The 216,316-nt window shown below is 38.8% G+C and overlaps 2 protein-coding genes, 1 long non-coding RNA gene and 1 pseudogene across 9 annotated transcripts; 1 reads left to right on the top strand and 3 right to left on the bottom strand.

Annotated features, from left to right (window-relative positions):
* Window positions 1-13,584: 13,584 nt before the first annotated feature.
* On the bottom strand, window positions 13,585-133,945 carry VPS50 (VPS50 subunit of EARP/GARPII complex). Its single transcript, XM_043871663.1, has 28 exons — window positions 133,791-133,945; window positions 123,936-124,004; window positions 112,214-112,336; window positions 110,793-110,864; window positions 108,530-108,583; window positions 107,673-107,743; window positions 106,590-106,707; window positions 106,470-106,505; window positions 104,570-104,652; window positions 91,244-91,286; window positions 89,656-89,754; window positions 88,136-88,276; window positions 74,278-74,410; window positions 71,955-72,046; window positions 70,121-70,215; window positions 69,686-69,784; window positions 54,773-54,863; window positions 52,713-52,889; window positions 49,153-49,271; window positions 45,911-46,017; window positions 35,398-35,519; window positions 32,366-32,446; window positions 26,121-26,269; window positions 24,770-24,866; window positions 23,188-23,346; window positions 19,911-20,032; window positions 17,957-18,146; window positions 13,585-14,297 (listed from the first exon to the last, which is right to left on the bottom strand). The coding sequence occupies exons 1-28, from the start codon at window positions 133,821-133,823 to the stop codon at window positions 14,178-14,180; spliced, it is 2,895 nt and encodes a 964-aa protein (XP_043727598.1). The 5' UTR covers window positions 133,824-133,945; the 3' UTR covers window positions 13,585-14,177.
* Window positions 133,946-139,967: 6,022 nt separating this feature from the next.
* HEPACAM2 (HEPACAM family member 2) lies at window positions 139,968-200,428 on the top strand. Of its 7 annotated transcripts, none has more exons than XM_043871665.1 (10): window positions 139,968-140,177; window positions 147,126-147,479; window positions 151,154-151,438; window positions 169,124-169,420; window positions 190,071-190,196; window positions 190,284-190,308; window positions 190,401-190,438; window positions 192,203-192,276; window positions 195,931-196,040; window positions 199,927-200,428. In XM_043871665.1, the coding sequence occupies exons 1-10, from the start codon at window positions 140,099-140,101 to the stop codon at window positions 200,009-200,011; spliced, it is 1,473 nt and encodes a 490-aa protein (XP_043727600.1). In that variant the 5' UTR covers window positions 139,968-140,098; the 3' UTR covers window positions 200,012-200,428. The 7 variants fall into 7 exon arrangements, 5 of the variants coding, with proteins under 5 accessions (XP_043727600.1, XP_043727601.1, XP_043727602.1 ...); XR_006334832.1 differs by having other exon boundaries at window positions 140,000-140,177; window positions 192,203-192,331; XR_006334831.1 differs by having other exon boundaries at window positions 140,000-140,177; window positions 192,203-192,331; window positions 199,756-200,428.
* On the bottom strand, window positions 163,086-165,039 carry LOC122674073 (annotated as a pseudogene).
* Window positions 192,613-215,267, bottom strand: LOC122673802. The gene is made up of 3 exons (XR_006334833.1): window positions 215,184-215,267; window positions 193,896-193,958; window positions 192,613-193,311 (listed from the first exon to the last, which is right to left on the bottom strand). It is a non-coding gene; the product is annotated as an uncharacterized LOC122673802 (long non-coding RNA).
* Window positions 215,268-216,316: the final 1,049 nt, after the last annotated feature.

Here is a 216,316-nt window from a genome sequence, read left to right as displayed (position 1 = left end):
CTTCTTCAAATTACTTTTGGAAGTTCAATGGGGCATATTTTAGAACAAAATAAATAAGATATTTTAGATATTTATAATTGCCAATCCAGAAAATCTTCTTCCTCTGGATCCCACATGCTACAATCATTCCCATTACAGCACAAGATAGAAGACCCTTCAGGAGTTGTTCTGTATCAAGTAAAGTTAGAAATAAGTCCATGGTTCATTCTGTTTTACCACTAGAACATGTATGTCACATTTTGATAGAGAAAACTCTAAACACTTGGAAACTAAGTAACATACTTCTAAGTAATATAAAGATCAAAGAGGAAGCCTAAAGGAAAATCAAAAGATAAAGTGAACTGAATGAAAACACATTATATCAAAACTTGTGGAAAGGAGCTAAGTCAGTGTTGAGAGTAAAACCTAAAACATTAACTGCTTCCATTAGAAAAGAAAAGTTTCAAAGAAGCCAACTAGCACACACCAAAAAAAGAAGACAAAAGGAACTGAAAGCAAACAGAAAGAAGAAATAATAAAATAAGAGCAGAAATTGAAGACATAAATGGAGAAAGTCAATGAAATAAAGAACTGGTTCTTTGCAAAGATCAGTAGAATGGACAAACCTCTAGCAAAACTTAAAAGCAAAAAAAAGATAAAAGATACAAATTATTGATATCAGGAATGAATTTGTAGATATCATCACAGATATTATAAACACCAAAGGGATAATATTAAAATACTACAAAGAAATAAGAAAGAAAATATTACAAGGAATTCTATACAAATGAATTTGACAGCTTACATGATAGGAAGCACAGAGTCAAAAAACACAACTACAATTCACTCTATGAAACATCATCTAAATAGCCCTTTATCTGTTAAGAAATTGTACTCATAATTTAAAATATCCCAACAAAAAAGAAATCCCTAGACCCAGATTATTTCCCTGAAGAATTAACACCAATTCAAAACAATCTTTTCCAGAAAAATAGAAGAGGAGGAAATACTTCCCAATTCATCTTATAAAGTTATTATTACCCTGATATCAAAACTTCCCAAAGACAGTTCAAAAAAGAAAATTACAGACCAGTATTCCTTATGAATAGAGACACAAAAATCCTTAAAATATGTTAACAAATAGAATTCAATGAAATATAAAGAGAATTATATACCATTGAACAAGCAGGGCTTAAGCCAGGGATGCAAGATTGGTTTGATATTTCAAATATCAAGCAATGTAATCAACACATCAACAGTCTAAAGAAGAAAAGATATGTGGATTATATTCCACTCACTGGCCAGAGGTACAGCTACCTACAGACAGGCTCTCAGAACATGTCAACATGAGCACTTTAGGGCCAAGAGTCTTTGTAAAACTGGGTTCTTAATTTGTCAAACTCCTAAAATATTATAAGTGGTCAATGTATTGAAGCATGTGCTATCTTTTTAGTCTATTCTAGGTTAAAGTTCACAACTCATACAATGACTAAGTCCATTTTCCAATTTACAGACACAGGAGCAGGGTAAATGGAAAACAGAAAAACCAACACTCAGTTAAGAGTTAATAAAAATACTACTAACTCATTAGCTGGTTAAGACTTGCTTTCAAAAAAAAATCCTAAAGCACCATTTTAATCAAATGGTCCAGTGACATTTGTAAAACAAACATGGTGCGTCCTTCTCTCATCTCTCTGAACTGGGGCACCGCAGAGTGTCAAGAACCCCTTGCCCTCAGTACCTTCCACAGTCCTGTGCCAGTGGAAAATACGGAGACTGCCAAAAACAGAAAGCCTCCACAGGCTTAAAGTTAAAAGTGCTTATTATGTGACTCAGAAAAGTATAACACATCTTAGAGACATCATGGTGATTTACTTACGTCCTACAAAGATACATTGCTTTTAGAGGATTCTAAGAAATGGAAAATATCAATAACCTCAGAGATGCAGATGACACCACCCTTATGGCAAAAAGTGAAGAAGAACTAAAGGGCCTCTTGATGAAAGTGAAAGAGGAGAGTGAAAAAGTTGGCTTAAAACTCAACAATCAGAAAACTAAGATCATGGCATCTGGTCCCATCACTTCATGGCAAACGGATGGGGAAAGAGTGGAAACAGTGGCTGACTTTATTTTTCTGGGCTCCAAAATCACTGCAGATGGTGACTGCAGCCATGAAATTAAAAGACGCTTACTCCTTGGAAGGAAATTTATGACCAACATAGACAGCATATTAAAAAGTAGAGACATTACTTTGCCAACAAAGGTCTGTCTAGTCAAGGCTATGGTTTTTCCAGCGGTCATGTATGGATGTGAGAGTTGGACTATAAAGAAAGCTGAGCATCGAAGAATTGATGCTTTTGAACTGTGGTGTTGGAGAAAACTCTTGAGAGTCCCTTGGACTGCAAGGAGATCTAACCAGTCCATCCTAAAGGAGATCAGTCCTGGGTGTTCATTGGACGGACTGATATTGAAGCTGAAACTCCAATACTTTGGCCACCTGATGCAAAGAGCTGATTCATTGGAAAAGACCTTGATGCTGGGAAAGATTGAGGGCACGAGGAGAAGCGGACGACGGAGGATGAGATGGTTGGATGGCATCATCAATTTGATGGTGTTGGAGTTGGTGATGGACAGGGAGGCCTGGCGTGCTGCGGTTCATGGGGTCGCAAAGAGTCGGACACGACTGAGTGACTGAACTGAACGGAACTGAAGAAACGGAAGCAGAGGCAGCTAAAATCACAGCTATCCATCTGCAGGACTATGGAACACACAACGTCTAATTAGTCTGTGGTTTCACAGTCTGAGGGTGAGAGGTTGGGGTGACCAAGTGGTAACTAAGTACACTTGGGAACCAGGAAATTGAAGTACCTAAAGCCAACTCTAGGTGCTACTTACATTACATGCATTGTTCACCACATCCCAGTCTGTGATTCATCGACTCCCTCCCTCCTCCAGGGCCTCTTTCTCACTTGGCTTCCCTTTCTTTCAAGGAAACTATGCTATACAGGTGAAGTGGAAGTCAGTCGTGCCTGACTCTTTTGCAACCCCATGGACTGTAGCCTGCCAGGCTCCTCTGTCCATGGAATTCTCCAGGCCAGAATACCGGAATGGGTAGCCTTTCCCTTCTCCAAGGGATCTTCCCAACCCAGGGGTTGAACCCGGGTCTCCTGCATGGCAAGTGGATTCTTTACTGTCTGAGCCACTGGACCTCAAATCTGAAGACATCTTTAATTAACTAATTAATTAATTTCTGTTTCTTGGCCATGCTGCATAGCATGCGGGATCTTAGTTCCCTAACCAGGGATAGAACTCATGCCCCCTTCATTGGAAGATCAGAGTCTTAATCACTGGACCACCAGGGAATTCCTTGAAGACATCTTCTATAAGGCTAATTCTGCTCAAGGCAGGGTCATCTGAGGCATTCTGGCTTTGCCTTCCTGATGGTTTCCTCATTCAGGAAGTAGTGGGAGGCACAGGGCCAGAGTGTGTCCCACACGCCGGTAGGAGGCACTATTCCCCCTGAAGTCTGTGTGAACGTTGCCCCTGCAGTTATATAGGGCACAACACACAGCGCTGGAGACAGATTCTTAAACTTCATTCTTCAAATAAGGGAGAACTCATTAATCAAGTCAGGAAGATGCGACTATTGGACAAATGGAACCAAATTCCTAGGACTCACAGTAGCCTGGTCAAAAAATGGTCCCTACACCACAAAAAATAATTAATACATATTGTATTGCATTGGGCACTTTGCTAAGAATTTTACATATTTTCATCTTCAATCTTCCACTATGACATATTATTCTCTTATTCCAATTTTATAGATGAGGAAACTGAGAAGGAGATTAAGTAACTTGCCCACATTCAGCGAGCATGAGCATGTTGGACCCTAGAGGTGAGTCAGTTAACTGCCATATAGTCTTCCCCGAAAGAAAGCAGAGTTCAGAAAATAGTCAGGAAAAGATATCACATCCTATGTCCAGACTGAAAGGAAATTTAACTCTAGAATAACATTAAAAAGAGAGAGAGAGAGAGAGAGAGAGAGAAATTCTGACTAACGAGTTCCAAGCAATCATTCTGAGGAGGACAAAGAGTCCTCTGAAGATGATGGTGTACTTGCTCAAGGAGTAGCGTGTTCATTTCACTGTAAACAATACAAGGGAAGAAGACAGAGGTATGACCAGAGTCAAAGACAAAAGGGGGACAAGCGGCCTCTCAGGAGGTTAGAGGACTGTGTGACCTGAGACGCGAGGAGCCTCTCCGGGTGTTTGCATACGTGCTCCAAGCCCAAAGGAGGAGGAAAACACACCGCTGCTCGAGCTGTATGAAGTAATATTAGTTAGGCCTAAAAGTAAACAGGAAGAATGTTCATTACAGTTAGAAAGGGATGAGAACACTCTACTAAGATAAGTGGAAGTCAGTACATAGTACTCCAATAAACGGACACCTAGAAACTGTACTTGGGCTCAAGTCTTCCTCCTGTGGCTTCAGAGAAACTAGAAGTGAGATTTAGCAGAAATTTCTGCACCATTACACAAACGGAGGCAGGGTGTCTGAAGTCTGGAATTCAGCAAATAACATTCTAACACTGAGAGGGATTAAGCTTTCCACACAACCACCTAGCGAGCTTACTGTGGAATACTTGGCAGATTTCACAAGTAAGGTATTAAAAATTAGTTTGTGAGCCCTTGTAAAAGGTCACCAAAAGCCAGCATAGAATCAAGCGAGGACAAGAATACTAAAAAATTTCCACTTTCCATTTTGATGGTTTATTTTATTCCTAGCAAAGAATTTCACAAAATTTCCTATTACCTTTGTGGTCAAACTGGAAAAACATGGGGAAAATGATCAAAGGTACTATGCTCATAGTTCTAACATACCTGTTCAAAGAATTCTCATGACTGGAGCTGGCTTGTGCTAGGTCTGAGAATTCTGTCCTTGGTTCTGTCCTCATATTTTTATCCACTTGACCAAGGAACTACAAGAAATACCACCTTATCGCTTGGACAGCAAAGTATGGCATGCTTCATATTCTGAATGACAGATTCTGGAACCAAAAAATTCTAGACAGGCTACAATAAGGCCAAACATAATAAAATAACATACAGATGAAAATTGCACAAGATCTTGTACCAATATTGGGAAAAACTCATCGTACCAATGTTAAAGAGGGTAGATTTTAACAGCACTGAATAAACTTAAGAACTTTAGTTGTCTACAGCTCAAAATGAGTTAATATCCTGCCTATGATCAGGTTGTCATTAGTTAATGCAGCTGCAGGTAGCCTTGGTAGTGGTGGTTTAGTCGCTCAGTCGTGTCCGACTCTTTGCGACCCCACGGACTGTAGCCTTCCAGGCTCCTCCGTCCATGGCATCTCCCAGGCAAGAATACTGAGGTGGGGTGTCATTTCCTTCCATTAATAGAAAGGAAACAGAAACATTCCTCTATTCTCCCTGATCAGAAGGCGGAACACAGGACAATGAATGTAGGCCCCAAGGAGGAGTTTCAGATCCAGGGAGATCACTGATGATGAGAACTTGAGAGGAAGCCAGTTTCCTGATGCTGGAAATTCTCAGAAAGCATGTAGGATTAGGCTGGTAAGTATAGGATGTCCTGCCTTGTGGATGCTCAGAGGTTTTGGAACACTTATCTTTCCTGGTAGAAAGTTGTACCAGGTGAACGTGAAGCTTCCTCAGTTCAGTTCAGATCAGCCCCTCAGTCGTGTCCAACTCTGCGACCCCATGGACTGCAGCACACCCGGCCTCCCTGTCCATCACCAACTCCCGGAGTTTACTCAAACTCAAGTCCGTTGAATCGGTGATGCCATCCAACCATCTCATCCCCTTCTCCTCCCACCTTCAATCTTTCCCAGCATTTCCCAGAGGAGACTGAAGCTTCCTACCAGCTTCAGAACTGTTAGATGTTACTCTGGAAGCTTCTCAGCACCTTATCTGTTTGTCCCCTGGGGCTATTACATTGATATGTATCCCTGCTGCCAGACGCCTGTGCTGCCTTCCATACAAAGTCACGGGGTCCAGGGCTTCCCTGGTGGCTCAGTGGTAAACAAACCACATACCAAAGCAGGATACGTGGGTTCTCTCCCTGGGTCATGAAGATCTCACGTGCTGTGGAGCAACCAAGCTCGTGCCCCACAACTATTGAGCCTGTGGTCTAGAGCCTGGAAACCATAACTTTCGAGCCCACGCACCACAAATGCTGAAACCTGTGCGCCCTAGATCCATGCTCCAGAGCAAGAGAAGTGAGAAGCCTGTGCATTAGTGAAGGGTAGCCCCCTGCTCACCACAACTAGAGAAAGGTCTGGGCCCCAACGAAGGCTCAGCACAGCCTCAAATAAATAAAATCAAACAAATCCATGGACCCTCTGTAAACAGGATGCTCCTGGTCTTCGGGTTCGCAGAAGATTCCTGACATTTCCTGCCTACTAGTCACTGCCCCACCTCCATAGAGACTCACGGTAGACTCCTCAAATTACAGCAAAGAGATAATTGCCCATCTTTTTTTCTTCATGCTCAATTTTTTTTTGTTGTCACTAATGCATTTTTTTACTCCCCGACTCTACATCACCAGATGGATAATTTTAGTGTGATACTGTCACTGCTAAAACTTTCCTATTTCAAACGCTACAATTATGTATTTACACAGTGTCCCTGAAGCTTAAGGAACAATAATTCATAGCATGAACGGGTTAATACCTGCTCATCCCAACCTCTGCACAAAGCCTTCTATGCCACCATCATTTTTATTAAATCGTGAACTCTTTCCAAAGTTCCTCTTCATATTCACCTGAAGATGAAATCTAAGACGTGAAAGAGCAAGAGTCAAAGAAAAGAGGAGTTTGACTCATAACAAGAACAGAAATCTGTTTTAGCCAAAAAAAAAAAAAAAAAAAAAAGGCAAGATGCCTTAAACCGTAACAACCAAGTGCCTTGTACTATGCTTAAATTCCAGCCAAACAACACGGCAAATTGCCAGTATGTTAAAAACTCCTTCATTTCGTTCATAGTGGTCAATGGGATTTCACTTATGAAGATCACCTTGGCTTTTCTCTATAAGATGCCTAGGAAAGTGTTTAAACCTGCTTCCAACAAGTGAGATTTGAAAGATGAAGACAAAGTACTTACTGAGTGTATCAGGTACTGGCACCTCTCAGCCCCCTAGTGGGTGCTAATTATGACCCCATTAGAATTTTATTATTGACACACACTGCAATCTCAGGGACAAAACTGCAATTCGTTGCTTGCAACAAGCCTGTCTCAAAGATTAATGACTCAGAAGAAGTAACCAATGGACCTCAGACCGAATAAATTTTAAAGTAACTATTCCGTTATCTGAAGAAACAGATAGCAGGTAGGCCGTTTGTTTGTTTCGTCAATGAAACTGGGAGTTCCAGGAGACGTGGATGGACATATCAACCTGGAGAGGAAAATAGCAAGTCCTTGCATTTCTAAATTTTGAAAATTATTTATTTACAGACCACAAAGAATCTACTAAACAGGTTGAGAATTCTCTCCTGACACTCTTAAGATGTTAATAAATGGCAGGATTAGCTTCCCTGATTGCTCAGCGGTAAAGAATTTGCCTGCAATGCAGGACACTCGGGTTTGATCCCTGGGTCAGGAAGATCCCCTGAAGGAGAAAATGGCAACCCACTCCAGTGTTCTTGCCTAGGAAATCCTAGGGACAGAGGAGCCTGGAAGGCTACAGTCCTTGGGGTCAAAAAAGAATTGGGCACAACTGAGTGACTTAATAAGAAAAACAAATATCCCTGTTAATGCCTCTGTTGGTTTTCTGGGCTAGTTCCCTTTTCTTTGCTTCTCACTAACATCCAAGTGCCATTTTTCCTCCTTCATCCCTCAAAGAGGCTGACTTACCAAAGCTGACACGGTGCGAAACAAGAACATGCTCACTCGCAGAACCACTTGTTCCCCCAAACGTGGTAAGACTGAGGCTACAGAAAGGTACTGGGTTTCTCAGTGGGGTGTCTGGGATAAAAAAGAAAGAAATGGAGAAAGTAAAACAGAGGAAAAGGAAGGCAATTCTGACACATGGACAAGAGGTCAGAGAAGGGACACAGGGCTGAGCTGCCCGGAGTGTGGACATTTCTTTTACCTGTGGGCCAGCTGCCACTCCACGGCCCCAGATTTAAACCCCTGAATAGAGACTGGGAGGACTGGGTGATGTTACGGAGGCAAAAGAGAAAGGCTTCCGCACACCTGAGATGGAACTGACGCTAACACTGGGGGTTTCCTGAGGCCGGTATGGCCGGGGAAACTCTATCACTGCCAAGAATCTCTTTTCACATTTTCTTTTATTCTTACAACAGCTCGATGAAGTGGGTACTATGATTATACCACCTTAGATAAACAAATTTAAAATTATTGACACAGAAGGGTAACTAGAGACTGGGCAAGAATGAAACAATATGAACCCATCAGAAGCCCAGTTACCAACACATACCCAGTTCATGCCAAGCTCCTTTTACCAAAGCAATTGGCCCCTCTCTCCATCTGATTCAGTTAATTGCCGAGAGAATCAAAGACAAAAGTCTCTGTAAAACATAATACATTATATTTTATTCCTGCAGCTCCACTTGTCTCGCTGCTGGTGACTTGGGCGCTTAAAACTGTCTTGGGAGAATCTTTCTGATTCCACTCAAATTACAGTGGAGGACACACACACGCTTGGTGGCCTGTTCAAACACTAGTTATAGAGGCTCATATGGGGAAGGCAATGAGCTAACATTTATTTCACAGGAAAGTATCCATTCTTATCCTAAAGTGGAAGGGAAAAAAGAAAAAACTGTCCAAAAATGAAAAAAAAAAAAAAAAAAAGGCCCCCTCAGCAGTCTGTTTTGGAATAGCTATTTTGCCATCCTTCCTGTGAGGAAAAAGTTGCAAGTGAACAACTTCTCTGGGTCACTTCGTGTCTGTGTGTGTGTGTGTGTGTGTGTGTGTGTGTGTGTGTGTGAAGGCAGTGGTTCACTTCCTTGCTGGCTCAGTGGTAACAAAGCCACCTGCCAATACAGGAGACTCGGGTTCGATCCCTGAATCAGGAAGATCCCTGGGTCAGAAAGATCCCCTGGAAAAGGGCATGGCAACCCATTCCATTACTCTTGCCTGGAGAATCCCACGGATAGAGGAGCCTGGCGGGCTACAGTTCATGGGGTCACAGAGTTGAACACAGCCGAGCGACTGAACAACAGAGTTTTGTTAAAACACTGACTATGATGTCGCACCCTGAGTTTCTGATTCCAAAAGTCCCCGCTACACAAGCAGGTTCTCAGGTGATACTGAGGCTGCTGACTGGGAACCACATTTTGAGAACCACTGGTCTAGGGCAGTCTATTAAAACAAGTCAATCTTCGTCTCAGGCAGCCTGCAGGTGTGGAAAAAAAAAAAATTAAGGAATAGAAGTTCAGTATTAGCTTCTTTTTAAACTGTTATTATTTCAGCTTCCAGTGCCAGTGGGCACTTCTCTTCAACAATCACTGAGTAATTAATGCTTTTCTCAGTACCAAGAAGTCAATAAACAAGCATCAATTATGTCTGATCCAGGATGAGGAGCTCTGGAGTGTAAAGAAGTGAATTCGTGACAATCCTGCCCAAACAAACTGCCCAGCCATTCAGGACAGGCTAGGGAGGAACTCTTGTTGGAGGAGTCCAAGTACTCGCATCTCATCTATTCGACCACACCATCCATTGTGCCATTTTGAGCAAAGTAAGATTCTCTGCTATCAAGATGCACAAGGAAACACACAGATGGATGCTCTGAGTTGTTTTCTTCTGTACAAAGAGTCTCTTCTGCCTTTAGCTGATGGGGCCAGTGAAGGCGATTCGTTCCTTTAAATGCAGAGATTCAAAGTATAATTCGAATGCCTGTAGATATAGCCTAGCCTGCCCTGCCCACATCTGACTCGTTATTGAATAACATCTGCTCTTTTTCATTTGCGTCTCCTGCTTGGATGCTCAGGACCCCTGAGTCTGCCTCATTTCCTCAGTTTCCCCTTCTCCCTCCCTTCTGTGCACTGACCGCCCTGGCCTTTCTCATCTTCAAGCACACTCTTCCCTGTCTCCTCAACAAACTCCTCCTCACCCTCAGTCTCCAGGTGCACATCTCTTCCTCGGTGGAGTCTTTCCTGACGCCTACTCCAGAAGTTTCCTTCAGAGCACTCCCCAGAATGAAGTGTGTTTGGCTTGCATCCATTTATCCGCTAGACTTAACGCTCCCTGAGGGCAGCTGTTATCTGTCCAATCCACCAGAGCCTTGCCGGTACCAGGCAGACACTGGGCTCACCCGGGGGCTCACTCAGGTTGCCTGGGTGATGAGCTGACCATAGAGGAGGGATTGTACTGAAATTCATCTTCCCAAAGAAAACGGCCTTCTCCTCCCAGACAAAGAAACGACGACATCCACAGACCCCAGGTCACTAGGTGGTGAGCTGCTCTGAAAGTGTTAGTCACTCACTAACATGTCTCTTTGTGACCCCATGGACTATAGCCTGCCAGACTCCTCTGTCCATGGAGTTCTCCAGGAAAGAATGCTGGAGTGGGTAGCCATTCCCTCCTCCAGGGGATCTTCTCAACCCAGGGGTTGAACCAGGGTCTCCCTGCATTGCAGGCAGATGCTTTGCCATCAGAGCCACCAGGGAAGCCTGCTAAGTTGCTGTACTTGCTGTTAAAAAACCCTCCCCTAATGCTGTCTCACCTCTCTGATGACAACGGCAAGGGAGTAAGGGGCAAAGCCTTCTCTCTTTTTCTCTGTCTCAGGCTTGTGAAGGTCCCCAAGAAAGTCTATTCCTTAACCCAGTGGATGTGATATGGAAATTGTCCTGAGCCCAGCTGTAAGGTAACACTGAAAAAAAATGATGCAGGTGTTAACACTTAGCAACATTCACAAAAGGATATGCCAATCGAGAAAAGTATCAGAACTAGTGAACTACTTTCCACCATCATTTGGGATGAGTTACGAATTCTCATGTATAGTCTGACACAGCTTTTTCCTTGGGAAAGTGGCACAGATTAAATTTTTTGACGGCCTCTTATCGAGCAAATATTTTCCATAATAATAATAAAAAATCTGTAAAAAGCTGCACCAGTCTTAACATTTACAAAGAATACACCAGAGTATTAATAATTTTCTTGTCATTAACCATTGTGTCCAGCATTAAATATCACTTTGTTAACCACTAAGTCTGCATTAAAATTATCCCAAAAAGTAAATATAAAATAGAAATATTTTTCCCCTGGACCACTTCTTTTTGCTCTGAGCACAACTTATATTTCACCTTCAGGCACAATTTTTCATTTGAAAAGATAACTATGTATTCAAAGTGAACTGAATTACAAGACTTTTTATTTCAGTGAGTGGGTAAAGAAAAAGCTATTTAATCTAAACTTAAAGTTTCACTTTAGCACTCAGCTGAACAGAAAATTTCAAAGGAAATTCTGCTTAAAGATATGATAAAATACCATATGGTCCTGACTTCAAGAAAATTCTATTTCATTTTGTAAGTTGAGCAAATGAGCTTATTATTAGTCAAAGAGATCTTGTAAGATCTCTATAGGTTTTATAAACTGAAGCAAACTAGTTCACTTGAGTTGCTATGTATCTCCCTGGTATTTTTTAATGGGAGACAATGCATTTGTAGAAATCATCATTCTTTCTCAGGGGTAATTTACCAGACTCTCATATCAATTTAAAATCTTGAATTCTACAGCACACATTCATACAAAATGCCAGTTAAGGAATACTTAGACACTAAATGTTTTATAAAGTTTCTAGAACACATATAATTCCATTTACATCCTCAAGCTTTTCAATTCTATTTACCTTAAAATCAGTTTCATAAGACTGGATGGGAGGGGAGTTTGGGGGAGAATGGATACATGTATGTGTATGGCTGAGCCCCTTCGCTGTTCCCCTGAAACTGTCTCAACATCGTTAACCAGCTACTCCCCAATGCAAAATAAAAAGTTTTAAAAATATCAAGAAAAAAAATTAGTTTCATAAAATGTTCTATGGTTATAATTCAGTATCATTACAATAGCATATTTGAGGAATGTCTGGTAACTTTCTTTTAAAGTAATTTAAAGATTCAAAAATCTTGTTATTATTTTAAAATCATTTACACTTATGAAGCTACCTTTTAATGAAAAAACAAATAAAATACTTTTCTTAAAAAGTATCAAAAAGATGTAGCACTTTTACTTTCAAGATGGGGAAAGCAAAGTACAGGTGAGCTAAAAGGACTCTCCAACTGATATGGCTATCTCCAACAAGATAAATAATTCTCCTGTATCTATTGTTATCACCCAGGAAAACACCCTACCAGGCAGATAACTGCTGATCATACAATCTGGAGTGAACTAAAGTAGAAATGAAAGAAAACCAACTACAAACTCTATGTGAAAACGAAGAAGTAAGCAGGGCCTAACAACTGAGAAATAAATGAGACTGGTTAGCTCTTCCCCTGCCCAGCTGAACGTGCATTTAAACGCAAGGACTAAGCTTATCTCCTGTTCGCTTTCCACAAGTGGCTGCACACAGATAACGGTTACCTGCAGGATCCACCTTACAAGCACACAGTCTAGTTCCACAAGATCACTGTGGAGTGTATGAGTGGAGCCACGTTCATGCCTTTTCACAAGAGGGAAGATTTACGGTCAATGTTTAATCGACAGCAAATGAACAGGGAAGTGAGAGGTGGAAAACGAAAAATGCATGACACAGGTCCACACTCGCTCCCCTCACGCAGACATATTCTCAAAGTGCTTCGTGTCATCTCCCGCCAGTTACAGGTATCTGCGGGGACCAGTCAACGCTGAGTGGCCATCACCTCTTTGTCACCTCTGTGCTTGATCAGGGGCCACGCTGCGCCCCTGACTTCAGCTCTCAAAGACTCACAGGACCCAAGGCCCTTTTCTCAGGAGATGCTTCAGGATTCTGTGAGCTAGCAATGTTACAGGTCATGTCAAGTAATCCAGGACCGACACCAAAAGCTTCTACTCCCCCGTCAGAAAGAATATGCAAAAAATTTCTTAGCAGACAGCTGGCAGGAGTGCACAGGCAATTGATTTTCATGTCATATGTGACGGTAGAAGATCCTTAGCTTCAAAGAAGATTTCAGAGTAACAGGACACAGTTACTCAAAACTAACTTAGTTCCAAAGTTTATCACCGGCTAACTGACACTGTATCTGTGATACAAAGCAGATACTTAAGAATGGCGAACATATGATCCTGTACCTCTGCCTGACTAACTGCCAGTTCTTTCCCTGAATCACCTAAGCCAGGTTTTGCTGTTCTAAGACAAAAGTTAAATTCAAAAAGAACAAAGCTTACAGGAAAAAAAAAAATTTCATTATTTAAAAAGAAAAAAAGGGAGTGAGGGAAGAAGGAAGTCCCACAATCACCATTCTGCTTGCCACTCAGGTGCTGAAGAGGTTTACCCAATGAAATTACTTCTCACACTGATTTCAGGATACAAGACCATTAAAATTAGAACACGGTTTAAAAAAAAAAAAGGAATTCCATTATACTTTCATGCAATCTGTCTGCTGTGAAAAAATACCAAAACACAGTCTCATTTGATCATGTTAGAGTGTAGTATTTATTAAATTTCATCATTTATGATCACTGTGTCATTAACTCTAACAGAAATATTGACATTTAAAAACACAGAGAGCATACTGATTTTTCAACTATTTAGCTTACATGTACTTTTCAACTGTCATGCAGTGTTCATAATTAAGAGACATTACACATTAACCCTCTCGTATTACACTTATTAAGAAGTAAATTTGAGGGTAGAAAAATGCCAACATAAATTCATTCTCCGAAACCGCCCGTGAGTGTACGGTCACTGTTCCTTCTGATCATACACTTAGAGTACATTCTTCAGTAAAATGGGTAACTGTAGTCATGTAACAATAGTTACGATGAGGCAATATCATTTCAAGAAAGGAATACAACAAATGAGACCAAAAATTGAAGAGCTGAGATCACGGCATATAAAAATCATTTGCAAAGACCACATAAACTTCAGTGTTTTCCACTTTCAGCTGCAAAGAGCATGCACAGTTTTCTTAGGACGGCTGTCGGCAGCGCATGAAAAACTGGCTTTCATGTCACGCGTGCTGAGAGACCATCAGTGCCACCGAGGAAAAAGAACTGCGTTCATTATCTTTTGGGTCTGTCTATATCATCTATAGCTGAGAGAAGTTTTTGTCTTGCTTTCTTATTGATGTGGGATCCCAGGCAAACATTTACCAGGTTGGTCAGCTGCTTTGTTGAATACTCCTGCTCAAAAAAAGAAGATTCGAATTTAGTACACTGATACACATGTGTGTGATCAATGCAGAAAAAGAACAGGCAGATAGATAATCAGGACTCAGTGGGTAATTACTGAACACTACAAATAGTGGAAAGCAGTGGAAATTATAACTGAGACATGGAAAACAAACTGGTTACAGAGTTGTAATAAGGGAATAAGAGCATCTACAGCATGAATTTGAAACAGGAACCACCAGAATCTTTTTAATATGGCACGTGCATGTAGTCATGCTCAGTCACTAGTTGTTTCTGACTCTGTGACTCCACGGACTGTATAGCCCACCAGGCTCCTCTGTCCATGGAATTCTCCAGGCAAGAATACCGGAGTGGGTTGCCATTTCCTTCCCAAACCACGGAATGAACCTGCATCTCCTGCACTGTCAGGCCCCGCTGAGCCAGGGAAGCCCTTCACGTGGCACATAAGACACCAATGTTTATTATTTTTAAGATCACACACTGTGCCTCTTTCTGTGACGGTCTTTGTCATCAAGTTATCAAAATACACCGACATTTCAAGAACTTATATACATATAATAAAATGCTACTAAGTAAGTAGCTTCTAGCACTGCACATTTTGCACATTTTAGATAAAAGAAAAAAAAGTCTCCAAACACAGAACAACTCTTCTGAGACATAACAAATGAATAAGGTAATAACAAAGATGAGAAAATTATTGGTTCTTAAACCCTTGTATCTTAACAGTAGCTAGAAAGTAAAATTGAAGTCACAGCTAACCCATGAACAACTCAGGGATTAGGGGTGCTTTCCACACAGTGGAAAACTTGCACACAATTTATAGCTGGCCCCCCTCATCCGATGTCCCTCCATATTAAAGAATTTAACCAACTGAGGATAATGTAGATATTCACTGTTGAAGAAAACTGTATATAAGTGGACCTGTACAGTTCAAATCCATGTTTTCTGACGGTCAACTGTCTAAGTATTTTTTTTGCTGTACAAATTGATTTAGTTCCTGGATTTCAGATAAGTTGTCAGGATGAGCATGATGAACAGGACTCATCAGAAAGTTCTACATCTTGATTTGGTTCTGGAGAATTAAGACCAAGAGTTCAGCAAGGGAAAGAGCTGTGTTCTATCATCTAATGAGAAAAGAACATGTCTTCACTGGAGACAACATTAAAGATAGTACATCTTCAAAATACAGGAAAGAGTTCTTTTTAATAATTCAGCAAACTGCTCAGTTTGTGTGTCTGATCTCTGAGAGCACCTGTCAACACCTGGTGAATTCTCTCAAGTGATGACTCAACATTTAGGAAGTGCCACCTAGGCACCACACCAGGCACTGTGGAAAGAGCTCTAGAAAACAGGGCCATCTTGCTGAAAGGAAAATTTCACTGTATTACAATTATCAGTGAGTAAAGCTCTTCTGAAACACTAAGCTATGAAAAACTTAGACAGCATATTAAGAAGCAAAGACATCACTTTGCTGACAAAAGTCCGTATGATCAAAGCTATGGTTTTGCCAGTAGTCACGTACAGATATGAGAGTTGGACCATAATGAACGCTGAGTGCTAAAAAATTGATGCTTTCGAATTGTGGTGCTAGAGAGGGCTCTTGAGAGTCCCTAGGACTGCAAGGAGATCAAAGCAGTCCATCCTAAAGGAAATCAGTCCTGAATACCCATTGGAAGGACTGATGCTGAAGTTGAAGCTCCAATACTTTGGCCACCTGATGTGAAGAACTGATTCACTGGAAAAGACTCTGATGCTGGGAAAGATTTAAGGTAGGAGGAGAAGAGGATGACAGAGGATGAGATGGTTGGAAGGCATTACTGACTCAATGGACATGACTTTGAGCAAACTCTGGGAAATAGTGAAGGACGGGGAAACCTAGCGTGCTGCAGTTCATGGGGTCACAAAGAGTTGAACACGACTCAGAGATTGAACAACAACAATAAAAAAACGTTAGCCTACTGTATCAAAAGAAGAAACCTTAAAATGGGCATCTTTCTTACATCAAATAAATCCCTTCCTCAATACCAACTCCAAAGTGTTAACAGCTTAAGTTATGAAATGGATTCTAGCCACATTCAGCAGTTTATCTGCATGTGATCTAGCATCTTGTTCCTCAAATGACAGAGGTCAATGAGACAAAAAGTGCTGACATCTCTCAGTTTGGTGTACTGATCAAAATCACTGGAAAGATGTACGTTTCTATTTTGCTGTCAAAGATCTGAAACTGCCCTATGGTGGGCACATCAACACAAAATTCAGGTTAATGGTGCAGACTAAACCTCACTTCCTTTTTCTAAAGTGCTGAAACTAGAAAGGATGTGCCTGATAAATATAAATAATTCCTTACTTCCTTACCCAGTCAGATGAAATAAAAACTTACATAACTTTCACCTATGATGTTTATAGCATGTGAATGCTAGAGTTATTGATGGAATAAGATTCAGTGAAGATTTCAACACTTTCCATATTTTCATTAAACCCATCTTCATATACTGCCTAACTAGACAAATGATATAACAATCATATCAAAAAGCTCCTCGTATTGAGTATTCTCTGGTGATACATGTTGACTTGAACTGTGTCAAAAATTCAGAATCTTAAATAACACTTAGTACATGTAGTATTTTTCTCTACATATCTATATACTCACACAAAAGAAAAACAATTTTATCTATACTTCAGGTAAAATCTAATGTAGGATGAAGTTAAATTGAGCTATTTAAATAATAAATATTAGTATATTCAATCAGTAGGCTTCACTGGTGGCTCAATGGTAAAGAATCTGCTTGTCAATGCAAGAGACGTGGGTTCGATCCCTGCATTGGGAAGATCCCCTGGAGAAGGAAATGGCAACCCACTCCAGTATTCTTGCCTGGGAAATCCCACAGATGGAGGCACCTGGTGGGCTATAGTCCATGGGGTCACAGAGTTGGACATGACTTAGCAACTAAACAACAAATCCAATCAACATTACTACAGGTCAGTGTGTTCAGAACATCATTGTTGATGGCTAGAAGGTTTAAGTTATACATCAATTCAGTTCAGTTCAGCTGCTCAGTCATGCCTGACTCTTTGAGAGCCCATGGGCTGCAGCACGCCAGGCTTCCCTGTCCATCACCAACTCCTGCAGCTTGCTCAAATTCATGTCCATCGAGTTGGTGATGCCATCCCGGGTGGTGGTAGCAGTAAAGAACCTGCCTGCCAACACAGGAGATGCAGAAGACATGGTTCAATCCCTCGGTCAGAAGATCCTCTGGAGAAGGAAATGGCAATCCACTCCAGCTTTCTAAAAATTATATACAGACTTGAGCTTGAGAATCATTTCAATGTTCCTGTATTTGTCCTGAAGTTTACCAACTTCAGATCTTTTCCTACAACACAGTTGCAGGACAAACACAGCTAAAGTTCAGACTCTGTTTTTCCAGATAATTACTGTTACAGTTCACAAAGTCTCAAAAGGATCTGATGAGGCAAAGGGTGTTGCACAGACACAATGTGAATATGGTAAAGAACTGGCCTAAGTAGTCCATGCTACCAAAAAAAGAAAGTTTCTGTTTCATCCATATGATTTTGAATTATCTAACATACCACACAAGAACAACACAAAAGACAAAGAATAAAAATTTAATTAACTGCTTCTCAGCTCTCACCCTGTGCTCTTTGATCCAGCGTTCCATGTCATTCTCAGTTAGGTAGTATGCTTTAATATAGGTTTCCACAAATTCTTTATCCGGAATGGGTCTAATATCAGTTAGCTTTTCAAGTTTCATTAAAAACTGTTGAAAATCCAATTGCATCAAGGCACGACCCTCATTACTACACTTCTTGACATTGGCGTATCTAAGATACACGATAATAAAAAAACACAAGTGATGGGATGGTTAGGAAAAGAAACCTTTAGGCACTTATTAAACTTTTCTCTAACCCACATTTGCTGAGATGCCATAAGAAAAAAGAGGACGCAAGTGCTGAGTCAGAAGGACTGTGTTGTATTTGGGCCCTGTCACTCAGCAATCATTTTACTTATCTGGGCCTCAGTTTTCTCATTTGCAAAGCAAAGAGATCAAGCAACTTCTAAGGTTCTTTGCTGTTCTACAGGCCAGAGTTCTATAAAATCAATTAACATACTCATCTATAAGAAAGTTAAACTGACATTTAAGTTAATCTGGCTGCCAAGAATTATTTATAAAATTAAGCTATGAATATTCTCAAGTTAGCTTCATAGAACTGTTCAATATAACTACTCAATGCAAAGAAAACAAATGAAATAACTCTTCCATAAACACTCAGCAAACCTAAGAAACAGAAGCATAGAAAGTATATACATATTTCTCATAATAAAACACCTTTATAGACTTATTTCTGAGACCCCACACTACTAAAAAATTGCATGTTCTAAGGTGGACTAGTAATAAGAATACATTTGTTAACCCTAACAGTACAATTTTATTATTCATTAAGTCAGTGTCTCATTCCTTCCATCACATAAAATGTGGAGAATTCAATCTGAGGAGATGAGGTACTTTCCCTAAGAAAATCTGCAAGAAGACTAGCTTATATTATTTAAAGTGATAAAGCTTTTTTATTTTTTAATAAAGTGTTTATATTGAAATATACAATATTTGTTTGTCACTATTCTTACTATTAAACAAATTTATTAACAGTGAAATCCAGCCATGACTGCTGATACAGAAACATCTTGGGATTTACAGCATTGCTGACTTCAATACAGAATGCCACGGCTGTTGTCAGCTTGTCACCATCACCTTCCACTTTCTGACACACTCTTTTCTGTAACAAATAAGAACTGAGGGAAATCAGATGAACGACAGTGTGAAAATTCAACTGATGTGCCATTCTAGATCACTGTGAGTGGTCTTTGAAATAGAAGCTTGCTTTCCAGGTATATTTTAAATGTATTACTAATTCTTATTTGTGTTCCCGATGTTATGGACAGAGTAAGCATGACCTCTGAGTAAGTGGGAAAATTACTTTTGATCTGTAAACTCAACATATGAAAGATTTATATGGTTTACAAGGATATAATAATGATACTCTGAGCAGTGATATAGTGGTTTTGAGGACTGATTTTGCCATGAGAAAATTAGGAGATATTAAGCCTTCTCTGCATTTCAAAGACTGGGTGAACTTGGACAAGTTACTTAACCTCTGTAGCCTTGATTTTCTTGGGCAAGGCTATCTTTCTGTTGACAAAACAGAGAACAGTACTACCAAAAAGAGTTTATGTTAGGATTTGGTGATAGAATCCTGTGAAGGGCTTGAAGGGCTTGGTCCAATAAATGACAAACAGTAATCAATGAACAGGATGTATAATAATCATCAGCATAATTATATTTGGTAATAATAGTTTAACTTTCAGATAACCATTAGCTGGTACATTCCTCACTCCTCAACTAGTTGATTCTAAGTCATCAGAAAGAAAAAAAGGGACACAGTGGGATTTACGGTCTCTGAATTATTATAATGAGACTGTCTGACATTTATCACTATCTCTTATCTATTCTCTGCATCTGTTGTGATAACACATAATGTTATTCATATATTATGACTGAAGAATCAGATATGCTTTCATGGAAAACTTACCCTTCCACAATAGTTCTATTAGCCAGGCGTATACAATGTTCCCAAAGTATATTAGACACAGGCAAGGGTATCCGAACTCTCTTAGAAACTTCATTTAACCGCATGTTAAACTGCTCAAATTCCTAAGAAAAATCATAGCCATATGTGAATACAATCATAATGCTTTCCCATCTTAGAGGCAAAAAAAACCTAAAAGACTCAGAATGAAATCAAGTAAAACAAAAAGAGATAAAGACCAAGCTAATTTGGACTTACTGTGAAGTATATGAAATTGACTAATCATGTTGTAATATAGAGCACACTACATTTCCTCTCAAAAGAAGTAAGTGCCATTAACTGATTAAACAATATTCAAATGTTTCTACATCTCAAATTTTCTATGACTGTCAGTATGAATTAAAAGGCTTAATAACTAGTATGTCTTTAAAAATATCTTCAAGAGACCCAGATTTTAAAAAAAAATGTTTTAATGAGGTTTCAACTCAGAGTAAACTATTTGTAATTTGTAGCTATACTTGTTAGAGAGCAGTCTGATAAATTATTCTCTTTCCTAAACATTCTTTTAAAGTAAGTGTCAATAAATGATTACATACTGAAAGAGTCAAGTCATATAATAGCTGTAAATTTTCAGCACCAAAAAAGCTCCATATTATCTCATTACCTATAGAAAAACTGAACATTTTTATTACTCATCAGTACCTTTTATAATACTACTCTCCTAAAAATAAAAACATATATAATTTAGACAATACTAACAACATGAAAACAGCAGATGGCTCACCCTTCAATAAATTTATATTTCTGATTTCTTTGGACTATTATCATCTAAATATGTTCATTAACAAAAGTAAATGCTGTTGATTCTTTCTTGACAATACAGTTCAAATAAATTTAACAGCCCTTAAAACAGTATTTTTTTCCTTAGTTTCCTCAATAAAGAAGCTATGCAATATGGAACAAGTCAAGACTGACAATGTGTTCAAATAACACACAGGTTAGAAAAAAAATCTAATCTGATCATCACCAGTGAAGCTACTATTACATGATGGTTGTGTTATCCTTAGCTACTTCCTAGATCACAATTTTTTTGATGATTAATTCTTTGACAAGTTTTAATTATTTATGAGAAAGAAGTGGGTCTTCAATCCATTAAGCTTACTTTTGAAAATCAAAGTAAATAAGTAATTGCTCTTCCCCTTTTTTCATTTCATGAATCTAGCAGAACCAATAGTATTTGCTACCAGATTTATGCTTCACTACAGTGAAAGCTGCTTTAGATTTTAAAAGTCACAATACTTTTTATTAATATTTTAAAGATAAATTTATATGCTTATTATATAAAATGCCATTCTACTCATTGCTAAATCCAATCTTCAAGAATGCTTATTGTTACATGAATAATAAAATTATTTCATTTTACTTATGATCCATTTGGGGCAACAAATGCAGACTGCTTTTACCTAAAGGTTTGGACTTGGGAAAGTAACAAAAAAAACAAAATTCATCATAAAAGTTCCCTTATGAGAGAAAGTCGTAAACTGCTGAAACTTGAGTTCAGGTTAATAATCTCAGTAACACTGGCTCTTTCTTATAATATTTCTTGAAATTAAGACTAATTGAAGCAAATGGTCTCTTTCTAATATATATATATATATATGTGTATATATATATATATTTGCTGAGGGCAGAAGTCTCTTTTTTCTTGCATCTCCATAAGTAATGTAATTGTTGTTGTTTAGTGCTAAGTTGTGTCCAACTCTTTGCAACCCAATGGACTATAGCCCACCAGGCTCCTCCGTCTATAGAATTCTCCAGGTAAGAATACTGGAGTGGGTTGCCATTTTCATCCTCCGGGGGATCTTCCCGACTCAGGGAACCCAAGTCTCCTGCATTGACAGGTGGATTCTTTACCGCTGAGCCACCTTAAGGAAGCCCAAGTACTATAATTAGCAGGTTTTAAAAAACAGAATCAACTTTTCAAAAATAGAACCGTTCAAAAAAGTGTGATTATAAATTACATGTATCTTTTATATTCCAAATTAAAATTCCCAGCTGAAGTCTCCTGGGTGCTCGAGAAATCAAAGTCCTTCCAGGGTTGCAATTATCGAGCACGTGCAGATCTTGTGCTAACACCTGGACACTTTTAACTGATCTCGGCACCCCTAGTTCCCTGACTCTGAGGACCGTCTTCAAGTCCTCAACCCAGCCCTCCAGAACAATCCTACACACGCTGGGAGTTGGCACCCCAGATGAATTCGGCTGCTATCTCTGCTTTGATCTCTGGGTTTGTTGACTGGTTCTCAAGTATTCCAGGCTATTATTTACTGCCTTGGATGAAGTAGGTAAGAATGTTTGAGTAAATGAGATAAATAGGGAGCCAGGAAGGGCCAACTTTCTTTTCGCTGACAAATACGAAGAGTAACACTTTTCTGAAAGCTGTTTTCCTTTTCTCAGTTGCGCTTTCCTCACCTCAGACATGCTCATGGTTCATTGCCTCCCTTCCTTCAGGCCTCTCATTATCACTTTTGAGTCCTTCTTTGACCACAAGGAAATATATGGTATTCCTCCCCCACAACACTCTGCCACTCTCTATCCCTCTTCTGCTGGAGATTTTTTCACAAGACTATTCACCACCTGATAATTATATATTACGTATCTCTTTACTGTTGTCCCTGCTCTAGCATATAAATACCCTGGTGGCACATTAAGCTTCTTAATTCACAACTAACTATATTGCTAGCAGCTAGATCAGTTTTCGACACATGTCAGATGATTTATAAATATCTCTTGATACATAAATGAAAAAAAACAACAACTATACTTCTTTTCAGAAAACTTACAAATGTAAGTCATTAAACACAATGATGTTTGCATAACACATAGCAAAAGTTAATGTGATTTCTGGGAAAAACCAACTAGAATAGCCAGGAGTATGATCTCTTGCCAATGAATATAAATACACCTATAGAAATGTCTTCTTGTCTCTACAGCCATGGCTATCGAGATTATGTAATATGAAAGGCAGCCAAGACACATTAAACAAACTCTAACTCAAAATGGGAAACTTGTGAGCAAAGACAAAATCTGCAAAGTATTCTTGGGTCTAAAAGAACACAGAATTTGGAAGGAAATCCAAACCCAACTCAGGAGCTTTAATATCACAAGAATGCTCAAATATGATAAAAACCATAATCTCACGACTTTAGAGTGACTGCAATTACAGGAATAGTTCCATACTATAAACATCTTTAACAAAGGTGTTTCCCAGAATACTTGCCTTTAGCAGTGTATCTACATATATGTTGTGCTGTGACATAATTTCTTTTACATCCCATTTCACATTAGCCATTAGGAGCAGCATCTGTTCATAATCAATGGCTTTACCAGCTACAATCCAGTAAATTGGTTTGCGTAGTTCACTGGCCGTTGAGACTGTCTGAAATAAATTTCACAGAAAAACAAAATTTTTCTAAAAGTATCAAATTTATAAAAACTATTTTGCCCCCATTTCTAGTATACATCGTATCTGAAAATAAAACACTATACATTTGGAGATAAAAATTATGAAAATACTTTAACTTGTGGGCAAAGATCTTACTCAAAACATAATTTTGAGACATTCAATATGCTTTAGTCCACTGACAATACAACAGTAAAACTACAGATTTTCATGGAGATGAGCAAACATTTCTTAAATTCTTTTGCTTTTCTCCATTTCCATTCCCATTCCCACACTGCAACTCAAGATCCGACCATCTCTTACCTGAAGTAGTCCAAAAGTCTTCAAGCTGGTCTCCTGTCTTTAGGTTTGCCATCTAAAGTCCGTTCTCCACACCACCCCCGAAGCTCTCTTTCCAAAACACACACCTCACTGTGCTATTCATCACCTCTCTGAAATCCTCCAACAGCTTCTCAGCACCCTTGGAGCAATGTCCAGCTCCCAGCTGGGAGCGCTGGATGTCACGAAACTTCAGCTTACTCACTCCAGCCGTCTTTCTCATCACCGCCCCTTTTCCCTCGTCTAAGAATCTGGATCTTCCTCAGCTCCACCATGCCTCTCTCCCACCTGTGGGTCTTCATATAGGCCACTGCCTCAGTCGAAATATACCCCTTAAGGGCAATTTGTGTTGTTGTATGGCAGAAACCAATGCAACATTATACAGCAATTATCCTCCAATAGAAAACAAATTGTAGAACTTTTAAAAATAAAAATTATATAAACCTACAATGAAAGTATATCAAAAGCACAGATTAAAAAATATATATATACTCCTGACTCAATCTCTTTCTGTTTGGTCCAGTTAAAACATCACTTCCTCAAGACAGCATTTCTCTGCCAATTATACCCGCCCCATCTCTAGTCAAGGTTAAATACCCTGCCCTGTTTCTTTCCCAGAACTATAGTTTACCGTAATAGGGTTTTTTTCTTTATTTTTAATTGAAGGATAATTACAATATTGTGTTCGTTTCTGCCATACATCTGCAAATATCAGCCACAGCTATAAATATGCCCCCTCCCTACTGAGCCTCCCTCCCACCTCCCACCCCACCCATCCAGGGGGTCACAGAGCCCTGGTCTAAGTTCCCTGAGTGGTACAGCAAATTCCCACTGGCTGTCTATTTTCCATATGTACTAACACACTAGTGTAATACAGTTTTAACTGGCTCTCACGAGACTAAACATTATATGAGGAGTTCAATAAGTATCTAGTTAATACAGGAATTCATGAATAAATAAACACTCTAATCCAGCTCTCCTGAAGTTGAGACACTGATCATTAGCAAAAAATAAAAAAATAAACAACATGTGACAGTCTTATCTTGCTCACAGTCGAAAGGATACACCAGACACGTCTGACCTGAGAATAAAACTGCTGAAGAAAGGGCTTTTTGACTGCAGGCATCACAGCATCCAGATGAGGCTGAAGGAACTCAAACTGTTCAGCCAAGAATACCCTAAAGGGAGTGAAGAACCCACATGTAAATGAAACACAGGATTTAGAGCCTGTCAATACTTTTGTGTAACTAATCTTTAAGATCTCTGACCAAAAGTTTAACAAAGTTATTTTCCATTTTAAAGAATGACCGTGCATGGCCACTTGACACACTCATTTACAATTCACACAAGAATTAATGCTGAGTTACCACTGAACGTGAGTTGATGTGAAAGAAGCGTGACTTCAAGGGAGCTAAGCTGGTTACTACAAGGTATACAGTTACGCTGCTTTGCATATAAGATATGAGCAGTGACAACGCAAAAGATAGAAAAAAGAATACAATAGTATTTTTTGAAAAGATTTCTTTCAAAGATCCCAGGTAAATTATACACAGCAGACCCATGAATTCACAGATTTGATGCCTGGTGCTTTTCAAAAATAACCCAAACATTCATAACATGAAATAAACTAGAACTTGGCTGAGGCATACACATGAACTTCAGGGCAGGAGGCTGGTGTGCATGAATGGGAGTCACTCAGCTGGAAGACTGCTGGCAGTCATTCTATCTTTCCCTACCTTTTGTTATATACACAAAAACTCAGAGTATTCTGTCTGACTGTATGCTCAGTTGCTCAGTCATGCCCACATGTTATGGAAGAAGTTATACGGTTTAATTTTATTAAAGAACTTGGTGATTTACAAAGGTCAAGGATCAACTACATTTAATACTAAATTGACAGTGTAACTACAGTTTCTCTAGAATCATAATTCAATGGGAAAATATAAAGAACTATACTATAACATGGGCTTCCCTGGGGGCTCAGAGTAAAGAATCCGCCTGCCAAAGCATGAGACACAGGTTCGACTGCTGGGTCAGGAAGATCCCCTGGAGAAGGAAATGGCAATCCACTCCAGTATTCTTGCCTGGAGAATTCCCTGGATAGAGGAGCCTGGTGGGCTACAGTCCATGTGGTCACAAAGAATCCGGACACAACTGAGTGACTAAACAGTACCAGCATGCTGTAACATGTTTTTCTGAAGTCTCACTTAAAGCAAGGATGATGCTGCCAAAGAACAAACCTTAAAAGATTTCCCTTCTTCCATTTATACACCTAAAACTCAACCATGCAATTTTAAAAATCGACTGGGACTCTATCTTAGGACATATTTCTCAGAACTACTGAGTAATTTAAGTAATACAGACTACACTGCTTACTTTTATCATCTTTCTTAAATATTTAATGACAAAGCAACTGATTTTTAATAACTTACAAGGATTCTGTGGCGACCACTCTTTCTGCCAACCCATACAACGTGTCCCCAGATGTCAGAACCACTAGGTGACTGAGGTGAGGACTTGGTACCTTCTCCTTTCTCTCTTCTGCTGCTGTGAGCGTGGCAGTGGGGTCAGCTGAAACGTCCTGAAAACACAACACACATACACACACACAGCCTGAAATAGCAAATCTCAGAGCAATAAACCACACAGTGTTACAAAACTGGGACCATAATTAAAATGCTCTCAGGCATATGTTAATTACACTTAACTTCAGTTCTTTTTCCCTCCTTTTATAGTTCGTAATTACTAGAACTTTCCTTGTTATACTAAAGGAAAGTGACCCAACTCCATATAATATTTTTCTAAACGTGGTCAAACAAGAAATCCTTACGAAGTGACAAATATTTCATAGAGACAACAGTGAGAAGTCTTTCAAGAACTTGTAAATGTTGAAAAAGAGACTGCCCCACCAGGATTAAGCTGTTAAAATCCAAAAAACTGTAGTGTGATCAACCCTTTCACATTGAAGTTTTAACCAAGGTAACCTTGGTATATTCCCAAGAAGGTAGGACTAAAATGTAGTTCTAAACTGAAATAGAATCAACTCTATTGTATATGTCTATGGATAGATTGGGATTTCCCTGGTGACTCAGATGGTAAAGCATCTGCCTACAATGCGGGAGACCCGGGTTCAGTCCCTGGGTTGGGAAGATCTCCTGGAGAAGGAAATGGCAACCCACTCCAGTACTCTTGCCCGGAAAATTCCATAGACAGAGGAGCCTGGTAGGCTATATGCTATGGGGTCGCAAAGAGTCGGACATGACTGAGCGACTTCACTTTCACTTTCACGGATAGATTACTGATCTGCAGAAAGATGGCAGATGGAAATAAAAGAAAGGGATGTCCAAAGAGACGAGTGGGCTGAGCCTTAAAAGATCCCTGAAGAAAATTATAGCACAAAAATTGAATATAAACAAAGCTAGAAGTGTACAAAATGTAAATCTAGATTAATTTTTAAATCAATTTTGTAATCACAAATCTCTTAACATTTGCCTTATAGAAAAAAAGAGACATCAAATGCATAGAACTCTGGGAGCATAATAGGTTTATAAATTTAGGAAAATGGAGATAATACATTATAAAACCTTTCAAGTTAGAAAATGGTTTTATTCTTTAGTTTTTTTTAATAGCCTGTCTTCTACTAAAGGTACTGTCTCTCTTCAATCTCTAATTACTCAATTAGCATTTAAAAGCCATCATTTTGTGAACAACTGTGTTTTCTCTCAGGACGATCAAGATAAGGAAACTATGCAAGTTAATCACTGTCATGGCTCCATTATTTATTTCTTTCTACTAAAAAGTAAAAAAAATTACCCCACTATTGTCAAACAAACAAACAGTCATAAAATTTCATACTGTTTTGTACCAATTGGTTGCCTGGGCTATTATATTTAATAATTTAATTCCGGTGGCTATTTAATCACCACCTACTGGACTGTCCAAGTAAAAAACCTTAGAATCACTCTTGAATCCCCTTTCTTCTCACCTCCATCATGCCTTAACAGACAACTCTCTTGTCTGTTTCTGCCTCATGTCATTACTTCATCAGGACCAAGGCCCCACAACATTCCTGACCGGACCCATTCTAAAAGTCCCCTAATAGTCCCTTTAGCTTCTCCTGTGTCTACCCCACTTTCCACACTGGTTTATTTTTCAATAATACCTAGGTGATTTTTCTAAAATGGACATGTGATCACACCAGTCCATCATTTAAAAATCACAACTGACCATCCCTTCCTTGTGGAGAAAAAGCCTAAACTTGCTGCCACGACATCACTCCTTTACCACCTTGCCAGTCTTGTTTCCAGATGATCTCTGCACCCTGAGATCTGGTCACACCGGAATACTTGTTACACCGGTCGCACTGACGCTCCAGAGCTCTTTTCTCCTTGTCTTCCTACTCTTACTTCACTTTTTAAGTGTGAGCTCATATTCACCTCTTTCCTATAAATTTCTCACTCTCCCAAGAAATTTGCGTGTGTTACCATTATCTATCTGTGTACCTGTATGCGGCATACAGCACAGTCTATCAGTGGTTGCTCCTCCTTACAGTGTTGTGAGTTCCCGAGGGAGGGACCAATTTCACCCTCTTTGTACCTAAGTTCCTGGCATGCCTCTTGGCATGAGCAGACCCTCCTCAGTTTCACTGATGGAGAGGATAGTAAGAATCTTCTCTTACTCTATTATTCTCTTTCAAGCCCATTCATTCCCATCAGGTGTTTGTCTGCTTCACTCCAAAGAAAAGAGTTAGCCAAGTATCCACTGGCCTCCTTAGGGCCAAGTCCAACAGTCAACTCTGAATATCCATCTCTGAATATTCCTCCCGACCTCTGAACCCAGCAGTGCTCCTGCCTTAATTCCTGACACTTCTCTTACTGATATTCTACTCCCTACACAATTTCATCCAGTCTAACAGAGTTAAATGCCATCCACATGCCAGCAGCTCAAAATTTAAGCCCTGACCAGTCTCTCATCTTCAGCTGATTTAACATATCTGAAACTGAACCCCTGATGTCCTCCTAAAACATGTGGCTCCTTTAGCCTTATCCACCCCACTGATGGCACAGGCTCCAGAAGTCGGCTGCCATCCTTGACGCTTCTCAGTGTCAAGTCCTCTTGTAACCCATCAACAAGTCTTGATGGGTCTACCTTCAAAACAGACCCATTTGGGGAAACATGCTCAAGAAGAGCAAGAAAGTCACCAAGATGTCAACATGACATAAGCAAATGGTATGTGCTTACTGCGCCCTTAAATGGAAAAGCTTCTAAAGAGGACCCATGTTTCAGCTCACACCAGGAGAGTAAGGAAAGGATATACAGCCCTCTGAAGACTTTAAGAAACGAAACTGTCATCTTTATTCTCACAATGCAAGTTACATTTATAGCTTTTTCTGCCACTAATGTACTAACACAAAGAAAGTTCATATTTATGGACTTCTCTGGATCAATTTAGAATACAATTTTTCTTATCAAAGATTCAAAGTTGGCCAAAGGTCTTAAAGCAAACAATTTATAGCATCACCAGGTAGATAACTAAAAATTCACATTTCTGGTACCACCACCACCTATGCCAGCCCTCTTTCCTACTTGTTCACTATTAGACCATTTTTTTTAGACTTTTATTTCATGTGTCAAACAAATTTTCTTAGTTTACAGTGAATTTACATGATAAACAGTTTCAGGTGGCGTTTTAAAGAACACGATGATTTGATTCTGCCTTTTACAGCTTAAAGACAAGCAAAACTTAAAAAATATATATGGAGAAAATTACCCCAAAAGTGTTTATTAAAGTTTTAAGGAACACACAGCAGAAATATGAAGAAAAAATACTACTTCCATCCAGTGGTTTCAGATTGATTAGGCTATAATTTGTTTTGACAGACAAGAAATATATTGAATAGCAAGAAACCAATTAATGTTCTCTGCCAGTGTAGATGCAAATTAATGAAGATGATTTATATACCAGCTTATGGAAACCTGAGATCAAGGTCGAGTAAACAACAAATATATTTTTTAAAATAATAAAGCAATGCTTATCAGTATGAGTGACAATTTAACATGCAAACCACTGGAAACTAATGGGAATTCTCAGAAAAACTTCCGGTGTGCTGCTGTAGAGCCCTATCCATCAGAGGAGTCAGGACTCCGGAGAGGCTCTGTCCAAGGTCGGTGCTCCTTACAGACTGAGGGGCTTACAGCCTGCACAGGCTTCTGGTCCAAGGTGCGGAAGAATAAGGTCTTAAAAAAAGATATCTTTAGGAACTCTCCCAGTGGTTGAGAGTCCAACTGCCAATGCAGGGGGACACGGGTTTGACCCCTGGTCTGGGAAGATTCCACATTCCACAAGTACTGAGCCCACGTGCCCCAACTACGGAAGCCCGTGAGCCTAGAGCCTATGCCCTGCGACAAGAGAAGGCATCGCAGCGAGAAGCCCGCACACCACAGCGAAGAGCAGCCCCGCTGGGCCGCAACTAGAGAAGCCCGTGCACAGCAATAAAGACCCAGAGTGCAGCCAAAAATAAACAAATAAATATCTTTAAAAGACAAGGTACCAAAGGAAAAATCTATTTATTAGGGAGGGGTTTGTCTCCAGTTTAAAAAAAAAATGCATTTATAAAATTGACAATTATACCAATTTAGGGGCTTCCCTCATCACTCGATTGGTAAATCATCTGCCTGCAATGCAGGAGACCCGGGTTCGATTCCTGGGTCGGGAAGATCCCCTGGAGTAGGAAATGGCAACCCACTCCAGTATTCTTGCCTGGAGAATCCCATGGACAGAGGAGCCTGACAGGCTACACTCCATGGGATCGTAAGAGTTGGACATGACTTAGCGACTAAACCACAAACCACCAGGACAAAAGGTCTCCAATGCATCAAGAGCTGGTCTGACAGATGCTACAGATGCATTGTTAATAGTAGATGGGTGACAGCTTGTCTTAAGGAACAGCTAGTTTGGTCACTATTTACCGGATCATGCTCTTTCATTACACACTGTATTAAATCCACACCTCAAGGGTCAGATCTGGAACTGTGGCTTGACAATCATAAGCTAGTAGCTAGCAGAGCTACCAGAGAAACACCAGCGTGAATGACTCTAGTGGTATATTTTGGCCCATCTATCATCAGGCATTCAGCCAGAGACAAGAAAAAATTCAGCTGTGGGCTAAGATCTGGAAAACAAGATCTTCAGGTCAAGGTCATACTCAGTGTCAAACAAGGAGAAGCAAAATTGAAACAGATAAATGCCAACAGGGCTGAAAGTCAATGATGGATTTTACACAAAACCAAAAAAAAAGATACAGAAAAAAAAATTGATGACTGTGTCAAACAAGCTTTGACTCTGCAAATGAAGATCAGGATTAAGTGGGCAACAAGACCAAGAAAACCAAAAACAAGACCAAGAAAAGTCAGGTTAATCCAGGTGACACCAAACTCAAGGATTCAAGTTTATTCATTTACTTTATATACATATATTGAAGAGATGCTGTGTACTAAAGTAAGTGCTATGAATATGAATGTATATTTTAAAAATAAGTACTGGGCAAAAAGATCTCCAAATTTAAAGGGGACTAGCTGAGACAGATACAGGTTATTTCCTCTGCATAAACAGTGCTCACACGAAATATCTACACAGGGCTCTCTCACTTTATTCATATCTGTCTGAAGAGCACTGTCCCATCACCCTGCTTCATTTTCTACTTGGCACTTACCAGGACCCGCCACTCTTACATATTTATCTGTCTCGCTGCCCCAATAAAATGCAAGTTTCAAGAAGATGAGAATTACCTCTGTGTACTGATGACTTTTCCACTATTACAGTAATGCATGACATATAATAATTATTCCAAATAAGTACTGTTTAAAAGAATGAATGATTACAAAAACTTCAATAAGAAGTATGCTCATAATATAGAGCTTATGCAAAAGTGATCACTTATTTGGGTAAGTGAAGGAATAAAGGAAAATTCATGGATGCAGAGAAAAGCACTGAAGAACACATGTCTCTGGCTACAGTGACCAAGCATAAGAAAAAATTTTTTCCTTATATTAAATGCTTATGTTGGCTTAAATACTATAGTGGATCAGTCCCAGCTTTGCTAACACAGCATTTTAAAACATGCATTTCATCACATGACAGTTAAGAATCAAGACTCCTTACTATACAGCCAATTAAACTCAAACATCTCAAATGTTAAAGACATTTACAAAGTGGTCCTTAAACAATCTGTGCAGCACAACTCTCTGGCATAAACAGATGCCCCATCACAAAAACCTGTCAGTTTGGGCTGGGCTTGCTCCCACCTCCAAGCCCTTGCTCAGCCTCAGAACCTTAATTTGAATACCACTCTTTCTCCTTTTCCTCACTAATCCCATGCCTGCTCTTCAAAGTCTAGCATCCTCCTCTAGTCATTCTCAGACATTAATTGTGAAGATAAACCTTTCTTCTCTTTGAACTTGCACTGCATGCAGAACCAGTATCATATTCTTTTGGGTATACTAGCTGTCTCTCTCCATCTGGCTATAAGAAACCTCCATCTCACTTCCTACAGGCAATTAGTGGACTAGGAACACAGGAGATTAATGTATGTACAGAAATACATTTACATGTAGTTGATTAGATGGCCAATTTCTATTTTAAATAACCCCAAAGAATGGATTCCAACTGATTACTTACCAGATCAATGAGGCTTTCTTGTATCCTGTTTAGAGTTGTTCTTAGTCTACTACTGCTAAGACCTAGTCCTGTTGATTCCAACTGAAAAAGACAACGGCAAGCATGTTAAATCACTTTGGAGAGAACCCTGCAAATGTTTTAACTTCAAAGTAGTGAAAAGCTATCTGATGAGTTTTTACTCAAATTCTTAGCATTCAGAGGGTTTCCAAACACCAAATTACCAAAATATCAAGGAAAGAAGTCAAATCTTCACCCTCAAGGGAACAAGAGAGCTACTGACACATGTCACACTAACATCAATCAATCTAATGAATCTTTCGGAAGAGAATTCACCAGAATTTCCTTCCCACAGATTACTACTTTCAACTGTAAAGCCTAAAGATTTTCATATACTTAAAGAACCCAAGGATGGGAAAGGCCACACTGACACAGAAAAACAAAACAGAGATGATACATACTTTCAGTATCAAGAATGAGAGTATGGTAACACTACAGATTCTTCAACATTAAAAGGATAATAAGAGAATTTTATGAATAATTTTATGCCAATAAATTTACCAAACCAGATAAGATGGACAAATTCCTTGACAAACTCATAAAAATTGACCTTAGAAGAAATAGAATATTTAGCAGTTATTGTTAAATTTAATAAAAACTTTCAAAAAGTACTAACCCTACATAGACTCTCAGAAAATATAAAAAAGAATGTTTCCCAATTGTTTTATGAGACTAATATTACACTGATTTCTAAGCCAAAGATATCACAGAAAACCTAACTACAGACTCATAAACTTTATGGACACAATTTTTTTTTTTAATTCTTAAGAAAATATTGAGGAAAGAGCAGGGGACGACAGAGGATGAGATGGATGGATGGCATCAGCAACTCAATGGACATGAGTGTGAGCAAATTCCAGAAGACAGTAAAGGACAGGGAAGCCTGGCATGCTACCGTCCATGAAGTTGCAAAGAGCTAGACATGACTTAGTGACAAACAAGAAGATATTACCAAATTCCTTCATGACCAAGTGGTGTTTGTCTTGGGAATACAAGATTGGTTTAATAGCCCAAAATACTACTTTGAAATTAACCAACACAATTCATCATATTAATATATTTCTTTAGGAAAGAAAGTTATGATTGCTTAAATAGATTCAGAAACTTTATCCTTTCATGATAACATGAATTTATTCTTTCATGACTGAATTCATCTTTTCATAATAACAATTCAGAAAACCAGTAACAGAAGAGAATTTTGTCAACATGATCATAGGACTCTATAAAATAGCTAGCATCATACTCAATGGTATAAGGCTCAACACTTTCCATCCTGGAGAGATGGAGGAGCGGGGAACAGGACAAGGATGTCAACTCTCACCACTTTCATTTTACGTTGTGCTGGAGGTCAAGTTTTTGTAATTTTTCTCCAGCATACAGATATATATGCTACATGAGGCCTACAGACTAAAACATACAAGGCAAACAGACTGGAAAAGAAGAGGTAAAGCTGAATACCAGATGCTTCTCTTTAAGTGCTGATTTAACTCCACTCCACAAATTTTGGTACGCTGTGTTTTCATTATCATTCACTTTGAAATATTTTCTGATTTCTCTAGTGGTTTCTTATTTAACCCAATCTTTATTTAGATGTGTGTTAATTTTGAAATAGTTCAGTTTTCCCATTTTATTGTTATTTCTTTCTAATTTAATTATGTTGACATCAGAAAATATATCCTATATGATTTCTATGGTTTTTAAACTCATTGGAACATGTTTCATGGCCCAGAAGTATGGTCTATCCTGACAAATGTTCAAGCCCGAACAGAACTGTTTTAACCAATATGATAGTCGCAAGTCACGTGTGGCTAATTTAAATATAAACCAGCTAAAATCAAGTACAATGAAAAATCCAGTCCCCAATCACACCAGTCACGTTTAAGTGCTCAAGAGACACTGTGGCTTGTGGTTACCATATTGGGCAGTACAAATATAGAACATTTCCATTATTGCAAAACTTCTCTTGGACAGCACTGCTCTAGAGGCACAGTCTAAAAAAAGATAGAGTCAGGCTCATTTAAAAGGCTAAAAGATGCTAACAATTAGCTAAAACTCCAGAATGGCTTTCTTCTTTAATACTTATTGAGCATTGTATAATGAATTAGTACCTATTTTATAGTGACATGAACTCTACAACAACTTAAGTCTCTGATTATGTCAGTATTCTAATTTTGCAGAGTAAAGAACACAGCAAATTCAGATCCTATATTAAAAGATCACGTCTTTGATACACTTGTGATCACAGTGAGGATGTGAGCATTCTGTGTGACAAATATAGTCGTCCATTAAAACCCACAAGTTTTTGAAAAGGTACAAAATACTGTATGTGAAAAATTAATATGAGGATATGTTCATAAAACCCAATGCTATGCTTTTATTAAAAAAAAAAAAAAGTCTGTCAAAAATCTAGGAATTCCCAAATATCAGATCAGTTACCTGCTTAATACTGTGCTGTTCTCCTTAGGAGTAGAAAAAGATAAAACTCAACAAGATCTTTGTAAGCACATAAAGGAGGTACAGGAAATATTAAATCTATCGCAGGCAGATGGTTCAGTTCAAAGGTTTTCATATTATTTTAAAAAATAATTGCCATTATCTTCTGAAGGTATAGTGCCTGCTATGGTTGTTAGCCAATATTTAAAATGTTTCATTTATTGTAATAAATATACACCAAGACAGATTTAAACAAAGCAACATGCACATTTTCACTGCCAAAATACATAAAAGTTAGAAAGAGATGCTGCACTTTTTCTGCCAAAAATGTGAATAATATATGTCTATTATATCAAAGCTTAAAATTAATATTTTAATCAAGGCAACTGGGCATACAAAAAGCTGGTATCAATAATTCTGTTGCATTTTGGATGGGTAATTTTCAAAATAATGTTATTTGTGTATTTTATACAGAATGAACTTTACATTTACAAAAACAAATTTTAAAAGAAACAGACTCCTCCCCCAAAAGACTAACTTACCGAATCATTCCGACCAAAAAAGGTATATATTGCATACAAGTAATAATCAAAGAGCTGAGACATGAAATGGATAACATCAAAAGCAATTGGCTTAAGAATGTTCATCATCTGCATATATTTACCTGAAAAGAAAAAAAAATTAAATAGCACAAAATTAAAATCTGTTAGCCTCTAATTAAGAAACCATAGAAATACTTTACCAAAATATTTTAAATGAAATATTACATTCCTTAGTCATGTCGGCCATGCCTCAAGTACTCAACAGTTATTTGTAGCTAGTGACTAGTATACTGGACAGCGCTGATATAGAACAGTTATACCATCTTGGAAAGTACTACAGGATGGCACTGATTAAAAAAGGAAAAACAATCCCTATAAAGACTTCTCAGGTCATTCTATTTTACGGTTTGCCTTATATTCATGGAACTCCTGACCTCTTCTATGTGTATAGTGACACTGTACACATACCCAACACAGTTCCTCATCTCTTGGAGATTCTATTTAGAACAATTTCTTCAAAAATGCTTAGGTGTAATAAGACAAAAGACAATATATTTTGAGAAAAAGTGGGGTTCTTTTCATAAGCATATTATACACATGTAGCAAAAGTAAAACACAAACAAACAAGAATAAAATGTGGAAGACATTCCCCGTTACCCTGGATCCTAGCCCTGTGAAATCTGCTGCTGGAGGCCAAGAACATTTCTTTATCACCACATCAGAGCTCAACAGTCTCAAAGTGCCAAGAACACATCCTCCTCATTCCTTCCTTTGGGAGATGCCAGTGTTCCTTTCTTTTTCCTCTACACATATGATACAGTTACATAAAAACATTCAAAACCCAAAATTTCTGCATTTATAAACTTGTTCATGTGTTTGAAAGGTGCATGGGAGATGGGCTGAATCAAATAACACCCAATAATGAGTACTGAATTGTGTTTCTTTTTAAAAGGAAATAACAGGGAAAGAAGCATATCTATAAAAAATGCTCTTCTGCAGAAGTTGTCAAAACAGGCTATTTGCTTTTTCCAAATGAGCATTCAGGAGCCATCTCCACTTTATGGAACTGCTATGCATTTTAAAGTGGTACCAGTGAGGACACCAGAATTCAAGAGAAAACACATTAACTGCAGTAGGAAAAAAATGACAAATTTACTCTAATGGAACTATCTACATCATTTCTTTATTATCTAAGAACTCAGTGTATCTGTCTTAATTTACAAGAGAAATTAGTTTAAATAATGGACAGTCAGAAAAACAAGCACACACATATATCAAAGAGAAAAAAAAACATCAATTTAGATTCTAACTCCTCGATTTAGAGTTTTTTAAATTTTAGTTTTTTAGATCTTTGTAAACAAAAGATTTACAAGTCTTTCAGAATTATTTTTTGTAATCATTTCACATAATCAAGATTTTTTTTTAATGAAAATACACTCATAGAACATTCTGGATCATTATGAAGATATTTCATTGACTGTAAACACATTGCTATTTAAACTGCAACTATTTACCCATTAAATAATGTGCTACTGTAAAGAAAAAAAATGAAGAAGTAGATTAGTCTGTAAAAGAACTTTTCTAAAAGGTGAATAGTAGAAAACATCTGTATTGACACATATCCAGAATACAAAGCTCCTCTCCATTCTTAATAAGATTAACCATTCTTCATATAAGTCATCTTAAGAAAGGATATAAAAATGAATTAATAGGTAAAAGCTATTTTAAATGTGCATTCAGAAGAAAAAAAAATAACAGATGATCCCAATTGGTCTGAAAAAAAAGGAAACATAATCATTCACTCATTCAATACATTGAACAAACACTTTTTGAAAGCTTACTATGCTCCCGGTCTTGTGTTAAGACACAAGGAACCATACAGAGTCCCTGTTCTCTCACAGAGCCCACTCCATGACTTCACAGGGTCCGACATGGAAGGCAGTCACTGATAAGCAGGCTGCCAGTATATTAACGAGAAGAGTAAGAAATCTGTCTTTCCAGTTCTAGAGGGTTGAGTAGGCCTTTGGAGACCTGAGGGAACTTACACACTCCCTCAGTATTACTGAACTAAAAAAGAATTTTACAATCACTTAAAATACGTATGAAGAGAAGTGGCTGAGAAAGTAAAGGCAGGCAGGTGTGCTCACCAGAAAACGATAAATCCCCAAACATTCCTAGACCAGGGGTTGGCAAACCTTTCCTGTAGAGGACCAAAGGCTAGATAGCTTAGGCTCTGTATGTCATTCAGTCTCTGGGGCAGATACTCAGCTCTGCTGGTCTTGGTTTCAACTATTCAACTCTCCCATCACAGCACAGAAGCAGCCATGGACGATACGTGAACAAATGAGCATAGGTGTATTCCAATAAAACTTTATTTACAAAAACAGGTAGTCAGACTGATTTGGCCTGCAGGCTACAGTTTCCCAATCCCTGTCTGTACTAGATGACAGAGAGCAGCTGGGAGCAGGACGATGGAAAGATACAAAGAGAACCACAAAGGATGTGGAAGCTGTCTGGTAAGACGTGACTGCTGAGAAGCAACAGGTACTGCAGAAGAACAGGAACGAGACACGGGGCTGAGAAAGGACGGATGAACTGAAGGTCTGCACACGGAACGAGCTACCTGTCCTAGCTACTGTTCCTCATCAGCAGTTACAGTACTGTAGCCTCCCCCACCTCACCTGCAGTTTCAGTTACCCACAGTCAACCTCACTCCGAGAATAGCAGATAGAAAACTCTGGAAATAAACAAGTCGTAAGTTTTAAGTCGAGTGTTGCTCTCAGTAGCGTGCTGAAATCTCAGCTGTCTGGCACCATCCCTGTGACCAGCAAATCCTGCCTGCTAGTCACTTAGTACCACTTCAGTTATCAGATCAACTGTTGTGGTATCTCTGTGCCTGTTTAAGGAATCCTGATTTTACTTGATAACGGCCCCCAAATGCAAGAGAAGTGATGCTGGCAATTTGGATCTGCCAAAGGGAAGCTGTACGGTACTTCCTTTGAGTGAAAAGGTGGACGTTCACAACTTAATAATGAAAGAAAAGAAATCATATGCTGAGGATGCTAAGATCTACGGTAAGATTGAATCTTCTGTGAAACCATGAAGAAGGAAAATGAAATTTGTGCTAGTTTCGTTGTCACACCCTGGACTGCAAAAGTTTCAGCCAAAGCAATAAGTGTTTAGCCAAGATGGTAAAGGCGCTGAATCTGCACAGTAAGATACTGTGAGAGAGACTACATTTATATAACGTTTATTATCGTCTATGTTATAAGTTTTCTATTTTATTATTAGTTTGGCTTGTTAATCTTTTCCTGTGCCTAGCCTAATTTATAAATTAAACTTTTTACCACAGGTATGTATACCTAAGAAAAAATATCATCTATATACAGTATGCCATTATCTATGGTTTTAGGCATCTACTGGGGATCTTTGAACATATCTCAACACATAAGGGGGGACTACTGTATAGGCTGCCAGAATTTCCCAGACAAAAGCAAAATAAAACCCCCTAGGAGTTCTTTCTAAAAGAAGTATACAGTAAACAACATCTCCCCCCACCCCCAACCCCAGCAAATACACTTAACTGAACAAACTTATAAATTAGAAAAGCTAAGGTTTCTAGTGTGGCTATTGGCACCACAGATTAAAACCTTTCTCATTCTGGGAAATTGGAGATCTGTCCCCATAACGTAAAGGCCACCAGCAAGTCCACCCAGACATGCCCTACTCTATACCAAGTTCCCAGTTAGAACATCTACTAAGGAGAAAGAGCCTGCTCCAACACAGTTCTAATTACTCAGCAGAGGACACCCACATGGCTATCCAGGCCTTCTAGGGATAAATAATCAAAAGTCATCAGGCCCATGAGGAAAATTCAGAGTGACAGTAAAAAGAAAAGTTGATGCTAGAGAAAATAAAACAACTGAAGCTAAAGAAGAGGAAACACAGTAATTATGTAAAGCCCTATAACAGGCAAACATGGCAGGAAGAAAAAGAGTACAGAAGGGTTGTTATGTATTTAAAGTTATTAAAAATGTGATCTTCAAACTACCCAAAACACTTAATGAAAAAGAACTCACACACAGAGACATCACAGAGGATTCTGAGATATCAAGGGGAAAAAACACTAAAAGCTTTCAGACAGACAGAAGAGATTCACCTACAACAAAATGAATAATAGAACATCAGACACTTCAACTTTCTAAGGAAAAGTAATTCTCAGCCGACAATTCTATACACAACTAAACTGTCATTCCAAGAGCAGAATAAAGACATATTTAGACTGACAAGTATTCAAAACATTTACTTCTTAACACCCTTTTCTGAGAAATTACAATTAGAAGAAAGACAATCGGAAACAAACCAAGAAATTGCCTCCATACTACTGAGAGGGAGCAGTAGGTGGGTGGCAGACACTTGCTTTTTACCACAGGCTCTTCTTTACTAATTAATGTGTTACTGCGAGGGCTTCCCCAGTGGCTCAGTGGTAAAGAACCTGCCTGAAGTGCAGGAGATGCAGGTTTGATCCCTGGGTCGGGAAGATCCCCTGGAGGAGGGCATGGCAACCCACTCCAGTACTCTTGCCTGGAGCATCCCATGGACAGAGAAGCTCACATCCCATGGACAGAGAAGCTCGGCAGGCTACAGTCCATGGGGTCGCGAAGAGTCGGACACAACTGAGCATGCATGTACACATGCACGTGTTACTGTGAGAGGAGCCACCTTGATAAAAATACAGAAGCATGGTTCCGAAGTTAGCCAGCGGAGCTGAGAAAATGTGGTCTGTAGTTCAGATACACAAGCACCCTCTCTTCCTCTCCAGAGTTCCCGACAGAAGGCACAGAGGTAGCATGCTTTAGGGACACAGAGGAAAGTTACCTAACAGGTAGCCTAAATAACCAAGAAAGGTGTCTCCCAAACTACAAACTTCATGAAGTTCCTATTTCTGCCTCCAACCTCTATTATCACCGTGCTGACCTCTGTCCAGGAACTGACACTCCTGACATCCTCCACTAGGGCTATGAAGCATGCAAGTCAAGAGCTCACTGGCTCTAGGATCAGACAACCTGTGTGACATATAAGGCATGTTATTTATCACTGGGCTTCAATTAACTGTATGTTAAAAAGGTACTCTGAAGAACTCATGAGAAAATGCTTGTCAAGTATTTACATAGCATATAATAAGAGAGCAAAATGTCTTAGCTACCTCTGCTACTTTTTAAAAATAAATATACTCATGATGAAGGCAAAATGGGAGACATATATATATATATAGGATATTACATGAAGAGAATCTAACCTAATCTGGAGATGAGGAAACGCTTCAGAGGAAGCACTGTTTAAACTTTCTCACCCTTTGCAGCAACATGGATGGGTCTAGAGATGATCATAGTAAGTTAAGTCAAGTCAGACAGAGAAAGACAAAAATCACATGACATCACTTACATGTGGAATCTAAAAAATGATACAAATGAACTTATTTACAAAACAGAAACAGACTCAGAGACATAGAAAACAGACTTATTGTTACCAAATGGTAAGAGGGAGAATAAACTGGGGATTTGGGTTTAGCGGATACACACTATTACATACAAAATAAACAAGGGCCTACTGTACAGCGCTGGGGACTATATTTGATATCTTGTAACAGTCTATAATGGAAACAATCTGAAAAAGGAATACATACATATATATGTATGCACATATGTGCGTATATGAAACTGAACCATTTCCTATACATCGGAAACAGTGTAAATCAACTATACTTAACTTTTTTTAAAAAAGCAAAAAACAAAAACCCTCTCACCCTAAATCTAGAGCATAAGTCCTGTCTACTCAAGGGAAAGAGACACACAGAGGGGCTGCAGAAGAAACCACGGAGCCGCATGGACAAGGACTACACCAAGAGGGACAAGAGTGGGCCTGCCTTCCCAGCTCATCGTAGGAAACACAGAGAGGAGTGTGATGACCACAGGGAAGGTGGCCTGGGGGGATTCAGTCAGTGAGACACAGCCCCTATGCAGAGGAGGGAATGCGGGGAAAAAGAAAAAGAAATGCTGCAAGTGTGTGTGTGTGTGTCTGTGTGTGTGTTAAAAATTAAGTGTTCTCAGTGTAAAATTTACTGAGTAGCTACAGAAGCGAAAAGCATTTGGCTGGGTGCTCTATATGCTGCGAAGATGGCAAACTTTCTCCTTCTTGTATAGGAGCTGACAATCTGACGGGGCAAAGGCAAGAACAGGATCTGAGCTGGGAGGATGCTCGTTATCCTTAGAACAGTGCACTGAGCTGAGAGATCCTCAATGGGTATAAATAGCACATTAAGGCCAACTGGAAATGCTATAAGTGAGAAAGGAGATTTGGAGGTCAGGGCTTTGTTTATACCTTGGGGTATTTTAATTTTTAACCATTTTCACACATTACTTTTTCAATTTAAAACACTCTGTCATGTCAATGTATGGCAAAACCAATACAATATTGTAAAGAAAATAAATAAATAAAACTGAAAAAAAAAAAGGAATCATACACACACAAAAATTAAACACTCTGTGATAAAAGAAAAATATCAATGCCCCACCTATAAGAATGTACCAATGAAAGAGATTTCTTCCCTCCTATTTCTGGGTTTCCTCCATCACATACACTGCCACTCAGCCACAGTCTGACTAAATGTCCCTTATGTACGTTTCCCAGTAATGTTAAATCCTGTGCATGGGCTGGTGTGTATTCTTTCCAGCTGCTAAGGTAATAATTTTGATTTAAGGACTGCAGGTTTTATGAACATAGGTTCTGGCACCCTATCTTCTGCCCCTCAGCTTAACCACAGCTGCTCACATGAGAGTTGCCTCCAGTAGAGAAAACTGGGTAACAAGGCTACTTCACTGATGAGACATATACCTTTAAATTTCTCTGCCTCTAGCTGCAAGAAATTCTCAGCCTGACAGGATTTTCTCTTTTCACAAGCAAGCATTCTGGTTGGTCCCCTGTACTTGTGAAAGACTCCAAGCCTTTCTAATAGATTTGGGTACCACCTAGGACTGGGGAGCCCCATTAGCACTCTTTTGTCTAATCTCTCCTAAATATCTGCCAAATAAACACCACTTTGTATACGCCTTTAATGTTCTCAAATGTGCTTCCCAACCACTGAGAATGAGTTCCTTCATCTTCCCAGGCACCAAAAATTAATCTAGCTTATTTACACAACTGGCTTTGTGGAGAAGACTCTTGAGAGTCCCTTGGACTGCAAGGAGATCCAACCAGTCCATCCCTAAAGGAGATCAATCCTGGGTGTTCACTGGAAGGACTGATGCTGAAGCTCAAACTCCAATACTTTGGCCACCTCATGCGAGGAGTTGACTCATTAGAAAAGACCCTGATGCTGGGAGGGATTGGGGGCAAGAGGAGAAGGGACGACAGAGGATGAGATGGCTGGATGGCATCACTGGCTCGATGGACATGGGTTTGAGTAAACTCCGGGAGTTGGTGATGGACAGGGAGGCCTGGTGTGCTGCGATTCATGGGGTCACAAAGAGGTGGAGATGACTGAGCGACTGAACTGAACTGAACTGAACCGGCTTTGTAAGAAGAGATGTTTCCTTTGCCAGTATTACCTTCAAGTATTTCTATGCAATAATAACAGGGGATGGAGTACTGTTATTTACTAGTCAGAGACCCCTCAGTGAGTGGCTCCCTTAAAGTTCTATTTTATGAATATGTCCGAAATGAAGATAAAGACACCCAGGCAGAGAGACAGTGGCAGGCATGGAAGTCTACTGAGGAAGAGTGGCAGCACCTAGTCCCAGCCCGAAATGAAAGACACGAGTTAGATGATCACACTAGGCACTGTGCCCCAGTGACAACTCTAGTAAAAGATCCAGGGGGAAGACAACTTAAATTACGGTGGTCAGGTTCCCTGAGTAAGGTTCTATTCGGGACTGCTCAGGTTTTACACACTTGCTATTCTAAAGAGCCACAGAATGAAGTTTTTCTGTTTTTATAAAGCCACTGTTAGAAAACAATGTCCACTGTGCTGGTCAGTGATCCTTATGGAAGTATTTGTTGTTCCTGTCTTCTGAATTTAGTTCCAGCAGCACACTTCTATCATTATCATATCCCTTTCTTAGATAATGAGGAAAACAGAATGCATTGTTCCTTCTGATTTGCCTGCATCCCAGGTGGTGCTAGTGGTAAAGAACCTGCCTGCCAATGCAGGAGATGTAAGAGACTCGAGTTCAATACCTGGGTTGGGAAGATCCCCTGGAGGAAGGCCTGGTGACCCACTCCAGTATTCTTGCCTGGAGACTCCCATGGACAGAGGAGCCTGGTGGGGTCCATAGGGTCGCAGAATCGGGCATGACTGAAGCGACTCAGCACGCACACAATTGAATAAAACATGATTTTCCCCTCCTCAATTTTGTTGTGGCTTCCTATCTGCTTTGAGTGAATATATGTCTTTTAGGGTAAAAGGCAACAATGATGACCTCTAGTCCTTTTTGAACTAGGTAAAGGAGTTAACTTACCTTAAATGTGGTTAAGTTACCATTTAATGTGGTTGATTGTACTATTTTCCCCAATTATCTGCTCTTTCCCACCTCCACTCCCTGGAAGAGGATTACGCATCCTTGCCCACTGCCCTGGACTGGCAGTTCCTTCCTGTGACAGAAGTTCACGTCTCTGCCATGGGTCAAGCCCGACTTGCTATGACCAGTGACAGGTCACAGGAGTCAGGGCGGCACATCAGAGTGGCAGTTTTAAGAGTCCTAACATGGTTCAGCTCCTGTCCTCCCCACATCCCAGACTGGTGCCACTTTTTCAGCCTGCATCGCAGAATGAAGACACACAGGGGGCAGAGCTAAGATGCTCAGGAGTCAATATGCATCATGGTAAATCATGATGAGGCCACTGATGAGTTAGGGTGTTCTGTCACTTCCACATAACCGAGCAAAAACTGACTGCATTCAACTACATCTCAAGCAGTGTGCCCAGACGCTGTAATCTACAGTGAGTACAGAGGACTGGTAAGGATGACAAGGACCTTGGAATATCCATCAGTGAGGACCATATAAGGGACCTAAGCACACTGACCCTGAAGAAGGGACTGGGGGAGGGGAAGCAAAAGGAAATGGAAGGACAGTATAGCTACCACCACATATTGGAAAAGTGACCACATGGGAAAAAAGGAGAAAAAAGTATAGACTTACTCTTTTTGCTTTTAAGGGCATATCTAAGACCAAGAGGTAGAATTAGACAGTTATTTTGGTTTACTATGAGGAAGAGATTTCTACCAATTATATCAGTCTAAAAGCAGAATGAGGAGTCTTGCAAAGTAATAATGGTTTTAGCAACTGAAAGACATGAAACAGAAACTAGATGTCCAACATATATTAGATGCAGTAGGAAAAGAAATCCTCATTTTATGGGAAATTATACAAGATCGTCTCCTCAGAATTCTTCTGACTATAAATTCTAGAGAGTAACTCACGATTGTAGGTTCAGTTAGCTCTCTTGGATAAAGAAGAAAAGCTAATTCCCTGGCAATAATCAGCCATATAATAGCTTTTTAGAATCTTCCATTTTTTTGTGTCATAAAAATATAAACTTTTTCTTTTCTGCTCAATTCATTATTACTTTTCCACACTATTTTTCCTAAAGAAAGTGAGATTTCAAAAAAAAAAAAAAAACATTTTTCCTTCTTTATCCCATTCATTAATGAAATTTAGAAATTATCTTTGGGAACACAGACTTTTTTTTATTAGAGCTAAGAGTAATTAAACTAGCCAACAGGAAATTATCATCTCCATAAATAGAAGACAGAGATTCTTATAGAAAATCACTAAGATTCCTGACTGGTATAGATAACTTAATTAACATGAGAAGACATCTCTATAACTTATTTGTCAAACGTACAGACTTATTTGGGAGATACAAAGGTTAAGATAGCATATAAAATGCTGAAGTACTGATATTAAAAATCCATATCATCTTCAAACTTAAATATTTCATATGGCATTTCTAGGTTATCTGCTGTCTACAAAATCATCAATAAAGGTCTTATCTGTAATATGAATAACACTTCCCATGGTGTGAACATTTAGCTTGTAGAACTCTTGTGTCTGAAAAATGCCAGAACAATCACTATTCACTCTGCCTATCTGACAAGATTGTGAATATCAGTGAAACAATAAAATACAAAATACTGTATAAATACAAAACTGGTACTACCATCTTCCTATATGGACCTCTAACTCACACAGAGAATTTTTCCACTAGATTTCTATTAATTGGAATATTTTAGAAAAAGTGGAAGATACAAATATAAGTAGCTAACTAAAAAAGAAAAACTGACATTAGTATTATACTATTTGGAACAATTAAGATGAGAAAGCACTGACAGTAAGACCCTCTTAAATTCCTCACTGTGGTGGGCGCTGGACTGCACAATGAAAACCCATTCGGTAACAAATGTAGACTAATGTAACTGGTATAATAATTAAAAAAAAAAGGAATAGCTACTTACCAACAAGCCTTATTACATTCAATGTTGTATTTGTTAAGATGGGTGCATTCACTTTATTTAGACTGTAATCTGATTTCTTCCTGCTTTTTAGGGTCTCTCGAGAAACACTTGATATGAGAAAACAAAACAGATTTCAAATTAGGGTTGTCAAGTAGTAAGTCAGTAAGTTATTCAGCTTAGGATATAGCCTTCCTTCACTAATTAGCTATTGAAAATCTTACCATGTATCAGCTGGGGATACAGAGATTATCCTCCTGTCCTTACAGAGCTTACAGTCCAGAGAGGAAGAGAAATCAGTAAACCAAGAAATAAAGGACTATAGTGTATTTCTTTGGTTCTCACACATTATCAACCACTAAAAGAAGCTGTGTCACTGAATCAGAGCAATGTTTTCTTAGGTCTCCCAAGCCGATAGAAATAAAAGCAAAAATAAACAGATGGGACCTAATCAAACTTACATTCGTTTGCACAGTAAAGGAAACCATAAACAAAATTAAAAGACAACCCATGAATTGGGAGAAAGTATTTGCAAATGATGGGACTAACAAGGGCTAACCTTTCAAAATATACAAAGAGCACATAGAAATCAGTAACAAAAAAACAACACCCCAATCAAAAAATGAGCAGAAGACCTAAACGGACATTTCTCCAAGGAAGACATACAGGTGGCCAACAGGTACATGAAACGATGTTCAACACTGACAATTATTAGAGAAAGGCAAATCAAAACTACAGTGAGGTTATCACCCCAAACCAGACGGAATGGCCATCATCAAAAGTCTATAAATAATAAATGCTGGAGAGAGTGAGGAGAAAGGAACCCTCCTACACTGCTGGTGGGGATGTAAATTAGTGCAGCCACTATAGAGAGCAGCATGGAGGTCCCTTAAAAACTAAAAATAGAGCTACATGCCCCAGCAATCCCACTCCTAGGCATGTATCCAGAAAAGATGAAAGCTCTAATTTGAAAAGATACATGAAGCCCAGTTCTCATGGTGGCACTGTTTACAATAGCCAAGATGTGGAAGCAACCTAAGTATCCATCTACAGATGAATAGGTAAAGTATGTGTATGTATAAATATATATACGTAGACACACACACCCACATATGCACACACACATACACAAACACACCCATACAATGGAATACTGTCCAGCTATAAAAAAAATGAAATAACATTATTCAGAGCAACATGGATGAACCTACAGATTATTACACTAAGTTAAGTAAGTCAGACAAAGAAAGACAAACACTATATGATATCACTTATATGTGGAATCTAAAAAACAGTACAAATGAACTTATTTATGAAACAAAAACAGACTCGCAGACATTGGAATAAAAACTTATGGTTATCAAAGGGGAAGTGGTGGGGAGATTATCTGGGTATATGAGATTAACAGATGCACACCACCACATATAAAATAGATTAAAAAACAAGGATTTATTGTATAGCACAGGGAACTGTATTCAATATCTCATGATAAACAGTAATGGAAAAGAATTTTTTAAAAGTATATATATACACACATATATATGCATAACTGAATCACTTTGCTGTACAATGACAACTAACACAAAATTATAAATCAACTATATGTCATTAAATAAATAAATAATAAACAAAAAAGAAGATATGTCATTTAAAAAATAAACAAATGTTCTAGGGAAATAACACATCAACTGTACAAAGCATCCTGACTTCAGACCTACAAATATGAACGACATTTTACTTAGAATCTGAAATAGGTATAAAGTATAATGGTAAAGTCTAGGGCTGGGGTGACAGTAGTAAATTCAAAGGAAAAGCAGCAGACATACGGTAAGTGCAGAAGGAAGGGGACAACATGTAACAAGGTCAGAGGTGAGAAAACAATAGAGTGTGCTCAGAGAGGCCTAAGGGGTTCACAGTGGAAGCCTGGAGAATGCATGGGCAGAAGGAAAAGTAAAGGCCAGACCACTGGAAACAACAGAACCTCATGATCATAAAGAGCATGAACTTTATCTTAATTGCAGTGGTGAGTCATTAAGCATTTTAGCCAGGAAAAAGACACAGTCAAATTTGTATATGAAAGAAAAATCTAAATTTGTGTCCAACAGTGGATTAGAAAGGTTAAGACTAGAGATGGGAAGCCAAGGAAAGGGTACTAATTCAATGATTTGCACAGAGACTTTTCCTTGAACTAGGATGGTGGCAGTGAAATATAAGAAATTTTGATAAATGCAAGAGACATTGGGAAGTTGGAATTGACAGTAAGTGTCAACCGGTTGGCTGGTTGCAATTAGTAGTTTACATCATGTACATTTCTTAGGGGTAAAAGTTTAAGGGGCTGTAAAACCTACCAAGAATGTGAGTACATACACATGTAAATGGCAGCTGTTTGTTCAACTTAAGAGTTTTCTTTTCAGCAAAAACATAACCTAGAACATCTGATGAAGTCCAACAAAATAGTTCTACTCAGTTCAAAATGGATCACAGATTTGTGCAAACCAATGGAAAAAAAATTTTCCCAATTATATCAGTTGCTCATTTTTGAGGTGAGAGATTATATCAATCAAGGTGTCAAACCAACCAAGTATTAACTAGGTACTTGGAGGGTAAAGGGTATGTAAATCTGTCATTAAAAATAAAGTATATTTGTGGTCATTCAGTGTCTGATAGTCATGACATTACTCACAAATCAGAATCAGGCCCAATTTAAAGAAGGTGACAAAAATTCTTATACGGTTATCATAGTTATTGAAGAAGACAGTTAATCATAAAACAAAAACTCAAGTACAAAAAAAGGAACATCAACAAAAGGCTCAAATGGCAAATATCAATGACACTGGTAAGATTTTTTTGTATTTCCTAGACTGAGGCAGGAACTCCACATACAAAACAGATGACTGTTTCCCTCCTTGAGGAAAAGGAAATCAATGTGAAACAAACGGATCTCTGTGAGGCATAAACTGCCTTCGAAAGCGGTACTGATTCTATAAATTGCAAGTCTGTTTATCTGCAAAAGCTACTGAGTTAAGAACTCTTAGGTTATGACAATTACGAGAAAAAAAAAAAAAACTACTACATTTTCAGCCTTTCAGGAATCGTTTAAAAAATATATTAACTTGTCATGTGACATTATAACCAAAAGAAAATTTAATTTTTGAGGTCTGTTTTTTCTTAACCTTGCAAGTAAATCCTATATGCTAAGCATGGAACATAAAATGTGAAATACCATACAACCTAAGAATAATTACCTTTTCACAGGAGCATCTCCTGTCTGCTCATCAACAAAATCTCGTTTTAGTTCCTCAGGAACATCACTGTCACTGTCATATTCCTGATAGGCACTTTTTTCTTGTTCATCAGATTCATACTGAAAACAAAAACAAAAACAGTATATTCAACAGTGTGAACACAGAACCAACCTTTCTTGGAGTCTTTCAACACAATAATAACCAATCTTATAAGAAGCTTTAATTTTGCCATCAAAAGCTTGTTAACCTTCCCTTTTCTTTATCATCATGCTACCCTAACCAGCAAAAGAAAAAAGAAAAATACAAACATTATACTTTCAAAAGCTTATAAATGCCCAAAAGAAAAAAAAAGTTTCCACATAAACAAATAAAAAACAACACACACCCTAGAAGAGGAAAAGAGTGTATGTTTGATTTGATTAAAAAAAACTCTTCCTTCAAGTAGTTTCATCATACATATTTCCATTTTGCTAATTTATTATAAAAAGCTGAAGGATAAAATTCTGACAGTCTAGAAGTATTAATTCAGCTTAATAAACACATACAACACACATGCTAATATTCTAATTCATTATTTAATTCCAAGGGCAGCTTAGAAACTTAGGCTAAGCGCCCAGGGACTACTGATCAAGGACAAAAATGGTAGATTTGCTCTTGAGAGGCAGAGTGCCTCATCTTCTTGGCATCGTGGCCCCGTGCCAGCGTGGGAGAGGAAGCGGAGTCCACACCCAAGAAAGGAAGCATGGTGGTGTCACCACATCACCGTCGATGGGCATTATAAATTAATGTGGCTGAACAACGGCTAACACTGATGGAGTTTTAACCAGGTACTGGGCTAAGTGCTCTCATAAACTGTCCCACCGATTCTTCAGAACAATCTACAAAGGAGTTTCATCCCCATATGCCAGCTGAGGAGACCAGTATGATGGCAACACGGGAAGGAATTAGTCCTCTCATTCAACGACTACTTTTCGAGTCTAAAGCATTATGACAGGCTTCCCAGATGGCTCAGTGGTAGAGTCTGCCTGCCAAGCTGGAGATGAGGGCTTGATCCCTGGGTCAGGAAGATCCCCTGGAGAAGGAAATGGCAACCCACTCCAGTACTCTTGCCTGGAGAATCCCATGGAGGGAGGAGCCTAGCAGGCTCCAGTCCCTGGGGTCCCGAGAGAGTAAGACATGACTTAGCGACTAAACAACAACAACAAAGCATTATGACAGGTTCTTTCTAAGATGTGGACTCTGACTCTCAAGGACCTATACTGTACCCGGGAAGATTAGCTCACATGTTAATAGATACAAACGAACATTAGAGACATTCTCCTCTACTTGTACACAACGTGATTCTGCTGACACTCAGAAAGGTCTTCTCTATAAACTAGGGTCAGTTCCCCAGCACCACAGATCATTTTCAAGGATTCTGTGTTTGCACATTTCCCTACCTGATAAAATTTGTAAACCCAACACCAACACTTCACAACACTTCCATGGTCATGCATGGGTGTGTGCTCTGCGTGGAGTGGGAAACCCTTCTGAGTCACCTGCCCTGCATACTCCCAACAAGGTAACAAGGCAACCAGGCAACCAACCCTCCACCTTCTTATTTTGGCCCTCCCACCGTAAACAAACACCCTTTTCACAGTTGATTTACTGCCACATTCTTAAAATCTCTGTGCATTTTGCTGGTGATTTCACTGTTCAGAATGTCCCCTAAGCACAGGACTAGTGCCATGTAGAGTTTCCAAGTGCAAGAAGACTGTAAGGTGCCGTATGGCAAAAGTAAGTATGTTAGGTAAGCTTCACTCAGGCATGGGCTATGGTGCTGTCAGCTGTGAGCTCAATGTTAATAAGTCGACCCTGTATATTAAAACACACATAAAACAAAGGTTGTATACTGACCAGTTGGTGCAAATGTTGTGACCAGAAGCTTGCAGATACTTAATCCCATATGTTGCCTAAAAGTAACAGTTTTCTATTTGCAGATTTAGTGTTCGTGGTTACCTTATATAGAATACAACTGCCACAAAGAAAGAATCAAAGGCAATGGGAGATTAAAATGAACAAATCACTAGTACAGAGGGATACATTATTTCAAAAATATTGAAATGGCTTAATCCTTTCTGTTTATTCTACATTAACAGAGACAAAATATCACAAAGAATCACTAAATTATCATTTTAAATAAGGTTTACTATGAAATAATTTCTACTTCACAATGAAACATGATATTGGTAAATTTTCATGACAATATTTTTTAAAGGATAGTTTCACTTAATAACAAAATCCAAAAACATGGAAACAAATTCAACAGCTTTTTGTCAAATCTGCACAGTTTTCACTGCATCTTCATCAAATCCAAAATAAAAATCGTACCAGTCCCTCTGGAAATTCTGAAGAGCAGAAGGACACATCCAAATTAAAACTGTGAATACACCCTATAGGTAATGGTGAAGCAAGCATTCCCACATGTAAATATGGGAAAACTGAGGGTCACAGAGTTACAATAACTTGCCAAGAGCCCCACAGTTAATCAATGAAAGTCATAATCATTCAGCTGCCTGCAAATCTTGCCACCAACTCACACTACTCCTGGTTTATGCTGTTTTTTGAACTGCTCAGTGTTGTTAAAACACTACTCCTATATAACACAAGGAGCCCAGCGGGGCACTCTGTGATGACCTAGAAGGGTGGGATGGAAATTCACAAAGCGGGGTGATATATATATATATAGTCATGACTGATTCGCATTGATGTATGGCAGAAACCAACATAACATTATAATAAAATTATATACCAATTAAAAATAAATAAATTTACAAAACAAAAACATCATACTCTTAAATGCTCTAAACATTCCTAGCCAGTAACCAAACAGGACATTACCCTTTCTCAGTAAAGGGGATATGGAACAAAATGACTCACTTAGCTGCCTAAGAGTAGAGTTGAGAGAAAAGTGAAGATGATCTATTCTTGCATACATCCACCCATCCAACAAATCATGTAACTGTGCAGTGAAGAAACTATACCCCTATTCCATCAATAATCTGATAAGAATATAAAGCAATCTGATAACAATATAAAGCAAACATAAAGACAGAGCTCATCATTCAAAAGGACAATGTCAACAAAATGTACTGGAAAGCCATTCACTTCCAGCACAAACAGTAACACAGGTGCCTAAGTATAAAGGTAGGAAAGTGGGTGGTAAATATATGAATGCATGCGCGTGTGCTTAGTCTTGTCTGACTCTTTGCAACCGCATGGACTGTAGCCCTCCAGGCTCCGCTGTCCATGGATTTCCCAGACAAGAATACTGGAGTGGGCTACCATTTCCTGCTCTTAGGGAATCTTGCCGACCCAGGGATCGAACCTGTGTCTCCCGTGTTTCCTGCACTGGCAGGTGGACTCTTTATCACCGCATCACCTGGGAAGCCCCACAGGTAGGAGAGGAGGGTAGTAAACGTAAGAACAAATCTAGCCAATTACCTTGCTCACTGGGTACCACCCTCTCGATAAGAAAACCCCACTTACATGCCACGGTATGTTTTAAAAACACCACATACCCCATTAGAAGCCAGGACATCTTCCGTTTCTTCATCTTTGTGGTCGGCCTGAATTTCAAATGGGTTCCCACCACTGCAGTACTGCTCAAACAAGGTTACTGTTTTTGAGGAAGTTGCAGATGACTGCTTACTGGGGGAAACGGATGGGGAACGAGACTGTTCCATGAACTTAAATTCCTAGACATTAAAAAAAGAAACGAGCCAGATTCCTTTTTGCAACAGCAATAAAATTCAAGTACATAAACATGAGTTTGAGCAAACTCCAGGAGATGGTGAAGGACAGGGAAGCCTGGCGTGCTGTAGTTCATGGGGGTCACAAAGTATTGGGCACAACTTAGTGACTGAACAACATCAACATAAACATATTCCATCAGAGCAAATGCAGAGTTAGTGAAGAAAACCATCCTGATTCTTTACGTTATTCACTTTTAAATCTCATAAGCTTTCTGAGAGCACAAGCTTGGACACACATGTTCAAATGTTTTCCTAAAGACAATTCAGTAACCGACATCACTTAAAACAGAGCTGTCTGCATCAAGCTACTTTTGGCTTACTTTATGGAATGGCACAGAAATTTTTTTTTAATAACTTCAATTTGAATGATAATTCTAAAAATTTTTACACAATAGCAAAAGTCCCAGTAGGGTAGTTTTAATCAACAGAGTCATTTATAAAAGCTAATTATTGTCAGGTCAAATAGCTTACACCATTTAAGATACTCTGTGTGAAAACAATGAAAACCAAGCACATATATTTTTCTCTGTTATGGTGGTGGTGGTGGTGGTTTAGTCGCTAAGTCAGGTCTGACTCTTGAGATACCATGGACTGTAGCCTGCCAGGCTCCTCTGCCAATGGGATTCTCCAGGCAAGAATACTGGAGTGGGTTGCCATTTCCTTCTCCAGGGGATCTTCCCAACCCAGGAATTGAACCTGGGTTTCCTGCAGTGCTGGCAGATTCTTTACTGACTGAGCTATGAGGGAAGCCCTGTTTTATAATTATATCAAATTTATGTATGCCTGTACCACACACAAAATTGATGGCTAAATACAAATTCAAATAAAATTATTTACATAGAGATTCTAAAATCAATGCTGGAATTTGAAGTAATATAAGGAAACATCTTAATTTAATAACTCTAAAATAACATTAAAATTAATATTAATTTTTCTATCTTTAAAGCATTTATTAATCAACATGTTTCATTGCATTTCATATTGCCACTTTAGGAAAGCAATATGATAAACCTGGATAAGAAGTAAGCTATTATACAATATGAGTGTAAACACTATTACATTAAAAAAATCCTTTTAATCATGTATTCTTTACATTTATCCAGAATAAGAAAATTCTTTCTAGAAAGATATTTCTTCCAGAGGCAAAAACTAACCACAGTAGACCTTTTAAAAAAGAATCTAAATTTATATACTATATTCTGACACTGGATATTTGTAGGACATTGTCTAACACACAAGAAATATTTATCTACACTATGTTTCAACCAAGAGAAAAAACAAATCAATTAAAGATATTTTCACAGATTACATTACAGGATTCAAGGAATCAACTAATAAAAATTAGTGGTATTTTTTAGTAAATGCCTCTTTTATCCCTGAGGCATTTTCTCATTGCAGACAAATTTATGAGTTGCAGCAGAAATTAAGAACCTACTGGACTCTTTAAGGAATGACAAATATTCTTCAAACATGAGCATTTTCACTAAAGACCATCAAAACATAACTGATTATTTTTCTGTAAGATTTAAACAAAGCAGGGACCCTCTTCTGAAATCTAAAGAAAACAAATTACTTTAATTGTGACTCTTTGCAGGCAAAAGAGTTTCTCTAACCTGTATAAACTGAAATTTGTAAAATGTGACAGACTATGACATCTATAAAAGTGTCACTCTTGTAAAAAAAAAAAGGCTTATTATTAATCACTTTTAAGGAAGAAAGGAAAGTCACTCTTTCTTAATTTAATTATTTTATAAATGCTTTCATGTATCTGGTTTGCTTTTAAAGATTACTAAATAAAAAACTGATATATCTGTTCTTAAACTTACATGAAGTTGCAAGATGCTGAAATTTGACTTCACAGGACAAAGTTCCCAGGTCTCATTCTCTAGAAACATTCTCAGTTCATCAAGCCTTGTTCTTAAAAACAAATAACGAATAATCCAAAAAGTAAGGAGAAAAGCACACTGCATGCAAGAATTAATATAACAAAAACTATTACAGCTATCATTGTGATCATAATCAATTCTGAAAATCCATTCAGACCAATATAGTAAACACAAACATTTGCTTTTATGTACTTATTTGTAAGAGAAAAAAACCTCAAGTATTTACCAAACTCAGAATATTTTTACTATATTGCAAAAATAATAAATGCATGGAAAATGACATTTATATTAAGTGACTAAACTAAGCGACTCACCAATTCATGTACGTAAGATATCCTTTAGCTAATGACATATCATTGCCAAAAGAAAAAACAAGAAATAATTTACAGGGTTTAGGAAACCATAAATACTGACAAATGTTTTATGTTAAAGAGCATAGATCTTAATCACTTTTACTAAACCACAATATCAAGGTGATTATCACTCTAAATATATTTTAGCTCAGTGCCTATCTATCTCTACACAACATTTACGGGATAAATTAGCAAGTATGGCACTTAAATTAACAAGTAGTCACATATCATGCTGATCTCTTCTTTCTTTAATGCTATTGCTCTTACTGTTTTCTGAGTGTGTGCATGTGTGTGTATGTATGTTCAGCAGTGTCCAACTCTGTGACTCATGAACTGTAGCCCGCTAGGCTCTTCTGTCCGTGGAATTTTCCAGGCAGGAATACTGGAGTGGGTTGCCATTTCCTTCTCCAGGGGATTTTCCTGACCCAGGGATCGAACTCCCATCTCTTGTGTCTCCTGCACTGGCAGGCAAATCCTTTACCACAAGCACCACCTGGGAAGCCCTGTCTCTTTGGTAATCAGTATATTATGCAAGCAATTCCAGAGAAACAAATACTTCCTTATTGTTAACCCAGGAATAAAAGGGCCAGTGTCTGTCCTCTTCCTACAACAAGCCTCACTCCTGTTACTAAAATCATGCTAAAAACAAAATCTAGATTAAAAAAAAACAAAACTCACAGGCTCTAAATTAAAGATAGAATAAATGGTAAAGTCTTTGAAAAGCAGAAATTGCTCCAAATATTAGTGTTTCTAACAGGCAAGGGCTTTAAAATAACTACTCTAAACAAGTTAAACAAAATAGAGAAAAAAGATGCACAAAAATGGATAAAAAGAAAAATTTTTTAAGAACTGCAATAATAAAAACAAAAAAGAATCAAACATTCTATAATTGAAAAACTATAATACTTCAAATTAAAACTGGGTAAGTAAAACACCAGATGACAGAATTAATGAACTTGAAGACAGTTTGATAGGAAATAGCAAACCTGAAGCACAAATGCAAAAAAAAAAAAAAAAAAGGGAAAAACCAGAAAAGATCATAAGAGATAGGTGAGACTGTCAAAACATCTAGTATGCATGCAACTGGATGGAGAGGATAGAGAGAAGAGCAAAAGAAACGTCTGAAGTGGTAGGTCATGGCTGAGAATTTGGCAAAAGTGGTTGTGCCCATATCTATCACCATTTACAAAAATTAACTAAAATGAATCACAGATAGAATGTAAGAACTGAAACTATGAAGTTCAGAACTCTTACAATTCTACAAGGAAAAGATAAATAAATCAATTTTAAAATAGGCAAAAGCTTTGAACAGACATTTTTTTGTAAAGAAGATAGATATATGAACGACCAGTAAACATGTAAAAAGTGTCATTCATCAGGCAAACATAAATCCAAACCATAAGGAGGTACGCTTCACAACCACCAGGATAGCTAAACCAAAGAGACAACAAGAGCTAGCAAGGGTTTGGAGAAGTTAGAACCCTTATGTAGTGCTGGTGGAAATGCGAAATGGTACAACCACTTTGGAAAAGTTTGGTAGTTTCTCAAAATGTTAAATGTAGAGTTACCATATGACCCAGAAACTTCACTCTGTATTGGTTTTCTGTGGCTACTATAAAAAAAACAAACAAACAAAAAAACCGGTGACTTAAGGCTTCACAGGTGATGCTAGTGGTAAAGAATGCGCCTGCCAATGCAGGAGACTTGGGTTCAATCCCAAGACAGAGGAGCCTGGTGGGCTACAGACCATAGGGTCACAAAGAGTCTGACATGACTAAAGTGACTTAGACGCACACACAGGTGACTTAAGATAACAGAACTTTACAATCTCACAGTTCTGGAGGCCAGAAGTCTGAAATCACAAGGTTGAAATCCAGATTTCCACTGGAAACAGTGGAAACAGTAGCTGACTTTATTTTTCTGGGCTCTAAAATCAGTGCAGATGGTGACTGCAGCCATGAAATTAAAAGACGCTTACTCCTTGGAAGGAAAGTTATGACCAACCTAGACAGCATATTAAAAAGCAGAGACATTACTTTGCCAACAAAGGTTCGTCTAGTCAAGGCTATGGTTTTTCCAGTAATCATGTATGGACGTGAGAGTTGGACTGTGAAGAAAGCTGAACACCAAAGAATTGATGCTTTTGAACTGTGATGTTGGAGAAGACTCTTGAGAGTCCCTTGGACTGCAAGGAGATCCCACCAGTCCATCCTGAAGGAGACCAGTCCTGGGTGTTCATTGGAAGGACTGATGTTGAAGCCTAAAACTCCAATATTTTGGCCACTTCATGCGAATAGCTGACTCATTGAAAAAGACCCTGATGCTGGGAAAGATTGAGGGCAGGAGGAGAAGAGGATGACAGAGGATGAGATGGCATCACTGACTTGATGGACATGGGTTTGGGTGGACTCCAGCAGTTGGTGATGGACAGGGAGACCTGGTGTGCTGCGGTTCACGGGGTCGCAAAGAGTCAGACATGACTGAGCGACTGAACTGAACTGAAAAACTGAAAACAACCCAAATGTCCATTAACTGAGGAAAGGATAATCAAATTATGGTCTATCTATACAAAGGAATATTATTTACCAATGACAAAGAAAGAAGTTCTGTTATATGCTCCAACATGGATGAACTATTAGAAATATTCTAAGTTAAAGCCCACTATATATATATATACACATATATATATATAAATGATTTCATTTATATGAAATGTTCATATACAGGCAAACATACAGAGACAAAAAATAAGTAAGTGATTGTCAGATGCCACAGGAGGAGAAAAGTGCCAATTAACTGGTAAAGGGTTATTTTTTGAAGTGATAAAAATATTCTGAAATTAGATAGTTGCGATGCTGTTGCTGAATTATTAATATATACTTTATAGGAGTGAATTTTTGGCATTTTCGGTATGTGACTTATATCTCGATAAAGCTATTACTACACAACAATTATTGAGATAGGCAAGACTCTAAAATGCACTCTAAAATCCCTCAAGATTGTCTACACTAATGCCCAGGACTAAGTATGATGAAGACCACCCTGTGATTACATTACCAAATATGGAAAAAAGGGATTTTACTGATATAATTAAGATTACTTGAACTGCCTTGAGTTAATCAAAACAGAGATTATCCAGGTGGAACAAACCTAAGTGAACAAGTCCTTTTAAAGTAGACCTTTTTTCTTCTCCTAATAAAAGATGGGGAAGTCAGAGAGAATTGCTGGCTTTTGAAACCAAAGGGGTCAAGTGCAAGCACCAGAGACCTGAGAAGCTGAGAAGGCTTTTTAGCTGACAGGTAGCATGAAAACAGAAACCTCAGTCCTAAAACCACAAGGAACTGAACTGGGCCAGTGTCTTGAATGTGCTCAGATGCAGATTCGTCCTCAAAGTCTTCAGATGAAAGATCAGACAACACCTTGATTTAGGCCCTATGAGAACCTAAGCTGGGAACCTAGATAAGACTTCCAGACTTTCACAGAACTGTGAGAAAACAAAAGGGAGTTGTTTTAAGCTGCTAAAACTCATGGTGTTCTATTACACAATAATATAAAACTATTACGGTGATGAAAGATACCAACTCCCAGACTGAAGTTTAGTTACACCTACATATAAAAAGTATGGAAAATAATACAGAAAGTAAAATATACGACAACACTAAAAGGGTAAGAGAAGGTAAATGAGTTACAAAGTTGGCTCCTGCATTATTTTGGAAGCATATTAACCTAAGGTCAACTGTAACAGAGCAAGATGCATATTGGAATGTTGATGGTAGCCACTACCAGAATATACATTTTAAGGCTGACAAAAAAGTGATCTGAAAATTGAAAAGACACAGATCAATCCAAAAGAAAGCAGAGAGAGAGAAAAAATGAATGAAAAAACAGTTATCTACACTTTTAGAAATCAAATAGCAATATGATGGGCTTAAACCCAACTATGACAATAAATACATTACATGAAAATGAAATAAAGGTCCAATCGAAACACAAATATTGTCAAACTGAATTTTAAAATTAGAAAACAAAACCCTATATGCTATTTATAAGAATACTTTAACTACAAGGTTGAAGTTAAAATTAGACTGGAAGCAAAACTACATTGAAAGTAAAAATTACAGACATGATTTCTTAAAATTATGAACTACAAAGGAAATCTTATCAAAATTCTTTCTTCATTTATTAAAATGATCAATATGGTATTTTTCCTATAGCTGTGAATTAGTAAATTAAATTTATTAATTTTTAAAAAGTCTAGCCAACCTTGTTTTCCTGTACTCAACTCTGCCTATTCTTGAAGTATGGTTTTTTTTAAGATATACTGGATATAACCTGCCAATCTTTTGTTCAGGACTTTTGCTCTTAAGTTCTTTGAGGTACTAACCTGTAATTTTTCTTGTTTGTAATGTTTTGGCATTAGTGCTATGATGGCCTCATAAAATAAGTTATAAAGCATTCCCTCCTTTTCTATTCTCTGCATTGGAAGACAGATCCTTAACACCTGGACTACCAGGGAAGTTCTTTTCTTTTCTCTGAAGGAGTTTGTGTTGATATTACTTCCCCCTTAAAGGTTTAGAAGAATTGATCAATGACCATTGATCAATGACAGCCACAGGCCTGGAGATTTCTTTGTGAAGATGCTCTGAAGCAAAGATTCAATTTCTCTAAAGATACAGGACTACTCAGATTATCTATATTATATCAGCTTATTATGTTTGATTTCACAAGGAATTCATTCATTCATTTCTATCTAAATTGTCAACTTTATTAGCATAAAGTCTATATCATTTTATTTCTAATGTCTTAAGATCTATGTAGGAGCGTGTTCAGTCACTTCAGTCGTGTCCTACTCTTTCCGACCCCATCGATTATAGCCCCACAACGCTCCTCAGTCCATGGGATTCTCCAGGCAAGAATACTGGAGTGGGTTGCCATTCCCTCCTCCAGGGGATCTTCTTGACCCAGGAATCAAATGCGTGCCTCCAGTGACTTCTACATTGCAGGTTGTTTCTTTACCACTGAGACACCAGGGAAGCACCTTAAGATCTATAGAATCCCTTTAACTGATGACATAGTTTCTTTCTTTTTCTTGCCCAGTTTTGCTAAGTAGTACTGTAGATTTCTTTCTATTATACATTTACTTTCTCTCTCATTGACTTCTCAGTTCAGTTGCTCAGTCGTGTCTGACTCTTTGCGACCCCATGGACTGCAGCACGCCAGGTCTCCCTGTCCATCACCAACTCCTGAAACTTGCTCAAACTCAAGTCCACTGAGTCAGTGATGCCATCCAACCATCTCATCCTCTGTCGTCCCCTTCTCCTCCTGCCTTCAATCTTTCCCAGCATCAGGGACTTTTCAGAGTCAGCTCTTCATATCAGGTGGCCAAAGTATTGGAGTTTCAGCTTCAACATCAGTCCTTCCAATGAACACCCAGGACTGATCTCCTTTAGGATGGACTGTTGGATCTCTTTGCAGTCCAAGGGACTCTCAAGAGTCCTCTCCAACACCACAGCTCAAAAGCATCAATTCTTCAGCGCTCAGCTTTCTTTATAGTCCAACTGTCACATCCATACATGACCACTGGAAAAACCATAGCCTTGACTAGACGGACCTTTGTTGGCAAAGTAATGTCTCTGCTTTTTAATATGCTGTCTAGGTTGGTCATAACTTTCCTTCCAAGCAGTAAGCGTCTTTTAATTTCGTGGCTACAATCACCATCTGCAGTGATTTTGGAGCCCCCAAAAATAAAACCAGCCACTATTTCCACTGTTTCCCCATCTACTGGCCATGAAGTGATGGGACCGGATGCCATGATCTTCAGTTCAGTTCAGTTCAGTTGCTCAGTCATGTCTGACTCTTTGCGACCCCATGAATCGCAGCACGCCAGGCCTCCCTGTCCATCACAAACTCCCGGAGATTACTCAAACCCACGTCCATCAAGTCAGTGATGCCATCCAGCCATCTCATCCTCTGTCGTCCCCTTCTCCTCCTGCCCCCCAATCCCTCCCAGCATCAGGGTCTTTTCTAATGAGTCAACTCTTCGCATGAGGTGGCCAAAGTATTGGAGTTTGAGCTTCAGCCTCAGTCCTTCCAATGAACACCCAGGACTGATCTCCTTTAGGGATGGACTGGTTGGATCTCCTTGCAGTCCAAGGGACTCAAGAGTTTTCTCCAACACCATAGTTCAAAAGCATCAATTCTTTGGTGCTCAGCTTTCTTCATAGTCCAACTCTCACATCCATACATGACCACTGGAAAAACCACAGCCTTGACTAGATGTACCTTTGTTGGCAAAGTAATGTCTCTGCTTTTTAATATGCTATCTAGGTTGGTCATAAATTTCCTTCCAAGGAGTAAGCATCTTTTAATTTCATGGCTGCAATCACCATCTGCAGTGATTTTGGAGCCGAGAAAAATAAGTCAGCCACTGTTTCCACTGTCTCACCATCTATTTCCCATGAGGTGATGGGACCGGATGTCATGATCTTAGTTTTCTGAATGTTGAGCTTTAAACCAACTTTTTCACTCTCCTCTTTCACTTTCATCAAGAGGCTTTTTAGTTTATCTTCACTTTCTGCCATAAGGGTAGTATCATCTGCATATCTGAGGTTATTGATATTTCTCCCAGCAATCTTGATTCCAGCTTGTGCTTCTTCCAGCCCAGCGTTTCTCATGATGTACTCTGCATATAAGTTAAATAAGCAGGGTAACAATGTCCTTGACATATTCCTTTTCCTATTTGGAACCAGTCTGTTGTTCCATGTCCAGTTCTAACTGTTGCTTCCTGACCTGCATACAGGTATCTCAAGAGGCAGGTCAGGTGGTCCGGTATTCCCATCTCTTGAAGAATTTTCCACAGTTTATTGTGATCTACACAGTTGAAGGCTTTGGCATAGTCAATAAAGCAGAAATAGATGTTTTCTGGAACTCTCTTGCTTTTTTGATGATCCAGCGGATGTTGGCAATTTGATCTCTGGTTCCTCTGACTTTTCTAAAACCAGCTTGAACATCTGGAAATTCATAGTTCACATATTGCTGAAGCCTGGCTTGGAGAATTTTGAGCATTACTTTACTAGCGTGTGAGATGAGTGCAATTGTGCGGTAGTTTGAGCATTCTTTGGCATTGCCTTTCTTTGGAACTGGAATGAAAACTGACCTTTTCCAGTCCTGTGGCCACTGCTGAGTTTTCCAAACTTGCTGACATATTGAGTGCAGCACTTTCACAGCATCATTTTTCAGGATTTGAAATTGCTCAACTGGATCTTAGTTTTCTGAATGTTGAGCTTTAAGCCAACTTTTTCACTCTCCTCTTTTACTTATATTGACTTCTACTCTTATAATTTATCTTCCCACTATTTCTTTAGGTTTAATTTGCTGTCATTTCCTAAACTTTTTGAAATGTAAGTTTAGGGCACTGATTTTCAAACTTTCTTCTTTACCAAAAAATGCATTTAGACCAAAAAATCCCCCCCTCTGCTTCAGTTATACCTCACAATTTTATATTATATGTTTATTAACATTCATTTTTTAATATTTTCTAATTCCCAATATGGTTCCTTCTCTATCATGGAAAATAGGTTGCTTAATATCCCCAAACTGGCAGATTTTCTAGTTCTCTCTTATTTCTAGTTTAATTCCACTATGGTCAGAATATGCTCTGAATTCAATCTTTTGACTTCTTCTTTTTCAAAGACTTGCTTTACGGCCCACCAATTGATTGACTTTGATTAACTGTCCTTCTGCTCTGAAAAAAAAATATGAATTCTTCAGCTATCAAGTATTATAATGTATATATAATATATATATAAACATATATATATATCAATATATCTACATAAATTAGGTAAATTTTACTAATATTTGGTCAAACATATATCCTGACTAATTTGTCTGTTTATATTACCAGTTACTAAAAGGGCACCCAAAAATTCTCAGTTACGGTTATAAATTGTCTATTTCTTCTCCTAATCTGAATAAATTTGCTTTATATATTTTGTTTTTATTTTAGTAAGAGCTTACAAATTTAGGACAGTTACACCTTCCTAATGAAAATCTATTCATCATTATGATGAATGAATTCACCTTTACTTTTACTAATACCTTTTGACTTAGAGTTGACTATCTCTTAGGAATTTCTTTCATCTGATATAGAGTATCTACAAAAACCTACCACAAATATCATATTTACCGGTAAAGTACTGAATGAAAGAATGTCCCTTGTTGGCACTTTTATTCAAAATTGTACCAGAAGTCCTAACCAATACAAATGTTAGAAAGTAATATATAAAACCATCACTATTCACACATGACATATTGTATACATGGGCAATTCAAAAGAATTTCCAATTAAATTTAGTAAAATGCTAATTTAACCCCCAGACCATAGGAATCCTAGGTCAATACACTAAATCAAACTCAACGTCTATGTGTATGAGAAACAACAAAAGCAAGACAATTCAGAATAATATTTATAAAACCACAACATTTACACCATGTTCAGCCATGACTAGTCAATGGTGACAGAAGTTAAGAACAGCAGTTAACTCTGAAGAGGCTACTGACTGAGGGAAGTACAGAGATTCCTCGGGGACACTGGAAAAGCTACACATGTTAACCTGGGCCGTTTAGGCAGTGTGTGTGTCTGCGTGCTAAGTCACGTCAGTCGTGTTCCACTCTTTCCGACCCCATGGACTGTAGCTCGTCAGGCTCCTCTGTCCATGGGGATTTTCCAGGCAAGAATACTAGAGTGGGTTGCCATGCCCTCCTCCGGGACATCTTCCCACTCCAGGGATTGAATCCACAACTCTTGGGTCTCCTGGACTGTAAGGCAGGTTCTTTACCAACAGAGCCACCTAGGAAGCCCCTTATGCAGTGTACATATATTAAAAATTCATAGAGCTGTACAATAAGATATGCCAACATTTGTGTGAGTTAAATTTTAATAAAATTTTTTCAAAGGAAAAAACTAGTAGTCTATCACTATCCTCCCAAACTGTGTGCAATAAAAGGCAGGCCCATTTTAAAGATAAAGCCACAGGTGGCTCAAGCAAGCATAAGTCCACTTGTAAAGGGTCCCAAGGTCACAACTAGTAGACAGCAGAGACAGGGGCCCTGACTTCCAAGTCATGTTCGTTTCACTGCAACATAGTCAGAAACAATAGCAAAAAGGAAAAATTTCGCTTTTTACTGGAAACCATAAGTTGGTGAGTATTATCCAAATTGATTCAATAAAGCCAAGGAAAACTTCCTCTGCATCTCTTTCCCCAAGAACATTTTATAGAAATGGAAAGATCTGCATTTTATATCCTTTCTTCTAATTTACTATACTAATACACAAAAGATGGCAGTTATGATCAAAAAGCAGTAAGTATGTAAAGTACAGACTGCAACCAGATGCTGAATAACAGAATTGACTGTAATCATAAAGTTAAGTGAAAAGCAATCTTGATCATTACTTTAAGCACTGTGGGTGTCACCTGCGTCTTCAAGAAACCAGACGTAAGCAGGATACAAAGAATTTTTTTTGGCAAACGAAAGAACAGGTGCAACGAAATTAAAATTAAAGAGATTTTAAAGTGCAAACATGGTGAAGAAGATAATAACCGATCTACAAACTGTCTCAAATATGTTGACCTCCAAGTTAAAGGGAAAATATCAATGAATTACAAGTGTGTGAAACACAGATCTTTTACTTAACCTAATAAAAGACTTAAAGCAATAGAAGTTGGGCTCCAGAAGTGAATGATAAAAGCACAGAGTTTAAAGAAGGCAGAGTATCCAACATAAGCCTTATACACTTTGAAGAGAAGGAACCCGATGCTCAGAAAATTAAAAAGATTGGTTAAAATCACACAGGCAGTAAAGCTATTGATGAACACAGTAAAGGTAGGAACCCCAAGGCCACTGATAACACCACATGGCCCCAAACTTTTTACCAGCAGGAGGAAAAGTGGAATTTGATAGTTCTTTACTCACTATTTGGTGTATTTATGTGTATGTACATATACAAAAAATTTATGTATATGTGTATGTACATATATACACGTATGTTTATATAATGTGTATATATATATATACAGAAGAGAAACTAGTCTGACATAAGAGGTATATATTATAAAGACACTTCCTTTCGCTCTCATTTTAAGTTCAAATTTTAAGCCGTCTTGTATAGTTTAGACATGGAAAATAGTCAAGTTTTACATAATTGAATTTTTAGTAGAACATGTCAAGTGATTAAAAAAATAAACAAATTTATTGATACCATTTTCACCAAATTCCCCCCAAAATTGGTTTCTGAAAACACTTCTCCCTGTTTTCCCAATGAATACAGGAAAGAGGGCTGCAACAGTATCTCCTATTCCACACACAGCTCTTCTACGACATGACCTAACCACTCCCCTGTCAACAGAAGAAGTCTGCTTTCCCTCCCCTTCAATCTGAACCGCGTTATGAGAAGTCTGCATTCAATGGAATGTAGCAGAAGGACTGCATTAGTCCCGAGCGTGTATCTGAAAAGGCCAAGCACCCTCCGCGTGGTTCTCTTGGACAGCTGGTTCTATGGGAAGTCAGCTGCCATAGAAGAAGTCCAAGCATGCTGAGAATACCACACCAGGGAGGCCACACGTGGGCACGCTGACTAACCAATCCAGCTGTACACCCTTCTAGCCACCTCCACCAAGGTGCCAGGGAGGCCATCTTGAACCTGCTACACCAGGCTGACCACTGGTGAGTCACCCCAGTCAGCGCTATGAGGAGCAGAAGAATCTTGATCCCTGCTTAAATTAATCCTGACTCACAGAATACATGAAATAACAATAAGATGGTGGCTGTTTTAAGCCTGTAAGTTTCAGGATAGTTTGTTACAATGCAATACTAGGAAAACATACCCATGGACACTTATATTTCAATGTATATATAACAAATAACTTCAATGTATATGTAACAAATAACTGCAATGTAAATTGAAGTTATTATACTGGTTAACCTTTTCCTTAAAAAAAAAAAAAAAAACTCTCAGATATCTTATACAACAACTAAAATTACTGATAACTTATTTTCTATTCTCTCTGAAGCCTTAACCAAAACAGTTTATTTGGCAGAAGATATATGGGCAGGGGAGGGAGGAGCGGTGTGACATGAGCAGGCAGGTCAGTTCTAGAAGATATCAGGTCCAATATTCAAACCAGAACACACGATTCAATCACTTGACCGAGACAGAAAACAAAGGTAAGTATATGGATAATAAAACTAACTCTAGAAGCACACATTTTTAAGGACACTTTAAGGAATAAACCAAGACTTTCTTACTCAGGCAAGCAAAGACTTTTCTCCCTAAAAGGATAAGTGATCTTTCTCTGCTGACATCAGTCAATGCACCTTTAAGGTCACTGAAAACATTTATAAACCTTGATTATTAAAGTAATTAAAAACAAAATGCACTTGTTAAATGTCTTGACAACAGTACACTACTGCATAGTTTCTACGTCACTATTGTTTTAGATTATTTGTGCTTTGGGGATTTCTGCGACATCTGGCAGAAGACTGACAGCTCTCGGTGTATACAAACTTAGAGCCTGAACATAAAGAAACCTGCGGGAATAAAACACACCCTGAAAGATGTGAAGTTACACTGACAGACGACAGAGACTGCGCTTCCTCACATGCTCATCCAACTTGGCCCAAGAAAAAGATAATGGCAGGCAAACTTTAATACGTCCACAAAAAAACACCAGTACATTCTATAAACAGATGTTCTGCCACAGAGCAAAAAGCTTCTATGTGCACCTGGTTGTTATGTCTACATCTTCAAACCAACAGCCTAAACGACTCAAAGTCAGGATAATTCGGTTCAGGAATTTCTTCATTCTCAAGAGCTCTATTTGGCAGAAGACCATGAAACAAACTGTAAGCATATTTAAACACTTTAATAAAATCAGAACAGATGATTTGTAGTTTACCATGTTTCACGGTATTTTCTGGTATTTGCGTAGGATGATTTGGTGAAGGAGGTATTAAATCAGAATTTAGTAGATTTAGATTCATCATTGGCTAATGTAATGACTTTCATCAACTCAATATTTGTACACTGGCATCATTTCTAAACTGCCTATCGAGTTTATCTTGCTTTAGAACACAGTGATGGTTGGCACCCACTTTGCCAAGTGATTTTCATTATAATTTCCCAATGGCAGCTGTTGGAAAGAGAATGATTACAGGCAGTATATAAGCAAGACTGGTTTAAACACTGGGTAAAGGGAATACTAAAAAAAAAGAAAAGAAAAAATTAAATCTTTATGTTTTAACCTACTTTTATAATATACAGACCAGTATGAAAAAAGGGAAAGATCTGCAGGTAATACTTAGGGTGACCATTTACTCCAACCACCTCATTTTACAATTGATAGATTGTAATTGATTACAATTGATAGACAGAACCATATCCCAGAGGGTTAAGTAATTTGTTCAATGTCAGAAAAGTGGCAAGAGGCAAAGATGGGATAAGAACCCAATCTACTATTTCCCAGTCTTCCTCTCCTTCTAACAATACAACATAGCCTCCTCATTGGGAATCAAGTTTCACAAGTGTTTCTGAGAAAAGTCAATTAAAATGTTGAGTGTTTTGAAAACAGTAATTAATATCTATGTTTTCTAAGTTCAAGGTGAACTTTTGTGAGGAATCTCCATTAGCATCTAGAAATGCCTATTATGCCTGGTGGCAACAGATGACAAACATCTCTTGATAATAAAGTGGAATGCAGAACGGAAACCATTAAATGAGCCCACATTTCTGCATTGCATACATCTTGCAGTCACAACGAACAAAAGACCCTCCAGTGGTACTGTAGGATATAAAGCAATCTTTGGGAAACAGAAAAGCAGCACGCCTTCATTCTAACGGTTAAGTGAGGCTTTTCGTTTCTTCACAGTTCTTGATTCTTTTCCATTTCCCATCTGTGATTACAAGATTCCCACCCTCATTTTGGAAAGCAGTGTGTACAGGCTGGGACTTCCATTTAGTAGGGCTTAAGTTTTAACAGAAACGGAAGTTGTAAACAAAGGTAGTGTTAGGGTTTTGTCTTGTTGCCTTACCACTGTCTTCCTGTGCATGCGTGCTAAGTCACTTCCATCACGTCTGACTCTATGTGACCCCATGGACTGTAGCCCAGCAGGCTCCTCTGTCCATGGAATTCTCCAGGCAAGAATACTGGAGTGGGTAGCTATTTCCTTCTCAAGGGTGTCTCCCCAACTCAGGGATCAAATCCAGGTCTCCTGCACTGCAGGCAAATTCTTTTTGAGAATCTGAGCCACCACAGAAGCCCACTTTGGTAAAGAGTCAATTTAAATATGCTTTCAAAATAAATATTTAATAAATGAGTGAATGAAAGTCACTCAGTCCTGTCCGACTCTTTGCAACCCCAGGGACTACACAGTCCATGGAATTCTCTAGCCCAGAATACTGGAGTGGGTAGCCTTTCTGTTCTCCAGTGGATCTTCCAGATCCAGGAATTGAACCAGGGTCTCCTGCACTGTAGGCGGATTCTTGACCAACTAAGCTATCAGGGAAGCCCATATTTAATTTTAATAGTTTACTATTAAGACAGAAAATGTGTACTGAAATACATTGAATAGTAAATTAAATTAGTCAATGGTTTCACATGCAGTAATCTCTCTTCTGACTCAGCACATATCACCGTGACCAGGGGTTGACTCCGAACAAGGAGAAAAAGAATTTCAAATCCCAACTCTCCCTGGTACCAAATAACAACAGAATTAAAAAACATTTTAAAAAGCAGAATAACAAGTGAAATGTACCTCAATGCAAATGATAAAATGTACATAAGAGAGAGCGTGCAGGGCCCAGCTCACATGAAGAGAGGTCTAGTAACTGCCTGCTCTCTCGGTTTAATGCCACTTGCAGTACACCATCACACGGCTGTGTAAACATTCTTTCCACCTTTCCCCATTCCCAAAGCTGTTCCACTGCACCCTTTTTAAAACTGGTAGTGATTGTTTGTGAGAGCAACACAGTACATAGTCTTGGCCTTGTAGCTAGATTCTGAATATCATGCCCCACTGTCTAAAAGCCTTTTTACTCCTAAAAAGCACACAGTTTCAAGTACCTCCCGCCTCACTGAGTGCTGCCTCTATTGATTTAACTTCATTATAAACTTACACCACATATGCAGGTAGAGACTAGTGGTCAAATGTTTCTAAGGATCCTCAATGTAAGACTCATCTTATACCCACAAAGAAGTCAGTTCAACATTTTAAACCCCTCAAGACAAAGTACAGATTGAAATTTACAAAAAGTAATGAGGACAATTTATGCTATTTTTGGTAAAAAATAAAAAAAAACCTAACCACCCTAAAAAGAGCTATGAGTCTTTCAAACTCAAAAGTAATTCTTTTAAACCAATCAAGTCTATAAGATGAATAAACATGAGAAAAAGCTATTCTCACTACCTAAATAAGTCTGTTCATGTTTTATTAGAGTTCTTACCTATGGTAGTTCTTAAAATAATTGACACTTTGTTTTCTAATAGATTCTTGCAAAACTTCAGACTTGCTACCACAAAATTCTTCTCCAACTTGCATCAACCTACGTGGACAGAAAGATTTATAACAATTTCAGCAACATGCTTATTATAAGGAAACAAAAGAAGTCCAGGTCATCTTTATTCAAAGATAACAAATCATAAAAATTTGGATACTTGAAGAAATTCTAAAGATCACAAATTCATTACAGTTTACAAACATCCAAAGGGCAAAAATATTTAAACACATTCACACATAAACCAGCAGAAATTAGACTGTGAATGCTCAGTTATCTTCACTTTCATGAAGTTATAGCTTATAACTCACTGATTCAAGATTTCATTAATTATCATGGTTCAATGAATCAAGATAAAGAATAAAACAAGATCTCAAACAGTACCTGCTGATTATATCCAAAACAAAGATGAAATCATCATATTTGAATATAGACAAATCAGTTCCAAGCAAGTAGGTTTTAACTTTTAGCTGAACATCCTATAAAACAAAACAAAAAATGTTTCAAGTAAATCCAAAATATAGAAAGTAAGTTTTCAGAACCATGTTTTTGTATAGCTACACATTAAAATGAGACAGAATAGATTAACTTGACAAAAAAATATCTAAATATATAGCTAGGCCAATACCCAACAAAGGGTGATATCAGAAATAGTCCCATAATCAGATATAAAAATAGTATAGGCCAGTCATCACTATTAATATACACATACACAAGCAAGATAAGAATTATATCCTTATGCTGGATACACAGGTAAAAATCACCACTATTTGTGTATATCTAGTATAATCACCTTATACTGTATGCAGTAATCACTTAAATCTGCATACAGATTTAAGTAATCACCTTAAATCTATATGCAGGTCAAGAAACAAGAGTGGGAACTGGACATGGAACAACAGACTGGTTCCAAATCAGAAAAGGAGTACGTCAAGGTTGTATACTGTCACCCTGCTTATTTAAGATATGCAGAGTACATCATGTGAAATGCCGGGTTGGATGAAGCTGGAATCAAGATTGCTGGGAGAAATATCAATAACATCAGATATACAGATGACGCCACCCTTATGGCAGAAAGCGAAGAAGGACTAAAGAGCCTCTTGATGACGGCCAAAGAGAAGAGAGAAAAAGTTGGCATAGAAATCAACATTCAGAAAACTAAGATCATGGCATACAGTCCCATCACTTCATGGCAAATAGAAGGGGAAACAATGGAAACAGTGACAGACTTTATTTTGGGGGGCTCCAAAATCACTGCAGATGGTGGAAAGTTAAAAATTACCTTAATATGGTCATATCAGAAATTATAAAAGATGAAGCTCTTTCAACTATCACATATTTAAATAGTAAAGTATAAGTTCAAATAGCATATCCAATAGCAAGTAATAAAAAGTTAGAAGAACACTAAATTATAACTGCTAAGTGATTCTTAAGGAAATTTATGTTTGTAGTATATATTTAGCTAAATAATTTTTTCAAAAGAAATCCTGTAAAAGATTTTCAAACTAAACATCACCTTCATTAGAAAAATCAAAAATACATTTTGAAACAATATAATATGATCAAAGTTTCTACAGTCTTCTAAATTTTGAGGAAGTCCAAAACGGACAAAAAAGTTATCAAAGAAATTACATTTTATCTAGGAAATGAAAAATTTTAACAAATTAAATTATCTGATAACAACAACTGAGCTACTAAAACACAAAAGAAAAGCCTAGGAAGACACATTCAGTCAATAAACACATAAGGTTCACTGAAGGCACAAAAGTCATTGACTTAGAAAAAAATTCTTCATTCTATTCTAGACTCCAACCCAAGTATGTCACCTATTACACAGTTATCCTTTTCCTAAAATTAACAGAAAAGGAAAACACACAAACACATAAAATAAACAGTATCTCCATAAGAAAACAACTTCTTTAGGAAAGCACACAGATCTGCTACGATACTAAAAGTAAGATGTAGTCAAGGGATATTTTCAATGGAGAATTTCAAATTAAACCACTTTTTCTACTGCCACTTATAGTCAAATGTAATTCACAACTATTAATAAATTATATAAGTCAAATAACAGACTTATTCTAAAGAAAATAACATATGACTAAATCTGCAAGGAAAAACAAATACAGAAAATCTAAATACTGAATCTGTAAAACAATTTTGACATGAAGGTTTCTATTGTTTTCATAGAAAAAAAAATAGTTTAAAAAAACCAAACCTGCCATATTCGTGTAAGTCCATGTTCTAATTTCTTTTTTATGTAGCCACGATCAAAATTTGTTTCTTCAGCACCCATCATATTACTCCCTTCTGAAAATAAAAGATCATATACATTTTTAAACTTGCTTCATATTTTGTTCTCAAAAAAAAATTTGAACTCTAATATACTGTAAGCATATGTAAAATACATAAAATATTCTCAATATTTACATAATCAAAACAATGTCAAAAATAAGAACTGGGATTAAATGCATTTGATACGACAAACTCAAGACTGTGAAATGTTAAGTATTATACTTTACACCTAAGACTACTCAAGTCATGTGTGACTGGAGCTGGGATTCCAACTTGGGCAGTGTAATCCCAGAAATCAGGTTCTTAATGACCCGTATACTGCCTGCTGCCAGAGCATTACAGGACTGATCAACCGAATTATCAACTAATACACATGTTAACAAGAGTATGGAGTGCAAAACTGCTCATGCAGTGAGGCAATGATGTATACAATTTCTATTTTTCATGATCCAGAATACTTTTATCCATTCCAGGTAAGTAATCTAAAAATGTCCACTTCAAGAGGTTAAGATCAACGACCGGCCTCAAAAATAATTCTCTCCCTAAAAGCAACTGAAAAATACATAAAAACATTGTATTTAAAAAATTATGCCTCTGTGCAAATAAATCATCTCAGGCTAGCAGGGTGTCCGCCCACTGGAAATCAGCAAAAGGCCCTTTCATATCCAGGCCCTGGACACATGCCTTTGTTGTTTAGTTGCTCAGTCATGCCGGACTTTTTCTTAAATAATAGACTAGAAAAGGGAAAAAGATGCTGAGATGTCTAAACAGTTACCACATCTAGAAAAAAAATTAAGGTTGCCAAAACAGCATAAACTTTGTGGGGGGAAAAAAAATTCCCTAAGCTCACAAACTCCCTAAATAAAATGAAATTAGGAAAAAAAAAAAAAAAGGCCTATAGACATTTCATTATTATTATAATTACCTCTCTAGATTCATTTCTTTTGATGATATTAATAACAACTAGTGTTAGCACTTTTTACATTGTCTCTAAACTTTATAGAGATCCTACAGGTAAATGTGTTACTACCTGATGAAACTTTTTGTTTGTTCTGTTTATTCTTAACCTACCATTTTAAGGAGCAGACTGGAGCCTGGAGAGGATAAAAGCGACTTCTTCACATTCTCACCTTTGGTAAATGGCAATCGAAATTTGAAGCCAGGTATGCCCACACTTGCAGATGCAGTAGAGGAGGTGGGTAAAATGTCTGGTCTAGGATCCTGACTCAGTGCTCTCCTCTTTTTTCTACCTTCTCCCTTCTCTTTCTTTCTTTAAACCTCGTCCTCCCCAATAATATTTCTAAAAGAAGGGAAATCCTTCCATAGAATTTATCTTTCTTATTTTTTGCTACCTGTATTTATGAGCTTCTTACAAGTCAAGATTAATATTAAATATACATCTTCTATACTACCAAAATCCTACATTTCATCAAACAGTAAGATTTAAGCATTCCTTCACAATCACAAAAACCAGTGCTTCAGAAATTAGAGGTTACTAAAATAACTTGATTAACTAGCTATACTAAACTGTATGTAATACAAAAAAATATGTATTGTATAATTTATTTTGCCCATACTAAATACTGATACACTCTTTTAAAAGTACTCTGAATACTTAATCTTAGCTATTGTTCAAGGATAATCACTTAAGATATATAATTATATTATGAAGTAATGCTTAGTTAATACAATTTCTCAAAGATGTGCTCTTTATGAGTATACGATAGACATTTAAAGTGTATTTCTCTTTCAAAGATAGTATTTAAAACATCTTTTTTAAAATTTAATGTCCCACTATTTTCAAGGAGAAAAGCATCAGTATAATTACTAATTCTTAGAACCTAGCTTTATTAGTACAATTTGAAAATTAGCAAAAAAAGACTTAATAAAAAAATTGGCATTAATTTTATTGCAAATTTGGACAGACTAATGTCTATCTTAATTTTGGGGTTTTTTTTAAAGCGTTCTCTTAATAATTTAGTGCTGAGACCATGACCACGTTTTCCTGAAAATTGGTAATACCTATCACATAGGAAGTTCTTCAGCCTGGTAAATCCCCAAAGGTGATGGAGTTTTTACAGTAGCTGAACTGCTTTCTCTGCCCAACATCTAACCCGTTTCACCCATTCAGGTCGTCACGGTCCCTGAAATTCTAAAAGTACAGCTACCCTTTTCTTTCTCCTTACTCCAGAAATATGGCATATTTATAATTCAGTTTTTATAATAAAATCAAAATTATTTCCTACCAGAAGCAGAAGTAGTATCCTCATTGTCATGCTTTTCATGCCATTCCATAGTCCTGTAATAGCTGAGCATGACTTCCCACAGTGCTTTGCACAGGTCAGCAAGGCATGGGATATAGCTGTCTGGTGTAACATGCTGAAGGAAATGACGAGAGCCAACTTTCAAATGATCGTTTACTTTAACACAAAGTTAATCGAAATAAAATGCTATGGTGTCAATCAAATGCAATAAAGAATTAGATAAGAAAATTTCTTCCACTGATACATCTAAAAAGAAAGCCCAACGGCAAGAAAATTGTGTTCTTATTTCAACATGGAACAAATAGTAATTTGTTCAACATGTTCCATGTTTCAATGTGGAACAAATAGTAATTTCTCTCCATAATGATTTCCCCCTCCTCTAAATTCCCCAGTTAGTAAAACACTTATCAAGCAATTAATAAAAATACTAACTTGTATGAGTAAGTAAGCACACTTTTAGTAATTAACAGTAACAATTACAATTAGTAATTCCTACTTCAACACGGCTTTTTAGTATTCATTAGTAGTATCAATTCTCATACTATGAATCCATATACTACTGAACTGGTAAGTGTTATGAATAAGAGTGCAAATTTCCCCAAATATATGTTTTCAAAGCTATGTTCTTAGCATACAAACGCAGCTTTATTCTCATTCTTAGACCCAAGTTACAACTCGCAAAAAGGTGGTCGTACTTTACAAGACAATCATTTACGTAAATTAAGTTAGCACCTTTGACAATTTGTAAATTCTTTAAATTACAGAGATATAGCCATTTCATATTTGACAATAATATTTTAAAATATGTTGCATATGGCTATGAAAAAGTATGTGGTCCCAAATCTTCTCCCTAATGAAAATGTGTGGATTTTTCTCCCTCTATCCTTAGTAAAAAACTAGCAGTTGTCATTCTGCTCTTTTTATTTCATAGGTAGGGTAATGCCTCAATTCTATTTAGCAGGTTTTCTGTCTGTCACAATGGAGCATTTGCTCCATCATTTGTATTTCCCCTTGACCCAGCAATTCCACTTCTAGGAATTTATACAGAAGGTGTACTTCAAACAATGTGAAAATACATATGCACAGGTTGTTTGCTAAAGGATAATCTGTAACTGCAAAATACTGGAATCTATCTAAACGTCCAAACACAGGAGATCCGTTGAATAAACTATCTTTACACACACAAAAGAGCACTGTGAAAAATAATAAGCATACACTTTAAAAAAAAGTTTAATAAAAAATATTCCCTTTCATATGATATGTATACATGTGAGAAAGGGAAACATTTTTATTATATATATGTATGTTATAATAAATAGAAAAAATTAATGCATATATCTGCCTATCATCAGAAGAATAAACATAGTGAATATAAAGAAGAAAACACTGAAATTAGCTACCTGTAAGAGGTGGCATGGGGGATGAGACAAGGAACACAGGAGGGAACGAAATTAGGATAGCTATCCAGATTTACACATGGCTTGCAGAGATTAACACAAATATTTTTGCACACTTACGCCATAATTTGGGGTAATTTTTTATGTTGACTTTCCCTGTTTACTTTTATAATTACTACTTTTACAGTGAACCAGTCTTGCATTTTTCCTTGGTTTACTTTTACCACATCACTACAATTGACTTCTCTCTCATACCACAGACATGTAACTAAAATTAATACTGATGTATGAGTTCAGAAAAGAGCTGAAAGCAGAGGACAAAGAAAAGGCAAAGATCACAAAAAGGTCTGAACTGCAGCTTAACAACCATTCACTTGAATAAAGGTATTCTTCTACAAACTTTAATAAACTCAACTTTGTGTAAGTTTGCGTTTATACTATGCAAATAAATTTGATCTAATTATATCCCAACATATCTTTCTGATAAAGGAAAGCAGTGCTAGTCTGTTTTTTCCAAAGCAAAAGTATGACTATACAAATAATGGTGCTATAGTCCACCAATTACCTTTTATTATAATTGTCACAGTTTAACAAATCAGAAAATTGAAACTTGGAGCTACTACCGTCTGTTCTCCATTAGATCACTGTCTGGATACATTAGTTTCCTATTTGTTCAAAAAAAAGGAGGTTCTTTATTGTTACCTCTTGATGATTTGCTAAAACTTAATGGGTTTGGATGAGATTATACACACAGAAATGTTTATGTGAAATGTTTTTCAGAAGAAGTTGAAATTATTTAGTGAAACTACAGAAGCTTTTTCTCACCTAACTTATTCAAGTGTAAAGAATTCACAGATCTAGCCAAAGCCCACACCTGAAAGTTGCCCAAACTTATCTTCAAAAATGTCATATGTACAAACATAAGACTGTGATGTACTGAGCAAGATGCTTCTGACCTAAATTTATATTCTAAAATAGAAACAAATGTATAGATTCATCATACTAAATAGACAGCAAACAGTTTAAGAAAAAAGACAAGATGCAACGGAAATATATTGTTTTTAACAGACTTAAGCTGAAAAGTGTTCATCTCTGTACTTGGAAGCCCATGCTGGCTAGAAGTCATTTCATTTTAAAATTGGACTCCAGAAACCACTTTCCACTATACTGCGCAATCAACCAGGGTCAACTCTCATAGCAACAAATGCTTTTGATGCTTTTAACACATCACTACTAAAATCATTCACAACTGATGCTTTCCAACTGATTTACAAAATCACCAACAAATTTCAAATAGAGAATCTTATTTCAGACATGTGTGAACCATGACTATAATGAGAGAATCAAAAAAACCAACAAATATGCAGATAATTGTACAAGAGAAGGCAATGGCACCCCACTCCAGTACTCTTGCCTGGAGAATCCCATGGACGGAGGAGCCTGGTGGGCTGCAGTCCATGGGGTCGCGAAGAGTCAGATATGACTGAGCGACTTCACTTTCACTTTTCACTTTCATGCATTGGAGAAGGGAATGGCAACCCACTCCAGTGTTCTTGCCTGGAGAAATCCCAGGGACGGGGAGCTTGGTGGACTGCCGTCTGTGAGGTCGCACCGAGTCGGACACGACTGAAGCGACTTGGCAGCAGCAGCAGTACAAGTAAGCAGTAAATAAAAGGCAGGCCGAGAAGAGAATCTGGGTTTCTGAATTACTACTTCCGCTCAGACATCAATTCTTCTTCACACCAGCAGAGCGTAACAGAAAGAGGACTAGACAAGGAATGGGAAGCCCTGGGTCCCAACCAGCACCAGTTTCACAACTTAACCAGTCACACGCCCTTAGACAGTAAACCACTCTGGATAGCTCACACTCACATTCCACAAACCAATGTTAGAGATTCTCAGTTCTGCTACTCCATCAATGGTTTAACCCATTCACTGATTACCAAATACCCAGCACTGCAACTCAGTTCAAGTTCCAAGTAATGGGTGATTCGTTCAGCATAAAATCAGGTGCACCAGGTCAGAGCAGGGCCATACAACAGTATCAGTCCAGTGCTCCTATCGCGTATCAATAATAGCAACAAAAGCCTTGAATTAATCAATCTAGAAAACATTCGCACAGTGAGACACCCCAAAGAATGAAACAGCATGTCTGAAAATCTTGTAAGTATAGGAAATAGAAATTTACTTATCAAACATTTTTCTGTGTTCCAGAGCAACTTTCCACTGCCATTCTAAAGCTATGAGTACTAATCTATTCAGGGAAGGTTGACAGGTGAGAAAGGGAAAAAGGTATAGTATTTTAGAACCATCTCAAAAACCATGCAGAAAAGGAGGAATATTTTAAGTAACCTTAATTTTGTCTGCAACTCATAAACTCCATACAAACAACATACACACCTAGTAACCAGTGATCACAAGAAACAAACATCCTATGGGCAGGATTTGGAGAAGACTCACAAATCCAGATGTTATAACGCAAGAAAGCTCAACACAGCATTATTACGAAGCTTCACTATTCAAACGTCAAAATTCGTTTTTTTTTTTTCAGCCAAATTCCTGTTGACTATCTATTTTACATGTGGTAATGTAAGTTTCCATATTACTCTTTTCATACATCTCACCCTCTCCTCCCCTCTCCCCATGTCCATATGTCTATTCTCGACGTCTGTTTCTCTATTGTTGCCCTATAAATAAATTCTTCAGTACCATTTTTCTAGATTCCGTATACATGCATTAGGATATGGTATTTATCTTTCTCTTTCTGACTTACTTCACTCTGTATAATAGGTTCTAGGTTCATCCACTTCATTATAACTGACTCAAAGGCGTTCCTTTTTATGGCTGACTCATATTCCATTGTGTGTATGTACCACAGCTTCTTTATCCATTCATCTGTCAATGAACATCTAGGTTGCTTCCATGTTCTAGCTATTGTAAATAGTGCTACAATGAACAATGAGATACATATGTCTCTTTCAATTTTGGTTTCCTCAGGGTATATGCCTAGGAGTGGGACTGCTGGGTCATATGGTGGTTTTACTCCTAGTTTTATAAGGAATCTCCATACTGTCTTCCATAGTGGCTGTATCAATTCACATTCCCACCAACAGTGCAAGAGTGTTCCCTTTTCTTCACACCCTCTCCAGCATTTACTGTTTGTAGACTTTTTGATGAGGGCCATTCTGGCTGGTCTGAGGTGATATCTCACTGTAGTTTTGATTTACATTTCTCCAATAATGAGCAATGTTGGGCATCTTTTCATGTGTTTGTTAGACATCTGTATGTCTTCTTTGGAGAAATGTCTGTTTAGGTCTTTTCCCCACTTTTTGATTGGGTTGTACGAGCTGCTTGTATATTTTGGAAATTAATCCTTTATCAGTTGTTTCATTTGCTATTATTTTCTCCCATTCTGAGGATTGTCTTTTCACCTTGCTTATAGTTTCCTTTGCTGTGCAAAAGCTTTTAAGTTTAATCAGGTCCCACTTGTTTTCTTTTGTTTTTATTTCCACTACTCTAGGAGGTGGGTCATAGAGGATCTTGCTTTGATTTATGTCATTGAGTGTTCTGCCTATGTTTTCCTCTAAGAGTTTTATAGTTTCTGGTCTTATATTTAGGTCTTTAATCCATTTTGAGTTTATCTTTGTGAAAATTCATTATTTAATCAAGTCTTGATGAACACTTTGACAGAATCCACAGATCTGATTTCTAATCTTATCACTATTAGTTAAGAATAAAACTTTGTACCTTCCATCTCTACTATTAACCATCCCAACCAATCTACCTGGTCAAAGTTAAAATGACGAAATTAGCTTGTTAAAAGCAGCAACATCTCAGCCTTACCTATAAGCAATAATTTAGTAAGAATTGAGACATCATTTTCATAGAACAGAGAAAAGCCAGAATGAATACATGCAGCCTTTTCACACCTGAACCACACAATGAAAAAAATTTCACCTTTGAAACTTGCTTCAGTGCCAAGTGGTAAATATGAAAAAAAAAGGGGCCACTAAATTTAGTCTTTTGATTCTTATTAATTTACTTTTTACCCACCAGAATTCTCTATTACAAGTTACCAACAAAAATTTCAGCAAGATGATCTTTTATGTTAAAAAAGCACAACAAAAATTCTTAGGAGCATCCTTGAACTATTACCATGTTCTTGTTTCACTCTGACTTAGCACTCTAATCACATCCCGCCAAACAGAAAGGGAGCAGATGTTGTGGCATCCGCCCAGAGATTTAAAACTCCTAGCACTGCCATCCCCACCCTCATCCAAACACACAAACACACTCAGAAATGATTTCAAAGGGCAGTGGAGGCTTATCGGCATCTCTAGACAAATGCTGTTAGCACAGGGAACTCACATCACCAGAAGCTGCTGGGGAAGACTGACTACGTAGCTGAGAGGGTTCTGGGAACATGTTGGAGATCAAAACAGCACTCAGCTCCGGGGAACTAAAAACATCTCTGGGGAGGCTGAACTAAATAAGTGGCTGGGCCAAGCAATTTTAAAGATTTTCCCAACCACTGAGTACTTCTGTTAGGACTACCCTGTACAAAACATGAATATTTTAAGTCCTTTCGAATCACTGGACACCAGAGCAGAGCTCTGTATAGTGGACTGGATGACATGTGTTTGGGCCTGGGGCCCAAATTTGTGACTTACTCAGCCATGCATAACTCCAACATATCATTTCATGTATCCAAACCCCAAGGGATAAAGCAAATAACGTAGAGTTTCTCTGAAGCTTTAAAGACTATGATTCTCCATAGATAAAACATGCATATGCTATAGCAAGATTTTCCTTACACTGAACCAGATTCATTCATGATTTCAACACACAAACATATCATGGTAAAAAATTAGTCATTATCTTCTAGGCATTTCATCATTAATACTAAATATGTATGTACACATGAAGACATATGTAACATGTACGGTATAAACGATACCAACTTGGAACTAAGTAACTAGCACCCTCTAAATAGTGAAATACACAGAAGGAATTCCTTTACTACCATCCTCAAGTTTGCCTGATGTGGTGTTATGTGCTCAGTTGTGTCCGGCTCTTTGCAACCCCAGGGACTGTAGCCCACCAGGCTCCTCTGTCCATGGGATTTCCCAGGCAAGAATACCAGAGTAGGGTGCCATTACCTACTCCAGGGGATCTTCTGGAACCAGGGATCGAATCCGTGTCTCTTATGTCTGCTGCACTGACAAGGGGGTTCTTTACCACCTACAACCCCTGGGAAGCTCCAGGTTTGGGTAATTGCTGCTAAGTGGCCTTCATCAAATGCAAAGCTTAATACTGCAAAACAAGCAAAGCTTGAAGAATCAGAATATACAATTTACCTTTCAAAATTTCAAATGATGAAGTGCTGTGAACTCCCATGCTAAGATCATCACCCTAAATGGGCAGTATTTAAAAATAAGAACTTGGCAGGTTTCAAGAATGGCTTTTACCAGTAAATGACTGTTTCGGCTGGCAGCTGTGTACCACACCTTGCAAACAGGTTGGCTTGGGGCCTTTCCTGGTGGTCCAGAGGTTAAGAATCTGCTGTGCAATGCAGGGGACACGGGTTTGATCCCTGGTCAGGGAATTAAGATACCACATGCCATGGGGCAACTGCGCCCACACACCACAACTGAGATCTCATGCAGCCAAATAAATAAAGATAAATATTAGAAAAAATAGGTTGGCTCTTTAATATTTACCCCCATCCTTACCCCCAAAAGATCACCCAGCAGTCTAAACTACATTGGTAGTTTTAAGTGTCTGTAGTCTTGGGCAGCTAAGAGAGGCCTCAGTACACCTGCGTCCATTTCAAGTGAGCAGAAAACACCTTCATTTCCAGGCGAGGGGGAGAAAGGTGGCTACGCAAACAACATCATGCTCTCTGCAGGCACTCATTAACCCCAGGGTAGCAGAGAAACCAAATCACTGTATCTAGTGTAATCCTGTTAAACCAACCAGACAGCCTACTGCTCCGTTCCTCTGCCCACGCTCTCCTTTCAGGCCACTGCACAGAATATTGCCTCTGTATCTCTGGACCCGGCCACATACATTGTGCTTGCTGAAATCCAAACCCACTCACAAGTCATAGCCTGCTTTTTTGTCTCCTTCAACCCTTAAAGAATTCTGTTGATCCCAACTGACATGTGTATATGTTGTTGGAACTTTTCTTATCTACCTTTGATCATAATGAATACAACCATCCTAGGTAACAAACTCCTTATAAGCTTATTGCCCCTTGCTGAGCCGAACTGATGACTTGATGAACAAAAACTGGGTAATGACAAGGGAGGGTTTCCCTGGTGGATCAGCAATAAAGAATGTACTTGCCAATGCAGGAGACATGGGTTCAGTCCCTGGGTTGGAAAGATCCCCTGGAGAAGGAAATGGCAACCCACTCCGATATTCTTGCCTGGGAAATCCCATGGACAGAGGGGCCTGTGGGCCATGGTCCATGGGGTTGCAATGTGTCAGACATGACTTCGTGACTAAACCACCACCAACGACAAGTGAACTGGTTTATACTAAGAATGCTAAGACAGCGGAATCTTGCATCTTCTACTAGCACCCACAAAACAATTAACAGACTACCTTGTTAGTCTGCAAGTAGGATAAAATTTCAATCTTTCACAGTTCCTGACAGTCCAAAGAGGAAATGGTGGGGAAAAAGGAAGAGATGGATAAACTTCCTTTACTTATCTTTTGGTCATTAAGTTTTAAATATTTAAAATTACCAAAATTTATTTTTTATTTTACCTTAAATATTTAGAAACCAATATATAATTCATATAAAAAAACTGACTGGGTGCTACATATACTTGATATGAATAAATCTGACAGCTGAATTCTTGGAGTATTTTAAAGCTAATCTGATAAAGCACTCAAGTAAATAGTAGTATTCCTCTAACTGGAAAGGTTTCTCTAGTAAGAAAGGAAAGGTTCACTCATTTATCCAACCAAATCAACCAAATTAACCTCAACAATCAAGGAAATGCCCCCGTTTAATTTCCTTCAGATCCTAAATATGCCTGAGTGAAAAACAACATAAACTGCTATTGATATGCTATCTTCTGGTATTTGACAATTAAGCTATTAAATATAAAATACGCAGCACTCACATACACAGGGGAAAGGGTAAGAGCAAACACTACTGATGAGAAGCCTAAGCTGAAACATGCTTTCTGCAAGGCAATTTTGGAAATATAAACCAAAGTTTTAAAAATGCAAAGCCTTTGACAATGCAATTTTGTTCTTCATCCTTTATCCTAAAGAAATAATGATCTATGCAAAGATTTAGCTTTAAATATATTTACTACAGTGCTGTTCATCATGATAAAAGCTGGAAATAATATAAATATTGAAGAATAAGAAACTGGTTAATTAATCCACAGGATCTCTTACATTGAAGTCCTGTCAAGCCCTAAAAGGTATGTGAGTAGCATACTTACTCAAACAGAAAATTGTTGATAACATAGCAAGTGGGAAAAAAATGTTATAAATCTGCATGTACAGCATAATCCTACTTTAAAAAGCTATTTGCTTATATAATATACATTAAAAGAACCAGCTTTGCATGCAGAAATACTAATTTTTACTTTCCGTTTTCACTTTTCTGTACTTGCCAACAGTCAATATGATGGTAATTCCTAGCAGCTTATCATTACAATTCAGTACCAAAAGGTATTTATTACTTCTGAGAATGAAAATTTTAAAACCTAGAAGAATGGAACATTGGACGAGCCTTTTGTTGGTCTTTCTATAAAGTACGCACCTGAAGGAACTTGTAAAAGTATACAAGTATCCCTACTATCCAGCACAGGAATTCTACTCAGTGCTATGTGGCAGCCTGGATGGGAGGGGAGTCTGGGGGAGAATGGACACGTGTGTATGTGTGGCTGAGTCCCTTTGCTGTTCAGCTGGAACTATCACAACATTGTTAACTGGCTGCACCTCAATATAAAATAAAAAGTTGTTTTAAAAGTACATGGCACTGAGAAAGCACTCAATGTTGGTCTTTTTCCCCTCAATCAAATCCAAAGCCTGATTAAGTCAACACTACACAAGTTAGAGACAATGAGTTCAATCCAACATACTAAACATTTACTAAACACCTCCAATGTGCCAGATAGTGAAAATAAATACTGAAATTATTTCAGAAAGCTTTTTCTAAAAGAAACACTACATTTCCCCCCAAAGTATTATTACATTGCCAAGTTCATTTCAAAAACAGAACTCAAAACTCAATAAAATCATTTGGAAATGAACAATTAAAAAAAAGGCTGAGAAAATGCAGCCAGCTTAGCCAGCTCTATAAAATTAATCAGTAACACCTTAATTAATATCTTGAAATAAGTTCCCCACGGAAACTCATGAGTCTGCCAAAATAAAAATGTTTTAACAACACTTAAAAAAAGACAAAAAACTGATGCATACTTCATAAACTTTCAAAAAATCTACACAGGGTTTCCCTACAAAGTCATGAAATAGCTTCTTCCACTTGATATTTTTAAATCTCTCCACAAACTGGTGTAAACATGCAAGATACATCAACACACTGATAAATGTAATCACAAAAAGGCTTTTTAATCAAATAAATTGACTACTATCCCCTTTACGTTGGCCCTTGCCAGAAATGAATGTGATGCAATTCTCATTTCAAACTTTTCCTTATAAGTAGTACTTCATCATCTGTGCTGCAAGATTATGTACATATTTTTTAAAAGAGCCAAAATTACTGATTTAAAACTCTTAAGTCGAGACATTCAAGATAAATAGCAAAACAAGACTGAAAGATAAACTATACAAAGAAAAACTGTACTTTTAGTCATTTAGAAAACACAGTTTAGTAAAGAAAGTACCTTCAACTGCAAAATGACTTCAAAAAGTTCAAAGTCAACTCACTTTTAAACATAGAGCAATGGTAACAGGACACACAGGGCAGACACTTCCTAACGGGACAGTATGCTGCTGCCCTTAAGAATGCTGAAGGCTCTGCTTACCAAAGAAAATAAAAACAGAACACGAATTTTGCCCCAGGCTTCTTTGTAAAGGAATATCCAAAAAGAAAAAAAAAAAGTTCAATTCCATTCTAGCCCATTTCAGTAATAGAAAGACATCTGTGAGTGGTTTAAAATAACACTGTGAATGAGCACAAGCAAATGATTCTCTCTTCATCTCTCATCTTTTTCCATTTAAAGGAAACAAAATGGTTCCCTGTTTACAGGAACTCTATCCCTCTCTCAACTCAATCAGTGTACCATTTTTTATTTTTTTACTCTTATATTTAAATATTTATCTACTAGTAAAGGCTTCCTTGAAAATACTGCTGCTCTGCAGAGAAAACCAACCACTGCCCAAATGCCTGGGCCCCTCCCCCTCATTTCCAAACTCTCCCCGTGGACACCCGGCATGCGTGCCCTGAGGGCTCTGCGGCTTCCTTCCTAGCTGAGCGCTCCTTGCCAGGTATCCTCCTGAGCTGGCATATCCTCAGTAATTAGGGTCAGCTCATTTTAATCGGGGCAAAAATGATGCCCGAGTGCCATATATGGAAAAATTAAGAACCACACATTCTAATATAAGGCTCCTTCACAAATCCCCTCCCTTGCCCGAGTTATGCCATTCGAGGTCATTGATATGTGTTCTCACCAGGAAAACATATTTAAGTTTCATCAGCTTACTGAACTTCTAAGAGTTCCTTCTATTTTTCCTCTCCTGAGTTAACCACTTTTATTTATATAACTAGAAGTACACATCTTTCCACCAAACTAAATAAATAAACCTGATATGGATAATTTCTTCCTAACTTACCTGGGCTAAACAGGTCCAATATCATTCAATATTATAGAAAAAATTAAAACTTAGGCTTATAAGAGATGTTCACATTCCTGTCTGCCTACAACAACACTGACTTACATACTTGCAAGAGGCCTTAGGTAATTTCTAAACTTCCTTAATTTTTTATCAAGAATAGTGCCAAAGAAAGTGGGCCACTTTAAAAGGCATCATATTCTTCATGTCATTATTCAGGTCTTCTATGTCTGTTCTTTCAACATTAAAGACCCTATCATACCTAATTCTGTTAAATCTGTTCCTCAAAAGAAATGCCTCCATGAATGCATTGTTAACATTCAATACTATTCTCACCACTTTACACCTAAAACTACTTCAACTAATGCTCTTAGCACAGTTTGAGTATAAATCAGAAATGTACAACTATGTTAGATGAGTAATAATATACATACCTGCTGTTCTCTGTGTGTGTGTGGGTGTAGGGCGGCTGTTTTCTATGACTGAGCACTAACGGACCAGTAAAGCAGTTGTTCCCCTAATTTAATTACATATATATCACCTACTATCACACAAATATGGATAACTTTATAAAGAAGTACCAAATGTTTCTGGAGTAATTTTAATAAGCACTTACTTGAGATGAAATCAAGAAAGATAAGCCCTTTGTTATCTGATAATTTAAATATACACAGACACCTCAAAAGGTTATTTTATAGCCTTTTAGGAAAAAGCAAAAGAAATTATTTTTAAAAAGCTGTGGTAAACATCTTAAGAACAAATTTTTTGTTCATAAAAATGTATAAGCTAAATACAGCTTTCACCTTTGTGTTATATAAAAGCATAGAGGACTTTTAATGGCATATAAAAGTTTAATAGTAACAAAATACACTACAGGCATACAGACATACCAGATTTAACCAAAGTAAAAAAGACTGAAGAACAAAAGTCTGATTTGTTTAAAAATATTTACTTTAAGTTATTAAAGTTATTTTCTGCTTTAACAGAAAAATCACTAACTTGCAATAAATTGCTTTACCACTTAAGCCAATTATTTGTAATAGCAACACTAACAGAATCAAAAAGTAAAATTGACTTTTTGGATATTTAGTTTTAAAATGTATATTATCAACCTAAGAAAATAAATGATACATTTCAAAATCATTGAAAGTTATCAAACAATGGCTGTTCTTAAAACTGGGTATTTAAAATAGAACTATGCAACTATATTGCACACTTGATCATAACATTTGTGAGATAGTGCCTGTGATTTATGAAGTGATTTTAAAAAGACATTTTAACCTATATTAACAAACATCCACTGTCCTTATTAACTTAATCCTTAATCATAATCACAACCTTCTGGAATATTTGTTGGCGCTTAAGTGAGAGTATTTCCCCAGTTACCAATGGACATATAACCTGAACTTTTGACAAAATCATTATGAACATTAACTTCACACTAACTCAATATATAGCTACTTCCTAAGAACTTTTGTTCTCTAGGGGACATTAGGGAAAAAACTCAAGAAATTCTCAGTCAGAGACATAAGATATTCTTGGGCTAGACTTAAAGAGACCAAGGTCAACAATGACTTGCATATTGTCAAGTCAAGAGGTCAGTTCTATGACCACTTATTCAGACTCTTTAGAAGCACCTGACATAGGTTTACAGCTGATCATCCCGTAAACACTTCCTTCTGTAAGCTGCGGTGACGACACAATTTCCTAGATGTCCTCCTCCCCCGCCAGCTGCTCCTTCTCCGGCTTTTCTACTGGGCCCTCTTCCCCACCCAATCTCTGAACGTCACAGGCCCAAGGCCCTCGTGTCTTTTTTCTCTCCACCCTTTTCCCCAATCTTCTTATTCAGTACCATGGCTTAAAATACATTAAATGCTGATGGTCCCCAGCCTATAACTTCAGTTCTGATCTTTTTACATTCAACTGCCTCAATAAGTCCACTTGAATGTTCAGTTCAGTTCAGTCGCTCAGTCGTGTCCAATTCTTTGCGACCCTATGTATCAAACAGAAATCATGATTTTCCACTGCAAACCTGGTTTCTTGTAAAGGCAAGAAACACCACCGTTCTCCTAGATGTTCATCATTCTCTTTTCCTCCCATATGTACATCAATCCACCAGAAGGAACAATGTGAAAATGGAACCCAACTCAGTTCACTTCCCACCTGTGGGTTATATTACCTGCAGATCTATGCTTCTTTAAGAATGAAAAAGAAGAACTGGTTACAGATGCTGACAGAAACAGCATTTATGTACCTGAAAAGACTGATTGAACATATATAAGGAAAATCAGCAAAGAAGACTGCTTAACAGCATGCTACATGCCACTGTAGAATAGAATCCACAGCCTGAGACAGGATGGTAAAAAGAGCTTTAAATGGGTAGAAAGTCCATTTAGAAGCAACTGTACTCCACAAATAGGTACCATCTCATCAACCTTTACTGTTTCTGTGACTGAATCTTCCAGTTTCTCTATGAGCAAAGGAGTAAAAAAAACTTTTGGCAAACATATTTGTTTTTATTTTAGTGACATCTTCTGATAGTAGGCTCTGGGAAAAATGGAATATGAATTTAAAAACTAAAAGAGATTCATATTAACAGTAATTAAGTTACAACATACCGTACAGAGATCCTTATATTGCAGCTTTTGGAATTTTGTATCTGTGTTTCCTGCACATAGCTCCACATAGCCAAGAACAACTTGAAACACGGTGTTATGAATGGCTTGGGTGAAGTGCATATGAAGTTGATCCATTGCTGTCTATGGAAATAAAGCACATTATCACCTATTACTAAAATAAATTACTAAAATAAAAAAACAGATTTGAAAAACATAGGAAACAATCTTTACCAATTTTACCTGTAGCACAAATAACTATTATTCACAGAATTATAAATGTTGATTATTTGCAGCTAACCCTTCAAACAACCACAACATGATACCACTACAGATAAACCTGAATCATAAACACTGCTCCATATTTAAGACTGGTACCCAGTTTGCCAAACATGTCATTCCTAATCACACCTTTGAATTCCCTCTGCCATCCTTTCATTTTCAGGATTCTCAGTGGTCACCTTCTCAGAGAAGCCTTTCCTGACTATCCCATACAAACCAGTACTTCGCATCACTCTGTACCTTTACACTGATTTTCTTTCTTTAATGTCTGTCTCCCAAACTAGAAGGTGAGATACACGAGGGGTTATATCCAGGTGCCTGGAGCAATGCACATAGTTGGCAACAATAAATATTTAATGAGAGAAAGAATTCATCTAATGGGGGAAATTAGAAGTTATAGTTGCTTAAAGACCTTTGAAAATACATATCCCTCAAAATTACCACGTCTTCCTTCCTGTATTTTCCCTAGGTATATCTAAAGATATCAAAACTAATTAAGTACAATAAATAACCATATTTCTTTATTCACATTACACAATGTAAATAGCTTGGTAGTCTTACATTTCCTTTTAATAAGAGAGACTTACATTTTACGGGAAAAAAAAATTTACATCAATGTTTTGATGTTCTCAAGAAAAATGTATACTCCTATATGCAGAAGATGTAATTAACTTTCAAACTATGGCCTCCACTTCAGGCTTTTCAAGAAAGCCCCTGAGAAGTAAGAACAGATAAAGACATGCAATATGGGAATAGTGAGGACATTCTGGGGTAACAGAATCCTTTGAAAACTCTGATAAAAGAAACAGACCTGTTTTAAAACAAATGTACACAATACACAAAAGTTTACAGACCACTGTGAGGGAATCACGCTGGCCCATCTAGGAACCATGAGGTTCCAACCTTAAAAGGTCTTATTCAGGACCAAGAACTGCGGTAAAAGAGACTACACATCCTCACCCACTGAATTATAGTATATTTTTTTAAAAACCTACAGGAAATGATGAAAATATTAAACCTGAGACACACTTCATAGTTTAAAACAGACCTCAGTAATGTATTAATAACACTACCCACACTCTGAGCTTATGCGATCCTGTTACCATTGTTAACACATCATAAAAATTTACTTTCTTCAGTGAAACTTTTTAAGCATACGACATTAATAATATTCAAACTTAAGCAATCAGGAAGAGCAACAGATTATTGATTAAGAAAAAAAAAATCCTTTTAAAACTTACCTGTGTTTTTCCAAGAAGTCGATAAGCTTGTTGAACTTTGGTGTAGTGGTTAATATCAAAATTCTTGCAGATTTTGGACAGAGCAACATCCAACTGTTCCTATGTAATTAAAAGAGAAAGTGAGAGGTGGTTAAGGAATCATGTTTTCAAGGTAGTAAGAAAATATTAAGACTAATTCCTCACTTGTAATTAATACCTAAACACATTACTATCACACACGACTGAATAGTCAAGAACAAATTTAATTAAAAGCATAAGTTGGAATTTTTTTTTTGGCTGTACCACACTGCTTACAAGCTCTTAGTTCCCCAGCCAGGGATCAAACCCAGAACATGGCAATGAAAGCACCAAGTCCTAACCACCAGGGAATAAATTATAATTCTTATTACCAACTATACTCAAGTTTATTGAGATGTTATTAATATGTGAATTTTAAAAAAAAATTTTGCCGGGTATTTCTAGGGACACAAAATAATTATACTAGTCTCTAAAGGAATTCTAGGTTTATTTTTTACTTAGCTTTATGTTTCATCAAGCATCAACTAAAATCGTGTAATTATATGAACTGAGTTTGTAAGGGCTACTGAAAAATAAAACAACCCTTCTTAATCACTGAAAAGTAATTCTCAACAAAACTACATTGACTTAAAAGTATATACCTCAAGGTACTGCCTTTTTATATCTAAGTATATCCACTTTGTTTATGGGTTTCTATCTCAATGATTTCATTTTAATTATAAGAATGAAGAAAATAGTTTTCAAAAGAGAGTCTTCATTAAAATGTTCAGGTGACACCCCCCAAAAAAAGAAAGAAAGAAAAGAAAAAAATCAGGTGATTATTTACTTAAGGGACTTTCAAAATAATTCTATTTATGCTTACCAAATAAATTATCATTCTTACTATGGAAATAATTGCATTTATGATCAAAAACTACTTTCACAAAGGTCATTTGAAAGTCTAGCCTCAACCTTTCTAAGAACTCTCATCAGGAAAACAATAAAATAAAATCTCAGAAGAAACTAAATAATTCTTATTAAATGTATTTAAATGAACCCTCTGCTTTACAAAGATTGCTAAGGAAGACTTTATGCTCACAGTGACATAGCTTTTCATTTCCAGTTTCTACACGTTTGAGGAATTGTATGAGATGTTATTATGAGGTTTATGAATTTAGGAGGGTTATCATCAATTAATAAAATTTTAAAAAAATCATTCTTAAACTCAGTAAGCTAAAAAGGAGAAATAGTTGATAATCAAAAAATAACTGATGCATGGTAAATATTCTGCCTATAGTTTATGTGAGAACACACCTATAACTAAGAGTTTAGGAATCTTTGTAGATATGGTAGTATTTTCAAATACTCTTTTCAGACCCTACAATTCCAAAAGTATCACTGAGAGAATGAGTAAATTAACATTAACTTGATCAAGTCTGTTAATATTAACAGACATTCCAAATGAAAAACACAAAGGGTAGTGATCTACAAACACTGGTAATAATATGGAAGTCAAAACGTAAGATACATCTATGCTATTCAAAAACCTCTGGAAAGAAAGTCGTTTACCTTAAGATACAATCCTTCTTACCTCGATTTGTTCTAAAGTATCTTGCAACTTTGAATTCAGTTCACTATTAAATAAAAACAGAATTAGGTGTGTCAATCTTTAAAAGAGACAAACTAGATGAATAAACACTTAAAATGACAAATCAATAGTATGAGCAGTTAAGTTGTGCTGATTCTATAGACAGTACGATAAGGCAAGAAAAATAAACAAAAGGAAAAAAATTAGAAAGGAAGAAATAAGAGTCATCACTAGCAGCAGCAGTATTGTGTGGACAGAAAATCCTGAAGACTTTATAGATAAAACTAAGAATTTAAGAATTAAATACTGATAGCAAGTTTTAAAGATAATATGTGTAATATAGATGAAAAGTAAAACAAAGATAAAACTAATCTCTATATATCAAAAACAAGGAATTAGACAATGAAATTTTTAAAGATATGCTTCAAAAAACCAAATACCTGGGAATAAATCAAATAAAGAATATACAATACAAAACAGAGCCAAAATAAAGAAGACAACTACACAGAGGTATACTATGTAAACAGACTAAAATCTTTAATATAACTGATACCAATTCTCACAAAAATGATATCTTAAAATAACGGATTTCTTATTAATATTAAGCCAGTAGGTTTTTTAATGGAGAAACTGACAAGCTGTTCTAAAATTTATGTGGAAACTCAAAGGGCTACGACTAGTCAAGAAAACCCTGAAGAACAATGCTGTAAAACATACTAAAATAGTTACTACAGTAGACTATATATATGTAGACTACATATATATGTAATATATAGGTAGTTATATATATATAACTTACTATAAAGTTACAGCAATAAGGCAGTGTGGCACTTATTATAAGAACACATTAACAGATCAACAGAACAGAATAAAAACAAAGGGTAAAAGCCTTAAATACTTGACAAAGAAGATATTCAACTGGCCAATAAACATAAATATGCACTCTTTCAGGCATTCAGGAAATGCAAATTAAAACTATAAAAAGACTATAACAAATGACTAGAATGGCAAAAATTATTTTTAAACAATTAAAAACAACATCAACAAATGTTGGCAAGAATGTAGAACAATAAAACGCTCAACTCAATGCTGGAGAAGGGAAAAGTGACACCACCTCTCTGGAACCATTAATACCTCCTGAAACTCAACATACACTTACTCCAGTTCTATCTATCACAAATGCATACACAATCCTCACAACATTATTTGTAACAGGCAAAAACTTGAAGCAGCTCAACTGTCTATGAAAAATTAAAGGGATATATTTATTTATATGATAAAATACTATAGCAATGAAAATGTGTCAGCTGAATCTCAAAAACATAATACAAAAGATGTCAGTTTAAAAAGTACATACTGCATGATTCCATTTACATAAAGTTCAAAACAGGCAAAAATAACGTTAGTGACAGAAACCAGAACAGTGGTTACCTTGGTAATATAATGACTGGAATGAGGCATGAAGGAAGTTTCTAGGGTCCTAGAAATGTTCTACTTCTGTTTTTATTTCTGGGAAGTAATTACACAACTATGCTCCCTTTGTAAAAATGTACTGAGTTATACATTTAGGATATGTGATTGAATCTGATTTTCTTCCTCTTTAATCCTCCAGCGTTAGTGTTAGTTGCTCAGTTGTTCTCAACTCTTTGCAATCCTATGGGCTGTAGCCTGCCAGGCTCCTCCATCCACGGGATTTTTCAGGAAAGAATACTGAAGTGGGTTGCCACTTCCTTCTCCAAGGGATCTTCCGACCCCAGGGATCAAATGGGGTCTACCGCATTGCAGGCCGACTCTACCGTCTGAGCCATCAGGGAAGCCCTAATGCTCAAGAGGTCAGTTTAAAAACAACTGATATTGGAATTATAACAGCTCATTACTAAAAAATATCTGCTGTTACCTAAAAAAGTAAATACAATTTTAGAGAAAACGTTTTGACAAAAGGGATTAAAGTAAAAGTAAAATAAAATAGTAAGAACAAGAGAAAGATATATTTTCACAGCAAAATTATACAAGGGTTTTTTTTTTTTTTCTTACAACTGTCTTCTGATTATCAATGTGATTCTCAAAGTCCTAGCAGCCAAAACAAATAGGGAAGGCCACAGTACACAATTCGGTGTCCAGACTATCAAAACAAACCAGTAATTTAAGAGAAAGAGCAAAAGCAAAGAGACAAAACTCACTTTTGCTGGCATTAAATTCAGAGAGAAAATTTTGCCAGTCTTGATAAAGAGAACAGCAATACTTTCTCTCCTAAGGCACAACACCCTCAGCAACAGCCTTACAGAATATACAATATGGATTCATGGCTTCCTTTAAAGAGCCTTTAGTGCGAACTGAGAAGATAACAACAAGGTGGTTTGATAGAGAGAAAGATATAGACATATACAAATGCCAAGCAGTCTGTCAGGAAAGTGAAACTAATAATATAAGTACCTAGTTTTGAAGGTCTCAAAGATAAACACTCAAACCCGTGGAGGAATTAGACCATTTTCAACAAATACTATGTACCATAAGCATGCTTTAAATTAAGGTTGAGAATGGAAGATTATAGTCTCAAGAAAAACCTGAAATGAACAAGCCTTTATCATTTGACAATAACCGTGTAGGAATCTGGAGAAGCGAATGGCTGCTACCCACGCCAGTATTCTTGCCTGGAGAAGCCCATGGACAGAGGAGCCTGGTGGGCTACCGTCCACAGGGTCACAGAGAGCCGGACACGACTGAGCGACTCAACAGAAAAGGCAACAGTCTTGTGCACCTGACCATCTCCTGCTGTCATCTGGCAGCTTCACATGTATGTTACCTGCCTGGTCCCTAAAGACAGCTGAGTTTGCAGTTCCTAAGTGAAGCAGAAATAAAAATCGTATTCATCTACTGCTTTAACACCTTTGGTGATTCCCCATGAAACCAAGGATAAAGCCCTAAATTAGCATGGCACGTAAGACTCTTCATAATTGACAAAAAATTAACTTCCCATTCACTTTTCAGTGCCTCTACAGTTGACCCTTAAACAACAGGGATCTGAATTGCACTGGTCGACTTATAAGAGGATGTTTTTCAATAGTAAATTCTACAGTACTTCCTGATCCTCAGTTGGTTGAATCTGTAGATGCGGAATCACCTATTCAGAAGTCCAAGTAGGTAAGTTATATGTGGATTTTTGACGAAGCCAAGGGTGAGCACCACCAACCCCTAGGTTGTTCAAGAGTCAACTATGTATTTAGTCAGATGAACTAGGTGCAATTCCCCAAACAAACCCCAGGCTTTTCCATTCTCTGTTCTTGCATGTAATGTTCATAATAGCTAGAAAGTACATTCCCCTTTTCTCACTCCCAAATGTCTTTTTTTCTGGGAAGTCTCTCTCTCCTGACTAACTGTTCCCTTAAATTACACAATGCTTGGTTTACAGCACCCTGAATTAAGATTAAAGAAGTATCTGTGACTATTTATCAGAGCAGACTGTGGCTTATTCCCCAGGGATTCCCCAGGACTAACTAAATTCACTGCCTGACTCAGAGCAGGAGATAAACATCTGCTGAGTCAAATCTGCAATTCAAACAAAAAACAGCAACCTTTAACCATCATTCCTTTAGCTCCCATATTCTACTTCAATTTAAAAAGAAAGAAAGAACATTTTAGAAAAATGTTCTAAAAAAAGAAAGAAGAACAAGAGTCAGACAGGACTCTGGGTCTACAGGGGTCTTAGTAAAGGAAAAAACAAAAAATAAAAGCGCGAGAGAGAAGCAGAGAAGTTGGTTCTACTCCTCTATCACACAGCACTCAGAAGTTCACTAAGGCTGAAGACACAGACATGGAGAGGCAAGAACACCCAGAATAATAAGTATCAGAATTCATAAACACATTCTTTCAGGGAATATTGAGTTTGGAGAAAAAAAGGAATATATCTAAACTAATTCAGAGGTGACAGTAACAATTTCTTCAGCTTCTCAACTGAAAAAAATGGGCTTTAGAATTTATTCACAATATTATCATAAATCTAGGTGCTTTTATTCCTTCTATTATTTATGGTTAAAATGATTTTGTAGCCTATATATTAAGAGTTAATGCAAGCATGGTAATGTATATAGTATGCAGAAATTTTTAAATATAAAATCTATAAATCAACCATTTTGGTTTTATTAAACATGCTTTCAAGAGGGAAGGGATATATGTATAGGTATGGCTGATTCTTCCTGGTGGCTCAGACAGTAAAGCGCCTGCCTACAATGTGGGAGACCCGGGTTCAATCCCTGGGTTGGGAAGATCTCCTGGAGAAGGCAATGGCAACCCACTCCAGTATTCTTGCCTGGAAAATCCCATGGACGGAGAAGCCTGGTAGGCTACAGTCCATGGGGTCGCAAAGAGTTGGACACGACTGAGCGACTTCACTCACTCATGACTGATTCTTGTTGCTGTATGGCAGAAACCAACACATCATAAAGCAACTATCCACCAATTAAAAATAAATTTTAAAAAATGCTTTCAAAATCTACAACTGTAGTTTGATAACAGTTGGCTACTAATTAACATATACATATAAAAGTATGATTAAGGAGTGGACATATTAAATGTGGTCTTTAAAGAAATCTTCAGCCATCATTTAGAAACATGGATTTCAGTTATTTGGGTCAGTTAATCAGAGTATGTAAAAAGGACCTAATCATGAACATTTGGATAAATAAAAGCTACATTATGGTCAAAAAAATTACTAGTTGTAAGATGAAAGACTAAAAGCTATTAAAAGCTATTTGCAAGTGAGTGGAATGACTCAAACAATTTGGAGGGCATTTTTATAATCACTACAGAAAATATTAAAAATAACATTCATAAATAATTAACTTTTCTTTTAAGTAGCTGCTCTGGGACACACACTCACAAAATGTGTCCTAGAAAAGTGCAATTTGACTGTACTTACTGAAAGACAAGATGGTATGGAGGTAATCAGCCTCTTAACAATCTTTCCATGGTTTGTTATTAAGCCAAGTGATTTAAGACAAGTCTCTTAATAACTCTGGGCACCAGTTTCCTATACAAAAGTGGGCTAGATCTAAAGGGCTGCTTCTAGCTCTAAAGTTTCTAGATTTTATTATATGCTGAACACCAGCTAACCAATTAGCACATCTTTGTATATGATTCAGTAGAATGCTAAAACCTTTGGAACACACATAAGTAAAATTTATTCTTCCAAGTTTATACTGTGTGCCCATGGCCCGCAGAAACTCCAGTCTGTTTAGATCAGAGGTATTATACAATTCCAAGGATTTCAATCTACTCACTGCTGCCGAGTTTTATCAACAGACCTCAGAGAAAACATGATTTTCAAACACATTGAAGCTAAACAAACAACCCTGAGGTACCATAAAGTGTCACAGGATCCTTCAAACCATGAAAAAACTGTAAAAGAACCCCAAGATCACTTTGGCTCTACTGGGATCTCTGTTCACTCTGTTCAGAAATCCCAGACCTAACTCACAACACAACCATTCACCACATAGAAAGTTCAGAGTTCATTATTAAGGACACTAAAAATGTTCAAAATATTTCCAAACTTTATGAATTATAATTTCAGAGCAGAGGCCAGGCTCAGGAGTCAAATCTAGCCAAGAGGCTACGTTTCTATATAAAGTTTTAATGAAACACAGCCACACGCATTTGTTTACATATCGTCTACTGCCACTTTTGGTCTTCAAGGGCAGAGCTGAATAACTGCAACCAAGACCTTATGGTCTGCAAAATTTTAAATATTTATTATCTGGCCCTTTAAAGACAAGGGCCCTCTGGCAGCCCTGTGCTACAGTTCAGCAGAAGACCGTTTAGTTGGTCAACTGATCAAAGTTAAAACAGGAATATTTATGTGCACTGAATATTTTAGGGCTTCACTGGTGGCTCAGATAGTAAAGAATCTGCCTGTAGTGTGGGAGGACCCAGGTTCGATCCCTGGGTTGGGAAGATCCCCTCAAGAAGGGAATGGCTACCCACTCCAGTATTCTTGCCTGGAGAATCCCACAGACAGAGGAGCCTGGCGGGCTACAGTCCATGGAGTCACAAAGAGTCGGACACAACAGAAGTGACTTGGCATGGGCATGTGATATTTTAACTAAAATTGTTTAAGTGTACATCCATTTCTGACTTAGAGCTAAGGTCTTTTCATCTGACTGGAGTTTTAACTTCTTAGTCTCATATGAACCAAATCACAAATAAATTGACTATAATTTCAAGTTTCAGATTCTCAAAATTGAAGCAGGAACCTAAAAACAAACACAGAACAACCTGAATGCCAAATTACAGTTATCTTATAACCCCCAGTTTTTTATGAGTTGTCTCACCTACAAAAGATTCAAAAGGAAATTTATTTTTAACAATAAGTTCTATTTTTCCAATGCATCCAACTTACTTCCAAAACATTGTTTCATCTCATTAGTTTATTTACTCAAGCAACATAAAGACAGTAACAAACACAACTGGCAGAGTGGGTTTAGGAAAAATACAGTTAACTCTAGTCAGAATATACTTCAGAGACTGGAGCAAAATAATATAAATTGGCCTATTGGCCATGAGCTTCCACTGCACATAACAGCTATTACATTGGTAGATGGCCTACCATAGCTGTGGTTAAGAACAACACGATGAAAAAAGAAAAAAAAAAAGAACAACACAATGTGCATCCCAACAGGTATAAATTTTTTTTTTTTTTCCAACAGGTATAAATTTAAATCTTGCCTTTGCCACTCATTTTACAGAGCATCAATGTCCTCATCTACAAGAGAGAGAATACCACCACCTGAGGAATACTTTGTTAATGCTAAATAGGAAAAAATAAGGAATATTATCTTTAAATAAAAGATGTTTAAATATCTTTAAAAGATAAAAAATAAGTACAGTGCTTGATATTTATTAAAGCCCAAAATTTTTTCAAATATTATATCATCACTATTATCATGATTCAGTTTTTAAAAGCTGAAGAATAAAGCTTTAGTGAGAAAGCCTTATTAAAATCTAATTTAGAATCACTGTATTGTCAGTGCTGCCTTGGATAATGGTGCCAAGCTCCTACTCCCACTCCTATAAATGTCAGTATTTCCCATTCCCACGGGGGTATGGGAAGTGAACCATTCACAGCTTGAGCATCTCTGATGGCTTTTGTTTATGTATTCTGTGCTCTTAACTGGCATATTATCCCACGGTCCTGCCTGTTAACTGCCTGCTATTACCAGCTCCTACGGAACAAACACATTTCACAAGCTCTCGGTATAACAAGCAAACACAGCATCTCATGCAGCTAAGCACTAAATACTACTTCATTCTTGTCTCATCATCTCAGAGTGAAGAATCTAAGACAGGACTTCTCTAGACGTGAAATTTTAGATCAAGTGGAAAAAAAAAGAAAAATCTTTAAAATTTCTAAAAGAAAGACACCATCTCTTTGAAAAAATGAGAAGGAGAGTAGTATCTGACTCTGCCCTTTGAAACAGGAGGCTGGAATAGACAGCTAAACAATGCCTTCCATTTTTTAAGGAAAAAAAATAATTTTTCTTTCAATCATTTGTCGTTCAGTCACTAAGTTGTGTCTGCCTCTTTGTGACCACATTAACTGCAGTACACCAGCCTTCCTTGTCCATCACCAACTCCTGGAGTTTGCTCAAGCTCATGTCCATTGAGTCGGTGATGCCATCCAACCATCTCATCCTCTGATGAGATGAATGGGCTGTATGAATGGGCTAAATTAAGGTCATTTCAAAATCTGAAAATTTACCCCCTAAGTATCCTGTATTAAAAAAATTTTCCAAGAGGCAACTAACAACAAACAACAAAGAAATGCACCAAAATGGAATATTACAAAGATGATAGAAGTCAAGCAGGACCTACAAAAGTGAAAACTATTCAAGAGAAACAGAAAAACACTATGGATTTGGATTTTCATTTAGAGACAAAGGATTATTTTTCCTTTTTCATACATCCAATCACTCAGTTCTGCAGATAATAATATTTAACTATCCATAATATAGTAAACATGACTTCTATTAAGTTAATTTTTTAGAAGTAACCTATTAGACAAAACAGAGATTTAATTATAGTTGTGAGAAGAATATAAATATTATAAACTTGACCAAGTAAAAATAACAGTTTCACTAACAAAACCTGGAAGATGGAGAAGTGAAAAGAAGTAAAAGGGTACACCATGTGCCTATCTCTTATTGTTTTTCATTATGGAGAGTAAACAGTATCAATGACTATTTACATCGATAAATCAGGAAAAGGATATTATAATATAATCTTTTAAATTACACTGAAATCTGGTAGGATGAAAATTAAGCTGTAAAAATGGTTTACTCTAGGGAGTATGAGAGGGAAGGATGGGTGGGCAGAAAGAAAAACTTTCACCTTTTAAGACCATTTTGTTCAAGTATCATGTTTTATGTAGATTTCACTTTACATTAATTTTAAATGGCACTGCGTGGAGCAGGAAGGCAGAGGAAAACAAGGTAAAAAACGAAGGAAGGAGGTGGTGTCAGAATACCATGGTGTCAATAACAGCCCAAGCAAATCAAGCAACAGGGACTCCAGACCTACATGTGAGTCTAGCTGAGCAGGCCCGGCGATCCTGCAGAAACTCACTGCTCATCTCTCCAGGTGAGGCTCCTGGGTTCCCCCCGCCTGAGTGTAAAGAAAGAGAGAGCAGACTCTGCTTGCTAAGATGGCCTCCAGGGCCACAGAAGAACAGTCCCTAGGACTGCCGTTGTCTGTTGTTCAGTCACTACGGCACGTCTGACTCTACACGACCCCATGGACTATAGCCCGCCAGGCTCCTCTCTCCGTGGGATTTCTCAGGCATGACACTGGAGTGGGTTGCCAACATTTCCTTCTCCAGGGGATCCTCCTGATCCAAGGAATCAAACCCAAGTCTCCTGCTTGGCAGGTGGATCCTTTACCACTGAGCCACCTGGGAAGCCAAGTACTACTGTACTTGTACCTAAAGGCTGTGCTCATTATTCGGTGATCTAAGGGTCTGCAACCTACAGTTTTCTTTCAACTGCCAAGATCATCATCTGAGGGGGGAAAAAAGGATATTTTAAGATCATCAGAAATTAAATACAGCTGTCTATGTTAAAGTGCAGTACTCAAAACTAGTTCTGGTGGTACATGAACTTTCTGGTGCATAATCTAGCATGCTCTAAGATTCATTCCGGTAGTTTCTTTCAAAGGAAATTTTACAAAGCAATAAAGAAGTTTTGACTTTTAATAACTTTTCAAGAAACTAATTTAGATAAATTTCAAGTGATAAAGAAATTAAATGCTTTACTCAGGCATACTTTAAGATAAACACACTCTGATTCTTATTCCTGATAAATCCCAACCACATAACTCTCTCATGCTGAAACACAGCACATCAAGCAAGATACTGAATTACTTGGTACGTCACATATTAAACTACAGTCATGTAACCTGAATTTATTAGGCATACAGTCAGTGCCTTTTTATGCAGAAGCAAAGTTGTGAATTCTCTTTTTCTCTACTTTCAGAATCATAAGAGTTCACCCTCACTTGTTCCATGTAATCTACTCCTAAGGCCACAGAGTCTCTGCCTTCTATCAAATACTTTATTTCCAATAAAGGAGCAATGTGATTAGGAAAGAAAAGAGGAACATATAATCTACTAAGGAAAAATTAAGAAGTGTATGAATAGGCCCACTGTACAGATGAATTTGCCTGCAACATAAAAACAAAAGCCCCAAATATTACCCGATAATTCCGAAACACTTGGATTCAGGGAATGGTTCTCTTAAAGGACACTGCTAAGAAGACTATTTCTTGATTCTCTAGTCATCAATAGGAATACAAAATAAATTTAAATGTTAAAGAAAATGAGTGTGAATTCAGTTGGAATTTAATTACTACTCTATGATTACCAGAGTGTCAAATGATTTTTCACTTTTGAATCACTCAGATCTAAGCAAAAGATTAAATCTTGCCTTTGGCTAAATTAACAGCTCTAGGTAAATGGAAAGAACATTCAAGTGCTGGTGAATTACATCTGAACCAAGGGGAGAGCTCAAGAACAGGTTCAATATTGACTGTATTCATAAGACCAGAGGAAAAAGAGCAAAATGAAGAAAATGCATGGAATAAGAAAGGCACATCTAATAAATAAACACAAAATTAAAAGGAAATTATTAATATAATAAAATCCCTTTCATTTTTGTGGACTCAATCTCTCCTATAAATCAATTAACTCTATAGCTGTATGCTACATCATATGATCTACAAGAAGTGAACAAGCTTAGGTTCTCCCAACTAGGAGCAAATGGGTGATCTAACAGGTGAAGATTCGAGAAGGGGACTGGGTTAGGCAGGAGAAGGAAACACTGCTGTGTGTGGAAGAGAAGAATCGTTGGAGGGCCTCAATCACCACCAAGCAGTTCATTGTCACTAAACTGCCAAGTTAAAAACACAATTCTAACAAATTTCCAGGAAACCTAAGGTAAAAATCCCACTACAATGAATTCCTTAGGACATTTCAATGTATCTGTGCATCTATTTTTTTCTATTTCCAGAATATGTCAACCTTTTCTTATTACTGCATGCATGACTCATATATGTTAACACAGCATGCCTCTTACATTCTATACATCTAAAATAAAACAAGGATTAACTTAAATCAGCATTACAGATTTTTCAATTTCAAAACTTTTCACCAGGTGAGATAACTGTAGTCACACCTCCTCCACACATCACTATATACCTAAAAATGAAAAAGTGCTTAGAGGCTACCTCATGCCAACCTGAAAAAAAACCCAAACAAGGGCTTCTTTCAAAAACATTTTTTATAGCTAACTCTCATCAAGTAAGATACTTACTTTAACAAAGCTAAAGTAAACATTACAATTAATGGAAAAAATAAAGTATCAACATGTCATCTCAGTTTCTTGCCACCAAATTTCCACATTCATTCTTTCCTATTATAAAAGAACAGTGGACCTTTTCAAAGTCAATCTCTCCTATGATCCCTAAAAAGCCTTATGAGGATGTTCTCTCTTCTTTTCAATCTCTCACTCTTTCCCACTGATTTTCAAACACTCAGGTTTCTCCCTCTCAATTCCACATCTTTCCTCTTTATAAAATTTCCTCATTCTGTACTGACTCAGACAGTAAAGCATCTGCCTACAATGCAGGAGACCTGGGTTCGATCCCTGGGTTGGGAAGATCCCCTGGCGAAGGAAATGGCAACCCGCTCCAGTTCTATTGCCTGGAAAATCCCACGGACGGAGGATCCTGGTAGGCTACAGTCCATGGGGTCACAGAGTCGGACACGACTGAGCGACTTCACTTTCACACTTACACTTCAACCAAATCTGTCCCCAACAAGGTCAACTCTGATTTCTTTGTTGCTATAAATACAATAGATAATTTCAGTCCTCATTTTGCCTGACATCTCTGCAACAAAGAACTTCATCACAATACCCATAATCTCATATCCACAACCCTGCATCCTCTCATTTAGCTAAACCCTCCTGCACCTCCTTCAGATCCTCCTTAGTCTTGACTCCCAAGGAGAATTAGACCCCAATGTTTCCACCATATGCTCAATTTCCTTCTCTCTAAAGCCCCATCTTACTTGTGCCTACCTCAATCCAAGTCCATCTTGATGACCAAGGATTATACTGATTATATTTTATGTGATTCATCACTATACAACCAATTCCAAAACAAAGCACCTGGCATATAACAAGCTCTCAACTGATATATAGCTGCCTGAATTACTTTAAGCCAACCAGAAATAAACTTTTCTCATTCTAAGAGACATATCATCACGAAATGAAGCAAATGGTTGTTATGCTTCTTCGGGAACCAGAAGGCCCTGCTAGAAATGGTTCAAGTATATTCACACACTAAAGCTAACACTCTATTCATCCAACCTAATAAATATAAATGACGTAATCAAGTTTTTAACAGTGACAGTTAATCACTGTCAAAAAGGATAAAATCCAAATATCACTGGTACTACTCAACTATGTGTTTCCTAATCAAATAAAAAGTATATTGCTTCAAAATGCATAATCCTAGAGAAACAAAAACCACAAAAAACATCATCTCTAGGGGGAAATACTCAGTTATTCCATACCCAGTAGAGACCTACGTGTGAGTATATTACAAAAAAAAAATTAATTTTAAGCTGTGTTAATGTTTTACTCTATCACAATCCTTTCATCTTTTCAGACACAAGGAATCAACATCTAGAACATCAGGGCATCCTGCTCACTGACAGCTGGAATCTCCATACAAGAGAGACTAATAGGCTACATTCTAAGATTAGTATGAAGTTAATTTGAAATTGAGTTTGCCTCGAAACCTCACTATTTTCCTTAGACTGTATGTTTATTTTCGATGGTTTCAGAGGAATGACAGAAATTACGTATGAGGATTACAGCCCACCCCCACCCCTGCGAGGTACTGTCACAGCTAATGCAAAAGCTTCACTTTAAACAGATCAAATCCATTAAAAAAGTTAGCACTCAGAGCAGAAGATGCAGCAGCTATTTTCAGACAGCACATTTCACGAACAAACAAAAGATATAATACTAACAAACAGGAGATATGAAACATTAATTACATAATCACTTAAATATTACAAAGATGACAATTACATAAGGTGAAACTGCTTTTAAGTTTTCCAAAAGAATTCTTATCACGATGAGCCAACAGTTGGACCATCTGGATCTGAAAAACAAACTGTGACAACACTCTCAATATTTATAAGCTGGGCAAAGAAAAGGAGGAAGAATTCCCAAGAGGTGCAATGAAGACAGGAACAGATGAATTTATTCTCTACTACTGCATAAAAATGAAATCAGTAAGATTGGGAAAAATACGAAAAAAAGAGTTACAATGATGTCACAGGAAACAGGATTCAAAAGTATCTCTCTGATCTTTCAAACCTTAAGAATTGTTATGTTACTGTGAAAGTGAAAAGTGAAAGGGAAGTTGCTCAGTCATGTCTGACTCTTTTTGACCCCATGGACTGTAGCCCACCAGGCTCCTCTGTCCATGGGATTTTCCAGGCAAGAGTACTGGAGTGGGTTGCCATTTCCTTCTCCAGGGGATCTTCCGGACCCAGGGGCTGAACCCAGGTCTCCCGCACTGTAGGCAGACACTTTACCATCTGCGCCACCAAGGAAGTCCTATTTTACTGTACTGTCCATTTATAAACAAGAAAGCTAAACTAGGATACAACACTTAGTAATTTTCAGTGTTTGTTAACATTGTATATTATACAACTCCTATATTAAAACTGACGGCAGAGTCAGCTTGAAAAATTTGATTTTAGCTTACCTTATGCAACTGTAATGTTTAAAAGTGCTGGCAGCTTTCTGACACTCCAGGCACAGCTGAATAGCTCCTGGATAGTCTTCCTCCTGGAGAGAGCAACAACAGAAATCATTAGGACAGAAACATTTCTCTTAAAAGACTCTGAAAAGGGGCTTCCCTGGTGGTCCAGTGGTTAAGACTCCGCCTTGCAATGCAGGGGCCACTGGTTACATCCCTGGTCCGGGAAGACCCACATATGTGGGGCAACTACGCCCAGGCACCACGGCTACTGAACCCGTTCTCAGGGCGCCCGAGCCACAACTCCTGAGCCCACAGGCTGCAACCACGAAAGCCAGCGCCTAGGACCTGTGCTCCACAACGAGGGAGGCCAAGGCGGTGAGCAGCCTGTGCGCCACAGCTGGGAAGTAGCCCCACTTGCTGCACCTAGAGAAAGCCCACGCACAATGATGAAGGCCCAGTGCAGCCAAAACTAAAAGCCTCTGAAAAGGATAAATCTCTGTTCATAACTCTATCTAAAAGTTACACTACGAGAAAGCTTTAATTCTTCTCAAAGATTATAATACCAGCAACAGATAAATAGTAAAATGTAACAAAGCAACTAGCTCCAGACCTAAAATGTAACATGGAAAAAATATCTTGTGCCCATAAATACACAGTAATAGCCCTCTGAGACCATGACATGCGGGTAAAGCCTACACAGGAAGTAGAAGCTGCTTCAGAGAGGAGTTCTTTAACTGTTAATGTATCTTCTTTCGGTCGTGTTTATATAAAAAACGTTCCATTTTTATTCTACTTGCAATCAACATTCAACAGTTTTACCATCAATGAATCCATAAATATTCTTAAATAAATTTGGAAAATAAAGTGAAATATTCATTAATGGCCTCAGGATATTTTTAACACCTAAACAGAGTAATTTACTGCCAAATTAATTTTTCATATGGATTTCTCAAACCATAGTTGAGTGGTAATAGTTTAGAAGTAATACAGTGATTAAACAGAAAACCATCAAAAAAAAATGTTCCTTAAGTTCATATCTAAATTCAACAAAGGCAATTCAAACCACAGGGGATGCTGAGATCATGACAAAGTACCTACCTAAAGGTGCTTAAGAATTATGGGGAAACACACATAATACACGAGGCCTTGGTGAACCTTACAACAGAAGTATATAGAAAATTCTTAAGAAAGCCATCGAAGAGAAAACAGATGGCTCACTCAGAAAATCAATACACATATGAGGGCTTCCCTAGTGGTCCAGTGGGTAGGAATCTGCCTGCCAATGCAGGGGACACAGGTTCAGTCCCTGCTCTGGGAGGATTCCAGGGGGCCGGCTCGGCCTGCGCGCCACAAATGCTGACCTTGCATGCCACGACTACCAAGGCCCGTGCATCTAGAGACTGTGCCCTGCCACAAGAGAAGTCACCACAACCAAGAGCAGCTCCCGTCTGCCGTAACTAGGGAAAGCCCTCGGGCAGCAACAAAGACCCAGCACAGCCAAAAACTTTAAAAATTAGTAATTACAAAATATTTGTATATATATATATATATGAGACACCAAAATAACTAATACCTGCCTTCTTCCTCAAATTACTACTTTATGTTACATGCAAAAGGTAATTTCATTGCTATTTGGGCCCAGATACAATGGAAACATACTGAAATTAACATTCCCACATTGCTACACACTGAACATTCCCCCCAATCAATTTTTCTGAATGAAGTCTATCATGACAATAGAAAAAGATGCACAAGAGTAAGAGTAGAAACAGTAAGGTCCTTTACTGTCTAACAGTGCTCTTTACACCATACACCAATTAGAGAAAAACACACATCTGTGTTTTTCCACAATAATTCTCTAATATTATGAGGAGCACCAAACTTCCAAGCCTTGTAAACTTACCTCCAGCATTTCACTTAAGCGGACATCTGTTCTTTGCTGAAAAATAACAGAAATGCAAAGGTAAAACCTGTTTCAACCATAAAATTAAGTTTTAATTTTTAAAAAGGAACTGGCATATACCAATGTTTTTATAGTTCTCAGAGATTTCAGAAGTCCAATCAGCAACTGACGTTTCCTCTGATTTGCAAGGAGGCCTAAACTAGCTTGAGTAAAACCTTCCTTTGCAATATTCAAGTGTCTGTAAAAGTGAACAATAAATAGTTCAGTTTTTCTACTATAAGAACACTATACACACAGAACAATTAGGCAGTTAATGAGACAGTATCCTGGATTGCTCTTAAATTTGGGGATTGTGAGTCCTCCTACCGATTGAACAGACTGACCGATCTATTCAATGGCTCAAAATAAATCAGCATTACCAGAGCGGTAGGTGGTCTGCTACCAAACTTCAAACTGTTACTAGTTCATCACAAGAAAAGTACAGAAATTGAGAACAAACATTTAGAAACATGTAGAGCAAAAGTTGACGAAACAATTTTATGCTTGATGAATCTAACCAAAAAAATTTTAAACACACAGAGCAAAAGTTGACATGGTAATTTTATGCTTAATGAATCTGATAATGGAAAAAATGAGACTGTATTTTATATGTGTTTGGTTGTCTTTTTTAATTTATTCTAGTAATTTGTTTTTATGGCATTTTATAAAAACAATAATCTGTAACATGTTGGAAATTAAAAAGAAAAAAAAAAAAAAGCTGGTCCTTCACCAAAGACAGTTTGAGAAGCACTGATTTAAGCAATACAAAAACAGTAATATTTTGGGACTTTCCTGGTGGTCCAGTGGTTAAAGACTTTGTCTTCCAAAGCAGGGGATGTAGGTTTGATCCCTAAAATCCCATATACCTCAGGGCCAAAAAACCAGAACATAAAAAAAAGAAGCAATATTGTAATAAATTTGATAAAGACTTTTAAAATGGCCCACGTTAAAAAAAAAAAAAAAAAAACTTAAAAAAACTAATATTTGTAATCCCTAACTAGATTTAAAACATTTCCCACACACCTTCTTAGTGCAGTTTACAGATCATTATGTATGTTCAGTTAATGAATGGCATTCTAGACACCACAAAATAAATCAATTTCCAAGACAGTTTCTCTTAAATGTTATTTAGCTTAAAGAACAAAGCATCATCAAACACAATACCTCCTCCCATTAGTGCAGATAACAGCAGCTAACTGAAGACCTGTTTGTAATGAGGTAACTCTCTCAAGTTCCTATGGAAAGATGAGGTGTAGGTTACTTGGTGAGGCATTCTATTTTTCTTTCTCATTGGTATGGTTCTCTAAATCAAACTTTAGTGGGTTTCAAAGAGAAGCCTGCTTGATAAAGTAGTAACAAAGATACCTGAACTCGTACACTGTTGGTATATTTTTCATAAAATCATTTTAAATAACTACTTTCAATTGATTTTCATCATGGCATGTCACAAAATATTTAGGCAGTATTGCTTGTAAGGAAATCTAGATCCATCCTCTTTCAGATGGGTGTAAATAAATACTAATAATATATTCGTTTAAATGTTTCTACCCAAGAGAGCTTCACAAGATAATGACAAATACGACAAACATGATTTGTTTGCTAAGATGCTTTTACAGTGAATGGCTTCGTTTGAACACAGATATTTCAGTGCATTCTGAAGTCTCTGTTTTTCTGATGAAAAGGCAGATTCACAGAGACAGTTCCAATTTTATCATATTTTAAAGGCAGACTGAGCAATCACTGTTGATGATCTGAGTTACAAAATACACAGAAGCAATTTTCATTGGCTGTTCTCAAGTTAGGAAAACCAAACAGATTAGAGTCAGATATAAAAACTCTTTCACTTCTCACAGTTTGGTAAATTCCATACATGAGAGAAAAAACCATATACAAACACAACCCAAATAAAGTTAATATGTTGCTATAAACTACAGACAAAAGAATAAATATTTCAAATTCCAAGCATAAGTCACTCAAACATTTTTAGTATTTTACTTGAAAAATAACAAATATTATCCTACCTTGACATAAGCAGGCTGTTTTTCAAGGATTAAATCTGCTACTTTTTTAGAGACCTAGAAGAACATGCAATCAAACAAAGGAAATAAAAGAAAAAGTCTCATGCTTCCTATTACATTTTACATTTAAAGTTATAGCAAGAACATTCAACAGGGCTTCTCAATCACTCCTACAGCAGGATTCTGGCATGCTATGGCCACACACACATTTTTCTGGCCATGAATTTAGTAAAAGAGGTATAGCACGTAGCACAATACTTGGTCCTTAATAGAAACTCAATAAATGGTCACTATTACTGTTAATAACATGAGTATCATTATCTGATTTCACTAACATGTGTAAAAGTCTACCCATCTTTAAGGGTACCTGATTTGCCTTCAAAACACAGACTTCTTAAGATAAAGAAATGTTTAATCTACTCAATTTGTGGAAATACTATCCGGAAAACAGAAAATAATCCTTGTCCCCTTTAAACTGTTTGTACTGCATAAGAAGACAAACAGCAATTTGGTCCACTACTTCTGAAAAACTGCAAATGTGCTTTTTGGAGCACTATGAAGGTACTGAAGGTTTCTTGGTCGGTGTCATGAATAATGTTGATGTATGCAATGTAGAATTCTAATGATCTTGAACGTAAGTTTCTTATTTCACAATCTCAGGGGCCTCTGCAGCACTGCACTGCAGAGGTGCCATGACCAGCAATGACCACGACCATGCTGCGGGTGAAAGAAGGCAGTTAGTGACCATCTGCCCAAGAAATACAACTGTGTCCCCTGCCCCAACGCGCCTGAGAACAAAACACTGCACACGCATTCAACTACTACACTGATTCTTTCATGTTTTCTTAATCTGCTCTGAATTTGTGTAGATCTGTATAGACAGGAACTTGTAGAGATGTACACGGACAGAAACCCACTTAATCTTACCATATTGTTTTGTAAATCATTCGTTCATTCATTTGTGTATGTTCATTGCTTTTCGTCTTGGAGTTACAGGTTTTTCCATTGTTCTTGTTTTAAATAGACCATGTGGCTATGTCAGCTTCCATGGCATCAGGCAGTGTGCTGAGTGCTTTTCTTGCATCACCTCTATTAGTAATTAGGACAATCTACTGAGATGGGTGACACGTTTCCTTATTTTCCAGGGGGTGTAATCTTAGACACAGTAATAATTCACCCACAGTAAGTTGCAAGGTCACAGTTCAAGGCCAGGTTGATCAAATTCCAAAGGCCACTATGCTACATGGCCCTTGTGGTGGGATGCATCCCCAAAAGAATACTACCACATGAGTTACAAAGAGGGGGGAGTACATATTAAAACACGCCGAGACCAAAAGCCGAGACCAAAAGCCAAAAGGTGCCAGCATCCGCTGAACTCTAAAGTCTCCAGAACAACAACATGCTTTTACTACACAGCCCTCTAGTGCTCAGGGCCCTTCCCCAGGCTACAGCTGCCGCCCTCTAGGGGATCCCAGACCCACTGAGGCCTCTGGGTATAACACAAAAGATACAGAAGTGTATCTTCCTTTATTTGTCACATGTATTATTAAAGATTGTATCTTAAATTAAAATGGCTGAATGCATTATTACTGCTTTTAGTATTTAAAAAATTAACAAGACTACTACCATTACTTAATCTCCTACAGTACAGTCTGAGTTTTATAAAAGGAATTCAGCCTAACACAAGGAAAACAGAAAATCACAGAATTTTACATCATTAGGTAAAATGCAGGCCCAGCCCACTACTTCACAGATGACACAAAAGATTTAGCAAGGCAGAGTGACTTGCCCGATGTCACACAATTAAAAGCGACAGCAGTTCAGACTTTCTGAACCTTAACGCTGTATTGTCTTTGGACCTTTCAACTAGAAGTGGGAGCCTCTACTCTGATATAAGGACCTTCTACCTATCATAAAACTATGGATTAAAAAATATATATGGATAGGAAAGTCACACACATGTGACAAGGAGCAATCTAAGAAGGTACTTAATAATTTGAGAAAAATAAATTCAAAATTCTTTCATCATGTTTAGGATTCCAGAGAAAGAACACCAAGTTCTAGAAGCAAATCTATCAAGGTAACATGAGGGGAACTGGATAGTAAATGTGCATACATATAAATGTATCATTTGAGTCAAAGTCATGTCAAATAATAAGATTTGTTTAAAATGTTAGCGTATTAGTGAAGCCATAAAACCTGCAAACATTACACTTCTCTGATGCGTTTCCTTTACAGTTTTGTCAGAAATTTGTTTTTTACTTACTGCAGCCTGCTGTTGTTTCAATTTGTCTCTGTACTCCTCTAATTCTTGCAAATTGAGAACAGGAGGGAGCTTCTAAAAGGAAAAATCCATAAATAAAGAGTGAAAAAAATCAATTGTTTAATTTAGTTTCACTTCCCTGCACACTTAAGTGAGGAATTACAATCTGCACATACAAAACAGTGTCACACCCCACTCCGCCCATCCTCCCTACCTCTGCACTAGACCCAGACACCAGCCTGTATTACTAACCCTTTGAGGCTCAAGCTCCACCCTCCCTCTGCTATCTCCACTGCAGCCATCTCCAACCTCCTGGAAATCCCACTCCTGTGGGGACTCCTGGCCCCTAAGCTGGGGAACTCTGCTTCCAACACCCGTAACAGGAGAATGTGAGAAAGTTCCTAACCCTAATTCCCCACTCTACCAGCCCTGGTATCTCCCTATTCATCCACGACAGAACTCAAAACCTACTTCCCCTCTGAAATACCATGAATGGAAATGAACCCCTCCATGTGTAGGGTGATAGTGACGGTTATTTGAAGACACAGATGATACATACTCCAGAGGACAGTATGAAAGTGAAAGTGTAGCAGCTCAGCTGTGTCTGACTCTTTGCAACTCCATGGACCGCAGTGTGCGGTCCTCTGTCCATGGGATTCTCCAGGCCAGAGTCCTGGAGTGGGTTGCCATTCCCTTCTCCAGGGGATCTTTCTGACCCAGTGATTGAACCCAGGTCTCCCTCATTCCAGGCAGGTTCTTTACCATCTGAGCCACCGGGGAAGCCCAGAGGACAGTGCGAGAACTAACAAAAATGCATGCCATGGTGAAGATGGGAAGATACCAAGTTAGACCTCCAGTCTCAGTCAACTGATGATGAAATTTCGGAATAAGCTGGGTACTAACTCTAGGTACTACATATGAAGCACACGTGCATACAGCATTTGGTTTCATCTAAAACCCAAATTTTACTATTCTGACTTTTTTTTTTGAAATTCCTATGAATTTAAAATGCCAAAGTTATAAACATTATGGCACAGGGGTATTTATCACAACTAAATAATGATGTAAATACACTTTCATGATTAAAAGTCTCAGAGCTTCCCTAAACATAGTTAGCCAACGTAAAATAAGATAGAGGCAGTACACTAACATAATTGTGTGCTGAGAGTTAAAAACGAAAAATACAAAAATGTTTCTTGGACCAATATCCTATGGCTGCACTTAACCTTACATTTAAAAAAATAATCTCATCTTTAAACAATGCTGAAAGTTCACTTAAGCACAATGTGGTTATCACAGATGGGTCCTAGTATCACACATAAATAAAGACAATGACCCTAAAAACCATTCATATTTCACTCACAAATTTAAATCACTGAACAAAATAGGCTTTAGATAGGTTTTAATGAATATTTTTTTTTTACCTCTAGTTCATATTTAACAATATCAAATGAATCTGTAGAAAAATACACTTGTTCAATACTATTAATTAGTTCTTGTTCAGCTTGAGGGTCACTAGGTTGTTCTCGAAGTTCTCGGAATTCCTCCTTCAAGGGAAAACAAAACAAAAAAATTATAGTACTTGTAGTTGCTATAATTCTATCTGCACAGAAATAATCAATCATCTGTCTTAACCCTGACAAATCTCCTGGGAAACACTGACCAAGGAGACAAACTGACAGAAAACAACAAGAAAGTTTGTGTAAAGTTAAGAAAAAGTCAAATACTAAAAACCACCCATCTATTGGAGGAAAATACTAGCCAGTTTGAAGATTCAGATTTTATTTTCAATTCCTGGTGTATCAACTAGTAGTTGAGAAAATTCAGATGTTAAACAAAAAGAAAAAAAGTGACTACCTAATATCTATCATAAATATACACAGTTTCTTCATCGTAAGTGTGTTAGTCGCTCAGTCGTGTCGGACTCTTTGCAACCCCATGGACTGTAGCCCACTGGCTCCTCTGTCCATGGAATTCTACAGGCAAGAATACTGGAGTGGGTAGCCATTCCCTTCTCCAAGGGATCTTGCCGACCCAGGGACTGTACTCAGGTCTCTCGCACTGCAGGCAGATTCTTTCCTGTCTGAGCCTCCAGGGAAGCCCTTTCTTCATCTATAATGCTCTAAAATCTGTCCCACCACAGATAACCCATGGACATTTCAGTGACTTTCGGGTCACAATCAGTATTGGAACCCTGAACAGATTTTCTGCTGAAAATCTCACTGCTTGGCTAAGAAAAACTTGTTCCATAAACGGTTCATAAGGGACTTCCCTGGTGGCCCAGAGGTTAAGAATCTGCCTTTCAAGTCAGGGGACTCGGGTTCAATCCCTGGTTGGAAAATTAAGATCCCATATACCAAGGGCGGGGCACCTGAGCCCACGTAGGTCACAATGAAAGATCCTGAGTGTCACAACGAAGACCCAGTACAGTCAAAAACAAATAAATAAATATTTTTTTTTAAAAAAAGGTTCACAAGGTTACTTCTGTACTCCCATGAGGCTTCCTTCAAAGTGTACTGATACTATAATTAATGAACTGATTATGAACCTAAAGCTCTGATAAAATGCTTGCTTTCTAAAGATACATTATGGGGCTTCTATGGATATGCAACCAAAAAGAGCTTAACAGACAAGCCCTTATCCTTGCATCCTTATCCTATGCAAGTTCACTGCATAATCAGATAAAACTTCAGTTAACTGGGAAATTTCAATAATACAGATACCCACTCTCTGCCACACTAATTAATCAAAACATTATTACAGATATATAATTTAATTATTTGGCTTTATTCAAATTAATCTCAAATATTTAAGTACACAAAAAGAAATCAGTATTTAAAATCATTTTACAGTCAAAATAATATTTAACAAGAATTCTTAATGAATCACCATTAATTAAATATACAAAAATTATATGGTTAATTTGAGGACCAAACTTGCCAAGTAGAGACACTAGATTATTTTATTGCGGGGCATAGTTTTCATTTGTAGAAAAGAAAAAAAGGAAGAGCCTAGCTCATATATCTTTAGGATTTTAATGTATATCTTAAATTTATACAATTACTATAAAATTATTTCTTCTCAGTAGACTCAAGCTAAAAGAAAATATTAGAGCAGTAAACCTGAAACTTAAGATAATAGCTGTTTACATTTAAAATTCTGATAAATTGAAAAGAGAAGGTAAAATCACAAAAACTAAACCTGCAGAATTAAAAGTGCATGAAAAAGAAAATGCTTCTTCGGTACCAAAACTCAACTTATAAAAATACACTAATCAAAAAAATAAAAAGGTTAAAGATACCGCCATCACGGATTTTGCTGCAATTAGATCCTGTGAGTGCGATAAGAAATCCAGCACGGTAACAGGGGGAGCTGTGTTCCGGGAGGGATTTATCTACCACACTCACGGTGCAGCACCTTGGACAACGGCACAGAAGAGTTTCAACAGAAACCCACACCATCTGCGGGAGGGTTCCGACTAGTTAGCGTGTCCACAGGCCACCTCCCTGAGTACGGTGGAAATCTGAATTGACAATGAGACATGAAACAGAAAAAGAGATCAGAAATTCCTGGCACTCTCCCTCCCTAAAGGTGCGCAGGCATTTGAAATACCAGCTTCAGATACTGCAAGCTGAGGGAAGGAATAAAGCCCAAGTGAGGGTATGCCTCCCTAGTAATTCCACAGCACCAGTGGCAAATAAATGTACTTGGGACTATTCACACACAAAAAAACTGAAGAGTACAAAAATGTCTAAGAATGAAAACTATCAGATGTGAAACAAGTCGGCAATTCAAATAGACTGCAGTGAATGAGCACTGTCATCTCAACTGTGTAAATGGCATGAACTCCATGCTGAGGTTCTCCCTAAATATACTATCTATTGACTAACCTAAAGGGAAAGACGCAGGTTTTAGCTGCAACTCGGCTATTAACCTTAGTTAATGGCAACTTAGGTCTCCTCATGCCTATTTTTTTTCCACCTGTAAAGGACATACACACACACTCCAAATGACAGTGAAACAAATTTCCAAAGTTATTAAGAATGTCAGAGGGAAAACATGATTTATAAATATCTCACAAATACTCATTTCACAAAGGTGATGTATCTGTAAAAAAAATAAATAAAATGTACGATCTGTATATGTACATAAAAGGTCAAATGCCATTCCTTCCTAGAATACCAAGCAATTGTATCACTGAGAGCAGACAGACTCGAAATAATTTCAAAGCGGTGACATGTAACACTTAAAACACCGGACTAAGAAACCTGGAACTGAGGGAGAGAAAAATCAAGAAAGGCAGAAAGAGAAACACAGCACACAAAGCAGAATTCAACCAAGACAAGCGCCTGACGCCACGTCGCTATAAAATGCCCGCTCCTTTCAGGGGCTCCAGTTTGAACACGTACGTCTGAACTCAGTCAGAACACACTCCGTTCTGCCTGGAATCACAATCACTGTGTTCCCTTTAATCGCACTGCACTGTCGTCTGTAACTCAGCCACTATCCAATCACTCTCTAAACGTCTGTTAGTGCCGGCAGCTCCATCAGATTACACACTTCTTGAGGACGGAGGCTTTTCTTCACTTTCCATCATTTGCTCCCAAGTGCCAAGGCACACGGTAGATAAAAATCATGGATCAAACTAATTTACACAGTGAATCGTATTAAAAAAAAAAAAGGGGATATAAGAACAAAGGGAAAGGAAGAGACTGTATGTTCTTGTTTTGATAGTCAAAATTTTCCACAAACGCCTAAGGAGAGGCTTCTTTCTTCTAAATAGAAGTAACAATAAATATAAAATGATTGTAGGAATATTTTATGCATGTAGAGTAGAAAAATAAAAAGAAACAGCTAGACGGCATATTTTTAAAACAATCACTCCATAATTTTACCATTATGTAAACTGGTTTCTTAGAATTGGAAATGTGCAAAAGTATTAATTCTTCACCTAAAACAGAACCAGTTTTGCAAGCCAATATATATGTATGTGGCAAAACTTTACATAAACAAAATGAACAAGATTCCCTACAAAACAAATTTAAAGGTATAATCAGGGGAGTAGAATAACAAACGAAACTCCTCAAGCCAATATTAAAATATGTAATGTTCTTAAAAGTTACAAGATTAGATGCCTTAACTATGTTTGGTAATAAAATATTTTAGTCTTATGGACTGAATTTTTATAGTAAAGTTTATGACACACAGCAAGTAATAAATACATATTATTATTAATAATAGTGGTGGGAATGCTCTGCAAACTTTGAAAATCCAAAAATAATTCATCAGCAACTACAAACCATCCATCAAACGTGTCACAACTTGCCTACTAAGGGTGGGTAATCAACTACACCTCAAATAAGTACACGAATGTCACCCCAGAATTAAAGCTGGAGAAAAACTACAATTAATGAGCTTAATTGTAAAGGACATAGAAACAAAAATACAAATGTCAAAAAAGAACAAATCAAACCTCTCTCCCACATTATCATTAGGAAATAACCTGCCTACTAGCAAAGCTCCATTATCTCTTTTTCCCAGTCAAGTCACATATGCCAATTAAAGAACTTTTTTAATTAAAGTCCCACTATGTAAAAATCCTCTGTGCTAGGTCATACAGAAACAAAGATGAGTAAAATACAGCTCTTTGCTCAAATAGCTACTGAAGTAATAGATGAATAAATGATGATGCTAGGCAGAACATAAAGGAAATACAAACAAAATGAAGGGCATTAAAGGATCGTGAGCTACCATCTGATGGAAGCGGTGGCATTTACAGAACATGAGAAAAGGTAAAATTTCAAATATGAGAGATTGGGGGGATAAGGGTAAAAAAATAAAGTGAAGCAGAAGTAAAAGCAGTGGAGTGGGAAAGCATACAACAGGTTAAGTAACAGTGGATGACTTCCTGCAGGGCAGCAAAATGTCATGGGGGAGAGACTACGCGGACACCAAGAGCCAAGAAAATGGAACAATTGTGATGCTGTTAAAATTCAACATGCTTTTTTATATAAACTAGGACCATATTTTTCCTTTACTAAAAATATCTTAACACATTACCACGGTGCCAGATGCTGTATCCAAAAAACAAGCATAAACATTCACCACTTTCTTAACATAATACACCAAGCAGGAATATTTTGGCAAAGTGGTAGATAACGAAGAAGTCATTCAGTGTTTTAGAGGCTGCCTTTTCCAGCAGTCACAGTACACCATCAGATTGTATATAATACATACTACCTAGTCTATTCTTCAGATTATCTCTGAGATAAAGCTACTTGAACATATTAATACATATAAAAATGCATATTGCAAATGTAACTTTTTGAAAAAGAAAATCAGAATAGAAATTTAAGTCAACATCTTTGATTTTAGCCAAGCCATGTTTCCTCTCAACATTACAACAAAAGGTTATATGAGAACTGGGGATTCAAGTCTATAAATTGGAGCCCTCAAGTGTAAAGGTGTTATAAAACATTTCCAATATATCTATGGTTTCCAAAGAAACCAAGCTATAACTTTACAAAACTATTTCCCACTTAAGAGTTCACCTCTTAAGGGGATGTATTCAAGTCCAGGAGGGAAAAGAAAAACTACAAATTTTATATTGAATCACTACTTTCAAATTATCTGAAATACCACACTAATTAAAAATATCAACCCAGGCTCAGGCTTTCAATCCTATTCACTTTCATAAGTGTAAAAAGTTAGTTATGATAGCTTAACAGTTCTCCTTAACATTATTCGGTTCAATATTCTCTTTGAAAAGTAATTTAATTTTTAAACCCACAGAACAGCCTGGAAACTTATCATCTTCGGTAGTAGGTTTTTATTCAAATAAAAAGGTGAATGTAAAAATCTTCATTTCACAGGTCAGCTTTCAAAATCCTGCAGAAAAATGTAAAGTGGAACAAAAAAAGAAATGCAAACCAACTTCCATTTTGGTACATAGTTTATCAGACCATAGTTCAAATTATATACCAGAATAAATACAGAATGCATTGTATTGGGCACAAGCGAGGGAGTAAAGAAAAAAAAAGTTTGCTCTTACACAGCATGAATTTAGGTTTGCCAAAAGACAAAAGGTTTATTTGTCTGCTTGCATTTTTCATAAGTCAACAACAACAAAAAGCTATTCTGTTATAATAAATACTAAAAACAGAAATCATAGTCTTACTAAAGCTAACATCACATTAGAGTTCTAATTGAGAACAAAACGTGATTATCAAAAACTATACAGAGCTTAAAGGAAGAACAAAAACACAAGAGTTTTCAATATGCAATCAGTGTTATAAAAATCACAAATCACTGAAAAAAAGTAGGTTTTTCTGTTTCCGAACGAAAAAGGATTCAAGATCACAAATACACTAAAACTATACATCTACCAATGTAAGCTTATAATGAATTGACAGATGTCTGATTACGTTGGATAAATGGCATATTTTCTTAAAATTATTACTAGAACAACAATAATCTATCAAAGCAGCCGGTTCATCATTTTCTGTGTTTTAAATAAAACATAGCTTTTCAAGCCAACTGTTTTTCTTCAGGCTGTCAGTGCCATCTAGTGGAATATTATTAGCGCTACGATTTGAAAGGTTTTAGCAACATGATTTATAGAAGATTTTTATAAAAGGTTATTATTAAAGTGGCATTATTTTAATTCTTTCCTCAAAATAACAACAACCCAAGTATATACATATCTGTCTTTAAAGAAATATATATTGAAGAAAAACTGATTTCATTCATAGAAATGCACTGAATTATTAACATGTACTAAAAATCACCAAATGATCAAGCAAAACTTTCATATTTGATACTCTGCCAACTATTATTACTTACTTCTCTTATTCAATAGCTACGCTATTTTATCCCCAATTTATTCCGATGATAGAGAAAACATTAAAGGTAACTGCTTTGGAGAGAGGCATCAAATGTATATCTATTCCTAAAAGCTATCTTTAAAAATTTCTCAACTTCAGTGAAAACTATCAAGCTATTTGCCACATGCCTGTCGCGCTAAAGCTGAAGACAAGACACATAGACTGAAGCACACGGAGAGAAGTCCAGTGTCTAAGCCTTAATTTAGGGCTTCTGGTTTTAGTTTTCAAACATCTGGTCAGACCCTCTCTTTAAAAGAATTTCTTTTAAATTGAGATTTCTATCTATTCTGAGAAAAGACATCATAGCACCTTTAATCCCAGTGTCTAATGACCTCAGTCTTTCCAATTCCTTTACCTTCGACAGCCAATAAAATCCTCAGTCTTAAATCCTGTTTCTAAAATGTCTCTCAAATTTTAACTTTTCTTCATTTCCTAAACCTCATATTATCTTTTTAATCAGTATCCTGGCGCAGGACTGCCACTCAAAACTCTATCTGTACACTAGTTATCCTTCAAAAACAAATCCATCACCAACTCCAGAAGATCCAAGCACCCACGTCTCCCTACCCCCAGCGTCCCCTAGCTGTGCTACCAGCATGCATACCTTACTATAGACCTCTACCATAGCCTCCGACGTTGTCTATTTTTGCTTGTCTTTTACTCAGGTTGAGGTAGGAACAGTCTTGTACCTCTTTGCCTCTTCCTAACTTAGTAACTGCCTGGGTCAATGAATCATTGCCAAAAGCACAATAAATCATTGCCAAATGCACAGTGTAACTGATCTTTTATGATCTGCTAGAAAGAATGGTTAAGAACCCCAAAGCATCTAAGAGAAGCAGAATTTCATTAATGGTTAAAAAGAACACAGATAAACATTTTTATCCACGAGTGTCTAAGAAAAATTCTAAATAATTTTGCAGATCCACAGTTAGAATCCCTCGAGGTACCACCTGCAGGAGACACCTGTCTTAAATGAAACATAATCCTAAATTGAAAGTTTTTATCCCAATCACTAAAGCTAAAAAAGTCTCCTAGTCAAAAATGTTGATACGAATTCTGTCTGCATCAGACAGTAATATACTCATCTTCTTTAAAAAAAAAAAAAAAAACTGCTCAGTTTATCCTTTGGTTGTATTTTTATGTCATATCTCTGCTACAAATATTACAATAGAGATACTAAAAAACATCATTGCTAAAAGGGCTCTAGTTTAATCACGTTTTCACAGATGAGGATGCTGAGGTAAAAAGCTATTAAAATGACTTCCCTTTAATAATAAGCTAAACGTTTAAGTCAATACTTGAACCAGCTCTCCTAGCTCTTATTCCAGCACTTTCCTCATGTCTTGGTAAAGTTCTGAAAATAAAGCTCTGTAATTAGGGTCGTTTTAGGAGTCTTTTCACGGATACTAATAAGTCAGTCAATACATTTCTCATACTTCACAGAGGTAATCTAAAAGCTAGCATACACTCTACCCCAAATCCCAGAATGTTATATAGTAGAAATGCCACAGAGTAGGTACGTACTCAATAAATATTTGTGGAATAAATTAGGCATACAAACAAAAATAGTTTCTTATATTTAGACAAATGTATTTTCAGGTTTTGACAGCAATAGATTTCTTTTTTCTCCACACCCTATATTTTTCTTCAATAAAAAAAATCAAAGGCATAGCTAAACCAACTGTGAAGAGTAAATGCAGCAGAATCCTATCTGTATTATGAGTCAGTAAGATCAAGGCCTAAAAAAAATGAAACTAACCCCACCGCCAAAAATCCTTAACGTTAAGGAGGCAGTATTTCAGTAAAAATTCATAAAAAATATTAATATTAGTTCTCTTTTTCAGGTTTATGACATGTAACTATTATGGAGGCGCTATGGAAAGTACCTAAAGCCTAGATATACATTTATAAAGTGCAGGTATTTGTAAACCATGATTCAGCAAGTCCTTTCAAACAGTCCTTATAAGTTCTATAACTACTAAACATGTGGCTATTACAATTATTATATACTATATTAAATTTTTGTCTTAATTCTTCAGAATTCTTTTACCCAATTATCTAAAAATCTTTCACATAGTTCAAACAGTATACATTTCCTTAAATGTATATTCAGTCAATAAACACAGTATAGATTAATTTCTTATAGCCTTACCTCTGCACAAAAAAAATCCCATTAATTTAAAAAAAAATAAAAATAAAAATAAACAGTATCCATGTCCCAAAAATAAAATCTTAGATCATCACTAACTCTTTATTCTACCTTTTTCCCCACAAAAATTATTAGGAAAACTACCAAATTTTTATCTAGAACAGTTTCTGTGGTCCACCTTTCTTTCTCCTCATTGCACCCTCAGCTCGGCCAATGGTTCCCAAACATGGCTCCTCAGCGGAATCAGTTGGGGATCCAGAATCAAGATCCTCACCGGATCTTTAAACACTATGAACGCCTAGCTCTAACCCCCATGCAGCAATCAGAATGGGGTACCTCAGTGGTAAAGAATCTGCCAGCAATGCAGGAGGCCCAGGTTCCACCCCTGGGTTGGGAAGATCCCCTGGAGAAGGAAATCTCAACCCATTCCAGTATTCTGGCTTGGAGAATCCCATGGACAGAGGAGGCTGGCAGGCTACAGTCCATGGGGTCACAAAGGGTCAGACATGCCTGAGCAACTAAACAACAACCATGGCCTGGATACTAGCAATTCTAATGTGCAAAATGTGGCCACCGCTGACCTTGGCTCTGAAGTATTTAGCTATGATTTTTTTAATCGACCTCAAAGTTTTCCTTTCCTATGGCAAGTTCTGAAAAGAATCCTTTTTTCTTTTTTACCTTCCATTCTATTTTCTCCACCCACATCCCCAATTTCCAGTATATGGATTATTACTGACTTGCATCTCCTCTTAAGATTGGATAGTGTCATCTTGTGTATAAAATACAGAAACTGTACCAGATGATTTCTAAGGTTTCTTCCACTCAGAATTTATATAGTACTCAAAAGAAAAAAAAAAAAAATCAACAGTACTTCCTAGATTATCAAGCTCACCTGCCGCCCTTCTTCAGTTCTCCTTAACTACCCTCCTTTTTCTGAGTTGAACCATATGAAATCAGCCAATATTAAACCATTTCTAACCTAAAACACAGCTAATTCATATGCTCCATCTTAATAACCCCTCCTACTTTCCCTTTTATACAGAACATACCCAAGCTAAACTTTCTTTCTTTCTTGAAAACCCCAACAAAATCTCAATTCCCTGTTTTAACTTAGAAAGACATGATAACAAGAACAGGCAAAAGAAATGGGTCCAGTCCTGAAGATAAAAGATGCTTTCTTCTTTTTAATGTTCTACCCATACTTGAGTAAGGAAGAGCTATTAAATGAATTAATATTTAAAAGTTTCTCTAAGCTAAAGGCTACATTAAAGCAGAGATACTACAGTTTACCTAAATCGTCTTCTTAGTGTGTGTCAATCAGACTACCAGAAGTGAAGTCACTCAGTCGTGTCCGACTCTTTGTGACCCCGGGGACTGTAGCCCGCCAGGCTCCTCTGTCCATGGGATTCTCCAGGCAAGAATACTGGAGTGGGTTGCCATTTCCTTCTCCAGAGGATCTTCCCAACCCAGGGATCGAACCCAGGTCTCCCGCATTGTAGGCAGACGCTTTAACCTCTGAACCACCAGGGAAGCCCACAATAAGACTACTACCTCAGGCTCAATCATCACGTGAACCATTTACACCTGTTGACCCTGTGATTTCAGACTGTTCTCCCCGACCCCAACATCTCAAAAGTATACACTGCTAAACATATACATGGATCTATTCTTTTTCAAATTCTTTTTCCATTTAGGTTATTACAGAATATTGAGTAGAGTTTCTTGTGCATTAATCAACTATACTTCAACGTAAAACTTTTAAAAATTATTAAAAAAAATTTTTTTAATAAAAAAGTGTACACTGCTGATCACTGACAGGGAGAGCTGGGAGTCAGTAAGAAGACTGTATAATAAGATCATTATAAATTCACTACATACCACTACTGGAAAGACATCATGAGCTCATGGTTTAAAGACAACAGCAATACATTACTGTATTTTTTTTTAAAAGGGCTCACTCATCAGTTTCACAGTGGTTCAGAAACATCTAATGCCATCTAATTCAAGGCATATTCATAATGCCTGATACACATTTTTTTAAGTCAAAGAAATAGAAAATGATCGGTCAATTAGGATTAATGGTTATCTCTCAATTCCCAATTTTATCACATCCAATAGTCTTTTATAACACTATGTACAATGATTCAAAATACCTCTATAAGACTTCTGTCTGAGCCATTTCATGCAAAAGGGTTGGTTAGAATTTCATTGTATTTGGATCTGACCTAATATAAAAAAGCTAAGCAGTAAATACAAAATTCACTTTAGGGGGTAAGGCACCTCAAAGAGGTGGGAAATCCTCCTCCTAAGCAGCTGACATGGAGGTGTGATGAGGGGCCCTGTGACGGCCAATCAAGAGAAACAAGCCCTTGTACTAAGCTGCTAGGCACAGGAAACAAACAGTAGTTTCAGATATGATGCCCAAATTGAAAATCACAAGAGCAGGCATTCAAAACTGGCTTTGATCTGTGATGGAGCTACTACAGACAGAGGCAGCTCTGAGGAGTGGGGCCCCAGAGTGAGGCACAGCAGGGATTGACTTATTTAACAATGGCTAATATTTCTCCTGGGGGGGAGCCAGCTAGCTTTCAAATAACACCTATTAAATTTGTACATGGCCAAGTTCACATGAATATTAGGGGATTAAAATCCAAGATCTCTACAATTTAGTATAAGCTGTGCTTTAGCTACTTATTCAAATATCTCTGCTTCATAACGAAAACATAATTTACTATGATTTGGAGCTCAGTGTTGTAGCATAAAAAGTAAATCATTTCATTTTATTTATCTGAACTACAGCAGATGAATCAATACGTTTCATTTATATATATATATCTCTCTCACTGCTTTCGGGCAAAGAATTTGATGCAGTAATCAACTCTAAATTAATCAATTTCCCATTTTCTGCTTCACAATAATGAATCATACTGCATCCCAATGAAGATGAGAGCAAAAACAAGCCCCAAGCCCACTGCATTATAAAACTTGATCCAGCTCATCACATCAACCATATGCCTGTGGGAGGAGAAATCTTCTGTGAATCAATTAGCATCCGAAGGCAATAATATTTTCTTTAGGAAGCGAAAAGTCACGCTCACTCGTGTAGATCAATACCTTTCCAGGGACCCGGAGACTCTCAATGGCACCAAGATCACTGAGGCTCTCTGGAGGACTTTTCAGACCCTTCAAAAAAAGATAAAAAAGAGAAGAATTTCAACTGTGCTGCAGAACTGTAACATGAGAGAAAATACTTATTTGCTTGTTTGTCTTGTTATATTTCCACCAAGTTTATTGATTTTGATGTGCAGATATGTGCGATTTGTTTATCTCCTTGAACAGTTGCTTTTTAACATTTTATTGTATAAAGAGAACTGCAGGAGGAGTCAAAAATAAGCTGCAAAGCGTTCCTCTTCTTTCACTGAGACCATCAGCTGACAGCAAAAGACTTTCCATTCATATTTCTCAACCCTCAGTTAGACTATACTTAACTGAAATAAAAATCACCATTTTAAAAATAGATATGCTCCTGTTGTATGATATATATAGAATATGTTTCTAAAAACAGCTGTCACAATACATACAGTACTATTATTAAATCAAGGAAAAACATACTTTTGAAAATTCAAAATAAAATCACTATATGGCAACTTCATACCTAATGGTTGAAGTCTAAGTTAACCATTATTCAAAAACAACCAAGAGAGAAGAAACTTGGGTGACAAAAAGTATTCCATAAAAGCACTTATCTATGAATCAGGACCAAATTCATTTGCCAAATTGGACCTTGGCAAAAAGGTCCAAGCATTATGACTGAGCTAACCAAAGATTTTTAAATAATGATAAATTTTTAAATGATAAAGGCTTAATTAATACATAAGTAATCCCTAGAATTTACCTTATCATTCTCATCAACGTACCCAATTTATACTACATAACTGAGAGTTAAATCTCACGTCTCACTGTTTTAGCTCTTTGGTACTTTCTCTATTCCAGGTTCCCTCATGGCTCAGTGGTCAATACTCTGCCTGCCAAGCTGGAGACCAGGGTTCGATCCCTGGGTCGGGAAGATCCCCTGGAGAAGGAAATGGCAACCCACTCCAGGACTCTTACCTGGAAAATCGCATGGGCAGAGGAGCCTGGTGGGCTACGGTTCACGGATGACATAGCAAAGAGTCGGACACGACTGAGTGACTATATAACAGCTCTCTGTATTCAGGGATTCTGATTCAAGAATTCAGGGATTCTGAAAGTCTCATTTGTGCACCAGGGAAAGTCATCAAGACAGAAAGAAGTGTGCAATTTAAATTTCCTTTTAAAAGCCTCTTTTTAACATAGGCTATTCAAAGCAAACCCCTAAAATCCCTGTAATAATAGTCTGAAAGCAAAATCAGCTGGTACATGAACTTAAGGAGAGATTTATGCTGTTGAGTTTTTGTTCTTTAGCTATCCTATACTGGTCTTCTGGTGTCCATAGTAACCAAAATATATGGCACATTTATTTGAGACTTAGAGTAGAACTTACTCATCTTTAAATTATAGAAGTGTATATTTTACCTTCCCTAATATAAAATACCGCCAATCGTAGCTATAATTTTTTTTATGACAAGGTGCTCTGCTTCATCCCCACTCTTCCATTTTCCCCAGAAAATGCCCCCCTCCGCCAGCCTTCTCTCCCTCTTCTCTCTCTCTCTCCATCCGTACTCTCTCTCTCTCTCATCCGCTCTCATTCTCCCCGTCTTCTTCTCCCCGCACACTTCTCTCTCTCTCATTCCACCCCACCAAACCAACACCCCACTTTCAGAGCTCCTCTGTGAAAATTTCCTAAATCCTATGTTTCAAAGAAACACTATTTCTCAGCATGATCCACAGACCAGCTCCATCACCTAGGAAGTTTTTTCCTAAGTCCCACCAAAGATCTAACAAGTAGGTATTTCTGGATCAGGACAAGGAATTGCATTTTAACAAGCCACCCAGGTGACTACTATCATTTCTAATATTTTGGAAACCCTGCTAGACATTTCCCAATACCTCTGCCAAAGTAGCAAAGTTTTAAATAGTAAACATACCTCTCTCTCTGGACCCAAGAGAAGGGAAAGACCAGGTTCTGTTTGCCTCTCTAGCCTTTGGCTACCACAATTCCAGGAACAGAGTAAACACCAAAGAAATTAGTAATTTATTTGGAGCCTTGGTTAGGCTCCAACCTCCAGCTAATTAAACCCCATTCCCACAAGAACATTAAACTGACTCTAAAATGAAGTTTCTAGGGAAGTCTGCAGGAATAAGAAAAGCCTATGGAAGCTTAAGGGCTTCCCAGGCGGCACAGTAGTAAAGAATCTGCCTGCCAATACAGGAGACGCAAGAGACATGGGTTTGATCCCTGGGCTGGGTAGATTCCCTTGGAGTAGGAAATGACAACCCACTCCAGTACTCTTGCTTTGACAATTTCATGGACAGAGGAACCTGGTGGGCTACAGTACCTAGGGTCGCAAAGAGTCAGCCACAACTAAGCATGCATGCACGCACTGAGGCTTAAAGTCTTAAAATGAGTGAGAAAATTAAAGTGTGAAACGACCGGTGTGTGTGTTTTCTTCCTTGTCCCAATTTCTCACCAACAGTCATCATAAGGGCATAGCACCAAAAGTGGTGAAGAGGGCAAGGCTGGATTACAGAATTACCCCTTGGACTGCAAGCGGATCCAACCAGTCCATCCTAAAGGAAATCAACCCTGAATACGCATTGGAAGGACTGATGCTGATGGTGAAGCTCCAATACTTTGGCCACGTGATGCGAACATCTGACTCACTGGAAAACCCTGATGCTGGAAAAGATGAAAAAACCCTGATGCAAAAGGAAAAGTGGGTGACAGAGGATGAGATGGTTAGAGAGCATCACTGACTCAATGGACATGAATTTAGGCAAACTCAGGGAGAGAGTGGCGGAAAGAGGATGCACTATAGCCCCGCATGCTATATATAGTGCATGGGATTTCTAAGAGTCAGACCTGACTTAGCGACTGAACAATAACAAAATACATTTTATATACACACACTTCTATGCATTCATATACACATACATGAGAGTAAAACTTCATAATTTGATTCAAAACCACAACTAATCCTAAAATATATTTTTAAAATACAATGTTCATGCCTTTTAAACAAACCATTTGTTTAAAAACCTAACAAATTCTTGGAAGAATATATCAGGTGTCATTTTTTCTTTCCCTAGAGTTAAGAGGAAAGAATCCAATGCCTAAAACAAGCAAACAAGTGGTACACACCAGTATCTAGAAAAACACTTTGTCTCCAAGTTAGTTATCACACCATAATTTGCTACTAATATTAATACATGGCAGCTTTCCACCAAACATACAAAATAAAAGTAATAAAAACTGGAAACCCTATATCCATGTTAGGAAGCAAGGGATTCAAAGAATGCCTTCTGCCATCTTGAACAACCTGCCTCTCATCATAGTCTAATGATAGTAACAACATCTCAGAGGCTCTTATAAGGGATAAAGGAGATACCATATATGAGAGGCCAGAAACAGTGTCTGGTACATGGTAAACACCCGTTAAGTGTTGACAATTATTCTGAACATCATAGAGAAATGCTTTTACCTCATCAAAACAGAAACCAAGAGTTAGGTAAATGCCTCAAAGCACAATATCTGACACTCATCCGTATTTTAGGATTATAGATCCGATTAGCAATTTTATAAATCTCTATTAACAAATATGAAGTCATCATCTTTATGTCATCTTCACCTCTTTAAAGCAGGAAGTCATGGTTATAACTATGCTGCTGCTTGTTGTTCTGTCACTAAGTCAAGTCCGACCTCTTGTGACCCCTCGGACTGCAGCACACCAGACTCCTCTGTCGTCCACCATCTCCCGGAGTTTGCTCAGGATCATGTCCATTGAGTTGGTGATGCTATCTAACCATTTCATCCTCTGCCGCCCTCTTCTCCTTTTTGCCTTCAATATTTCCCAGCATCAGGGTCTTTTCCAATGAGTCGGCTCTTCACACCAGGTGGCCCAAGTATTGGCGCTTCAGGTTCTATAACTACAGTGCTCTGCCTTTTTAAAATTGAAACTTTCACTCTAATCATTAGCCATTGTTTGATTTTCTTTTGTATCTGGTTTTCGTTTTCATAATTTCCCCATATAAAATCCATCATAAATAATACATGCCTCTGCAACTTTCTTTGCCGAATCAGATTACACTTCAGATTCACCTCTGTTTTGTCTACATGAATCTTCAACTTCCCTCGATGAGAGCAGCAACGCAGGCCCCGATGATCAAAAGGAGCTGGTTTGTGATTCCTTCTCTTTTCAAGCAAAAGTTCTGGCAAAATTCAGAGTGTTTATCCTCAGCCCTCGGCTTCTCTTAAACCCCCCCGGATCGGGCCTTCCTCCTCACCACTTACTGCAGTGCTGTCGAGTCACTGATGGCCTCACTGCTGCTCAATCCAGAGGCTCACTCCTGTTCTCACCCTCCACGGCCCAGGTGCAGCAGTTAATACGGCTGCTCACTCCCTCTTCTTTTAGGTTCTTTACTTGGACCTAACTGGTTGGGATGGTCTCTTTATCCAACAGATATGTACTGAGCATCTGCCACAGGAGAGGCGCTCTTTGGGATGCTCCTTGGGATGCTCCTTGGGATGCTCCTTGGGATGCTCCTTGGGATGCAGGAGAACGCTTCCAAGGGGACGCTGCTCCCCTCACTGCTCCTTCTCAATCTGCCTTCCTAAACCCCCGAGCTCAGAACTCGGAGTCCTCAAAAGCTCCAACTGCAGACTCTTGTTTTATTTCTACACTTACACCATTGGTGATCTTAGGCAGCATACACACCCTCCTTATGCTCGTGACTCCTGAATGTTTACCTATACCCTGGATTTCTCCTCAAAAATTCAAGCTCTTTCAGCCCAACTGCCTACTTTCTTCCTCCAAACAGCCAAGAGGCTTTCAAATGAACAAGTCTAAAAACTTGCTTCCTTCCTTCAACCTGTTCCTCCCTCAGTCTTACCCAGGTCGATTCAATTCTTCCAGTTGCTGGGAACAAACCATTTGGAGTCAATCTTGAAGTTTCTCTTTCTCTCACAGCCCAAATCTGATCTATTAAGAAATTCTGTCAACTCCACATTCGCAAATATACCCACGATCTGACCTTTTCTCAACACCTCTGCTGCTAGCATCCTGAGGAAGGCCCACGTCCTGCCTCACTTGGATTACTGCAGTAGCATCCTTGCTGGTCGCCCTGGCCTTCCCATGAGTGAGGAGAGAAGCAGAGAAGATGAGACGGAGATGAGGCTATGTGACCTGGCTTCCTGCCTCGCTCTCTGACCTCATCTCCTGGTATTTCTCTCCTCACTCACTTCACTCCTCCCACACTGGCCTCTTGCTGCCCCTCTAAGATGCTCCTGCCTCAAGGCCTCTGCATCTGCTTTTCCTTCCACCCAGAATGCTCCTTCCCAGACATCCTCAGAACTCACTCCCTCACCTCCTTCCAGTTTTTACTCAAATGTCCCCTTCTCAGCGAGGCCTTCCATGGCCACCATACCTAGAAAGTGTGGGCTGTGTGTGCTCAGCTGCTCAGTCGTGTCCGACTCTTTGCGACCCCAGACTGTAGACCACCAGGCTCCTCTGTCCACGGAATTTTCCAGGCAAGAATATTGGCGTAAGGTGCCATTTCCTCCCACAGGGGATCTTCCAGACTCAGGGATCAAACCTACATCCCTCATCTCCTGCATTGGCAGTGGTAAGCACTGAGCCGCCTGGAAAGCCCCATCTACAAATTATAAACGACCCTAAATCGCCAACAACCCCCAGGACCCTCTAACCTCTATTCCTCTGAAACGTGTATCACCATGACTGCCTTCACACATGTCTGTTCTGTTACTGCTGCATTCCCCAGACCTAGGATGGTGCCTGGTACATAGAGTTCGGTAAGCACTTGTTGAACAAAAGGACAGAGGCCAGCATCATAGAGAAAGGAGAACAAAGCAACCCATGTAAACAGAGAGAGCTAACAAAGGCTGCTCTACACTCTCCTCCAAACCAAGATCCTTGGAGAGCTGAAATGCCAAAAAGTGTCAGAGACCTTAATTTCATCCCTTTCCACATTAACAGCAATATATTATCAGCATATTCTTTAGTCCCTCCAAAAAGAAACATCTTTATTTGTATTTATTTGAAATACTGCTATATTTAACCTAATAATAAACAGTACAAATAAAATTCCCAATGCTAGGCAGCACCCTGCTTTCATACCTCGTAGATTCATAAAAAGTGTATTAATAATGATTAAATATGAGGCTTCTCTGGTGGTTCAGACAGTAAAGAATCTTCCTGCAATGCAGGAGATCCAAATTCGATCCCTGGGTCAGGAAGATCCCCTACTGAAAGGAATGGCAAACCACTCCAGTAGTCTTGCCTGGAGAATCCCACGGACGGAGGAGCCTGACGGGCTACAGTCCATGGAGTTGCAAAGCATCAGACATGACTGAGCAACTAACACACACAAACATGTGGAAGTCAAGTCATAAACAAATATAATTAGGATGACCTTAAAACTCTGTGTGAAACTCCTAATTTTACCTCACCTTCTATATAGTACAGTTCCAGCTTTTTGTGTGTGTTCTTTAGGTTTTTTTTTTTCCTATCCCAGCTAAGCACAGATTTTACCTGCTCAATCCGATAAACAAATGACTAAGGCTGAAGAGTTATCATTTTCAGAACAATTTCACTACATTCAGGAGACATAAACTTATTATCACTGGTTATTTGGACTTTTGTATCTTTTCTCTCTCACTCACTCTTACAAAGTAGGGTTAGAAAACAAACCAACCAAAGTACAATGATGGCAATGTTGACTACACTGAACCACCAGCAAGTAACAGGAGAGGGCACCAAACTTAGCTGCTGCACAAAAGTCCAAATTCAGCATGCCAGAGGCAGTTTAGGGGTATTAGTGGTACAATGTACAGAAGTGTATATTGTTTTAAAAGTCAAATGGCACCAAAGTGAGCCTGAAATCAATGATTGCTTAAATTTCTGCAACAGCCGGCTTCCAGTTTTCCGGCTTTTCCACCATCAGTGCAGCCACGGAGATAATCTCTGTGGTTATGCACTTCTTTGTTAGCCCCAGGAACTGTTAACTCCTTTATTTCTTTACTTTGATCACATCACATAAACACTGCTAGGAAAGCCCCACGTGATACATGCTATCATTCCTGTTAGAAAGATGTGAAAACAGATATTCAAAAACGGCAACAATGGGGCAAGGATAGCCTCTTCATTAAATGGAGCTGGGAAAACTGGACAGCTATGTGTAGAAGAATGAAATTAGAACACTTCCTAACACCATACACAAACATAAACACAAAATGGATTAAAGACCTAAGTGCAAGACCAGAAACTATAAAACTCTTAGAGGAAAACATAGGCAGAACACTCGATGACATAAATCAAAGCAAGATCCTCTATGACCCTCCTCCTGGAGTAATGAAAATAAAAACAAAAATAAACAAGTTGGACCTAGTTAAATTCAAAGGCTTTTGCACAGCAAAGGAAACTATAAGCAAGGTGAAAAGGTAACCCTCAGAATGGGAGAAAATAATGGCAAATGAAACGACTGACAAAGGATTAATTTCCAAAATATACAAGCAGTTCATACAACTCAATACCAGAAAAACAAAAACCCAATCAAAAAGTGGGAAAAAGACCTAAACAGACATTTCTCCAAAGGAGACACACAGATGGCTAACAAACACGTGAAAAGATGTTCTGGCTAACAAACACGTGAAAAGATGTTCAACATCACTCATTATTAGGGAAATGCAAATCAGAACTACAATGAGGTATCACCTCACCTCAGTCAGAATGGCCATCATCAAAAAGTCTATAAGTAATAAATGCTGGAGAGGGTGTGAAGAAAAGAGAACCCTCTCACACTGCTGGTGGGAATGTAAATTGACACAACCACTATGGAACAGAGTATGGAGATTTCTTTAAAAACTAGGAATAAAACCACCATATGACCCAGCAATCCCACTACTAAGCATATACGCTGAGAAAACCAAAATTAAACAAGACACATGTACCCCAATGCTCACTGCAGCGCTCTTTACAATAGCTAGAACATGGAAGCAACCTAGATGTCCATTGATAGATGAATGGATAAAAAAGCTGTGATACATATATACAATGGAATATGACTCAGCCATAAAAAGGAATGCATTTGAGTCCATTCTAATGAGGTAGATGAACCTAGAGCCTATTATACAATGATGTAAGTCAGAAAGAAAAAGACAAATATCATATACTAACACATGTATATGGAATCTAGAAAGACGGTACTGATGAAATTATTTGCAGGGCAGCAATGGAGACAGAGACATAGAGAACAGACTTGTGGACACGGCGGAGGTAGGGGGGAAGGAGAGGGTGAGATGTATGCAGAGGGTAACATGGAAACTTACATCACTACATGTAAAATAGATAGCCAATGGGAATTTGCTATATGACTCAGGGAACTCAAACAGGGGTGGGATGGGAGGGAGCTGGGAGGGAGGTTTAAGGGGGAGGAGACATATGTATACCTATGGCTGATTCATGTTGATGTTTGGCAGAAACCAACAAAATTCGGTATCAATTATCCTTCAATTAAAAACTAAGTATTTTTTTTTAGTTAGGTAAAGTTGCTCAAGGTCACACAGCTACAGGATGGACCAGGATTCAAAACCATTGTCAAGAAAGAAGTGTTATGAAGCATAATACCAGGACTCAACAAATCTTACTATCCACTTAATTAAATATTTTATAATTCACAGAACTTTAAAACTTTATCTTCATGACAACAACAACAACATAATTTGACAGAGGAAAATAATCACATAGAATTTGTGTATTCTTCACCAGAGACCTACAATGTGTAATCTACTCAGATGTCTCTCAAATCTAAACTATCAAATAAGAATTTAATTTGGAATTTGTAGTCTTTTTTTCATCAACAACAAAAATATTCACAAATGAATCTTTCACTAAATGCTTTGCCTCCACATACTCCAAAGTTCTCAAAATGACACTGATTCAAAATTCTAATCTAAATTACCCTCTCTTATTATTATAAAAATAACAAAGAATGATCAATTCTAGTAAAATATTAGAACTGAAACAAATAAAGGTATCTAAAACCAAACCATAATCAATAAGTACATAAAAACAGATTTCTGCCATTTCTGATTTGAAGGAAGCTGACACATTATTAGGATATCCCTATAATTTATGACAGAAAACAGCCAAAGCTTTTATTCAAGATTTAACATTCTGGCAAAAAATAAAAGATCATTATTTTGCCATGACAGTGACTTTGTTTTTTAAAAGATCATTTCACAGACACTATCTTACTGATGACCTTAATAACAGAACTGTGAAACAGGATGAACAAAAATAATTATTGTTCTCACTTTCGCATAAGGAAACTTATGCTACTCGATTTAGGGACTTGCCCAAACTCATAAAGCTATCAATATCAATTCTGCCTTCAAATTACTGCTCCCCCCCCCCCATTCTTTCTAGTCATCTTTACTGCATAGACCTCACTTTCCTACCCAGGCCACCCTCAGACAACCAGGCAGCTTGGGGATAAAGGGAACCCGGCAGTATAGCTAGGGCGATCACTGGAAAATTGGCAAAAGGGGGAAGGGGGAGACAAAGATAACCTCCGGCTCCCTCATTGGCCTTATCTAAAGGAATGTTTTTGGGTCCCCGGGTCCCACCTGAGCAAGGCTCGGAACCCCGCGGGTCAGGTGAGTTTTCCAGGGTGTGCCCAGAATTTATAGTGCCCCTGACACCTGCCACCACCTATAACTTGGGTATCTGCTTGCCTGCGGCCCAGGGACAGAATATCTCGGCTCCTCTCCCAGCAGAGATGAAGGAGACCTTTGCTTCAGGCTCTGTAACTTACCTGCCGGGTCATAAGAGATTTTATTTTTTGCATGTCGAATTCGTGAGGCGGTATCCTGCAGCAGAGAACTAACAAATCACACACAACCACCAAACTGCTGGCCCTGACACAGGGAAGCCATAGTGAGTGGTCACGTGGAACTGCCGACCTGGGTTTCTCTTCCTATCCCTTAGCATGCTGGGAATTGTAGTCCTCCGGCTGCCGTCGCACCTGTAATGGAGGCGAGAGAACGGTCCAGGTACTACATTTCCCGGCAAGCAAAACAGCTGACGCTACGGTTAAATGCGCAAAACTTGTTGCTCTGAGAGACCGCGGCAGCCGCCAGTCTTTAAAGAGGTACTAGGTATCGGTAGCTCTGCTTCGGGGAGGCGGCAAAAACTTAATTCTTAGGTGACCAGGAACAAATAGCGAGGAGGCAGCATATAAACCTGACTGACATGACGCCCCCTAGGGATGTAGTGAAGGAAAACCCACCTGGTCTCCCGGGCGAAGTGAAAGGACGACAGACTGACGCGAAGGGGCTGGACGCTCCAAGAGAGCTTGGCCGTTCCCCAGGTGGCGCTGGGCTTGGCCTGAGGAAACGTGTGTCCCGTGCTGGCTGTCCAGGTTCGGGCTCTTCTTCCTCAGTCTTGGTATTCACAGCGGAAAACTAAAACCAAAGGATTTAACTCCCCACTTATCCTTTTACCACCTATGTAATCTAAGGCGAATCAAGATAGAAAATATGAATGCAGCAACAGTCGTAAGTAGGCATGTCATCTTAGTGTTCTCTTTTCAACTTACAGCAGTTTAGTTACATTGAGGAAAGCAATAAGGGAGTCTTTGGGGGCTCAGTTTAAGAAAGAACTTTCCAATTATAAGAATAACAGAAATAAGTAACCCAGAGCTAACAATAAATAATAGCAGACATGTATTGAGAGCTTGCTACCTGTCAGAAACTTACTGTCAAAAACCTTGCTAATAGCTTTACTTGTGGTATCTCACTTATCCACACAAGTAAGTGAATGCAATTAATAAATTGTAAGGCACTTCATAATTATGAAGTATTATAGTCATAATTCTACCCAGTTCTCTACTCCAGCAGAACCACCCTGTGCATAGTTTTATCATTGTGCCTGACAATTCCTTTTGAAATATATGCTTACCTATATGCTTTTCAGACTCTATTACTTCTCGCCCCATGAAGAAATTCCAGTGCCTTTTGGGCAACCTTAGTGTAGCTCATTACAGCGGATTACCTGCTATAATCTTAACTGCTAGACAGTTACTGATAGGCAGTCCCTGAAAGAGAAACTGCTGACCATATGGAATGAAATGAAACCCAATTCACTAAACATTTGTTGACTTCTGGGCACTAGTCAACCCTATTCCGAGCACTTCAAATTGATAAAATACAATCGTGATCCTTAAGGAGTTTACAATTTAGTTACAAAGCATGTATTAGAGGAGATCTAAGTTCAGTAGTTCTCAAACTTGATTGTTCAGATTCACCTGAGGAGGGAACAGTTGTTATCATTTTTGTGGGAGTTCTTTGTTTAAGACCTTCAGTGACTTTTATAGGCAGCCAGCTGTAGAATTTAAAATACACTGTTTAGAATGAACCCAGATCCAGACCCAGAATTTTTACACAAGGTTGCAGGTGACAAAAAAAGAAAAGTTGTTTTTGTTTTTTTTTAAATTTCATTCGTTTGGTGTTTTCCTATCAACCAAATTGGGGAAAAGAGTGGTTTCTGTATCTGCTTGACCTGAAAAGGCAAGAAAGCATTAAAACTCTATTTAACTCTTAATACTCTACATTTTAGTATGTTTCTTTTTAACTAAAAGGAGATGGACAACCCAGGCCTCTAAAAGTTCAAAGGCTGTAGCTCTAATAGTAGAAGCATGGAAAGTAAATCAGTGCTATTGTCTAAATAAAATATATGCCCTAATTCAGCATACCCTAACACTATAGAAAATAGTTGAAGTAAACATGATAGGTTTTTTGACTCCTTAAGCTAAAAAATAAAAACAAAAACCTAGAGCCCTAAAGCGCACTTTTTTAAAAAGGTGAAGCATGTTATTTCATTTCCATTTTTCAAAGCTACATATGTAAAACTTATTTAGGGGACTTCCCTGGTGGTCCAGTGGCTAAGACTCCACACTCCCAACGCAGGGGACCCCGATTCAATTGCTGGTCAGGGAACAAGATCCCACAGGCTGCAACTAAGAATTCGCATGCCACAACTAAAGATCCAAAAATAAATTCATTAGACTTATTTAGTACTCACACAGTTGCCTGAGGGTCATTAGTGGTAGACCAGAACAAATTAGTGAAAAGTGTGGATGGCCTCCCAGCAAATCCTGACAAAAGTTTTTAGGATAGTAGTCCCTCTGTGAAGGAATTCCCGCCCCATTTTTGTAGATTGGAATATCCGGGCTAAGAAGTAAGTTGATCTGATTCGGGGCAGTCACATTAGCTGTAATGTAGGATAAGGGCTTCCGTGGTGGCTCAGACAGTAAAGATTCTGCCTGCAGTATGGGAGACCTGGGATCATTGGGTTGGGAAGATCCCCTAGAGAAGGGAATGGCAACCCACTCCAGTATTCTTGCCTGGAGAATCCCCATGGACAGAGGAGCCTGGCGGGCTACAGTCCACAGGGTCGCAAAGAGTTGGACACGACTGAGTGACTCACACACACACACACTTGAGCGACACACACACACACACCACAAGGGCATAGTTCTGATGGCCCAGATAGAAGGAGCCTCTGAAGCTTAAATTAAAACAGAGATCCCGGTTTGATTAGGACCAGGATGAATTTCTAGTCATCCTATAAATATCAAAGCAGCAGAAAGATGTGGCCTCCCCAGCAAACATAAAGACATTTCCTGAGCAAGCAGTAGTAGAAAAACAGGACACTTGCTGAAGGTAAAGTACTGATCTGGAGAGGGGCCCTGGAAGGAAGATGTTGCTGATAATCATGTAGTAGCCATATGAATTGATCAGGCTTCCTGGGAGGCAGTACTATAGACCTAACGGTAGGAGTTAGCACAGGCATGGGTGATTGTGATGGCCTTCTCTAGCAGCCACCTCTTCCCTGTAAATTCTGATCTTTCCTGAGGTCTATCAAATTAGAACAGAAGACAGGGCTTTCTTTCCTCAGTTCTTGCATGCGTGCATGCTCAGTCATGTCCCACTCTTACAGTCCCATGGACTGTAGCCCACCAAGCTCCTCTGTCCATGAGATTCTCCAGGCAAGAATACTAGAGTGGGATGCAATTCCTTTCTCCAGGCGGTTTTCCCCGACCCCGGTCTCAAACCTCTGTCTCTTGCTTCTTTTGCATTGGCAGGCAGATTCTTTACCACTGAGCCATCTGGTAAGCCACTGTTCTCTGTGGACCTTGGCACTGGCGTGTCACCACCTCTCCTTCCCAATTCTTCCTACCATTCCAAAGCATTCCTATGCTACTAGTAAATGTGTGGATGTTTGAAATCCATAGGCTCCTGAACAGAGCTCCTCTGTGGGTTACAGCTGAGATGTGAGATGTAGCTGATGGAAAGTTTCTAACAATGATAAAACACTTTAAACCATCTGTAATAGCACTTAAAAACTGAAAAAAATTGAAGTTATATTTTAGCGTTATGTTGTGTGGCTTCCTGTGTGAAAAGTGAAGTCGCTCAGTCATGTCCGACTCTTTGCGACCCCATGGACTGTAGCTTACTAGGCTCCTCTGTCTATGGGATTTTCCAGGCAAGAATACTAGAGTGGGTTGCCATTTCCTTCTCCGGGAGATCTTCCCAACCCAGGGATTGAACCTGGGTGTCCCGCACTGTAGGCAGATGCTTTACTGTCTGAGCCACCAGGGAAGTCTGAAGTTACTCTAGCAGATTAAGATTTTTATTCCTACTACTGGCCACTAGAGGGCGCATTGTCATGATTTTTGTCTCAGCACTTTCCCAAGATGAGCCAGACAGTCGTCATTTTTTAATATGTGCTTGCATGCTAAGTCACTTCAGTTGTGTCCTACTCTGTGTGAGCCTCTGGACTGTAACCCGCCAGGCTCTTCTGTCCTTGGGATTCTTCAGGCAAGAATACTGGAGTGGGTTGCCATGCCCTCCTCCAGGGGATCTTCCCAGCCCAGGGACAGAACCCCTGTCTCTTAAGTCTCCTGCATTGGCAGGCAGGTTCTTTACCACTCGCGCCACCTGGGAAGCCCTTTAATATGTGTCTCGACATGAAAAGATCATCTAATTCATTTTGATATTTTATTTATTTATGTAACATCTACTATCACTGTATCATAAAGGCTATTTTAATATAAAAAACAAAAAAATGCAGAATAAAAATCATTCCTTTAAATTGAGTAAATTTAACATTAGGAAAAACTCACTGAATCATCTTTATTTATCTCACTTTGCTTAGGACCCAAAAAAGTTCATCATGAACCAGCACTGGGTTTGAAAAACACTAGAAAGAGCTTATTTACTAAATTGCAATTCAAGATGGATATTGATTTAAAAGATGTGAGGGGGGAGTCTATCTGCTATCTGTAGAATTTCAATATTACTTTCCAAATTGTTTTGTAAAATCCAATATTAATATTTGTAGGCATTTCTCAAGCATCAAGTGGGAACCAGAAGACATGGACTAAGGAACTTTTGGGTTTATTTCTGGGGGAACAACTTAAGAAAAATACTAGTTAATCACTATGCTAGATTCATAAATGAATAAGACCAGTCTTTGTGTTCGAGGACCCAGAGGGAAAATAAACTTGCAACAAAATCAGTTGAGGTTAATGAGATAAGTGCTGCAACAGTGCTGCTATCTCTAGACTGCATATACAAGATTTAGAAATAGCACAGAGAAAGTTGTGGTATAACAATTACCTGGGGGGAAGTTCTTACCCTTTTTTTTTTCCTGAAGCTTGGAGAGACCTCTGAAGAGGTGACCTCTGAAGAGGCCTCAGGTTTTCCAACAGTCACTTTGCTCGTAAGAGCAGATCCGGCCAGGCTGGGCTTCCCTGGTGGCCCAGACTGTGAAAAATTCGACTGCAGTGCAAGAAGACTCTAGAGTTTGATCCCTGGGTCAAGAAGATCCCCTGTAAGAGGAAATGGCAACCCACACCAGTATTCTTGCCTGGAGAATCCCATGGACAGAGGAGCCTGGCAGGCTACAGACCATGGTTTTGCAGAGTTGGACACGACTGCATGACTAAGCTTGAACACACACACACAGGTCTGTTAACCTTAATCTAAAAAATGTTTCCAAACTTAAATTCCAAAATAACCATCACTCTCTTTTTTACCTTTAATTACAATCGAGGAATATTCTTTCTTCACCTATTTTATCATCAAACTTCTTCAGTGAGCCTTTACTTTTCAAAAATGATTTATGCAAGGAATTTTGCATGATCTGATGCAGATTTGTTTTATATAGTAGAGGCTTGGACTGGAAACTTCTTGCAGTAGATGACATGAAATGAAATAGGGGTTAACTTACAGCTTGGTAAATTAAGCGGAAGTGCACTGCCTGGCAGTGAAAAGCCAGGCAGAAAATCCGTAGCCCAGGCACCACTGTAGAGGCAAGATGGTCTCTGAGCCGTTGGTTCACTTACTCTGTGCTTCAGCTGTGAAAATGTGGCCTCAGATGTTATCTGTTATAATTATGCACAGTCCATGATTCAGTGTTACTCGGAAACACACCTGTGGTTTGCTTTTAAAAATAACATGAATCCATAGACTCAATAAAGCCATGGTGGACATTTCTAACAGGAAATACTACACAGAAAAATACATATTTAAAGATATTAAGATGCTCTGTTTTCTTTGATATAACTTTTACATGTTATTTCATGGTGATTTATAGCTATTTTAGCAGATATATGAAATACTGCGATTTTCATAGAAAAAAATTTAATTTCAAAATAATGGCATCGTTTTCCATGATAAGATACTAGCTTCTGTTTTTTCAGAAAATTTCACAATATGCTCTTGATTATTAAAGCATACTGTTTTTTATTAGAGTCACCCAAAAGGATGTTTTCCTTCATGTGATGATTAACAACTAAGAACAATTGATGAAACATGCTGACAATTACTGATAATCACTAAGAAGTGGCTCTGAAAGTCACAAGCCTGTCTTCTTGCAGAGCATGTAACAGGTGTTCCCACTCCCTGTGTCCTTTGTATACACATTCATTCTGTATTCAAATCACAGAAGCAAGAGGCAAGGTAGGGTCTGGTACCTCACTGCTGATTTCCCTGGCAAATAAACCAGCAGCTGCTGGTCCATGAACCAAGTTACCGCCAGGACCAGGGCACTGTGTGCATGGAACAGGATGCATTCATGGAACCCTTCAGCAGCACGGCTGGGGTCCTTCGGTGCAAGATATACCTCCTTCTCTTAGGTAAGGCACTGCATAAAGTGCATTTCAACTACTTTTTTTAAAAATTGTGAGCATAAGGTAAATATTTGCTCTTGGCTGTAGATTCACTCAGATAATTGAAGGACAGCACAGAACCTTTTAACAATAACACAGTTTGTTCCAGCAAAGAAACAGGATCATTTAGGAGAAAGGAAGTTCAATCAATAGATGGTTATTGTTTTCTGAAGACAACAATTATTGTCAATAGCACTCATTAAGAAAATTAAGATATTCTAAAAACTTAAATGTGTTCCTTTTTTTTATAGAGTTTATATATAGGTTCAATACTCTTTAATGCATTCTACTTTGGCAAACATTCTTATAGGTCATGAATTTGTTACCACTTACCGGGAAACTTAGAACAATTTATGAACATAGTTTCTGGCTGTTTTAATTAAAGATATTGTGGTAAACTGTTAACTCCAGCTATTTTTACCTAATTTATGAAATGTGGGGGAAAAGTTAGATTCCAAACTGATAACAAAAAATATACACAATAGGGAGAAATGTGTTTAAAAGTATTATTTCTCCAAAATACCTTTAGTCTTTCTCTTTGCCCAATATTTAATTCAATTAATTTTCCCCCTCTACTTTGTCTCTCCCTCATTCTCCTCTTTATCCTTAGAATTTAAAGGAGCCCACTGTGTCTATGTCATAATTTCCCCAGACGTTCTTTTTCCATTCTTCCTATATCAGCTTTAAAAATCAAGTTAAAAGAATGAGTCAGTTTCTTATTTTGTTTATATCCAACAGACAGGAATTCAAAAAAACCTTTTATTCCTTAAATTTTAAGAACAAATTAGCTAAACAGCCACTTAAGTTTTTAACCTTCATCAGTATTTAGAGCTTGCACTTACTGGTATTTTATGGCTTAGTCTTCATAGTACCTGTGATTATTTACATTTATACCTAATGTTGTTCATACTCCATGTACTTGAAATGTACAGTTTGTTAATTTTTTAAATGTTTGAGTTTCCCATAATTGTGATTGTTTTTCCATTACATTGTTGCAATTACCATAGCTGACTTTTTGTCTTTGTGCATTTTTCTGGGCTTCAAAAGTATCGTTTGTGGCAGTGCCATGCTTAATTTTTTACAACAGGACTGCTGTCATTTCTAAGTACTTTTTTACAACTGGCTTTAGGAAGCACTGAGAGTCAATTCATTTGAAGGATTCTACCAAACTAAAATTAAACATAATTTCGAGAAATAGCATGTCCATAAGTAGCTAAAGCAGTTATTATCCCTTAAGACTTTCACAAATTTAATCTTCCCCACTGGTAGTGAGTTGTAAAGACCATGGGTAACTTGGAATTTTTTTTTTGTATTTTTTTTCTTTTTTTTTTATTTTCTGTAGTTGTTATATTTTATTTTCCAAGTAATACTGATTAAAAATATTTACACACCTACTTTTAAGTCCACAGTTTAGCACTCTTATTTGTATGGCTTTAGAAGTTATAGCACAAGATCTTTACATTAAGGATTGGGGGAAAAGATTCATTCAAAACAAAGCCTGATATATTATATACATGTTTTTCTCTGTACTTTATTTTAAATACATTAATTTTTTAAATGATGCTCATCTTGTTTTCATCTGGTGGTAAAATACTAGTGCAACTTTTCATCAAAATAAAGTTTACCACAGATATAAATGAATTTTCCCAATTGAAAATGGCCCTTCAGCTGCCATTAAATGAAATTTCTCAACCTATGTGAAAAAGAATTGGTAGCTGTCATTATAAGAAAAAAAAAATAAAGTACTACAGCATCACCTACACTGCTTACAACACAAATTTTGAAAGAACTAGAGATGCTTTATAGAAGTTTAGTTGGTTTTGAAAAGGCACATGGGTGTGTGTTTTTTGTATTTTGAAATACTAAGTTATCAGTTCGTTTTTTCTTTTTTAAAAGTCGTAGCTATTTGAAGCCCCAAATGTAGTTTGTATAGTCTATTCAAAGTACATCATCATAATTTCTATTTTCTCTAAAGATACAAGAGTTTATTTACAGTCAACAATAGCTGTGTTGTGCTTGCTAATATCAGACTTGGCAATGGGGAAGTAAATGCCAACTATTTTGAGCTACAGTAGAGGTCACTTTGTGGAGTCTGATGTTTATATTCAATACAGTGAAACTGGTCTATAGAGTCTTTTGTTGCTGGACTATAGATAATTTCACAATATGAGGTCGTGTTCTTTAACACTGGACATTCCTTTATCATGCCTTTGTTTTATAGTTTAAGGGAATCTCTGAAGGGGAGAGTTTTGCTATAATTTTGTATGTCAGATTATTAATGATATTATCAATGTTCTTCAAAACAGTATAGTGCCTCAGATATAAAAAATCAAGAGTTTTCTTTTCTCAAAAGTATTAACCTAATAATAAAATTGAATTTTCACTTAAGTACAAATATTTGAAATGTCAAATTAAAATTTCATCAATTTTCATATCATTTATTTTCAAAAAGTTTATTTATTCTTACAGAGGTTGACTTTCTAAAATCCACATAGTTCAGTCATTTACATTTCCTTATACAATGAGAAAAGAACACTTGAAAACTTATGAAGATGAAGCTAATTTTTTTAAGTTAGTAAACTATTGTTTGGACAGCATAAGTTCATCACATCTATAGGGGGAAGTTCAGCAATGGCTAAAGAGTATGTGCTCCTAAAGTGGAGCAGAAGCATGCAATTATCTGTTTATTCTGCAAAGTTCATTACAAGGAAGGGTTACATCATATCAATAGGCTCATGTATTTCCTACAAATTAAAAAGATGTTAGTGGCTGATATAAAAAAATTTATAAAGAAAATTTCATCCCTCACTGATACTCATAACTTTCTACCTATAATTTATCTGATGAAAATGGTGTAGGCAATCTAAGCAAACAGCAATTGTGACAGCTATGTTCTCTCTCACTGGCATACATATACTTGAAAAAGCACACATGATTTCATGTCAAGAAAAAAGTTAAATGACATGACTTCACATCATTTGGTATGATAAGCATTGAATATATTCAGAGATATTATTGATGGTAATATATTATTTAAGGTACTATTCCATGATGTCTGTTATTTCCAAAATAGACCAAAGAACCAGTTCACTCCCCTTAATGATTACTGTACGTGCCATATTTTCCTAGACTGCAATGTTTGTGTCATATTCAGTATTTTAATAAATAAAATTTATTTCTGTAACTTTAGTCATAGACTTTCCAGTCCGCTTTAGATTCAGCTTTCTGAGTCAAGATCCACCTACATTTCTGTTCCAGTCATGCTCGCACGTAATAAAGTGTTTCCCAGTCATTTTCAGAACATTACAATCTCAGTTAATCTTTTTTCAACTCAAACCGCACAAAAAAGTAGATTAAAAAGGGTGCTTCCTCTTTTCAAAAAAAAAAAGTAAAAAGTAAACAAGGACTTCTGCAATGACTTCCCCAAATGCCAAGAACGGATTGGCCAGGATTGCACTCAGGCCATCTCCAGCTACAGCGCAGTCTACCAGCAGTTTCTAAGCTGAGGTGTGAAATGTATTAAATAGACCAATAAATCAGTGACCAAATTGCTCACTGTCAGAGGCAACTACCGAGCTTTTTATCAGCAGCCATGCCGCTTTTTCCAATGTGTTCACAAGGCAATGATGTGGCTTCCCACCATCCCCCTTGATTCCTTGGCAAAAAAACACAGAACTGCCACTTTATTAGAAGATATCCTTGGTGACTCAGTGCTAAAGAACCCACCTGCCAAGGCAAGAGTTTCGGGTTCAGTCCCCAGGACAGGAACATCCCCTGGAGGAGGAAATGGCAAATCGTTCTAGTATTCTTGCCTGGGAAATCCCATGGACAGAGGAGTGTGGCAGGAACAATGCATGCAGTCACAAAGAGTCTGACATGACTTAGTGACTAAACAAAGGGATTGACAACTTATTAAGTAGACTTAAATCTGAGATTGAATACTTCAAAATTCTTTGGGCCCTCTCTTACTTAAATATGGGCCCTTCCCCTTCAAATGTAGGGTGGCTGCTACCATGAGAAAGGCATCTTAGGATGTTGAGAACATAACCATAAGATGAGGCCTTGGACCTCATCTAATATAACCTTCTTTTCACACAAAAGAAAACTGAGTCACAGAATTAAAATGACTTATCTAAGGTAAGTCATCTAACTAATCACCATTTTATCCCAAGTATGTATTCAACACCTCAAACTTTAGTGGACTTTTAACTTTATTAAAGTAGCAAATTCAAAAATCTCTCTGAAACCTTAGAGAATAGGTTCCTAAAAGCTCTTATTTCCAGGCAGTTTACAAGTGATTAATTTAAGAATGTGTGGACAGGGGAGTCCAAGATCAAGAATGAACCGTGAAACCCACAGGAATATTTTTGTATTCACTGAAGTAAAAAAAAAAAAAGGAAACAGCAACACAATAAATACAGAGAAAATTACATTTTGCATATCTTAAGTTAGTAATAATGGGCAAACTAGTTTTTATTTATTTCTTGCCAGGAACTTGTCAGGCACTTCCTATCGCCAATTACATTGAAAGTCATGAAAATACATGCTGTTTCATGCGATATCACAGGTACTAAGAATAATAATTTCCTGTGCAGGACCCCCACCCAGATGCCCAATGTCTTTCTATATCTATGGCTTCAAGAGCTTCACTCCCTTCTCACTATCACTGCTTCACATATCTCAGACATCACGAGTGTTAAGTCCTAGATTTACTCTCTCAACTTCATTTATCTCTTATGATTTCCTTTCCTGCAATCCACTATATCTCCTCTTTACAGCTCTCAGCAACCAGTTCCTTCTTTTTCTAATGATTCAAATTAAAAACAACTACAAATTTAACATTCTTGCACTTGTCAGAAAAGAAAATAGAAGTAAATGCTCATACCTTTGTAACTCATTTGTAATGGACCAAATCATTAAAATGAAATGTGCAGATACAACACATTGTCAGGAAAAAAAAAAATTACAAGTCAATCACAAATATACACAGAGGCCAAGGAGTCTGTAAGACACACATTTATTTTCCCCAGACAGTCACCTAATTTTCAGTCCATATAGTCAGTTTCAACTGTGTATCTTCTCCCTGTAACCTCCTCCATCCTTCTTTGTTCTTTCTCCTCTTCAGTTCTTTGCTCTGACTTCCCTGCTAGCCCCAGGGTCTCACTCTTCACTGGGGCTGCTGCTGCTAAGTCAATTCAGTCGTGTCCGACTCTGTGCGACCCCATAGACGGCAGCCCACCAGGCTCCCCCGTCCCTGGGATTCTCCAGGCAAGAACACTGGAGTGGGTTGCCATTTCCTTCTCCAATGCATGAAAGTGAAAAGTGAAAGTGAAGTTGCTCAGTTGTGTCCGACTCTTAGCAACCCATGGACTGCAGCCTACCAGGCTCCTCCGTCCATTGGATTTTCCAGGCAAGAGTTCACTAACAGCTACCCAAAAACTAAAACCATGGAAATCTTTGCTCTGACCTTCACCCTGGGAAGGAAAGAAGAAAATTTCCTGTTGGTGGCTTTTTATTCCTCACAGGAGCAGACCAGCATCTTTCAGTTTCTCCAAAGAAAATCATTGTACAAACAGATCTTTCTACCATTCCCTTCTTAATATTGATGGCTTTTCATAATATGAATCAGATAAATCTTAAAGATCCCCTTGCTAGTAGAGATAAAAAGGGAGAAGCAATGAAAGAAGATAAAAACTTTGTATAAGACGGAATTGAAATTGTAAGATGTCTCTGCATGTATGATATGTCGCTTCAGTCATGACTCTGCAGTCCTATGGACTGTAGCCTGCCAGGCCCTTCTGTCCATAAGACAAAATGTCTTCCAAAAATGTCTCCCCATGATTAATTTATTAGCTGCTCATTAATAAATGACAACTCTATTCTTCCAGTTGATCAAGTCATCAACCTTAGAATCATTCTTCACTCATCTTTGTTTATCCCACTCCCAACGTGTCATCAAATACTGTAGGCACCACCGGTCTTTTCTCACAGTATCTTTTACTACCACCCTTATCGAGAGAACAGCCCTGTCTGGCCTACTTTATTGCAGGCACCTTCTAAGTGGGCTCCCTTCTGCTCTTTCCCCTGATTCAGTCTGTTCTCACAGCAGCTAGAGTACACCTTAAAAAAAAAATAAGAAGAAAACCCCTATCCCTCCTGCTCACAAAACTCTGGTCGTGTTCCCGTCTTGCTCACGGTAAAATTGCCTGAGTGTTTGCCGTGACCCTAAGGCACTTACTGCTCTGGCCCAGCCGTCTTGCTGGTCTCCCGTCTCACCAGGCTCCGCGGGCTCCACTCGGCTCCATCCCTTCCTGTCTCTTACTGTTGATCAAACACACAAACCAGATCCCCGTTTCTAAGCAGTAATAATCAATCACAGCTGGTAATGGTTTGCTACCATTGTCCTTAGGATATTTGCATTTGGCAAGGCTTTGGCTAAAGGGAAAAACTTCCAATTAGGGACCACGAGGTCACGTCAGAAGACTGTGAAGGAAGATTCTCAAGAGGAAGTAGCCCCTCAATCACATAGCCTGATTAGGATATGATATGACTCAGACATTAATACAGTCGCAATTTCAATTTTTTTAAAGGTTTCGTTGGACTTCAGAACTAATCATCTATCCCAGTTCTCCTTTTCCCATTATTCTTTAACAGTCGGAGATAATAACTTCTGCTTTTCCTTTTCATCATGCATTTAAAGAGGTCATGCGATCCACACGGTCTTTGGGTGGAGTTTTTAAAATGCTCATTTCAGAGACAAATATTTACCTCTACAGGTAACCAGCACTAGACTAGTCAGTACCTAGAAGCCTCTCTTCTCTGTAAAGGATTGTCGCCCGATCAGGTTCTCTCGTTTTGTGCCTTTAGGTTATGAAATGTGGCTCAGGGTCTTCACAGCATTCCTTTCCTTCACAGCAGGTGCCTGCTCGGGGCTGAGGGTGGCGGTGCCATCACAGACCGTCCATGGCATCAGGGGTCAGGCTCTCTATCTCCCTGTGCACTATGGATTCCACACTCCAGCATCAGACATCCAGGTCATATGGCTTTTTGAGAGACCCCATACGATGCCCAAGTACTTGCTGGGCTCTGTGAACAAGTCTGTGGTTCCCGACTTGGAATACCAGCACAAATTCACCATGATGCCACCCAATGCCTCCCTGCTCATCAACCCACTGCAGTTCACCGATGAAGGCAATTACATTGTGAAGATCAACATCCAGGGAAACGGAACTCTGTCAGCTAGTCAGAAGATTCAAGTCACGGTTGATGGTAAGTCCACCGTGAGTGACATCGGCTGCTGAGTAGCACCTGGGCTTTAGGTCTGCTCTGCGACTTTGGGCACATTAACCCTCAAAACCTCAGTGTCTCATGGCATGAATGGCATCATCCACCTCAAGAGGCTTTCTGGGGATTAAATAAGAACATACGTAGAAAGGATATGCACAGTGCCCAGTTAAAGTTAATCAAGCAGTAAGTAGGAGTTATTGTTTGTCTGGAAACTATCAAGTGTAAAGTTGCTGATGTGATGAGATGGAGAAAATTTTATTTTTCATTAGCAGAATGCAACCTGGGAAGAGCCCTATTTTTTGTCACAAAGATTTGTGCGGGTTTTTTTTGTTGTTGTTTGTTTTTTTATTAATTTTGGTACACTGGGAGAGGATGAGACTTGCTCAATGACCATACTTGAGGAACAGCAGAAGGTGCTGGGAATGTCCTCAGAGGAAGAATGGGATTCAGCTAACTTTCAAACATTTATTTTCCTTAGTGAGATATGTAAGCAGTGTACCTTAAAGATAATATACCATGTTCAAAGCACAACTTTTGATTTTTCCCCCTAGACCTGTCTGTTTAACAATATTCCTCTGTTTTAGCAAATGCAAGCTTCATTCCATCAGTTGCACTCTGCCATCACCCTTGACTCTGTCTTTCTCTCACATCCTCATCCAGTCCACAAATTAGCCCTCTCGGCTTTGCCTTCGGAATATGGACAGAGGTGAGTCAGTCAGTTCTCGCTGCCCCCACAGCTGCCCTACTCAAGCCCACCATCAGCTCTGGCCTGGACTCTCCAAATAGTCTGTGCCCACTCTCCCTGCTTCCACCCCTGCCTCCTGCAGCTCAAAATCCTCCTGTGGCTTCCTATCTCACTCACAATCAAAGCCAAAGTGCCAACAGCGTCCCTCAAGGCCCGTGTGATCCCCCCCCCACACCCAGTCCCCCTCTGGCCCCTTCCCACCTCTCTTCCCCTCACCACTCTGGCCCCCTTGCTATCCCTAGAACAAGCCAAACACTCTCATACCTCAGTGTCTCCGCACTTGGCTGTCCACGCTACACAGACTGCGCTCCTCTCCCATGCTGGCCTGGTCCCCTCCCCTGTTTCTTTATCATCTTAGCCAGAGTGTCACTTTACCTCTGAAGGCTTTTGTGACCACCTTATGTAAATTATAACTTCATTCCCCCAAACTGAGAGAGAGGTGAGAAAGAGAGCTACTATTTACCTTGAGTTCCGCTTTATTCTTTTCATAACACTGGATATATTACATGCATTTATTTCTTTTATTGCTTCTCTTCCTGGTCTAGAATACAAGTTCCATGGGAGTAGGCTTTATATTGTTTGCTGCTTTGTCCTCACTGCCTAATCCCTGATGCTGGGCGTTCGTAGGCACTCAGTAAATATGTGCCCAGGAAATGAGTGGACCTGGAGACATTGCCGGGGGGCAAAGACACAGGCTGTGGCAGCAGATGCCTAGAGGGGAACTTTGGGGAGAGAAAAGGAGGACATTTTTTACACTTTTATGAAACTCTCCTGGGTAATACCCTATCTCTTCCCCCCAAACTTTTAATAGAACATCCATTCCTTGTTAATGTGTAGTGCAACTAGATGTGTTGAGGAAAATGGAGCCAGAAGTTCTTTATAGAAAAAAAATGTTAGGTATAGTTGATTTACAATAGTATATTAGTTTTAGGTATATGATGTAATAATTCAGAATTTTTATAGATTATACTCCACTTGTAGTTATTGTAAAATATTGACTATATTCCCTGTGCTGTATGATATATCCTTGTAGTTCACTTGTTTTATACATATTAGTTTGTACCTCTTACTTGTTTTTGTAGTCACTAAGTCATGTCCTACTCTGTTGCAACCTCGTGGACAGTAGCCTGCAAGACTCCTCAATCCATGGAATTCTCCAGGCGAGAATACTGGAGTGGGTTGCCATTTCCTTCTCCAGGGCATCTTCCCAACCCAGGGATTGAACATGCATCTCTGCATTGCAGGCAGATTCTTTACCACTGAGCCAGTGGTTGATTTACAATGTTATATTAGTTTCATGGTATACAATATAATAATTCAAAATTTTTATAGATTATACTGTTTATAGTTACTATAAAATAGTGGCTATATTCCCCATGTAGTGCAATATATCTTGTAGCTTACTTATCTTATAGTGCTAGTTTATACCTCTTATTAACCTACTTCTATCTTTCCCCTTCCCCCTGCAACCAAAACGTCTTAGTAGGGATTTAGGACCTGTGTTGCAGAAGGAAATGGCAACCCACTCCAGTATTCTTGCCTGGAGAATCCCATGGACAGAGGAGCCTGGCGTGCTACAGTCCATGACAAAGATTTGGGCGTGACTGAAGTGACTTAGCACACATGCACAGGACCTGTGTAAAAAAATCTCCTTGGGAAACTTCCACCTCTGAGTGACACTGTTAAACCCAAGTGCATGATCACAGTACCAGTGTCTTTTCTAATGATTGGTTCTCCCCGTACAAGACTTTAGATGTTACCTATTTGACTTTTCCCATATCACATATAGTATTTCCATGCACAGGCATTTTTGAAACAAAAACTATTTCTACATAATAAATGTACCAAACAGTCTTTCTTTTTAAATCATGATACTGTAAGCAAAAGCTACTCCAAACCGTTTGCTCTTGCCAGGGAATATAAAGGGTTAAAATGAGTGGACATCTTGATTGCCTCCATCTTGAGAAAGGCTGGAGCCTTCAGGGCTATCCAGCTTTCCTGCAGTTTGCTTTTCAAAGTCCTTTCTCCTTTCCTGTCTTCTCTGGGTGGAAGGATTGAATCTGTATATGCTCTAATGTGCATTTGCCAGTGTAAAATGAAAGTGATCATGAGTCAAAACAAATTTACCTGAGAAGATGCATCAACTCCAATTAAAAGTCTGATAGGAATTCAAAGCTAAACACTGGAACCAGTTGTCTGTTACTTATTTATCATCTTACTCTCTCTGTGTGACCTGTAATTTTGCATAGAAGGAAAGTTAATAATAGGCTTTGGTTTGTTAAAGAGACTAACATGGTACAGTGACTGAAATAATGCTGCAATACAAATGCACAGCAATTAAAACATATAATTAACTTACTTACATAGGAAGAAAAGTAAATGGTGAAAATATGATTCTTTAAAACTTTTGCTTTATACCCCCAAAGTATAGTATGTCTAAGCTTTGTATTTTGCAGATAGTGGATAGGAATTTGGGTTCACTACATCTATCCCAACCAATTGCTCTCGGGATAGCAGGACAAATCAAGAGAGGGGAATAACCATGTAAAATTTGCCTGTAAGAGTAAACCTTTATGGTGTTGGAGGGAGCACAATGAACAGGAAATAAGGAAGCTGATGTTCTTCACCGCTAACTGCATTATCTATAAACTAAATGTTTTCATTACAAAATTCTTGAAGATTAAGTTCTAGAATTGGTTATCTCTGCTATAAATGATATTTTTATATCATCATTTTCTATTTGTAATGACTTTTTTATCCTCTTCTTTAATTACTTCCTGAGCTGTCTACATTTAAAAAGTACACAATTTTGGAACCATTTTCCTAGGAGTTAAAACATGTGAAAGACCTCCTAGACTTTAATTGTAATCCTGGGGTGACAAAGATTATTTCTCTTGTTTTGGTGTTGCAGACCCGGTCACGAAACCAGTGGTGCGGGTTCAGCCTTCCTCTGGGGCTGTGGAGCACGTGGGAAACCTGACTCTGACGTGCCTCGTGGAAGGGGGCAGCCGGCGGGCTTACCAGTGGCTGAAGAATGGGCGGCCTGTCCACACCAGCTCCACCAGCTCCTTCTCTCTTCAGAACAACAGCCTTCATATTGCTCCAGTGACCAAAGAAGACATTGGGAACTACAGTTGTCTGGTGAAGAACCCTGTCAGTAAGATGGAAAGCGACATCATTATGCCTACCATATACTGTAAGTTTTTTAAAATGTAAATGTATTTGTATACCCCTGGAGAAGGAAATGGCAACCCACTCCAGTATTCTTGCCTGGGAAATTCTATGGACCAAGGAGCCTGATGGGCCCTGGTCTGTGCTGTCACAAAAGTCAGACATGTCTGATCGACTGAGTTTTCTTCTGGGAAGTTTTCACCAGAGTCTCACAGAGAACATCAGTGCCAGGTGCCATTTGGTTCTCACCACTATTGTAACGCAGCACCAGCTGCAGTTGTACTTCCTAGGCACTATCTTATCAGGAAGCATAGTTACTTGCACAGCCCAGTTTCTTGAAGATCCAGTTGAGATACTGGTCTTTTGAATATATTCTCTGACTCAGTGCATTCTGTGACCTTATTGCCAATGAAAAATAGAAACCTCAATTTCAAGAACCCAGAACCATGCAGAAGGCATTGATTTATTCACCCGCAAGGAGGGAGAGTTGTTCATCATAAAATGGGACAGGGATGTGCTCTGGAGCTGACCACTGGGAGAAAGAATGTTCCCAGGTTATATGTGGGTAATACGGCCCAGGGTATGGCTAGTCTTTCTGCCCATTTTCTCAGCCCCATATTTAGAGGCAAGGGTGCAGAGAGGATCACAGAGAAAACCTAATTATTCTGCAGCAAGTTATTCAGACTCCCAGCGAATCTGTAATTATTTCAGGTTTCACTTTTCTTTGGTTCTTTTTTCTGTTGCTGTAGTTGCTGTTGTTATCATTGTGATTTCAATCTCATGTACAACGTTAAGTTCACCAAACTTTTCAGTTCATGTCGTATGATCATCATCAACCCATGCAAGGTCTCTCTTGATTGTATTACTTTTCCCCATCACCTCTACTCCGCAGCACCACCTCTAATATGTTTAGCCTTGCATCCTACTTTCAGCCTCTCACAAAGTTTCTCAGCCTCCACCCTAATGACATTTTGACTGGACAACTCTTTGTTGTGGGTACTTGTCCTTTGCATTATAGGATGTCTAACAACTGCCTAGCCCCTGCCTGCTACATACCAGTAGCACCCTTCCCTCCAGTTGTGACAACTAAAAGTGTCTCTAGACATTGCCATATATCCCCTGAGTGCAGGCGAGAGGGAGTGGTATGTGCAAAATCTCCCCAAGTTGAGCCAATGGCTTTTCACATTGGGAAGCCATATGATCAGTTACTACCGTAGCTGACTTAGTGCATGGCCACAATAGCAGTATAACAAAATAAACAAGGCATGGCAAAGGAAAACTTCTCACCCTGTGGCGTGAGGGTGGAGGGTTCAGCTGGTTGAACCACAAGGGTAGAATTAAGCCTTGTAAATATATCTACTCCCTCATCAAACATATCTCCATAATGCCCAGAAAGGCCCTAAAGACTATTGTTTAAGTGTTTAGGGGGTAGACAGACCTAAGTAGGCAATGGGTTCTGTCACTACATATGTGACCTTAAGAAGTCCCTGACCTTTCTGGGCCTCATCTATGAAATGGAGATGGTTAAAACTACTTCCCTACAATAAATGAAATCCTGTCTGAAAATTAGCCAGTGACTGACACCAAGCAGGGATTCAGTAAGTGGAGGCTGTTTGTGTTATCAATACATCTGTCTTCTGTTTTCTTCAATAGAAAATTAATAGTCTTTCTTGAGAATGTGTGTTATTAATTCTTTGAGGAAAAGCACCAGCATATGTAGGTGTTGTTTTTTTTTTTCAGCTAGATCAAGCTTAACAATAAAACTGAGCTCCAGAAATGTGGTCGGAAAAGTAACTTCTGGGAAGTGTAATATGGTGGTTCGATACAGGTATACAATAATATCTGCTTCATTAAGCAAGATTAAGATAAGAAAAATGGAACCATTGATTCTTTTTAAAAATCTTTTAATGTGTTTATTGGCTGTATCTGGATTTCAGCAGTGGACAAATGACAGGTTAGGATAATCAAAGGGACTAAGTTCAAAGATGTGAATGAGATGTAGGAGAAACCCAGACTGTTACCAATAAACCTGGTTCTGCACCTAGATCCTAAAGGACAGGCGCAAGGAGAAGTTCCTGGAGACCTTGAAAAGTAAAATTCCATAAAGCAGGGGCCTCTGGTGGGAAGAAACAGCCAGAATGAGGAAAGAAACAAGGGGAACAAACACCTCAGCCTCATTCTCCTCCCTCATTCTAATCTTCTGCCAGGAATCCCCCGTAAGGGAACGGGAACGCTGCACAGGCTAGGATTGTGGCACGCTGCTTCTTAACACTGGAAGCTATCCGGTATTTTAGCAGAAGTGAGATAATGTGACGATGAAGTGTGTGAGACCCTCATAGATACTGCAGGAATGCCTGCAAAGGAGCACAGCGTGGGCACAGAACTCGGGAACGGAAGGCCCAGGTTCAAATCCTGCTTCTGCCGCCTTAGCTCTCTTGTGCCTTAGTTTCCTCATCTACAGCATGGTGATAATGATAGCAGCTACTTCCTAGGTACTGTTACTATTTGGATTAAATCTGTTACTGTACATAACTTGCTTAGAACAGTGACTCAGTGTGAGTTGCTCAGTCATGTCCAACTCTTTGCTACCCTTTGGACTGTAGCCCATCAGGTGGCTCTGTCCAGGGAATTCTCCAGGCAAGAATACTGGAGTTGGTTGCCATTTCCTTCTCCAGGGGGTCTCCCCCACCCAGGGATCGAACCCGGGTCTCCTGCATTGCAGGCAGATTCTTTACCATCTGAGTCACTAAGAAAGCCCCACAGTGACAGGGCCATAGTAAATAATATATAGCTGTTGGCTACTATTATTACTACAATATTATGTGTCTTTGGGAATTCAGAGAAGGAAAACATTACTTCTAGCTGGAGAGAAGGCTTGTTGTAGGAAGTAACATTTGAGATGGACCTCAAACGATGGATGTGAAGGGGACAAGGGGAAATGTCTGGAAAAACATTTCAGGCACTAGGGATAGTAGGCACAGACGCTAAGCAGAGATCAGAGTATTTGGCACGTGGTCCAGTTTGACTGGAGCATAAGATGCAGCAAGGAATAGATACAGCTTCCCCACGCCCCTCTGTCAGAAAATGGAATGTTCCTTTGAAACCTTGTATGAATCAAAATAGTGCAAAGTAAACAAGCATTACCTTATGACCTGTCTTGCTAAGGGATGCGAAAAGTGAGTCAAAATAAAACACAGGTGCCCACAAAGTTCAGAGCTACGGAGGCTTGATGCTGAGATGCTGAGTGTAGTTCCCTGGGAAGGAGCTTGGGGGCACCACTTTTGCTGCTGGGGAGCCCACTGCCTCTAAAACAGTTCCTGGAAAACAAACTCCGAATGCTATTTTTCACTTTTCATCTTTTTTTCGAGAAAGCAAAAGTCCTCTCCAGACTTCTCTCAGTCAGCTAAAACAGGTATTAATGCAGGTCTTTCATAAAAGCTAAGTGGCATAAGCAGAGCTTTGAAAAGCAGCATCAGATTGTAGGGAGCTTTGAACAGCAGGCATCACTTGGTAAACAATTAGGAAAATTATTTTTTAAGAAAGCTCCAATTTTTTAGAAGACTGCAGAATATTTTATAAATAAATACACAAACATATTCTAGGGTAGATCAAGAAATGTTTGTCTAGAGAGCATGTTTTCAAGCTAGGTCACGAATGTCATACAATTATAGAAAGAATATATGTAGGAAAGGAAAAAAGGGAGGTAGGATGTATTTTATTAACTTATTGTACAGAGAAAAAAGTCACCAAATTTGAGCTACATGCAGTAATTAAACACATCTAAGAGCAACTTAAAAGCATTTTTTCCAAAAAAATATTGTTCACACAGAAATAGAAAAAACTTCATACATTGTATAATTCAGCATTAGGGTAGGGGAATCCAAAGAGGATTATCTGCTAGTCCAACCTAGTTCAGAATTCAGTGTCTCAAAGATGAACCAGTCTCTTCATGCAGAAAGAGGAGAAATTATCAATGTATTAAAGAGCATAAAGGAAGAAGGAAATTATAGTTTTTCACCAAAAAAATACCAAAATACCACTCTTCAAGAAAATTATATAAGATTTATTGCAATCACTAGTTATATTGTATTTAACAATGACATTGTTTTTATAGCTAAACTTTTAGCTATATTTTATAGTAGTTTTTTTTTCTTTTTTTTTTTAAATTTTTATTTTTATTTATTTATTTTTTTTTCCAGTGGGTTTTGTCATACATTGATATGGATCAGCCATGGATTTACATGTATTCCCAATCCCAATCCCCCCTCCCACCTCCCTCTCCACCCGATTCCTCTGGGTCTTCCCAGTGCACCAGGCCTGAGCACTTGTCTCATGCATCCCACCTGGGCTGGTGATCTGTTTCACCATAGATAGTATACATGCTGTTCTTTTGAAACATCCCACCCTCACATTCTCCCACAGAGTCCAAAAGTCTGTTCTGTATTTCTGTGTCTCTTTTTCTGTTTTGCATATAGGGTTATCGTTATCACCTTTCTAAATTCCATATATATGTGTTAGTATGCTGTAATGTTCTTTATCTTTCTGGCTTACTTCACTCTGTATAAGGGGCTCCAGCTTCATCCATCTCATTAGGACTGGTTCAAATGAATTCTTTTTAATGGCTGAGTAATATTCCATGGTGTATATGTACCACAGCTTCTTTATCCATTCATCTGCTGATGGGCATCTAGGTTGCTTCCATGTCCTGGCTATTATAAACAGTGCTGTGATGAACATTGGGGTGCACATGTCTCTTTCAGATCTGGTTTCCTCAGTGTGTATGCCCAGAAGTGGGACTACTATTTTATAGTAGTTTTATGTAACGTTATATTCAGATAACTGTGAAAATATTCTGTGTGCCTTAAAACACAGAGAAATGGATTTACAAAGTATAAATTGTGACTATCTGCACGACTAGCATTGAATTAGAGTGAAAAATTTAGATTTGGCACTATCTGTTAGTACATGTAGTCATATTCTTGACTGAATAAGGTTATTTTGACATAAATTTAAACTTCCATTCAACTCCAGGGAGCACAGACCTAAGCATTCAAGTTACCTGAACACAGTGAAAGAAAATGGGAGCAGACAAATAAAATCAAATCTAGTGCTATCTTAGAGACTCCTTACATTATTTAGGATGTTCTTTATTGTTTGGTCTAAACAATTTACATTCACATAGAAAAGGTACAAAATGGAAAACAAGATATTAAACCAACCAGGCATCATCAACTAAAAATTAATTCAGAGAAACAGTCACTCAGTGTAGTAAGAGACAGCAGAAAATTATGGCGGAGCATTCTTTGTCCACTGATGAAAACCTGATCATATTTTGCTTCAATACAGACTCCAATAAGTGCTATGTCCTTTGGAGAGTATAGCATTTAGCACAGTGTTATGAGTCTAAGCTGTCATTCAAACTGCCTGCGTTAAAGCTTTGGTTCTGCCATTATTACTCTGTGTCAGCTTCCTCATCTCCTTATCAACACTGTCCCAGTGTAAGGCTAAACCCTATCTCTAGAGGAATGGGGAGGATTATGTGAGATTTTATGTGTAAAGAAGGCAGTGAGTGGCACATAGGAAAAACTCAATAATATTAGCTGTTTGGCTTTTCCTCTTTTTTTTCTTTTTCCTTGGAGCCCAAACTATGCTAACATAATTGGCAACATGACATCAAGAAATTATGGAAAACCTGTGCAATTTGGAAGATACCTGCAAAGAGAATACTGAAAGAATACTTTGAAAAGAACTTTCTTCCCCAGAAGTTACCGTTTTTTAACATATTTCATTTTTCTACATGAAAATATTTCCTTTACAGCAATCCTTTTTATCTTGCCATCTATTTACCTATGTCTGAACTTTAGCCATAAATTTAAATGAAAAATTCCTGGGGAAAATTTCATAAGCAACTACAGATACATGAAAATGTCATTTGCATGATCTTGAAATACACTTTTGTTTTGCTATATAGTTTACTTTAATCTGACAAAGTAAAAATATTGAATAAGATCTTTCTTTCAACATGTGCATGTTCATGCCCTAATTATCACAGAAAATGGTGTGTAAAGTATTTAAATGGAGGGAAAACCATAATCACACCGATAAAGGCTTTAAACTCCTAAATTTCATTTCCTTTCCTGTGTTATTTGAAAGAATTAGAATATCCCCATGTGAATAAGTTCAGATTTTATAGAACATATCTCTTATTTATAGACTGAACTTTCTTCCTTACATTCTTTTTAGACATTCTCTTTAATCTTTGTAAACTTCACAGAGAAATGCCTGTCTTCAGTAAAGACTAATGGCAGGTAGTTGAAAGAACATTTAGAAAATTTTGCCATGTGAGTTCCATTTATACATTGTAAGGATGAATTACCTAGATGATTTAAGAAAGATTTTTTTTTTTACTCTTACTATGTAGTAATTGTGAATAGTGTTAACATCTTCTTGATTATTTTTGCATTTGAATGCAAAAACTTTCACTGGGTCAACATCTCATCTTCTCGACCTTCACTTATTCACTCATTCATTCATTTATTCACTCATTCACTCATGGTTTGATTTGATTCAAAAAATCAAACATCATGGTCTTCTTTGTGCTAAGAAATTTACTACTGATCATATACCCCTTCATCATTCACAGCCTTGTCATGGCAAAGGGGCATGTATAACTCACTGAACCTATGAGCCATGCCGTGCAGGGCCACCCAAGATGGATGGATCATAGTAAAGAGTTTTGACAAAATGTGGTCAAATGGAGGAGGAAATGGGAAACCATTCACCTATTCTTGTTGGGAGAACCCTATGAACAATATGAAAAGGCAAAAAGATATGACCCTGGGAATGAGCTCCCCAGGTTGGAAGGTGTCCAGTATGCTATTAGGGAAAGAGTAGAAGGCAATTATTAATAACTCCAGAGAAAATGAAGCAGCTGGGCCAAAGCAGAAACAACGCTCAGTTGTGGATGTGTCTGGTGGTGAAAGTAGAGTCTGATGCTATAAAGAGCAATATTGCATAGGAACTGGAATGGTAGGCCCATGAATCAAGGTAAATTTGATGTGGTCAAGTTGGAGATGGCAGGACTGAACACAGACATCTTAGGAATCAGTGAACTAAAATGGACAGGAATGAGTGAATTTAACTCAGATCACCATTATATCTACTACTGTGGGCAAGAATCCCTTAGAAGCAATGGAGTAGCCTTCATAGTCATCAAAAGAGTCCAAAATGCAGTACTTGGGTGCAATCTCAAAAATGACACAATGACCTCGGTTTGTTCCCAAGGCAAACCATTCAACATCACAGTAATCCAAGTCATCCAAAGTAATCCAAGTAATCCAATGCTCCAACCTCTGATGCTAAAGAAGCTGGAGTTTAATGGTTCTATGAAGACCTACAACATCTAGAACTAGCACCAAAAAAAGATGTCCTTTTCATCATAGGGGATAGCAGTGCAAAAGTAGGAAGTCAAGAGATACCTGAAGTAATAGACAAGTTTGACCTTGGAGTACAAAATGAAGCAGGACAAAGGCTAAGAAGAATTTTGCCAAGAGAACACACTAGTTGTAGCAAACACCCTCTTCCAACAACACAAGACACGGCTCTATCTGTGGACATCACTAGATGGTCAATACTGAAATCAGATTAATTATATTCTTTGCAGCCAAAGATGGAGAAGCTCTATACAGTCAGCAAAAACAAGACCGGGAACTGACTGTGGCTCAGATTTGAGCTCCTTATTGCAAAATTGAGGCTTAAATTGAAGAAAGTAGGGAAAACCAATAGGCCATTCAAGTATGACCTGTATCAAATCCCTTATTATTATACACTGGAGGTGACTAATAGATTCAAGGGGTTAGGTCTGATAGACAGAGTGCTGAAGAACTATGGATGGAGGTTCATAACATTATACAGGAGGCAGTGACCAAAACCATCCCAAAGAAAAGAAATGCAAGAACGCAAAGTGGTTGTCTGAAGCTTTACAAATAGCTGAGGAAAGAAGAAAAACAAAAGGCCAGGAAGAAAGGGAAAGATATACCCAACTGAATGCAGCGTTCCAGAGAATAGCAAGGAGAGATAAGAAGACCTTCTTAAATGAAAAATGCAAAGAAATAGTAAAATGGGAAAGACTAGGGATCTCTTCAAGAAAACTAGAGGTACCAAGGGAACATATCATGCAAAGTTGGGCACAATAAAGGACAGAAATGTTAAGAACCTAACAGAAGCAGAAGAGATTAAGAAGAGGTGGCGAAAATACACAGAACCGTACAAAAAAGGTCTTAATGACCCCGATAACCACTATGATGTGGTCACTCACCTAGATCCAGACATCCTGGAGTGTGAAGTAGACCTTAAGCAGCAGTACTACAAACAAAGTTAATTGAGGTAATGGAATTCCAGCTGAGTTGTTTAAAATTCTAAAAGATGATGCTGTTAAAGTTCTGCGTGCAGTATGTCAGCAAATTTGAAAAATTCAGCAGTAGCCAGCGGACTAAAAAAGGTGAGTTTTCATTCCAATTCCAAAGAAGTGAAGTGCCAAAGATTGTTCAAACTACTATAAAACTGCATTTATTTCACAGGCTAGCCAATTTATGCTCAAAAGCCTTCAGGCTAGGCTTCAGCAGTACATGAACTGAGAACTTGCAGATGTATGAGCTGGTTTTAGAAAAGGCAGAGGAACCAGAGACCAAATTGCCAATGTTCACTTAATCACAGAGAAAGCAAGGGAATTCCTGAAAAACACCTACTTCTGCTTCATTGACTACACTAAAGCCTTTGAGTGTGTGAATCACAACAAACTGTGGAAAATTCTTAAAGAGATGGGAATACCAGACCACCTTACCTGTCTCCTGTGAAACCTGTATGTGGGTCAAGAAAAAACAATTAGAACTGGACATGTAACAACAGACTGGTTCAAAATTGGGAAAGGAACACATCAAGGCTGTATATTGTCACCCTGCTCATTTAACTTCTATGCAGTATACATCATGCAAAATGCCAGACTGGATGAATCTCAAGCTGGAATCAAGATTGCTGGGAGAAATATCAACAACCTCAGATATGCAGATTATACCACTCAAATGGCAGAAAGTGAAGAGGTACTAAAGAGCCTCTTGATTAGGGTGAAATCAGAAAGTGAAAAAACTGGCTTGAAAGTCAACATTAAAAAAACTAAGATAGTGGCATCTGGTCCCATCACGTCATGGCAAATAGAAGAGGAAAAAGTGGAAGCAGTGACAAATTTTTTTTTTCCTTGTGCTGCAACATTACTTTGGACGGTGATTGCAGCCATAAAATCCAAAGACGCTTGCTTCTTGGAAGGAAAACTATGACAAACCTAGACAACACACTAAAAGGCAGAGTCATCACTTTGCCAACAAAGGTCCATGTAGTCAAAGCTATGGTTTTATTAGTAGTCATGTATTGATGTGAGAGGTGGACCATAAAGAAGACTGAGCACTGAAGAGCTGATGCTTTCAAATTGTGGTCCTGGAGAAGACTCTGGAGAGTCTCTTGGATGGCAAGGAGATCAAACCAGTCAATCCTAAAGGAAATTAACCCTGAATATTCATTGGAAGGACTGATGCTGGAGGTGAAGTTCCAATACTGTGGCCACCTGACTCTAAGATCCAACTCATTGGAAAAGACCTTGTTGCTTGGAAAGATTGAAGGCAAAAGGAGAAGGGGGCAGCAGACAATGAGATGGTTGGATAGCATCACCGATTCAGTGGATGTGAATGTGAGCAAACTCTGGGAGATAGTGGAGGACAGAGGAGACTGGCATGCTGCAGTCAGACTTAGTGACTGAAAAACAACAACCCATCATGTAACATATAGAAACACAACACATGTTCATTATTTTTTCCATAAAATCACTTCATTAGCCATATTTTCTTGTTTCTTTTTGTTTTCTTTTTGGTTTGGGTCTTTAAGAATTAAATAAAATATGTAGGCTGAAGATCTGTCGTTTATCTTACTGGTATGGCATCAACATGTTTATAATCTTTATCATTTAATGGAAACCGCTGTCACTGTCCTTCCTTCACCTATTACAGCCATCACAACATCATCCTCTTCGGAAAGGCTCACCTGCCCCCATCTTGTCTCAGCCCTCAGCATCCCTCAGAGGTTTGCTGTGTGCCTGCAGCACCCCATGCCCATCTCTCCCCAGGACGCACTTTCCGCGAGCGTCTCCCACTCGCAAGCATCTCAGGAAAAAGTAGGAGCTCTGTGGCATTCACCTCTGAATCCCTAAGGCAATACCTGACACAGATTAAAAACTCAACAGAGGCCAAAGATTGTTCAAACGACCATACATGTGCGCTTATTTCACAGGCTAGCCAGGTTATGCTCAAAATCCTTCAGGCTAGGCTTCAACAGTATGTGAACCGTGAACTTCCAGATGTTCAAGCTGGATTTAGAAAAGGCAGAGGAACCGGAGGTCAAATTGCCAACATCCACTGGATCATCAAAGAAGTGAGAGAGTTCCAGAAAAACATCTGTTTCTGCTTTATTGACTATGCCACAGCTTTTGACTGTGTGGATCACAAGAAACTCTGGAAAATTCTTCAAGAGATGGGAATACCAGACCACCTGACCTGCCTCCTGAGAAATCTGTATGCAGGTCAAGAAGCAACAGTTAGAACTGGACATGGAACAAGAGTGGTTCCAAATAGGGAAAGGAGTACATCAAGGCTGTATATCATCACCCTGCTTATTTAACTTACATGCAGAGTACATCATGCAAAATGCTGGGCTGGATGAAGCACAAGCTGGAATCAAGATTGCCTGGAGAAATATCAATAACCTCACATATGCAGATGACACCACCCTTATGGCAGAAAATGAAGAAGAACTAAAGAGCCTCTTGATGACAGTGAAAGAGGAGAGTGAATAAGTTGGCTTAAAACTCAACATTCAGAAAATTAAGATCATGGCATCCAGTCCCATCAGTTCATGGCAAATAGATGGGGAAACAGTGGAAACAGTGAGAGACTTTATTTTTGTGGGCTCCAAAATCACTGCAGATGGTGACTGCAGCCATGAAATTAAAAGACACTTGCTCCTTTGAAGAAATGTTATGACCAACCTAGACAGCACATTAAAAAGCAGAGACATTACTTTGTCAACAAAGATCCATCAAGTCAAAGCTACAGTTTTTCCAGTTGTCATGTATGGATGTGAGAGATGGACTATAAAAAAAGCTGAGCACCAAAGAATTGATGCTTTTGAACTGTGATGTTGGAGAAGACTCTTGAGTGTCCCCTGGACTGCAAGGAGATCCAACCAGTCCATCCTAAAGGAAATCAGTCCTGAATATTCATTGGAAGGACTGATGCTGAAGCTGAAACTCCAGTACTTTGGTCATCTGATGCGAAGAACTGACTTGTTGGAAAAGACCCCGATGCTGGGAAAGATTGAAGGTGGGAGGAGAAGGGGACGACAGAGGATGAGATGGTTGGATGGCATCACCAACTCGATGGACATGAGTTTGAGCAAGCTTGGGGAGTTTGTGATGGACAGTGAGGGCTGGTGTGCTGCAGTCCATGGAGTCACAAAGAGTCGGACATGACTGAGTGACTGAACTGAACAGTATCTTAAGATAAACTGCTTTTGAATGGGAGCTTTCTTTCCAGTACTTTGAGGTCTACAAGACATATCTAGAAAATTTACTACTGTGGAAAAAGAAAACTGCTTAAATTGAATGGGGGGCAGGGGAGGGCCTGTGGTTTTCTTTTTGGATAATTGTTGTAACACTGTCCTTCAGGCAGCTGAGGGAGTTTCATATTTTCTTTAGACATCATTAGGCTCTGAAGTTTTTGCAGGATCACTTTGATGCTATATGAATTCTGCCATTTGCAAACTGATATGGCTCTTGGGTCTACCACACCATTAGAACTGTTAACTCCATTCATATTAATTTTTGTTACAAATCTTACAAAGAGGGGTGCTTCTGGGTATTTAGATACACATTCTATTTTAAGGTTGTATATTCGGTTTTCATAAATTGTTCTTGGAGGCCCAATTATCATCCCTGTCCATCTTGTGTCATGTTTTCGTCATCTTACAGACCCCAGCTAACTGTGCCATCTCCTACTCCTTTCTGGCCTTCTTCAAGTTCTTCCGAACAGTCAGAAATTGCAAGGGACTTTTACTCATGCAAAAAACTGCTGTAAGTTGTTGTACCTCAAGCTTGCTGCTTACAAAACTATCTGTGTTGACGAGCACAACCAGAAGGAAGAGGCACGTGGTTCATTACCAGTAGAGTGACGTCTAAACCAGGGCTAGGTGACGAAACCTAGAACCAGCACAAGATGTTCACACAGTGAGACACACGGGAATGAGACCAGCTAAGAGACCACAGGTTCTCATCTGCCAGCTCCAGCTCTTTCTGGGGAACACTCTTGAATGCAACAGAAGACCATAACCTCCACCGTCCACGTGGTAAAATGTTCATAAGAGGACTATGTGTATGAGGCTGCTCCAACATATGCGGATTTAAAATGTAACGGGCTTACTCTTCTGGCACTCCATTTTTGGTGAACTGTCAGGGTAGCCTGTGGGATGCTGGATCCGAGGAAAGACCTGGCTGCCAAGGGCTACTCTTTGAGGCCCTGCAATCCTGGCCAAAGCAGGAGGAAATAACCTGTCATAACATGAGCATCCTGAGGATTCTGTGGGTTTTTCACAGTTCTACCCTCTAGGATCTATGCAGAAATCACACAACGGACCCCTTAACCAGTGGGGCATCCTCTCAGTGACCCCTCAGGATCCTGTTTCTTTCTCTCATTCTTCTTCAGGGGCTTCTCTGAAGTCAGGGCCAAATGGACATCCCCAAGGCTCCTCCCCCCGCTCAGACACCCATCATCCAACAAAGGACTTCCATCTATTTGGGAGTGCCTCCTCATCCTCTAGGGGACCCCCCGATGTCATCTAAAGAGCCACCAGCCCCCGACTCCTCCAGAGTGGCTCCCGTCTCACACCTTGCCTGCTCCGGCCATTTTGCAGCACTACACAGCTGGGCCCTTCATCTCAACAGGGCCCTCACACTGCCCTCCATTTGCTTTTGTTTGTTTTTTCTGACCTTTAGCAAAGTTCCTCAGTAATGTAGTAAATGTGATATTTCAATATTCCCCCATAGAGGCCCACATCATAATTTAGAATTTCAGCATGAATTACCTCTTCTGTTTTCTTGAGGTGCTGTTTCTATGACAATTTCCATCACAAAAACAGGAATTGCTTTCTTTTTTTTCTGGTTTCTTTTTTTTTTTTTTCATTTATTTTTATTAGTTGGAGGCTTGAATTGCTTTTTATTTTGGCAGAAAAAAAAGCATAACAAAGTCAAGAGTGACAGTGTATTGTTGAGGTTATGATGTAATAACCTGGTGTTGGCCTTGGTGGAATACAGTGTCAAGCCAGTAATGCAGGCAGGTATCTACTTGCAGTTCACGAAATGTGTATGTCCATCTGTGTTGTAAATTATAACCCAGTAACCACTGCATTTTGTGTACAACATATGGCACTGCTCATGAGGAAGTGCTCTAAGTGATAAATATGAAAGAAAAAAGGGTCATTCACAGTAAATACTTACCATCTGCTCCCAAACAGGATGGCAAGCAACATCATGATGGAAATTTAGGTTCTGTTCCCACCCAGCCATAAATTGTTAAACAGAACAGATGATATATGATTTTACAAGTCGCTTAGTAAACACCCATTCCTGAGGCAAAGGTTTCATTTCTATTGGGAGTTCTCTGCCAAGGGCAAGAAACTGAACCACAGTCAAAATAGAGCTATCCATCTGTTTTCATCTTCAATGTCAGAGGCCATACTGGTTGAATCACTCCAAATATCCTCAGTTGGATTGCTCATGCCATGAATAATATGCTAGGCTGCATTTCAAAGTAAGCGATGGTCAGCTTGACGTGGTAATGAAGAAGGAAATAGCATCATCGTGTAGTCAGAAGAAAGTAGATTGTAAGCAGTATGTAGAAAGTGATAGATAAACAGATCAGTCCATCTGTGTGCGTGAGAGAGAGAGAGACGATGGGTAAAGAAAGAAGACAGGACTTTCCTGCCTAAGAATCCGTCTGCCAATGCAGGGGACACAGGTTTGATCCCTGGTCCAGGAAGATCCCACATGCCACGGAGCAGGTAAGCCCGTGTGCCACAACTGCTGAATCCCACTCACCTTGATTCCGAGCTCTGGAACAAGAGAAGCCACAAAGATGAGAAGCCTGTGCACTGCAACTAGAGAGTGGCTCCCATTCACCACAGCTAAAGAAAGCCCATATGCAGCAGCAGAGACCCACTGGGGCCAAAAAGAATAAATACATAAACATTTTTTTTAAAAAAAAAGAAAAAGACTTAAAGATCATACACTGAAATATGGATGTTCGTCCTCTGAGATGAAAACAAATGAGTTTTCAGGTAAAATATGCTGAATTTTCATGAATCATATCAGAAGCAAGGAACTTAAATTCATCAAAGTATTAGGTTCCAAGAACTGAAAGAGGTGCTTGTGTGGGGACCAAGGAAGTTTGAGATAGTTAATGCTAACTCTGAAGAGACAGGTATAACAGATAATTAAGACAGAAGAGAAAAGATTGTGCTAATCATGAAATCCAATAAATGAGGAAGTAGCAAAATCAAAATAAAAATGAGTATAGGGTAGATGAATAAGGACAATCAGATTCCTTTCTTTAGAAACATGTTTTATTTGAAACTAGAGTGATTATTAAATTAGATAATCAACCTTATTCACCTACCTTCACTTTAAATTACTGTGGGCTTTCTCTGCAAATCAAACCCATTCTCCAAAATGGAAGAATTACTGCTTTTAAGAATACACCATTATATTGTGAGAAAGTGAAAGTATTACTTGTTCAGTCATGTCTGACTCTTTGCAACCCCATGAACTGTAACCCGCCAGGCTCCTTTGTCCATGGAATTCTCCAGGCAAGAATACTGGAGTGGGTTGCCATTCCCTTCTGCAGGGGATCTTCCTGATCCCAGGATTGAGCTCAGGTCTCCTGCATTGCAGGTGGACTCTTTGCTACATGAACCACAGGGGAAGCAGTCCTAAAGTGATTCCAAATGGAAAGTTCCCAAAGAAGTTTTGAGTAATGTCAGCAAACTTTGAAAGCAATATTTATCATCATTATGTGTGTTTTCAAACAATTTATTTTATATTCTATAAACCCTGAAAACAAGTAGAAAGACAGAAACTTGTACTGAGTGACCACACTTCTCTTTTTCAAGCCTGCCTTGCTCTGCTCTCTGAAATGCACTCAGGCTTCAGTCTTTGTGACACAGGGGGGTCTTCTGTTATTCCAAACCTCTGTTGATTCCTCCCACTGGTTTCCTATGGTGTGAACCATAACCAGTGTCCACCAGACAGTGACCTTTGCTTCCCTAATATTCTATCAGTGCTATCAACTTGAGGGGATATCAACTCCTTGAGTACTATCAACTCCTGCTGCTGCACTGGAGCTGAGAGAATAGCAACAGCACCTCAGGTCTCCTCACAGTGCCTGGAACAGTATTATGCGTGCAGTTGCATCTCAGTATTGATTTTGGTTGAATAAATGAAAACAACTTTTCATCCCCATTACACAACTAACTATTAAGTGGTTTTGCAACACACAATTCTAAAACAGAGATTTTCCCCTGAGGCTCTATCACAGCATGAAATGAGAAAACAGTATGGGAGTTCTAGTACAGGCCCAGGAAAGGAGCATTCATTTCTCTGCACTCGAATCCTCCATCTCCAGTTCCTGATTACTTTGAATTTGAAGGTACCTCTATGTTTGCTTTCTAAAAGCAGGATCATCTCATGTATATATATTAATATAAATCTATAGGTTTCTTTCGGATGCCTCTGTGTCTTCAGGAAGCGAATATGTGTAAAGTGTATGCCTTTAGCTAAATATAATTTATGGCTATGCACCTTCAGTTTCTATTGTATCTTAGGAAAGTTGTCTCCCCAGTGGTAGGTTGGTCAGAAAATGTTGACATAATGGAGAACCACTCTGGGAATTGGCAAATTTGAGGTTGACTTGCCAGTATCCAAAATAACAAGCCTGGCATGAATCATGGCATTTCAAAGATAGCAAAATTGGCAGCCAGTCATCCAGTCAATCTTTTTATAGCAAAGGGGAGGAAAGTGAGACCCCAAAAGCTTAAGTGACTTTTGAAGAACATTTTGCTAATCATTGAAAAAGTCAGAATTTAACCTATATATCCTACTCTCTAATCATCACATTGTATTATTCCACACAATGAGAGATGAACAGGTGTTACTTTTTTTTTAAATCATCACATTTGAGATTAGGTTATTTCTGAGCAAACCATCAATAGCCTTATCCCGTTTATAAATTCCTTGAAAGTAGGAACTGTGTCTTATACATTTTTTATCACTCACATATTAAATATATTATGGAGCACTTAGTATCTCTCAAACAACTATTTTTTGAATGACTACTTGAGTACAGAATTAATATGTAATTGGACAATAATTTATTGTACAACAAATAATACAATTAGAAAAACAGACACAGTTTTGAAAAAGAAAGTTACACAACTTGGCAGTTTTTTGGAGAGGTAGTATGAATAATTAAATACATGTATTTTAGAACCCTAGGTCTGCTATTTAGTAGCTTTGTGACCATGGGGAAATTAATTTTTTAAATATCTCTTCCTTCACCTTATAATGGGAAAAACAATTACCTCATATGATTGCTTTAAAGATTAAATGTGGTTGTCTGCATAAGTACTTAAAGTGCCTTCAGATGACAAATAGCCAACAAATACTGATTATGATCAGCTAAAATATGAGCACAGTAATACCTAAACCTTAAAGTTTTTAGAATATAAGTCAGGATATAACTGAATGAGAAAAACCTGTATAGCTGGGGAATATTTTTTTTTTAATCTCTTCTTATTTGTTCTCTGAAGAAACAATGGAAAATGTGTCTTTATCTGCAGACAATCTGGTGCCATAGAAATAGCAACCTGCTCCAGGAATATTGCTATGTAAGGAAAAAACACCATGGGATATCCATGATTAAGTAGTTTATTGATAGTAGTGAAGATGTATTTTTTCCAAATGGAATCTAAACTTAGCTTGTGGGGAGGGATTTTTAAATTTTTTTTAACTCTTAAAATGTCATGAAAATATGGAACACTCCTATACTTTTTTGCATAAATTTGTGCTCCATGTAAAACTATATAACTTTTAAATATTTGCATCAACTGTCCCAACACTTAGAAGAAAAACAGATAATCCTCAAAAAAAGTTGTCAAAGAGAAAGTAGAAGCCATAACTTATTTTAAAATTACTTTTAAGTACAGTTGCAGTTTCAGAAAGATGGAATTTGTCTAACAAGCTTATAGATTTATCTAAACATGACTCAAAAGCTTAGCACCACAATTATTATAACAGTGTCTGTAAAATTATATCCTAAGTTTTAAGGCTTTCACTGTTTCAGACAAGTTCAATTGCATCTCAAATGACTTCCTTTTCCATGGATATCAGAATAAAACACTTTTAGGTCCTTATTGTTTACTGGGAGTCTAAATGAGGACCTAATTGCCCAAGTTTAACATGAAGACTTTCATGAAAATAAAACGGTGCTAAACTCTCCGAAGCTCAATAACTTTATTGTGATTATTTATGTCACCCCTTTATTTCTCTTTTCAATTAATGTAGATGGACCTTATGGACTTCAAGTTAATTCTGATAGAGGACTAAAAGTAGGGGAAGTGTTCACTGTGGATATTGGAGAAGCCATCTTGTTTGATTGTTCTGCTGATTCTTATCCTCCCAACACCTACTCCTGGATCCAGAAGACAAACAATGCCACATATGTCATTAAGCATGGGCCTCGCTTGGAAGTTGCATCCGAGAAAATAGCCCAGAAGACAACCGACTATGTGTGCTGTGCTTACAACAACATAACTGGAAGGCGAGATGAAACTCACTTCACCATCATCATCACTTCTGTAGGTAAGTGGAACGTAAAAGGCAGGGATCCCGATGAAACCCAAATGCATGTTAGCCTTGCTCTGCTCCTATTTTATATTTGTGTGGAAGAGAATATCATTGTGTGTATCATATATTCTAGGAAACTCTTTTTTGAGTTAACTAAGCCATGGTTTCTAACAGTCAAAGAAAAAAAACCCAAAGAATAGTGGAGAGAGAAATCAGTTGCTACCTCTAAGGGACTATAAAGAAAAAGAGAATTCAGTACAATCCTTCTAAATGTGCATTCTTGCTTTCCTGATTTTACAAAGGGGAATAAAAGAGAAGCAGATCCCTCCTTTATAGAAGTTTATATATACTGTTGCATTAAGTCAGACGAACACACCTCCATGAATTAGAAATGCGATTTCCCTACCATCTAGCTTCGTTCTCACTGTCTTTCATGGGCTTCCCTTCTTCTTTCACCATTTGAAACCTGAAATCTGTGGGATTTGGGATTTAGCAACAGGGGTCTCAGCACCTTGGAAACTACAGAATTTTGTAAACTTGTGAAATTTGGCATTTTTAGAAGTCATCTAATTTTTAGAAAGGTCATAAATCCAAAGAGTTAAGAATCATTGCCTAAAATACTTATGTCCACCAAATTCCCAACTTTCTGAGCCTGCTCTTCTCTCTACTGTATGATTTCATTCACTCCCGCAGTTTCATGTGACACTGGTACATCCCAAATTTGTAAGGCTCTAAAACTGTATACACAATTACCTTCTAAATGTCTCCACTTTTGACGTGTCAGAGGCAGCATACAGGTCCAATATATCAAAAGTGGGACATCTTCTTTTCCCTCCAATTGCTATTCTTTCTGTTTCCCTATTTAAATGAATGGTCCTAGTAGCTGCCAACCTTAGCCAGAAAGCTAATTGCCATCCCAGACTCCTTTCTCTTGCTTATTGCCTGACCAGCATCCAATCAAATTTGTCCATTTTCCTTTCTTCCTACCTCTCAAGTCCATTCTCCTCTCTCCTCTTTCCTCCTTCTTTCTTTTCTTCTTCTCCTTTCCCTTCCCCTTCTCCTCCTCGTCCTCCGAAATTATCTCCTCCATTTGTGCCTTCTCTTTCTTTGTCTTTATAGCCCTGGTGCCTAGAATAGGACCCATTACATAGAAAGTCAGTGCATTTTTTTTTTAATAAGTAAAACAAGAATATAATCCTTAGAATTTTCAGTACTTGACCTGTAGGCCACGGGCATCAGAATCACATAGGGATATCTAATAATATATTTTCATTAAGATACCTCAGACCTTTCGGATCAGAACCTGGCAGCTCGTATATGGGATCTGAATATTCAACAAGCACAAGCATGACACCCACTTGTTTATGGTGACTTTTTTCTCCATAGCCTATTAAATTTATTTAAAAACTCATAATGAGCCATTAAGAGTTATAAGACTATTGTAAATATACAGATTGATAAATATATGGTAGGTGGGATCTTCCCAAGACTCCTTAAAATTGAGGGTATTCATATTTGCAAAAATCATCTACGTCCACTGGAATTTACATACCAGCATGGGAGGATTTGTTTTTACTCATGTGAAGAAAATGCCACACTATCTAGGAGAGTGCCGTCCAGTGGGACTTTTGCTTTGAAGGAAATGTTTGATATCTGCTCTATCCAATATAATACTTCCTAGCCTCATTTGGATTTTTTTTCTTTTTTCCGCTTTCTGTGTTAAATTATGAAAGCAACTTGCAGGAGTCTTGAAAAACGCAGAACAAAGTTACATATAGTTTCTCTATATATTGCAATTATTTTAAAGTAAATAAGAGTTTTAGTTGGAGTTTCAATATCAAACTCTCAAAAATTAATGGAATGAATAGACAGAAAAGTAGGATACAGTAGACCTGAAAAGCGCCATGAACCAACTCAACGTGATTAAGATTTATACAATTTTTACACAACAGCAGTGTGCAAATCCTATTCAAGTTCCCATAGCTCATTTGGCTTTTGAGCACTTAAAATGTGATTATGCCACTGAGGAACTGACGCTTTTATTTTGTCCCTATTAATTTTAATTTAAGTATTTCCAGTGGCTCAGAGAAGTCAATGGCACCCCACTCCAGTACTCTTGCCTGGAAAATCCCACAGTCGGAGGAGCCTGGTGGGCTGCAGTCCCTGGGGTCGCTAAGAGTCGGACATGACTGAGCGACTTCACTTTCACTTTTCACTTCCATGCATTGGAGAAGGAAATGGCAACCCACTCCAGTGTTCTTGCCTGGAGAATCCCAGGGACGGGGAGCCTGGTGGGCTGCCGTCTATGGGGTCACACAGAGTCGGACACGGCTGAAGCGACTTAGCAGCAGTGGCAGCATTTCTAGTGGCTAACATGTACCTAGTGACTGCCATATTGGACAATGCAGTGCTAGAACTTTTACCCAAATTATGCTTCATTTGGGCAGGAATTAATAACATATTTTCCTTATAGGTCTCAAAAACATATATGTGTTTATGTTAGTCTCTCAGTCATGTCTGACTCTTTGCGACCCCGCAAGCTGTAGCCTGCCAGTCTCCTCTGTCCATGGGATTCTCCAGGCAAGAATACTGGAGTGGGTTGCCATTCCTTTCTCCAGGGGATCTTCTTGACCCAGGGAGTGAACCCAGGTCTCTTGCACTGCAGACAGATTCTTTACCATTTGAGCCACCAGGGTGTTTAGGGTTATATAAATCAGGCAATCAATCTTTCGTTATTTGACACCTGTTATGGGCCAAATACTAGGGTAAATGCCATCTGAAAAAAATAATTCCTGCTAACAAGATGCTTACAACCTGATATGGGTGGGTGGTCGGCATGTAAGTAAACAGCTAGCATAGTTTACTTTCTATTTTACCAAGTTTTTAACATATTTCACCAGCTTTTTACCTCAGTGGTTAACTGAAACATAATTTTTAAAAGCAGCATAATTAAGTATGTAATTTTGTGGCAGTCTGGATGTTGTCTTAGACTTGTTCCTCATACTCATTGCAAGTGAAAACATGTCTATAATATGTAGGTGTGTACTGCACTGAAACCTTCCTTACTCCCTAAACTTTTTCCATTAATATTCAGCCAAGGGATCATAATATCAGAAGCCCCCAATATTTGATTCAGATCTCTTTACCAAAGTCCAAAGACAGCTACAGCCCTAATATCAAATAATTACCTTTTGCAAAATCTAAAAAACCTGTTTGACCTGTACAAAGACCAGACATTTGTTATTACTGTAAATAAGAAGAGCAGGTGCTTATTTTTCAAAGTGATTCAGTGTTGTCAACATTCATGACCTCTTTGTGGTTTGTAGAGCTGTTTTCCAATCCCCAAATGTCCACAGAACTTAAACAGTAGCAAATGGCAAAGAAAATGAGTAGTATTAATGTGTTTTAAGTATTTGATTTTTAGAAACTTTCCTAAATCAGTGAATCTCTGCAATGCAAATTAAGGTACAAACAAACCAGGTGTCTCAGTGGTAAAGAGTCCAAATCCACCTCCTAAACAGGAGTTGCAGTTTTGATCTCTGGGTCAGGAAGATCCCCTGGAGAAGGAAATGGCAACCCACTCTAGTAGTCTTGCCTGGGAGATCCCATGGACAGAGGAGCCTGGCAGGCTAGAGTCCCTGGGGCCACAAAAGAGTCGGACATGACTTAGGGAATAAACAACAACAACCTACAGTGAAAAAATTGGACATCATTTGTAACTGTCAGTTGAACACTTACTGACCATCCACTCTGATGAGCTACCTATATTATTATCTGTGGAAAATGCAACATAATTTAAAGTGGTAAGATGTCTGCCTTTGAGATATTTTTAAAACCAAGTTACATTTGACATAAGCAGAGTCTAGTTGTAAGAAATAGAACCTCTTTGTAATGAGGCAAAGAAATGTGGCCAATCAAAAAATCTCAGCAATAAGACACGAGAGGCAAAGGAAGGAGTCAAAGATGACTATGTAGTCATAAATTTGGAAAGAAAACAACAAGTGCCAGAAATAATCAAAGGTTTTATTAGCGACTTTTAGTTCAGGAGAGGAAGACTAGAGAATGTGGCTATTAGCTCTATGTTTTCCTGCCTGTTTAAGACTCAACCAGATGGTGCCTCCCCTCTCTTTGGACTGTGATTCACATCTAAGTTATCTCTGTAATCCCACGACCTCTCTGTATCTTAGAAGAGATATCCTAAAGAAAACAGGGGAAATAGGCAAAGTCACACACACAGCTAGTCAGTGATAAAGTAATGTCTGAATTCAAAACCTCTTTTTTTAAACACTGAGTAAACTGCCTCCCTTGACGTTGACTGAGAATATCAATGTCTAAAAAATATGTCACGTATCTACAGGCTATGTCACATGTATGTACAAGATAGTATGTATTTTCTTATCACCTTAACTAACTTTATGCTATAAACAAATAGATACTCTGGTTTATCCAGACATGTGTACTTTCATATGAGTGAGAAATAATGAAATATTTGTAACTAAAACTAATACCTAGTATGTAACTTTCAAGAAAAGAATAGCAATTAAAGTAATAACTTGGCGTTCATATTTTGGAAGAACAATGATTTTATTACCGTAATTACTTTCTTGAATGCAAGTATCCCTACTTTAAAATTTAACTGGGTCTAAATCACTATTGTGACATGCAATATACATAAAATAAAAATGTTTATAATCAGAATTCAAATGTTCACATTTCATGACAACATTCCAATGTACAAGTTATTAGAGTTCTCAAGGGCCACATGGCCACAGTTTGAGATTTAGCCATAGTAGAAATATTTTTGTATGTGATCCCACGAAATCTCTCATTTTTTAGTATATATTTCTAATTGTACAACTTTTCATAAAAAAGAGAATGGGAAGATGACCCTACTCCTAGGCAGGGAAACGAATTTACTGATTTCTATTAACTACCTAGAAATTTCTCTGGTTAAGATTTCCAGGAGATGTATTTCACTTTAGATCGTGGAGGATAACCACTGGGGTGAGCTACAACCACTGAAGCCTTAGGTGACATCCCATGAGTATCTATCAGAACAACTGTGTCTGTCAGATGGGGCTGTGGTAGGGTGTGGAAATAGCATGCCTCAGTAGGCCATCTTCATTTCCATAAGAACATGAATCAGTGGCCATAATCAGCTTGCAGACTGGATGGGAGCGATCTCAGGACTCCATTCTGACCTAGAAATAGACACGCTGACTGGTGGCATATGGCTGTCTTGTTTTAGGTGCAGTCTCTCAAACAGCAGGGCTGCGATACCATGGATACCACACCTCTTACCTATATTTGCACTTAATATGTTATTTCATTTTATTTGTTTGCCTAAGGAGGGGGCAAATAGCATTTGCACTAGGGCTTTGCTAAATGAGTCAATCGTGTTTAAATAAGGGGGAGAATGGCATGCTATGTGCTAAAGAGTACAAAATTCTCTGAAAGGAGGAAGAGGGGAGCTGCTGCAAGTGTCCAGAACCACATTGTTTTTAATTTTTTGTTTTTAATTGGAGGATAATTGCTTTACAATGCTGTGTTGATTTCTGTCATCAGTTGAGGTCAGTCGCTCAGTTGTGTCTGACCCTTTGTGACCCCATGGACTGCAGCACGCCAGGCTTCCCTGCTGCTGCTGCTGCTGCTGCTAAGTCCCTTCAGTGGTGTCCGACTCTGTGCGACCCCATCCCTGGGATTCTCCAGGCAAGAACACTGGAGTGGGTTGCCATTTCCTTCTCCAATGCGTGAAAGTGAAAAGTGAAAGTGAAAAGTGAAAGTGAAGTCGCTCAGTCGTGTCCGACTTTTTGTGACCCCATGGATTGCAGCCTACCAGGCTCCTCCTCCATCCATCCATCACCAACTCCTTGAGCTTACTCAAACTCATGTCCATCGAGTCGGTGATGCCACTCAACCATCTCATCCTCTATCATCCCCTTCTCCTCCTGCCTTCAGTCTTTCCCAGCATGAGGGTCTTTTCCAATGAGTCAGTTCTTCTCATCAGGTGGCCAAAGTATTGGAGCTTCAGCTTCAGCATCAGTCCTTCCAATGAATATTCAGGACTGATGTCCTTTAGGATTGACTGGATTTCCTTTAGGATTGTATGATTTCTGTCATACAACTACACAGATCGCTCACCAACATATGTATATATACCCCTCCCTCTTGAGCCTCCCAACCATCACACCCCCATCCCAGCCCTTTAGGTCAGCACAGAGGGCTGGGCTGGGCTCCCTGTTTTATACGGCAGCTTCCCACTAGCTATGCATTTTACACATGGTAGCAGATAGATAGATCCCAGTGCTACTCTCTCAATTCGTCCCACGCTCTCCTTCCCCCACTATGCCCACAAGGCCATTCTCTATGTCTGTATCTCTATTCCTGCCCTGCAAATAGGTCCATCAGTACCATTTTTCTAGATTCCATGTATGAGAAGCAGTGTTGAGAGAATCAGGATGCTCTAGAAGAGAAGGGGGCCTAAACAGGGAAGATCATCAGTTCTGAGAAAAGGATTGCCTTCATTCTTCAGTCTCCAGGGAGAGGATACTTGGCCTTAGCCATGGCCAAGGTTTTGAGCTGACAGGTGCTAGTCACCTCAGGATACTTTCTGACGGAGGGCTGACAGAGGCTAAAGGGAAGAGAGGCCAGAGGGCAATAAGGAAGGAGCCTGAAGAAATAAGGAAGTAATGCTAAAGAGAATGAGTTGGATCCTCTCTAGGACAGAATGTACAAATTCAGTCATTCCAGGAAACACAATAAAAGGGACAAAAATTTAAAAATGAAGGAGAGGGGAGGAGATGTGTCTTATCTCGTGTAAGACATCCAGTCCTTGTTTGTTAAACCTACTACAAGGCATCAGAATCATAGGATCGCCTGGCAGAGTCAGTGTATGCCAGAGTGTAACTTCAGCATTACGAGAAACACTCTGAAATAATAATTATTAGCATGTTTTCAAGCTTAAGGGGAAAAACAGCTGAGACGACATTAAAATGTTTTTCATTGTAAAGTGTATTGTAGATGGTTGACCCAAATAAATTAGCACTAAATTTATTTCTAGGGACTAGGGGATATTGAATTTTAGTGAAGGCAGTCCGGCTATCAAGTAGTGAGAGAGTTGGAGTACATCAAACCTGGTGTTAGAAAAGTTTAGAGGAAAAGTGAATATATTGAGCCTACCTGCCAATTATTAAAACCATTAAAATTTTTGCAATCAGGGAAAAAATGTATTTCTCCAGTCTCCGTTCTAGGACTTACTGACTATGGCATGTATTTTCATTTCTGTGAAACTGCTTCTTTATTTATACCTATAAATGACACTTTTAATTTCTTTATTATTTTCATTATTACTGATATGACGTACCTATACCAAATAAATGGGAAACAAATGTACATTTGGTTTTATTCACATATAATGCACATAGATTTGATTGTGTATATCTGAAAATTGGCTAAATTTGATTTCAGTAATTGGATCTAAAATGAACAAATAAGAGAATTCACTTGCTAAAAGTGGTGCCCAAGTAATATGCTGTACCTTAAATCATGCCATTTTATTACTGAGCATTTCTTATTAATTTTTTCTGCTATGTTACTTTGCTTTTGTATCACTGCTGGTGTCTCAGACCATTCTGTTTGCCTCTATCTTATTGACAGCCACACCAGAGTATGCGTCCTTCTGAATTTATACTTTAGAAGTAAAATTGAATAGCTTTGTTGAGCTTCTAAAATTGCACCTCTGAAATGGTAGAGAATGTGAAAATCAGTCACATAAAGAATATCATCTGGAGATACTGGATCTGAAGAAGAGAATTCTCAGGGGAGAAGTGAGAGCTTCATCAAACAATCAATGTGGCATCATGCAGGGGCTGATTTATTTGTTGGAGTTCCAGTTGGTAGAACCAAGTAGATTTGGGCCTAATGATTTAAAGGATTTCTATTTCTCATATAATGGTCAGGCAAGAGTGGTAGAAAGAATAGAGAATTGTAGTCAGCACTACTAGATTAAATTTGAGTCCTATATTGGAATTTTAGCTTGAACATCTTTACTATGAAAGTTATTATTACTGTATTGTTTTGATTTGCATTTCTCTAATAATTAGTGATATTGAGCATCTTTTCATGTGACTGTTGGCCATGGGTATGTCTTCTTTGAAGAAATATCTGTTTATGTCTTTTGTCCATATTTTGATTGAGTTTTTTGGTTTTTTGATAATGAGCTGTATGAGCTGTCTATATATTCTGGAATTAAGTCTTTGTTGGTTGCATCATCTGTAAATATTTTTCCCCAGTTCTTAAGTTGCTTCTCTGTTTTGTTTATGGTTTCCTTTGCTGAGTGTGCAAAAACTTACAAGTTTTATTAGGTCTCACTGTGTTTTTTTGCTTTTATTTCTTTTGCCCTGGCAGCTAATCTAGGAAAATATTTCTGTGATTTATGTCACAGAATATTTTGCCTAAAAGCATTAATTCTGGTTAGATTTTTTTTCATCTCTAAAATCTAAGAAACAAACAGTGTATAACAAACAAGAGAGGAAAAGAGGAATAGAATAAACTCCTAATAAAACCAAATTAAGACAAAAAAGGAGAGAGCAAAAATGTAGGATATGTAGAAAAAAATCAGATTATAGTTGTTCTGCCCGTAGTCCAAGTCCCCAGTCGGGAAAGAAGACTCCTCGAAACAATGCAACTCACAATAGGGGAATTTATTACTGACTCGAGCCAAGGCCTCCCGCCCTCACCAGGTGTGTGAGGACGAAAGGCCCCGAGCCCCAGTTCTCTCGGGTATTTATTAGGTCAAAATAAGCAGCAGGTAGTTGGCACAATCGGATTGGTTACACAGTGGGTAGTTGGCGTAAGCAGATTGGTTACACAGTTGCAAGGTAATTTTTGTTGGCCCAACGTGGGGCTTTTAGCTTTCCCTTGATAGGTTCCCTTTTCTCTGGCTAGGCACATGTTGATTGGCTGGCTCCAGGAGGCCTGATAATTATGTTACCCCGGGAAACCAGGCCTACTCCTAATCTAGGCTGCCTGCCATGGCGTTAGCCATGACAGCCTCACATTTCCCCCCTGTCTGTTGTTCAAGTAGAGGAATCTTCCTCTTTACCCTGTGAAACTGACTGATGTTGTTGTCTCAATACCATAATTTGGATGGTATTTAGGCGCTCCCTAATAAATGAGACCAGACGGTTTAAAATGTATGGACCAAAGGTCAGTAACAATATTAATATTATGAGTGGACCCAGGAGGGTGGAAATCAAAGTGGTCAACCAGGGGGAGCGCTGAAACCAAGATTTAAACCAGCCTTGTTGGACTTTTCGTTTTCTCTTCTACTGGGCGAGTCTCTCTCTTACTTTTTGGAGAGATTTTTGTACCACCCCTGAATGGTTGATATAGAAACAGCATTTTTCTCTCAGTGCTGCACATAATCTTCTTTGTTGTAGAAACAACAAATCTAAACCTCTCTTATTCTGTAACACTACTTCAGCCAAGGAGCTCAAGGATTCTTGGAGGTGCGAAATGGACTGTTCCCGTGGTTTCGCAACCCCAAGCAGTGCAATAAAGAGAGTCAACTCCCCCACATTTTTCAATTTGGTTTCGATCCCTTTTTCCCCCCAGGCAGACATAGACAGGCACCTCTTCATAGTACTGTGGGCCTTTCCGCTCACAGTTACGGGTGAACAGACAGAAAGGGCCGTGGGCAAAGAACTTGGTCAGTTGGTGGGGACCAAACCCATTACCATCAGCTGCCAGCACACACAAATCAAAGGTCAGTACTGACCACCATGTCCCTTTGGGGGCCACGTTGGAGCTCGAATTAAGCACTTCTCCAGTCTCAGGATTGTAGATCACCCAAGTCAGGTTAGCTGGCTGATGGGGGTTGTGGCTGGTTGTTCCTGGGCCAATGAAAACTGTTATCAGCAGGAGAGTTAAGAGGGCTCCCGTCGTACGAGTTTCAGTTTCAAAGGATTTGACGGGTGAGGTCTTGCCTCCCATTCTGCTTGCATCTTCTCTTGTTCTTCCGGGGTGGCTTGCCGCACGTGATTGCAGTGAACCTAGGGCCCGATCCCATCGACTTTAACAGCAGTAGGAGTGGTGAGGAGAACAACATAAGGGCCTTTTTATCTAGGTTCTAATGCTTTAGATTGGTGTCGTTTTACCCAAACCCAATCACCCGGGCCAATATTATGTGAGGGGATGGTCCCCTTGCTTGTTCCCTCGTGTATCTCTCGAATTAATTTCCAAACATGGCTATGCACCTTGCTTAATGCCATCAGTGATTGCTGGAATTGTCCCAAGGTAGGGGGTGGTAGGCATTTTCCCTCGAATATAGGACACACAGGAGGGGGTCTTCCATACAGAATCTCAAAAGGGGTAAGATTCAGCTTATAAGGGGTGTTACGCGCTCGAAAGAGCGCGAAGGGAAGGAGGGTCACCCAGTCCCCGCCAGTCTCTATTGCCAACTTTGTCAGAGTTTCTTTTAGGGTCCAATTCATTCTCTCAACCTGTCCTGAGCTCTGGGGATTATATTCACAATGTAACTTCCATTTTGTCCCCAGAGCTTGGGCCAGCCCTTGTACAATCTGGCTCACAAAGGCAGGTCCGTTATCAGAGCCCATAGTCACTGGCAGCCTGTACCTAGGCATTATCTCCTCTAAGACCTTTTTAGCAATCACTTGTTCTGTCTCTCCCTTAGTGGGGAAGGCTTTTACCCACCCCGAGAAGGTATCTACCAGAACCAACAGATAGTGATACCCGTACTTGCCTGGTCTTACCTCAGTGAAATCTATCTCCCATTGTTGCCCTGGCTCTTCCCCTCGGTACCTCGTTCCAGTGTGCTGCCTTTTCCCTGTCCTCATCAGCTGGCACGCTTTGCAAGCCTGGATTATTTCTCGTACAGTTGCATTTTGTCGAGGGAACCTCAGGCAGGCTGTCTGGAGAAGAGTCAAGGTCTTTTTCTCTCCCAAGTGTGTAGTTGTGTGCAGGTGTTCACATAGATGACGACCCAGGATGGCAGGCAATATCAGGTTGTTGTTTTGATCTCGGTACCATCCATCTTTGTCATCCTTCTGGAGGGTGGTATCCTTGTTGATCCAAACAAGGTCAGGGAGGGAATAGTTGGGGACTGGCGGCAGAGTCCCCATACCAGGAGGTGGAAGTCCCATGGCTAATATGGGGGCGGCGTAGTCCCTGCTGGCCGCTTCTAGTAGGGCCTGTCTGAGTGTCTGGAAAGCCTGTTTCATTGGCTCAGTCTAAGTCCAGTTTGGGGTCTCTTCACTTCCCTCATACGAGGGCCGGGCCTTTTCAGCAAACCCCATGATCCACAGTCTACAATATCTAACAGTCCCCAAAAACTCTCTCATCTGGCAGGGGGTCTTGGGCTCTGGTATCTGCAATATTGTTTTCTTCATGGCCTGAGTTAGCCACCTTTGCCCCTGCCTGATCTTATACCCCAAATAGGTGACCTCTTGCCGGGATATTTGTGCCTTCTTTGTGCTAGCACGATATCCCAAGGTGCCTAGAGTCTGTAAGAGGTCACCGGTGGCATGGCTGCATGCCTCCTCTGTGGTTCCAGCCAACATAAGGTCATCCACATATTGCAGCAGGATGACCTCTGGGTGGTGAGTCCGATATTCATAGAGGTCCTCACTCAAAGCCTCATTAAACAAGGTAGGGGAGTTTTTGAACCCGTGTGGGAGGCGGGTCCAAGTTAGTTGTACTACTGGTTGGCCTTCCCCCTCAGTCCACTCAAAGGCAAATATCTCCTGGCTCTGGGCTGCCAGGGGTAGGCTGAAAAAAACATCTTTCAAGTCCAACACAGTGTACCAAGTGTAGTCAGGCAGCAGACTGCTCAGGAGGGTATACGGGTTGGGGACAGTAGGGTGTATGTCACTCACCCGCTTGTTGACTTCTCGTAGGTCCTGGACAGGTCTGTAATCTGTACTCCCTGGCTTCTTCACCGGTAGTAAGGGGGTGTTCCAAGGGGATTGGCACCGCTTGAGAATTCCGGCATCCATGAGCCGTCGAATGTGGGGAGTGATCCCCCGCCAAGCCTCCTGGCTCATAGGGTATTGCCTCACCCTCACAGGAGTCGCCTTGGCTTTTAGTTCGATGACGACCGGATGTCTCTGTTTAGCCAGTCCCATTCCTGCTGTTTCTGCCCGTGCCAATGGGTATTTGTGGACCCACGGTTGTATATCTGGTGCTATAACCTCTGAGGGCTTAGGCACAAAAAGACTGTATTCATCTCTTAAAGCTAGAGACAAGACATGTATCGGCTGTCTAAGTCCATCCGTGACTGACATTCTCCCAGGGTCAAAATGGATCTGAGCATTAACTTTAGTCAACAAGTCCCGTCCAAGTAGAGGGGCTGGGCATTCTGGTATCACCAAAAACGAATGGGACACCTGATGGGTCCCCAAATTTACTTTTCGTTCTGTGGTCCAACAATAATTTTTTTGTCCCCGTGGCTCCCTGCACCAAGCTGGTTTTCTTAGACATTGGTCCCAGTTTTTGATTTAAAACAGAGTGTTGGGCGCCAGTGTCCACCATGAAGCCAACGGGTTTCCCCTCTACATGTATGGTTACCCAGGACTCGGGGAGGGGTGTCGAGTCTTTACTCCCCTAGTCACTGTCTTCCCCCACATATAGAACTCGAGTTCCAGGGGAAATTCTCTCTCTGGGTTGTTCTTTTCTTCGGGTCCCTCTTAGGGCACTCATTTTTCCAGTGCCCCCGTTCTTTGCAGTAAGCGCACTGATCTTTCTTAGGGCCTGCCTTTTTGGTCTCTCTGTTTCTCCCGTCTGGGGGCCTCGAGGCTCCCTCAATTCTGTTCTGGCCTTCATCCCCGCAAAAAGAATCTTGGTTAGCTCTCTCTGGTTCTTCCGGTTTTCTTTTGCCCTATGTTCCCTATCTTCTTTCCTGATCTTCTCAGCTAGTTCCCTTTCCTCCCGACGAAGTCGTTCCTCCCTTTCTTCTGGGGTCTCCCTATTATTAAATACCTTTTCAGCTGCTTTCAGTAAGTCTTGTATTGTCTGCTCTCTTAACCCCTCTGTCTTTTGTAATTTCCTCTTACTATCTGGGGCTGCCTGATTCACAAACACTAGTAGAACTGCAGCGCGTGATTCCTCAGCCTGGGGGTCCATGGGTGTATATTGCCTAAAGGCTTCCATTAGCCTCTCTAGGAAGGCTGATGGGCTCTCAGTGGGCTCTTGCCTTACTAAATTTACCTTTGCCAAATTTGTCGGCTTCCTAGCTGTGGCCCGCAGGCCAGCCATTAGAGTCTGGCGGTACACTCGGAGACGCTCCCTACCTTCCACTCGCTCAAAATCCCAGTTAGGCTGCAACAGAGGAAACCCCTCGTCCACGAGATGAGGCTGGGCGGTTGGTCTCCCGTCGACCCGCGGGACCCGTTTCCGCGCCTCTGCCAGGATTTGCTCCCATTCTTCCATGTTGAAGAGCACCTGCAACAGCGGCTGGCAATCATCCCAGGTGGGGTTATGAGTGAACAAAATGGAAAAGGGCCAGTATTGATAGGTTCACTCTCCGTCCGGGTTAGCTGGTCCCACCCGGACGTGGAGTGTCTGTACAGTAGATGAAGGTTCCCCATGATCCTGCTCACCCCTATTTCCTCTATTCTTTCTCCGGGGTCGGGATTCCCTTGTCCCTTCTGATTCATTGGGGGGGCTCTTCCCCCCGGAGGAACCTGCAACGGAGGAGGGGCATATGGCGGGGGCCTAATTTCTGTCTCCAAGTCAATCAGGTTCCGGTCCGAGGATTCCTGCAAGACCGGTTTCAGGCCCTTATTCTTCTTGGCTTCCTCTGGGGCAGTGGGAGTTTTCATAACCAGGGCCTGTACCTGGTACCAGGGCCTGTACCATAACCAGGAGAATCAGGGAGTTTGTGAACAAAAGGTTTTAACCATTCGGGCGGATCTTTTACTAGATCTTGCCAGACCATAACATATGGGACTTGGCTCCGGTGGCCCCAGGGATCAGGAGCCATAACTTTTTCTTTTTCACTGTCCGAATAATAGAAGGTTGAAAAGTTTCTTCTGAAGGCCATCCAACCTGGAAGGTGGGCCACTCTGCAGAGCAAAAGGTTATTAATTTACTCTTTGTAACCAGTAGCGACAGATCATATGCTCTAGCCCTGACATTCGAGAAATGATCAGTCATGAGAGAGAGTGAGGTAGATTTTCTTGCCCCATAGCGAGAGTCAGAAGAAAGTCACCGAGAATTACCACCAATAAATCCTATCGGGAGTGGTGGCGGCCAGGAGGTTGGGCTTGTGGTATGCTTTGTGGAACTATTTGAGTGCCTTAGTCGTTGCACGGAAGTTTTCTTGTTGGGGGCGGGCACCCTAAGGGTTTCTAGCCTGTTCCATGACCCCCTTATCCTTTCACGGGAGTCTTCCAGTGGCAGGCACCCTATCGGCTCTTAAGTGCCTGTCCCGTGCCCACACAGACGGGTTTTTATTTGGCCAGATTCTCGGTTTAGAATACGAGAAAAAAAGAAAGGAGTTTCACCCTCTCGGGCTCCCATTACTGGGGCTGACTTGTTGGGAGGCCTTCAGAATCCGCCAGGGAGTAGCCCTGGCCAGGACTCGTCAGTTGCCCCGACAACTGTCTGCCTGTTCACTGAAACTCCCAGAAACAGAAATGAGGCTCCAAGGCTTTATAGGAAGAAGTAGACAACGACACACCAGAGAACAACGAGACAGGAGACAATGCCGGCAGTTACACAGAAAAACACACAGACAGACATACATTGGCCGACGACACAGATCCTCTGGAACAAGGGTCACCTTACCGCATGGCGTTCACTGTTCCCCAGATTCGGGCTTAGGAGAGGAGGTCTCCTTCCCGCAGAGCTGGCTGCCTCCCAGCGCACTCGCTGGCCGCGGCCTCACACCAGCCGGAACGGCCAGTCCGTTCCCTCATGGAAAGCTTTCCCTAACGCCAGACACCTTCCCACTTCACAGCAGGGCCTCGGCTTTACTCTGGTCTTTTTCTGCGCCAGACACCTTCCCGCTTCACAGCAGGGCCTCGGCTTTACTCTGGTCTTTTTCTGCACCAGACACCTTCCCGCTTCACAGCAGGGCCTCGGCTTTACTCTGGTCTTTTTCTGCGCCAGACACCTTCCCGCTTCACAGCAGGGCCTCGGCTTTACTCTGGTCTTTTTCTAAACCTGCCTGAGCACCAGTGCTATTCCCTATCTTTTTTTCCCCTTTGTTCCAAAGAGCGTTCTTCCCCGGTCAAGGGATCCCGGGCGAGCCCCCAAATGTTCTGCCCGTAGTCCAAGTCCCCAGTCGGGAAAGAAGACTCCTCGAAACAATGCAACTCGCAATAGGGGAATTTATTACTGACTCGAGCCAAGGCCTCCCGCCCTCACCAGGTGTGTGAGGACGAAAGGCCCCGAGCCCCAGTTCTCTCGGGTATTTATTAGGTCAAAATAAGCAGCAGGTAGTTGGCACAATCGGATTGGTTACACAGTGGGTAGTTGGCGTAAGCAGATTGGTTACACAGTTGCAAGGTAATTTTTGTTGGCCCAACGTGGGGCTTTTAGCTTTCCCTTGATAGGTTCCCTTTTCTCTGGCTAGGCATATGTTGATTGGCTGGCTCCAGGAGGCCTGATAATTATGTTACCCTGGGAAACCAGGCCTACTCCTAATCTAGGCTGCCTGCCATGGCGTTAGCCATGACAGCCTCACAATAGTTAAAAACCAAAATATGTTAATAATTACATTACATATTAATGGACTAAATATTCCAACTAAAAGACAAGTAAAGCTAGGTATTAAAATACTATTTAACACTTATAAGAGATATACATTATATAAAGGATGCTGAAAGTAAATGAGTGAACAAAAAAGCCATGCAAATGGTCCAGAGAAAGCTGGTGTGGCAGCACTAATACCAAAGAAATTAGATAAGATTTAGATATATTTCTTAAGATAAGAAATATTACTTTAGGTTAAAAATGGACATTTCATAAAAATGAAGTGGTCTGTTCAGCAGGAAGATATAAAAATTCTGAATTTATATGCATCTACTAGAACATCTTCTAAGTACGTCTAATAAATAGCAAAAATTGAGCAGAGAAATAGAAAAATCCACAGAGTGGGAGATTTTAGCATATGACTGATAGAACAAGCAGTCAAAACCTAATGATGATAAAGAAAAACAATTTGACCTAAATGAAATAATATGAATATTGCACACAGCAACTACAGAATTCAGGGGATATTGTTCAATTAATAAGATTGTTGCCATGTATGAGAGTGATGGAAAGATTGTTGATTGTTACACTTAAGTGATGAAGATGATAATACAGAGAAAATTTAAAAGTGCATTGTTTCCATAGCCATTACATTATATATGGCCAAAAAATATTTGAGTTCTTCCAGTATTCAAAAACTATTATCCAGTTTAGTAAAGCAGTTATTCAAATTACTGTTAAATGAAGTTCCAATAAATGTCACCATTGTTTCAGTTTCATCTTAATAAATGTCAACCAACATTCATGGTGAAGTTACACTTGTTTATCTTCAACGTAAACTATTTCTTTGCTGAATTGGATAATAACCAAGCATTTATTTGAAATCTAATTGTTTCAAAATATAGTTGAAAATACATGAGTTCAGCAAAAATCAAAAACAAACCATGAGAATCGGTTAGATATCTGGAATTAGCAATAAAGAGTATTGCATACTTTATTATTATAATAATTCTAAGTTAGGCTGCACATCTATCACATCAGTAAAATTTATAACTTTTGTATGTATATGTGCGCATACAACTTTTTTGATACTCGGTTATTAGCATACCGCTGCATTGTTGTTCAGTCATTCAGTCGTGTCCAACTCTGCAACCCGATGGACTGCAGCACGCCAGGCCAGGCTTCCCTGTCCTTCACCATCTCCCGGAATTTGCTCAAACTTACATCCATTGAGTCCGTGATGCCATCCAGCCATCTCGTCCTCTGTCGTGCCTTTCTCCTCCTGCCCTCAATCTTTCCCAGCATCAGGGTCTTTTCTAATGAGTCAGTTCTTCACATCAGGTGGCCAAAGTATTGGAGCTTCAGCTTCAGCATCAGTCCTTCCAGTGAATATTCAGGACTGATTTCCTTTAGGATGGACTGATACAATCTCCTTGCAGTCCAAGAGACTCTCAAGAGTCTTCTCCATACTATTGCATATAATGTCCTATTTGCATAAACTTCATGTAAAACTCTCTGGCTGCCTCAAATCATATAATATTTAAGCAACAAGAGAACTTAAAGACCAGTCACTCCAGCCTCCTCATTTTACTACTGTGAAAATCCAGGCCCTTAGAGGTAAGCAGCTCATTCAACACTGCCCAGCTCTTTAGAGAAAACAAACCTGTGAAGTAGGAGCGTGGTATCTGAAGAAAGGCCTAGACCTCACACAGTGATCCCCCAAATGCTAAAACAGTTACCGACTAAAAGGCCAACATTCTAACAGTGGGAGAGTGTAACTTTTTCTACAAATTATTAACAGAGAGAAAAGGAGGAAAAATAATATTTCTAATAAGTTTTGTGATGTTTTGTTCTAGCTCAGAACCAATAAGTTGCAATTCTAGCTCATTTTACACTACCTTGCTTTTATTTCTTCTACCCAAAGCTGAAAAAAGTTTAATTTACAACCTGTTTAAAAGCAATAAACAGAGGGTGTGGAGAAAAGGGAACCCTCTTACACTGTTGGTGGGAATGCAAACTAGTACAGCCACTATGGAAAACAGTGTGGAGATTCCTTAAAAAACTGGAAATAGAACTGCCATATGACCCAGCAATCCCACTTCTGGGCATACACACTGAGGAAACCAGATCTGAAAGAGACACGTGCACCCCAATGTTCATTGCAGCACTGTTTATAATAGCCAGGACATGGAAGCAACCTAGATGCCCATCAGCAGATGAATGGATAAGGAAGCTGTGGTACATATACACCATGGAATATTACTCAGCTGTCAAAAAGAATTCATTTGAATCAGTCCTAATGAGATGGATGAAACTGGAGCCCATTATACAGAGTGAAGTAAGCCAGAAAGATAAAGAACATTACAGCATACTAACACATATATATGGAATTTAGAAAGATGGTAATGATAACCCTATATGCAAAACAGAAAAAGAGACACAGAAATACAGAACAGACTTTTGAACTCTGTGGGAGAATGTGAGGGTGGGATGTTTCAAAAGAACAGCATGTATACTATCTATGGTGAAACAGATCACCAGCCCAGGTGGGATGCATGAGACAAGTGCTCGGGCCTGGTGCACTGGAACGACCCAGAGGAGTCGGGTGGAGAGGGAGGTGGGAGGGGGGATCAGGATGGGGAATAAGTGTAAATCTATGGCTGATTCATATCAATGTATGACAAAACCCACTGAAATGTTGTGAAGTAATTAGCCTCCAACTAATAAAAAAATTTAAAAAAATAAAAAAAATTAAAAAAAAAGCAATAAATATTACATAGCTATTGTAATTCCATAAAAAGAACATTTTGGGGACTTCTCTGGTGGTCCCGTGGTTAGGAATCCACCTGCTGATGCATGGGACACAGGTTTGATCCCTGGTGTGGGAATAACCCACATGCCACAACGCAGCTAAGCGCACGCACCACAACTACTGAAGCCTGCTCACTCCGGAGTCCATGTGCCACAACTACTGAGCCCATCTGCCACAACTACTGAAGCCCTGCACCCTTGGGCCCACGCTCCATCACAAGAGAAGCCATTACAAGGAGAAGCCCGCACACCGCAGCTAGAGCGTAGCCTCCACTCACTGCAACTAGAGAAAGCCCTCATGGAGCAACAAAGACCCAACACAGCCTAAATAACTAAACAAATTTTTTAAAACATGTAAAGAAAAAAAAGGAACATTTTAAGAACACAGTTCTCTGAGTACCTACCAGAAACATATAAACATACCATCTGAAATAGTCAAGATTTTTGGTGAAGAAAAGCAACTTGCCTAAACTCTTAAGGACTTAAAGGGAATATAAGAAGAGCAATTCATGGAGAAATTAAAGGAGATATCATGATTCCCCTGACTTTTTAACTGGAGTTTAACATATATGATCTACACTACATTTTAACAAGATTCGGGGAAGATTAAAAAGTGCAAGTGTTGCAGGTAGAAAAGCTGAGAGAGTATATATAGGTCCACAGTGAAAGAAGGGGAAGATTAAGTTTTCATCCTTATCTTGGCTGCTGGAGGCCTCAGCCGAGTCTTTGTTGGTAGAAGTCAACAGGATGCAGGCTGGATATTTATTGCAGAGTTGAGTCTCCACCGTGTTCTTCACCACACCCAGATGCTTCAAGCTGTTCTCCACCATGGCAGAAGGGAAGTGACATCCCATGACTGTGACCCCCCACATTCAACTGGACTGAGATGGGCAGCTACCACCATTCATGTCCACATCAATACCTGATTCACATGTAATATGGAAGACATCTGTTACTTGCTTTTGTTGAGGGTCACAACAATTTCCACTTCATAGATTAACTCTCTGACTAAGCATGTTATAGTCTGGAACTAGTGTCAACTTTGCCATACCTAGTAAATTTTGTCAAAACAGCATCAAAGTGAGGAAGTACAGAGTGCCAAGAGTCTGGGGTCTCATCTGGACTCTGCCACTTACTTCCTGAGTGACCCCAGGGTCAGATTCCCCATCTCTAAGAGGGCATAATACTAGTAATGTGCTGTGCTGTGCTTAGTCGCTCATTTGTGTCCAATTCTTTGCGACCCCATGGACTGTAGCCCACCAGACTCCTCTGTCCATGGGGATTCTCCAGGCAAGAATACTGGAATGGGTTGTCATGCCCTCCCCCAGGGGATCTTCCCAACCCAGGGATGGATCCCAGGTCTCCTGCATTGCAGACAGATTCTTTACCCTCTGAGCCCTCCCTAATAACATTGTTGTGACATCCAGGGGTTGATATGTATCATGAACTCTTAGAATGGAGCCTGACATATTGTAAGCACTCAACAGGTGTTAGCTATTAGCACTATATTTTCTATAGGAATATTAACAAAAGGAATGACTTGCAAACCAAAGTGAATTGAAGTCCAAAGTGGGACTTAAAATATTCTGTTGACAATCATGCACATTTTATTTTAGAAATTAAAATCTCTTTATTGGTCAAAAATTAGCAATTATTTAAACTTAACACCTCTCCTCTTGCACATTTAATCACACACCACCACTCTAGAAAATCCGCATACATGAACAGTGTTTAAAAAGTGAGATGGGAAGAGAGAGAGCAGCCTAGCATCTGGGGATGTTCATACAATGAGATCCAACAGATCCAAGTTAAATGCTAGCAAACACTATTGAAAAATATGACATGAGCTATTTACTACATTTAGTATAACATAATGGTATTATTCTGAACAGCTCACCACATTTCCAATCATAAATATCCTTAGAAAGTTTAGTGTATATTCTCAAATAAGTGTATTCCTTCTGTTAGGTCTTGCTCAGACTCTGTATGTGTGTATATATGTGTGTGTGTGTGTGTATAGTGTAATATATATACATTTGCAGTACTGTACCATTTAGAACAAAGCATAAAGTCAAGCTATATAATAATTTATTATTGATCTTTAAAAAAAATATTAAAATATACTTGTCTTTTTATTTAGGAATAGAGAAGCTTGCACAGAAAGGGAAATCATTGTCCCCTTTAGCAAGTATAACTGGAATATCACTCTTTTTGATTATATCCATGTGTCTTCTTCTCTTATGGAAAAAATTTCAACCCTACAAAGGTAGGTTAAAATTTAAAAAATATATACGAATGGTTTATATGTATACTAAAAAGCATCTTACTATGTTTTTTTCTTTCTGTTTTTTAGTTATAAAACAAAAGCTAGAAGGCAGGTAATGTATATGTTTCTATGAAAATAATTTTTCTCTGGAATGCTTTTTCCTCAATGATTAAGACTGACAGAAACACCAATTTGTCTTTTCAGGCCAGAAACAGAATACAGGAAAGCACGAACATTTTCAGGTACTGGCCAGGCTGAGAGGGGCTATGTATTATCATTATTGATATATATTGTTAATATTAGCTATTCCATATAATGTACTGTTGAGATAACAGAATTCATGAGATAATGCTACCATCCCCTCCCAGGGTGACTGCCCTCACTTCACGAAGTGCTGTCCCTTGTGTGAGTTTTGTGTAGGTCACATAGATCTGTAAGAGAAGCCCCGAAAGACACTTTGAACGCCATCTTGCAGGCGAGAGAACCCAGGCTCAGAGAGACTGTCATCCGCCCGCCGTCACTGACCCGCACTCCATGATCCTCTTACAGTTTCGGAACTGCCCAAGTGCGCTCTCGCTGCGTCAGTTTGTGGAGCAGACACAGTGCTGACGGCTCCCGCCCAGGGAGAAGAGGAAAGGGAGGTCCCCCAGGCTGCTGCTTCTCCGACCCGAGGGGTGCCCCTCACTGCCATCACCTCTGACTCCCGCCTGAGTTGTTGTTAACAGTGGGGCTTTTGCTCAGGCCTTAGAATCATAGGAGCTGGATTTCTGTCCCATATGTGCCTCTTCCCCCCAGAGTCACCTTGGGAAAATTATTTTTCCTGACCTCCACTCATCTCTACATTAACGCTCATAACGTCCTCTTAGGGTTGCTCTGAGAATTAAATCCAGCGTTATAGGCACCTAATAGAATGCCTGGATTCTTAGTAAACATGGGTCTCCTTCCCCTTATCTAGTCCTTTCTCACAAGTATTAAAGTGTTGGAGTTCTGAAAGCTCCCAGAGAGTACCTGGAAGAGCCACCCTACATTTTACATATGATAGTTTAGGTGATATTGAACTTGTATATTCTATTTTGTATGCATAGGCAGCCATGAAGTGAAGTGAAAGTTGCTAGGTCGTGTTCAACTCTTTGCAACCCTATGGTCTATATGGTCCATGGAATTCTCCAGGCCAGAATACTGGAGTGGGTAACCTTTCCCTTCTCCAGAGGGTCTTCCCAACCCAGGGATCAAACCCAGGTCTCTCACATTGCAAGTGGATTCTTTACCAGCTGAGCCACAAGGGAAGCTCTTAGTCGCTTATTTTTTTCTTATCAGTCCTGGTGGACTCTGTTAGATCTAGCAGAACATAGCAATATTATGGGTGGATTAAGAGCTGCTGCGATTGACAGATTGAGGCCTTGGTGGCCACAAGTCTCTGGTAACTGAAAGTTACAAAGGGCAAGGCTGCCCACATGTGTTTATTTGAATATATATGATACACCAGTGTTCCCACATCAGACTTTAAGGATAATTGTCCCAATTCAGTTTCAATTCTGAGCTTCAAAAGGAGTGATTTCCAGTACTACTTAGTGGCTGCTGCTGCTGCTGCTAAGTCGCTTCAGTCGTGTCCGACTCTGTGCTACCCCATGGACTGCAGCCTACCAGGCTCCTCTGTCCATGGGGTTTTCCAGGCAAGAGCTCTGGAGTGGGTACCATTGCCTTCTCCACACTTAGTAGCAGCATGGCTATAGAGGATTGTTGTTGTTCAGTCGCTCAGCAGTGTCCAACTTTTTGCGACCCCATGGACTGCAGCAATCCAGGCTTCCCTGTCCTTCACCATCTCCCAGAGTTTGCTCAACTTCATGTTCATTGAGTCAATGGGAAATGTTAAATTGAAGTAAACCATACCACTTGAAGTAAACCATAAAGATCACTTTATAAAGGTTTCTTAAAAAAAAAAAAAAAGTATAACAATCGCAGTACAAGGCATTTGGTTTGTAAGGAGTATTTGTTTTCCATTTCAGGCCACGAGGATGCGCTGGATGACTTTGGAATATACGAATTTGTTGCTTTCCCAGATGCTTCTGGTGTTTCCAGGGTTGGTTTTCTAGTGGCTGCTTATCCTAGAAGTAGCATTCTGCTTCAGCAGAGGTGTAAGCAGCATTCCTTTAAACCTGGGGGCACCGCAATCCAATGACTGCACTACCCTCAGCCGTATTGACTCACTCTATAATGAATGGCGGTGCCGGATCTGGGGAGCTAAAGTGTTTTTCTAAGCCTCTATCAAAAAGGCTAACACAAATAAGGAAATTACACGAATTAATAATCATTCTTTACCTGGTAAGCTCAGTGGAGAGAGAATTAACTCGGTTGAAGGTCAAAAGAATTGAATAAAAAAGGGACGGAGAGACCCTGGTTTAAATCATTCTGCATCACTTTGATGACTGTGGACTGTCTCTTCACTGACTGTCTCTGTCATTCAGCTTCCCCTTTAATTCCCCCTCATATCTCCTGAGGACATTGCAGAGACAATTGATTATACAGGTACTTTATGCCCTTCAGAAGAAAGGTAGTGTAGAAACCCAAAATATGCAGGTACGTATTTTAATTTTTTCTGAAGGTGCAAGAGAACTTTTATACAGTTGAAGCTTTTTTTTTCTTTTCCAGTCTGCACAGACAAGGTCTTTGAAGCAATCAATTTTGTTTAAGAGACAAATAGAATGTTTCTCTGAGCTAATCAGCTCATTAACATTTTTATAGATTTATATACAATTGATCTTTCCTGTTTCCTTATGCCCCTGTGATAGTTCATCTAAGAAAGGGGCCCCTGCAATGAACTACTTGCCTGGGCATTTTCATTTCCATTTTTAAAAGCTATTTGCCATTTAGGATTGGTTGTCTCACTTGTTCAGAGAATTCTAAGGTTCTGAGGTTCATCCAGCAAGTTACCTGGCCACAGGCTTTATTTCTCAAATGCCAGTGAGTAATGGAGGGGGAATGATGGAATTTCATCTTCTTGTGGGTGAGTCATAGCACCAGTGTCCACGTCGTCACAGGTAAAGGGCAAAACTGCATTGCACAATCTTTGCAATGTCCTGTTCAGTCTCAGGCAGGATAGGCTCACCGTTCACTTCTACAACCAAAAAGACAAAAACAAATAATTTGGTGGATCAGTTATTTCAGAGACAGCTCCTTATCATGACAGCAAGCACCCCTCTCAGGCATGTCTTTAAAATGGAAAAGCAGAAAACTGAAGCCTGATAAGGCCTGGAAATGAATTTTGAAGTCATATTTTATTCCTAGGAATGCATTGGAAAGGGGTGAGTTCTATGTAAGAAACTTTAAATTTATACTTGCAATTAACCAGTACTCAGTTTTCAGATTGTATTGAGAGGACCTCTGTTTGCTCAAAATGCTACAGTTCTAAAGAACCTAAGGCCAAGAAATGAATGCTTGATTACATACCAGAAAAGTGAAAGTGTTAGCCACCTAGTCATGTCCAACTCTTTGTGACCTTATGGACTGTGGCCTGCCAGGCTCCTTTGTCCATGGGATTCTCCAGGCAGGAATACTGGAGTGGGTAACCATTCCCTCCTCCAGGGGATCTTCCCAACCCAGGGATCAAACCCAGGTCTCCTGCATTGCAAGCAGATTTTTTTACCATCTGAGCCACCAGGGAATCTGTCATAAGTGGAATAACTCAATTTGGAACCATACCCATCTTCAGAGATGAAAACTCCTGAGGAATCAGCTGAGGTCTTTCATTGGCAGATCCAGGTGCTTTGGGAAGAAGTGAGAAACCAACACGAACAACCCAAGGAGGAAGAGGAAAAGGATCCACGTTAGAAGCAGCCAGAATTGTGTGAAGATTAGCAGCTGAATGCAATGGCTTTGAGAAAGGAATAATAATAACATGACCAAGATCTCAAAATTGAAGTTACGAAGGGGAATGAATTACTAACTTTATGATTTTTCAAAAATCGGAATCCATCTTTTAGTTTCTCGTGATACATGAACAGATGAATACTCCTCTGTCTACTTGCTATACTTTTCTTTGTCCATTTAGCACTTCTTTTTGGGAATTGTACAGAAAGCAATGGCATAGAATGAACAAATTTATTACTTGCTAACAGCTCTAGTATTAGGTTACGTGAGTAAGTTAGTCATTTTCTATATAGATTGCTTTTTAAAAAAATTTTTAAAGACTTTTTTTGATGTGGACCATTTTTAAAGTGTTTATTAAATTTGTTACAATATTGCTTCTGTTTTACGTTTCGATGTTTGGCCATGAGGCATGTGGGATCTTAGCCCCTGACCAGGAATAGGACCTGCACCCACTGTATTGGTAGGCAAAGTCTTAACCACTGGACCAGCAGAGAAGCCTGTAGATTGTTTTTATCATAGCCCCTGAATACCTCTCTACCAAAGAAAATCAAGACTTGATCTTAAGTCCAGACTCTGAACCAAAGTTCCCTTGACACAAAAATGATGGGATGAATCAAATCACATAGCCTAGGACTGTTGTGAAAGCTTTAACAAGTAGAATGGAAATAGGAAGTTTCCAGAAAAACCTGAAGCTAAGATGTTCCAAAGTGATCTGGCAAGTCAAATGGGGATGAAATAAAGAACTCTTCAGATGATCTATATAGTGCAAAGAGTCCTCTACGGGTAGGACTATATATATACAAAGGACTGAAAGTGGCCACAAGTACAATGAACATAGGATGAGTTGGGATGAGGAGGGGAGCCAGACTTTAGCAAAAGACTTGGGAAGTATTTATAAGAGTAGCAGCATCAAATATAAGAAATAGGAGTTAATGAAACAAAAACGCCACTTGCAATAATAAAATACATGTTGATCTTAACCAAGCATGTGCTACTATACTTTCCACATTCATCCAAGCCTTTATCTTTTTTTAATTCACAAGCTTTTATAGTATGTTTTATTTTGTTGAATAAAAACATCCAGTATTCCATTTTAAGTCTTTACCTTTAAAGCCCATTACTGCATTCAAACCAAACCATCTTCCCTTGTATGTTCGATATTTCTTGGTACTGTCTTTACTAACTTGCCACGTGATGAGGGCTTCTGGCTATACATTATTCTTTTTCCTAAACCACCTTTGCACACATGATTGGCAATTAGTATCAAAAAGCTAAGACTGAGATATAATATAAAGGATAGTAATATATGCTCTTTGATTCTAAGCTATCCTGATATCTTCCCCTTTGCTATTTTTTTCTTTCTATTGCACTTCCTATACAGTACTGCCAGCTTTTTGCTTAAATGGAGGAAAAAAGTGATAGTTTGCCCAGCTATTCCTCTTCTGACCTCATAGCTGTGCCACTGCACAAACTACTATAGTCTAAGTGAAAGGAACTGTAGCAAGGAAGAAATGGATATTGAAGGGAAGTTGTTATTGTTTAGTCGCTAAGCCATATCCGACTCTTTTGCCACCGCATGGACTGTAGCCCATCAGGCTTCTCTGTTTATGGGTTTTCCCAGGCAAGAATACTGGAGTGGGTTGCCATGCCCTCCTCCAGGGGCTCTTCCCTACCCAGGAATCAAACTCACATCTTCTGCATTGGCAGGTGGATTCTTTACCACTGAGCCACCAGGGAAGGCCATGAAGGGAAGTTAAACAGTTCTAATTCTCTCATCATCACCTCTTCCAGTTGTTTTCAGCTGTGTAGCGAAGTGGAAATTCCATTTGCTAGTCTGCCAATTATTTTAATGTGCTCTATTTTCTAGATGCCCACGAGATCTGTTCCAGCCTCTGATGGTGTACCAGGGCAAGATCTGCACAGTACAATTTACGAAGTTATTCAGCACATCCCTGCCCAACAGCAAGATCATCCAGAGTAAGTATGAACTTGTGTTTGATGATGCTATGTTGAGAGGGCTCAGCATTCAGTCCCAGCTGTCCCCAGAGTTTATTGAAAGGTTCAGAAGAAAAAAAATACATTAAAAACAGAAAATTATAGCTCCCCTACATGTGAACACACTTTCCCACCTGAAAACAGCTCTAAGAAATAAAACAGGCAAATGTACAAGTATCTTCTGGGGCCAAGTACTTGGGCCAGTGGACCAGACGCAGAGCTCTAGAATCTAGCATTTCCCCCAATGAATCCACTTCTGGAGAAGAAGGGGGTCGTTAGGCCAGTTCTCAAGCCATCTTGGTTCTCTTGCTGATTTTCCAGTGGCTATAGGGTTTTTGGAAAAGGAAATGGCAACCCACTCCAGTATTCTTGCCTGGATAATCCCATGGACGGAGGAGAATAGCAGGCTACAGTCCATGGGGCCACAAAGAGTCAGACGTGACTTCAGCAGCTAAGCACACATGTAGTAGTTTTAGGCCCAGTGATCTATCACTACAGATGGGCGTGTTCATGTTCAGTCATGCAGTCGTGTCCGATTCTGCAACTCTGTGGACTGTAGCCCACCAGGTTCCTCTGTCCATGGAATTTTCCAGGCAAGAATACTGGAGTGGGGTGCCATTTCATCCTCCAGGGGATCTTCCTGACCCAGGGATCAAACCCGTGTCTCCCGCGTCTCCTGCATTGGCAGGCAGATCACTACAAATAGGACCAGGAAAAAAAAAACCCTGCAAAACGTGCCCAACACTGTCCCCATCAAATGCCCACCTCTCACAGACTCAAAGCAGTCTACTCTCAAGTGAATAGAACCACCGTGGTAAGGACTGGGCTCACTCCAAGAAAAGCCCGGAAACTGCTCATCCAGTTAACCTGGGGGCTGACAACAGGCCTTCCCTTCCCATGGGTGGAAAAACTACGCCAACAGCCTTTTGGAATAATGAAATGAACTTCCCTTTTTTGTGGGCTGTAACTGCCTGCAGGCATAACTGCCACGAATCGTCTTCCATCATTTCTTTATTTGTCATTTATTGACTTTGAAAAGAACATCAATAACCATACACGGGAACTTCCCCTTTGGCAAAAGAAAACAGTTCTAGCAAAGTAATTCATGCACACCTCTGGGTGAATACCAAAAATAACAGCTAGCAGTGGATGAATGCCTGGGAATGGTCTTCCAGGGAGGAGACCCAGCCCTGGGGACCTGTGCATTCATTTAAGGGCTGAATAAGTGACAGGAGCACCTCAGAGGACCCCATCAGTGCATTCCTTCTTGTCTCAAGGAACCTGGAGAAAAGGGAGTCAGGTAACTCGGAACAGACTCTGACAGAGCTGGGAGCTTCCGGTTTGAAAAGAAAAGAAAATTGCTTTGTAGCATTATGATATTAATCTCATAGGGCACCATAGTGTAATGTTATTCCAGGACAGTTAAACAAAACCTCTCTAAAATGATACCCAACCCTCTTTACTGTCTGGAATATAAAATGAAAGGGTATTTTTCTTTGTTAAAAATAAGGAATATATAGAATTTTGAGAGTATGTCTGCTTCCTAATTTTAAGATTTTATCTGCTTCCTAATTTTAAGATTGTTTCCAAGCAAAAATTTTGCCCTATTTAAATTCATTTGTTTTTCTTTTTGTCCTTCATTCTATATTTTTCCAGTTAGCCTGCAAACAAACCAAAGGAAGACTTGAGGTTTATCTTTTAAGTCTCCAACTAATGAAATAAATATTGATTTTCAACTGTGGAGTATGGCAGCTATAATTTCAGAACACCAAATAAAATGATTTGGTGAAAAAAATGATTCCTCAAATTAAAAAAGGAAATCATCCTCAGAAATTAGACTGCTTTCAGACATGAACAATATCGCTAGAATTTCTTGAGAGTATAAAATTTTATTTCAGAAATAAACTTTGAAGGTTGAAAATACAGCAGAAAAGCTCTTTTTCAAGCTCATTAAGGACTATTTAACTGCTGTTGAGGACGTGCTCCTTCCAGGGGCAGTCCACTCAAGACCGCCCCCCCCCCCACCCCCCGCCACACACACACTCCCAGCCCCAGTGCTTCCCATGTTGCAGAAACCGAGCACCACTCTCGGAGAGTTGGAGAACTCAGGTTTATTACACCGGCGGCCCAGAGGAGTTAACACTCCAAGCTCTGAGCCCCAAACAAAGGGATTACAGAGTTTTTATAGACAGACTGTAGTGGGCAACACTAGTTCTCAACAGGCTGGTTTAAACTAAGGGGTTTCTTGCTCAGGAGCAGCAGTCACGATGGGGAGGGGGATGCCTTCCTGGACAGGCATGATGAAGCAGGTTTGCAGACGCTGGGCCATTGCAAAGAGCAGGACAGGGTGAGTGAGATAAACTCCAGTTCCTAGTATTGCAAGTCCCCACTTTCTGAGACTGCGTGACCTACATGATCTCGACTTTGCAAGGGGCAAGCTGAGTTACAGAGGCAGGAGAAGGAGGTTATGTAAAATTTTAACTTTTCCTCTTCACCCAATCCCCATCTCCTTGGCCTTTCTCTTCTCACCTCATTCCTCCCCATCTTCTGAGGAAGTTCCATTTGTGTGTCTTTGTTTTGACTTGACCTCCATCCTAAGATGTCTTCCCTCTCTGAATCTGCCTTCTCTTTCCTTCTTCCCTCCTCCTCTGTCTCCTCCTGTCTCCCTCCTCTCTAGTATCACTTTTAAATTTTCTTCTCCTCTTTCTCTCTTCCAGCTCATCCTAAATGGGAACGTACATTTTTTTTAAACTGTTGTTTTCCTTGAATACAGATGTGGCTACGTATTCTAAATTTTAAAAACAAGCAGGTAGAATATTTTCTTTTTATTTCTTCAGAAACCGTTTTTCACTTGTATTTTTTTTTACAGTCAATCTACAAACATCTCCAGGTCATTAACTATGTACTAGGGATAGAGATTAAATATAAGACATAGTCTTTTAAAGGTTTTATAGCTTAGTGAGCTCCTCTTTGCTTGTTTTAACTGAAGATCAGTAATCCTTAGTAGAACAAGTATTCCTCAATAGAATAAATATTCCCTAAGCTTGCAGAAATCATTTTTCTTTCCTGATTATCTATGGTTTTATTCTGTAGGTCCAATTAAATTTAGAGATCAATTTCATGAATAATGCAGTATTACAGGTGGTTAGTGAATCTCCAGCATTCCCAGCTTGGGGTAAAGAACTGTAACTTACTGCTTTCTTTACCTCTATTTGACAGTTGGTTGTGAGATAGAAACACAGCCAAAATGTTTTTCCTTTGGCTCTTAGACTATTATTCTAGCAGTGTTGTTTTCATTACTACACATGTCTGTTACCTAACTGAACTGGTGTTTAACAAATTGGTGAGTTGGCCTGTGTTCATATTCTAGTACCCGGTCATTTGTTTATTGAATTCATGGCTGCATTTATTTAAATGCTGTCTGTCAACCTCATTTAAATACTCTTGGCACAGTTTGTTTTAAACCCAACTTGCTCATAGGACATTCACGTAAGTCAACCTTTTAGTTTCAAAAAGAAATTATCTACAGAATTGAGTGATGGCTTACTCTTTATACTTATTGACTTGTAAATATAGTTTACTTGAACTAGTTCAAAGTTCTCATTATTTGCAGCTGTAGCAGGGAATGAACGAATTTAAGGTTCTTCAACCTGTAGACCTGGAAATCTGTAGAATATTTTGCATGTCTCTTCACTAGGTAAGCATTCGTGGGCAAAGCAGTGCATTTAAGTGAAATAAGGAAAGCACATTTTGAGCAAGCAGTGGAAATGTATATTCATCTGGAATCAGTGAAGAAATCAAGCCAGTACCTCTTACTCATTGGTCCTTTTAATGCAGAATAAAGTCATTTATAAAAATCTGACCGCAGATTTTCCAGCATACACACAATGCATTGTGCAGCAGAGGAGCGTGGTGGGGCAAGAGTTCCCAGAGGACAGCCTTTATCGTGCTGACAGAAGAAAGAAAAGGACGGGACTTTCCAATTACTTTTTTTGTATCATGTTTCCTACAAAGCTCAATTAGTTCTAATCTATACTTTCCCTTTCCTCAGCACCGACACTATCCTATCTGACCTACAAGTGTGGAAACTTTTATTTGTAAAATCTTCAGCAGGCTTTGTTTTATTAAATTTTAAATTGCTACACTTTTAAATTTTCATTCCCAAATTTCCTTCTTGCTGTTTGTACCATGGAATAATAAAGATGATTGTCACAAAAGCAAGAGTGTGCCCTCTCCTAGGTTGTCAATCACCAATGGAGTTTTTTACAAGACTTGTAAAACACTGAAGGAAATGACTTATTAAAGTCTGATTTTTACTTTTGTTCAAGGAACAGGATTCAAATAAATTATTATGCTTTTGCTTGTATATAGCCTTGATTCTTTGTCTTGCAGAGTAAAAATCTGACATAAATTGACATTATAGAATTAGATTTTTTTTAATCCCTTTTCCCCGGTGTGCTAAAATAAGACTCTTGCTCTCACATGGCTATTTACTTTTCAGGCTAGAAATTTTTACTTTATTGGATTGTGACTTCTCCTTGTATATTGCTGTATTCTAAAAAACAAAAACAGAAACCAAATGGTAGAATTTAAAAACACCACTTTATAACTCCCAAATGAAATAACTGATTCAGATAACAGTTAGCACTAGGCAAGACTGCTAGATAAAATTTACCAGATCAAACTACCAAGAATCCTGTTGCAGAAACCCTTTGTAGGAAAGGCGGTCGCGGCCCAGAGAGAAGCAGGTCTGCAGAGTGGCACAGAGAGCTTCAGGGCACAGCGAGGCCGGGGGAGTGGGGTCGGGGCGGTCATCCAAGTCTCGTAGTCTTGAAGATGAAAGACAAATATTTATATTCATTGACTTTGGCTACAGACACTCTGACCTGCCAGTGCCGCTCTTTAGGATTTCATTCTGGCTAAATAAAGGTAGAGGCAGTCTAAATATACAGCAGTGGGGGATTTAAAATGACATCGGTGACATTAATTCCATGCAGTGACTCACCTTCCAACTATTAAAAAAGAAGAACCATGACAAAATTTTCCGACTTTAAGCTATGTCTTATGGCCTATTATTTTATACAGAAGAAAGACATCAAAAGAAGAGCATTTCCTGCAAATCAAAACTATGATGAAGTATTACCTCACAAAGATCAGAATGGCCATCAGTAAAGCATCTATAAATAATAAATGTTGGAGAGGATGTGGAGAAAAAGGAACACTCCTACACTGTTGATGGAAGTGAAAATTGGTACTGCCACTGTGAAGAACAATATGGAGGTTCTGTAAAAAACTAAAAATAAGAGCTACAATATGACCCAGCATAATCACACTTGGGCTTATATCTGGATAAAATGCTAATTCTGAAAGATACGTGCACCCCAGTGTTCATTGCAGCACTATCTACAATAGGCAAGACATGGAAGCACCTAAATGTCCATCAACAGATGAGTGGATAAAGAAGATGGGACAGTTACATACAATGGAATATTAGATGACCATGAAAAAGAATGGAATAATGTCATTTGCAGCAACATGGATGAACCTAGAGATTATCATTCTAAGTGAAGTAAGCCAGAGGAAGACAAATATCATTTGATATTGCTTATATAAGGAATCAAAAAATGATATAAATGAACAAATTTACAAATAATAAATAGACCTACAGGCATAGAAAACAAACTTATGGTTACCTAAAAGGAAAGGGAGGGGAGAACTAAATTAAGAGTTTGGGATTAACATATATATACTACTATATGTAAAATAGATAACCAACAAGGACCTACTATATAGCACAGGGAACTCTACTCAATATTTTGTAATAACCTAAAAGGGAAAAGAACCTGAAAAAAATCACTTTGTTGTACACCTCAAACTAACAATATTGTAAATTAACTGCAATAAAAAACAAAATTTTAAAGAATAAAAACAGTAGCATTTCTTTTTAAAATGCATTTTCAGTAAACCACTATATTTATACTATATCTCTTATATTTTCATAGAATCACATGGTGAAAGGAAAACTAAGTCCTACAACTTACTCATTCTTTCCTGCTCTTTTTTCTCTACTAGCCTTATATATTTTTCTGCTAGAAAAGTCCATCAGTTCTACCACAAATATTTTCCTCTACATTTGGTAAAAAAAAAAGTATTATCTAATTAAGAAAGGAATCCATGCCCATTGTTAAAAGTGGATCTATACTTGGAAATGCAGAAAGCTAACCATAAAGCAATTAAAATCACCTGTAGAGAGTAGACCTGAAACGTTCTCATGACAAAAGAAAAGAAAAATGTAATTATGTGAGGTGATGGATGTGTTAACTAACCTTATTGTGGTAATTATTTTACAATATTTACATGTACCAAATCACCACACCTTAGACTTAACACAATGTTATATGTCAATTATATCTCAATAAATCTGGAAAAAATAAATATAAAATCACTTGTAATTTCACTCCCAGGAAAATAACCTGTTAGAATTTTCTCAGGTTAGTCATGCATACGTTTATTCCTACTCCCTCCAGTTCCAGAAAGGATTTATGGTAGCTCATATAAATGCATAATAGAACAAGATAAAATATACCCCTCAAAATAAAGGTGATAAAGAAAACAGGATGAAGGAAAAATGAGAGTTTACAAAGGCAGTGTGAAAAAAGAAATGAGGTTAGTAACTAGTATGATGAATTCCCCTTCATCTGAGAATACTATTTTATACCCCTGAGATCACGTGGCATATACAGGAGGATGTCTAAGGAGGGGCCTCTAAACAAAACGCCATCTGTAGTGGTCAGAGCCAAAGAAAGGTTGCAGTCTTATTGTAGGGCTAGAAGAGAGCAGATCAGCCTTCCCAGCAAGCCAGTCATCCCAGATCCATCCGCCTCTCTCCTCCTTTCTCAAGCTTGAATTCGCTTCCTTCCAGAGACCATGTATCTTCTTCCTTGGAGTTCAGTTCAGCCGCTCAGTCAAGTCCAACTCTTTGCAACCCCATGGGCTGCAGCACGCCATGCTTCCCTGTCCATCAGCAACTCCCAGAGTTTGCTCAAGCTTATGTACATCGAGTCGGTGATGCCATCCAACTATCTCATCCTCTGTCATCCCCTTCTCCTCCTGCCTTCAGTCTTTCCCAGCATCAGGGTCTTTTCCAATGAGTCAGTTCTTCTCATTAGGTGGCCAAAATATTGCAGCTTCAGCTTCAGTGTCTGTCCTTCCAATGAACATTCAGGACTGATTTCCTTTAGGGTTGACTGATTTGATCTCCTTGCAGTCCAAGGGACTCTCAAGAGTCTTCTCCAACACCAAGATTCTAACTACAATAAGCTACTGCTGCATCTCTGTATTCCTGTTCCTAGATCAAATTTTGGGACACTTTAAAACATAGTCTTAAACAGCCTTTTTCTTTTTTGCTTCAAAATGACAATTTTTTATTGAGGTATAATGGATATACAATATTCAACAATATTGTAAGTTCTAGGTGTACAACATAGTGATTCACAATTCTAAAGATTGTATTCCACTTATAAAATATTGGCTATATTTCCTGTGATGTACAATATATCTTGTAGCTTATTTCATTTTTATTTTTTATTTATTTTTTAATAGCTGATTAACAATGTTGTGATGGTTTCAAGTGAGCAGTGAAGGAACTCAGCCATACCTATACATGTATTGATTCGTCCCCAAACTCCCTTCCCCTCCAGGTTGCCACATAACATTGAGCAGAGTTCCTGTGCTATCTAGTAGGTCCTTATTGGTTATGCATTTTAAATATAACATTAAACAGCCTTTCCTTAAATATGTAATTATACATTCACATGATTCACAAGTCAAAATCCTATAAAAAGTATGCATTAAGAAAACTTTTTTTATTAGTGTTTGGTTTTGGTTTTTGGTTTGGCTGTTTCTGTTTATCCCTCCAGATTTTCTTGCCGCAACCAAGGGAAATATAAGCACATATTCTTATCTTTTTGAAACTCACTTTTCAGTCACTTGTAATTCTTCTCACTTTTGTATCTCTCACACACACAAAAACACACAGACCCTCTTAGTGCGTGGTTCCACTCAAAGCAGCAAGGAATTGCTAAAGGGAGAAATGTGAAAGGATCTAGAATCTAATTAACTTTTGCTGTCACTGGTGTGTAACACCGGATGACTCACCGCTTTTTTTAGTAAATAGGGATGAAAATCTCATAAATTAATCAAGGGAAGTGATGAATCAACCCAGATGTTCACCTAATTAACAAATCAATCTTTACAAACAGCCTAAAGTTCTTCCCTTATGACTAAACATAATCGTGGCTGTTGTTAAAATTTTTAACTTTATATTCCTGCCTCTAACTTGGAGGAGAATCATATTCCTCCTGCTTATTATTTTGAAAGAGTATATCTTACTGATAATCTTTTAAGCAAAAAAATTAAAATCCTTATGAATAAAACAATTTTCCCTGTCTTTCTGACGTTTGAGCACTTCCATATTAATAAGACAATCTCAGTTAACATAAACGGCACACATACACTCCAAGAAGGTTCATGTGATCCCTAAGTTTTACAAAATCACACACCCTATAAAGTTCTGTTTAATAAAATTGTATTAATAAAATTGCACAGTACATGACATATAATTTACTATATGTTTTTAAAGATTTAACTTATTTTCAGAAACTTTTAATTTTCTGCTTCTGTATGCATCTATCATCCCTGTGAACTTGTATGTCATTTTTATATATTCTTCTAAAGTTCATGTTCAAATATATATGAATGTGTTTGTTTTAGTTTCATAAGGCAGTAAGAAAGCAGAGATTTCTTTCTAATGAGTAGACGGAAGTAAGACACAGCACTTGGATGTAACACTGATGTTCTCCTTCCTTCTTATTTACCACATACACTTCTTAGTGGGATTATCATGTTAACCTTGAAGTTTACAAATACTTTTACAACTATTACCCATATAGATCTTCCCAAGAACCTTGTGGGCTAGAAAAAAGCATGGCTGCTTTACAGATGAAGGAGCAAATACTCAGAAAGTTAAAAGACTTGCTCAAGACACTTACATAAAATGCATTTTGTGCATAACCTACACAATATTCCCCTCTTAATTTATCTTTTAATTGAAGGATTATTGCTTTACAGAATTACATTTAAAATTTTTTTTAACTGGAGGATAATTGCTTTACAATGTTGTGTTGGCTTCTGCTGTGCAACAACATGATCAGCTTTACACGTACATAAGTCCCTTCCCTCTTGAACCTCCCTCTCACCCCACCCCCTTCCCACCCATCTAGGTCATCAGAGAGCGCCAGGCTGGGCTCCCTGTGTAAGATAGCAGCTTCCCACTAGGCATCTATTTTACACTTGGTAGCGTGCATATGTCAATGGTACTCTATCAGTTTGTCCCACCCTCTGCTCCCCCAACTGCCTCCTCAAGTCCAGTCTTTACGTCTGTATACCTATTCATGCCCTGCAAATAGGTTCATCAGTGTCATTTTTCTAGGTTCCATATCAGTTCAGTTCAATCACTCAGTCACGTCCGATTCTTTGCAACCCCATGGACTGCAGCACGCCAGGCTTCCTTGTCCAACACCAACTCCTGGAGTTCACTCAAACTCGTGTCCATTGAGTCAGTGATGGCATCCAACCATCTCATCCTCTGTCGTCCCCTTCTCCTCCTGCCTTCAATCTTTCCCAGCATCAGGGTCTTTTCCAATGAGTCAGTTCTTCACATCAGGTGACCAAAGTATTGGGGCTTCAGCTTCAACATCAGTCCTTCCAATGAATATTCAGGCCTGATCTCCTTTACAATTGACTGGTTTGATCGATCTCCTTGCAGTCCAAGGGACTCTCAAGAGTTGTCTCCAACACCACAGTTCAAAAGCATCAATTCTTTAGCATTCAGCTTTATGGTCCAACTCTCACATCCATACATGACTACTGGAAAAACCATAACTTTGACTAGATGGACCTTTATCAGCAAAGTAATGTCTCTGCTTTTTTGTATGCTATCTAGGTTTGTCATAGCTTTTCTTCCAAGGATCAAGTGTCTTTTAATTTCATGGCTGCAGTCACGCTCTGCAATGATTTTGGAGTCCAAGAAAATACAGTCTGTTTCCATTGTTTCCCCATCTATCTGCCATGAAATTGTTAGGGGAAGCACACTGATTGAAACTGCCCACCCTGGCCAGGCACCATAGTAACCATTCGCATGAGTTGTTTTATGACAGGAGATCCTGATAAGGAATACGGAACTAATAAGCCACCACCATCCGGAAGAGTTCGGGAAAGGTCGAAAGGAGACATCGCGTGTCTGTCCACTTCCCAGACTCCCTCTCGCTAGCATCCATCTTGGCTGAGCAATGCGTGCGCCACCAGGGAAGACTCTGAATTAGAATGATTGGCCAAAGACCACCCGGAAACTAATCCCATCACCATAAACCCCGAGACTTCGAGCCACGTGGCAGAACAGTTCTCCTGGGTTCCCTCACCCTCCTGCTCTCCACCCGGGTGCCCTTTCCCAATAAAATCTCTTGCTTTGTCAGCACATGTGTCTTCTCGGACAATTCATTTCCGAGTGTGAGACAAGAGCCCAGTTTCGGGCCCTGGAAGGGGTCCCCCTTCCTATAACAAAATGATGGGACCAGATGCCATGATCTTCGTTTTTTGAATGTTGAGTTTTAAACCAGCTTTTTCACTTTCCTCTTTCACTTTCGTCAAGAGGCTCTTTCATTCCTCATCGCTTTCTGACATAAGGGTGGTGTCATCTGCATATCCAAGGTTATTGATTTTTCTCCCAGCAATCTTGATTCCATATATAGACATGTTAATACACGATATTTGTTTTTCTCTTTCTGACTTACTTCACTCTGTGTGGCAGGCTCTAGGTTCATCCACCTCAGTTCCTCCCCTATACTGTAAATCTTCTTTAGATGACTTATAAGTTTTGCTTTGGAGAACTTTCTGGATTTTTTTTTTTCTTTTGAGTGTTTTCAATCTATGGTTGGTTGGATCCAGGATGCAGAACCCCCATATATGGAGAGCTGACAGTATTTATTTGCTTTTTGTTTGTGTCTGAGAACTTTCTTATTTGAATATACTCCTAGGGGAGATGACAACTCTTTTGCTCACCACACAATGGGCGTAAACTGGCAGATTGTTTCTTCCCTGAAGCAGAATTCCACTTTTGGTTTATGGCAGAGGTTTTCTGAAGCTTCAAAACAGTCAATCCCTTAAATTCTACGAAAACCAGTTGTCCTAGGTAGTAGCAACTTCAGAGACCACACCCCCATGATAGCCAGTTCTTCTGAGTGTCCCCTGTGGCATCCATTCCATTATATGCACTTTAAAAGACATACAATATATGGTTTCAAATTGTAATGAATAGGATTACCTATGCTTTGTACATTTAATGAAGACACCATGGTTAGGAGGCAACTGTTTCCAATAATCCTCCAGTCCTTTGAGACTGAAGCTCAGAGCTCTTGATAACCTTGGAGAATCATTTTTCCTTGCTTCCTGGACTTGGGTGCCTATTTCTTTTCCCAGTTTATGACTTCCTTGGTGGCTCAAATGGTAAAGAATCCACCTGCAATGCAGAAGACCTGGGTTCAATCCCTGTGTTGGGAAGATCCCCTGGAGAAGGAAATGGCAACCCACTCCAGTATTCTTGCCTGGAGAATCCCATGAACAGAGGTGCCTGGTGGGCTACAGTGCATGGGGTTTACAAAGAGACATGACAGAGCAACTAATACTTTGACTTTCTTTCACTTCACTAAATTTTTCTTCTTGGAGAAAACAAAAGTTACGGAAACAAAAGAATGAAAGCTTCTGAATAGAGAATTGGTCTTTTTAGGAACAGCTTGCAAATGGCATGCTGAGGCATAGTCTACAGACTAGACAAGATAAATGCAAAGAGGCTTGCATCATTACACAGTCTCAAATATGACAGTTAATACTAAAAGTATAAGTTAGAATGTCCAATCAAGTTGATTTATAGGTAAGTTAAGAACAGGAAGGATTATTTTTCTAGAATTGTTTAAAGCTTGTGGGTGGCTGAGACATCCATACAAATCCTTTCCAACCTGGGATTCTGAAAGTGGTTCCATTCCTTGATCTGTTAGTGCCACCTATGGTTCCAAATTAGAAAGTGTTAGGTTAAAGTATAAAATCTATGTATTATGAACAGTAATCTGATTTTAAATTAGAGTATTTATCATTCTCATATTTTGCACTCTCCTCTTTCACTTTCATCAAGAGGCTTTTTAGTTCTTCACTTTCTGCCATAAGGGTGGTGTCATCTCCATATCTGAGGTTATTGATATTTCTCCCAGCAATCTTGATTCCAGCTTATGCTTCATCCAGCCCAACATTTCACATGATGTACTCTACATATAAGATAAATAAGCAGGGTGACAATATACAGCCTTGACGTACTCCTTTTCCTATTTGGAACCAGTCTGTTTTTCCATGTCCAGTTCTAACTGTTGCTTCCTGACCAGCATACAGGTTTCTCAAGAGGAAGGTCAGTTTGTCTAGTATTCCCATCTCTTGAAGAATTCTCCACAGTCTGCTGTGATCCACACAGTCAAAGGCTTTGGCATAGTCAATAAAGCAGAAGTAGATGCTTTTCTGGAACTCTCTCACTTTTTTGATGATCCAGTAGATGTTGGCAATTTGATTTCTGGTTCCTCTGCCTTTTCTAAATCCAGGTTGAACATCTGGAACTTCACAGTTCATGTACTGTTGAAGCCTGTCTTGGAGAATTTTGAGCATTACTTTGTTAGCATGTGAGATGAGTGCAATTGTGCGGTAGTTTGAGCATTCTTTGGCATTGCCTTTGTTTGGGATTGGAATGAAAACTGACCTTTTCCAGTCCTGTGGCCACTGCTGCATTTTCTAAATTTGTAGGCATATTGAGAGCAGCACTTTCACAGCATCACCTTTTAGGATTTGAAATAGTTCAACTGGAATTCCATCACCTCCACTAGCTTTGTTCATAGTGATGCTTCCTAAGGCCCACTTGACTTCACATTCCAGGATGTCTGGCTCTAGGTGAGTGATCACACTATCATGAGTATCTGGGTCATGAAGATCTTTTCTGTATAGTTCTTCTGTGTAATCTTGCCACCTCTTCTTAATATCTTCTGCTTCTGTTAGGTCCATACCAGTTCTGTCCTTTATTGTGCCCATCTTTGCATGAAATGTTCCCTTTGTATCTCTGATTTTTCTTGAAGAAATCTTTAGTCTTTCCTATTCTATTGTTTTCCTCTATTTATTTACATTGATTACTGAGGAAGGCTGAGTTGTCCAAATTTGCTGGTATATTGAGTGCAGCACTTTCACAGCATCACCTCTTAGGATTAGCAAGAACAGAATCAGTTGCTTTCAAAATATCCTTATTTCAGATACTAGGATCAAGTTACAGAGTCAGTGAACTCTTAAGTACAGTATTAGACGTATCACAATACATTTGTGTTTAAAACTTTAAGAACTTGTTTTAAAACTATTTATATCCATTGACGTTCTCTCAGCTGACTGCAGTGTCATAAGGATAATGAACATCCTTCCAGCTCAGATTCTGTTCTTGCTTTTGTCCCACCAGATTGTCAGCTCCTCCATGAGAAGAGAGTTTGTCATCTTTGTGGCATATGGGGCACCCAGCCACATGCTTTTTGCTTTTGTAGGCACTCAATATATATTAGATTGAGAAACCTTGATTTTTAAAATCTGAGTATTAGAGAAACACTTGTTCCTCCTCTCATGTAATAATACACAGTGGAAGGAACCCTCCCCCTCTGACCCCTGCACACGTGTACACACACACACACACACACACACACTTGCAGCATTTCTTTTTCTTTTTCCCCTGCATTCCCTCCTCTGCATAGGCGCTGTGTCTCACTGACTGAATCCCCCCAGGCCACCTTCCCTGTGGTCATCACACTCCTCTCTGTGTTTCCTACGATGAGCTGGGAAGGCAGGCCCACTCTTGCCCCTCTTGGTGTAGTCCTTGTCCACGCGGCTGCTTGGTATCTTCTGCAGTCCCTCTGTGTGGCTCTTTCCCTTGAGCAGACAGGACTCATGGTCTGGATTTAGGGTGAGAGAGGGTTTATTTTAAATCAAAATACAGTTGATTTACAGTGTTTCAGCTATACAGCAAAGTGATTCAGTGATGTGTGTGTGTGTATATATATGTATATATATACCTTATACATATACCTTTCTCAAATTCTTCTCCATATAGGTTATTATGAGATATTGAATACAGTTCCCTGTGCTATACAGTAGGACCTTCTTGTTTATCCATTTCAGATATGTTTGCATTTGTTAATCCCTAGTTCCCAATCCATGTTGTCCCCCACCCCATTCCCCTTTCCAGTTCCAGTTCAGTCACTGTCATGTCCAACTCTTTGCGACCCCAAGAATCGCAGCACGCCAGGCCTCCCTGTCCATCACCAAGTCCCGGAGTTCACCCAAACCCATATCCATTGAGACGGTAATGCCATCCAACTATCTCATCCTCTGTCATCCCCTTCTCCTCCTGCCTTCAATCTTTCCCAGTATGAGTGTCTTTTCCAATGAGTCAGTTCTTCACATCAGGTGGCCAAAGTATTGGAGTTTCAGCTTCAGCATCAGTCTTTCCAATGAACACCCAGGACTGATCTCCTTTAGGATGGACTGGTTGGATCTCCTTGCAGTCCAAGGGACTCTCAAGAGTCTTCTCCAACACCACAGTTCAAAAGCATCAATTCTTCGGCATTCAGCTTTCTTTATAGTCCAACTCTCACATGCATACATGACAACCCATTCCCCTTTAGTAACCATAAATTTGTTTGTTATGTCTATGAATCTGTTTCTCTTCTGTAAATTAGTTCATTTGTATTATCTTTTTAGATGCCACATATAAGTGATATCATATGATATTTGTCTTTTCTCTTTCTGAATTAATTCACTCAGTATGACAATCTGTAGGTCTGTCCATGTTGCTAAAAATGACATAATTTCATTCTTCAAGTCTGAATTATATTCCATTGTGTGTGTATGTGTGTGTGTACATTTAGATATACCATACCCTCTTTATCCATTTACCTATTGATGGACATCAGATTTATTTTTTTAAGCACAACATGTGCGTGCGTGTGTGCTCAGTCACTTTAGTCGTGTCCGACTCTACATGTCTGACCCTATGGACTGTAGCCCACAAGGTTCTCTGTCCACGGAGAGAGAAGCACAATGTAACATCTATAATTTCTTCTCTGCCGTATATCTACATAATCATAATCAATTTATAGAATTTTTTAAGTTTTAAATTTTTAAATGAATGGTTAATTCACCATATTGTTTCATTTTAATTTATAATTCATCAATTTCACCATGTCATTCAGTTTTTGCTCTATATAGTTCAAGGCTATGTTGTTAAATGCTCACAAATTTATTTTTACATTTTCTTGGTTGAATGTTCTTTATCTCTACTAAAGCTTTTTATCTTACATTCTCTTTTACTTCATTTTATATTAACACTTATATACCCTTTGGTCATTTGCCTATTATATTTTTCAATACTTTATTTTAAATCAATCTCAGTTTTTTGTTTTTTTTTTTTTAAGTTGGGTCTCTTGTAACTGCATATATTCAACATGATAGACTGATTTTCAGCAAGTGAGTTTAATCCATTTACACTTGCTGTGATTACTATATATTTACATTCTCTTTGTATTTCCTTCATATATTTTCTATTTATTATCATTTTTCTTCGTTTATTTTCCTGTTTTCCTGCCTCCTGTTAAACTGATAAAATTATCTGCATTTTCTTATATCCCCTGCTCTCATGGGCACTCTAGAATATATCCCTTTACCCTTCATAGAATACCCTATATTTTTAAAATAACTTGTATTTCAAAATCTGAAGTTAATATATATCTTTATAGTCCTCTGTGAAAAATATAGTGCTTTAGTATTCTGTTATCAGAACACACACACACCTACACACACACTTTGTTATTGCTGGTTAGTCTTAGTTAGAGGATTATGTTTTCAGCACATTTATCAAGTTGTGTGCCTCCATATTTTCCTTACTGCTTTATGTGCCTCCAATTTTTTAAGCCATGTGTCTTCCTTCTAAGCTCACTTTTCATGTTAAAATTCATCCTGTAATCACTTTTTCAATTAGAATCAGTTAGTAATAAATCCTCTAGAAATTTACATCTCTGAAAATGTCTTAATTTAATGTTTACTTTTGAATTATGGTTTATCTAATTGTAAGTTTCTAGGCCAATGAATATTTTCTCTAAAAATATTGAATATGTTATCCACTGTCTTTTATCATTAGCTGTTTCTAATGAGAATACTGTTCCCTCCCCTCATCTTTTGTAGATTATTTGCGATTTTTTTCTTTGGGGGTTTGAATTTTTATTTACACTTACTGTTTTTCAGTTTCATTATGCTATATCTGGGCTTCCTTGGTGGCTCAGTGATGAAGAATCCGCCTGTAATGCAGGAGACCCAGGATCGATCCTTGGGTCAGGAAGACTCCTGGAAAAGGGAATGGCAATCCACTCCAGTATTCTTGCCTGGAGAATTCCATGGACAGAGGAGCCTGGTGGACTACAATCCATGGGGGTGCAAAGATTCAGACAAGACAGAAACGACTGAGCATGCACACACGCATGCTCTATCTAGCTATAGATTTACTTTATATCTTTTGGTTTTTTTTTGTTGTTGTTGTTATTTTTCTCTATTTTTAAATCAAAGAATTCAAGTTTTTTTTCAGTTCTGAAAATATCTGTCATTATCACAGTAAATATTATTTTCTCTCTTCACTTTTTTTGAAACAGCCATCAGACATTTGTTGAAGCCTCTCAAACTCTTCACTATAAATTTTAATTGTTCTTTCATATATTTTTATTTTTTCCTTTGTGCTTAATGTGGGTAAATTCCTCAGAAGTATCTTTCAACACACAACTTATTTTACTATAATCAGATTTTATCATTCTTATTGAATATATGCATATATACATATAAGATGAATATACATACGTAATATATTTATGTATATATTTATATGTGTGTATATGTATAATTTCTAAGATTTTCAGTTCACTCTTCTCTATATTTTCTTATTTAACTTCTAAATTTTTCATAGCTTCTTATTTATGGATAGTATCTCTTCATTTCTCTTTGATAATCCTAAACATGTTTTTCAAAAGTCTAATTATTTGGGGGGGATGAGTTTATAGTTAATTTTGTTGTCTGTTTGACATTAGCTGCTTTGTTTGTTTTGTAATCTTGGTTTGTGAATTTACTCTCTCCCTCTGTTTCTTCACCAGCTTATCATTAGCACTTTGGCAAACTTTTAGTTGATTCCACCTGCATCCAGACTCCTACCTTGGTAGTAAAGTTGTCACTGGTGGAGTCCTGGGCTAGTTGTTTTGGTTCAATTCCTGGTAGGTTTCTGCTTATGAGACAATGTCTGTGTCCCCCCCAATTCCCTGAGTAGGCTCAGCTTCAGAGAGACTGATCCCATCCCTGCCTTATGTACTGTGACCGGGCAATTGCCTGTGGTCTGCTCTTCACATGGGTGACTCTAGATTGGCTAGAGAAGGGTCCGTGGGATTTCCTCATAGCTCACAGGAGGGAGTGATCTCAAAGAGTGGGCAATATAAACTGACCCCCCAATGTCAGCTCTCACTTTACCAAGTCAGCTCCTGGTGCTGGCACAGTGGAACCCTTTGCCTACTCACTACACAACTCTTGAGATTATGATCCTTAGGGGGCCAGCGCCTGTTCCTTCCTGGCTGTCAGCCTTCATGCCCTGAGCCCTACTCGCGCTGTCCCGGAGAGCAGGAGGGAGCATCCCATGTCCTTCACTCTCCCTCCTGAGACTATCTCAGGAGACGCTTTCCTCCAAACCCTCTCTACCTTCTCCCACCCAACTCCTAGAAAGCCTTGATTCCGCAGCAGGGTAATTTTCTTTTTAATGATTTGACCTGATGCCATCTAGCTTTAAATTCTGAATAGTCTGTCTGAACTGTCCTTTGAAGTCTGACACAGGAAAATTGAACCTTTTTGAATATTAAAGCTAAAATGAGTGGTACCTTTTGCTTGTTGTTGTTTAGTCACTAAGCCGCGTTCAACTCTTTGACGACCTCATGGACTGTAGCCTGCCAGGCTCCTCTGTCCATGTGATTTCCCCAACAAGAATACAGGAGTGAGTTGCCATTTCCTCCTCCATGGGATCTTCCTGACCCAGGGATTGAACCCATGTCTCCTGTGTCTCCTGCTTTGCAGGCAGATTTTTTTACCTCTGAACCACCAGAAAAGCCTAAAGTACATACGTAACCAAACACTTTCTGGCTCAATATGTTCAAGGAAAACTCAGGAAAAATGAGTTGATGTTTGAATATTTAAAGAGCTTCCAAACTCTTAGAAACACAACTCTTAGGTCACTCAGAAAGCCCTGGTGCTCACAGACTCTATCCTTTATAAGACGTGGGTCAGGTCCCCCAGAAATCCCACTTGCTGTGCATCCTGGATTAAGCAGAACTTCTACTAGGAACACTGATTCTCATGGGCTGATGACTTGGGCGATCAGTTTCAAGCTTAAAAACTCTTGAATCTCTAGGAAAGTTTATACCAGAAAGAGACAACCTCCAACATAGTTCTTTTGGGAAAAAAAAAAAAAACAAAAACTGAACAGAGTCCAAGTGTTTGGGGAAAACAATGAAAGGGACACACCAGCTTGGAATGATTACTGTTCATGAAAGTTGCCGGAGAAAAGAAAGCAAAAAGCTGCCTCCATCTGGAATCTGCTCCCAAACACTGGAAGCAACCCCAGAGTCTCAGGGCCACAGTTGCTTCTGCAGGCACATTTCTTTCCCTTACCAGATGGGAAATTCTGTAACAAGTAATACCCCTTCTCTCTAAAGATATAACTGTAAGCTACAGCTGCATATCCAGAATTCATTCTTAAGCTACACTGGATGGGACCTAAAAGGCTATTTCATATATTGTTTCATCTCACATGATCTTAACAGGATCCCTGTCATCCTCATCCTAAGAGATGGAGAAACTGAGACAAAGAGATTGAATGACTTGGCCAAGATCACAAGGCTAAGATATTGTTGAGTCAGGACTTACCAGATCCTTCCAGGACAATAAATCTTCCTTTGCTTTAAAATGGATCACTTGAGCGTGATGTATTTTTGTGTGAAATCCCATGTGAGTAAACCATACATTCTATAATCGCTCAGATGGTCTGGATTCCAGAGACGCTCTAGGAAGGAAGACAAACACTATACAGAGTGGGTATCAACCCCAGTAAGAATAAACTAGTACAGGGTGGAAGGAATCTGATACAATCAACCTACCACTAGTGCCTGGCTAGTACCCTTGAAGGATGGGGTCACATTGAAGGTTCGGCACTGGTCTGTGCTGTGGGCAGTTAGGTCACCATGCAGAGACAATAACCAGATCCAGTTTTGTGAGAGGGAGTCTTTGCTATGTGATACTTGAACAGCCTCAAAACCTGTTCTGGCCAGCTCATCTAAGGAACTGCTGCGCAAGCATTGAGGTGTCTGAGAAGAGAGGCAGGAACATCTGTAGGATGAGCTGCCCATCTGGTCAGACACGTGGTTGTTTAGGGCCTTCCCTTCAGTAGGTGTTCTTTAGGCATAACAGGAGATGACAGGTCGCACACAGTTTGTGATCACTCCCAAAGATTTGTCCATATGCCTCCTCCTCAAACTCCTGAACAGCTATCTAAACCGTCTGCCGCTGTTGAAAGGATCCACGTGTGTCCATGCTTCAGATCGTTTCCCCTCCATAGAATGACCCCCTGGACAGATTTCCTTTCACTCGGGGTTACTGTTGAGTGTGGCTGTAGCAGGCACAGTCCATTTTCAGTGAGCGCCAACATACTGAGCTGACTCATCTGTGAACCAAACCTTATTTCCTGCTTTTCTCTCTATTAGTCATGAGGAATTACCTTGATATCATAAGTACAATTTCAGGAAGAGGCAAAAGTGCACCTGAGATAGATAATGTGGAATTCCGGTCCTATTATGAGACTGATGCACCCTTATGTGATTCCTCGTGTGACCCCTGGACCTACTGAGATGTGACCTGAAGGTGCCATTCTAGCATTTGCGTGTCTGCCCAGCCTGACCTCGTGACTCACTGCATCTGATCACATATAGCTTGTGTTGTGAAAATCAGCCACATAGTCAGTCACTTGATATCCTATGATCAAGCACTCAGTCTCTTCTGGGTCT

The sequence above is a fragment of the Cervus elaphus genome, chromosome 18, assembly GCF_910594005.1.
Source record: "Cervus elaphus chromosome 18, mCerEla1.1, whole genome shotgun sequence".
Classification (NCBI taxonomy): domain Eukaryota; kingdom Metazoa; phylum Chordata; class Mammalia; order Artiodactyla; family Cervidae; genus Cervus; species Cervus elaphus.
This window is presented reverse-complemented; position numbering and strand designations above follow the sequence as displayed.

Bases quoted from the DNA above. Each gene is read 5' to 3' on its own strand.
- HEPACAM2 (XM_043871665.1), top strand. From the start codon at position 140,099: ATGGAACAGGATGCATTCATGGAACCCTTCAGCAGCACGGCTGGGGTC. The intron at 140,178-147,125 runs GTAAGGCACTGC...TTTCCTTCACAG, and splicing joins GATATACCTCCTTCTCTTAG to CAGGTGCCTGCTCGGGGCTG. The intron at 190,439-192,202 runs GTACTGGCCAGG...TTTCCATTTCAG, and splicing joins GAAAGCACGAACATTTTCAG to GCCACGAGGATGCGCTGGAT.
- VPS50 (XM_043871663.1), bottom strand. From the start codon at position 133,823: ATGCAAAAAATAAAATCTCTTATGACCCGGCAG. The intron at 88,277-89,655 runs GTAAGTTTTAAA...TTATTTCCATAG, and splicing joins GACTTCTTGGAAAAACACAG to ACAGCAATGGATCAACTTCA. The intron at 14,298-17,956 runs GTGAGAGCTGAG...TTTTTTGAGCAG, and splicing joins GCTGGATCAAAGAGCACAGG to GAGTATTCAACAAAGCAGCT.